This window comes from Ambystoma mexicanum, chromosome 3q (genome assembly GCF_040938575.1).
Source record: "Ambystoma mexicanum isolate Mex_15411 chromosome 3q, UKY_AmexF1_1, whole genome shotgun sequence".
NCBI lineage: Eukaryota > Metazoa > Chordata > Amphibia > Caudata > Ambystomatidae > Ambystoma > Ambystoma mexicanum.
Genome location: NC_090926.1, coordinates 277,416,372 through 277,671,875, shown reverse-complemented (window position 1 = coordinate 277,671,875; position 255,504 = coordinate 277,416,372). Strand labels below are relative to the sequence as shown.

The 255,504-nt window shown below is 47.4% G+C and overlaps 1 protein-coding gene and 1 long non-coding RNA gene across 5 annotated transcripts; one reads left to right on the top strand and one right to left on the bottom strand.

Annotated features, from left to right (window-relative positions):
• The first annotated feature begins 32,137 nt into the window (after positions 1–32,137).
• Positions 32,138–195,248, top strand: LOC138582450 (myosin light polypeptide 6-like). 4 transcript variants are annotated; one of them, XM_069653756.1, is made up of 7 exons: positions 32,138–32,308; positions 165,753–165,780; positions 179,721–179,864; positions 185,859–186,032; positions 191,156–191,233; positions 191,964–192,004; positions 194,925–195,248. In XM_069653756.1, exons 1-6 carry the CDS (start codon positions 32,153–32,155, stop codon positions 191,990–191,992), a joined length of 609 nt encoding a protein of 202 aa, XP_069509857.1. In that variant the 5' UTR covers positions 32,138–32,152; the 3' UTR covers positions 191,993–192,004; positions 194,925–195,248. The 4 variants fall into 4 exon arrangements, with proteins under 4 accessions (XP_069509857.1, XP_069509856.1, XP_069509859.1 ...); XM_069653758.1 differs by lacking the exons at positions 32,138–32,308; positions 165,753–165,780 and adding exons at positions 164,098–164,201; positions 165,608–165,635; XM_069653755.1 differs by lacking the exon at positions 191,964–192,004.
• LOC138582451 (uncharacterized) lies at positions 60,366–164,077 on the bottom strand. Its single transcript, XR_011305024.1, has 3 exons — positions 163,876–164,077; positions 88,944–89,038; positions 60,366–60,744 (listed from the first exon to the last, which is right to left on the bottom strand). It is a non-coding gene; the product is annotated as an uncharacterized lncRNA (long non-coding RNA).
• Positions 195,249–255,504: the final 60,256 nt, after the last annotated feature.

The following is a 255,504-nucleotide window of genomic DNA, read 5'->3' as shown; positions in this document are numbered from 1 at the left end:
ATACACTGCCTCCTTTCCTGGTGCACAGGAAACTTAGAGTAAACAGTAGAAGATTGTTGTAAAACATGAGCCAGGGATGATAGTGTTGCAGTTTAGTGGAAATAAAAGCAGTGCTGCATGTGTAGAAGTATCAGCATACTAAAGAGAGGGCCCTAAATTGGATGTGCTGCTGTATCGGAAGCATAGCAAGACTCAGAAGCAGCAGATAAATATGAGCGCAAAGGCGATTATTGGTAACTAGCCGGGCAGCAACATCCTGAAAGTGAAGAATGCGAAAGGCAGGGAAACCAAGATACACAGAGTTGTGATATTCAAGGTGGGACCGAGCAATGGCTGTTAGAGCAGAGACATGAAAGGAACAATAAATTAAAGTGTCTGACTAAGGACCTTGATGTGACAAAGCATGTAAAGACAGCCTGTTTAATTTGGGGAATGAAGAACATTCACTATTCAGCAGAAATCCTAGGTGTCTCAGGATGCAGAGGTGGTGGACAAGGACAGGTGCTCTCAAAAGATCTGAACTTCCAGCAACTAACATTTTTTTTTTAAGTTCTTTATTAGTTTTAACAATATAAAACCAAACTTACAACTTTCTCCAGCATGGGGTCTGGCATGGATTCACATGCTCATGAATATTCCCTGTCGTCAGGCTAGGAATCCTCGGTAAAGAAAAATCAGTATCAGTTTCGTTTCTGATCTGTCTTTCGTAGTAGTAACCAATCACTGATCTCTGCGTCATACTGACCACAGCCAATGACTGCCATCTCCCTAAGCCCCGCCTCTGGCAGCCATCTTCAGATTTTTACCGCACGTTCATGTGTTGGGATCCTCGTGCTATTGCTCTCGAGCTGTAGTGCGTTTTCGCGCTTTTTCATAGGAAAATTCTCTCTTTTTTCGGTCAAAAGAGCCTCAAGCTCCACCGTTTCTTTATCAGATCAACGGGGACCCGTGTAGGATTCCTCTACGCCCCTCAAGGATGAAGATTTCGTCGAGCCACGCTTTTGAAGGACTCCAGAAGTTTCTCAGGCCCATTTCGGACATGGCCCAGGAGAAGGGAAGCTCGACGCCCGGAAAGCTGTTCAGGGTCTGCCCTGGATGCCAGCTTCAGAATGTCTTTAAGGAGGATGAACACTCCCTTTGCCTCTACTGCCTGCATGAGGACAAGACGCACGTGGAGAAGGACTGTGCGTTTTGCGGCAATATGTCGGAGCGGACCATGAAGGACCGCCATCTGCGTCTCACCAACTGAATGGAAGGGAAGAGCCCGTCAGGCGAGAAGAGGAAGAAGAAGTCCGAGCGGTCTTCTAAGACCTTTGAGGGCGCCCCGGCGACAGGGGCCCAACAGAAGGCCAAGCACTGCGAGTCCGCTGGCACCGGGGGCGCCGAACGGTCGGGCTCTACGGTTGCCAGGCAGGGCGCGTCCTCCCCGGCGCCATCAACCACGAGCCAACGCTCTGGCTCGGGTAAGAGGAAGGCCAAGCACCCTGCGAAGCTCCTGGAGAGACCCCGGTCGAGCTCGACGGCCCCATCGGAGGGGGAGCGAGGCGGTGACCCTCCCCCCAAGGAGAAGGCGGTGAGCGCACCTAAGGTGGTGAAAGCCTTGATCCACCCTGCCAAGGCCTCTATCGAGACAGTGGCGGCGGCCCTGGCTCAGCCTGTGGAGGCTACACCAGTGGAGGCGACTTCGGGGCTCAGAGTCTCCCTGCCACCGTGGAGGGAGTCCTCTTTCAAGCCCATCGACAGGACCCCCGTGAAACCTCTGACGGAGAAGAAAAAGGGGGGGAAGGAGGTCGTCGTGGATTCGGCCTCAACCTCTGAAGAGGACCTGATCGAAGTCTTAAGCCACGGCATTGGCTTGTAAGAAGACCAGCCCGTCGGGAGGGATCCTGTCGTAGGAGACGACGAGAACATCGAGGGTGCCGACGAGGCTCCTGACCGCCCGTCGGAATCCCCTCAACCAGTGCCGCAAGACAACTCGGCGCCCATTTTTTTGGCTATACAGTCCTTATGCTCGGAGATAAGGACGAGATTGCCGTTACCACCAACGGAGGAACCGCTCCCGACGGGGGACCCGGAGCCAGGCCCTTCTGGGAGCCCTCCTCCTAAGAGAAGAAGGATTCATCCTCCACCTCCTTTTCAACCATCGCGCCCTGCTCAGCCCTCCTCCCCGTCCACGACCCGTGGGGATGATACGGGGACGGATACGGCTGTGATGGGTACAGACGACGAGGTTTACGACGAGGATCTTCCCCGCCCGACGAGATTGGATCGTTTCATGCCATGATCGCCAGGGCATCCAAGCTTTTCCAGCTCTGCCCGGAAGAGAAGAAGAAGAAAGGTTTCCTTTATCAACGGCGCGAGACCAAGAGGAAGACGGTCCTCGCTGTACTACTCTACTGGACGATATCTGGGATGAGGGTCTCGCCCTCCTCAATAACCCATCCACAACGCCTGCGAGAAGTCGTCTCCGCGGCGGCCAGGAAGAAAGCGGGGGGGGCTTCGGCCTCTACGTCAACCTACCCACCGGACGGCGAGGGAAAGAAATTGGACACGATGGGACGCAGAGTCATCTCATCGGCAGCGACGACGATTAAGGCTGCCAACGCCTTAGCTATCGTAGCCCGCTACAACAGGGAGTTGTGGTACAAGATCGCCCCCCTGCTGGACTTCCTACCGGACGACAAGAAGGCAGAGGCCCTAGAGATCTTGCAGGAAGGAGAAGTGGCGTCGGACCATGCCATTACGATAGCGACGGACATCGCTGACACTGGATTTCGCCAGTTGGGCAACGGCATGTGCCTTAGACGGCGTGGATGGCTCAAGGCAACGGACTTCCGGCAGGACGTGCAGACCAGAGTTTTTGACATGCCATTCGACGGGAGCAACCTGTTTGGGAAAACAGTGGACGATTCCCTACAAGCCATCAAGACGGACACAGAGACGGCCCGGGCTCTTGGTGTTCTCCAGCAACGACGGCCGCCCTTTCGGAGCGCCGGAGGCAAGCAGGGTGCCTCCAAAGGTTCAGGTGGCGGATATTCCACCTACCGTCAAGCAGCCCGTTCGTCGTCACAGGAAGCCTAGAGGGGACGAAGCAAGTCGGGCGGACCGCGCCGTCGTCGCCAAGGAGGACAAGGCGGCAAAGCCTCGTCGAAGAAGGACTGAACCGGCCGTGGGGTCGGGCCCCCACCGAAGCATCCCGGTGGGAGGCTGGCTGGCGAACTTCGTCAGCGTGTGGGAGTCCATTTCCACCGACCGTTGGGTGCTGGACGCCCTGGCCCACGGTCACGCGCTCGAGTTTCTAAAGAAGTGCCCGCGCGTCACCCCCATGGCCAGGAAGGAACATCACGTCCCTCAACTTCTCTTGGAGGTAAAGGCGATGCTCAAGAAAGGCGCCATCGAGCTCGTCCCAAAGAGGCTTCGGGGCTCCGGAGTTTACTCAAGATACTTCCTCGTGAAGAAGAAGACAGGAGGATGGCGTCCCATCCTGGACCTACGACGACTGAACAAATTCATCAAGGCACAGAAGTTCCGGATGGTCACCCTCCAGCACGTCCTGGGTCAGCTGGATGAGGGCGATTTCCTGTCGTCGTTGGATTTGGAGGATGCTTACTTCCATATCCCCATCCTAAAGGGACACCGAAAGTTTCTCAGATTCGTGGTCCAAGGGCGTCACTACCAGTTCAGAGCCCTTCACTTCGGATTGAGGTCGGCACCCAGGGTGTTCACCAAGTGCCTCGCACCGGTGGCGGCGCGGCTGCGCCTGGAGGTGATCCACGACTACCCCTACCTGGACGACTGGCTCATCCGAGCAAAGACAAAGGAGCTCGCCGCAGAGCACACGGCGAGGACCGTCCAACTACTCACGGACCTGGGATTCTCCATAAACTACGCCAAGTCCCACCTGGTGCCCGCGCAAGACGCACTGTTTCTGGGAGCGAAACTCGACACAGTGGCGCTTCTGGCCTCTCCGTCGGAGGAAAGGACGAGGGCCATCTTGGGCAAGGTGCAGCGGATGCTGGTTGCGGACGCGGCCAGGGTGAGGTCCATCAAATCCCTCCTCGGAATGATGTCTTCTTGCATTTATCTCATCCGCCTGTGCAGGCTTCGGATGCGCCCGTTACAGGAGTTCCTGGACGCTCGCTGGATCCAGACGACGGGCAGCTTCGAGGACAGGATCACACTCGACGAGAGCTTCCGACGAGCGATCCGGTGGTGGGGCACCCGCGCGCATCTGACGGCGGGCATGGACTTCCAGACCCCGGGCCACCAGAAGACACTGACCATGGATGCCTCCCTGGAAGGGTGGGGAGCGCACACCGAAAATCTGCACGCGAGGGGCCTTTGGCTGCCGACGGAGAAGTCCCTCCATATCAACGTCCTGGAGCTCCGTGCAGTGTTTTAGGCCCTCAGGTCCTTTCTTCCGTCCCTCAAGGGCAAGGTGGTGAGGATCTTCACCGACAACACCACCTCCATGTTCTACATCAGGAAGCAGGGCGGTACCAGATCCCCAGCCCTGTGCAAGGAGGCGCAGGATCTGTGGCATTGGGCCGTCGCCCAAGGGATATTTCTGGTGCCGTTTCATCTGGCAGGAATAAAAAACACAATCGCCGACTCGCTCAGCAGAGAGCTGCGCTCGTGCCATGAGTGGGAACTACGACAGGATCTAGTGGACCGCCTCTTCCGACGGTGGGACACACCCCAGATCGATCTGTTCGCGACGGCGACGAACTCCAAGTGCCGGCGGTTCGCCAGCAGGTTTCCCCAGCCGAGGAGCATGGGCGATGCTTTCTCGTTCCCCTGGGAGGGCCTGTTCCTATACGCGTTCCCTCCATTGCCGTTGCTGATCCGGCTCATCAACCAGCTCAAGAGGTCATGGTGCAGGATGATCCTCGTCGCACCTGCGTGGCCGAGGCAGATATGGTTCCCGGACCTTCTGGACTTGTCAGCGTCCCCGTCAATCAAGCTGCCAGTGGACGCGGATCTTCTCTCCAGGGAAGGAGACGCCATCCTCCATCATGACCCGAAGTCGCTGAACTTGCAGGCATGGCTCCTGCAGCGTTAGAGTTTGGAGGTTACGACATACTGGCCGACTGCAGAGAGGTTCTTGCAAAGGCCAGGGTGTCCTCAACTCTTAAATGATACAGACACAAATGGAAGAGGTTCTCTGTCTGGTGTCACGCACAGAAGATTAACCCTCTACGGATTACGGCTCCTCAAGTACTGCCGTACCTGCTGACGCTGGCCAAGGCTGGACTGGTGCACGCTTCCATCAAGATTCATCTTGCTGCGATCTCCCGATACACCAGAACCACGGGACGGACGTCTTTGTGGTCTCATCGTCTGGTGAAAGAATTCATGAAGGGACTGTTCAGATCGTTCCCGCCGGTGAAGGCTCCGGCCCTGGCGTGGGAGCTCAATGTGGTGCTCATGACCCCATGAGCTGTGGTGCTGACCAAGCTCATGGGACCTCCGTTCGAGCCTCTGCACTCAGCTCCGTTGAAGTTCTTGTCGTGGAAAACAGTGTTTCTTGTGGCCATCACCTCCGCACGACGGGTGGGAGAGATCTAGGCCCTTTCCTGCAAGCCCCCGTACTTGACTCTTCACGACACGAGGGTAGTGCTCAGGACGAACCCTTGGTGTTGCCTGTTTTCTTCCCGTCGCCTTCGTCGCCGGCTGAAAGGACTTTGCACTCGCTGGATGTGGCTAGAGCGCTGAAGTTCTACATGGACCGGCCGAAGAGTTTTCGGAAGACGTCACAACTTTTTGTGAACTTTGGACCTGTCAATCAGGGGAAGGCTCTCAAAGGCTTCCATTTCCAGATGGCACTCCGGCTGTATCATGTACTGTCATCGGTTGGCAAACCGACCGCTGCCTGGCCGTCTGAGAGCCCATTCCACCAGAGCGATCGCAGCTACCACAGCATTCCTATCTGGTGTGCCCCTGCTGGACATCTGCAGGGCTGCTACGTGGAGGTCGACACACACCTTCACGAAATTCTACTGCGTCGACCGGGATTCCAGGGAGGAGTCCAGGGTCGGCCAAGCAGTGCTGCACAACCTGTTCGCCTAAGGTGAGCCTAGTGAGGAGGTAAGAATTGCTTAATGTTGAGTTTTGGATGTAATGGTTAATGTTGAGCCTTTGCCACCTCCCGTGGTTGTGCATGTGTGTACTGCTATGTATTCTTTTATTCATGAGCATGTGAATCCATGCCAGACCCCATGCTGGAGAAGGAACAAGTTACTTACCTGTAACTGTTGTTCTCCAGCATGGGTCTGGCATGGATTCACATGCGAACCCTCCCGCCTACCCCTCTGCGGCTCTTCACTTGGTCATATTGCCACTTCACGTGCTACCAAATCTGAAGATGGCTGCCAGAGGCGGGGCTTAGGGAGATGGCAGTCATTGGCTGTGGTCAGTATGACGCAGAGATCAGTGATTGGTTACTACTACGAAAGACAGATCAGAAACGAAACTGATACTGATTTTTCTTTACCGAGGATTCCAAGCCTGACGACGGGGAATATTCATGAGCATGTGAATCCATGCCAGACCCATGCTGGAGAACAACAGTTACAGGTAAATAACTTGTTTGTTATCTGTGCAATGTTCATGATTCGCTCATTTGTAATTCCCTGCCCTTCCCTCCTGCTCCCCCCGCCCCCAAGACCACTGTTTGTCCATCAGTCCTTGTTGTGCCAGCTTCCAAGCTTGGGCTGACGCTTCGTCTGAGGTAGTGTCCACCACATTAGGATGGAGTAATGGCACCGTTAGCGCTACCCACCGGTGCAGGTCTCCACTGGTGTCCAGCCTCTGTTCTTGTACTGTAGTCTTCCATGCTCCTGTTTCAGCTGTCACCCAGCTCAGGAGATCCACCCACCACTGTGCCACGCTTGGGTTTTTCGGACTTTTCCATCCCATGGCTCTGCGTCTTTTCGCCGGTATATATATTAAGTCCTTTGTTATATAGCTCCCCATATGCTAGGGTCAAAACGGGCGCAATAATTTCAGACAGATGGCAACTCAGCAGGGGCACCAGACAGGGCTGCCCCTGGTCGCCCATGCTGTATATTCTTGCCCTGGAGCCAGTGGCAGTCTGCCTTAGACAACAGTACGGGGAGATAGGGATCCATACTACAGGGGGTTCACCTCTTATATCACTGTACGCCGATGATATACTCTTATATTTGCGCTTTCCAGAGGAAAATCTACAATATGTCCTGGAGGTGATGGAACTTTACACCACCCTCTCGGGCATATTAGTAAACCCTAAGAAGTCAAGCATGTTCCCTCTGGGGAGATATAGAAGCACCCTGCTGAGAAATCTACTGGTCTTGCCGATACCCTGGCAGACCGAGACGTTCCGATACTAAGGAATTGATATATACCATACGACAGAAGTGGAACACAAACACAATACGGAAAAGGCAGTTGAAGGTATCAAGAATAGCATGGGGTTCTGGTCCAGGCTAACCCTGGCCATGATGGATAGAGCGGCTTTGATTAAGATGGTAGTCCAGCCCAGAGTGTTACATTTTTTTGTAAACATCCCGCAGGTGATCCCCAAACTTTTTTTTGTCAAACTCCACAGCCTGTGCATGGGTTTCATATGGCACAATTCCAGGAACAGGGTGGCCCTCTGGAAACTACAGAACTTGTGTGACAAGGGGGGTATAAATCTACCGAACTTTGAATTATACTATTTGGCAGGACAGCTGCAGTATGTGGCCAGGCGGTTGCCTGAAGAGGAAACGGCCGAATCCAGGCTACTGTGCAAGGACCCCGGCCCCTTCTTTCTCAGAGAGATGGTGTGGTTGCCTAAACCAAAGGTACTGGGAATGGCGAGACTGTTTGTGCTAGGCTGGGAGACCTGGCGCAATGCATGGCAACTAGTGCGAAACTCAACCCCATTCTCTCTGCAGGTACCTTTTAGTAGCGCTACCCTGGGAGATATATTGCAGGAGGGGGTGGCACTAGACTTTCAGAGATTGATGGAGGACACCGGGGTGCATAAAGGCCAACACATTACCTGTACTTGAATTACTAAACGAGTGCGAGAAAGATGGCCTGGGGCAGTGCTCGTGGAACAACCCGATGCAACCATAAGAGACGATATATGATGTTTCGCAGGGTGGGCATGAGATATCCCATCTGTATGAGTTGCTGGGGACTAGGATGGGTAAGGAGCTGATCCAACTGAGGCGAGACTGAAAGGGGGAGGTGGGAGAACCCATGTTGGATGGGCAATGGATTAGAGCTCAAAGATATCATAAGAAGGTGTCCCGAAACGCGAGATTTCAGCAGATTCAGTTGTATGTTACTCATAGGGCATACATGACACCCCAAATAATCGCCAGGTTTGGAGGCCTGGTGTCACAGAAATGCCCACGGTGCGGGGAAGTGGAAGCTGCGATGCTACACATGATTTGTGCTTGCCCGGAGGTAGGTAGGTTTTGGACAGAGCTGAAGATGCGCTTAGCGGAAAAAGGGATCACGTTGGAGGTAGAATCAGCTTGGGCATGCATGCTGGGGGGTTTTACCAGACCTCGCAATCTGAAGCACATCAGCAAGATGAAAGATCTGGCCTACATTCTGGAGAATTGCAATGTGCTCGAAAGCAGCCCAACGCCTAGAATTGAGATGTGGTGGGCAGACCTCATGAAGTGGGCAGAGGCAGAAAGGGGAGGGGAGGAGGAGGTGGGGTCTCAGATGGCATGGAGACAACTATTGGCCTCGGTTGTGGGACCATCCCAGGCCGACCACAGTGAGGATGATACGGGTGAGTTAATTGAAGTAGACAGGCCTGGAGATAAATAAGACAGTGACATGGAAACAGGGTCTCGAGTTTGGGAGTGGGAGGGGGAGGACCGAAAAATTTAACTTGTAATATAACGATGTGAAGCTTATATGTGGATGTCCGCAACGTTTGTATTGTTTGGAGTGTTGTTAATAAAATAATAAAAATATTAAAAATATATATATATAGATACATATTAAGTCCTTAAGCTTATTCAGACGTTTGTTTTTCCTGCTTCGTTTATATCTACCCAAGATGCAGGCCGCCGGTGTTTGCACCTCTACGTCAATGACCACTTCTGCCACTTTTGCCACAGCTTGCGCCCAGAAGACTTGTATAGTTGGACATCCCCAGTACATATGAGACATTCCCGCCCTAGGTTCATTACATCTGGGGCATACTTGGGTTCTCGCTCCCCTAAACCTTGAGATGACTTCTGGCGTAAGGTATGCTCTATTGGTGATGTAGAACTGTATGAGTTGCAAGCGGGCGTTCCTGGAGATCTTTTTGTGGTAGTGGGTTATTTTCTCCCATTCCTTGTCTTCAAATTCTAGGGCTGGTTCGTTCTCCCACTTCGCTCTGCATTTGAGTTAGTCTTTGGTCATGCAATCCATTAGTGCCTCATAAAGGCGTGAGGTTTCATGACCCCCTTCGACCGTGTTTAGCATGGTTTCGATGACCTCATGCTCAGCTTCCGGGTTAGTGACTTCTGGCCATCTGTCCACCATTCTCCGCACCACTGCTTTATGGAGCAAGAACTGCCCTGTCGGCAGTCCCGTGGCCTTGTTAAGTTCAGCGAACGTTGGAATCTCTTGTTCGTGTATCAGGTCCCCCAATGTCGCCACGCCGTGGGGTTCCCACTGGCTACGTGTTTCCTTTTGTCCCCAGGGTCTGTTTGCCATGATTGCTGCTATGGGGATTTGTGGAGAGTATGGGTCGTCTACCTTCGCTGTCCTGCAGGCACGTCTCCAAAGCTGGGTCCACAGCTTAATCAGGTATGGGCTGTTTTGTAGTGCGCCTGTCGGGACCCAGAGTAGATCCCTAAGTAGCAGCCGGGAAAGGGCCTGTTGTAAGAGTCGGATGTCTATGTGCTTTCATCCGCCATCCACTTCACTACATGTTTCAGTTGACTCGCCAAGTAGTATAGTTCAAAATTGGGGATTTTCATGCCTCCCCTTTCATAGGGTCTCTGTAGTATCTCCAACGCCACTCTGTGTCTACCTCCCTACCAAAGGAACCGTCTGCAAAGCTTGTTTATTTCCCTGAAGAATGGAGGGGGGATATTGTATGGGACATTGGTGTAATTGTGTAGTAGTCGGGGTAGCGCCACCATTTCGAGGAGACCAGCCCTCCCTGCCACCGATAGCAGCAGTTTCCCCCAGAAGTCCATTGATTTCTCCAGGGCGTCCTTGGCTCTTACCGTATTGAGGATGTGTTTAGTTTTGGGGTTGCGATGTATAGTAATTCCCAAGTATTTGAAGGAAGTTGTCCTCCATTGGAGGGCCATGGGGGGGAGGGATCCGGTTCCGTTGCCGCATAGTGCAGCGAGAGGGTAGAGGCAAGACTTGTCCTTGTTGTTCTGGATCCCCGTGTAGCTGTAGAATCCATCTAGGTTCTCTAGGATGTATGGCAGTAGGTGTTCGGGATTGTGCAGATATAGTAGTGTGTCGTCGGCGTAAATCGAGATGAGGTGTGTCACACCATCTATCACTATGCATCCATCCCTGTATTCCTGCCGTAGGTAAGCGGCTACGGGCTCAATGGCCATGATGTATAACATGGGGGATAGCGGGCATCCTTGTTGCATGCCCCTGTGGAGAGACCATCTTTTGGAATATGTTTTATTTGTGCGTACCCTAGCAGTGGGGTTAGTGTATACAAGTTGGGTCCATTTTAAGAAGGTGGGCCCTATTCCCATTTTTATCATGGTGGCATACAGCCATTTCCACCGTACTGAATCAGAGGCTTTGGTAGCGTCTAGGGACGCCACTGCATATTTCTGAGGCCTGTTTTCCATGCTGTATATGACGTGGTGCAACCTGCGCAGGTTCTCTGTGATGGAGCGCCCAGGCACGTAGCCCGTTTGATCCTCGTGGATCAATAGGGGGACTACTCTATGCAATCTCTTCGCTAGCAGGGCCGTTAGGATCTTGTTATCTACGTTTAACATGGAGAGGGGCCTATACGAGCCGCACTCCGCACCGTCCTTTCCAGGTTTTAGTAGGGGAATATTAACAGCTTCCCTCATGGTTTCTGGGAGGGTGCCATTTTCGTAAGCTTCATTAAACACTTGGGCTAATAATGGTGCTAGGGACTCCTCGTATGTTTTGTAGAACTCTCCCGGGAGGCCATCTGTGCCCGGGGATTTCCCGGACGGCAGGGATCTAATGGTGGCCAACACCTCATCAGGGGTGATGGGTTCGTCCAGGGCTTCTGCCATCTGTGTGTCTAATTTGGGTAGCTTAATGATGTCCAAGACATCATCTATTTCAGCGTCCATGGGCGATGTGGGGCTGGAGTAGAGGTCTTGATAAAACTCAGAGAAAACTGCCTTTATTTCTATCTGCGTGTGTGCTGTTGTGCCATCTGGTTTGCGGATGTGACAGATAGGTGTCCGGGGGGCTTCCCTCTTGTAAAGCAAGGCTAATTTCCCAGGTTTATCCCCTAGGGCGTGGCTTCTCTCGGTGTGCTTTGCGTGACTTAATTTCTGCAGTGTCTCCCACTGTGTTAGGCAGGTTTGTCTAAGCTCAATCTCCCTCTGTAGATGTTCTGGAGTTGAGTCGGCCCTCCCCTCCAATTCCCCCAGCTCTTTTTCAGTGTGTTCCAGTGAGGCTGTGATGGATCTTTGGGCTCCTCCCCTCATGACCACCTTGTATGCCTCCCATACCGTACCTATGTGTCGCACACTGTTTGTGTTCGTCAGCCAGAACTCCACTGTGCTTTCTCTGATATGCTTGCGGAAAGCTGTATCAAGCAGAGCCTCGCTTCTGAGCCTCCAAGTAGGCATCAGAGGCCTGGGCGGGAACACCTCCCAGGTAATTGCCAACGTGGAATGGTCAGATAACACCCTGGGCAGATAGTGTGCGTCCCCAAACATGGCTTGTTGCTCCTTGCTCACGAATATGTAATCTAGCCTGGTGTGGACTGCATGTGGCGGGGAGTAAAAGGAGTACTCCCGTTGTTCTGGGTGCCGTTCCCTCCACAGGTCTTGGAGTAGGAGCTGTTGCATTAATGTAGCTAGTATTTTGGCAGGAGGGGATGGGCCGGTGTGCTTGTTGTCTGATCTGTCTTTACGGGGGTCAAGAGTGCAGTTGTGGTCTCCCCCACATATCATAGTGCTATCTCTGTAAGAGCTAAGCCGTGAGTATAGTGAGCGAAAGAAGACTGTAGAGTCATGATTAGGGGCATAGGTGTTGATTAGACATACCTCTTTTCCCTCTATGTGCTAACGCCATCCTGTCCTTGTCGTCCGTTTTAGTGCCTATTAATTTGAGGGGGATGTTCGGGTTGATCCAGATCAGGGCCCCTCTAGCATAGGAGGAGTAAGAGGATCCTATTAGAGTTCCCCGCCAGGTCTTGGCTATTGCTTCAAGTTTGTGAGCGTTTAAGTGGGTATCTTGGAGCATGGCGATCCCAACCTTGGTCCTTTTTAAATTTGCGTGGATGCGGCGTTGCTTAACAAAGCTATTCATGCCTCTGACGTTCCAAGTCATGATTTTACTTTTGTCAGCCATGGGTGCTGGATGATTGGGCATTTGAGCGTGGTGTCGCCTGTGGCTGTTCCTTCAACGTGCTAATTATGAAAGCTCTGTGTGGTCTTGGTGTTTCCCCGTTCCAGTCCCCAACTTTAGTGCCAACTCTCCCTTTCCCTCCCCCCAATAACTTTAAACATCCCAAACTAAAAACTGGTCCAGCGAGGTTTCCCCCGTTATGACTATCCCGTTTCCGCTCCGTTTGACCGCACATTGGTCTCCTAGCGTCCTACGGGCGGGTATATATACCCCAATAACTTCTGGGGGTAGAGGGTTGTTCGTCTTCGGTGTCGCTCTATAGGGAATCATTCCAGCTGCGCTTAACTGTGGTTGTTTCTGTACGTGAGCGTTTGTGGGTTATAGGTCCTGCATGCGGCCTCTTGTAATGTGACTCACCGCGGCTTTCGCCCCCTCCAGTGTCCGGGATCTGCTCCCTGTCCATCCATTCTCAGACCTCTGCCAGGGTGTCAAACAGGAGGGCCTTGTTATGTATCACCTTTAGTCTGGCTGGGTATAAAAGCATATAACGCAGTCCGGCTTTTTTCAGTCTGGCTTTGGAGTAGATTAATTGTGCCCTTTTCATTTGGACCTGGAAGGTGTAGTCAGGGTAAATAGCTATTTTCGCAGAGTCTCTCTGAATTTGGCCTACCGATCTAGAGAAGGCCAAGATAGTCTCTCGGTCCCTGTAGTTAAGCAATTTTGCTATCCCTGGTAGGGACAGTCGTTTGGTGAGAGATTGATGGGCTCTTTCAATTGTGAAGCCTTTTGAAAGTTTCTCAGCTCGTATCTCCTGTAGCAAGAGGTTCTCCACATAGTTTGTGGGGTCTGATCCTTCGATGCCCTCCGGCAGGTCCAAAATTCTGATGTTATTCCAGCGTGCCCACCCTTCAGCCTCCCCAGCCCTGTCCTCCAGGTTCTTCACTCTCTGCTGCAGCACGTCCAAATCTTTTAGGAGCTGTGTTTTAGCCTCAGTGTTTTCTCGGACCTGGACTTCCAGTGTTTCAGTCCTGGATGCTAAGGAGCGAACGTCCTGTCGTAGTAGGCCCAGATCTATGGCCACTGCGTCACTTTTTTTCTCCATTGTTGTTTCAAACATCTTGATGGCTTCTAAGATCTAAGAGTTGCTTGGTTCGGCCGTCACTTCAGAAGGATCAGGCAACGCCGCCACAGCTGTCTTGTTTGTGGTTTCAGGTCCTGTGGCCCCTCCGGCAGTATAGGTGTCCATGGTGGTTTGGCGCTGTTTGTCTCTCGCCCCCTTGGAGGACATCACAGCAAGGCTGCGGGGGCTTCAGTTGTCCTTGGTGTAGGCTTGTGCTGGCAGTGAGATTAGCGTTATTGCGGGGTGATGCAGGCTCTTGTGCATGCCGCTGTTGCCCCCACTATAGCAGCACTATGTAGTATGGCTTTTAAGCGTGCTCTGTCCAGGGCTTGTGGCAAGGACCTGTTGTATAGGCCCTGCGGTCCTTCTGTGTGCTTTTATTGTTGTCTGCCTTTGCTTGTGCTGTTTCAAGGGTCAGCCTCATGCAGAGTGGTTCTTATATTCCACTGGGGCCTGCGCTGAGGCTCCCAAAAACAGGAAGCCAGTCCAAATGCGTGCGCTGCTTACCGGCGTCCCGGGCAGGCCGTCCAGCTGCTAGTGTTCATTCATGCCGTGCCCCTCCTTTGTGCCCCACTGTTGTCCCACGTCGCCAGTCCCGGTGTGTGCAAGCAGCATTGGGGGGAACGGGTGGTGTCTAGGCAGCGGGCTCCCGGTGTGCGGTCAGTGCACCAGGCTCTCTCTCCCGCCGCTCACCTCTTATGATTCTCGCCTGCCTTGGCTCTCTGGCACCTCATCCGTCCCCCTTCTTGGGGCAGGTCCCCGGCAGCGGCCCCGCCGTCTCAGGGCACGCTCGTTCCTCCACGGGCCCATATCGCGGCAGGCAGATCGCTGTGCCGCCTTCACTCCTCCTCTCCAAGCTTCCCAGGTGAAGTCTCCCCTGCCAGGATCCTCAGCCGGTCGGGTTTGCTCCCAGATCAGAGCAGTGAGCGCGTTCCTCTCAGCCTCTGTCTCCGCTCGGGCGCTCCAGTCTGCCCAGCGAGTAATGGGCCCATTCCGCGGCACAGTTTCGGCACTCGCAGTGTTACCCGAGTTAGTTCATGGGGGCCGCCATTTTGAGCACTGCTCCATGGTGTCGTTCCGTGAGGTGTCCTGACGCTGCAGGGCACTCACGATCTCCAAACTCGGTACGGAGCGTCCTGGTGGTGTCGACAACGAATGTGGAAGCTCACAGGCGTCTAGAGCTTCTGTGGTGCATAAATGGCAGTTTAATGTGGACACATCACACGGAGCTCACCCAAGACGCGTCCTCTTCATGTGGTGGTTAGCCACGCCCCCTCCAGCAACTAACATAATCTCAGTTTTGTCAGAATTATGCTTGAAGTGGGATCCTATTTAAGCAGGAAAGGCACACAAACAGGAGGAGAAGTGGTCGACTGAGACATCAGCACCCCACCAACCAAAGGAGGAGGTGGGTGTAAGTGTAAAAGAGCATTGTGACATACAAGTTTAAAAAAGAGAGCCAGCAACATCTGGGGGAACCCCACAGGTAAGAGGCTGGAATGAAGAGATAAGAGGACGGGGCAAATGCCTGAGAATGGTCAGAAATAAGGTACAAAACCATGGATGCCAGAGAGTGTCAGGGAATCGACCAGGATGTTGTGGTTGACTGTGTCAGATGCCCCAGATATATTAAACAAAATCAGGGCAGTGGCATTGCCAACATCAGCCATCCTCTGGGAGTGATTGATGGGGGGCCACTACGAAGGTTTTGAAGCTGGATGGAGACAGAGGTTTGCAGAATTGCAGAAGCTTGGTTTAGCCAGGGAAGTAGGATAGAAATTAGAGGGAACAGTAGGATGCACGCCTGGCTTTTTATTTTTAGCAGAGGAAACGCTTTTAATCCTGTGGTACATTAACAGGGCTCGAGTGGCGGCATTTCCCATTGATTTACTGCCAAACTCGTAATGAGACCCTTTAACCATGAGGGTATTTCACTTGAGAAAGGGTTTTGCCTAACCTCTGAGGCATCTGCACTTGTTTGTCTATTTCATTGAGTTCTTTCTGTAAGTAGGCAATATAAAGGTTATACGCACTGGACCATGGCGATTTCTGAGTTTTAATTTGGAATTGATCCTTTAGGTGGGCAAAGAGTAAGCCTGGCACTTAAAGCTTCCTTCCTGGTGGGGTTTTCGCGGTACTTCCAGCTGCTATCAGGGCAGTTTCTGATACTTGTGGTAAAACCAAACTCTCAAGTTTCCCAAATCCAATCCGTGAGAAAGACATCATGTACTGTTTTTTTCTTGGAATTTTGGTACTTGTAGTTTTGTCTTTTCTATTTTAAATTCAGGATTTGAAATTCCATAATTCTAAGAAAAAAACGTGGATGGATGCTTTTATAGCACATGGAATAGGGAAACCTGAGCACTCAGAAGAGGGTGATTTTGAGCTTTTCCGGAATGTAAAGTGCATCGTTTGGAGTCTGTTTCTCCCAGGCGTCTGTGCGCAACTCAAACTTTTTGTTTGAACTTGGTGATATTTTAACTTCTGTAACAGTTGTTTCTGTAGGCCATAACTTGTATCTGAAAGGCAAGTCTGAAATTTGGAGCAAGCTCACTAGAAAGCATCTGCAGAAGTGTCAGCCTGTCGTGACTTCCATCCCTGCACTAGATGGTAGGATGAGTGGCGCTCCGGCAAAGGTTGACTTGCAGGAGCAGAGGCGGAGCTCCCGAGGCATATTTCTTAGCCCAGGAAACGCTGAGTGCCATTCCCCGAGCAGCCAGTGGTTCTTGGCACACGAGACTGAATGCAGGTGCATCCTACGCCTCACATCCTGTTTAGAAGTTGTCCAAATTGTTATATGTTTAGCAATTTACAGGCATTTTTTTGTTGGGTAGAGTATTGTGGCCAATGAAAAGAACGTAGTCCACTTCCATTACGCGCTCAAAATGGTTTCTTGTAGAATCGCTATCAGAGACATGTTTCACATTTTAAATTGTGGCCATTCTTAGGTTCCCAAAATGATCTTTGCTTCCATGAAAATCGCCAAGCTTGGGTTCCATGAAGAGATACTGTGTTATGTGACCTGGCCTCAGGCCACACATCTTGGCCTTGCCACCAGCCCACCCCCTCCGGCAACCCTCAAAGGAGGGGGTTCCCAGAATATTTTTTTTCCATTTCCAGCACTGCTGCAGCTAATCTCGGCCATGGATCGTAGGTCGTATGTGTGGAGATTTCAACAGATCACGAAATCAATTATTTCCTATGTAATTCCGGACGAAGATGTACACTTTTAACCCCTTAAAAGTGATAAAGCGCTGGTCAAAGTGTACAAATAAACTATGCATTCCCCTTCAGCAACCAGTCCTAATCTCTTCCCCACCACCGCAACCGCTCTCCCATTCACAGTCTCCCAATACAAAGCCTCTACCCGGTGTCCTGTCTCTCCTCCACCCCCACGCACTGTGTTTTACAAATGTACTATCGAGATTGAAAGAAACACAGTGAAAGAAAATGCATCTTAAGGTCAGCATTACTTAGTCATTAGTCCCTGCAACATGAAGCTTTATGCACCACTCCCCTCTCTAATCACTCCCCCATTTGCACCTCTTTAGGGTCATGCCAAACAGCATCACCAAACAGCTTTGCCTGCAGCAATGTAACGTTAATCATCTTTAATTTCAGAAGACAAACGTGAAACACCGCCGGTGCCATTTTGTGGGGTGCTTCATAATGGTTCGGAAATGGGAATTATGTCCCAAGCAGGCAGCAGAAATAAATTGTAGCAAAGGTGTCTCAGCAAGATATCTGAGCGAGATAGAACAACCGTACCTGCAGGATCTTGCTGCTGTTGTGTGCCTCTACTCTTTATCTTTTACACAGGGATAGTGTCGTAGGCTTGCATTTTTTTTCCGCATGGATTTAGACACTGGTCTCACAACCCACATTCCTGAACAATTCCTGCGACGGCCTACACAGTACTTACTTTAAGAGATCGGCCTGCACTCCTGATAGTGCGGATCTCACACTTGATTGTGGTTGGTGCTCCTCTCTGTTACTGCACTCTTACACCTCCCTCCATTAGGGCAGAGCTTGCAGGTCCCCCGTCATGCCTAGCAGCTCCGAGGTTAGAGGTGCAGTCTGGGGCACCAGAAACACCTTCACATCATCCAGACCCTAGCCCTACATGCCACCTCACTCTCTTCATCATGGCCCTCCAAGAGAACACAAACCTCCCCCCTCCCAACTTTCCCAGATCCGCCCTATCCACTCAGGCCTTCCATCTGACTTTCCCAGGCCAGCTGCACTACAATCTACCCTCAACCAGACCCCTTCTTCCCCGGCCTCTCTACCTCCATCTGCTCACGCAATCCCTCATTTTACCCACACCGCCCTGACCCTTTCTTTGCATACCTAAACTCTGCCTGTACAATCCTAGTCTCAACCCCCCCACCCCCGCTCAGCCGCCCCTCCAACCCTCACACACACACTCTGTGCTCCCAGAATCTCCTAGAAAACAGACACTGCACTTCCAGGCTGCATTATGTACTACACACCTCACCCTCTGTCTGTCTCTCTCTTCTAGACATCCCCCTTCACATACATCCTTATGGCCTCCCCCAAGGCACCCAACCCAGTAAAATCTTTCTTTAACCAGCCAAACACCACACCTGGCACTCGCACCACTCCCCTTGCTCCGCTAGAAGTCAGTCCCTGGACTCTGTCAATGACCTTAGAAGACTGTCACCTGACCTCTTCCTTGCGACAGAAAACAAATATGATTGCCACAGGCAGCCCTGCACACCCTTCCATCTCCCCACCCACCTCAGTATCCACATCCCACCTCAGAACAGGGTCTCCCCGTCACATCCAGTCCCGCCACTATTAACCACTACACCCACCAATACCAAGAGGACTCTGATCTCGTGAGCTCTCTTCACACACACACACACACACGCACGCACGCACGCACGCGCGCACGCACGCGCGCACGCACGCATATACGTTTTGCCTACCCTGTGGGGACTGTGTCAGAAAACCTACCTTCTGGGGACCACCCCTTCCCAATGTTTTAAAAATGGGCTAATAGCTGAAGTATGTTCATAAAAATTCATAATAAAGGATCCAACTTCAGATTTGCAAAAATGCTTATTTTTACCTGCATGTACAGCCCCACCTTTACACACATACACACTGACGACACACTCTGCTTTCATCTCCACTCCCTGGAACAGAGACCTTAGCCCCACCCTTAAAAACCTCTCTCCTGCTAACAAATCCCAGCCACGACACCTTTCCGCTCCTGCAAACCCTACCACACAGCACACCCCAGTCACCCAGGAGACCCCCCACACCTCCAGCGGGGACACCTCCATGGCAACCATCACAGCTCCAGCCCTCCCCTACTCTTACTTCCATATCACCCATTCAGCCCCTACCTGGTGGCAGCCACACCCACCTCCCAAGTACCCGCAGAATCCTCCTCTCCTCGCATCAAACACTCAACCTAGCAACAGAGTAACATGCATTCTGATTGGTTGCAAAAAAACAGCATAACATTTACAACCTTATTTCTTCTGAAGGCCCGGACATCCTCCTTATCACCGAAACCTTGTTCTACCAAGACTTCCGGCCCATTGCACGCCAGCCTTTTCTCCAGGCTACACTCTTATTGTGCATAACAAAACCAGCAGGGCAGATGGCATTGCTATCCTATACAAATCCCACCTCTCCATTTCGCACTCTGAGGAACAAGTCTGCAACTCAGACTCTGAATCCTTCCTAGTAAAATATCTCCTCACCCCCCCACACACACACACACAGCTCCATGCTCATATATGCACCCGGGCTACAACAGAAATGTTGCAGAAAATCTCAGCGACTCTTTAGCTGCCATCCTGGTTTCTTACCCTTCCCCCACTATGCTAGGGGACTTCAATATCGAGTTTGACACTCCTCATAATCCCATGACATGAACCACCCTAGACAACCTGGAATTCCATCATCTGACGCAAATAGTATCAGGGTCCACACACTTTGCAGGCCACACCCTAGACGCAATCTTCGGCTCCACTGAACTGATCACACTCCTGCCTCAACCACTAGTCTGGATGGACCATGCTGCCATTTTCTTCACTCTCCTGACCATAGACCCTCCATCCTCACCGACAGGCCCAGGATCTCCCACCCGCTCTCCTCTATGGAATAAGGTCAAAGTAACTCCAGACCTGGCAGATTGCCTGCTTGCTTCCCTACCCTCCCTACCATTCCATTTGGGTCAGCTCTACATCCACCATTTTAACCAATGGCTCTCGGAAGCTGTTAGTCCACTCAACCCTATCAGACCTTTCTGCAACAGATGGGACCTATCCCCAGATGGTTCCCCTCAGCTCTCAAATCTCTCAAAACCCAGAACCACATAATTTAACGAAGAAGGCGGGTAAACCCATTGCCGCAGAATAGAACAGCATACGCCCAGCAGCTTAAAAGCCTACAGGGCAGAAATACTCTAGACCAAAAAATAATTATCCTGAAATAGAATCACCAATGCCCCAAACATATGTAGGGAACTCCACAAGATTATTTCCGAATTCAAGGCCCCTTCTTGCACCACCTCATCCCCAGTCCACAGGCAAGCAATCTGTGACTCTCTCCGACCACTTCCACAACATAGCCCTGGAAAGAAACTTTCCCTTTGGCATCAAAATAGCATTGCTCACGGCGCACCCCACAGAATCGACATCCGAGCTCTCAGACCCGCGCTCCACTCGCTCACTCTTCTCTTCCTTTCTTTTTCCCCTATCTCCCACCCTGAATTTGTAAGGCTACTAGCTAACAGCCAGCCCTCAGTATCCCATGGAGACCCCTGCCCCCCTACTCTTCTAAAAGAAATCCTATCAACCTGTGTCGGCAACATCGCTAGATCGATAATTAACTCATCTCTCACTTCAGGCACTTTTCCAGCAGTTTTGAAGACCTCGTACATCAACCCCTGCTAAAAAAAAAATCCATCCTTGACCCCCCCCCCTATTACGGGCCAACTAAGGACCCATCTCAAACAACCTTATCATAGCTAAACTAATCGACCAAAGCACCTACACCCAGCTATGCTTTTTGACAGAAACCAGCATCCTTGACTCTGCCCAATCCGGCTTCAGGCCCCTACGAGGAACTGAACTGTGCCTAGTCTCCATCTGGGATGATCACACAAGAACCTCAGACTTGGAAGCTTGTGCCGCGGTAATCCTTCTCGAACTTTCGGCAGCCTTCAACACCAGTGAGCACCTCACCCTTATGGACAGACTCCACTCGCTAGGCATCAGGGATGCAGCTTAGAAGTGGATCTCCTCCTTCCTCTACAACAGATCCCAAATAATGCACTTCTCCAGCATGGGGTCTGGCATGGATTCACATGCTCATGAATATTCCCCGTCGTCAGGCTGGGAATCCTCGGTAACGAAAAATCAGTATCAGTTTTGTTTCTGATCTGTCTTTCCTAGTAGTAACCAATCACTGATCTCTGCGTCATACTGACCACAGCCAATGACTGCCATCTCCCTAAGCCCCGCCTCTGGCAGCCATCTTCAGATTTTTACCGCACGTTCATGTGTTGGGAGTCCTCGTGCTTAGCTCTCGAGCTTTTGCTGCGTGTTTCGCGCTTTTTCAGGTGAATTTTCAAATTTTTTCGGTTAATCGAGCCTCAAGCTCCACCGTTTATACTTCCGTTAATGGGTACCCATTGCGGGATTTTCCTACGCCCCTCAAGGGTGAAGATTTCGTCGAATCAACCTCTTGGAGGATTCCAGAAGACTTGCGGCCTACTTCGAGATGGCCCAGGACGCGAGTTCGTCACCCGGACCCAAGCTGTTTTGCAGCTGCCCTGGATGCGGGCTGCAGAATGTGTTTAAGGAGGACGAACATTCGCAATGCCTCTACTGTCTTCATGGGGACAAGACTCATGTAGAGAAGGACTGCCAGTTCTGCAAGAACTTGTCAGAGCGGACCATGAGGGACCGTCGATCCCGTCTCGCCAGCTGGTTGGAGAAGGGCTCAACGGGTGAGAAGAAGAAGAAAGGGTCAGAGCGGGCTTCTAAGTCCTGTGCGGGCGCCACGGTGACGGGGGCCCAACACCAGGCCAAGCGCCGCGAGTCCGCTGGCTCCGGGAGCGCCGAAAGGTCGGGCTCTTCGGTCGCCAGGCAGGGCGCACCTTCCCCGGCACCGTCAACCACAAGCCAGCGCTCCGGTTCGGGGAAGAGGAAGTCCGAGACCCCGGGTAAGCTTCGGGAGAAGCCCTGTCCGATCTCGGGAGAGGGGGAGCGAGGCGTCGCCCCTCCCCCTAAGGAGAAGGCCCAAGACGCACCTAAGGTAGTGAAGGCCCCTACCCAGCAGGCAAAGGCCTCTATCGAGGCGATCGCGGCGACTCTGACCAAGCCGGCAGAGACCCCACCAGCGGAGACTGCCTCTGGGACTAGAGTTTCCCTGCCGCCAAGGAGGGAATCCTCTTTTCAGCCCATCGTCATGGCGTGATGGAAAAAGGGGGGGCACGGTAGCCTCCTCGGGCTCGGAGTCAACCTCGGAGGGGGAACTGACCGAGGTTGTGAGGAATCTCGAAGTCCAATTCGAGAAGGTTCGATCCCGCAAGGAAGATCCTCGGGAGATAACCGAGGAAGAAGACGATGGCGAGGAAGAGCAGCCTTCCCTTCCGGCGCAGCCGGAACCTAGGCCTCAGGATGGCTCGGCGGCCATTTTGTTTGCGATCCAGTCCTTATGCTCGGAGATAAGGACGAGATTACCACGGCCCAGGCCGGAGGACCCGCAACCTAGCCCGTCGGGAAGTCCTCCGAACAAACGACGGAGGACCCAACCCTCTCCTCCACTCGCCCCCGTAAGGCCTGCAGTTCCCTCCTCATCCTCCCACGAGTCGGGAGATGACGGTGCGGTGGGCTCGACGACGGGTTCTGAGGGCGACGACGACGGAACGGGTCTCCCGTCGCACGGGCCTCTCCGCCCGACGAAATTGGCTCATTCCACACCATGATCGCCAGGCCGTCCGAATTGTTCCAGCTCTGCCCGGAGGAGCAGAAAAAGGAAGGTTTCCTCTATCAGCGCCGGGAGGCCAAGAGGAACACTGTCATCGCGGTGCCTCTAATCGATGACATCTGGGAAGAGGGCCTGTCGGTACTCAAGAACCCCTCCACTGCACCAGCCAAACGGGACCGGTACGAGAAGAAGTACCGGGTCCCCGAGACCGCTCCCCTGTGCCTCAGGGCCCAGCCAACGCCAGACTCAGTCGTCTCGGCGGCGGCGAAGAAGAAAGCAGCGGGGTCAGGAGCCTCAACGTCGAATTCCCCTCCGGACGGCGAGGGAAGGAAGTTGGACGCCACGGGGCGACGGGTCATTTCGTCGGCGGCGACGACGATCAAAGCGGCCAACGCCCTGGCGATCGTGGCCCGTTACGACAGGGAGCTCTGGTTTACGCTGGCCCCCATATTTGACTTCCTACCGGACGACAAGAGGTCCGAGGCCCTGGAAATACTTCAAGAAGGCGAGGTGGCGTCGGACCACGCCATAACGGTGGCAACCGATATTGCCGATACCGGGTTCCGCCAGCTGGGCAACAGAGTTTGCCTACGATGACGGGGTTGGCTCCGGGCGACCGACTTCCGTCAGGACGTCCAGACCAGTGTGTTGGACATGCCGTTCGACGGCAGCAACTTGTTCGGGAAGGCGGTGGACGAATCCCTCCAAGCAATAAAGACGGACACAGAGACGGCCCGTGCCCTAGGAGCCCTTCAGCAACAACGGCCCTTTCGGAGCTCTGGAGGCAGACAGGGGGCCTCCAAGGGATCCAGCGGTGGCTCGTCGTCCTACCGCCAGGCGGCACGCTCCTCGTCTCAGGAGGCCTACAGGGGTCGCGGCAAGCAGGAAGCGCCTCGCCGCCGTCGGCAAGGTGGCCAGGGCGGCAAGGCCACCACCTCCAAGCAGGACTGAACCGGCCGTGGCCTCGGGCCCCCACCGAAGCACCCCGGTGGGAGGCCGGCTGACGAAGTTCGTCGGCGTGTGGAAGTCCATCTCCACCGACCGTTGGGTGCTGGATACCCTGGCAAGAAGACTGTCTATCAAATTCCTGAAGAAGGGCCCTCACGTTCCACCTGTGGCCAGGAAGGAAAATCACGTCCCGCAACTGCTGTTGGAAGTACGGGCGATGCTCAGGAAAGGCGCCATCGAGCTCGTCCCGAAGAGGCTCCGGGGTGTACTCAAGGTACTTCCTCGTCAGGAAGAAGATGGGTGGCTGGCGCCCCATCCTGGACCTTCGTCGTTTGAACAAATACATCAGGTCACAAAAGTTCAGGATGGTCACCCTCCAGCACGTGCTGGGACAGCTGGAGGAAGGCGACTTTCTATCGTCGTTGGACCTGGAGGATGCATACTTCCATGTTCCCATCCTCAAAAGTCACCGAAAGTTCCTCAGGTTCGTCGTCCAGGGACGCCACTACCAATTCAGAGCACTGCCGTTCAGATTGAAGTCGGCCCCCAGGGTCTTTACCAAGTGCCTAGCACCGGTGGCGGGGGATTCACGTCTACCCCTACCTGGACGACTGGCTCATCCGCTCAAGGACGAGGGAACTCGCCGTCGAACACACTGCGAGGACCGTCCAGCTACTCACAGACTCGGGATTCGCAATAAATTCCCCGAAGTCCCACCTGGTGCCGTCGCAGGTGGCCCTGTTTCTGGGAGCGAAGCTCGATACAGTGAGGCGCCTGGCGGCACCGTCGGAAGAATAGACGAAGACCATTCTGGGCAAAGTGCAGCGCCTGCTAGCCACGGACTTGGCCAGGGTGAGGTCCATCAAGTCCCTCTTGGGGATGATGTCCTCTTGCATCTACCTGGTGCGCCTCTGCAGACTACGGATGCGCCCTCTTCAAGAATTTCTCGACGCCCGTTGGATGCAGGCGACGGGCACATTCGAAGACAGGGTCCCCCTCAACGAGGTGTTCCGGCGGGCGATTCAGTGGCGGGGCGTTCGAGCGCACCTCACGGCGGGCAAGGACTTTCAGACGCCGGTGTACCAGGAGACGGTGACGACGGACGCTTCCCTGGAGGGTTGGGGCGCCCACACCGGAGATCTCCACGCAAGAGGCCTCTGGCTCCGGAGGAGAAGCTCCTGCACATCAACATCCTGGTACTCCGAGCCGTGTTCTGGGCTCTCAAATCGCTCCTCCCGCCGCTCAAGGGCAAGGTGGTGCGGATCTTCACGGACAACACCACGACAATGTTTTACATACGGAAGCAGGGAGGCACCAGATCCCCAGCCCTATCCAAGGAGGCACAAGATCTGTGGCACTGGGCGGTCGCCCAGGGGATGTTCCTGGTTCCCTTCCACCTGGCAGGAGAAAGAAAAACCATCGCCGACTCGCTCAGCAGGGAGCTGCGCGCGTGTCACGAGTGGGAGCTGCGCCAGGATCAGGTGGAACAACTCTTCCGATGATGGGGCAAACCCCAAATCGACCTGTTCGCAACAGCGACAAACTCGAAGTGCCAGCGGTTCGCCAGCAGGTTTCCCCACCCGAGAAGCATGGGCGATGCGTTCTCGTTCCCCTGGGACGGCCTATACCTGTATGCGTTCCCTCCGTTGCCTTTGCTGCTTCGACTCATCAACCAGCTCAAGAGGTCCCGGTGCAGGATGATCCTCGTCGCACCGGCGTGGCCGAGGCAGATCTGGTTCCCGGACCTTCTGGACTTGTCAACGTCCCCACCCATCAAGCTGTCGGCAGACGCGGATCTTCTCTCCAGAGAAGGAGGCGCCATCTTCCACCATGACTCAGCGTCGCTGAACCTGCAGGCTTGGCTCCTGCAGCGCTAGAGTTTGGAGGGTACGATATACCGGCAGACTGCAGAGAGTTTCTTGCAAAGGCCAGGGCGTCCTCGACTCTCAAATGCTACGGTCACAAGTGGAAGAGGTTCTCTATCTGGTGCCGAGCACAGAAGATCAACCCCCTACGGATTACGGCCCCTCAAGTGCTGCCGTACCTGTTATCACTGGCAAAGGCTGGGCTAGCCCATGCCTCCATTAAGATTCATCTGGCGGCGATCTCCAGATATACCAGAACCACAGGAAGGACATCCCTGTGGTCCCATCGACTGGTAAAAGAGTTTATGAAAGGACTGTTCCGGTCGTTCCCGCCAGTGAAGGCCCCGGCGTGGGAACTTAACGTGGTGCTGACCAGGCTCATGGAGCCCCCATTCGAGCCGATGCACTCGGCACCGATGAAGTTTGTGTCGTGGAAGACTGCATTCCTGGTGGCCATTACCTCCGCACGACGAGTGGGAGAGATCCAGGCCCTATCCTGCAAAGCACCGTACTTGACTTTCCATGCCTCGAGGGTGGTGCTTAGGACGCACCCCTCCTTTATGCCCAAGGTGCCGTCGGACTTCCATCTTAACGAGCCCCTGGTGTTACCTGTTTTCTTTCCGTCTCCTTCGCCGCCGGCCGAGAGGACTTTGCACTCGCTGGATGTGGCTAGAGCGCTGAAGTTCTACGTGGACCGCACAAAGAGGTTTCGGAGGACATCACAGCTGTTTGTGAACTTTGGACCTGTGAATCGAGGGAAGGCTCTCTCGAAGTCTTCTATTTCCAGATGGCTCTCCGGCTGCATCATGCACTGCCACCGGTTGGCTAACCAACCGCTGCCAGGCCGTCCGAGAGCCCATTCGACCAGAGCGATCGCTGCTACTACGGCGTTCCTATCTGGTGTGCCCCTGCTGGACATCTGCAGGGCTGCTACGTGGAGGTCGACGCACACCTCCACGAGATTCTACTGCGTCGATCGGGATTCCAGGGAGGAGTCCAGGGTCGGCCAAGCAGTGCTACGCAACCTGTTCGCTTAAGGTGAGCCTGGTGAGGAGGTAAAAGATGCTTAATGTTGAGTTGTTGTATTGCTTAATGTTGAGCCTTTTGCCACCTCCCGTGGTTGTGCATGTATGTACTGCTATGTATTCTTATATTCATGAGCATGTGAATCCATGCCAGACCCCATGCTGGAGAAGGAACAAGTTACTTACCTGTAACTGTTGTTCTCCAGCATGGGTCTGGCATGGATTCACATGCGAACCCTCCGCCTACCCCTCTGCGGCTCTTCACTTGATCATACTGCCACTTCACGTGCTTCTAAATCTGAAGATGGCTGCCAGAGGCGGGGCTTAGGGAGATGGCAGTCATTGGCTGTGGTCAGTATGATGCAGAGATCAGTGATTGGTTACTACTACGAAAGACAGATCAGAAATGAAACTGATACTGATTTTTCTTTACAGAGGATTCCCAGCCTGACGACGGGGAATATTCATGAGCATGTGAATCCATGCCAGACCCATGCTGGAGAACAACAGTTACAGGTAAGTAACTTGTTCCATACCTCCCTTCTCCTCGATGCCACACCCTGTTATTCACGGTGTACCACAGGGCGTCTCTCTTTACCCTCTGATCTTTAATCTCTACCTGAGTCCCCTGCTCGCTATCATCTGCTCACATAGCCTGTTTTGCTACAAGTATGCAGATGACACCCAAATCATCTTCAAGATCCCAACTGCCCCTTCCTTCCCCACCCCAACCTTGCATCATGCCTCACAGAAATTGACCACTGGGTGACTAATAACCACCTCCTTCACGACCCCAGACAACCCTTTAGCTGCTATTTCTAGGCCCACCTCCCTCTACGTCCAACACAGTAAATAACCTTTGATGCACTATGGACTTGGACCTGATGCCATCTCAATGTTAAAATCCTGCTATCTGCACTTATGCATTCTCTGATGCATCTTCCCCTACCTCACCTTCAGACAGAGTCACTGCTATACTGACTAACGCCGTCTCACGCCTAGATTATGCTAACACCCTATACCTGGGCGCTCCTGCATCACAACTCAGAAAACTCCAAGGAGTTCAAAACACTGCAACAAGACTCCTTCTTGCCCTAGGCCCCAGAGAACACAACACACCCATCCTCTGTGTCCTTCACTGGTGGCCGGTCGGCGACAATCCACCTTCAAGGCAATGTGCCTCACCGACCCACCAAAGCACTGCACAACACAGGACCAGAATATCTAGAACACAAGCTCACACCCTACAGGCCAACTAGAAACCTGAGATCAGGCCCAGCTCTCCTCCTTGTCATCCCATTTTCAAAATCGACCAGAATTGGGGTAATCATCTTTCTCTGTCCAAGCTTCCACCATCTGGAACTTGTTTCCATTTAGCATCCACTGCATAGAAGATCACTTCGCTTTCTGGAAGGCACTCAAGACCTGCCTCTTTCCTTCTGCATCTTCACTGACGTAGCCCATCTCTCGGATGAACTAGCTTCCACGGTACAGGTAGGTGGGGCACTGAGGAGTCACTTGAGGAGACAAGACAGTACCTAGCCCGCACGGAATGGATTCCCATTGAGCCGTATGATATGATCTGCACACTCTCTTGATTCACTGTTACGTATAGCACTCCATCACAATGGAATATAGACGTATCCCTCCCGGAACATGGCCACCCACCCACATACATCTGCAATAACTTCATAACGCACATTACCACTGCTGTTAGAATGCAATTGAGTTGCCATGAAAAATAATTCGATCCAGCTGGGCACATAATCAATCTCCTTGACTCACATGCTCTCCTAACAGATCACAGCTCCCATCCACTATGCAGATTTTCATGGGTCGCTAGCAGGCATTTAGCTGCCCCCTCCTACCTTTGTGCTGGCTAAAATGCACACACACATTCTAAAATCCTCCATTTCAATTCTCATATATCGGTCCTCCAAGGGTGTTCACCCCACAGTGCTTTGAGGCCATACCAATGGTAGTAGGTGCTATGCAAAGGCCATATAACAGGTTCGAATTACCACAGGGTAACTGCCACTGTCCAGTAATGGAGCTCTTTCGTGCATGAACAATTTAAGGGGTGTACCATTTAGTTTCCGCCCACTTTGAGCCCCTGTGTTAAAGTGAGTCATTCATGCAGAGTAATGACTATTGTGTATGCATAGGAAAATGTCTGCATGTCACCTCACCTGTCCCTTAATTCAGGGGTCAAAGTGTACAAAATAAGTAGTGGAACTACGCTCCCCACTGACCTGGACCCCCTCTCCTGTGCTCCCCGCCGGCCTCATGCCAATCCTCACTCTCTCCCACTGCCCCTCCTCACCATGACATTACAAACCATGTGCCTGGGTCTTGCCTTTCCTCCACCACAGTGTTTTACAACTACTACCAAGACTGAAAGAAACGCAGTGAAAGAAAATGCATCTTAAGCGGCCAGCTTCATACACCCTCCCCTTTCTAATCACCCATCATTCACACCTTCTTAGGGACAGGCCAAAGACTTGAGCCACCCCTCCTACCCGCCCATTAAATAAACGCACAGCTATGCCTGCAGAAAGGTCCTGTTAATCCTGCTTAAATGCGGAGGACTAATGCTGATCACGGCGTGGCGGCTCGGGAATGGGCGTTATGTCCCAAGCAGGCGCCTGAAATAAGCGACAGCACAGGGGCATGGGACAGTGGAGCTGTCCCCGCAGAGCCCAGGTTCCAATCCTCAGAATGGGGGCATCAGAAAACAAACGCTGCCTTGCCTGCCACCCTGGACTAAATTGGCCCTGTACACACTATCTGCAGGCAGGTGTAGGCCGTTGGGTGGTGATAGATGCTGTGTCAAACCACCTCCCCCCCCCCCCCTCTACGCTTACACGAATGACGATTGGGCATTCATTGGCCCACCGGAAGAGGGGGTTAAATATAGTATCTTCAAGGGGAGGGGAGTAGGAGGTTTTAGGTGTTCAGCTCGCTTAAATGTCATCTATTGTATTGTGTTTCATCCATCGGAGTGGTATGGCTGGCATGGGGAGTGGCAGTCAGGGAGGGCTATGGCAGTGTTTGCATTACATGCCCTTAGCCTGTCGATGCTAGGAATGATAAGCCCCCTGCTTTTGAGGGGCTCCCGCCAGTTGGCTCGTGGACTGCTACCCTGAGCCTGGGAAGAAATCTAGCGCATCAGGCCCTGGGGGTTTAATGGACAGAATGCGCCCAGGATGAAGGACACTGAAAGAGGTAGATGACACAGCACCAGCCTTCACAGGCCTGGCAAGGGGGAATGTACCCAGGGGGCTGGGCAATAAAAAAAAGACAAGGGGCTGCAAACTGAGGAGAGGGCAGTGCTGCGTCAGACCCAGCGGGCATCAGGATACCCAGAGTACAGAGGGCACATATGCAGGCTACAAAAAATGACAGGGGTGTAACAAAACCAGGGGCTTCAACGGCAAATCTGCTAAGGGTAAAGAAGACTCTGGGGGGGTACGTATCCTGGGCGAAAGGGTTGCAGGTTAAACTGGTACCTCAAAAATTGGGAGATGTAGCCAGGATGATGGTGCCACAGGGGTCCTAGGCAGGGGGCTATCTAGGACAAGATCTGCCAAAGGTGAGCGGCATTAAGAGGGGGTATGGGTGTATAGAAGACCCAGTGGGCATCACTGGCAACATCTGCAAAGGGTGCAGTGAATGTCAAAGACCCGGGGCACAAGCAAGATGATGCGTGCCTAGAAATCGGGGCATACCAAGCAAAGAAACGGGGATGGCACGCAGCCTGGGCACGTGGGTGGCTGCTCTAGAACTCAGCGGCCCTGACAGGCTATAATTATAATTTTATAACATGCTTAATACCGAAGAGCAGTTTCTAAGTGCGAGTACATGCTAGCCAACTGGCTGTTGATGCAGGCTACAATGGGTGCTGGCTAGCCACTGCCTGTTAATGCAGGCTACAATGCATAATAACTGCAGGTGCTAGCTAGCCCCCTGGCTGTTAATGCAGACTACAATGCATAAACACTGCAGGTGCTAGCTAGCCCCCTGGCTGTTAATGCAGACTACAATGCATAAACACTGCATGTACTGGCTAGCTCCCTGGCTGTTAATGCAGGCTACAATGGGTGCTGGCTAGCCACTGCCTGTTAATGCAGGCTACAATGCATAATAACTGCAGGTGCTAGCTAGCCCCCTGGCTGTTAATGCAGACTACAATGCATAAACACTGCAGGTGCTAGCTAGCCCCCTGGCTGTTAATGCAGACTACAATGCATAAACACTGCAGGTACTAGCTAGCCCCCTGGCTGTTATTGCAGGCTACAATGCATAAACACTGCATGTACTGGCTAGCTCCCTGGCTGTTAATGCAGGCTACAATGGGTGCTGGCTAGCCACTGCCTGTTAATGCAGGCTACAATGCATAATAACTGCAGGTGCTAGCTAGCCCCCTGGCTGTTAATGCAGACTACAATGCATAAACACTGCAGGTGCTAGCTAGCCCCCTGGCTGTTAATGCAGACTACAATGCATAAACACTGCAGGTACTAGCTAGCCCCCTGGCTGTTATTGCAGGCTACAATGCATAAACACTGCATGTACTGGCTAGCTCCCTGGCTGTTAATGCAGGCTACAATGGGTGCTGGCTAGCCACTGCCTGTTAATGCAGGCTACAATGCATAATAACTGCAGGTACTAGCTAGCCACCTGGCTGTTAATGCAGACTACAATGCATAAACACTGCAGGTACTAGCTAGCCACCTGGCTGTTAATGCATACTACAATGCATAAACACTGCAGGTACTAGCTAGCCCCCTGGCTGTTATTGCAGGCTACAATGGGTGCTGGCTAGCCACTACCTGTTAATGCAGGCTACAATGCATAAAAACTGCAGGTACTAGCTAGCCATCGGGCTGTTAATGCGGGCTACAATGCATAAACACTGCAGGTACTGGCTAGCCCCCTGGCTGTTAGTGCAGGATACAATGGGTGCTGGCTAGCCAGCTGCCTGTTAATGCAGTCTACAATGCATAAACACTACATGCACTGGCTAGCTCCCTGGCTGTTAATGCAGGCTACAATGGGTGCTGGCTAGCCAGCTGCCTGTTAATGCAGGTACAATGCATAAACACTGCAGGTACTGGCCAGATCCCTGGCTGTTAATGAATGCTACAATGCATAACTGGCGAGGTATATGCCCACAAAATGAATACTATGGCCTTTTAGACCGATTCGTGTAAGTCAGAGGTACTATACTGCGTCACACACTTTTCAAAAGTGAATTAAGGAGACCCCCTTTGTACTCGCGTTAGGAGCCTGAGGCCACGATGTACCCTCATGCCAATAGAGAGGCTGGGCCCACCCCTTTGCCCATTGACCCACAGCCTGTCCCCAGCGAACAGCTGGGTTGCTGCAGTCGCATATTTTTCCAGCACCTCACACTGTAGCAATCCCAGGAGTGCACTGAGAACAATGCCTGGCACAGTGCTTCTCCTGAGAATATCCTACAAGCGGTGTGGGGGCTCTCTTCATCTGTGCCCCCACCTGTGCTCTCCATGTCAAGCTAAAGAAGATTTATCAGCTGCGACATCAGGCCAAGCTGGACACATATAATGCCTGGGTACATATAATGCTGGACAGAGTGTGTGCTGCCGCTGGTGACCAGCCGCTGTTGGGTCTGTATTCTGCAACCACAATACGCACAGAACCCCCTTGGCACCATGCCACCCAAGAAGGATTTTCCAGTCAAGAAACCCTTAGGAAAACCTGCGGCCAAACCCAAGGCAGCGGAACCAGCAGCTAAAGCCAAAGCTCCAGAACCAGTCCCTGTGCCAGAAATACCCAAGGAGCCGGCCATTGACCTTTCCAAGGTGGTGGTAAGTGGCGACACCTTCTTATCTTAAAGGTAGGGGCCAATAATGGGTGACTGCAAAGTTGTGGGGTCCGGAATTGGTTGTTCTATAAAAGGTGCACATGTTTGCTGGTGTACAAACGACCGAATTGGTAGAAAGGTACCCAGGCTCGCACTCCAGAACCCAGCAAAAGATAGACAGAGATCCGTGATGGCGAGTCCCTTTAATTTAACATCCCCAGGCTTACACAGAGAGAACAGGAAAAACAGCCAGACAGCGACATTCACAACTAAAGTGTTGCTTGTTCACATACAACATTTGGTAGTGTACGTGGTGATTGTCAGCTCCAACAAATATGCAGATTACTGCATAAAAAAGAAATTCCTCCGTTTGAATTCAGATCCTTTTAAATCATTTCTCAGCTGCACTATTCTTTTAAAAGAACTGCAGTTTTGAATGAATTCCGAGCTTGGATTCTTAACCGAAACTGTAAACGTCTGGTTAGAATGATGCCAAATTCTCTTGGCGAAACTTTATGATCTTCCAGAGGCGCATTGCCTACAAATGAACTGTGTGGCAAGTGTGCAGCTGTGGGAAAGCCCTGGATTTTCTCTTGTCCTGCACAGAACAGAATCCCTTGGCATGGGACACTGGAAAGCCACCATACATGATTACTGGATGTCAGACCAATGATGGGAAGAGTCAACACACCTGTGTGTCTATGCAGCGTTAAATGGAAAAGTAGAACCGATAAAGATGAACAGTATTTTCTGTAACGCAGCAGTGCAGCCCGAAGGTAACTCTATAACTATATGGTCAACAAAAGGTTTCAGTGGACTTTGTCAACTCATATGTCTGCTGTGCGACTACGAAGAAACACGTATTTTAATTGTGGGAACGTTTAATCAAATCTAACCCCGCCCCCCTAGGCCCTGTTACAGAGCTGAGCACTACTCAGGACTGCTGGCTCGGTCACCACATATACAAATTTGGTGAGCATCACAAATGCCGGAAGAAGCATTATGGCGATAAACGATCTGCTTTTTCCAGGAAACAAATGCTTATCATACTGTTTGAGGTAAAGACAAAATGTGACAACCAAACATTGTGCGCTTATAACGCCCACCCAATTAAGGTCTCTCTACCGTCCTGCGTCACGCTGGCCTCTTTCTGCCAGGGTGAGAGAGTTTAGCGGAAGCAGAACAGTACAGTAGTCTCTTAATGCCATCATGGTCTTAAAAAGTATCATCCAGGCCCAGACGCCTTGCAGGTTCATGTGGGTCAAGTGTTTCCTCCAGACAAGGTACAGTCGCTGAACACTGGCATTGAAATCTGGACAAGTGTCCACTTGACCTTGGTAACGGGCACAAAGCCATGGGTGCTATCTCGCTAAGTTGTTGGATTTCTGCCATTTTGGGTTCCAAATGATAAAATTGGGTGAAAAAACACTGATGGAGTTACATCAGCACCCACCATAATTCCGCTTTTTTATAATCTCAGGTTAGACTGCTCTGAACCTCCCTTCCAGATCTTCTCCCACACTTCTGCATGCTCCCATAGGAGTAACTTTTGTACCCCATCCCTCATTTCTCTTACTGCTAGCTCGCTGGCTCTTGGAGAGACAACAGTTGCTCTCTCGTGCCTTTACTCCTGCAAAAGTGGCGCAAAAACAGGCGAATTACTCCATTGAAGATGTAAAAGTACATTTCTAGAACCAAACTCTGCCTCATTTAACTGCTAGCACAAAAGCAGCTGTTATTCCTTTACTGCAGAAGAAATTGGGTCATTATTATCTCAATGTACGTTGCAGAAGAGCCATCTTTTCGGGTGTGTTGTGAAGATTTGAACGTGCCTGGATTGTGGGCCTAGTAGTAAAGTGACCTACAGCCACCCCTTGGGAGATCACCACATTGCTGAATCCGAATAATCTGCCTGTGACTTCAGACACTGCCTGCTGGGCTTGAAAAGAAACTGTTCCATGGAACTTGCTACAGTATTACAGCTCAAGTGGCTGAGGCAGCCGCTGTCCTATTCCAATAAACTGAGGAGGGCAAGAGGGTCCCAGTGCCACCACTTCCATGCTGGCTTCTTGTACTGACTGGATTATTTGTGCAGGGCCCTGTCGAAATGTCGACAGCCTCTAGGACCGATGCTGAATGGGTCCTATGCTGGCCCTGTAATATGTGCTCCTGCAAACTTACATCATGATCAGGCTTTAACAGCTTGTAATTTATGTTATTTTGCCCTTCTAACTATCCGTGAGATCCCCAGTAGAGCTTTGGAATGTGATCTGCTCGGAGTCGCTTAAGAAGCCACAACACACATTTGCACAGTTCCTCAGTTAATGTCTACACACTAGTGCCTATGGCCGTTTGCTTTGCTTCTGAAAAAGGGGGGGGGTGTGTGTGTTTTTTTTGGTTCACTTGTATTGTAAAACGAAGGCACATTGCAAGTGATGACATTTCTGGTTGAAGATGGGGATGGAAATGTGGGTGGCTAAAGTATGTGATGGTCTGCTGGGCTGTGGGAGAGTATTGCCAAAGACTCTATTGGATCACTGTCCAAGAAATATCTTAGAAATGGCCTTGTTAGTGTTTCTCTTTTCGTCTAAGTTCGGGTGCTCTCTGTTTTTCACCTAACCATCTCTGCTTCTAGGTTTAAGTCTGTTCCACTGCCTGGCTATCTAGCTATGTATAGCTGTTTGAGAGTGTCTGTCTATGGATGCCTGTATATCCCGCTTATCTGTCTATATCGGCCTCTGTTTATGTTTACCTCTCTGCACTTGTCTGTGCATGTACATATAGGTCTACCAGTGCCATCTTGTTTGTTTTGCGTGTCTGACTGACAGTGATTGTTTGTTGGCCTGTCCTGTTGCCTTTCGGTATGTCAGTCATTGCCTATGTTGGTCTGCTACTGGCTAAGGTTGTCAATTTCTCCTCCCTCCTGTCAATCTGTATGCCTAGCTGTGTTTGGCGATCAGTTCTGCTCTATTTGTGGTTGTGCTTGTTGGTGTGTTCTGCCGCCTGTCCCTCGCTTTGTTTTTGGGTCTGCCCGGTTGGCTAAAGCTGTTGTGTCCAGAGGTCTGTCTAGTTGAGGGTGTGTGTGCCAGTTGGTTTGCATGTCTTTGGCTGAGTTTGTCAGACTGTTTGGTTTCTAGCCAATCTGCCGGTCTATCTGTGGATGCATTTGTCAGCCTGTTCTGCTGCCTCTCAGTAAGCCCGTCTGTCACCATTTATTCAGAGTATCCCATTTGGTGAAAGGTTGAGGGCGAGGCAGAAGTGTAGTAAAGAAAATAATGTATAAGCAGGGGAGTAGACTCGTAGCCAGGGGATGCAGAAAATTAGAGTTCAAACAAAAGGTATTGAAAATCAGGAAAGATGATAGTCAACAACTTACTATGCAGAAAACTGTGAATTAAAAAAAACCTCCAAGGATGATGTGTGACTGATTACTTGACATATTAATGACCATAGTATCATTAGGAGGGTTCTTCTCAAACATTAGAAGATATTGTTATCAGAGTCCGATCTTTCAACATAACTTAAACAATAACCATCTGTTACTTTTAGAAAAATCAAGAAGTGTGAAAAAAAATGTTATTTCATAAATACGGTTTTTAGTTGTGGCCACTGTAACACATGTACTTAAATGGCCCACTTTGACGAGTCCAGGACTTATTCCCTAAGAACAAGTAAAGAAAATGGGGGTGCTCTTTGACAGCAAATTCACCCTCCAACCTGAAGTCAACTTAACAACACAAATATTCCCTTTCCCATTGCACATCTGAAGGAAATTCATCTCGGATATGGATATGAATCACAACATTGATTTAAACAGGCCCCAATGTTCCCACATTTAGGCTATTGTAATAACTGTGACATAGTCCCCTGCCTGTGCCTAAGCATGGTCCCAGAGGTTGGGTGCCGCCGCCACCAACCTGTGATGCTCGGCCCAAAGAAGGTGCAAGGGATGGTTCCATGTGTTAATATCCCAGCAAAAATATCACCATACAAGAATGGCACTGTTTTTTGCAGCAATATTAATCCATGGAACCTGCGGGGGACACCCCCGCAACCTCCATATTTTTTTAAAGGGAGCGGGGCACACCCCGCAAGCCCTGCTCCCATTTACCCCATAAATTCTCCCCACCAATAATATCGCATATGGCCATTCCTGACAACCACACATATGGTGATATTATTGGTGGGGATAATATGACCTGATACCCAAGGGATTCCATGGACCACTCCGCCATGCTTTGTACTAAGGTAGAGGATTGTCAGTAACAGGATACCCTTGGCTATGTTTCGACTTAAAGGAATTCTCATGGGTACAGCAAACCTCTCCTTTAGTATCCTTTTGGGTCATTCTAACTGGGGAAAACCTATGAGCGGGTTCTAGGACCTTGTGAACTCTGTAGCGATTTGCCAGTGGCATCCAAGCAGAGCTTACACCATCACGCCCAGTTTGCAGGAAAGAGAACAGCAGTGTGCTCGGCAGCATCTGGAAAGCACAGCTAGTTTTCAAATGGTGGCTGGCTTGGTCCATTTTGCTGTGCACTGCAGTGGAATTCCATTACTTCCAGGTAGGATCAAATTCCGAGAACCTCTCTTCCATCAGCAGCACAGAGATGTCCACACCTACGATTGAGATGGTCCAAGCAGAGGGGCTATGTCCCTATAAAGGTAACGGGCAGTTGGGGGGGGGGGGGGGGGTGTGTGTGTGTGTGTGTGTGTGTGTGTGTGTGTGTGTGTGTGTGTGTGTGTGTGTGTGTGTATATGTATATATACTTATATGTATATGTATATACTTGAAGATTGAGCGTCTGAGGTGGCTGGAGGTGAAGATAAGTGGAGGCGCATACATTGACAGCTGAGGTAGAGACTCGGACAATAATTGAAGAAGAGGCTGAGATGGTGGCAAGGAGGAGTAGGAGAGAATGGGAGAAGGTACAAGAGATTAAGGCAAGATGGAAGGTGGGAGATAGGGGTAAAGGAAGGGGAAATATCCTAGAAAAGCCAGGTTGAGGAGAGAGGAAGGGCGGCCAGAGGAACAGCAGGAAGGATGTGAAGTGGGAAAAAAGGAGGTTGGAGGATATATCAGAGAGAGAGAGAGAAGGTTGCAAGAAAAAAACGAAGAGGAGGTTGGAGGGACATTGGAGAGAGAGGGAGGGGGTGGAGGCGATCTGAGAGAGAAGGGAGGATGGAAGGAAACTATCAGGGAGAGGTTGGATGAGTTATTGGTGAGAGGCAGGAGATTAAAAGGCAACATCAGGCAGAGAGTAGGTGAAACACTGAAGGGGAGTTGGAAAATGAGGATTCAAAGTTGGCTAAAATGAATGCTACAAAGGCTGAGCACGGGTAGTGTGGAGGTAGACGTATGTAGCAAAGAGTTGAGTTACATGAGGAGAGACATGTTGGAGAGGAGAGGATAGGAGGTGCAAGAACGTTCCCCACAGGCATGAAAATGTGGCAACCCTTTGAAGAGGAAACTGAGGAAAGGGCATTGAGGAAGAGTGAGGTATTAAAAGAAGCTAGAGAAAAGCCTCTAGACTCACCAACCAGTCTTGGGGTTTTGGACACTGTTACCCTTCCTGAGCTTCTACCCTTCACCAGGTCTAACATGTGAGTGCACAGGGGCATAGAGACTCAGGAAAAGAGAACCCCCCCTCACCCACCACCAGTCCAGAGGAGAAGAAGCAGAGGACCAGTGACCGTGAACACAGAAGAAAAGAAAGAAGTGTGGGGGGGCACTTAAAAACCCCACTGCGAGTGACTGATGTTGAAAGGGGACCTGGATAGAACTTCACAAACTAAAACACTTGAACTATTACAAGAGGAACCATCCTGATGTTGTCACTAAAGGTTTACGTTGTATTTTTCCTTATTTGTCCCTACCTTTGTCTAGCCCTAATAAACCTTTGCAGGATTATAACTTTTTGTGTCTGTTGTTGGTCCTAGTCGGTTTCATGACACGGGCCATTTCCTGGTCTAAACAAATATTAATTGCAGCAAATCCAATGCATCCAAAATTAAGCAGCTAAACTTAGCATTGGCCTCAAACTACCTGATCACATTTACAAGGTTTGAAATTCCTCAAATGGCTATAGATTGTTAAAAAGATCATACACACGGCTATGTGGTTAATCTTTCGTGTCCTTGAAAGACAGTGCCCCTTCTCCTTGAATAACTTAATGAAAAGATAGACCTTTGAGATAACCATCTTAACAACAATCTAATGACACTGCGGTTCAACAGCTAAAAACATTGTGGAAGTTTGCTTGCAACATTAGAAGGCAAACCTGAAAAAGAGCCAGAGCTACAGGAGATCCAGCGATATCTCAAATCTTGGCTTGCGGAATAGACCTCCTATGTATGTTTTTGGAAAAGTCACAAAATAGTCAATCTCCAGAAATCGCCTATACTGATAGCACAGAGCTGGGCCCGACTCCACCCCTGTGCAGGGTGAATGGGTGGGGTTGGTCAAATTTCACTATCGCCAGTACACCCCAGACTGGTATGCCGACCTCGTGTCGTAACCTCCTATTTTTGGAAAAAGTACAAAATCGTCACTCTCCCGAAATCACCTATACTGATAGCACAGAGCTGGGCCCGACTCCACCCCTGTGCAGGTCGAATCGGTGGGGTTGGTCAGATTTCACCATCACCAGTACACCCCAGACTGGTATGCCAACCTCGGGCCATCATTTCAGCCCACCAACTGTTGTGGGGCTGGAGCCAACAATCGCAAAATCGTCAATCAGCCGAAACGACCTACACTGATAGCATAGGGCCGTACCCCGCCATGTGCAGGGCGAACCAGTGGGGTTGGTTCAATTTCACTATCGCCAGCACACCGCAGACTGGTATGCTGACCTTGGGCCAAAAATTCAGTCCACCAACTGTTATGGGGCTGGAGCCAACCGCAAACATACAAACACACTTTCACAAAAATATAAATAGATATACAAGTATAAATTGGTTAACGGTATGTTTACATTTAATTGTATTAAGTAACTTTTTTTTAATTATCTGACTTGGTATTTAACTAGCAATTGGGCTGTACAGTTTTAGTCTACTGGGCAGGCCTTGTCTTTTACATGGTTCATGTGTGTACTGTTTCCTGTCTGTCAATCTGTCTGACTGAGGCTGACTGTGGTGGTCCTGTTTCCTGTCATTTTGTCTGTAGATGTGTTGGCCAGTCTTCCTTGCTGCTCGTCTGTCTTCCTATTCACCCTGTGGCTATTTGTCCGATTGACTCTGTCCCTTTGTTAATTTGTTTGCTGCTGTGTTTATATGTCTTGATGTCTATCAGATAGCACTTGTTGTATTTGTCTGTCTGCCTTTCTGTGCTAGTAGATGCTTCCTTCCAACCAATCCCTCTGCAACTGCTTTTGTCAGTTTATCCTGCTGTTTTTCAGTCAAGCTGTGTGCAGTGCCCAATGTTTGTTGATTTGCCCCACTGGCTGTGAGTCACTCAGTGAGTCTGTCAGTCTGTTTTCTTTGGTCTAAGCAGTTTCTTTGTCGTGCTCTGTGTCTGTCTGTCTGTCTGTAGACATTTCTGTCTGTCTGCCCCACTGCCCATCAGTTTATTCATGGCTGCTTGTCAGTCAATCCATTCAAGTTTCGGTTTGTTCAGTAAGTTAGCCTGTGGCTATTTTGTATATCTCGATGCTGATTGGTCAGTCTGTGGTAGTGGTTGTAAACCTATCTGTGAATGTTTATCAGTCAGTCCTGTGGGCTGTTAGACTTATTGCATGTGTTTTCTAATTCTACCTGTGGGTGACTTTGTTGGACTGTTAAGCTTTTAGGCCAGCAATGTGTGTATGGCTGTGTTTTTAGTTGGTCTTGCTGCCTCAGAATTAGTCTGTGCTTAAATGTGTAAATTTGTATTGCTGATTGCCAATCAGTCTGTTATTCTGGGTTTGTTGGTCTATCCTGTTTTTGGTTAGTCTATGGCTGTGTTTTTCATTATGTGCTTGCTTGTGTGAATTGTTCTTAATTTGCCTCTTTGGGTTTCTGTTCTGCTGCAGGGCTGTCGGTCCACAACAGTGTGTATCTGTGCTTCTACCGGCTAGCCAGTCTGCCTGTGATTGTACTTGCTAGTAGGTCCCTTTTTCTGTCTGACAATGTGTGATGTTCCTTATCAATCAGTTTGTTACCTGTCTGTGGCTTTGTTTGTCTGATCTTCTGCTTGTCAGCTCAGCGAGCTTGTCTCCCTTGACATGCGATTATCTGTTTGTGGCATTCATTTGTCCGTCTTTGTGGCCATTTCACACTTTACACAGGCCTCAGGTGTTGGCAGCTCTTGTTCAATGGCTTTGCGCATCTCTCACCCGAGGGTGTGGACGGAAGTAGAGCAAATGGACAACACCAGGCCTGTCGCAAGAGCCTGTGTGTGAATGGGTAACCGGAAGGTAGGGCATCAGAGACTAGAGAAGAAGGTTGGGTGCCCTTCCACTTCCCTCTCCCTATCCCCCAGGCATCTCCTTTGTGCTTCAGGGCATTTAGGTCTTGTTCTTGCTGTTGGTATTTGGAACATTATTTTGCTGGATTCAGTGAGAATTACCTCAGATCATTTAGTCTAAGTGAGTCACAAGGTTCACAGGTTTTTCAAACCTCATTAACATGATCTCATGTTTCTTTATCAACTAGATTTCAACCATTTTGTGACCCTGCTAGGTATCGTTATTAGTAACTTGGAGATGACTTGTAACGTTACAATCTAAAACCACCAGTTGGCAACATCACAGCTTTCTGCACAGCCTGCTGATATCCCGACCCACAGGTTTGAGGAATCCGGGGCTAGCCTAACCTAAGCCCGGAACATAGCCCAGTGGTAAACGCATGAATGAACATAGCTTCTGGCAGTAGGTCTATGGAAAAACTAATGAATGATTGACTGACCACCAATCACAGATGAGGCTATGCATCCATGATGTGGGGTGTAACTAAGTGAACTTACCTGCTCTGAGGCTGCATATTTCACTCGCTGCATATTTCACCCGCAGGATCATATATTTGATCTGGAAGGGGAAGGTTCATGACTGACCTAATGGAATTATAGTACCTGACCTGAGAATTCTCTATAACCTGGTCTGAGCTGGGTTGTGGATCTCCGAGTGGTATCCATTTGTGTTTTAGGGAGCAGATGGGGACTTCATGAGGGTCAGTGGAAGAGGGGGTTTCGACAGGAAGTGAGAATTACCTAAAGCAGTATCCAAGCCTGACATGAAGGCATATAGCGATAAGAACTGGATTTGTTGGGTACATTTCTTACCCAAGGTCATTTCTGTCTTGGGGAAACCTGCAGCAATAAATATCTGACCCTGGCAGGGCCAGGGGAGAGGCCGGGTTAGCAATGCAGCCACTATATGAAGCAACTCTGTGGGCTGCACTGGTGTACAGTTCTGAGATCATTCACATGTCTATGATTATTGGCACTTTAAAATATCAGATATCCTCCAATTATTGCCTGCAGTAGCTACATGTTCATTTTAGGTCCAGAGGCCCCTTGTCAAAGACACCTAGATGATATTAATCTAGATATCTACGAATAAGATATAATGAAATGTGAGCATGCACCTGTCAACTTGTCACCCTTCATCTGAGACTATGCTGCAATATTCGAGCATTCTGTTCAAAACAAATAACTTCTTGGAACATGTTAGCTGCTGCAATATGGGCACAGAACACGCCCCCTTCTTTCGTTTCTGAAATGCTATTTGTTTTCAGCAGCTACTCAAATGGTTATATTCTTTTTATTCTTGCCAGTGGAGATATCAAAGTAGATGAATTTGCACTGAGCAATCTCAAAGAATAAGCAACCCCTCACCCCCCAAAATGAAGTACTCCTACGGCTGTTTTCCAGGTAATATTTTGAAGTGGTAGGACAGCAAAAAGATTTTTAGGCTGTAAAAAAGTAATTTACCAGGTAAGTATTATGTTGGTGTTTAAATATATTTTTGAACTCTAACTCCATATTTTTGGCACAAAACAATACATGCACATTAAAAGGGGCAGTTTTACTGAGAGGTTCTTCTTCCCAATATTAGAGTGTCTTCCTGTGGAGCTGCGCTGCTGGTGCCACTGATCTGAACATATGCATCGATCTGTGTGAGTGGATGCGGGGCCAAGCCGCTATATGGCTGCCATTTCCTGTATTCTGTTGGAATTATTTCATAGCCATATGTCTGTTTATTGGGTGTATTCTCTTGCTTTAGAGACAGAAAAGTGGCTTACCTTTAAGGGTGATCGTTAGCATTTTCTGGGCACAGTCTAGTACCAACTTCACTTGTGACCGATGCACGGCACCTTTGTCAGTAGCAATTACACATCTCCAAACTTCCTTTTTCTACATATAATGTACATTTCTTTAATTTGCCATGCGTCATGCTCTTAAATATTTAAAAGCTCAATCAACATTCCAGAGCAGTCCTATAATGTTACCAGAGTAGACCAAGATGACATCCTACTAAAGACCCACAAGTTAAACAAGAAACTCTACAAAACAAAATGACATTGGCAAAACACTGAAATTTGAAAGTTGCTCTGCACGTATCGAATACATAGCTTTTTGTTGAGGACCCCCACTGGACTGGGCCCAGATTTTCTGGGGATCTGCACAGAGGCATGCCGGGCCTCCCCTCAAGTACAAACGTCTCTATCCACTACATGGACTTGTGGGTGGTAATGTTGCTCAACAGGTGGGGAAGCAGTGAGAGGAGGAATCGGAAGCTCCAGCAGAATAGGAATCGATCTTGGTTCTTCAACTATCTTCAGAAAGGGATCCCTGCCTCTCTTGATCTGGTGCATTGCCCCATTTGTACGAAGCTGCAGCCATCTCATGCTCCCAGTGTGGGCATCTGCTCCCTCACAATCCATTCTTTCATAAGTCTATGGTAAACGTTCCATGCCCTCTAGAGGCACACAGATCATTCAATCAAGGCAGAACAAAAGAGGTTCCCAAGGTTGGGTATTGGATACCCAAGTGAATATCACTTCATGTGGGTTCTATCATGTACACTTAGGATATGATATGGCATTTATAACGTTTCAAGGCGTGATACTTCAGTTATACAGTGAGCTAATTCCCAATCTAAAATCTTGTCCTTGTGTGCTGTTCCTCATCCCATACCCAGCCCCAATTATGAACCATGGATCCAGCCTCCACTGTCTCCTAAAATCATGTATTACTCAGTACGAGCTCAAAAGGAACCTTCTTCACAGTCAAGTCAATTGTAGATCTGAATTCTACATAGTGGCTTGTTACTATTTGAGGTAAGGTCATGACTCCCTTACCTACACATTCCCACAATCAAAACCTTACAGTGGATGCCCTCTACAGATCCTCTAGCACTCTACAAGCTGATTAGCAAACTGAATCTTGCAATATTATTTCACCTCTATTAATCTGCTTTTAAAAGCTGCATTGCATACTTAGCCCTCCTTGATTGTTACCAAGTTATGAGCTGTGCACAAATCCATTTGGGAGAAAATGGTTACTCCTTGCGAATACACCAAACAAATGCTCTCCTGTCAATAATAAAGTGTGACTCTTTGATGATAACCTGGCACAACCCTCTAGATGGGGGTGGGGGTGGGTCGAGGAAATGTCGTTTTTTTGCTTTTTGTAGGGTGCCTAACAAAAAGATTGCTTTTTTTCGGGCCGATTTTAGGCGGCTTACAAAAAGCGAAAAACCGGCATTCCCTCGACCCACCACCCCGACCCCTACCGCCCACCGCCCTCCCGCCCACCACCGTGATTTATTCAAAATTGGGGGGTTTCACCCCCGCCCTCAGCCCCCTGCCTCCTTCCCCTCCCCCAACCCAAACATACACACACACATACCAGACACACGCAAACACACCAGTCTCCCTCGATGGCACTTGAGGCCAGGGCTGGACTGGGAACTAAAAGAGGCCCTGGAAATAATTACACATAATTGACACATTTTCAGCAAGCCCAATGATTTTCCTATGAGAAAATTTGGAAATACCTCAGAAAAGAGGCCCAGGGTACAGAGGCCCACCGGGAAATCTCCAGAGTTCCCTAAAGGCCAGTCCACCCCTGCTTGAGGCTCCTGCCGTGGCTGCCAGACCCTGTGCGCACTCACGTGCGGCAGGGGCGTGACAGTTTGATTTAGAAAGACCGCTCAGTTCGGTCATGGAGCAGTCTTTCTAAATCGTTTTTTTTCCTCAAAATCGATATTTTAAAAAAGGTCTATTGACCTAATACCAATAAACTATTTGAATGGCTTTTGTTAAAATGAAAGATTAAACATTACAATGAGAAACATTTTCCATGAATCATAACATAATTATAAGGTAGGTATGGCTGTTAATATTTTACTCTGTTAAGGATTTGCACATCAACATAGTCACATTAGTCGCATGAATCCCAGCTTCGGTTACTCCAAACACCTTCTCTTCCTTTTGTGAATGGTCACACATTATTTCCTTCCTCCACAGTATCACTAGCCACACTTCAATGAGGAAGCCACACTTCCTCGCCACTTTCAGGCTACCCTCGGCCTCCTCCTCTCCTTCCCTCATCTCTGACTGTCTGTCTGCTATCCAGGAATGGTGTGTCGCCAATGACCTACCTCTGCCTTAATGCCAGTAAGACTGAGATTCTACTCATAGGCTCACCCACTCCCTCCTTCCCTGCAGCTCTCTGGCCAGCCTCTCTTGACCCTCTTCCTGCTCCTACCTGCAAGGCAAAAAACCTCGGGGTCATCTTCGACTCCACACTCTCCTTCTCTCCTCATATATCCGACGTCTCTAAGAAGTGACACTACCAGCTGCACCTCCTCAAAGGTATTCTTCCCTTCCTCTCCTTCCCCCAGAAGCTCACTGTCTCCCGAGCCCTGGGTCTCTCGAAGCTGGACTACTGTAACAGCCTCTATCTTAATCTGCCTGCCTCCACTCTCCGCCCTCTGCAACTCATCCAGAACAGAACTGCGAGACTTGTCCTTGGCCTCAAGCCCAGGGACCGTATCTCTCCAGGACTGAAATCTCTACACTGGCTCCCAGTGGCTGCGAGGATTAAGTTCAAAACCCTCTGCATTGTCCACAAGGCCTTCTGGGGCCTGGGGCCTAAATACCTTCAACTCGCTCTTCCTAAATATCTTCCTTCCCGAGCCCTTCGCTCATCCGTCTCCAACTCCCTCAGGGTCAGCTGCTTCTCGGAGCAACAAGCTGGGGGTAGATCTCTCTCCGCGGCAGGGGCCTCCCTCTGGAACAGCCTTCCTGCCTCCCTGAAACTTGAGGAGAACCATCTCCGGTTCCGGAAGCACCTCAAAACCTTCCTCTTTGCTTCTGCTTTCTCTCTCCCTCTCCCCTGCTAAATTCTTCACTGAAACTGCACTGACTCTGCAACTGGGCCACTCTCACCGACCTCGGTCCTGGGCCCAGCCACTCTCCACTTGCACTGCCTCCCTGGCAACCTCTGCACTGCGGGACTGTCTCTGTATCCCTACAGCCCCCCCTTCCCAGCACTTGCCTGCACTTACCTTGCACTTGCCACCAGCTGGCCCTATGTATTTATTTTATTCTACTTCCCTTGTACTGCACTTCCCCCCTCCCCTTCCCCTTGCACTTTTTCCCTTCCCCCTACCCCTGCACTTGCGCGATCTAAATGGCACCTGGCCTAGTAGGATCGTTGTCTGTCTTCCACTTGTTCCCCCCCTCCCTGCCTCATCGCGCCTTGAAACACTTGTGTATAGGCGCGTTACAAATGCCATATCATATCATATATCATATCACCAATAGGACTCTAAATATCAATCAATAACAATTGTTCTGAGATGGCTGCCCATGTGCCCACCTTTTGGCGGAAGTTCATGGGTGCTACATCAATACTTTTGAAAAAAATATCAGATAGAGACACAAACTCAGGAGTCAGTAAGGAATATTAGTACAGATCGGACAGTAAACAATGACCTTCACAGGCCCAGCAAATTGTATTTCAAAGGCCTTATTTGGTAGAACAGGGATGACAATTTCGAACAGATATGGTTTACAGTAACACTTTTCCAGGTGGCAGAGGCATTCTCATGAAGGGGACCTGTAAAATACCACAAACATGAGCACAATTGGTGATTCCATTATGATGGTGTAAAAAGGTGTGACATATACCAGACAAAACAAAACAGACAGAAAACATATATATATATATATATATATATATATAAGAAAACAGGTGATTTACAAAGGTAACATTAACCTAAGGGGACAAGTGCTTCAAACTAAAGCTGTGTACTACTTAAATATACATAATTACATTATTATGCATCACTGGAGGCAGTGGTGCTGTCGGGTAGGGAGGATGTTGGAAAGGGTAGGGGAGCCCCCATTTTGCAAGTAAGGGAAGTATAAGCCAAGCTTTAAAGAGATCTACAGTTGGGATGGCCTTGATTGTGATGGGCAGTGGGTTCCAGTAGAGCGGGGCAAGTAGGGAGAAAGAGCGGAGACGAGAAGAGACACCTGGAGGGTATGGGACTGTGACGTTGGGTGCAGAGGAGAATCGGAGGGAACGAGATAGTGAGTAAACTGAGATACAATCATGCAGCTACTGAGGAGCAAGACCATTGATCGCTTAGGAAAAGGAACTTGAAAAGAGAGCCAACCTCCATGTTGGCGGTTGCTAGAGGATCTGAGTAGGTTGTAGAGAGTGGCGGTAGCAAAGTTTAGGGCTTTGTCTAGTGGGAGCAAAGAGTAGAAAGGAAGGCCAAGGCGTAGACCTCAGCAGTAGTCAAGTTTGCTGAGCATGTGAGTTGAGATTAGGGTTTTTGTAGAGTGGTGAGAAAAGGATGTATTTTCCAAATGTTGAGGAATTTAATACAAGCAGCAGGGGCAGCAGTGGTAGTGATGGATTGTTGCTTTCGTAGTTCGCTATCAAAGAGAACCCCAAGATTGCTATCCTTGGTTGAGAGAGCAAGAATGTCACGCGGGAAGGAGATACGAAAGGGGAGGGCAGGGATGGCAGTGGAAGTCAGGAGAAAGATTACTTCTGTTTTTGAAGAGTTCAGCCTCAGTCAACCGATGGCCGTCCAGTGATGAATTGCAATATGACAGTTCGTAATCTGTTGATGGCTGGTGTGCAGAAAGGAAATTAGAATATTATTTGAGTCTCATTAGCAAAAAGGTGATAGTGAAAGCCAAAGGATGAGATAAGACTTCCTAGGGCAGAGGCATAACGAATGAAGAGCAGAGGTCCAAGGACTGATCCATGGGGGACGCTGACAGGGGGAGGGGTGGGGTCAGAGGTTTTCGAGAACGAAGAGCTTTTAAAGGATCGACCTCAAGGTAGCAGGTGATCCAGGCAATAGCAGATTTGCAAAAACCCAAGGTCCTGGGGAATAAAGGAAAGAGGATTAGTCAACGGTGTCGAAAGTGGCGGAAAAGTTCAAAATGATGAGAACAGAAGAGAATTTGGATGTCTTCAAAAGCTTGCTTTCTCAATATCAACATATTCCTTGAATATCACCTGTTGGATATATTGATATAGAGGAAAAGAAAGAACATCATTGTCCCCATTTTCTTTTGAAAAGGGGTAGAGCACATTTTCAATTGCTATAATCCAGGGACTCTTCAATGGCTCTGGTTATATCTGGCCCAGTAATCTTGGCCTGCGTCTGTCCCATAGGACTCACCCTCTTGGTTCTGCATAAGAGCAAGATGAGCAATCTCCTCGATCATGGGAGATCTTGGATGCCGGAGTATAACAACCTTGCTATTTTACCACAGTGGACATAGCTTTCAGGACCAACACAACTTTTCCCAACTGATACATTGGGAAGTGCTCCAAAGCAGTGTTCTTCCTAGATAGAGACCCACATGTAGGGAATGCTAATGTATCTTTGTCTTATGTCCAGTAACCATCACATTCTTTTGATTAGCAAACCCATTGGACAGCATGTGTAAGGGCCGGCTGCTGCGGGCTTGAGAACGTTTAACTCCTCTAATACTCTAACCTGCGGAAACAGGAGAAGGACACAGAAATCCCCCGAGTTCTTAGGAGATACAGGAATTTCTAAGCCAAGGATGATTTATAAGGTATAGTAACATGCCGGTGTGCTTTAGATATTACAAGAGATTGCTTCCACCCACCACCTTTTTAATGAGAATGGCAGCTGCCTTGAGTATATAAATGTACACTATAACCTGGTTACATGTATCCATGGAATGAGATATTACAAAGAGCACTTAAACAATGTATATAAAGGGGTCACTATCTTGTGTGTAGAACGGCAAGGCTGGAATTAATAACCCAGCAAGGCTGCTTCACATAACCTTACGATGGACGCAAGCGGTAGCCCAGGGGGGCTACTTAATTAGGAAAATAAGGAGTATAAGGGGAAAGCTTATGTGTTATAAGACACCAACACTGAAATTATCATTAATCATTCTCTGTATGAAAAATAGTACCTCTCAAATGCACGTCCCCAAACAAGCATGAATTATGGACCATCAGTGTTACAAAATATGCTGTGGCAAGGGTTTGCCTCACGATAAAATGGAAGACGCAGACTCCCACCCCACCCACACACCCTCTGTCCAAGAGCATGTGGGCCCAAAAGGCCAAAGAGATTTATGAGATGGCACAGGGGTGCTCCACGACTTCACCCCGGGAAGAGAAATGGAATGGTTACCCTTCCTCAACGTTTACAAGTAACTCGCTCCTGTGTGGCACTCCGGCCTCGTCGCCGATCACCACGGTTAACAGCTCGTATCCTAGTCCTGTCAAGTCTCCGAGGGGGTGTGGGAGGAGGATAGGGGTTTTCATGGTTTAAAAGGACATATGCATTATTCAGATTATGTGCTTCAGTAATGGACCATGTTCACTCATTCCAGGTTGGGAGGTGGCTAACGCAGTGAATGACACCAAACTGATTTGTACTATTTATTTCAAAATGTTTAATAAAGAAAGAATAAAAAAATAAAGATATGCTATAGCAAATAACAAGAAGCATCAGAATTGCGATGTGCTGGAATACTCAGATGGCCAGAAAGTCTGAGATTGCCCATAGTGCAAATGTTAATCTTTACCTCAAAGCACCTGTGGGGCACACCATTAATTAACACTTAAGAATATTTGCCACCATCACTGCACTGCAACACCTGTGGGGTGTAAATGCCACAATGTTACCCTCATGTAGACATAACCCTATAATACTAAGTACGTGCTATGGAACATCTCAGAGAGCAACCAGAGAGGGGTCAGCTTCCACATAGCTCAGCACAGCAAACACCTGATCCTAAATTTGCAATTCATTGAAATAAGTCTCTATCCGGGTCCAACATGGGCATGTCGCTAGACATCCAGCCTGACTCCGACCAATAAGCCATACTGTTCTACAGGCGATCATTAGAAGCAACCTTTCTGAGACCAATTATCATAATCAAAACCAAATGGTGGCTTAGAAATAAAAACACATGGACTCTCCCCTCTTAAATACCCATTCATGACTCTGTACATCCAAACACTGGAAACTGTCCATTGCCCAGCCTGTGAAAGTCTGTTACGTGTTCTGACTATCAGAACTCAAAGCTCACCACCATGGGCAATGCTCGGTGTATTACTGAGGCATTCTCCCTCATGAAGGCCCATACTGCGTATTAGTGCCATTGTCTCGTGTGCCCCTTCCTCCACACATCTAAGAGGACAGAGCCCCGGGAGTTTAAGAACATGACTCTCCCACTCTTGGGACACTGTAGTGGGAACCCCTTACTAGAACACCTGCGTCCACTCCCTCCTCTCAATAACCAGACAAGAACAATCCCGTTTCACAGCCAAGGGATCAATAGACCACTTGAAGTCAAGGTTCAAGGGTCTTCATTGAACAAATTAAGTGCTATGGGATTTAGTTGAACTGAAATAATGTTGAAATCAAAGCACACAAGCAAATAAGGCCCTCGCTCTCTGTCCTTCAGTCCTTTACTCTCTCCCTTAGTCCACGCCATCTGGCAGTCACACTCTAAAAGACAGGGTGGGCCTCATTACGACCCAGGCGTTAAGGGTTAACGCCGTCGTTAACCCTTAACGCCTGATTCTGATTTTAACGGCTGCTTTTAGCAGCCGTTAAAATCCATGGCGCTAACCTGCCATGATGCTAATTACGCCACCCTAATTTACGGTGGCGTAATTAGCGCCTTCCCCACTCCCATTATGCCCTATGGGGCAAAAATGGGAATGGGGAAGGGAAAATGGGAAATGGGGATTTACCGCCCCACTCACCTTGGAATGGGGCGGTAAATCCTCCATCCACCATGGTGTAAACGTAGTTTACACCATGGTGGTAATGATGGCGCAATTAGCGCCTGGGTCGTAATGACCCCCCCTCCCCCCCCGTGGCTTTGTAAGTGTCCTAGTACAGGCTCTTGACGTTGGATGTTTGTGTAACCCAAAGCCTTATTAGGTCCCAGCCAGGTAGGGGTAACATAGTTAGCGGACCCCTGCAGGGAAAGAACGGACATGAACATTAACCCAGGAAAGAAATAGACAATGACAATATGGGTTTTATAGTTTATTTAAGGTGTAGAGTGTATTTGTGTTAACTGTACTGGGTGGTTTGCTTAGCTTGCTCATCAGCTGCAGAGCTACTAATTCACCAGAAGGGGACTCCCTAAATGTGTAAAGACAATGGAGAGGCCACCCCTGGCCAGGCATGGTGGCCTGGCTCTTAGAAGGGAGAGCACATCTTTGAAAAAAGAACCATTAGAAGAAAAACAGCTATTGGAGAGAGAGGAGGAACAGTGTTGGTGCCTCCTGGGAAAGAGCTGTGGTCTCAAGTGGCCCCCAGGGCTTGAAGTGCCTTTTAACCAGGCCTCATATGCCAGGAGCGGCAAGCATGGAGTAAGCCACAGGGTATGTGTGCTGAGTGTCCAGGTTGATATGTGGTCTGATGGGCTTGTCGGCCTGCCCCAGGGTCACTCAGGGCGGGCCAAAGGTCAATTCATCCAGGGCCAAATAAGCTAAGTGCCTGGGGGAAGCAGATAAAGTGAATGGGAGGCAGTCAGCCTGCCCGGGAGCCAGTCAGGGTGGGCTCCGAAAATGTGCAAGTCTCCGGCTATATTGGTGATGCGGCCCGGGTGAAGATATCCTCAACAGGTCCTGTGCCGGGGGAGTGAAGGGGGTCTGCATAGTTCGTGCTGCCCCTGGGCCAGACTGGGCAGGACAGCAGGTGGTGGGTCAGCCCACCTCAGGGCCTGACTGGGTTGGCTGCATGCAGTAATTGGAGCCCCGGGACATGTATGCAGTGCAACCCGGGTGTAGAGGCCAGCGCCTGCCTGTTGCTCTAAGGGGCACCCCTGTGATGACGCAGCGAAGGAAGGCTTGGGCGGAATGCTGCACATGTGCAGAGTGAGGAGCAGGCATGCTCCACCCGTCTTCTCCGGAGGAAGCCAGATATGCCCCCAGAGACAGCTGGATAATAGAGTGGATCGCATAGGTGACAGCGACACTCCCTTGGGCATAGGGTGCTGTGAAGAGGAAAACATATCCTGGGCTGGTGGTGCCCCCCCTGGGGCATCGGTTGATGCAGAAACAACCCTATTCCCGGGAAGAGGCAGTGATTTGGCCCTCTACTTCACACAGGGAGCGTGTGTGCCAGCCCTGAGGCCCAGGTGAGGGGAGTAAGAGGAGAGTAACAGGAGCTGTGCTCTAAAGGAGCTTATTTATGAATATGAATTCTTCCAAAACAATGTAAATTATAAGGATCGGGGTTGAAAGCCCGAAATGGAAATGTTCGAGGGAGAGAAGACTGAAGATTATTTTTCCGCAGCCCCCTACTTACCTTGCTTCCGACTTGCTGTGTCCCTGCGATGCCTGTTCCCTTTCACTTCCGTGATCGGGAACCAGCGCCGCAGGGTCCTTTCCTTTTTTAAAACATTTTTCTGGACCGGCTGTGGGAGACACCCCCGCGACCCCCACTCACAATTCTTTTTTTTAATTATTCTTTGTTATAGCTGTATTAATACAGCCTTTCAAAGTTATTACACATAATAAGATCATATGACATTATTTACAATACAAAATTCAAAATGTTACATTATATTCTCGCTATCTTAGTTCAAATTAATTTAGTTCACAATTTTTCATAGATTCATTCGCTTCTTGTCAAATTTATCTGCATATATACATCTTCATCTTGTCCATAAAATTTGATTATTATCTTTAACATTTTTCCCCCAGTATTTTTAATACATCATACTCTTATCTTTTCACTACGTTCCAGTTGATTTCACATTATATCCTGTTACTTTTTTCTCATTCAAATCCGATTTTTCCATTGGATTTACAGACTGTACAAACATGATGATTGCTATGTTCAGTTTTGTCGATTGACTATCGTACAAAGTGTTCCACAATACATCAGAGTCCAGTTTGCAGTACCCCTCAAACATATGTTTAAAGAATCGTAGTCTTGTCCTACATAAAGCCGGGCATTCAACAACCAGATGTTCTAATGTCTCCAATTGCTGTGGAGCCAGACAAAACCTACATTCTCCATTCTGACTGAGTTTTCGGATATAGAGAACCTCATTAGTATGATATAGATTTAACCTTATTCTCATGTAAGATAATCTATTTTTGGGGTCTGGAAATCTTACCATGTACTGTTCCGCTTTATGGAGTTCCTTAATTCTATATGATTGGTTCTTGAATACTCTCAATTTCATACAAACCTCTCTAGTATAAATCCAATCACTTAACCACATTTTCCTTTTGGCTCTTTCAGGATTGGTTATGAGGAGGTTTTCATCAATACCGGCCACCTCCATCAACATTTTTATCTTCTTTCGCCATGTCACTATTTTGCAGTTTTCCGACACGCGTATATATGTTCCTACTGTAAACATTACAGTGTGTTTAGCTACTACTAACAAGTACTTACAAAACAGCATCAATAATTTCCAATTATAAATGGCATTTAAAGATAACATACTCAATTTGTGACGTATTATGCAAACAGAAACAGTTTTAGGCAGGCCATAGACAGCCTTCCAAAACCTATTCTCCATTTTTGACCATTCTGTTTCCGGTATGAATTTTCTCATTTCTGCCCAATAGACATGGGTTGGGGTAACCTCCTGTTTGAAAAATATCATTGCAGGCAGTAATGAACATTTTCCACATTTCGCCTGTATGATCCTTGCCTGGTATATCCCAGTTGTCAATTTTTATTCTAGATCTCGGTAATAAGTTTTGTCATTCAAGTTGTTGCTGATTGAGAGTCCCAAATACTTATACTCAGGAACTACGTCCAGCACAACATTTTGTAGATTCCAAGTTCCCATTTTGCTGCTCATTATTTTCTTCATGCCCAAAATCATGACTTTACATTTGGATTGATTTTATTTTCAGAGAATTTTCATCAGCAAACTTACCAAGACAAGTAATCCCCTCGGTGTTCTTGCCAACAGCACTAGGTCATCGTCGTAGAACAACCAGGGGATCGCCTGTCCTCCCACTCGGGAGGCATCTGAAATAACTTTCACAAACTCATGGCGCACCCCAGAAATGAAAAAATTCAATAGCGTGCTGGCCAATATGCAGCCCTGCTGTAGGCCTCTATGAGTTTCGATCGGCTCTGATAGCATCCCGTCCAGTGATAGCCTAATTTGGACCGTAGTTTTTGAATGAAGTTCATTTATCCCGAAAACAAAAACATCTGGACAATTCGCTCTTATCAGCTTTTCGATTAATAAACCTCTGCAAACAGAATCAAAAGCCGCCTGGAAATCAATAAAGGCAAGATAGACTGGTTGGTTCTTCAATTGTTCCTGCCTTTTAATGATTTCCAGAATGTGTAGTTGAAATGGCAGTGCCCATCCCTGGCATAAAGCCAGTTTGATTTAGATCTCTCATTCCAGTCATGTTTAGCCATTCATTCAGATCCCTCAATATCAACCTCGCAAATAATTTGCTCGGAATGTCAAGTAGAGATACCGGCCTATAATTAGACGGATCAACGTTGTCTCCCTTTTTGTAGATTGGAATGGTAATTGACTTTCTCCAAGAAGGGGGCAAATGCTGAGTCCTCACCACCTGTTTGAATAGGATCATGAAAATGTGGGCCCATGCCACTGGATGTTGCTTTATCACATGATTTGACAAACCGTCGGGCCCAGGTGCCCGGGATGTTGATAACATGGATATATAAAACAAAATGTCATCTAGATCAAAATGAAAGTCATTATATCTCCAGCTCCTATTATGTTCACCATGTCCCATCACACTAGTATGAGCATATAAGGATTTATAGAAAGTAGCCCACACCTCTTCAGGTATTGGATTCATTTGAGACACCATCTGCACCCTATCCTGTGTTTTTGTAAGTAGAGACCAAATTTTTGCCAGATTCTTAGAATTCAACGTGGATAGCATACTCTCTGCATCATGTTGATACATTTGTGCATGTCTTGCTCTTTTCCAGTTCTTAAATTTGCACCTTAGAGGTTTAAGTTGACAGATTCTTTCATTGACATTTAGCTTTTGTATCATTCTTTTATCAGCTCTAAATTGAGTTTGCCGTAAATCCACCTCATTATCATATGTGTGTAGCCTTTTATTTCCTGAACTTTTAGTCATGTTCTTCTTGACTTTAAATATTTGCATTTCGTCTACATATGACACAGCTTTCTCAGTGCTCAATTCAGAACAATCATTGTAGGCCAGCGTCAAATTTTTATTCAGGGTCTCCAATGTTTATGATGTCCAATAGAATCTGTTTTGAGCAGAGTTCAATTTCATGTTACATGCTAGTGAGGAATTTTGCATTTTCCCACCACAATTCCAAGACCATTGTGCTGTTATAATATCATGATTACTTACAGTTTGAGAGACAACCTTAAATTCAGGCATTTGAGGGAACAATTCAATATCCACAAAGATATAATCAATCAGGGCCTCTTGCTTTCCTCTATTTGACGTCATATGCAGTGGCATATCACCCTGTTTAGATCCATTAAGCCTCAGTAGCTGGTGCTCCTTCATTAATAGATTCCATCGTCTCGCTACCAGTGAGAACATTCTCCCAGACTGTTCCATGCAGTTTATGTTTAAATCACCTGTTATTATTACATGTTCGCAACTACAATCCAGTACAGTGAGATTCAATAAGTCCTCTATTGCATCACAAAATGTGTCATCTGTAATTGCCGCATGATTCCAATAAACATTAATCAGGCCTATGGCTTTATTCTTGATTTTTACCATTTAGAGGAAACTATTGGGCAATGACCAAGGTTCCATTTTGATGTTGGGAGTTGTTTTAATAGCAGCCATGAGTCCAGCCATTGGCCTGCCTTTTACTGGCACAATAGCAGGAACCAGGGTTACAATATGTTTATCCCACACAGGTGGAGTGGAAAGCCATATTTCCGGAAATAACACAATATCATAATCATGCAAAAGGCTGTCTCTTGAATTAGTAAGATGTTTACATTTTCTTGTATTCCAAGAGGCTAGAATGTAAGGAATAAAATCCTGAGCTAGATAGCATTGTTTTAGTCTTTCTTCATGGGTATCATTCATTAGACTAATGCCTCCTGTCAGGTCCACCTGTTGATTTGTTACTTGGGTCTTTTGATCAATGAAAGTTCTTGACTGGTAATGATTCCCTAATGTCGGGACGTGTTGATGATCAAAAGAGGAATGATTTATTAAGAGAAACCCCAGTTTGTACAATTCTGATCTAGCCTGCCACAATGCATTCTTAACAAGTCCCGACGTCATTCATAGTTTCACCACAGATAAATCATATTGGTGTACAAATTCTATTTGGTCTATATCCCCTGAACAAATCCCCTCCAATGCCGGTACATCTTCAAAGATATTCATACCCGACTGTCTATTTAGATCGAAGGTTTTGGAACGGGTGCGGGCGACACAGCAGGGTCAAATAGTTTAGACCATGGTTTATCTGTGGCGTACGATGGGCTAGCCTAGGAGCAGAGCTCGCGTTAGACTGTGTCTGTGATCGAAATTGATTACCATTATTCAATCTTGGTGTTTGAACATTCCCAGTCCTCTCTCTTTGCCATGAGGACTCTTGTTTATTAGACTGTGAGAAGAACTTCTTTTTGCTCCATTTCTCCTCGCCATTCATCCATGGTTATCCCTTTTCCCACATTCAACTCTGCGGGGTCGCTTTGCATTCCTACACCATCCCATCTCACTCTTTGCAGTCCCATTTGATTTGGGACCACAATCTCGGGGTCTTTAGTAACTACCATTAGTACCCGGCGAGAGACAATCAGAATGCAACAAGCATTCTGATTGGCTCTCGCCGGGTCATTACCCGGCCGAGAATCCTTAGATTCTCGGCCGGGATTCCAGCCGCCGTGTCCTCGGCGGGGGCGTGGCAGCCCCTCAGCCAATGAGGAGGCGCGAAGCGGGGCCATCCCCGCTCCGAGCCTCCCCATGGCTGGAGGCTTCCTTCATCCCCCACCGGGGACTCGGGCAAGATTTTTTTTTTCTCCAACCTTTCCTCCCTCCTCCCTCCCCACCCCACTTACCTTCTATCTCGTGGTCTCCGGCGGGGGACGATGGAAACCTCCAGCCGTGTGGAGACTCGCTCCAAGCCTCCACACGGCTGGAGGCTTCCATCGTCCCCCGCCGGAGACAGCGGTACGTTTTTTTTTTCTTCCTCCCCATCCCCTCCCGACCCCACTTACCTTCTTTTTTCTTCTGGTTCCCAGCGCGTCCGCTCCCAATGGCCGCCATGGAAAAGGAAAATGGACTACGTTTTCCCTTTCCATGGCGGTGGTCTTTTTTTTGCCATTTTTTTTTTCTGTTCCGAAACGTGTTTCGGAACAGAAAAAAAGCAATTAGTACCCCGGTCTAACGGGCCGGGGTACTAATGGCAATAAACCACTCGGTGGCGGGCCACTACTGCCTGAGGTAATGCCCCTGGAGAACCGGGGGCATTACCTGGGGCGGTCTTGGCCCGCCACCTCGTGGCTTATTGCCACATTCTAGCCCGTTCATCTTTAGAGATCTCAGCTACAGCACCATATTGCTGTTGACTCAGCAAAATTAGGCTATCCAATGGCTCGTACTCCATCGGTAATTCCTGGTTCTGTCGATTTTGTCCAGTTTTTTGTGTCAGTACTTTTCGATATTTGTTAGCTATAGCAGTGCGAGCCACGGCCGCAGTTGATTTTGGCATGGTTAGGGTTTGAATAAATTGACGTGTGCCTGTAATTTTGGAACTGGCAACAGTCTTAATATTTTTAGCTTTCTTCTTCATGATTCTCTGTGGCTCATTCACATCTTTATTTTTTTTGGTCAAAAATGTTATAGATAGGGGCATTAGTGTTTTCTAGCACCACATCAAGGGCTTGTTCATCATTCTTATTTTTACTTACTATTTGTTCTATTGCATTTTCTTCGTTAGGGTTTTTTGTTTTTACCTTTTTCTTTTTGGAGCAGGGTTCACCAGCTTGGCATTCATCACTTTTGTCGTCTATCACAATAGCTGGAGAATTCTCCATGCTCTTTTCTTTAATAACCTCAGAGGGTATAACTTTTTTTGTAGAATTGTTAAAACCCACCATTTCTTTTCGTGTACCAGTATTGCCTGTTGATTTTGGGTTAGTCAATAAGCAATACTTCATCTTGATTTTTTTACCAATTGTGTTTGCTGGGTCCTCTATATTGCTATTCTCTCCAATGAGTCGTTTCTCACACCATACACACTGCCTCTGGTTTAAATTTTTGTTTCGAGTCAGTTGTACTAGTAGCATATGTTTATCATTCATTTTAGTATCTAATTTATCATATAAACGGGTGAGGGGAAAATAGAGCTGCATTCATCGTTTGTAGTGACCTTTCCAGTCCCAACACGAAATTCCCCCAAACAGCCTGGGGTTTCTCTGCTGGTGCGGAATGGTTATGTGTTGGGAGTTGGTTGACTATGGAAGCAGCATGATAGCACCGATGAATTATGGGCCGTTGGGGAAAACATTATGGGGGCTTGGGATAAATCCTGCATATTAGACATCCGTTCTTGTTCCTGGTCTTGATTATAAGAGGTTAGCATCGGATTATTTTCACTAGTTTCATTCACATTCATGGGCACCTCTTTGCTCGTTTTCATTCTCTCTTCACTCTCAGGCAACAGAGCAATTATTGTGTGTCCCTTATCCTGCTCGTTAGCCCCTGGCTTTAACTGTGCAATTTTATCATCTTGCTTATTTCTTAAACATTCCACCTGTCCCTCCAGCTGTTGATTAATTAATATAACAGCATCCGCTGCGACTAAAGAGTCCGTGGGAGTATCAGCAATGTTCTCCACATGTCCAACAAGTTGCGATTCCGTTAAGTGCAGTGCTACAGGAGGAACGGATCAGTTGTTGCTTATTTAGAACTAGTGCTATTGTTCCCCCTAGAGCACAGACATTTCGTATATCGGCCGTTATCGAACACGGTCGAGTATTTGTAGCTGATGTGCTTGTCCTGGCTAAATGGAAGATGCGAGCGGAGGGTTTGGGCGTTCGAACCGCCTCCAATGTACATGCTGTGATTTCACTCTGTGCCGGCATAGCCATCATTTCAGGGCAATTAACAACTTGTTATCAGCACGCCTTCCTCACTCGACAGCCAGGCAGTATCTATGTACACGCCAAACTATTAGCCAGCAAGTTATCAAACACACCATCCGGGGTACACACTTTCTCCCGCCGCTACAAGCTGTGATATGTACCTCGCTCGTTAGTAGCCTTTACCGCTTCCACAGCACCCCGGAGCTCACCGATCTCCGTAACGACAATTCAAACAATTATGTCCTCGGTTCATATGAACAACAAAATCGCCTTTTAAACCACACTCTTTTCCTTCAAATGACTATCACTAACAGTTTGCCATAACCAGCGAGATATGCAGGCAATATAATCACTACCAAAAATGCTCTCAAGAATACTCGCACCCACCGCCCTTTGCCTGCTGCCAGCTGCCAGCCGACAGCACTTCCCCAAAGCACTTCCGCCAATTTCACTCATAGTATGCAAGGGTGCGGGGAACACCCCCACAGCCCCCGTCACCGAATGGGGGATTTGGTAGAACTTTTCCGCCATTCGGTATTTCAAAACGGCCGAAATTCGGCCACATCTCCCATTTGAACTCTGTCTTTTTGGCTGATTCCAATTATAGTGGTGTTTATATTTAGGGGGGCACTGAGTTAGGGGAATAGCGGGCGGCTTAAGATCTGAAGGGATCTGCAAGTGCATTATAGGCTAGCCTGGAGGTAGGTGTGAATAGTATTTGAGGTGACTTAAGGTCCCACAGGGGGAGGGGTCACCCATGGACTATTATTCCCTAGCCCTGTAGGCATATGAGTAGGAAAAACGTGTGACAAAGGGGGACTGTTTCAATTGCCCAGTCTGGGGTCACCACCAGAACTCTAGTACAGGTAAAAATAATGCCTTGTTAGGTTTATGTTTACAAAAAAATACAGGTCCCCATTGGCACTTTAAAAAGTCACTAGGTGTCATGTGGTCATTGAAAAGATAGAAGGTAACATATAAGGTGTCTGGTATTAGTGGGAAGACGACAAAGAACTCTGAAGTCCCGGGAGGATAGCTCAGCGGCAACGTGTTGCCTTGGAAGCAAGACAACACGAAACAACACAGGTTCGATACAATTACGCAACTAAAAAATAAACAATTCCTGTAACAGGGCTGTGTGAGAGCTTTAGAAATGAAAATAAATAAAAATAAATAAAGAAGTAGCCCGTCTGCCATAAATGCTATGCGTAATGTCTCATGCTGCCTAACCCTTTATTTTGCAGCTGTACTGTAGGGAGGGATGGTGGTCATGGATCCATTCCTAGCCTGCCAGTTAGGGGATGCAGTCGCTGCCAGACCAGAGGGGAAAACACCAGGGCTACACTTGCCTTTCCCAGAAGTTGTTCTTTTAGTTTGATTCCGACATTACCGCTGGTGCTCTGGGTCATATGGACATGAGCCAGCATCATAGCGGTGTCAGCCCCCATTACCCCCCCCCCCCCCTTGTCGTGTGAGATGACATCCTTTGAAACCAACCTGATCACCCAGTGAATAATAGTCCAACAACCTTTTACATTTTGGAAACACAGATCACAGTTTATTGGAGCATACAACAACATTGGGGGGGCAGTCCCAGCCCTAGAGCACCATGGTACATGACCATTTATACCACAAAAAGTCCTAGTCCCCAAAAAGTGTGGGGCATCCTCTGACTGTTCCGGTGCCCCCTTGCTGCCTCCCGGCATGTGGCAAGGCACCGGACATCCGCGCCAGATTGCACAAAGTGCTTCTCCCTCGGGCCACTGCACATGAAGGTGAGGAGTCTCCAGTGTCCATAGGGATCCAATGCCCGTCATCCGACTTTGGCTCGGGTACGGCCATCGGGAAACCGCCCACGGTTCAAGCCGTGGCGAACTCCTCCCCGGCTAGGACTGCCCCTAACTCCGCCTGTGACAAGAAAGGAACAATTAGTAAAAGATGAAGCCAACAAATTCCCCCAGATCCATTCACCCACTTACACCTTGAAATCCGCTGAAAATGAAAAAAAATGAATACAAATTGAAGCATGTTACACATTTAAAAACCTTTTTTTTTCGACACACCCCTAGTCAATGCACAAAATTCAATAAAAACTTGGACCCAATGTCCCTCCTGCCACCCCCACAATAAAACCTGTCCTTTGCACCATTTACACCTCGATGTCCGCTGAAAATGAAACGCAAATACCACTTGAAACCTGCAGGCCTTCCTTAACCCCTGTTGCTACTCCCACGCTACAGTCCTTAGAAATCTTCTGCTTTGTCCCGTGCACAGGAGCAAATTATATTATCTCCATTTGAACTTACACCTTGCTGTAATCTGAACCTGTAATATCAGAAACCCACTGCCGCTCCCCAAACCGCTTCTTACCTACCGGTTCTTTGACCCCCCCGCCCCACTTCCTACCTCCCTGCCCCTAACCTCCCTAGATCTTCTTACCCCAGTTCCATCCCCTTGTGCTGTATAACCTATCGTTGGGTGAGGGTGGGTGGGTAATTCGATGGATGAGAACTGGAACAGAGGCTGCCTGTGCAGTCCTCATCCCTATTTGTAGGCTGTACCAGGGCCCCGCCGGAAATGCCCACCCCTGGGGACGCCCTCCCCCACCATGACAAAGCGGAAGGGGTGGGAACCTCCCTGCGGGTGGGGGGGAGGCTGCCAGAGGGGCGCCCCGCTATGTGGGACCTCCCTCGAGCGCCCCCTGCAGGGGCTAGTACGTCCCCTTAGCGGTGCCAGCCCCCATTGGCTCCCCCACCCTTGTCGTGTGAGATGACATCCCTTGAAACCAACCTGATCACCCAGTGAATAATAGTCCAACAACCTTTTACATTTTTGGAAAAACAGATCACAGTTTATTGGAGCATACAACAACATTGGGGGGCAGTCCCAGCCCTAAAGCACCATGGTACATAACCATCTATACCACAAAAAATCCTAGCCCCCAAAAAGTGTGGGGCATCCTCTGACTGTTCTGGTGTCCCCTTGCCGCCTCCCGGCATGTTGCAAGGCACCGGACATCCGCGCCAGATTGCACAAAGTGCTTCTCCCTCGGGCCAGTGCACATGAAGGTGAGGAGTCTCCAGTGTCCATAGGGATCCAATGCCCATCATCCGACTTTGGCTCGGGTACAGCCATCGGGAAACCGCCGACGGTTCAAGCCGTGGCAAACTCCTCCCTGGCTACAACTGCCCCTAACTCCGCCACGCTTTGGGGGTGGCACCCCGCTACCCCCAATGCCCCCATGCTCCAAAAACTTAACAATTTACCATCAATTATTTACATCCGACCTTCAAGAGGCTGCCCAAGATGGCCATAAGGAACAAGCTGTATCCCTTCTCCGACAGATGCACGCCGTCAGCCACATAGGGGGAAGGTAGTGAGTTTAGCAATGTGTGTCTCACAAAGCCAAAGCCATTAGCTAGTGTAAACGTTTCGATACCTCTATTGAGCCTGCGCCTGGATTTTTCCATGGCCCTCTGCGAATCCACCCCACGCCATTGCAGCCTCGGTACCAACTCCGACCATATCACCTCGGTGCCTGGTAACTCCTGGGCGAGTGCGCTTAATCCCATTTGGATCTGTGCCCATAATCGTCCACTTCCCATGGTTGTGAGGTCATTGCCACCTAGGTGTACCACCAGCACCCTCGGAGCAGGCCTCCATTGCAACTGCCTATAGACGGTCAGCAAAAGAGAGTGCCATTGCATCCCCAATGTTCCCAACCACACTATTCTATTGTGCTCCATCCCTAAGTTGGAACTCAAGTGCCATTGCCGAGCTGCGACCTCAGCCCGTGTAACAAAGGAATGTCCCACAATCCATACTGTGTCATCTGTGGGTAAAAATTACGAAAGAGTTAAGATAGAGAAATCGGGAAGAAAACAGAAATCAATGATCATGCAGCTCATCAGTTCTCTCCTGGCTGTGGCAATCTACGTCCCTGCTGATGGGTGCCCTGTGGCCCCTTGAGGTCTTACATAAAGCTGGAACCTGTTAGACTCCCATCTCCCAATCCTCCTGATATCATTTGCTGGAATGCCCTGTAAAAATGCCGCTGTGGCAGCCCCTATGCGAAAGCTGTGGGATGACCAACCCTGCTCCTTTATCCCCAGAGCCCCCAACGTTGCGGACAGGACCTTTCTAAACTGATAGTTAGTCAGCGGGGAACCGCTTTGGTGCACCAGTAGTGTACCCGGCTGTTGGGGCCTCATGGCCAGGTACCTCTTTAACAAACGCACTGGACAGCTGCTGTTATGGTTGCATTGGTGGAGTATCACCATCTTCCCCTTTCCTGCCTGGTCCGTCTTACTTTTCCGTATTCTGATCCTTAGCTTCACCCCGTTTGCCCCTGTACAGATTTGGACATCCCCCACTGCCCACGTAAAATATGCAGATTCCTCACCACGTGGTCTTTATTTACCTTCATCATTATACATCACTGATATGCTATGATAGGTTTATTAAAAACGCGCTTAATACCTGGAGGTTTCTAAGCGCGGACCCGGGGATCGCACTTGTGTTGCTCCGGTCGTTGTGTTCCAAAGCGAGCAAGTTGCCCTTGAGCTAAAACAATGTACCCGAGACATAACAGCACTTGCACCATACTGCCTAGCAGCCGAATAACCTGGCACGCACTGTTGAAACCGCATGGACGAAACGGCTCAATTGAACCCCATGTACACAATTACAGATGGCTGGGCCGAAAGCACAACGCCCCACCCTCTATTTTAATGCCCCCACGCATACTGCAGCCAGCCAAACAAAGAAACATAACGCTCCAACGTCTGAGGCCGCCATCCCGCTCTGGGTCATGTACTGCGCCAGTACATTTAACTCCAAACCTGCCGTCGTGGTACGGAAATGAGGCGCCTACAAAAGGAGCACATGTCCATCTCGGCAACGCTCCTTGAACATTGACACAGTGCCGCTTATACCTGCTAAGGAGAGGACTAGAATTTACAGATGTAACCGTACTCGAATTTTGATGGTCCGATTTCACAGCCGTCCTAGATGTTCCCTCTTAAAATCGGACCTGAGTTACGCTACTTTCCCTCAACTTCGAAGCATTCATACATCCCAACCCTGTTACCGGAGGATACCGAGCAACAGGTTTATTAAACTTTTCTCCCTGACCCACCGGTCTCAATTTCATGAACTGTGGTTGGCCCTTAACGAATGCCCATCCTTACACCGAGGGGCGGCGGCCAGGCAACTCTCCTACCGTGCCAAATGTTTAATCTGACACAAACCCGTGGCATTTGGCGGCGGCTAAGTGTTACCCGGGGCTCAAGGAGTTAACACTCTCGAGCCCCCGCCATTGGGAAGGCGGAGCCTGATTGAAGAAAGGGGGTTCTGGGGCACGTGCGCGGCAAGCGAGTATTACTCCATAGTTGTAAAAGAATAAAGACGTTCCTCCAATCCCTCCGTGTGTGCGTCCTTCATTGGGCCTAGATCCCTAGGCAACATTTGGCGACGAGGATTTCTCCCGCACACCGGAGCCCTCCTCCAGCAGCAGTCCGCTGCTTCCGCGCTCATGCTGCAGGAGACCCTGCAAGCCTCCTCCTCCTGCTCCTCCTCCGCGCAACACGGCAATCCGCCGGATACGCTTCGGCGGCTACCGGGCCGCTGAGCCTCCTCCTCCAGAACCCTGCAGAGGCGATCCCGCCCACGTCCTCCCTCCCGGACCATAGAATTCGCCACCGAAACCGCCTCGCTGAAGAAGACGCCCGGACCACCGGACATCCGAAGGGTGCCGGGGCGCACGCGGACCCGCTCGAGGCCTACCAACCTCGCCCAGGCCTAACTCCCAGGCACCATGAGCACTCCACCCTCCAACCCGGGTTCCAGCCAGGGACCTCAACCACCGCGGGCGGCGAAGTCGATACAGCTGCGGTTGCCCCACCATTCACCATGACACCCCAAGCAACCAAAGGGCCCAGGTGGACCGACTGGATGGATGGTTTTCATCACTTTGTGAGGGGATCCGGCGACGGGGACTCCCCCAACATAAGAGACATTTTCCTCAACCTCGTAGGGGGGGAAATCAAAACCGTTGTAAAAGCAATTCCGGCAGCGGAACAAGACACCTTCCCCAATCTGATTAGGGCGTTAGACAAACTGTTGATCATCGAGGTCAATCGGGACTACGAAAGATATCTGTTCAACCAGTGCACCCAACTGCCACAAGAGACTGTAGATGAATTCATCACACGTCTACGAGTGAAAGGGATGAACTGCCAATTTGACGCGTTCTCGCTGGAGGAAGCCATACGGCTGAGGGTGATCGAAGGCTGCCTCTCCCCCGCACTCAAGAAGCAGCTGCTAAAAAAACCTCTCACCATACCTGAAGTGAGTGAACTCGCTCGCATCCATGAGAGGGTGGATGCGCAAGCCTCATCCATGGGACGCTCCGGCAACCCTAATCCAGACACGGGTGAGCTCATAGCTGCCATACAGCCGCCCCGTCAAGGGGACAGGGGCCCGCAGCCATACAGACTACCGGCGACCCCTGCAATGCCCGCCGCACGACAACAAAGACAGTGCTACCGCTGCGGAATGTCCTTCCCCCACTCAGGGTCATGTCCGGCCCTGTCCCAACGATGCACTAATTGCGGGAGAGAGGGACATTTTCAATCCGTCTGCAGGGAGGGCGTACCATTCCCCCCGATGCGACCCCAAGTGGCCACCAGGATGCCTTTCCGGCCACAGCCACTGCAGTATAATCAGCCCAGACCTTACCAGCAAGGGTTCGGGCAGAGGCGCTACGTCAGAGCGATCGACGAATACCAACCGGCAGGATACGCTCCACAGTACGACCAGGCCGAACAGCCCAGACACTTCACGGATGAATACGACGACCCTCCTGTGGACTACAGGCCTGAGACACTCTGCCAGGACAACCAGGTGATGGCCTATTACGCACCGTACGATCAATACGACCACAACGAGTTCGTCAACCTCATACTCGACAACGAAGAAGCCAGGGAGGCCCCGAAAATCCTGATCAAAATGGGGAACTGCCAATTTCAGTTTATGATCGACTCTGGTGCCACGGTGAACATTATGGGCGAGCAGGATTATGACCGGATACCACACCCACCGCCGCTGGACCCATCCCGGTCCAGAATTTTTCAATGGGGGGGCTGCCACCCCGCTACAGACAGTGGGACAATATACCCAATGCCTCCTTCTAAATGGGCGGCAAGTGAACGCGACCATTCACGTCATCCGGTCCCTCGCTAAGAGTCGATGCTTACTCAGTTACCACACAGCATCGCGCCTGGGTCTGATCGAGATCCACGTGAACGCGGGTGACGTGATCACCACTACCTCGAACAGCCCAGACCTGAGAAACACCACGGGGTCGATAGCAGTCCACCAGACTCAGTCGCTCGTCTCGCAGGACGACATCGCGAGAACTTTCCCCAAACTGTGCACGTGGCTAGGAAAACTCCACGGGCCCCCCATCAAGCTACACATCGACCCTAACGTGCGTCCAGTGCCGCAGCACCCCAGGAGGGTCGGGTTCCACCTTCAGGAGGCAGTATCGGAGGCGCTCCGCCAACTCCTCCGCGACGGCACATAGAACCGGCGACAGGGCCGACTCCGTGGGTTTCCCCCCTTGTGGTAGTACCCAAGGAAGGGGGAAAGATCCGCCTGTGTGTGGACATGAGGGTAGCCAACACAGCAATACAACGGGAGAGACACCCGGGACCATGCATCGAAGACATGATCGTGCAGCTAAACAGCGCTCAGATGTTCTCCAAACTAGACCTACTCCAAGGATACCATCAGCTGGAGCTCCATCCTGACTCCAGGGCCATTACGACGTTCGCGACGCACGACAGCCTTTTCAGGTATCGGAGACTGAACTTCGGAATTTCCTCCGCTGCGGAGATTTTCCAGGAAGCGATACGTCAGATAATCAGACCCATAAAAGGGGCTCTGAATTACAGCGACGATATTCTCATCTTCGGATTGTCCAAGGAGGCCCACGACATGGCACTGCACGACACCTGTGAAGCCCTTCAAAAGGCAGGCCTCACACTGAATATCTCAAAATGCCGCTTTAGCAAAACGAAACTCAAATTCTTCGGCATATTTTCTCCAGGGAAGGCATGATGCCTGACCCTGACAAGGTCGACACGATTACCAACCTCAGCGAACCCCTACAGGTGGCGGACGTCCGCTCCTTTCTTGGCATGGCGGGCTACTGTGCGAGGTACATACCCCACTACGCCTCCCTCACAGACCCTCTGAGAAAGTTGCTGCAGAAGGAGTCGTCGTTCGATTGGACACCGGCGTGTCAACAAGCCTTCACAAACATCAAGCGGACCCTCACGGAAGCCCACCGCCTCGCATATTTCAACCCAGCGTGGCACACCGAGGTGGTGGTGGATGCCAGCCCAGTCGGCCTTGGCGCCATCTTGGCTCAAACCAGTGGCGCAGATGTTAACCCCAGGCATGTGGTCGCCTATGCGAGCAGAGCGCTGTCGACGCCAGAGCTGGCCTATTCCCAGGCCGAGAAGGAGAGCTTGGAGGCGGTCTGGGCATGTGAACACTTTCACAACTTCATCATCGGGAAGAGGTTCACTCTGATCACCGACCACCAGGCGCTTCTATCCCTATTTGGCAACCCGCACACCAAGATGCCACCGAGGATCGAGCGGTGGGGCATCCGCCTCCAAGAATATGATTATGACATTGTACACCGACCGGGTGGTGACCTCAACCCTGCGGACTACCTGTCACGACACCCTGTTGGAGCCCCGCTCACCCGGAAGGGTGACGTTGCCTATGTACAGTACGTGGCCTTCCACTCACTGCCGCCGGCGTTGTCCCTAGAAAGGGTTGCCGCCGCGTCCGCAGCTGACCCAACGACAGCCCTGGCGATCAGCCTCACGTCGACCAGCAAATGGAAAGATCATCACAGATCCATACTAGCCCATCCAGGAGTGAACAAACAGGAGATTGAGCGGCTGGCTCGGGTGCATGGGGAACTTGCAGTGAAAGACAATAACATTCTGTTAAGAGGGTGCAGGATCGTCATTCCCGCCACGCTCAGGAGTGAGGTGGTCAGCGTCACCCATGAAGGCCACAGAGGAGCCGAAAACACGAAGAAACAGCTCAGGTGCCATGTGTGGTTCCCCTTCCTGGATGCCGCTGTCGATGAGTGGGTACGGAACTGCCATGCCTGCCAGTGTACAGCCCCTGCTGAACGTCCGCCCCCACTCCAACACACTCAAATACCTGATCGCCCGTGGGAACGGATAGCCATGGACTTCTATGGGCCCACTGACGCAGGCGACTACCTCCTACTTTTCATAGACGAACATTCGAGGTTCCCTATAGTGAAGGTGGTCAACTCCACGGCATTTCCCCAGGTGGCGGCGGCGATAGAGGAGGTCTTCAGCTAGTGGGGGATCCCCAAATGGGTCAAATCTGACAATGGACCACCGTTCTGTGGGCATGAGTTTGCGACATTGGCAGAGCACCTGGGTTTCAGACATATGAAGATAACCCCCCGACACCCTCAAGCGAACGGAATGGCTGAGCGCTTTATGGCATCGACCAAAAAGACAATACAGAGAGCACGACTTGACGCAGTCAACATGCATCAGGCACTGTGTCGTCTTTTAAGAGACTACCGGAACGCTCCTCATGATGCTACAAATAAGACGCCCGCCAAACTCATGTTTCGCTACGAGGTGCGAACCCGCATTCCGCGAAACCTGTGAAGTGCAGAGCCGGTCGACGAGGATCTACTCCAAAGGGATGCTGAGGCAAAAGAGAATGCGAGGTTCCGTACTGATGCACGGCGCAGAGCGGTGACACCAGTGTTTCGCATAGGTGATGAGGTCCTGGTACAACAGCCAACTACCAGGAAGACGGATCCGCCTTTTGCTCCAGGTCCCATGAGGATAGTTGCAGTGAAAGGCACGATGGTAACAGCTGAAGATCAGAACAGAGCTGTCACCAGGAACTGTCAACAGTTCAGGCACTACGTCAGAAGAGAAGGTGCAGAAATACCACAGAGGGCCGTCTCCCCAGAACCGCGGACGCAGCGGGATGAGATGTGGATTCCCCCAGAGGGAGATCCTGGAGAGACGAGCCAAAGAGCGGTAACTCAAGAGGTTTCAGAGCCCGAAACTCAAGGTGAGAGGCCGCGACGAATCATAAGGAAACCGATGAGACTTGTTGAAGAGTGTTAAGGTGTTGTTTAAGCACAGAGTGTTAAGTTGATGTTTGGACATATTGTTCGGGGGTAGTGTTACCCGGGGCTCAAGGAGTTAACACTCTCGAGCCCCCGCCGTTGGGAAGGCAGAGCCTGATTGAAGAAAGGGGGTTCTGGGGCACGTGCGCGGCAAGCGAGTATTACTCCATAGTTGTAAAAGAATAAAGACGTTCCTCCAATCCCTCCGTGTGTGCGTCCTTCATTGGGCCTAGATCCCTAGGCAACACTAAGCACCAAGCATTTCACATGGCGCGGCGGCCATGCAACAGTGGAAACATATGTAAAATTAATTCACAGCATTACCTCGTGGCATTTCTTCACTCCTGGCGTGGCGGCCAGGCAACCAGTATTACAAATGGCGCGGTGGCCAACAAATAATGGTAACATATGCAAACGTATGTCCAGTAATACATATATGGGTAGGTAACGAAATCCCAGTAAAATGTCCCACTCTGTTCATTGTAAGTAGCACTGCGGCCACGCCAACTGTTTAACTCCTATCAAAACCTTCCGACAAGCTAACACGCGGCAGAGCGAAACCATAAAGATACTCAATCGTGATATGAGTCAGGACACTTACTGACTGTGCTACAGAGACTGGCTTAAAAGACATCATTATCCATGCGGACATCATTGTAAACGCGGAGCAACGTAGATCCCGCATTCATAAAGTAATAAATTAAACATTGCCTGTCTAAAGACAAACCTTTACAAAGTTCGACGTGGCGCCATTGAATTTGAAAAACCTTCAATTCCAATTACAGTAAATTAGGAGCGGCGGCCAAAGACTACCAGCAGCACATGCTCAAAAATACCAACATAAATGAAGCCCTTTAAAATTCCGTACTAGGCATTTGTTTGCGCGGCCATCAAACAACCAAAATAATACCATGCCATAATGTACACTGCCGCCCACATTGGGCTTTGAACCCAGGTCGCTAGCACTGTAGGCACCAAACCTGCCTCTGCGCCACTGTCGCACGGCGGGAGCTACTGGGCAACCGTATTATTTTCCCATTCAAAACACACCGATTGATGCAGCATGACATAAAAAACGGGTAACCATAGGGTAAATGCGGTAAACCATAATCATGCCTAACAGACAGTAATCCGAATAATTACATTTAAAAATTGTAATTTATTTTGCAGACGTCGTTCTCAATGCGGAGCAACAAACAGGTTACAATTCTAAGCAATAAAATCTTTGGACTGACACGGCGGCCATTAGACGTCCCAGCTTCGCAATTTCTCAATAGAACGAAATTAACACTGCTGCCCTCCTCGGGCATATAACTTGGGTCTGAACATGCCACTTCGCCACCATGACACTGCTCGCTCTACAAGCTTGCACTGTGCCTAGCTCCTGTACAGTGCTGCGGCGGCCAAATGGCATACTGAAATTGTAATACCATGCAGCGCGGAGGTCTATTTGCGGTTAAAGCATTTTAACACGTGGCATGGCGGCCTCTTAACCATTAGTATATGTGAGTAGCAGAATACTGCAATCTTGTAAATTAAAGGAAACACGTTTTCACTGCGATGCGTAAAACTATAACCGCCATTTTAACATGGATGAGTGGCTGCGTCCATCTTCGACCCTCTGGCCTCCGCCAGTTCATGCGCCCTCCCCATGTCTAGGATTTGCCGGAGGGTTAGTCCCGGTTCTCTAAGGACTTGCCTCCTGAGTTTGCCAGAGCAACATCCTTGCAATAATTGGTTTCGGACCATTTCCTCTTCATTGGCCCACCTGCAGGAGCTCGCCAGGTGTCTCAGACGGGCACAAAACTGGTCTAGTGATTCGTCGCTGCGTTGTCTTTCAGCCCCCATAACGAATCTGTCAAAATCGACATTCGCTAATGGTAGGAAATGATCCCTTAGCGCTTGCTTGACTGCGTCATATGTCGCCGCTGGGATGTCAAGGGAGTCGTATATCTTCTGGACCTCCGTGCCTGCCGAGTACATCATGATGGCAATCTTTGCCTCATCTGCTGTTTCCCCCGAGGCCCTGAACATCATTTCCAGTCTTTTGACCCATATGAGCCATTTGGGGCCGAGTTTTGATGGGGGGCCTGTAGTGTCAAATTCAGGCATGGGCGCTAGGGTGGTGCGCACTCTACGTGGTACTGGAGCGGTGGCACCCTCCTCATCTGTCTCATCACCCATCTCCCTGGGTACTCACAGTAAAGTCTTGGCTGAAAATGGGTGATCCGGCTCCCAGCTGTGACAAAAATCTTCTTTGTTGTCTTTTGTCGCTTTTTCTATCACAGCCCTGCTCCAGCTGGGCTGTGAAGTGTCCAAAAATTATTTTTTTAGCTGCTGATGACTAACAGATGGCGCACGAGCACCCAAAACGGGCCGCAACCACTGCGTGTGATGTTTTCACTCGAGCGCTCAAAATGGCCGCCGGCTATCTCGAGCGGGTCCGCGACTGCGGAGCTGTACTCCGTTCCTGCAATGTTGTCGGAACGAGGTAGCGGTTCACATCCCGCCTCGTCGCCAGTTTTGTATGCTCGCGGGGCTCCCCGCGAGTCATCCAGCACGCACACAGGCACACCAAGAACACACGCCGGAGACGTGCGATGGCTCCGGTCTCCGGCTCGAACTGCCGGGGCACCGCCTTTATTTTCTTACCGCGCATGCGCGAGCTCCGTGAGTCTCGCGCATGCGTAATACGTGTACCCAGTACACAACAACAACGATCTTATGATAAGGAAAGTACAACCGGCATTTTAACACGTGGCACGGCGGCCACCATGATCACATGATCTGGAAACTACAAACGGCATTTTATTACACATGGCGCAGTGGCCACCACGATCGTATGATAAGGAAAGTACAACCAGTATTTTAACACGTGGCACGGCAGCCACCACGATCGCAAGACCTTCAAACTACAACTGTCATTTTATTACACATGGTGCAGCGGACACAACGATTGTATGATCTGGAAAGTACAACCGGCATTTGAACTACAACCGGCCTATTCTAACACGCGTGGCAGCATCTTAAGCATCGAGTTCCAGAATACTGCAATCATGTAAATCAAAAGACACAGGTTTTTAACGCGATGTGTAATGCCCTGTGCGGCGGCCACGCAGCTCTCATACCATAAGAAAAATATAACCGTCATGTATCAGACGTGGCGCTGCGTCCCGCGAACAGTTTAAAATACATACATGCCAAAAATCTGCCGTTCTGCCAATACTATACCACGGCCTAAGAAACCACAGAGTAAAGAAACAGCGGGAACGGGGGCCAGTGGGTGACACTCTTATTTCAGTAAGGCCCGTGTACCCCAAACGAGACTCGGAGGCTCTCATCACGAAACGGCGGGAGCTGCTGGCCCACATTCGATGGATGAGAACTGGAACAGAGGCCGTCTGTGAGCTTGTTCTTCTTCTTGCTGATAGATTTTTACCCATCAGCGGTGATTTTTGGATACCGAGGCTTAAGCCTCATTACTCCATCTTCTCAGGTTGAGTGTGTAGTCGTGGGTTTGTATTCTTCTTGGTCTGTGTGGTCTTGTCACAGGGTCTTCGCAGTGATGGGCCGCGGGTAGCGGTTGAAGGGGTTTGCTGTGGTGGCAGTGAGTCTTCTGATCAGAGGGTTCGGGTTCTGATCCAGTTCTTGGCAGAAGTTCTTACTCAGCTTCGCTAGATGTTCATCCAACATCTCGATGTCCAGGTCTCTGTGAAGGTCTGCTATCCTTGTGAAGATTGGAGCTCCAGAAGATATCCGCAGGGCCTTGTTCTGGACTATCTGAAGACTCTTCCGGTGTCGCTCATGGCAGGTCATCCATGCTGGTGAGGCATAAGTCAGGGTTGGTCTGATGATCGCCTTGTAGACGTTGATCTTTGTCTGGAGGGGCATGGACTTGCTCTTCAGGAGTGGGTACAGCGCTGCCATCTTTCCTGTTTCCTTCTGCTGAGTATTCTCGATGTGGCTTTCCCAGTTGAGTTTGCTGTCCAGGGTCACACCGAGGTAGCGGCTGCTGCTCTCCCATTTGATGGTCTCCCCGTTGAGGCTGATGTGTGGGTGCTCCTTGATCTTCTTTCTGGTGAACAGCGTTGCAGTTGTCTTGCTGGTGTTGAGTTCTATCCGCCAGTCGCTGTACCACTTTGCGATGGTATCCAATGAAGCTTGCAGGTTCTTCGCCACTTCCTTTTCGCTGAATGACTGGGAGATGACTGCAACATCGTCTGCATACAGCGCCAGGTTCGTCTTGTGGAGATCTGTCGGGATGTCGTTGGTTTAGAGGTTGAACCGGAAGGGTCCGAGGTTCGATCCCTGTGGCACGCCTGCTCGGATGGGATGTGAAGAGGACATCTCAGACCGCATGGTGACATGGAAGGTGCGGCCTCCCAGGTAGCTTGCAATCGTCTTCACCAGGTAGTTCGGAAATCCCAGGCCAATCATCTTGTGCAGAAGTCCCTTGTGCCAGACTCGGTCGAATGCTTTGGCGACATCCAGGAAGACGATTCCTGTGGACTTCTTGATGTTGAATCCGTGGCTGATGGTGTCCACCACTCTCAGTAGCTGATGAGTCGTTGCATGCTCCTTTCGAAATCCAAACTGTTCCTTTGCTAGTAGAATTCTTTCGGAGGTGAAGTCACTGAGTCGAGCGAGGAGGACCTTCTCCAGGAGCTTCGATAATCCAGAAAGCAGGCTGATGGGGCGGTAGTTTGCTGGATCCCTCAGTGGTTTGCCGGCCTTTGGAAAAACGATGACCCTTGCTTCTTTCCAGGAACTCGGGAAGTGCTGGAGCCTCATGCATGCATTGAAGATCTCTGTGAGATGTTCCATTGATGCCGGTGGGAGGTTCTTGATTGCCAGGTTGGTTATTCCGTCGCTCCCCGGTGCCTTGCCGTTCGCCAGCTTTTCTGCAAGTCCTGCTACCTCAGAGCTTGTGCACTCCTTGATGTCTTCTGCTCCCAGCCCGGTTCCGTGATCTGCGAGGTACTTCTCAACGGCTTCCTCCACTCCGTCTGAGAGCCTACTTACCTTGTTCGGGGTGAACGAAGCCTCCAGTGTCTCGGCAAGGACCTCTGCCTTATCCTTGTTGCTGCATGCAAGGTGGGTTCGTCCCTGGATTGGTGGGCTTGGCTCCTTCTTCCCAGTCAGGCGACGAGTCATTCTCCACACCGAGTTGTCCGCCTCCTTCAGCTTGGCTGTTGCTGACTCCCACTTCTCGCCACAGTGCTGTCGGATCTGTTCCCGCAGGAGTCTTGTGAGCGTGTTGTACTTCTGCAAGAGATCAGGTGTGCGGAGCTTCTGCCACTGTCGTCGAGCGCGGTTCTTGTCGGCGATTGACTGTTGGATGCCTCTCGGTAGGTCGTAGATGGAACATCTGGTTGTCTTCTGCTTTGGAACACTGCTCTTGATTGCCTCCTGGACTGCTGTCGTGAAGGCTTCCACAGCCCTGTTGATATCATCCATGGTGCTCAGCGGGGTTGGAGTGACCTTGCTGTTCAGCTCTTCTTTGAAGCGGCTCCAGTCAGCTCTTCTGAAGTTGTACTTCTCGGCCTGCTGGTAGGGTTCCATCTCATCTCCCACAGTGATTGCTACTGGATTGTGGTCCGAGGTCAGCTCCACCAGTGTTTCCAGCTCCACAGAGTGTTGCAGGTTCTTCAGTAGCACGATGTCCAGCACATCTGGGTTGTGGCTTGCTACACCTGGGTAGTGCGTGGGCTCAGTCGGGCCTGCTACCACACAGTCGTTCTTCCTGGAATACGCCAGCAGTGTCCGTCCCAAAGAGGCCGCCTGTGCAGTCCTCATCCCTATTTGTAGGCTGTCCCAGGGGCCCGCCGGAAATGCCCGCCCCTGGGGACGCCCTCCCCCACCGTGACAAAGCGGAAGGGGTGGGAACCTCCCTGCGGGTAGGGGTGGACTGCCAGAGGGGCACCCCGCTATGTGGGACGTCCCTTGAGCGTCCCCTGCAGGGGCTAGTACATCCCCTGACTCTAAGATATTGGCAAAGATTGTGGTGGACTCTGGGGTTGTCAGACTTAACCCTGCTGGTGGTAGTTGGAGATCTGCCACAGTCTCTCCAAACACTTGGATATTAACTACCTCGTCAGCTTATTAACCCTTATCTTGGGTACCACCTTCTGTGGCCACTTTCTCTTCAATACATCTGCCATTCTCCTCCTTTCGCACGTATATGCTCATGTACTGCTCAATGTCTAGCTATGCTCTGCTTTTCTCCTATAACGCCCTCCCCCGGGCTTTCCTCTTAATTTCTTGCTGGCTCTCCTTGTTATCACAGCCTGTCCTCCTCTTCTCTTCATCTTCAGGATTCTTGCCACCAACACCACATCACTCTTCTTTTTATCCCTTTACCTTCTGGCTTTTAGTCGTCTCCACACTCTCCTCATAGCTCCTTTTGCCCTCCTCCACCGAAACCGTGTTGCTTTGTGTCACCAGCTCATTCTTGTCAGCCTGCCATGATAAATTCTCTTCTATCCTGAACTTAATCAACCTTTCAGCTGTCTTTGATGCTATCGATCACCCTACTCTCCTCAATGCACTCTCTTTCCTGGACTTCTCTAACTCTATCCTACAATGGTTTTCTTCCTACTTGTCTGACTGCCCTTTGTCCTGGGCTGGAACCAGCTCTCCTTCTCATCCTATCCAATTCTATCCTAGGACCCTCCTCTTTTCTTTGTACACCTCTGCACTATCCTCTATCACTGTGAAAGGTTTTTGTTCCACTTCTATGCTGAGGATTCCTCAATCTTTGTATCCTGCTCTGACTTCTCTGATAATCACCATTCCTCTCTTACTACCTCTCTTTTCGAACCTTGGATGCACTCTCGCTCCCTCTGTCTAAATGCCTCTTAGACTGAAGTGCTATTCCTCCCTTCTTCCATTTTCCCCTCCCCTCCACATCCCTCCTCCTGTAGTTATTCCCACCCACTATTCTTCCCTTCCACTGACCGCAATCTTGGGGTTCTCTTTGACTCACCTCTTACCTTTTTCTCCCATATCTTCAACACTTCTCGTATCTTTCGTTTTCAACCCTTCAACCTTTGCAAAATCCACCCCTTCTTTCCATCAATGAAACCAAAACACGTATCTATGCATTCGCCTTATCTTGTCTGTTTTACTACTCCGTCTTGCTCATATCCCTCCCCCCCCCCCAACCTCATTTGTCTGCCGACTGGCAACTCTTCATTCTATTTTTAACTTCTCCATTTATATTCTATTCTATCTTGCCTCCTTGCTCTTCTATTTCTGCTACTCTCGTTATGTTGGCTTTTATTTGAATCCCAGTCTCTTTTTCATGCTTTACTACGTTCTCTGTCTCTTCAAGGTCTAGCACCACCTTATCTTTCTTCTCTTATGGTCATTTTCTCTCCACCTCGTCTGATTTGCTCTAAAACGCATGCTCTTCTAACTGCCTCTAAGCTGCCCGGTGCCCAGTTCTTCTTTCGTTCGTTCTCTTTATTTTCGCTCAGCCAATGGAATGCACTTTCTATTCATGCCCCCACCTCACTACATATCTTTGGTTCTCACCTAAAGTAATTCTTGCTATCATCTCCAGCCTAATGTCAATCACTTGTGCAACCTTGATTTTAATTTTTATTATATCATTTTTATCTAGTTGTACAGCGCTTTGGCGCAAAGCTTTCTATAACTAAAGTAAATACAAATAGCCCCTTCTCCTTAGTTGTTCCGTCCACCTCCTCATTGTAAGTCATTTCATTCTACTCTGTCTCTTTCTACTTGATGATTGTCTCAGCCTCCTCATTCTAACTCATTTTACCCTAATCCATTTCCTCCCTTGCCTCCTCTTTATAACTCTTTTTCACCCTCCTCCAACCCCTTCTCCTTAGTGGTTTTCACTGCCTCTTCCGTACTTTTCACTTTCCCCCACCTCCTGTCTGCTGCCCTCAGTTGGCACCAGCTCTTTCTCACTCTGCACCACCGATCACTCGCCTGCCTTCCATGCCTCCAAATCCTAACTCTCATCCTCATCCCTCTCCAAATCCTGTCACCCTTTTTTATATCCCATTGGGTCTACCCAATGTTGTTGCAACTGTGCAACATAATTCAGCTCTATGGTTGGGTAAGTCACATACAAGAGACCCCAGCTGTACTAGATTGTTGTGCGGGCTGTGATGTCGGTCTGCAGCCTGAGATTGTGATGTGGGGGTCTGCCATCCTGGATTTACCAACTCCATGGTTAAGACCGTTCAATTGCTGCTTGCCCTCCATGTTCCAAATAGTTGGTAAATGGTTGCTTTTTCATGGTGTGTTTGTTGTCTTCTACAAACTCCAGTGATGCAGGCTCTTGGCAGCAGCACAGTGTAGCTGTGGATGAGCAAACACTTCCTCCACTCAAACCATCTCCTCAAATTCACATTGTGCTTCCAACAGAGACCTTACACAAGTGGCCCCCACAGAAAGGTGTAGCTCGAAAACCATTGTGTTTTTTTTTATTAGTCATTTTGTTATTTTGTTGAGAAAGCCAGTCATCCTTGGTGGTAGATTGTAAGTTACAATTTGTAGCTAACAGTATCTGCAGGCGTCTTAGCATAGTTACAGTTTACACTAGATGCATCATATCTTTCATTTTGGGCAACAGTGACGTCCTTCCTTTAAATAGGGTTCTTTTCATAAACAGGCAGGGGTGTCAGCATAGCAGTAGGGTTACATCGGCCATGGGAGCTTGGCGTTGCAATATCTTGTTAACTCAATAGGGCCATAGGTCTCTTCTTGTCTCGGCCTTAGTACCAAGGGAATTCTGTTGGAACCCCAAGGCCCCACTTTAACAGACCTCAGAGCAACTGACTTTTTTTTACCACTGTCTCTTGTCTACTAGGTATGGGTATCTTGTGAATTCTGGCCTCTAGGAGATTAGGGTCTTTGCAGCTCTCATATTTGGCTATTTAGCTGAGGATGGTGATGGACTGGGGAGTCTAAGAGATCCTCTGTATACCTTATCTGGGACCTGCATCGTGGAGCGGGGGGTGGCACCCGGCCCCCTGAGTCACCACAGTCCCATTGCCCAGTGTCCAATATGGGACTTCATTACACCTGTCAGAATGACTGCCAAAAATGCTCACATGTCATTTGTTACATAATATTACAGTAAGCAGCACTACCCCCTAAAGTAAGAAATACTCCACCATACCTGTCTAATTGAATGGTCACTGAAATTGTGACAGGAAATCAAGAGAAAGGAACATGTTCACTAAAATGAACCCTCAAGCGATTGAGGACAAAACGTTTCTGAGAATGATAGAAAAAGAAATCGACTCCATTTACGCAGACAGGCAGATCGCTCACATCATCATCTGCGGCAACCTAAATGCTAAATACAAGGAAAATTAGCTGTCGGCTCAGCAGAACAGACAAAAGATCACAGCTGAGAAAAGAGGAACGCTTTGGAATAAACTGATGACCTTGCTAGGCTTTCATAACATCGATCTAGTGTTCCCCGACCTGGGAAGATACCCCACCTGGGAGAGACAATCTAAAGGGAACAATAGAGTATATCTTGGTTTCTGAAGCAATGCTGAAACTAATATCTTTTCAAGTAATTCGAACATCAGCGAACGATCACAATCTTTTAAGGGCTACATGTAACTCCATTTCACCCACCAACTGAACATTGAAGGCAAATATTGAACGTAACGCACAGGGAAACCGACTGAGAATGACCACCGCTAGAGTCGAACAACTGACATCGAGCTACCAATCCCAAGTCAACGCTAAAGATCCACCAACAGCGGACATCGTTTACCAACCACTTCTAAGCCCCTACAAAGAAAAGCCACAAAGCCACACCATCCCCCACCAGAGGGGTATCCATCAGTATGACAAACAAGTGGTCATCAAGCACGCTGCCCTAAGACAATTTAAGAGAAAAGCCAGAAATCTCAAAACACCTGCACTGCAGCTCCAATTAACATCAGAATCCAAGAAATACAAAGCATGGATAAAACTCCATCGAGCTCTTCTCTATCAGAACGACTCCGGGAAATATTTAAAAAAGGGGCGGGTAAGAACGCCAGAGAATTTTGGGCTCCAATGAAACCACCAGCAGACCAGAGACAACTCGAGCCATCAAACGGCGTCAGCGAAGAAAGATGGAAACTACACTATGAGCTACTATGTCAGGTCCCCAAGTCCCCAGACACGATCCTCCAGGCCAACTAGTATGCACCCTGGGCAGACCTTTCCAACATAGAAGACATCACCGCAATCATCAGCAAACTTAAAGCCTCGAAAGCCCCGGGCCCTGACGGAGTGACAAATGTCGATCTCAAAAATGTCCAGACAATGTGGGCACCCTTTATCAGCTTGGTCTTTAACAGGTGCTCAGCTCTAAGAACGATCCCTAGATCATGGACCTCGTCGACAGTGGTACCTATCTACAAAAAAGGCGACAGATCAGACCCATGTAACTACCGCTCAATTGCCCTCCTGGACACTGTCGGCAAAATATTTGGAATGCTCCTACTAAAGAGATTCCAGTGCTGGGCAATAACAGCGCCCTGCGCAGATCCCCTCCGAGACGGCTTCAAAATGAATTCAGCGACAACAGTCAACATAATGCTATTAAGCATTGCCAAAAGCAAAACCCTAGAAAGCTCCTCCAGACTATTCCTGGCGTTTATAGACTTGGCACAAGCTTTCGACCTAGTGGACCGAGATCTGCTATGGTCAAAGCTTCAATCCTGGAACTGCCCTGCAAACATCCTTGCCCCGATTAGAGCTCTCCACAAGGCTAAAACCATGAGAGTAAAACTCAACAGAAAAGGTCTCCTCTCAGCAGACATACCTACACGCAGAGGAGTCAAGCAAGGCTGTCCGCTCGCCCCAGCGCTATTCGTGGCCTTTCTGGGAGACTACAAAGATGCGTGTCCCAGAATCAGAGCTTTCCCTCCAAATATAGGGGAAACACTTGTGTCACACCTAATGTACGCTGACAACATCACATTGTTAGACCAAACTCAGATTGGCCTTCAGAGACAATTGAACCACCTGTCAGACTACATTAGCAAATAGAACCTGGAGATAAACAAGACCAAAACAAAGATCCTGATCTTGGAGAAGAAAGCGAAAAGAACAAACACTTTCAAATGGAGTGTCAAAAAGGTACAGGTCGAAACAGTGTCTAACATCAGATATCTAGGTGTTATTGTTGACAGCTCAACAACAAAAGTAAACATGCAAAATCATCTCTGGGCAAAACCTCGATCCCTAAAAAGACAGGCACGCGTACTAGAAATTTGGTCTCTTTTCCCTAATTCCATCTCTAAAATTCTACAAGGCAAAAGTCGTCCCAGCTTTAACATACGATGGCGAAGCTATGCCCATAATTCCGGAAACACTTTGGAAAAAAGTGGAGGTTTTCTTTTGGAGATCAGTGCTAAACCTGCCCAAATCAACTTTGATGGCAGTAATCAGGAGAGAACTTGGCCTTGCCTCCCTCAGAGCCACTGTAGATTTCAACAGTATCTCCCTATTTAGGAACACGATGCTGCCCCAAAGCCCACCACTTTATAAACTGATCAATTCGGAACGGACAGCAGGCAGCTGCAAAATGCTAAGAAAATGGGAAACAAAGATCAGACAACAGCTCGACCGAATCACTTGCACCGAGTACAACCTAATCGTAAACCCATGCAAAATCAAAAGAAAAATAGCGGAGCTAGACTGGATCGCCACACTAGAAAAAGCAAAAAAAAATAAACTCTTGGCGCATCTGCCAGTCCAGACAACAAAATTGAACGAAGTCCCTCAATTTCTCAAAAGATTCCCCAACAGACCTCTACGCCAAATCTTCCTGAGAGCACGATTAAACCTTCTACACAAACATTAAATTCTTTACATTAGAGCCCAATCTGACTCAAACACATGCAGACTGTGCAAAAAAAGCAACCAAATCGAATCAGTCCGCCACCTTTTAATGACTTGCACGGAGATCACTGAAATCAGACAAGCATGTCTACGGCCTGTACTAGCAGAGCACACCATCTTAGAAGAAGAGTGGTGACCGCGACTGATGAGCGGGTACAAAACTTCCTGGACAACAGCTGCGGCCACGATCCCTCAAGCATCCCTGGAAAAATGTAACAAACTCCAAATTGCTGAATCGAGTAGGGCTGTTCTCAAAGTCTGAATGAGATTGATCCTCAAAGACTGAATAAAACTGATCTTCAAAACACTGACCTTGTAAAATCTATTTATTTCGATAAACACAAGTAATAAAAAAAAATAATGAAATATACAGACAACAGTGAATACAAATATGCTGTTAGTAGCCCTAATTTAAATCCGTGCATCGTTGGAGGAGTGCGCCACCCACAGACCTTTGCCAGGAATGGAACTTGTATCTGTGCTTATTACCAAGTCCAGTGTCATCCATGGCAGTTCCTTAGATATCAGAAAGGATAAGCTGACTCACACTCTTAACTTTCAACCACCTACAAATGATTGTGTGTGTGTTGAAGTTTGTTGAAATACTTTATTTCGGACAAGAATTGTGTCCATAAACGTACACACATTAGTATAAAAAGTACAATAACATACAGCCACATAGTCAACAATAAAAAGAAAATCATTAAAAGGTCTCTGTTCTTTGAAATTTCACGGGGAGAATTGGTGAGGAGGTATAGCTCAGGGGCAACACATTTGTCTGGAAAGCAAGACAACGCAGCGCAACACAGGTTAGAATCCTGATCCTATGCTTAGAAACCAATCGCTGGTATTAAGCGCACTATAAAAAAACAATTATAATTATAATAAAAAGGTCCAAGCCGCCACCTAAGAAAGTTAGTAAAAGGTAAGGTGCATTACTGGTCTACAGTGAATAAAGTGCATGTTGCATAACGGAGCATTAGAGTAGTTTATATATTTTACAATTATACATAAAAACACTTGAATAAATACATTACAGCAATTTCATGAAAAAGTCTCTGATTTAGTGCTCTGCGGAGAAATATTAATAAGGAGAAATATTAATAAAATCCATGCCACCACCTTAGAATTTGCTAGAAGAATAAACTGCATGGCTGGTCCGCACTGAGTAAAGTGCATATATTCCCTAACAGGACATGTAGGGTAGATTTCCTAATATTACGGTAAACTGGACAAAGAAATAAAAAATGCATCAGGTATTTGTTGGGTACTTTACATAAAAGACATAGGCGGTCCCTCTGTGTGATGGAGTTAGCTAAGTACCATTTAATGGCTACCCCTCTGGGAGGTAGCAAGTAAAATCGTGCTCGGGGAACAATCAACCTTAAATTGAGACAAAATAAAGTCATCTGAAATTTTGTCTAGAGTAAATGGAAAATGTGTATGGTTAGCACGTTTAAGAAGTTCTTTATATTCCCAATCCATACAGAGTTTCGAGGGTAAATTATGTATTGCAATGTTAGCAGATTTTTACAGCAATTAGGGAAGGATCCAAATTAATTCTGGAAAATTAACTATGTGGAGGTACTTTTTAATAAATAAGCACAATGGAATCGATAGGGGATTACCTACGAGGCAAGCATATGACGTAAGAGTCGGCAGGTAAGTGTCGCCTTTTTATTTAACCAAGTCCTAAGCCATAATTTGAATGGTTCTTTCACTAATTTGTCAGCCAAATACTCCTTTCCTAGTTCTTTGTGGGTTGCAAAAGATGGAGGCGAAAAAAAGAGACCAAGAAGTTGCTTAAGAAAGCGGCTTCCTACGGTTTGGTGGCTAATTACGGGTTCAATTGCCAAAAGGCCTATACCGTAAGCAGATACCGCTTTGGTTTTTATGCTGTACATTTTGTTCATTGGTATGGGTTGAGCTTTGAAGGCCTAAATAAATTAAGAAAAGGCTCCCAAGGTCTGTGACATTTTCAGTTTCTGCTTTTCGTTACATTTTGTCTCTCGCAAAGTGGGGGTGAACATTTTGCACAGATAATCAAAACTATCAAATATGCAAATTATATTGCTGGCGTTGCAAAACGTAGGTGGTTTTGGTCACTTATGGGGTGGATGGAATACAAGAATGGCTGATTTGGATGTGTTGATTACGAGATCCAGGTTTCCCATAGACTCCACATAGGCGCTAACTAGTTTCTGAAGAGATTGCGGTGTACGAGCGATGCAAACTGTGTCCTCAATGTAAGTGAGTATAGTAAAGGGCATTCCCCCAAAAATAGGGACATCCGAATTCATTTAAATTAACTGTCTGCATAGATCATTTCTGTATAAGGAAAATAAGAGGGGCCATAACACAACCCTGTCGCGCACCTGATTTGATGAGGAAAAAAGAAGTGCAGTGACATGTAGGACCTCATCTAACACAGGGCCAGTTATTTTCATGCAGTTTGGAAAGAATAATTACCAGCGCTGCCAGGCAACCTATAACCTTTAATGCACTCCACAGTGTCGATCAATTGACTTTGTCGAAAGCTACACTGACATCATAAATGCCACATATAGTTTCTTTTTTTTCTTTTTTAAATGGTGTTTACTATGATGAGGTAGAGGCTAAGGGCTTGATCACAAGTACCTAAACCTTCTCTAAAGTCCAGGCGAGTGGCCGCTAACGTGTCCTTTTCGTCAACCCAGGATTGTAGTCTATTAAGTATTACACTGCCAAATATTTTAAAGGTGGAATCTAGGAGAGAGATTGGGCAAGCATTTTTTTTTATTTTATAAATGGGGGCATATGACAGCTTTATTCCATGAGTGTGGAGTGTGGATATATGCATGATTGAACTATACTATTAAAGCCGATAGTCGGAATTGGAGCCCAAAATTCTCAAGGCTGTGAAAAAGATCTCCAGGGATACTATCCGGTCCTGGGGATTTATGAAGTGACTGTTGGCGTATAAATAAACTATCTCAGATATGTGAAATAAAATTGTACCTGCTTCCCTGTCTATTTCTAAGGTTGTAATTAAAGATGATGGCTCTGTAGTATATAGATTAGTAAAATGAGGAATCCATTTAGAATCATCTGTGATTTCAAGGCTGTATTTTGGAGCAAATATTTTGGACCCTGGTTTACCATTTGCCCAACCTCACAACACCAAGAGATACAAGGGTTTATTTAAAGACCCTATTAAGCAACCCCTCTGCAGGAAGCTATCCTCATAATTACACAAAAGCAAAATGGGTGGTCTGGTTGTATCAGAAAAGGTAAAGTGTCACACACAAGAAAGTGTACAGTACACCAATGTAAAAAATAACAATGTATTGGTAGAAAAATGTTATTTCACTTAATACAGTTCATGTGCAACCAATGTTACCTTATTTCCTCCCTTTTGAATACAGACAGATACTAGTTCTCGTAGTGTTGTCTCAAAGGCAACTACTAACATTAATGTTATTCTAATTGTAAAAAAGCGGTCTTCCACTCTTCAAAATAATTAAGCTATTAAGGGGCTAGTTTTAACACTGCAGTACAATTGCTAAAAGCTAAACATAGCTATTCACTCATGCTCAGACTAAGTTCACTCATTCGGCAATGCATACCCCATTCACCCAACATGTTTCATTCCTCTCTATATATATATATTAAAAAGACGTAAGCAGGAACTTCTTCAGGGGCACGTCAACTCCTGCTTTTGCACAAATGGCCGTCTGTGCAAACTGTATGCTGCCTCTCAATCACGCACCACCCGTCACTTGTTCTCATTAATGTGAAGCTGTGCAGTTGTTTTTAGGTGACTCTTTTGCCTTTTTTTTAAACGACATGAGCATGGGTTTTAAATACCATGGGTCTCATTACGAGGTTGGAGGTAGCCATGGCGCTACTAGCGCCATGGCTGCCTCCAGATTCGTTCCGACTCCGCCCTGGTGAATGGAGCAATTACCGGTCCATTCCAAGGTTGGCAGGACCGGTAATTCCCCATTCACCAGGGCCATTCCCCATTCCCATTTGAGCCACCATAGGGCTCAATGGGAATGGGGAAGGCACTAATAACGGTACTGCAATTTATTAGCAGGTTATTAGCTCTAGAGTCCCTTTGGGGGTCCCGTCCTTAACGCCTGAAAAAATCAGGTGTTAAGGGAGGACCCGCAAAGGGAACTCGTAGTAGGGCGGTAAGGGATTACCGGCACCGGTGCCCTTACCGGTAATCCCTTACCGCCCACCTCGTAATGAGGCCCCATGTCTTCATTTACTTCGTATTAGAATTGAAATTGGAACTGCTGGCTATAATTCCGCTTCACAGACATCAAATATCAATGCGCTGCATCCCTCCATCCAACTTAATTATCACAGTCCCAGACAATGCATCCATCCACCACGCACACAAGGTTCCCCTATGAACAAATAAACCCAGCTGCTCTTGACACAAGCCACTGAGCAAAAGACCCACACACCGTACTTGGATACTTTCAAACTGCGCACACCCACACAACAGCAAAGCTAGCTTTCATTTCTTATCTCTATCTCTTCCCCACTAATCAAACCGCCCCCCACTCTTTTTCAATTCCTCCAGTGCGCCAAGAGGTCATGCAAATGGCAGCCAAGCACGGTATAAAGCCTCGCATATCAGAATGTGCATGTACCTTTTAGGCCAATGTCGGAAAGTGTGAAAAAGCATTCAGTATAATAAAACGAAATGCTGAGAGACATCTTCTATCAGCGAACAGACAGACCCACAAGGCATGTCATAGGTAAGCTGGAATGCCTTGCAATTAAGTAGTCCATTACAGAAAGGTTTCACAATTTCTGGCCAAGTTCAGCACAACTCAGAACAATCCAATATTTGTGTACTCACATCAGCGAGGTGAGATGCAGTTGCATAACAGTGGTTCAGGGCCACGTTCATCTATGGCATTCATCTCCGGTACCGGCAGGGTGTATATGGATAAAGACACTAAAAACATATGGCAACATCTCCAGGTTCCTAAACCAGAATGTCTGATCAGTAACTTGGAGGAGAGAATGCTCTCTGCAAAGTCATGAAGGTTCATCTAGAACATGTTGTGTCGAATCATATACTTTACTATGTGCAGCCTAAGAGCCATCCCAGGTGTATGCCTAACTGCTCATGCCAAAAACACCAATCTGGATGGGTCTTTGTTACCTCGCCCTGACAGAGAACCTGTCATAGTAAATTAGCTGCTGGGACCTAGCATCTTTGAAGTTATGCATAGCAAGAAACTAGGGAAGTCTGCAATATCGGTCTCCTGCATCTGCCCAGAGACCAGTTTTAGACAAACCAGTTAAGCAAGGTGGCCTCCTACTCGTGAAACTAAGACTCCATAGTTTCCATTCACTGTGGTGCTCCAAGAATATTGGGAGATGGCGCTGAATGATAAGATGCAATTTCTCTGCAAGGAACCAGCCAATCTTGCCACAGTCTCTACCGCTCCTGTCCCTTCCCAGGCCCTCTGCACGGCACTGGCTTCTCATTTCATCTCTAAAACTCAGGACATCCTGTCCTCTCTCCTCCTCTCCCCTTCCTCCCTCTACTCCCTGCTCTTCCTCTGGCCCGTCTTTGGCCTCCTCGCCTCCATTTTTCTCTGCCTTTCCCCTGTTCTCCCCTGACGAGGTTTCTAGACAAGTATGATTTATGAAAGTCTCGTCTAAACTGGTTCATCCCTGCTCCTCCAAAACCATCAAGGACCACATTGACTCCATGGCGCCTGCTCTGGCCGACTTCTGCAACCACTCCTTCGCCACAGGGGTCTTCCCTTCCACCCTGAAGCACTCCTGTTTGCCCCCTCTTCTTAAGAAGCCCTCTGCTGACCCTGCAAAAGTTGGCCATCTACCAGTTCAATCTTCAAACTGAATCTGTTGGTTGTCTCCATGATCATCAGTCTGGCTTCAGAGCTACCAGAACATCTGTGAAGACCTGCTCTCCAACCTTGATTCCAACACCCCATGTGTCCTCACCTTACTTGATCTCTCTTCTGCTTTTGAAACAGTCAACCATGCCATCCTGCTCAACTGTCTCCGTGATAACTTGGCTATCACCGGTCAGGCCCTGACGGGGCTGACGTCTTTCATCTCTGATCGACCCTCCCAGGTTCAACTTGGGTCCTTCCTCTCCTCTATCTCCATCTCTACCTGTGGTGTTCCCCAAGGGTCTAACCCCTCTCCCTGGTAGTTCAAACAAATACCTGTCACTTCTTGCCCACCCCATTGCCGCGCTCTGCCCTAACTTCCAGTGCTATGCGGATGACACTCAGCTCATTTTCAGGCTACCTTCAGCCACTTCTTCTCCCTCTCTCATCTCTGTCTGTCAGCCATCCAGGAGTGTTGTACCACCAATGATCTCTGCCTTAATGCCAGTAAAACTGAGATTCTCCTCATCGGCTCAACAGCTCCTTTCTTTCCCGTTCACTCTCTGGCCGGCCTGTCTTGGCTATCTTCCGCTCCCACCTGTGAGACTAAAAATCTCAGGGTCATCATTGACTCCACACTCTCCTTCTCTCCTCACATCTCCGACATCTCTAAGAGGTCACACTACCAACTGCACCTCCTCAGAGGTATTCTTCCTTTCCTCTCCTTCCCCCAGAAGCTCACTGTCTCCAAAGCTATGGTTCTTTCTAGGCTGGACTATTGCAAAAGCCTCATTCTGAATCTGCCTGCTTCTACTCTCCGCCCTCTACAACTCATCTAGAACAGGATTGCGAGACGTGTCCTTGGCCTCAAGCCCAGGGATCGTATCCCTCCAGGACTGAAATCTCTGCACTGACTCCCAGTGGCTGTGAGGATTAAGTTAAAAACCCTCTGCATTGTCCACAAGGCCTTCTGGGGCCTGGAACCTCAATACCTTCCACTCGCTCATCCTAAATATCTTCCCTCTCAAGCTCTTCGCTCATCCACCTCCAACTCCCTCAGGGTCAGTCGCTTCTCCAAGCAACAAGTTGGTGGTAGATCTCTTTCTTCGGCTGGGGTCTCCCTCTGGAACAGCCTCCCTGCCTTCCTGAAACTTGAGGAGAATCATCTCTGGTTCCGGAAGCACCTCAAAACATTTCTCTTTGCTTCTGCTTTTTCTCCTCCTCTCCCATGCTGAATTTCCTGGCTGACACTGAAACTGCACTGGTTACCTGGCCACCCTCTGATCTCGGGCCCAGGTCCCCTTCCCCGCTAGTCGCACACCTGCACTTCCTTCCTGGAAACCCCCACACTTGGGGACTGTTTTCTGTATCCCTACAGTCCCACCACCTGCACTTGACACCTGATGTCTGCACTTACCCTTGCACTTGCCACCAGCTGGCCGTACTTTCACTTATTGTTTATTTATTCCATTATTCCATGTACTGCACTGTCACCTCCCCCTTTCCCCTGCACTTACTCACTTCCCATGCACTTGCGTGATCTGAATGACACCTGGCCTAGTAGGATCGTTGTCTTTGTCTTCCCTCTGTTCCCCCTCTCTTGCCTCGTCGCGCCTTGAAACACTTGTGTAAAGGCGTGTTATAAATGCCATATCATATCGTAATGGTCATCTAGGGAAAAGGAACCCTTCATTTTCATCTGATGTTGTACTGACCACAACTAGCTGTAGGAGAAAAGTGGAAAGAAATCATATCCAGAATGCTGCAATTATTGATCTGGTTGTGTTCTCTTCTCCCCATAGCCAGTGTATTGAGAACGTACTTGTAACTTCAGACCCCTTTACCAGGGAAGCACAAACCTACCCCTCTAAGCTGGCTTGCATTCCACTTGGACGAGGTACAAGACTTCATATTCATTGAAGAATAGGATGGCATTTTGAAAACTAGTCTCAGAGGATGGAAAGAAACTGGAATGATTTAATGCCATGAGCACTATTTACTGTAAGGAAGGTGCCCCAATCGCCAGAAGATTCTCTCCTTTCGAGTGGGTGTCTGGCCAGAACCCACGGGATGTCCTCAATATGTTGCGAGAAGAAGGTGAAGGGCCCGAGAGTCAACAGACCAGCACTCACCTCATGGTTTAAAATACCCAGGAATACATGCAGGTACAGGTACACGGCAGGGCAGGAACTCATCTTCACGTAGCAGAGGCATGCCAGGAAAAATCCTACAAAATAGAAGCAAAGCAAATTACATTTCAAGTGGGGGACAAAGTCATGGTGCTACTCCCCACCACCCAGAACAAGTTATTGGATTGATGTCATCGCAGAGGTGGTATCCTGCCTTACATATAAAGTACAGCAGGTTGATGGAACAAAACCATCCCAGCTTTACCAAGTCAACAAGTTAAAAGCCGGGCACGAAAACAGCAACCCACAATTGCTGGCTCGCTACTAGAACAATATCAAAGAAATTTACCTGCCAACTCAAGTCAATGGGGTCCAGGCCTTCCCAACTCCAGCCACAAAGAAATAGCAACATTATTGGAGAAATATCCTGTCGTACTCTCCCTAAACGCAGGAAGAGTAAGAGAGGTGGAACACAAAAACAAAGGTCCACCCGAAAGAGTGATTAGATTGAAAACATCTACCTGAAGCCAGAAAAAAGATTGTCAGAGAACTGAAGAACATCTTAGACCAGAGAGTAATCTAAAACTTTTAAAATGAGTGCCCTTCTCTGATTGTACTGTTTCCAAAACTTGATAAATGTTTCCACTTTTGCATCGATTTTCGAAGATTAAATGAAATATCAAAGTTTGATGCCTAGACAAACTTGCGGAAACACTTGGGGATGCAATGTTCATCACCACGTTGGACCTCACAAAGGAATATTGGCAGGTCCACCCTGGACAAAGATGCAAAGTGTAAAACTGTGTTTTTGACAGAAGAAGGGATTTTCCATTTTACCGTCCTACCAGTTGTCCTCCATGGAGCTTCCACTATATTCCAATGCCTAATGAACCATATCCTGGCCGCTTGTCAGACTTTTGGTAGGGCCTACCTCGATGACTTTGTGTGTATAGCAAGGCCTGGGAGGATCATGTGAGAAAACTGGCTGCTGTCTTCAACGAATTGAGAAGGGCCTCCTTCATGGCCAATCCAGCAAAATGTCACCTGGCCAAGTCATCCATGAACTTTCTCAGGTTCAAGGTTGGAAATGGACTGGTGCTTCCTCAGCACAATACGATGGAGGCCATTCATCGTGTCCCACCGCACCAAAGTAAAAAAGGCATGCAGGCTTTTCTAGGGCTGGTGGGATACTACAAAGCTGTCCATCCCCAAATTAGCAGCACCATTCAATGATAAACTAACAAAGACTCATCACAACCAGTTACGCTGGGACCACGAGGCCCACACAGCTTTTGACAGCTTGAAGGCCTTTGCAACAGCCAGGTGTTAGCCATGCCCGACTTCTCACAGGAGTTCTTTCTCCAAACGGATGCTTCCACAGTAGGTCTAGGGGCAGTCTCATCTCAGGTTCACAACGAGGAAGAGAAACCCATCCTGTGCAGAAGCTATAATCTCTTCCCTAGAGAAAACAACTATCCTGTGGTGGAGCTAGAGTGCCTATCTGTAAAATGAGCCATACATAGCCTAGTGTATTAATTTTCTGGTCGTTTGTTCACGTTGTTTACAGACATATGCCCCTTTTGTAAGGATGGCACCAAAGAAGGACACAGATCATCATATCTTAAGATGGTTCTTGGCCCACCAGCCATACTCTTTCACCACAGTACACAAAGCAGGCTCTAAACAATCAAATGTAGACTTCCTTTCACGGTACTTCCAGGAAGCCAGATGCCATGGTGAAGATGATGACTTATGGAGAAAGGGTGTAGGTGTGTGGCCGGGTCAGCGATCTGACCCTGCCAATGGGGATGGGGCCCCCTCTCAATCGGGCACAAGAGGACTATCAGGGAGTTTGCCAGAGTCAGTCCTGCCCCAGAGGTGGGATGAGGGAGTTGAGGTGGCTCCAGTCGCTGTCCCCTCTACATGTGCCTGGCTACAATTGCAGTGTACCCTTTTTAATCACCCCATACCTGCTGTACGACTTGCTGACCCGTGTTTTCTCTCTTGGCTTCAGGACTGCTGAAACCAAAATCCCTTGCGGCAGAGAACAGAGCATGCAGACCACAAGCGAGAGAGGCAGCAGTGAACAGCAAGCCGGCGGAACGTCACTGACGCTCATTCAATACAGAATAAGAACTTTGAAAGAGACTGACAATAGCGGGCCACTGTTGTGGTACACAGCCAGACATCCGTGTTAAAAAAAGGGCAGGTTTAATGAGCGCTTTGTTATTTCCCATAGCTGTAACCCGCCCCCTGGAGGACAGCAAAGCAGAGAATGGCCCAGGGAACCAGCTGAGACTAAGAGCTATTTGGAGGGGAAAAGGATAAAAGGGGATAGGAAGTTCAGGAGAGGGTGGGTTGTTTGGGTGAGGTCAAGGAGGAGAAATGCAGACTGGGGGACCAAGCAGAGGAAGGACAGTGGACAGGGGTGTGGAGATGAATTACAAGTGTGTGTAAGGTGTTGAATCGGTTGTTAGAGAAAGGGGTACTTAGGTGTGAGAGTGTGTGTATAGTGAATGAAGACAGTGCATGAGGGTAAGGACAAGAGTAGGAGTGGGAGAGTGAGTAAGAAAGGTGAATGAGAGAGTGAAAGGAGTGTCAATGCGAGAGAAGGAGGAGGAGAGCATAGGGAGGGGAGAAGAAGTCACCAGAGTTGTCCACTCCAAACAGGTTTCCCCTTGCTCATCCAGAACCATCAATGACAACATTGGCTCTCTTGCCCCTGCACTCACTGATCTCTTCAACCACTCCTTTGCTAATGGTTCTTTCCAATCCTCTTTCAAGCACTACCTTGTGCGCCCCCTCCTTAATAAATCATCAGCAGACCCTACCTATCCAGCCAACTACTTCCCTATCTCCATCACCCCCTTCCTGGGGAAACTGCTGGAGAAGGTGGGCCTGCCCCAACTCAACTCTCACATTGAACTTGTTGGTGGTCTCCACGACCAACAATTTAGACTCTGAGCATCCAGAGGCACAGGGATTGCTATTCTGAACACCTCTGAAGAACTGCTCTCATCCCTGGATTCCATCTCCCCAGCTGTCCTCATCTTTCTTGATCTCTCCTCTGCCTTTGACATGGTCAACCAGTCCATCCTCATACACAGGCTCCATGACACACTTGGTATCTTGGAGCGGGCACTGGACTGGCTGACCTCCTTCCCAACTGACCGCTCATCCTGGGCACCTTCTGCTCTCCTACTTCCTTCACCACCTGTGGTGTCCCCCAGGACTCTATCCTCTTGCCCTGGCTCTTTAGCATCTACGTTACTCAGCTGGCACTCCTCATCTCCCCCTTCCCCCCCAATCCCCCAACTTCCAGTGTTATACAGACAACTCGCCTTTAAACTTCCTGCTGACCCTCTTGCACCTTCCATCATCCCTGACTGCCTATCTGCCATACAGGCCTGGTGCACTTCCAATGATCCCTGCCTAAATGCCAGCAAAATGCATTTGTGAGGCACTGCTATTAGATGACCAGGTACTTGCACCATTTGCACCTGCGCAGTGCCTGCCAAAGGCCTTTTCCATGCATACGCAAAACCAATGCTTCTTCTGTTACAGCTTACAGGCTGCTTAAACAGAATAATGGAGTGCTAGAAATTGTAGGAACAATGAACACACAGAAGATCTCACAGAATATCTCACTATGACTTGCAACAAATTCAGTGTTGCCATTCTTTCTTCTTCCAACCCCTTTCCTTTAATTTTCAGAGCACAGAGTTGTTTGTCATGCAAACAGCTATGAGAACATATGTAGCCTTGAAAAAGCACAGTGATGCATGAAATACACATTGGATCGATATTATAAACTATTATGGCTCAGGGATTTTATACTTAAAAAACATAAAATGCAAAAATAAAATAGCGTGAACACAAACACTCTTGAGAGTCTATTTATGGAAACCTGTACGATGCAATTCTCCTTCGAGAATGAAAGACCTGGTCGCAAGGAAATCTTACTCAAATCTTAGTTTTAAATAATCCTGCCCGATGTGGTAGCCCAAACAACACTTGAATCTCATTAAAAGAATGAATACACCTAATGGGCCTCATTCCGAGTATGGCGGTAAGGGATAGCGGCCACCGGTAACGAGACCGGTGGCGGTAATCCCTTACCGCCATACTCCGAGTTCCCTCTGCGCCCTCGCCCTTAACACCTGCTTTGAGCAGGTGTTAAAGTCGAGGGCGCAAAGGGGCCTCCAAGCCAATAACGGTGACCGTAATGAACGGTCACCGTTATTTGCATCTTCCCCATTCCCATTGAGCCCTAAGGGGGCTCATTCGGGAATGGGGAAGAGCCTTGGTGAATGGGGAATTACCGCCCCGCCAACCTTGGAATGGGGCGGTGATTCCGCCATCCACCAAGGCGCTGCCGGTCCGGGTACGGCGTCAACCAAGGCGTTAATAGCGCCATTGGTTAGCGCCGTACTCGGAATGAGGCCCAATATCTATTAACTGCCCAAAGATATCTATTGCAGTATAGTCCGACAAACTATAAACCTTTCTGAAACGGCAGAAGAAAGGTTTGACAAATCAGGATGAGCTCTGTTCATTCTCTCTCTCAAACCCGCTACCTCCTCTTTCCACCACAGACCACAAATCGGGAAACACAGGCCTAGTCCTAAAATGTCCTATCCACTCTGACAGCCCTCAGTGCCCGGAGACCACTGTCCTAATGGGCACATGTAAAATCAATTCCTGTTACATTACATTACTTAGACAGCTGTGCAACTAATGTTCTTGGTCCAATATACTTTAAAATGGACTGACTCCACTTTTGGCAAACCGATGATCCCACAACGGCAGTTTGTCTTGAATAGTCACGATTTGCAGTCTGCGGATGGGGGCCACTTGTTTTGTTACCTAGGACTATGTTTGTCCCATTAGATTTTCTATAGTGTACTACTAGCTCTGTTGCACCTTGCACCCGGGGGTGCTGTGACCCGGCAAAGAAAGCTAAATATTGTTTCTTAAGCAGTGATTGAGGACTTCTTTTACTTTACTTTAATTCATTTGTATTGCGCAGCCATGGGCCCTGAGGCATGATGGCGCGGACAAGACGAACAGAACGAAAAAAACAGATGGGACGACTTCCCGGCGGATTAGAATAGGCCACAAAAGCAGTGTCTAAATGAGGGATCAGTAAAACATCCAGGTCTTGAGTTCCTTCTTGAAGGTCAACAGGGAGGAGAGTTGTCTAAGATTCAGCAGTAGCGAGTTCCACAACTTGGGAGCGACAGAGAAGAAGGCACCAACCTCCATCTTCTTCAATCAATTTACATTGCAGAAGCACCAAAAGGTTTTGATTACTCAACCTTAAAGATCTGCTACTGACCTTCTCAATTATAGGATCTTTTAGATATTTGGGCATTATTCCAAGTTTGCATTTAAAAACAATTGTTAATGGTCTAAACTTGGCTCAAGCCTCTACTAGACGCCAATGTAGGGCACGCCTGGCGTCAGAAATATGATCACGGCGCGCTAAACCAGCGACCACTCTTACTGCTCCGTTCTGAACCACTTGGAGTCTATTAGAGTCGAGTTTGCAGAGACCAACCAGAATACTACTGCAGAAGTGGATCTTTGCACCAATGATAGCTCTAGCTATAGATTCGGCATTGGCTTGAGAAATAAGTGGTCTCAGGTGAGCAAGAAGTTTTACATAGCAAAACGCTGTTGATACAGTATTGCTCACATGGGCCCTCATGTTAAGCATCTGGTCTAATACCACACCCAGGATATTTTATTTTGTTTGGGGGAGAATTTCCACCAACCCTAGCATGAATGATATGTAGGTCGGATCCAGTTCAGCTAAGTTCCTAGAGTTACCAACTATCATCAGCTCTGTTTTGCTTTTATTTAGTGCAAGGTTGTTACGCATCATCCAATTTTCAATCAGCGCAAAAATCCTGTTAAGCTCCTGTTCGTCCCGTGAATGTACGCCAGATAACGGGAAGACACAATGGGTGTCATCGGCATAATTCGAAAAAATAATCCCTTCCTGTTCCAGCATATCAATAAAAAGGGGCCGTATAGATTTTATAAAGACAGGGAGATGTGCTAGCTCCCTGTGGTATGCCAAAGAGCACAGAGACAGGAATGGCTTCAACTTCCCCAAGACAGACTCTGTTCTGACTGTTATCCAAGAAGGATCTGATCCAGGAAGCTGCAGAATGGGAAAAGTTATCAACCTCGATTATTCTAGTAACCAAAATAGAATGGTCGACCAAGTCGAAGGCTGCAGACAGATCCAAAGAAACTGCAAGAGAAGATAGCCCTTTTTCTATGTGTCCTAAAAGTTGGGACTTCAGATCCAACTGAGAAGTCTCAGTGCCAAAGCCCTGTCTGAAACCTGACTGATCGTCGTTAAGGATTAAAAACTGGCTCAGGTGCTGAGAGATCTGCATATAGGCAACTCGATCCAGGATCTTTAACAATAAAGATGTGTTGGTTATTGGCCTGTAGTTAAGTGGGTTATCTACTGACAACCCTGGTTTCTTCAAGTTAGGGGTGACCCATGCTTGTTTTAGATCATCAGGAGTGATCTATTCACAAACCTAAAGATTGCCTTTAGGAGAACTGGAGGGCAAGATTTAATAATCAAGGAAGAGCAAGATTGCCCTTGCATTTAGTTGTCTTTAGATGCTCAACCACGATCTTCAAATCGGCCTCTGATATTGGGTGAAAATTAAATTGGGTAATCAATGGACTTCTGACGAAAGGTTTATGGTTTTTAAGAACTGTAGTATATGGGAGGGCCGCCTTTTTTAACGCGATATCATCTCTAATCCCTAGGAGTTTGTTGTGCATGCCATTTTGTACTTGTTGGCACCAATTAGTATCGAGTGTAGTGGGGGTAAGCCCCTGTGGCTGCAGTATGGATTCTAGTTCCTTTAGAATCCTGAAAAGTTCCTTAGTGTCCGATTTAGCATTTTGAAATTTATGGTTGTGATGATTTTTCTTTGCTTCCATTATCGCAGTTTTATATAACTTGGCAGCCAGTTTATATGCAGCCAATGATGTCGGGTTAGGGTTGGCCTTCCAAGAATGGAACAGCTTCAGGGAAGAGGATTTATATTTTTGTAGATCCTTTGAGAACCATGGTTTACTCTTTTTGTCCCCTATCATTTTTGGGGATTTCAACGGGGCAAGAGGATATGCGACTAAAATTATCAATTAAACTTTTGGACATGTCTTGAATGGAAGTTGATTCCATAAAGTTTTTTATGTATTTTTTTATTTTATTTTAACTTGCACAGATACAACACAATGATATACATTCCAAACATTATGCAGGTCACATTACATCACATTGTTATAGGATGATCTCTATGCATTGGTTTACATCGAATCTGAGTCCATTCCTTCTGCATTTGCATCTAATAGGTATTGTTTGTATCTGCCCCATATGTCTCTGGGGCGAATCGAAGTGGGCAGTAATTTGGCATACATTTCTTCGCTGTCATTCGCCCAGAGCATATCCCTGTCCCTGTCATTTTTGGTTGGGGGATATCTGCTTTTCCATCTTATCAATATTGCCTGCTTCACCAGCAACAGGCTAAGATTAAGCAGCTTTCGCCAAGTGGGATTCATTTTTCCAACTGCGCCTAATAGACACACTGTTGGGGTTCTTTCAGTAGGATGGTCTGACATGGCATCTAGTGCACTACACACTTCGGACTAATATTCCATTAGATGGTTGCACGACTATAACATATGTATGATATCTGCTTTGTCACTCCCACATCTGGGACATTTACCGTCCATCGAGGGAAATATACATTTCAATTTGGCCGATGTGTATTGCGCTCTGTGTGTTATTTTATAGTGTATTAGTCTATATCGTGAATTACAAGAAATACTTTTCGTTAGACCGCAGATTTGTGTCCATTGCTTGTCTGTGATATTATGCCCAAAATCTCGTTCCCACTTCTCTTTAGCACTCTGGGCTAGTGGTTCTCGGGTCGTCGTTACAATTTTAAATAGTGTTGAGGCTGACGTCTTAGCCGATCCTGCCGTGAACACATACCCGGGTCCCAGGTGCACTGCAGGTTCTGTCGGGAAACCTCCCACACCTTTGCTATGGCTGATCTCATATGTAAATAGTGCATTTTGTGCTGTGGTGTGTCTCCTACGATCTTTTTGGCCTTTTCCCATGTGATGAATTTCTTATCTGGAAAGAGGTCCCCAAACTGGTTGATGCCTTTGTTTCCCCAATGTGTGACTATTTCAGAGACCAGCATGAGAGGGACATAAGGTGCATCCCACAGTGGCATATTTGGATTGTACAATATTTCCCTTCCTCTTGTCCCCGCTATCCTGGGCCAGGCAGTGCATGTCACCAGAGCTGGGTTGGTAGTGTTTTTACATCTGGGATGTGCTACTACGGCCTTGTGAAGAAGTTTCACTGGATTTCCGATGCGTGTTTCGTGGTCATGCTTTGTGGGTACTGGTAAACTGCTGCCCATTGTGATGCGTAGTGTGCTTGCGCTGCCAGATAATACATTTCAAAGTCTGGTGCTGCCAGTCCGCCTTGGGAATATTGATTTGTGAGTTCCCTCAGGCTTACTCTAGGTTGGCCATTCCACACTAATGTTGAGCAAGCTCCCTGAATTGTTGAGAAAAAGGTTCTACCAGGCCACACGGGTACAGTGCTGAATAAAATCAAAAGTTTAGGTAGGATTATCATTTTGACTAGTGCGAGTTTACCCATTAGAGAGATCGTCAGAGGTCTCCATCGTTTAAGCTTAGTGTGTCATAGTTTAATGCGCGGACTAACTGTGGTGTTCTCGCTACCTGTAACCGCAACTATTTAACTTGTACCGGGCTCCAGAGCAGACCATGAAGTTCAGAGGGTTCGATAGTAGCGTCAGTTAATGGAAATATTTCCGATTTAGCAGAGTTTCATTTAAGGCCTGAGTATCCCCCAAATTTTCGGACAGTATCTAGTACCTTTCCGAAGTTCCGATCAGGATTTCTCAGATATATATATATATCATCAGCATATAGTGTGACAATCTCTGATCTATTCGCCAGGGGAAATCCTAATTTACTATATCTAGCCCTCAGTAGGTCTGCTAGTGACTCTATTACCAGAGCAAATAAGAGAGGAGATAGCGGGTAGCCTTGTCGTGTGCTGCCCTTCAGCTTTAATATTTCCGACAGAGTGCCGTTGACGCATACTCTGGCATATGGTTGTGTGTACAATATCCTGACCCACTTTCTAAAATTGTGTCTGAAGCCATAGTTGTGTAAGACCCTGAACAGGAATGGCCAGTAGACTGTATCGAAGGCCTTCTGCATGTCTATTGCTAATGCAACCCCTGCATGTTTTTCGGGATTGTGGCCAGTATATCATAACAGCAACGTATGTTAGTTGCCGTGGACCTACCTGGTATGAATCCCGCCTTGTCCTTGTGGACCATGTGCAGCATTAGCGGGGTCAGGCGTATGGCCAGGATCGTAGCAAAATGTTTGCATCCGTGTTTATTAGGGGAAGCGGTCTGTAGGAGCTGCATTCCTAAGGGCTTTTCCCAGGTTTAAGCAACAGAGTGATAATTGCTTCCCGGGTCGTCTCAGGGAGTTATCCAGCATCCAAAGCTTCGGTCCAGACAGCATGTAGTCTTGGCACCAGGGCGTCTGCGAATTCTTTGTAGAACTCAGCACCAAGGCCGTTCGAGCCTGGTGCCTTACTGTTTGGCAGCATCTTAATTGCGCCTGCTATTTCAGCATGAGTAATCAGGGTTTCTAAGCTTCTTTGGCCGTGGCAGAGAGGAGCGTTGTATGTATGTGTATTAAATAATCATCTATGTCTTCTTCCGTGGCTGTGCTTTGAGGGGAATATAGATGGGAATAGAAATCGTAGAAGACCTTCTATATCTCTGCCTGGTCTGTTACGACTATTCTGTCTGGTCGCGTTATGCAGGGAATAGCTGTGCTACCGCGTTCCCCGCTCACCAACTTAGCCAAGAGCCTACCAGGCTGCTCCAGCTCTACATAGCGTCTTGCCCTGGCTGGTTTGCCGAAATAGCGAGTTTCTCTATCAGCCGTCGTTTTATATTCTTCCACCTTATTCTTAATATCCAACTTGATTTGGGGATTGGGGTTTATGACGTATTGTTCCTGTAATTTAGCAATTTCTCCTTCACGTCTCTTTAATTCTCTACGAATATCTTTTAATACACCAAATTCTGTAGTCATGGTTATCCCCCTTATGTATTCTTTAAAGGCTTGCCATAGTGTCACCTGTTTTTCAACTGTACCTTCATTGTGTTCATAAACTTCTGCAATGTGTTGAATCAGCATGGTTTTATATACATCATCTGTCATTGCTGTTGGCTTAAATCTCCAGGGGGGGCCTTTGTGGTGCCACTTTAGGAATATGCATCGAGATCTGAATAGGTGAATGATCGGACATTGTTCTGAGGTGTATTTTAGCCCTGGTCACCCAGCCTAGTGCCCCTTGGGACATTCGCCAGACATCTATTCTGGAGTGCATGTCGTGCACTGATGAATAGAATGTATAGGCGCGTTGTGTGCCATGTAAAGAGCGCCATGCATCTCAGAGACCTAGATCTTCCATGCAAGTGTGTATCATGCAAGCTGCGTTGCTAAGCATCCTGGGGGTGCCTGATGTTCAGTCTAGATGTGTGTCTAGAATGGTATTAATGTCCCCTCCAAAGATTATGTGGGCTGTGGGGTATTTAGCGATTTTTCTGAATAGTGTTGAGTAAAAGCCAGGGTCATCTATGTTTGGAGCGTATATATTCATGAGTAGTGCCTGTTCATCCGCAAGCCTGCCATGTACCAGAATTTAGCTTCCCTCATGGTCACTGTCCGTGTCATAGTGTGCATAGGGGATTGACTTGTGTATCAAAGTCAACACACCTCTTGCCCTGCTAGAATACATTGTATAATGACGTTGAGCGCTCCAGCTAGGGGCTATTTTTTCAGCTTGTGACCTAGCAAATGGGTTTCCTGTAGGAATATTATCTGGGGTCCTAGTCTGTTAATATATGCTATTATCTTTCTCCTCTTTAGCAGTGCCCCCAGCCCCCTTACATTCCAGCTTAACAATGTGATCTCATTGGTATCAACCGTAGCCATCAGTGACTAGTCTACAGTTCAAATATTGAGTTTTCTTGTTGAGTGTCTGACCATTCCATTGATCTGTATCTGTGCTTTTTTAACTTTAACTCCCCACGTAGCATACCCAACCCCCTCCCCACCATCATAGTTCCCCGAACTTCAACTATGTCTTCCCTTACTAACTCCCCGATCCCCATTTCCCAAATTGGTCTCTCTAAAATGTGCACCTGCAACTGGGGGGCACTGCTGCGGTGGCCAAGGTTATTTTCCATTATAGATCTGCCCATAGCTCTACCACTCGTAGTTGTTACTTGTACACATATTGAGTTAATAGCATCATTTATATACAATTATTTCAGACATATATATGGGTCTGTCTTATTAGTCCAAGACGCTCTTCGATGAATTTGTACTCGTCGTCGTTTTCCTTGCTGCATCTTTTTCATACTTAAGTGCGTTACAGTGATTTATTCCCATCGTTACTCTCGATGTTCGGCGTTTGCTTTGGTTGTAATGGGATGTTTGTTTCCATAAAATTGGCCGCCTCCTCGGGGAACATGAACAAATGTGTCTTTTTGTTGTGTTGCATGCAGAGCCTTGCCGGATACAACATCGCATAGGGGACTTTCTGCTCGCAGAACATATTCTGTACCCTTGTGAAGGAGCGTCTCTCCTGCTGAACTGCGAGTGTGTAGTCAGGGAAGATCCGAACCACACTGGAGCCGAGTTTTAGTTCTTGTTTATCTCTGGAGGCTTTCAGCACCAGGTCCCTGTCTCTGTAGTTCATCAGCTCCGCGATGATAGGCCTAGGGTAAGCGTCTGGTTTGGGCTGTGGCGCTAGCGACCTATGTGCTCTTTCTACTACGAACATTGGTGACCAGCCAGGGTCTCCAAGCAGGTTTTTGAGTAGTTTTTCCACAGCGAGCTCCATCGGGCCCTTAAGGGTTTCCTCGGGTACCCCAATTTATACCAATGTTGTTGCAGCGTGACCTAGCTTCTAAGTCCTCACATTTAAGCTTCACCGTTCCCAGGTCTTTCGCCATTTCTTTCACCCTGTTGCGTAGCATTTCCATTGCATCTTCCGTACAGCTAATGTGGGTTTCTACCTCTGTGATGCGGCCAGTGACTTTTTCCAGCTTATTCTTAATAGTAGCTACGTTCTAAATTGTCGGTCAATGCCGCAAAGCCCTGTTGCATTGACGCAAAAACTGCCTGAGGATCCAGGGTCGCTGTTGGTGCCGTGGTTGTATGTTGAGGTGTCTGATCTGTACTCGCCTCTGTCATGTTTCCTGTCCTGGTCACTGTCATGTATTTCTCTATTGCTCCTGTTGCTCGGGGATGTTTCCCCTTTCTTGACTTGTAAATGTGTTGCCTGTGTGGACTCTGGGGTTCGCCGTTTGCAATTCACTGTGGCTTTTGGCTCATCTGACACTCGCCACCTTTTCGGTAGATGGGGCCAGGATCCTTTTGTTGTGTTTGCTCACTAATGTGTGTGGTTTAGATATCGTCGCTGCTACGGTCCTGTTATTTGGTTCGGATCAGAGATCCATCTTAATGATGTGTGAGCAGAGTTCTTACGTGCCTTGTATGAGAGTTTGTTGGTGGGGTTTTCCCTGTATACACGGTTTGTTGTGGGTTGGATTGTGCCTCCCCGTCTGGAGGAGGTGTGTCACGCTTTCATGTCGTTGTTGCTATTGCAGGCTATCCTCCCTGCTATCCGCTTCGTTGTTCTACTGTGGGCAGACTCTATTGTGTGAATTACAGGGTTTTGCATGAGATCCTATGACTCAGGCCGTCTTTCCTTACATTGCGTGGATCCGTGTGCTGTTCCTCTCGGTGGCGCACTTCGGTTCAATCCGCAGTGTGAGCGTTATTGCTTGAGAGTACAGTTTGTGCGCACCGCCGCCAATTTCTTTATGCTTGGCCAGGCGGTGGGGTGTTCGTTGAGGTCCTTATTGCTGGGGCGTCCGCAGCCTTGCCCCTGCGTTGCTGGATATGTGTGTCTTTCCGCTCCTGGGCTACAGTTCCCTCTGTGGGCTGGGGGAGGCTGCACCGCTGCCAGATCTCAGCACGGGAGTGTGTGCGGGTGTGTCCTGGGAGTCCCTTAGCAGCGCACGCGCTCAGGCGTTCTTTTCCGTGAGGGGGATGGGTCACCCCGGGGTCCCGGTCATCGCAGCTGGCTGCAGGGAGCACCTTTGTCAAATGTTTCTACCGGGATCCCCCCCAAGCTGGGCGCGCATTCAATAATGCCCGTTTTGGTGCTCTGGGTGTCGGGCAGGCCCTGCGCAGTGCACGCCTTACCAGCTGTTAGGGGGGGCACCATGCCTCAGTCACTTGCTGGTGTGTCGCTTCCCTGGCCCGCTGGCACTCGACAGGCACCCGTATCGCCTGCGGTTGCCAAGGGCTGGTCAGTGGGTCCACACTCTTTGCTCGTCCTCTGGTCCAACTCTGGCTCTGGACTGGTGGTTCCCTTGCTCGCCGTCACAGGAACTTGGGATTCTTACAAGAGGTTATTTTGAGTCTACGGCTTTTTTCCTCTTGATTCAGGCACTCGCGGAAGGAGGTCCTGTGTTCACCGTTTACCTACACAGCGACACAGTGGCTTTCATCCGAGGGAGGCCATTTCTCTATAAAAAGAAGAAGACCTTCTGACGGAAGAAAGACAGGAGGCGTGGGTGGTCCACTGAGGACTCAGGTGAGGAGAAGGAGGTGGGCGACTATTCGGATTTGGAGGATTCCATTGATGTGACATCTTGCGTTCAGGACACTTCGACCCATTTTCATCCATCTCATTTCCAAATGCACTCCGCATCCCAGCTCTCTTGCCACGGTATGCCCTGTGAATGTCACTGCCTTTGCTCGGCATGCAGTATATGCTGGGCTCACTGGTGTCCTCTGGCTGCTTTGGTAGTTTCTGTGGTCTTCAATCGCTGCAGCGGGCCACCTCCTCCACCTGCTGGTGTCCCGTCTGCTCTCCGGTACTCGTCATGTCTCGGCCGCTGCTCCGCTACAGACCCCTGTGAGGTGTACCTTCTCCCTTTCTGCTTCTCGTGACAGCGCTGGTTGGAGCTGGCTTCCTTCTCGCTTCCCGACCCACTTGGTCTTGGGAGGATAGCTCAGGGTCAACGTGCTCGCCTTGGAAGCAAGACGACATGGAGCAACACAGGTTCTATACCCGGGTCCGTGCTTCAAAACCTCTGGGTATGAAGCGTGTTATAAATAAATAACCAATCATAGAGTATAGTGGATCTCCCCCTTCCTCGCAGTGCCAGGGTTTTAAATGTCCCGGCACCTATTGGATCCCTCCAACCACTAGAGCGTGACTCTAATTCTGCAGCTTCAGTGCTCTGAATTTCTCTCTTTCTGTTCCTCATCTCAGTGCTTTTGTAAAAAGGGTTAGAAAGAGCCCTACTATCAGTGTAAGTGGTTAGACTGTATCAATATCACAATATGCCATATAGGTTTGGGAATTCCGGGAGATGTCATACCCTGAGTGGAAAGGGGGATACAATGTTTCTGCCAGTGAGTCTCCTTCCCTCCCATAAGGATTGTCTCCCCCATATGATCTTCTCTCAGGCAGCCACCCCCACGGTAGGGATCAGGTGTGGTTGCCCTTCGCTCGCCATATGGGAAGAGAGTTTCCCTGGGGAGGGAGTTATGGCATCGCTAGATTCATCACAATAGGTTGTGCTAACTATACCAGTAAGGGTAATTTAAAGTGGCTATTATTGGCATGGATAGGTTGTTCTATCCATGATATGATATGATATTTTATTTATATTGTGTCTATACACAAGTGTCTCAAGGCGCGACGAGGCGAGAGAGGGGAACAAGAGGGAACAAGACAACGATCTTACTAGGCATAGTGACATTGAGATTGCGCAAGTGCAGGGGAGAAGTGCCAGGCGAGGGCGAGAAGGAGCAAGTGCATGACATAGGATCAAACATGAAACATTCCAGTAATGTTTGATGTCCGATGTCTGAGCTATATCCAGTAACATCAAGATTTGTGCTGGATAACACCTGCCAGTTTTGTTTCTAAGGCATCTACTGAGAGATTATGGTTTAATTGGAGATGTAAATGGGCTCCTGGTATAATAAAAATGTCTTCACCGAGTGTACCTTCAGCCACTTGATTTATGGGTCCCTGAATTTCTGTTAAAAATGTACATTGGGAAAGTCAACAGTTGTGACTAGTGTAGATGTATTAAACAGCATTTGCCAGTTGAGGCGGTGTGGCGAAGCCGAGGAAGATGGTGGCTTCCTTGTTAGCCCTGTGCAGTGCTGGCAACCTTTGTTCGCACCGTCAAGCATAGGGAACTTGCTATACATGTAAGAGACATGGTGAGATAGGGCAGCACAGTGTGCCTGCAGTGAGTGGGAGCTGGCGCTGCGGTAGTAACGTGAGGCAGGACATCGGCGGGGGGTTACCCGACAGCCCGGGTGGCCTAAATATAAGGAGGCAGCCACATAGATGAGCTGGAGTGGCGGGAGCCTGTGAGCAGGCACAGCAGAGGCACAGGGCCTGACGGAGCAGACACTGCTGATCCCCAGGAGGGGGAAAGAGACAACAGTGGCATCCTATGAGGGGTTGTGGGGAGGAAGGCACCACGGAAACGAGCAGATCGGGGTGTATAGCCTGAGAGTAGGGGATATTGCCAAGCAGATATGGGCAAAGGCAGGACAAAGACGCCCCCACTACAATGGGCACAAGGTAATGAGGCAGAACCCTCTTGGCACGGTAGACTCAGCAAAATCCTCCTTACATATTCAATCCCTGGAGTTGCTGCAACCGCTCCTGAGGTGTGCAGTGGGAGCGAAGATCTGAAGGACCTGGTTCTTTGGTAATATGACAAATGGGGTAGGGGGAAAGCAGATTACATTGCTTTCCCAAAGTGAATCCTACGAATAGCAGCGAGTGACCCAGAGACTCTTGCACATCAGGCCAGCAACTATTGCCTGAGATGCGTTCAGTGATAAACCAATGTAACCAATATAATGTCCCTCTGTGCCCAACTGGAGTAGGAGGCCCAGAGAATAAATGCAAGGGATGAAAGAATTAGCACGACGCAGGGCATGGTGCATGTGCTCAAAGCCACCATATCCACGCTGGTGTAAGTTATGAAATCGATGCAGGAAAAATGAGAGGATTTGGAGTCAAGATTCTGCAGAAATATTATTCGTATTATAGGAGTCCGGGAGGAGGCACTGAAAGAGAATATGGAGCAGGCAGCAGAAGATCTCCTTAAACAGTTATTGGGGAATCCTGAGCTATCATTGCACTTTATGGTAGAGAGAGCACACAGAGCGTTAGTGGCAAAGCCCAAGCCAAAAGATTATCCACACCCAATTACAGCAAGGATCCTTAATGTAGGGAAGGCCTGGTATCACAAGTTATGAAATTGACACAATGGATACAATTTGTAAAACCCTAATTGAAAATGTTGGGGTTGGAGAAACTCCTATTATGCCCTGTAACTAAGATGGGAGTAGTCTTGACCATCAAACGATAAACAAAACAGTCCTAGTGGAGTCTGTCAAATCAAAATGGACTATACTAACAAAAACTTAATGCATGCCCTATCTCTTGTACGACAAGTGTAAAAAGGAGAAATGTATGTAAAAGAAAGATCAGTGTTCAAAAGAATAAATATAGTTGAACCAGCTCTCCTCCTCACGTTAAACCTCATTGAGTAAGGCTTTCCTCGTAGGCAGGATGACACACCCTGGCTCGGTTTCTAACACTCTAAGCAGTTCCAAACTGTGGATTGAGGCCCACCTGTTGAAGTCTCTTTTTTGACTTTCAAAAATGCATTCCAACGTAAAGCTCACAAAGGCCCCCCTCTGCCGGGCTTAGACCTTACAGCACACTGTTCTCGTAGGTACCCCTCTGCCGTGATCAGACCTCCCATGTAACAATTCAACACAAACTTGCAAGGGGGCTCCCTTTCCCAAGTGTTTTAATTCAACACAAACTTGCAAGGGGGCTCCCTTTCCCAAGCGTTTTGTACTTCGGGGGCTCCTCAATCAAACAGACCACCGCAGGACCACTTCGACTCACAGTTCACGTTTACTTTCATGTAATTTACTTTCGCTGTCTGTTCAAACAATGTACCTTTCACAGAGACTTTCGAATGGGCTGCTTCCTTTCGCTGGACCACTCCGTTACTTAGTATCGCTGTTCTCACAGCTGCTTTTTACTTCAAAGTTCATTTACAGGCCTGCCCTTCTTCGTATCTCATCCACACACATGTATCCTTCACTTGGGACATAATGTTGCTACTTCATTCACTTTACCACATGCTGGTCTCTCAGGGCACTGGCACTCACCGGCTGTGTGCGCTTCTAACGTCAAGGTTAGTAGCACAGGCTTGGCCTCGCCTGCCAAACTCTGCCGTTCACCCAGGAGGTTCGCTGGCATCCTTGGAACACAATGCAAACTTCACTTATCGCATCTGGCCTTCTCCATGTGTCTTTTGTGGTCTGTCAGAGGCAGCAACCTCCAGTAGGGAACGCTTGGGGTTTTCAGCCCACTGCTCTAGTCCGTTTGTCTGTTGCTCTGCTCCAGTAGGTCTGCCCTCGTCCCGGATGTTCTGCTCGTGTTCCATCTTGCTCAGACTGTGTCTTTAGGTGTTGCCTTTTATTCATGTGAGCAGAGCTAAGTGGGATCAGTGGTATGCACTTAGTATAAAGTGCCTGACTTTCCCTGACCCGTCAGAAGGAACAGATTCTTAGGGCAACCAGACAAGCTGAACCAATTTCATATAATGGTTCGGAGATACAACTCTACCAAGACCTCTCTCAACATACACTTCAAAACGCAGAGAAATTAACAAAGTGGGGAAGGAACTACAAACGCGCAAGACAAAATATAGATGGACTTTCCCATTTGGCTTAACATTCCAATTGGAGGGCAGACGGCATAGAGTCACCTCACGCGAGGAGGGTATGGAGTTGCTCCATATTTAAGATGAAGATGGGGACTGCCATCCAAGAACGAGAGAAGAAGCGGGACCTCTCAATCAGGCAAGCAAACGCGAATGGTCGAGAGTGGAACGTGGGGGTAAATGAAGCAAAAGTCAGCATTGGAGTCGTTGGAATCCCCATCTTAACGCTCTGAACTTTTGTAACAATACTTGAGTATCCGGATTGACTCAGGAAGGATACCCATTGGGGGAAGTGCTTCTGCGGTTTGTAACTTTGCGGGGACAGAGTTTACCACCTTGGTATCTTTGGTATAGAGGAGAGGGGGGTGTTTAGGATACCCACAGCTTGCCCTGGTGAAATTGGTGGACCACTGCTGAGGGCTGGCACTCTGATGTTTCTCTAGGTACTGTGGTTCAAGTGGTTGGGAGGTATGGGTAAGGGTGGGGGTTATGGGGTTGAAACGGGGGTTTGTGAAAAGTGGAAGATCACATGAGGGTGACAGTCGAATAGATGCCAGGGTGATATTAAAGGCTAAAGGGTGGTGGTTGGGAACTTTGCATACAGGGACTCACATTTAAGTGTTTGTCGCTTAATATTCAGGGGTTGAGCCCCCCAGTGAAATGCAGGAAGTTAGACGGGTTCTTAGCCCGTCACCAACCAGATTTGGTGGCACTCAAGGAGACCCATATTAGAGAACAAAACAAACATAAGCTCTGTATAAGGCGAATCATACAAGCAAATGCACAAGGCAAAGTGGCTGGGGTACTCAAGGTCGGGTTTCAAGCCAACATTATCAACACACGGGCAGACAGAGGTGGGAGGTATCTGTTCCTCACTGTTGAGCTCGGGGCAAAAAGATTTGCAGTGGCTGCGATTTACGCATATTATTAGGGGACTTTAACTTTGCTTGGGATACCGACCAGACAGAAGCTCGAACACTGGCATACTCAATCCCCCCATCACGTACCCTTAAGCAGAAATTTAAACATTTAGCACTGAAGGATGTTTGGCCCTCCATGAAGGGGAAGGAGAAGGGCTATACACATTATTCGCACGTCCATAGATCATTCTCACGTATTTATTACATTTGGTCCTCTACTATGTTGCTAGGTTATATAACAAATTTCGAGACCCTCCCAATAGCACTTTCAGACCATGCACTGATCGTAGTAGAATTTATTCATCCACAAACAAGACGCTGTATTTGGTACTGGACATGCCCAATGGAACTATTGCATGACCCCATCATTAGAGACAAATTAGAGGTTAAAATTATAGAGTTTTTTTATACATTCATGCAAAGGGTGGCAGACAACATAGTGTGGGATGCATTTAAAGCAACTTTTAGGGGGGAATTGATAGCGGAAGGGGCACTGAGGCAAAAACAAAGGGGAGCATTGGAATCCGAACTTGAAGAAGAATTGAAGCAAACTATTAAAATAAAATGGATACAGGGATTGCCAATAGAAAGGCCTAGGAACATAAGTGGCAGACTGAACCTATTGCAAATAAAAAAAGCTGAGAAAAGCCTCCTGTATGTTAAACTGAAATATTATGTGAAAGCCAAAAAAGCGTATCGCCTGTTGGCTAGACAGCTTAGAAAAAAAAGAGGGCATTCCAAATCATTCAGGGAATTAAAGACCCTTTGGGGCGGAAGTAGCCACGACGGCCCCCCCTATCCTCACACAATTTCAGATGTTTTACTGTACTCTATACCAGTCAGATTATCCAGATTCTTTAATGCAATGAGATTACTTGCAATTGGTGTGGCTTCCGGTAATTGCAGCACAAGATTGAGAGATGCTGGAGCAAGAGATCACTACAGAGGAGGTAATGCTGGTCATACGGAACCTTCTCCTGAAAAAATCCCCAGGCCCAGATGGCAACCCAGACGTATTCTTTAAAACATTTTGTTCTACACTAGTCCCCAGATTAACCAGACTGTTGAATTATTTTGGGGATAGTGGCCATATATCTCCCATGATGGATGGAAGAGGCAAAAATGTTCCTCTTTCTAAAATCCAACAAGGACCCGACAAGCTAACGGCCATACCGCCTGATTGCCTCGATAAATCTTGATGCCAAAATATACACAAATGTCCTGGCCAACGGGCTGGAGAAAATCCTGCCATCTCTGATTCACCTGGATCAGACAGGGTTCATAAAACAGTGTCAAACCCAGGTGACATATCAGAAGAGCATGTCACCTGTTGGAGAAAGTCTCCAAGAAAAAACTCTCGGCTGTGTTCCTTTCGCTAGACGCAGAAAAAGCATTTGATAGAGGTGAATGGTTCTTCTTGATACACACTCTCGAGGCAATGGGATTTGGCCCTAAACTTATCGAAATGATCCAAGTGAACTACAAAGATCCAAAGGTTAGGTTGCTTATTAACAGGCAATTGTCTTTACCAATCGCGCTGCACTGCAGCACTAAACCGGGTTTCCCGTTCGCCTCTTTTAGGTTTAGAACCTCTGTTAACCAAAATTAAACAAGCAGATTCGATTCATGGGATACCGTTCGGGGTTGATATGCATGAAGACATGGCTTATGCAGACGACATGCTCCTTACAGTGATAGACCTGGTAAGATCACTACCAGCACCTATGAAGGAATTGGAGGTATTCGGCAAGGTAGCAGTGTTAAAAATAAATGGCACTAAAGCAGAAATATTAAATCTCTCCCTTACTCCGTTGGAAGTGGCCAAGGTGTCGGAGAAAACACAATTTTGCTGGGCTCAAGGGGAAATTCAGCTATTATGGGTGCATATAACAAATATGCTATGGGGGCTATACAAGGCTAATTTCCACCCCCTACCGGAAGAACCTAAGCAACTACCATCAAAATGGGGTCCGCTCTCCGTCTCTTGGTTGGGGTGGATTAATTTAGTGAAAATGGTGGTATTACCCAAGGCGCTTGTCTAGTCCCAGCACTTCCTGTACAAGTGGCTGTGTCGCTTTTCCATAAACTTCAAAGGGAAATCTCCAATTCTATCTGGAATAATAAACCTCTGCGGATCGCACTAAGAACCTTAATGGCTGCTGCATGTAAAGGCGGTCTAGGGCTTGCAGATTTCACTAAATCTTACCAAGCTGCCCAACTACGGGAGCTCCGAGATTGGTTAGCAAAGAGTCCGAGAAGAAGTGGGTGTCAATGGAAAAGACCCACTGCAGACCCCACTTATATAACAGTGGTGGAGTGTGAAGTTTTCTGGAGGGAGATACCTAAACTCAGTCGCTCACTACAGACAACAGAAGCCCGATATAAAATGATGACACAGTGGCATTACACCCCACATAGGTTACATAAAATGAATGCTGCGGTTTCCGATAGGTATTGGAAGGAATGTGGGGGCAGGTTGGACTGGATACATATATGGTGGGAGCGCCGTAAGTTGAAAAGTGTTTTGGGCGGGGTGCCATTAACAATCATATGGCACACATTTGCAGAATCCTAGCCAAAAGGGGCCCGAAACCCTGCTCATTGGAAATAGCAACAACGGTACATAAACGGTGGCCCAAGCATTTGCGGAAAGCAAACTCCATTTTGCAGTTGGCAGCCCTGCTAGTGATAGCCCAACATTGGAAAGCAAAGGAACCACCCCATTTCATGACTGGTTCATGTAATTTTGAATTTTGTTGCATTAGAATGGGTCACATTCGCCATCCAAAGTATCCAGCCTACATTTACAAAAGACTGGGAAGTGGTTTTACGCTTCCTGCAAGATGAGTATAATGCACCCTTATGCCCACATAACCTACGAATCTTAGGCATCAACTAGACTCTCTGAGATTCAAATTCTTCCTTGGTGCGGGGGGAATGGGTGTTAGGTCAATTTGGGAATGGTACAGGAGGGATGGGGGAAGGGAAGGGTTAAGGAGGAAGTTGTTTGTTTTGTAAAATTTGAAATGCCAGTAAACAAAATAACAGTAGGGTTGCAGGTCTAAGAATCATCGCGTGACATGAGAGTTAGAGTCCTTCCGTTGACTTATCCATACTAAAGGTGAATGGTCCGTGACAAGTGTGAAGTTTCTCCGTAGAAGGTAGTATCTTAGATGGACAATTGCCCATTTGATGGCAAGGGACTCCAATTCCAACACAGAGTAGTTCTTCTTATGTGGGAAGAGTTTACGACTATTGAATAGGATGGGGTATTCTATCCATCGTACATTTGTGATCAAACTGCTCCTAACCATGTGAGAGGGACATCAGTTTGTAACACAAATACTTTCGAAAAGTCTACTCCTTTTAGGATGGGGTTGTAACATATGGTTTGTTTTAGGTTGGTGTAACATGCATCGTCCTCACCAGTCCAATGAATCTTCTGAGGTTCGGCATTCCTGAGTTTGTCTGTTAATCTGGCTGTTCTATCTTAAAGATTTGGGATAAACCTATGATAATGACCAATCAATCCTAGGAATGCCCTGAGGCTTCCCTTGGTCTTGGGTGAGGGGGCATCTAGGACAGCTTTCACTTTTTCTTGCTGGGGCTGGACACTTCCATTCCCTACAAAGAAGACTAGGTATTGCATGGCTGATTGAGCCATCTTACATTTGGATGGATTTGCAGTTAAGCTGGCTTCTCTGAGGGTTCTCATAATAGGATAAACATGGAAATGATGATCTTCCCAGGTTTTACTATAAATGAATATGTCGTCAATATAGTCCCCACAGAAATCGGAGTAGGGCTGCAATACCCTGTCCATAAATCATTGGAAAGTGGCTGGGGCCTCATGCAGTCCAAAAGGAAGGCCTTTGAACTGGAATAGTCCCAAGGTCATCAAGAAAACAGTCTTTTCCTTATCAGGTCCATGTACTCGGACCTGCCAATATCCCTTGGTTAAATCTATGGTTGATAGGAATGTGGAGTTTCCGAGTTTATCTATTAACTCATCGTTGCATGGCACAGAATAGGCATTGAAGGCGGAGATAGTGTTAACCTGCCTGAAGTCTATGCAAAGCCTCCATGAATTATCAGATTTAGTTACCAACAAAATAGCAGAGGACCATGCACTTGAAGAGGGCTCGATAATGTTTGCCTTTAGCATTTTTTTCACTTCCTCAACCATTATTTGTTTTCGTGCTTCTGGCAGTCTGTATGGTTTCAAATGGACCACATTTCCCTTTGGAGTTCTGATATAATGATAAGTACCATGTACTCTCCCTGGTTTTTCACAGAATACATTGAGGAGTCCCATAGTAAGGTCATTCAAATCTTCTTGTTTTTGTTTAGATATTTCTTGGGGAATAAGTTCAGAGTTGTCTATCTCCTTGGGTACCAAACAAGACAATATCGAGCAGGTGGTGGCAGAAGGATTTTCTTTCCTCTCCTTTAGAAGATTTACGTGTTGAAGGTGGGTCTTTTGTTTTCTATCAGGTTGGGCTATTTTATAATAACAGGTTCCTGTTTGCTCTAGCACCTCATATGGCCCATGCCACTTTGAGACAAGTTTATTTTCAGAGGTAGGTCAGAGGACTAATACCTTCGGACTTGTTGAAAACAATCTCAAATTCAGCCTGTTATAAAGGGGCTTGAGCTTTCTCCATATGAGTGTGGACTAGACTCCAGACGAGTTTCATGTGTTCTCGTAATCGGGTAGCTGTCTGTGAGAGGGGAATAGGCGCCTCTTCTCACTCTACCCAGGTCTCCTGGAGCATTTCTAAGACATCTTTTGGTTCGCTACTGTAAAGTAATTCAAAGGGAGAGAATCCAGTGGAAGCATGAGGAGTCTTTCTTACTGCAAATAAAGCCCATGGGATCATACGATCACTGTCCTTCCCATCCTCATCTACCAATTTCCTCAAAATAATTTTAAAGCTTTTGTTAAATATCTCTACCAATCCGTCCACTTGGGGATGGTAAACTGAGGTTCTTAAGGTGGTAATATGTAGTAATTCCTTGACTTCACCCATAGGTTTGCTCATGAAATTGGATCCCTGATCCGTTAGAATTTCCTTGAGGAAACCAACCCTTGAAAAGAAGGGCAGTGGATGTTTTCAAATTTGCTGGGTTTTGTTGTTCTGCATGGGTAAGGCCTCTGGATAACAGGTAGCAAAATCAATGATTATGAGGACATATTTATAACCCAATCTAGAGGTTTCCAACGGTACAATAATATCCATCCCAATTTTGGAGAAAGGGATTTCTATTATCGGTAAGGGGTTTAGAGGGGCAGGTCTGGGAATATGTGCACTGGTTTTCTGGCATTTTTCACATGTCTGAAAGAGGTTCTTTATGTCAGCATGGATACCTTGTGTAGAATTTCCCACTGTTGTGAGCTTGGGTTTTAGACTGCCCTAAATGTCCCCCTGTAAAATGAGAATGTGCAACCTCTAGCAAGATTTTGCGATGGGTTTGGGGTCTGGAAGTTTCCTTTGTATATAGTAATCCCTGTTTCAGGAAGAAAAAGGGGCTTCCTTTTTATGGTCCTTCTCCCTCCGGAAATACTTGTAAGAACGCCTCTGCAAGTGCTGGGTCATTTTTCTGGGTGAAGGCTAGGTCAGGAAGGATGGTAGGTTCTTCTTCTCTTCTTGCCTCGGTGATAGGTGTTTCATCAGCCTCTCCAAAGCCTAGGCTACCTCTCTGTTTCCTCTGGTTCGCGTTCTTCATTAAAACAGGGAAATAGAGCCTTCTCAAGAATTCCCTGTTCAATATTGTCCCCACAGTGTATTTCAAATGGAGTTTCGCCATGGTTCTGTGGGAGAAACTTTATGTCTCCCCGAAAGTCTAGATCAATGACACCTGCTAGGACAGCTAGACAAAACTTCCAGGCCAGGCCAGATTTTGGGGCCAATATTATAAACCAACCCACAGGGAGTATTAGGACTAAGTCCGAGGGAATCATCCCTCTTTTCCTGGGGGGATAGTGGCTGCTCTGCTGCTATAGATATCAAAGCCTATGGATTCTTTTGTGGCGGTAGAGGGGTCTGAGGCTCTGTGACTACACTTCTGGAATTTTAGGGTCCCCCAATATGTCTCAATGGAGTCGTATCCACTTCTGTCACCATACGTAGGGAAGGCATGGAATGACAAGTTATGACACTGACACAATGGATACAATTTGTAAAACCTTTATTGAAAATGTTGGGTTTGGAGAAACTCCTATTCGGCCCTATAACTAAGATGGGAGTTGTCTCGACCATCAAACGATGACAGTCCTAGTGGAGTCAGTCAAATCAAAATAGGCTATGCTAACGAAAACCTAATGCCTTCCCTATCTCTTGTACGAAAAAAGTGTAAAAAGGAGAAATGTATGTAAATGAAAGATCAGTGTTCGAAAGAATACACGTAGTTTAACCAGCTCTCCGCCTCACGTTAAACCTCATGGAGTAAGGCTTTCCTCATAGGCAGGATGACACACTCTAAGCAGTACCAAACTGTGGGTTGAGGCCCGCCTTGCCTTCCACGTTAAAGTCTCTTTCTTGACTTTCAAAAATGCATTCCAACGTAAAGTTCACAAAGGTCCCCCTGTGCCGGGCTCAGACCTTACAGCACACAGTTCATGTAGGTCCCCCTCTATCCGGGCTCAGACCTCTCACATCACAGTTAAACACAAACTTGCAAGGCGGCTCCCTTCCCCGAGCGTTTTGTACTTCGGATCTTTCTTAATGGGGTTTGGACCCCTTTCGGATGTCCAAGATATTCGAGTGTGCATGGCTCTCTTAACAGACCACCGCAGTACCACTTGGACTCACAGTTCACATTTTCTTTCATATAACTTACTTTTGCTGTCTGTTTGCTTTATAACTTCACACAATGTACCTTTCACAGAGACTATCGAATGGGCTACTTCCTTTCGCCAGACCAATCTGTTACTTAGTATTGCTGATCTCACAGCTGTTTTTTACTTCAAAGTTCATTCACAGGTCTACCCTTCTTCGCGTCTCATCCACACACATGCAGCTTTCACTTGTTATATAATGCTGCTACTTCATTCATTTGTGCGCTTCTTTCTAGTTTTGCTATTTTCAATTCACAAGTCAAGGTTAGTCCCACAGGCTTGGCCTCACCTCCCCAACTCTCCTGTTCACCCGCAATGGGACTTATGGGATGTAGCCTTCTCCACGTGTCTTTCGCAGTCTGTTGGAGGCAAGGGCCTCCAGTAGGGAACCCTGGGGGTTTTCAGCCTGCTGCTCTCGTCCCTTGGTCCGGGTTCCATGTAATAATGTCGCCACAAAAATCTCGCCATGCAAAAATATCGCTGAAAAATTGCCGTTTTTTGTGGCGACATTATTGCATGGAACATGCGGGGGACAGCCCCGCAACCCTTAAACTTTTTTTTCTTTTTTTACATTTTTTTTTTTTGCCCCTGTCCCCATATATATATGGTCACCCATATAATATCGCTGCAAACTTTTCCCGGCAATATTATCTACGGCGACCATATATATGGGGATAATATTACCTGATACCTTGGTCCGTTGCTCTGCTCCAGTAGGTGTCACCTTGTCCCAGAAGTTCTGTCCGTGCTCGTGTTCTGCCTTGTTCAGAGTGTGTCTTTAGGTGTTACCTTTTATTCGTGTGAGGAGAGCTAACTGGTAACATGTGTATGCAGGTAGTGTAAAGTGCCTGATTTTGCCTGACCCGTTTAACGGGACATGTCCATTACGATGTGAAGAGTTAGTCTAGTTGCTCTCAGTAACCCTTTTCCTTGGCCCAGTGTTTGTGAAAAAGGGGGGGGGGGCTGGGATTAGGATGGGTTAGATGAACAAGAAAGGGGGGAGTACAGCGTCTCACCATCGGCGGCCTCACCCCCACTCCCCAAAGACCCCTCACCCAGGTGATCCTCCTACACAGGTCCTCCCCCAGGGTCTGATCCAAAGGCGATGGCTGTCCCCTGGCCACCTGAGCAAGGGATTCCCAGGGTCTGGGCAGTGAAACACCCTCTGGTTTTTCACAAGATCCAAAGGCAATGGCCGTGCCCTGGCCACCTGAGAGGGAGAGATTCCTGGGGACTAGAGGGTGAGACACCCTCTTGTTGGTTTCTCACATTGATTACAGGCATAGAGACTTGCTATTGAACCATGCTAGAGAGAAAAAAGAAGGCTTCAGGCGAAAGTTATTCACCTGTATCTGAATTTTACAGTTGCAGTTCAGCAGGAGCAGCGATAGTTTTTGGTGGTTAAAAAACTGTTACGAGAAAGGAACATACAGTATGATATGATGTTTCCAGTGAGGATGCGATTCCAGTACAGAAATAATACCTTATGTTCATAGTGCAGGAGGAGGCGATTACATTTATTGAAGCCAAGATACCGGTTCTGAGATGGCCATCTCCGGGAGCTTACACAGATAACTGCTGTGCAATGCAACATTTTTCTATTATTGCAAGGTAATGTTAACATAATTCTGTGTAAACTTGACAGATATATCCTGTTCTAGATAGGAGATTTTGCAGCTGTCATCCACTGTAACAGTTAGCCCCACTGCAATGGCAAATGTTCGATTTTGTGGGGGTGGGGGCTCTGTTCGGGGAGGCGAAACACACTGCTATAGCTGGGTGGGCATTGAGGTAGGAGGTGGCTGGCGGGGGGGAAGTTGGGGGGAAATAATACAATGCACTTGGTGAGGAGAGGAACAATGGAGAGGCTTTAGATACACAGTCAGCGCACACATAGACAAAGGGCCCAAGGTTGATGGTGCAGTCACATGAAAGTAGCCGAGACATTCCGTTTTTAAGCTGGAAATTTTCGGGGGGTATGCGAGTCCATAGGTTTGCAGCGTATGCAAATAGACGGGGGGGGCTAACATCCTGTTTCTCCAGCAGACACGTGTGCAGCAGCAGCAGGTTAAGGCATTTAGAGTTGGGATAAAACAGATATATTACACTTCTTACTGGACACAGGCCAGGGGGGTGTTGACATTGGTGCATCACTCCTTACCATTTACTTTTGTGAACTCCAGGATTGGTCACTATATCAAAGAGAAATACTATTGGTCAATATCTACAGGCCTAATGTTGATGACCCCAAATTTTATGATAAGATCTTTTTGTCCTGCATGGCATATCCAGCTGCGGAAATAATATGTGGAGGTGACATAAATATTATTTTAGACACATTCAAAGGCTGCACAGGGTTGACACAAACGACTCTCACCAGAGCAGTGTGCATGATTATTAGGAACATGAAAGTCATGGGAATGGTGGACATGTGACGATTATTAGATGGAGAGGACAGGGATTACATCTACTGTTCCACAGTCCATGATATGCATTCACGGATCAATGTTTTGTCGGTGTCGGGCACATTGCTTAATAACATTGCAGGGTGCTCTATTAAACCTAGGGCGTTCTCGGATCACTCACCAATAGTGATGTTACTGAATTGGCAGATAGAAGGCAGACAGTGAACTCCTTGGTGGTTTAAACCTGCGCCATTGCTAGATCTTGCTTTTCCCTTAATTTACAGTAATATGTGTCATTGTATTTTGAGACCAATGTGGGCACGACCTCCTCAATAGCAAAGTTATGGAAATCGTTTAAGTCGTATATTAGGGGGATGGCCATGGGTACTGAATTTGGAGTGTTGAAAGCCATCAGAAAGGATCTGAAAGAGTTAGAGGCCAAATTACAAATGTTACAGCAATGGTAAATGCGAGAGCTTATGCCCAAATGTCAGGAATCCATTAAAGCTGAGCCAGATGAGCATCGAAAAGCTGCTTAAAGGGAATTTCATTTTATAGATAGACCGGTAATGGCCAGGAGGTATGGGGAAGCAGACAGCACAGACATTGCTGACTTGTATGGTGAAGGGGGGAATCAGGAGCTGGCAGAATACCTGGTGTGAAATCACCAGAGGGCACAGTGGTACATACAGATGCAGACATTAATGCAGTGTTTACTGTATTCTACACTGAGTTATACCAACCAGAGGGTAGTGCGACTCGGGACGAAACAGAGCAAATAGTGCTCTATTTGCAAGGGATCCCGACTTCACTGCTTTCCATTGAAGCACAGGAAGCTCTTGAGGTCCTGCTGTCGCTGGAGGAGATCAAGTGAGCTATCTTTACTCTGCCGAGGGGCAAAGCACCAAGGTCAGATGAGTTGGTAGCTGAATTTTATTTAAAAAAAGAAAAACAAGAGATTATCGCTCCCTATTTAATCCAAGTGTGGGGAGAGGAATTTGTGAGGAATCCACAGATATTATCACTTTTCCCCTATGGGGAGACCTTCACATGAGACCAGGGAGGTGAGGCTACTACCTGATAGTCCCCCTGGGGGGAGGAGGGGTTACTCAGCAGGTGGGTCTAATGGAGAGGGAAGACTCCAATGGGTTTAGACACGACCTGGGGAGAACATGGTATCCCCACAGCTCACCTAACCCTAGCCCATCTTCTCCACCAACACATGCCATCACCATTGCTACTGTTCCTATGTGATTTTCACATACTTCCAGTTTAGGGAGTACTGGGATGAGGAGGAGTAGCGACTAACCAAATAGAGTTCCCCTTCTTAATACCAAGAAAAAAACAAACTCTGTTAGTTCTTGGGAGACTGATCCATTTAGTACTGAGTTGAGGAAAAGACTGGGAGTACTAAGGAGTATCCTGCAGATCCAAAGTCAGCAGTCTTGTCAATATGGATTTGATCAATGTATAGAAACTCAGGATGGACTCAGACTAATGTCAAGCCCTCGCAGGAGGAACAAGGAGTCCAGAAAAGGAAGCACTGGAGAGGAGGCAGACTGGGACACAGCGAAGGGAGCATGCCACCACAAGGAGGGTCCAGTTTGGAAGGACCACTCCACGAAGGAGGAAGAAGCATCTCCTGGTGGTCCGTTGGGATGGCAAACGTATGGAGCAGGAAGCAGAATCAGTGGAAGGAAATTTCCCTTGCGAAGCCACCGCAAGCAACAGTGAGCCGCTGACCGGGGAGGAAACACCAAGGTGGGGCAGAAGCATCATGGAAGCCCTGAGAGCACCGCGTACCATAGAGACGGGTATGTGAGTGCGAGAGGCAGTGAAAGGGGCAATGGGCAATGGTGTAGAAGCTGGGAACCAGAAGGGTAACAAGAGTCTGGCCCCCAACCCTGAGAATATAAGAGGTTAATCATAATAGTCTCAATACCTGGCAGGTTAGTAAACCAGGTGAACTGAACGTGGAAAGAATAAAGTGTGAGTCTGAGACCCACACCGATAAAGGCTATCAAAACCTCCAGAATAATCATTATAGTCACAGTACACGGTAGGAGAGTATACCAAGTGGACTGTGTCTGCGAGTTTGGCACCCGCACCCATAAGAACATCTTTGTTGATCGTCACAATAATAGTACCTGGCAGGAGAGCATACCAGGCGGATTGTACATGCGATTCTGTGACCTGCACCCATTGAAGTATCCTCATCAATCTTAATGGTCACAGTGCCTGACAGTGATGGGAGTCAGGTTGACTGTGAGTCCTAAAGCAAAGCAAGAGAAAGAAAGTATTACCCATGACACGGATTGGGAGCATTGCAATAGTAATACCTGACCAAGTGAAAAACCAGGTTGGTGGTGAAACAAAGTCTGAAACTGGGGGGAGTCATACCCCCTGGTGTGTTGTGAACACTCTGCAAACAGCCAAGAGAAGGGAGTCAATCTCTTTGCACTATAAGAAGTCTGAGACCAGGGGAAATGAGTCATACCCACTGGTGTTTTGTGAACATTCTGCGACAGCCAAGAAAACAAAGTCATTCTCTTGGCATTCTCAGAAACTTTAAAAAGACCTGTGAAGATATGAGAATTTATTTTCTTTGTGCCTTGGTGGAGAGTCAGTCCAAGAAATCTTTGAGACTTTGTTTTGCTGTTCTGCAATTGACAAAGAACATTTCATTTTGCCCTATGAGTGAAGGTGGCGGTACCACCAAACTACAGAAAGTTAACTATGAAAGAAAGATTGTCTCTTGATCCTTTTGTATCGGCCAGAAGGTCCTTGTGCTACTTCCCACCACAGAGCATGAATTGCTTTCCCACTGGCACGGACCCTATGAGGTTTTAGAACAGACTGGCCCTTGTAACTACTGTATCTACCAGCCTGACAGATGAGCCAAAACCCAGATTTACCACATCAATCTTTTAAAAGAGTAGAGGGAAGGCCCTGTTGAATCCACATTGGTGGTAATGGCTAGTCTGCTGTCTGAAGAAATAGGGGAGGTCAATCTAATACCAGCTAGCCTTTCCCAGTCCCAAAAGCAAGACATTCAGAACCTGTTAGATCAGTTCCCGAACATCTTCAGCTGTGAGCCTGGATGGGTAAAAAGAGTATTCCATCATATCCCCACTCCCCCAGGTAAAGTCATCAACCTAAGACCCCACAGTATCCCAGAGGTTCACAAGGAAATAGTTTGGCAGCAGGTGGAGAAAATGCTGGCCACAGATAATAGAACCTTCTCAAAGTCCATGGTCCTTTCCAATAGTCCTGGTGGCAAAACCTAGTAAATCATGAAGGATTTGTGTAGATTTCCGAAAGTTAAATGCGGTGTCCCAGTTTAACAACTATCCCATGGCTAGGATCGATGACCTTACTGAACGACTTTAGTAAAACAACAGAAAGTGTTCCCACCAGGAATGATCGAGTGTTCTGTATAATTCAAGAACAGAAATACATGACATAATTGTACACCCGGAAGAGGTTGTACCTACAGCAAAACTATTGTAATGCAAGACTTAATCTAAGAATCAAGGACTGCTAACACATTTGGCAAATCCAAACATTTAATTCATATATCATATTAAGCCATCTCGATACCAAAAATCTAAAACAATATATAAAATATGCAACGAGTAAACAACACAACATATATCACAATATAAACCTATAAACATACTAAGGACAAAACACATGAAAACCAACGTTCACAAAATGGAATATTGACAATAAATACAACACCATCAAGCAGTCCCCCATGTATTTGTTGAACCTGTTCTAAATAACAGTACAAACCTAATCCTATTCTAAAGGTGTTAAATAAAGAAAAGGAAGAAAATGGTCTACATAGGGGCATGTACCGACAAACATTACATATTTGTTTCATCTTTAATTTTGCGTTGATTTGCGCCTTCCAAACATTTCAGTGGATATATGAATGTCACCACCTTCGTCAGGACCGAAGAATTGCTGACCCTGTATTAGATAATGATACACAAAACATAGGAAAACAAACATAAAATAAATAAATACAAAATAAACTGATGATGTGAACAACCAACCATAGGGCTGAACAGGACTATAGTCACCGGAAACTAATTGTGAGCCAAAACTGATAGAAGCCAGAGTGCACATACAAATAATATTAAAGTGGCTACCGGGGAGGCATACTGAGAATATGGAAATGTCTTACCCTCACATGAACACTTCGGTCATCCAACTATTTGAAAGTCTTCATTTTGACGCGGAGCAAGATATCTTAGTCACCATGGACATAGAAGCTCTTTATATGAGTATCCTGCAAGAGGAGGCTGTCCAGTGCGCTGGGGAACACCTTACTCGTGAGTACCTCCAACAACATGTTCGCCGGAATGTATCCTTGAATTGTTAACCATGGCACATGAAATTAATACTTCAAGTTTAAAAATCATTTCTATGTTCAGACACGCAGTGCGGCGATGGGGGTGGCCTTTGCGCCCAGCCTGGCCATTTCATTCATGGCTTCTTTGTCACAGCAATTTATTCTATCTGAGAATAATCCTTTTTTATTTATCTAAAACCTTTAGCTGGAGACGCTATATAGATGATAAATTGTTCATCTGGTCTAGCCCTTTAGGAATACTTGGAGAATTTTTTTACTGGATTAACCTATGTCATGATAACATCAAATTCACGATGCATGTCAAGAACAGATCAACTTCTTGGATATGATCATTAAGAACAGCCAGGGCACCCTGACCTGCTCTCTGTATAAAAAACGTAGACAGGAATACTCTCCTACACTTCTCAAGCTTTCACCCTAGAAGTGTTAAAGAGAGTCTACATTATGGACAGTTCTTACGTCTGTGACGAAAATGTACCAGTAGACAATATTATTAACATCACGCAAAAGACCTGAGTGACAGAGTCAAAGCTCGGTGATACCCCAATAAATTGGTTTCGCATTCTCTCAAGAGGGTGCAGTACACGCTGATTGAGACACTTCTTACTCCGTGCATTACTCCCTGCAAATTACCACCCCAGGACAAACTGGTATGTGTCCTGTCACCAGTGCAAGCTCTTTTGCACTAAGAAAATGTATTAAGTAGCTGAGCCTTTTATTGAAACCCTTAGTGCTGTTTGCTTTCAAATGTCCTAAAAATCTAAAGGACAATTTGGTGCACTCCAAATTGGAAGACGTTCTGTCCGGTGCTACCCACTGTGATTTATGCCCATTGCATGGTTACTTTCCATGTGGTACATGCTCGGTTTGTAGGTTTTCCAGGAAGATCAAGTCTTTTGATATTGGCACTTGATACATTTCCCAAATTGTATAACCATGAAAATGGTCTACTGCATTGAGTACCCCTGTGGTCTCAGATACGTGGGCCAAACGATGCGGGCTGTACATGTTTGCATCACTGAACACAGGTCTAGAATTCACTGTAAAACCACAGCAGCCCCTAGCATAATCAGCACACGTTTTGGGACCCTATGTTTATCTATGTTTTTCAATGGGGTTTTATCATTATCTTATTTAGGTTCAGCAATTGTTGGGTACTGACGAATGTGGTGACATTCATATATCCATCTCGCAAAACTGAATCTGAAAGAGTGAATTCATAAATACAAGGAAACACAAAAATGAAAATGAAAAAAAATAACAAAATAAATAATCACGTTAATATTTAAAGTGTGAGTGCATAATTCCTACGTGCAAACAGGTCACACACTCAACTCAATCATTCCAAACTCATATAAACAAAACACAAACCTACCACACTCACTCATGCTCAATAATTAAAAATAAGGCAGAAGACAGGACCATTAATTCATCCAAACGCCCATCACAGTGAAATTCAGTGTGTTGAATGATGTGCTTGAAATGGCCAGTTGTATTTTGATTGTAATTACTGCAGCCATATATTCAAAACTAGAAGCCAATTCACGGGAATCATAACACATTTCTTGTCAACTGAAGTTTCGCCTCTAAGGTCCCTCCTTTCTACCTGACCCAGCCTTCTTCAGGACAGAGAATTGTATAGCGACAAGAGAGAACATCATGTCATCTGAAATGCAGCCCACATAAAAAAGGGTTTAAGTTAGTACTCCGTCATTGAAGTTCACACAATATCTTACATTGGAAAATGTTTACACAAAGAAGAAAAAAAATATTGTTAGCTGCTAACCTTGTTCTGGTTTCACATGGGACACGAGCCCAATTTATATTATCATCCTGCTCAACAGACTTGCGACCAACTACCGTAGGCCTGCCTGAGAACAGAAACCAAAATGTCACAGAAGAACAGAGTCACCAAAGCCCATTCGCTACTGGCAACCCAGCCACCATGTGGGCGAACTGCCAAAGCCATACCTGTGAATCAAGGTCATCCACAGTACGGGCTAATCATGCAACCGTCAAGGCGTAGTTACGGGGTAACACATTCCAGCATTTAAGTGGAGCAGAGCGTGGAAACTGTAAAGGAAATGGACATAATGGATATGTCATCCACCTGAACACTTGGGCGTGTAATGCTTGTTTCATGACCCAAACCTATTTTAGAGCCCAAACTTACTTTGTTTGGGTTTCCATCAGCTTGCATGAATTTGCGCGCGTCCCATTGCAATATGTCTGTCAGGTCCCGTCTTTTGAACAAGCCACACATATACCGGCTCGGCGGTCATCTTGATGGAAAACTAGAGCTTAGTGCTAGTATTATTCTGCGAAACAATGCGCTGGCCATCAAGAGTGCATCATTGGCACTAGGCTGATGGCTGAAATTACACTGCGAAATGCAGTGCGTACAAACGGTAGGCCAAAAAATTGTCTGGGCATACTACCATGGTCCCAACTAAGGCATCTTGGCACTGGCACAAGCAGACAGAGTTGCCAAAACAGGGCATACTCGTAGAATAGTGATATCGAGGCAAACATTGCCATGCACAGCAACTGCCCGAGTCCAGGGCCCAATATGTTAACTTGTAATATTACTTGCCATTCAAGCCAACTTCAACCGTGTGCAAGCGATGTATCCAAGATTGCTCTAACTTAAGCAGCCTGTGAACCATTGTGTAGTTATGACAGTCAGGATTTAGATGGTCAATAACGAACCATCTCAGATCGTCTGCAGAGTAGTTTGTAAAAGGTGTTCGACCAAGAGAGCTGACACATTTGCCGTTCTGATTTTGGAGCAATGTTCATTCATTCTTATGTTCACCATCCGTGTGGTCATGCCGAAGTAAAGTAGGTTACAGGCACACTTAATTACGTAAACTACATTTGCAGGATTGCAGTTTGTGAATTGATGCACATGCCACCTGAATGAATTATGAACAAAGACAGTGATTTTCTATGTAAATTTGCACACGCTGCAATCGTCACAAGGGTGGTGTCCAGTGACCGGCGCCAACCCATGTACCCATGACGCTTCCAAGTTTTTCTGTGCTGTGTTTGAGTGCCCATGTACAAATCTAGAATGGACCAATCGATCTTGCAAGTCCTTCCCTCTTTTCGAGGCAAATAATGGTGCCCTCATTACTCATCCGGTGCTTGCCACCAGATGCCAGTGCTTTTTAATCAACATTTTAATGCATGTAGTGTATTTAGAAAAGGTTGTCACACAAACCAAATGGTTTGGATCATTCTGTTTGACACAAGGGATCAACAGTGCTTCCCTATTCGTAAACCTTGCACTCTTCGTTAAGTGTTATACTAATCTCCATGGATAGCCTGTCGCCGAGAGTTTATCTACCAATAGCTGAGCCTGGTGTTCAAAATCTTCTTTGAATGTGCAATTGCGTCTTATTCACAGGAATTTCCCAGAGGAAAGATTGTCTTTTAAAGTTCTGGGGTGTTGGCTGGTATAAAGCAACAAGGTGTTCCAGTCAATTTCCTTGTGGTAAAGGTTTGTATATAAATATCCATTACTATGACAGATGAGTAGATCTTAAAAGGGTAAAGACACTTTGTCAAATGAGCAGGTAAATCTCAGGTGGCTGTTGCATTGATTCAACCATGCAACAAACTTGTTGAGGTCATCCTCTGTTCCTGCCATATGAAGAAAACATCTATGTAATGTTTCCAATGCAAAATGTGCCTTTCAAAGGTGTTGTTTCTGCAAATGAAACGTTTATCAAAATGTGACTTATAAATGTTCACCAGACTTGGTGGGAAGGATGCTCCCAACGCGGTCCCCTGCTTCTGGAGGATAAGATAATTTCTGAAATAATTGTTGCAGTGTGCTATCTGCAGTAATTCAAGGATGAATGATGTTGGGACAACATGTGGCATAGGTCTGCTGTCTGGCCTGTTTTTAATAATCTCAACGGCCTCCCCTTGCGGGATATTCGTATACAATGCTGCTATGTCCAAAGACAATAAAAAGCTTCTGTCAGTGTCGTATTGTAACCCCTCAAACATACTGATTGCTGCCATGGTGTCTTTGAGAAAAAAAGGTGTCTCTTCTACCAAAGGATACAAAAATGTATTAACATATTGTCCACATGGTTCCAGAATTGATACACATAAGGAGACAATCAAGCTACCTGGTGGATTATTGGAATCCTTATGAATTTTTGCCAAAGCATATATGATTGGAGTGTGACAGTCACGTAGTGGTAGAAACCTCACATCCTCTGATGTCAAAAAACCTTCATCAATCCCACCCTGGCAGAGCTCCTGCAACTGTATCGTGAGTTCATCGGTGGGATCTACTGTTATCCTAGGATAATACATATCATTGTTGACTAATTCCTTATTCATCAATATGTATCTGGATTTATCCATGATGACTATTCCTCCGCCCTTTTTTGCAGGCCTAATGACAATATCTCTGTTGCTAGACAATTCCTGTAATGCTCTAAACTCACTCCGACTCATATTGTGAACATGTCCGTCCGACGAGGATTGATGGAAAATAGATGGAAGCGACTTAATGACCACATTTTCAAAGGACACAATCTCAGGAGGAATTTCATTATCTCCCAGGGAGACACAGGAGTTTTGTCTCAAACTGTTGTTAGATTGATTGTCACTGTCGCCCCTATTCATGAAAAACGCTTGCACTCTAATGCTTAGAAAGAAGCGTTTTAACTCGATCTCAGTCTATGTTCCGTGTTGGCACAAATCCCAGGCCCGAGCTATGACCTTGGTTTGCAAAGCGATAAAGGATAGCATGACAAATTAAATGAGGGTGGAGTCACTGTGGGTATCCCTTCTGCCGAGTGTTGAAGGTCTGTAACCGACCCACATAGGGGTTGTTCCCCCCTCTCTGCAGCCAATGTCATCTGCACGATTGGCCCTGACCTAAAAAAGATGGACCCTTCTTCTTAAGGGGAAGAAGCCTATCTGCCGTAATTGAAGTGCCAACAATACTCGATGGTGGTAGGTGAGCAAAGATAGATAGCCCGCTAATTGCCGATTATATCTGTACCTGTGTAGCTCAAGGTCTCCAACTCTGACACGACCCGGCCAGAGATAAGCAGGGGCCGCTCGACCAAAACCATACAAATCTAATATTGAAACACCACTTCATTCTCTTCAAAAACATGGGCTGTACTTCTATATACATCTCAGAAAACTGAGGTCTAACCACAAAGCAATTCAAAATCTACTAAAACGTTTGGAATGCAAAAATCAATGCAATATTAAAGATTAAACAAATATGTAATATTTGCCAGCGCATGATCCTGCATAGACCCTTCTCTTGGTTTCACCCACTTAGAATGGGATTAGGTTTATACTGTTATTTAGAACAGGTTAAGCAAAGACATGGGGAACTGTTTGATGGTGTTCTATTTATTTTCACTATTCCACTTTATGAACATTGGTTTTTCATGTGTTTTGTCCTTTCTAAGTCTATTGATGTATACTGTGATATATGTTGTATTGTCTACTTGTTGCATATTGTATACATTGTTTTAGATTTTTGGTATCGTGATGGCTTAATATAATATATGAATTACATTATTGTATTTGCCAAATGTGCTAGCAGTCCTTGCTTCTTAGATTAAGTCTTGCATTACAATAGGGTTGCTTTAGGTACAACCTCTTCCAGGTGTACAATTATGTCTTATATTGGTGTTCTTGAATTATACAGAACACTCAATCATTCCTGGTGGGAACACTTTCTGTTGTTTTAATATTGACTGTTCCCAGTTCCCACTAAAGTCGGGATTTGCCCTCTTGTGTGGACTCATTGATCGACTGGGCACCACCGTGTACCTCTCCACTATTGATCTGACCAAGGGCTATTGGCAGTTCCTATTAAATCCTGAGGACGAAGAGAAAATTGCCTTCTCCACCCCTGTAGGACTATTTCAGTTTAAAGTCCTACCACTCGGGCTTCGTCATGCACTTGCGACATTCCATGGACTAATGGACCAGGATTTAGCTCAGTCAGCTTTTAAATATCTAGGTTTCTTTCTTGCTAATGAGCTCGTCCAACCCCAACCTGAAAGGATTCAAGCTGTACAGGAAACCCCTATTCCAAAGACAAAATGGGATTTAAGAGCTTTCCTATGCCTATTTTTTCTTCCCCCCACCTCGATTTAACTGTGTTTTACCGGTTTTTACAAGGTTAAGTTATGTTTATGTTCCCTTCAACATTATTGTTGCTGTTATCAGTCAAATTGTTCCTTGGATAGTTTGTTTTCTTTATTGCCTTTTCGTTCTTCAACCACCGTTTATACCACTTCCTAGGTCTATTGGGTTATTACAGGAGATTTATACCCAATTATTCCACCATTACCTCCTGTCTGACCGACAAATTAAAAAACGTATAACCTCAAAAGTTAAAATGGTGTCCACAAGATTAGGCATACCTTGATACCCCAAAATCCATCCTTTGTAGTGAGCATGTATTAAAAGTGCCAAAGACAAGATGTGAGGTGTAACAGAGTATGTTCAATATTTAGTACGAATTCTTAAAAACGTATGTAAATTTCAGGTGCACCTGGGTGCTGTTTTCCGGCCAAGGAGGATGCAAACAAAATCAAATCAAAAAAGTAACCCACTGTTGCCAGTAGGTAACTCAAATGCAATCCAATGGAGATAATTCTCCCAAGACTCAACTTCAGTCAAGTAAAGAGATACAACTTTCGAAATGAAAATAAAAAAAGACTCATATCATTACTTTCAATATATGATGTTTATCTTTAAATAAGCAAAATAACTTAAAACAAAATGTTTTAAGTAAATACATACAGAATACTCTTCTTGGTTTTGTCAAAAAACACAAAACAAATTACAAACTTCCGTGAGCTCAATTGCCCTAGGTGTTTCCCAATAACAGTGATTGGACTTTTGTTCTGTTGCCAAACAGAAAACAATTAATTCACAGGTGTAAGCCTTTATGTGTAACTAGTGGCTCCCCCCAGAATCTTGCCAAGGCGTTTTAGATTATTCTAAATCCATCCTCAAGGCGTGTTTACTGTTCTTCTGACATTAATTACTCTCTGTTGCCTATAAACCATGTATAGGGTTACTTATGTCTGTGCCTCCACTCTATTTCACTAGACTCAAAGTAACAAATACATTTGTACCAACGTTTAACAGAGGTGCAATGCTCTTATCAGTGTGTACCTAAAACAAAACAGAATACACTTGTAGGCATTTCTTTAAAGTATATATCTGCCCTTGAAGAAGGGAATTATTTATGTGTATGGACCAAGAAAATCAAATTGTCATTAAGTGTATTCACTTAGATGCCCCGTGGGGTTAATCCAAACACCGACCATTCACCCCTCACCTGGCTGAACCTACGAAAGGACCCAAATCCAAGAATAATGCGCTGGTTTCTCAATCTCCAACCCTACCTTTTTAGTGTAGAACATTGCAAAAGGAAGGAACAAGGAAACGTAGATTTCCTATCCGATTCTCCAATAGGAGATGAGAAATCCAGCAGCATTAGGGGAAGGGTATGTGACAAATCCCCGGATGTTGTCACTTCTACCCTAGGGGAAGCCCCTTCCCATGACACCAAAGAGATGAGGCTGCTACCCAATAGTCCCCCTGAGGGTGGTTCTCAGTAGGTGGATCTCATGGGGAGGGAAGCCTCTTTGGGATTAGTGATGTCCTGGGGAGAACAGGGTACCCCCACAGCTCACCTTACCCTAGCCTATCTTCTCCAACAACACATACCAGCACCATCGCTACTGTTCCTATGTGTTTTTCTTATACTTACAGTATAGGAAACACTGGGATGAGGAAGAGTAGAGACTACCCAAATAGAGTTTCCCTTCCTAATACCAAGACGAGAATTAAATCTCTTCGTTCTTGGGAGTGTAAGGGCGGCATAGTATCACAAGTAGACACTGACACAAGAGTTGCACGTTTCAAAACCTTTATTGTTAAATTCAACTCCTGTCCGGCCCTATAACTAAGATGGTAGTAATCTTGACCATCAAATAATAAAGAAACAGCCATAGTCAGTCTTAGTCAAACAATAAAGGCCTATACTTACAAAAACCTAATGCCTGCCCTCACTCTAATACACTCTAATGTGATATAGGGATATATGTCTATAAAAGGGAAAATCAGTGATAAAACGAAATGTCAGAATGGCAACATAAATTTATATTAATTCTCACCCCTCATGTTATATAGCACAGGGTTAGGTGGAATACTTGATGGGTGAACACACTTTGGCTTGCAGACACAGTTAGGCGGCTGGCTCTGCCCTCCAGAGCCTTCTTGGCCATTCAAGTCTGAGTCACAAGTTTAGGGCTTTAACCTCTAGGGTTCCTCTCACTCAAGTCCACGTCATCTTTCAAGCTTCTACAAAGTTTCAGCTAAACAGTTTCTAAGTATAGTATTTGATCACAGTTCACTATACAATCCCCTCAATCTGGCTCAAACCTTTTCTTCTTTGTGGGGTTCCCTTCCCCAAGATTTCTCCACCTTCTACTCTATAGGTTCCCCTCAGTCAGGCTCAAACCTCCTTTCGTATTTTGATTTCACTGTCGAAGACTTTCGAAACTGGGAGGATTTTCACTCTCACCTCCACATGACCTTTTCGACCGTCCTTTCTTGTTTTACTTCCACTTTACATATTTTGCGTCAGTTCCAATGTTTTTTGGAAAATGTACTTGTTACGTATGACTTGCTTTTCAAACGGGTCTCCCTCAGTCGGGCTGCGTCCCTCCTTTTACTTTAACAAACGGGTCTTCCTCGGTCAGGCTTCGACCCTCCTTTTACTTTCACACATGGGTCTCCCTCGGTCGGGCTCGAAAACCTTTGCTTGCTTTTCACACAGGTCTCCCTCAGTTGGGCTCGGACCCTCCTTTCATTCTCTTCCCAAATTCAACCAAAACAAAGTTCAACAGTTTGTGAGATTTTCACTTAATGCTCATCTCTCACTTCTCGCTGCCTCTACAGCTTTAAAACATTTCACAGAGACTTTTGATTGGGCAATCTCACTTCACCAGACCGCTCTGCCACTTTGTATTTCATATTTATAGTTCTTAACAATGGATTCAGTTTCTCTCACAGCTTATCAGCGTTTGCGTAACCTTCATCCCTCGGATACTGTTGCAAGCATTTCAATTAACCACAGACTGGGCTTTCTTTGCTTCCTTGAACTCACTGGTCTTGTTAAGATGCTTTCTGTCTTTCGCGCATTTGATGAAGTAGTCAAGGTTGATACCACTGCCGCTTCTGCACCTCCCCAACTCTGTCATTCATGCAGGAGAGTAGCTGGTAATCTTGTAGTACTCAGAAAACACTTTCTCCCTTCCAGCTGGGCTGTTGTGCACAATCCTCATGGCCTTTCGGAAATAATGATCACTCACCAGAGAAGTGGGGTCTCTGGCTTCCTGCCCCTTCGGATTAACCCCTTGGATTGTCGCTCTCCTTCACCTAGTTTGCCATAGTCCTGGAGGGACTGCTCCTTCTTGTGCAACGCCTTGCTCAAAGTGTGTCTCAGTATTCCACCTTTTAAATATGTGGGGAGAGTTAATAGGTATTAGGTGTGCGTGATTAAAGTCAAGTGCCTGACCCTGTCTGATCTCGTTAGAGGGACATGTCCCATGTATTGCATGGGTGGTAATCCTTTCCGCCTTAGACCTCCTCTTCCTCGGGTTAGTGTTTGTGTGCGAAAGGGGGGGATCTGTGAAGTTGGAATACCCCAATAAATAGGATTGGATAGGGGCATTGGAAAGAGGGGGATACCGTGTCTCGCCATCGGGTGTCCATCCCACACTCCCGAGGACTCCTCACCCAGGTAATCCTCCCGCACTTGTCCACCCCCAGGGTTTGGCTTCAAAGGTGATGGCCGTGCCCTGACCACCTGAGCAAGGGATACCTGGGGTCTGGGCAGTGAAACACCCTCTGGTTTTTCACAGGAGACTGATCAATTTAGTACTGAGACGAGGAAGAGACTGGGAGTACTAAGGAGTACCCTCCAGAACAAAAGTGAGCAGTCTAGTCAATATGGACTTAATCAATGTATAGAAATTGAGGAAGGACTCAGACTAATGTCAAACCCTCCCTGGAGGAACCAGGAGTCCAGAGAAGGAAGCATTGGAGAGAAGGCAGACAGGGACAAAGCGAAGGGAGCACGCCACCAAAAGGAGGGTCCGATGTAGAAAGACCGCTCCACGAAGGAGGAAGAAGAAGCTCCTGGTGCCCTGTTTGGATGCTGAACTTATAGAGCAGGAAGGACGTTAACCAGATCGAAATTTACCTTGCTGAGCCATTGCAAGCAACAGGGAAACACTGACCGGCGAGTAAACACTGAGGTGGGCCAGAAGCCACACAAGAAGCCCTGAGAGCACTGAAGACCAAAGAGACAGGTACGCAAGTGCGAGGGGAGGTGAAAGGGGCCCAGGACAATGGTGTAGAAGCTGGGAACCTGAAGGGAAATAAGAGTCACAGGTCTGGGACACCAACCCTGAGAATATAAGAAATTGTTAAAGCATCCAAGTTGATCATCATAGTCTCAGTACCTGGTAGGTTAGTAAACCAGGTGGACCGAACTTGGAAGGAAGAAAGTGTTAGTCTGGGACCCACACCCATAAAGGCGATCAAGGCCTCAATAATATTCATTATAGCCACAGTACCTCACAGAAGAGTATACCAGGTGGACTGTATCTGCGAGTCTGGGACCCATCCCCATAGGAACATCTTTATTGATCCTCATAATAATAGTACCTGGAAGGAGAGTGTACTTGTGAGTCTGGGACCCGTACCCATTGAAATATCCTCATCAATCTGAATAGTCGTAGCAAAGGGAGTCAGGTTGACTGTGAGTCCAAAAGCAAAGCAAGGAAATAGGTTTCTAACATGACTGTGGACCATTTACTTTTGACAAGAAAGAAGAAAGGGAGGCAGATGTAGTACAGCCTACAAAGGCCTTAGGGATCTAGTCCTCCTCTTCCCGGGTACAATACCGCACCTTACTTGGGGTATTTCCTCGAGCACAACTCTGGGTTCCCGACCCAGGTGATCCTTCCTCGCTCGTCTATGCTTAGGCTTTGGATAAGAGAGGGTCAGTTCTTCCCTAGCCACCTGAAAAAGGGATTCCTGGGATCTACTCGGGAGAATACCCTCAGGTTTCTCACATTCCTGTGGTAGATTTTGGAAAATACTGGGGTCTTCATTTGAACAGAAACAAATCTGAGATATTTCCACTAATGATATGATTTGGCATTTATAACGCACATGTACACAAGTGTTTCTAGGCGCGAAGACAAGGAGGGGGAAACAACGGAGGACAAAATAACGATCTTACTAGGCCTTGTGTCATTCAGATCGCGCAAGTGCGGGGAAGAGGGAAGGGGAGAAGTAACAGGGCAGAGTGGAAGGGGAAGTGCAGTTAACTCACAGGTGCAGCCAGTGGGTGGCTCATAGGTGCAGAGAGAAGGGACTCTAGGGTTGCAGATACAGACCCTTAAGTGCTGGGGAGCCCGGAGGCAGTGCAAAGGCAACTGGACATGCAGGAGCCTGGGCCCGAATTCAGAGGGTGACCAGGTGGCTAGTGTGGGGGGCAGTCAGGTGCATCAGCAGGGGTGAGGAAGAGAGAAAGCGGAAGCGAAAAGGAAGGTCTTGAGTTGCTATCAGAACCGGAGGTAGTTCTGCTCAAGTTTGAGAGAGGCAGGAAGGCTGTTCCAGAGGGAGGCTCCAGTCGAGGGGATAGACCTGCCCCCAACTCTCTGCTTGGAGAAGCGTTTGATCCTCAGAGAGTAGGAGGTGGATGAGCGGGGAGCACGAGAAGAAAGATGTTTTGGAAGAGAAAGTTGTTGGTAGAGCAGTCCAAGGCCCCAGAAAGCCTTGTGGATGATGCAGAGGGTCTTGAAGTCAATCCTTGCAGCCATGGGGAGCCAGTGAAGAGATTGCAGAGCTGGGGAGATATGATCCCTTGGCTTGAGGCCAAGGACAAGTCTCGCAGTCCTGTTCTGGATAAGTTGTAAAGGTCAAAGAGTAGAGGCAAGAAGATTTAGAAAGGGGCTGTTGCAATAGTCCAGCCTAGAGAGAACCAGAGCTCTGAAGGCAGTCAGCTTCTGGAAGAAAGTGAGAAAAGGAAGAATACCTTTGAAGAGGTGCAGCTGATAGTTTGACTTCTTAGAGACATCAGAGTTGTGAGGAGAGAAGGAGAGGGTGGAGTTGAAGATGACACCAAGGTTCTTAGCCTCACAGGAAGGAGCAGGAAGAGGGCCCAGAGTGGGCAGCCAGAGAGAGAGAGAGGAACGCAGGGAGCGGGTGTCCCAATGAGGAGGATCTCAGTCTTACTGGCATTAAGGCAGAGATCATTGGAGGCACACCATTCCTGAATTGCGGCCAGGCAGTCTGGTATGAGAGAAGAAGCAAAGGTGGCTGAGGGGAGCCTGAAAGAGAGTTGAGTGTCATCCGCATAACATTGATAATTGGATTAGAAAGTAGCTATTTGGTGGGCAAGAGGTGCCAGGTACTGGTCGAAGAGCCAGGGAGAGAGGTTAGACCCCTGGGCAACACCACAAGTAGAGAGAGAGATAGAAGGGAGGAAAGACCCCAGTTGGATCTGAGAGGGTCGGTCAGTGAAAAAGGAGGTCAACCAGCCCAGGGCCTGATCAGTAATACCATGGTTGTCGCAGAGATGATTGAGCAGGATGGCATGGTTGACCATGTCAAAACCAGAGGATAGATCGAGGAGAATGAGGACAGAAGGGAGATTAGAGTCAAAATTGGAGAGCAGGTCTTCACAGGTGTTCAGGAGAGCAGTTTCCGTTCTTCTGGCAGCTCTGAAGCCAGACTGGTAGTCATAGAGGCAACCAACAGATTCAGTATGTAGATTAAACTGGGAGATGGCCAGCTTTTCCAAGAGTTTGCTTAGGAAATTAGCGATGGAGATCGGGCCATATTTAGCCAGAGAGGAAGGTTCGGCTGAGGGCTTCTTTAGAAAGGGGTGCACAAGAGAGTTCTTAAGGGGGAGGGGAAATTTCCAATGGCAAAGGAGGTATTGCAGAAACCGGCCAAGGCTGGAGCAAAGGTGTTGATGTGGTCCTTGATTGTTCTGGATGAGCAGGGGAGAACTTGCTTTGAAGAGACTTCATAGATCAGACTTGTCTAAAAACATTGTTTGGGGTGAACAGGGTAAAGGAGGAGAAAGGAGGAGGAGAGACGGCCTCAGGCGGCCCAGGGGTGATAGAGGAGGGGGAAGAGAAGGTAGAGGATGAAACGGTGGACAGGATGTCCTGAGTTTTAGTAGTGCAATGAGAGGCCAAGGCCGTGCAGAGGACCTGGGATGGAACAGGAGAGGTAGAGACTGCAGCAGGATTGGCCAGCTCCTTTCAGATTTTGAAAAGTTCAGCTGGGTTGTTAGGTGCCACAGAGATGTAGATTCTCTTCTGAGAGAGTACAGAGAGTCTGCACTGCCTTTGGAGCAGGAGACAGGCAGTTTATCAGGAGGTGCGCCCAATGCCCTCCACTTCCTCTCTGCCACCCTACACTTGCGTTTAAGGGTGGCGAGGTCAGAATAGTACCAAGAGTTGCACTTGGATTTGGGCTTCAAGCGGATCCTCATGACAGGGGCAGGGACATGTAGGGTTTTAGAGACAGAGAGATGAAGGTTAGACAGGGCAGTGTCAGGGTGTGAGTCAGCCAAAGGTGCAGAAGGAGGAGAGAAAGTAGCGACGAAAGCCTCGGATGACACACGCTTCATGGGTTGGCTGAGAAGGTAGGTGGCAGTGCTGTGGTCGGCTTGACCTGCGATGAAGAGAGAGGTGTGAAAAAAGGAGAAGGTGATCACTCCAAGAGAGAGGAGTGGTGAGAGGGTTAGAGAAGGGGAGGTCTGAGGAGATCAGAACATCGAGGGTGTGCCTTGCAGAGTGAGTCGGGCCAGAGGGAAGAATAGCGAGAGAGAATTGCAGAGGTTGCTAAAGAGTCCTGAAGAAGGGCTGGTAGCATACAGGTGTATGTTCAAGTCTCTGAGAAGGAGAAGTTGAGAGGTAGAGGCAAGGAACGAGGAAGAGAGGTCAGCCCACTCAGAGAGGAAGAAGGCGACCTGGCCTGGCGGCCTGTGGATAGTGGCCACAGTGAGAGAGAGGCCAGGAGAGATAGAGAGCCTGCAGACCAGGCATTCAAAGGAGGAGTAGTGCTGCATTGGAATGATAGAAGCAGGGATCCACTATAGGAAAATCAAGGCTACACCCCCACCTGGACAGTTGGTTCTGGGTTCGGAGAGGCTCTTGTAGCCAGCGGGAAGAGAGTGTTGAAACTTGTGACAGAGCTGGCCATAAACCAAGTCTCTGTCAGACCGAGTACATCCAAATCAAGCCCTTCTACAGGGGGGCAGATGTCAAAGGAGCGTTTGACAGCTGAACGAGAGTTGTGAGCAGCATTGTGGAGGAGGTTGCCATATTTGAAGGACTTCTGGGGAGGGTTACAGGCCAGAGGTAGTGGTGCCTGAGGATGGGCAGCGGATGAAGGAAGAGAAGACAGGGTACTCGGAGAGGGAGAAGAGAGTGTCAGAAGGGTGGCAGAGGAGGGAGGTAACAGGGTGGCCAGAGAAGCATCAGGGGGTGCCGAATAGGTGGCAGAGGAGCCAGAGAGGGGTAAGAAGGGATTGCAGCAGAGGAAAAAAGTTGATAAGGCGCGGGAAGTGTCTATCAGAGAGGAGGAGATTGTCCTGAGGGTCCTGGACCAAGACGGTGCCATTTAAGTAGACATTAATGATGGTCTTAGAGGAGTGGAAGGGGGCCAGCAGGGCCTCCCACCGGGTGCCACCATTAATGGGAGAAGAGGAAAAAGGAGAGAGAACAGAGACCATATGGGGGGTCCATAGGCCTGGAGAGGGAACGACAAAGAATATGTCTGTAAGGGTCTGTCTGGAGGAAGCACTGGAATAGGTATCAGCGATATGGCGGCCTGGGTTGGAGACCAGGATATCCCTTTTGAACTTCTTCCTGCCAGACTTAGTGAGAGGGGTAGGATACTCCATAGAAAAGCAGCTAGAAAAGATAGGTGAGACAGAGAGCACCATAGGGGGTGCAGGGAGGAAATAGGGGTGGAGGTTATGCAGGGGGGCAGACAGGAGGGAGGCACAGTAGGAGACACAAAAGGGAAGGGGGCACAACAAAGAACACAAACGGACCTACAAATCAGGTGCAGTACATAACCATCAGAAAGAAAAGAGCACAACAGGGAACGTAGAAGTAGAGAATGCAGATGTAGTACAGAACCAAGCCAAAGCACAAATCAAAACAGGGAACCAGGAAGTAAAGAAAGTAGATGCAATACGGGACCAAAAAAGCAAAACACAGAGGTCAGCAGGGAACTTAAAAGTGAAGAATGCAGGCAATTGCAATGTGAAGCCACAAACTGTGAATAGCAACATAATATCAAGAACCAAAGAGAGCAAACACAAAGTCAATACAGTCAAAACGGCACAGAACACAACAGGAACCTATGTGAAGAATGCAGGCAATGCAAAGCAGTGAAGCATGAGACAGTGTTAGAATAGTACACTATAGACCGAAGAGGGAAGGGCTGGGATCCAAGAGGGAGAAAGGGAATATGGGGATGTGGGGTGGCGGGAACAGGATGCAGGGACCTACGATGCGTGGGAGCGCACATGGCCAAGTTGTGTGCGCCAAGTTGTAGGCTTAGTATTTGAGCACAGCACAATACAACATACCCAGATTCGACGTACCTGATCAGTCGCAGCAGGTCGACGGCTGCAGGCTAGGTGCTACCACAGTGGACACCGGCAGACACCACTGGAGCTGTCCTTAGCCGAGGGGGCTGCTACGGCAGGGGGTGCTCTGGGTGGCTGATTTAAAGGGCCCGGCAACCGATGGGAGCACAGTGAGAGCGAGGGAGGGCTAACAAATAAGGAAGCAACCATGACAAAGGGAGGGGGGAGCGGGCACACACGCACTGCGGCACGAGAATAAAGCTTTTACGAATGCACAACTTACTGTGCCACGGAGCACATGCCCTCACCCCAGCACCGGAGAAGTTGACATTGTCTGATGATGGTGGGGATGGCCTGTGTGGACAGAGGGCGAAAACACATGTTTGTGCATGCTGAATTGCTGTCTGAGCAAGGGTTCGGGCCCTAGGTCCTCCTGGTCCAAACAGGAATTGCCCTTTTCTTCGTCTGCCCTTTGCTTTGGATGCAGGGGTAAAAGACGCCCTTGATTTAAGAGTTAATAGCAGAAAGGAAGAGGCATGGCTAAGAAGGTGGGTGGTGCTTAGGCCAGGTGACCTAAATCCACTTGCACCTGCTCCCCATCTGCAAAGTAAAAGAGGCTGGAGGGCTGCTTAAGTAGGGAAAAAGAGCAGCAACCAGGAAGGCACCAACAATTTAAAGGGATTGACAGGTGGGCGGGGCTTAGGCCAGGTGACATAGATGGATGGGACAGATGAACCGGGTGGCCTTCAGTGGTTAGAGGATTCAATCAAATATTTAGGGATGTTGGTATCCCGTTCGCAGGACCTGACAATGGAAAAACATTATAAGGATTATATGATTAGGTTGAAAGCAAAGCTGAGCAGATGGGTGCAGATCCTGATGTCGCTGTCCTGATCTTGATGGTCGTGCAGATTTATTGCACCTCTGTCCCCAAGTACCGCACAGGCAAGAACAACCTACTGCCTGTGCAGTCTTTGAGGCCACAGGTATTGTAGCCGTCAGTCAGGAACCGGGAACACCGGAAGAACCCCAGACCACTGTAAGGCAAAAGCAATGTATAAGCAAACAGAGGGCAGTAGAAATGTAAACTAAATACAGTTGGAATAAGGCTTACCCCGATAGATGACAGGAAAAACCCTCAAAACTGTTCAATCTGACTTGCAGGAAGGCAACACCTGGGATCAGGATGGTGAAGATCCAAAGGTACAAGGTGCAAAATACAGGAGCAACAGGTCCAAAGTTCCAAGGATACCAAGTAAGGGAAAGTTCCAAACGAGTCCAAGAGAGCAGTCCAAGGCCGTGCCTAATAGCACTTAGAATTGCAAGAAAGCCAAAATCAAATCTGTTGAGCAGTCCGAGGTCAAGTTATCCGAGGTCTTGAAGAGCTGTACCAGAATCCGAGGAGAGAGCAAAAGGCAGATCCGTGAAACAGTCCGAAGTCGAAACAAGGATGAAGTCAGCAGGAGCAACAAGAAACGCCAAAACCTCACGTGAAACAGCTGTAAGGCACTGCTTCCGTGTTTTCGAGTGCTTATGACTCATTCAGGGCTGTCACGTGAGGAAAAACACTGGAACATGCGGCGTGAGGAATGTCACGTGATTCGGGTCACTTGATGCAGTTCATCAGGGTTGTTGTGGAGATCTCACCGTACGGTGCCAGGATGAAAGCTGGGGACGATATCGGCCACGAAAAAGTCTCCATGGCAACTGCCAACAAGCGGAGGGGCGAAAGACACCCGGACTGCCAGGCAGCGTTTTCATCCGCCTACGCCGCTTCACTGCCTTAGTGCCTCTGCAGGTGAGTGAGCGGGAGAGACCTTTGGGATGGGAAACCTAGGAGACGTGACAGAGCCCCCCCTAAAGGCCCACGACCCTGTGGGCTAGAAGGATTATCCCGGTGGAAAGCAGCAACCAACTGCGGAGCGTGAACGTCCCGGGAAGGGACCCACAAACGTTCCTCGGGACCGTAACAAAGCCAATCCACCAGGTACTGGAGACGACCCCTACAAAGACAGGAACCCAAAATGGCACTGACTTCATATACATCCGGAGAGGAGACAGACACCGGGCCGGGGGTGGAATCAACCGGGTGGGGGCCAGATAGGGCTTGAGAAGGGAGGTATGAAAAACCAGGTGGATGCGCCATGTAGATGGAACAGAAAGACGCAAAGCCACCGGATTAAGGATCGCAGACACCCTATAGGGCCCAATGAAACGGGGAAGCAATTTGCGGCAGCCAGGCAACCGCAAATAGCGGGTAGACAACCAAACGCGGTCACCCACTCGGTAAGAGGGAGCCGCAGTTCTCCTCCTGTCAGCTTTCCTTTTCATGGAAGCCTGAGCCTCACACAAATGGAACATGGTCTGGGCGTGAACAGCAACCAGATCGCGGGCACAGGCATTGGCGGCAGGAGTCTGTGTGGGTGGAAAATCAGGGAGCGGGAGAGTACGGGGGTGCTGCCCATAAAGAGAGTAAAAAGGAGAGAATCCCGTAGAGGAATGCCAGGTGTTATTATACGTGAATTCAGCCAAATGGAGCAGGTTCAACCAGGTGTCCTGATACTGAAGGGTCAGGCACTGCAGGTATTGTTCAAGGGCCTAGTTAACCCTCTCCGTCTGGCCATCACTTTCTGGGTGGTAAGCCGAGGAAAAATGGGCATCAATACCAAGGATTTTAGTGAGGAACCGCCAGCCCTCCAGATAAGGTGCGTATTAGGCCTTTTTACGCATGGAAATCTTGTAAATACGACAGTATTATTATTTTCCTGCGTACATTTACACACAAGTTTAGAGCAGAGGGCTGTGCAAAGGTCAGGTTACTTGAAAGAAACCAGAAGGATACTTTTGATTTTTATCTGCATGGATGTAATTGCAAGCCAGGGTAAATGCCACTGAAACAGAATGTATTTCTCTGAACCTAGAGAAATAATGAAAGGTGTATTCTGCCACAATGCAGAAAGCTGCGCATCGTAATGATTTCCATACAGCTTTTGCACATGTTGGCTGGATGTCACAGTATTTTACTCTCTTGCAAAGAAGAAATGTCATTTTTACTCTCGTAAAATCACATTTACTCTCAAAGTTTAAAAATAGGAGTAAAATACTCCCACTTCAAAATCTTATCTGGAGCATTGGGGACCGCCAAAATCGAGATGTAAATTGCGGACCCACGGTCAGATACAATGACTTGAGGCAAACCAAATAGACAGAAAACAGACTTGAAAAACATTCGGGCTAGTGAAGGAGCTGAAGGAATACCTGAACAGGGAATAAAACGGGCCATTTTGGTGTAAGAATCGACAACCACCCATACTGTGTCATGTCCCTGCCTGCGGGGTAAATCAGTTATAAAGTTCATGGAGACATTATGCCAAGGCCGAGGTGGTATGGGTAAGGGGTGTAGGAGACCCAACGGGCGGCCCTTGCGCAGTTTACATTGTGCGCATATGGAGCAGGTGTTCACATAATGTTCCACATCGCGTCTCATCAGGGGCCACCAACACCAGCGCTTTAATAGTTCCAGAGTGCGCTGTTGCCCAGGGTGTCCATTGATGGCCGCGTCGTGGGACGAAACGAGTGCCTGATTGCGAGTGTCACTAGTGGGAAGGAACAATTTCCCCTGTATAAAGGGTAAGCCTTCCTGTAAAACCAGATCCCATTCTGTTAGTGCATGTGGATTAGTCGAAACCCATTGTCGAATGGACTGCAACATGGAGGGTGATGGTGTGCACAAGCAAACAACATGCCCCTCGCCCAGGAGTGTGTCTGGATATAAGGACAAGGAATCCCCCCAGGAGAGCGAGAAAGAGCATCAGACTTACTATGAGAAGACCCCGGTCTATGTTTCACTATGAAATCGTAAGCAGCAAAAAACAAGTGCCAGCGTACCTGCCTACTGTTAGAACACTTAAGAGAGGCCAGGTCCTGCAGGTTCTTATGATCTGTGTACACCGCAGTTTGATGTTTGGCCCTGATTAGGTGATGTCTCCAAGTTTGCAATGCATCCTTGATGGCCAACAATTCCTTTTCAGTCACGGTGTAGTGACATTCAGATGGAGTAAATTTCCGTGAATGAAAAGCCACAGGATGCAAGTGGCCTGTAGTCGGGCACGGTTGCGAGAGCACTGCGCCTAATGCGAATGAGGAGGCATCCGCTTCTACAACAAAAGGGGAATCGGGATCGGGATGTTTTAGTACCGGGGCAGTGATAAACCGGGACTTTAGCGTATCAAAAGACTGTTGTTGTTCTGAGCCCCAATGGAACGGGGACCGGGGACTAGTTAAAGTAGTGAGGGGAGAAACAATCGAGGAGAAATCAGCAATGAATCGCTGATAGAAATTGGCGAAACCAAGAAACGATTGCAATTGTTTGAGAGTGGTCGGAGCGGGCCAATCAATGATAGCACAAACTTTTGGATGGTTCATGGATAGACCTCCCGGTGTAATTTGGAAACCTAGAAAGTCGACTTCCTGAGTATGGAACATGCATTTCTCGGGTTTAGCGAACAAGGAATTCTCCTTGAGGCGTTTCAGGACTTCTTTAACATGGGCTATGTGTTCTTCTAGAGAGGAGAAGAAGATCAGTATATCATCTAGGTACACTACGACAAAGATATCAAGAATGTCATAAAAAACCTCGTTAACAAAACGTTGAAAAGTGGCGGGGGCGTTGCAAAGACCGAAGGGCATCACGGTGTACTCGAATAGACCCTGACGAGTACAGAACGCTGTCTTCCATTCGTCTCCGCTGCGCATACGAACCAGGTTGTAAGCACCGCGGAGGTCGAGTTTGGTAAATATGGATGCCCGTGTTAACCTATCCAATAGTGTGGAAATAAGGGGTATAGGATACCGATCTTTTATAGTGATAGCATTCAATCGTCTATAGTCAATGCAAGGACGTAGGTCCCCCTCCTTCTTAGGCACGAAAAAGATTGGGCTGGCAGCCGGAGAACTGGATGGTCGTATGTGGCCCAAACGTAAAGCCTGTTGTATATACTCTTTGAGTGCCTGCTCCTCAAGCGGAGAGACCGAATATATCCTACCCTTCGGTATTGGTGCATCAGGAATGAGATCAATGGTGCAGTCATAAGGTCTATGTGGCGGTAGACCCTCTGCTGTGCCCTTATCGAAGACCTCGAAATAGTCCTGGTAAACGACAGGAACCCCTGCTACGACGGTGCCCACTGTGTGTGGGACCGTTTCGGATGTACCCGTGTTTCCAATACTGAAGGAGCAATACTGAAGCCCCAAGTAGAGAAGCAGGAGAGGGCTGTGTTTCAGGTTCTGTCAGACAAAAATGTTGGCAAATATCGGATTCAAAGGTAATTTGCCCAGTTTCCCAATTAATCAATGGGTTGTGTTGCCGAAGCCAAGGGATACCCAGTATAACACCAAACTGAGGGGTGGTGATAAGATCAAATGATAAGGTTTCCCGGTGCACATCTTGAATCACCACTGTCATTGGAGCGGTTTGATATTCAATAGGGCCAGTAGTTAGACTCGAGCCATCAACCGCTTGTACCGATTCAGGGTATTCTTTCTTGATCAGGGGTAGATTGAGTGTGTGTGCTAGTGCAATGTCAATAAAACAGCCAGTAGCCCCAGAGTCGACCACGATTTGTACTGAATGTACTTGATCTGCAGTTGGTTTCAACAATGCCTGGACCACAATCGGTCGGATAGGACCAAACGTTGGTCCAGTGGGGGTCAAGGAAGGGCCCGCCCGTACCCCCAATTTTAAGGGCTAGCCTTCTGAAAACCCGATGGTCTCTTCGGGCGACGTGGACAATTTTTTACATAGTGCCCATGGATTCCATAGTAAAAACAGGTGTTGTCGGATCTCCGACGTTCCCGTTCTGCCTGAGTGATAGGGCTTCTAATCCCACCGACCTGCATTGGTTCTGGAGTAGAAGAGGAGGTGGTCGGAGGAATTTGACTGGATGCTCCTAACTCTGCCCTACGCTCGATCTTACGTGCGTCTATCTGCAGTGTTAGATCCACTAGTTCAGAAAAAACAGAAGGAAGAGCAGGGATCACCAACAGGGCGTCTTTCAGACTGTTGCAGAGACCGCGATAGAATACAATTGCCTTGTTTCCTTCAGGCCATGAGGTCTCAGCAGCCAATTGATTGAAGCGGGTGATGTACTCAATAAGCGTTTGTTTGCCTTGCGTGTGATCCTATAACTCTAGGTCTCGAGACTGTGCCCTATACCTGGTATTGAATACTTTGGACATTTCCGCAACCAACAGATCGAAGTCGAATAGGGCGGGATGATCACTCTCCATTAAGGGGTTAGCCCAAATTGCCGCAACCCCAGACAGGTGCGAAAGAAGAAAGGCTGCTTTGGTCACGGCATCAGGGAAAGCTTGGGGCCTACACAAAAAATGTAACTTGCACTGGTTCAGAAAAGTGTGATACTTCCTGGGGTCACCCTGGTAGCATTCAGGGGCAGCAAGAGGAAATTAAGTAGAAAGGACGACTGGGGTAGGGACCGTAGGTGGCGGGACCAATGTTTGGGATGGAGGGGTAGGGTCGCCGTAATCGGCGTCAGCGGGTAAAGGGTAACGGGTACTTTGTAAGGCATCAAGTCTATGGTGAATGACGGTAGTGGCTGCGGCCATGTCGGTCCTAAGGGCCGCAACCGCTTGTATTAAAGCGGCCACGGGGTCCCCAGGGGAGGCGCTCATAATCTGGACGACCAGAAAGGCCTTACAGTCTGTCCTGATCTTGATGGTCGTGCAGATTTATTGCACCTCTGTCCCCAAGTACCGCACAGGCAAGAACTACCTACTGCCTGTGCAGTCTTTGAGGCCACAGGTATTGTAGCCGTCAGTCAGGAACCGGGAACACCGGAAGAACCCCAGACTACTGTAAGGCAAAAGCAATGTATAAGCAAACAGAGGGCAGTAGAAATGTAAACTAAATACAGTTGGAATAAGGCTTACCCCGATAGATGACAGGAAAAACCCTCAAAACGATGAAGAGTAGTAAATCGGGGGCCAGGTGAATAGGGTTCAATCTGACTTGCAGGAAGGCAACACCCGGGATCAGGATGGTGAAGATCCAAAGGTACAAGGTGCAAAATACAGGAGCAACAGGTCCAAAGTTCCAAGGATACCAAGTAAGGGAAAGTTCTAAACGAGTCCAAGAGAGCAGTCCAGGGACGATGTCGGCCACAAAAAAGTCTCCATGGCAACTGCCAACAAGCTGAGGGGCGAAAGACACCCGGACTGCCAGGCAGCGGTTCATCCGCCGACGCTGCTTCACTGTCTTAGTTGCCTCTGCAGGTGAGTGAGCGGGAGAGACCTTTGGGATGGGAAACCTAGGAGACGTGACAGTCGCTGCTTGGAGATGGTGATATTGCTTAAGTTGCTCTATATGTTTACAAATATACCTATGTGGCCAGGACGAGCATACTTTAAAGAACTTGATGTGGTGTGCACTGCCTTTGTTTGGGCAAATGGCCCGGTGAGAATGAAATGGTCATACTTAGCACTATGTTATGAGGAGGGAGGCAATGCAGCCCCGAGATTCGACATGCATTAAGTGGTGGCACAAATCGCTATGCTATTTACTGGTATATGGGGACAGGGGAACTGCCCCATGTCAGTATTGAAATGGAGGTGGCAGGACAGCCCCTTTGAAATGGTGGGAGGTGGTGGGAGGTGGATATAACTCGTTTAATCCTTTGCAACTTGTGGGCGCAACAGTAGAGGCGTGGAAGCACCTTCTTCACTGGCAGGGCATAAAGGCACCATATGACAAAAATGCTCCCCTATGCGGTTCTGCCTAGTTACCCGCCACGATAGACGGGGCTATAAGGAAGACATGGCGGACTGCGTACATATGGATCTTAGGAGACATGTTTAGTGATGGCCACTTTGTGACCTGGGAAGACATGAGGATTCAAAAATTAGATCAGTCCCGGCAACTACTCTATTATCAACGCATGAGGTCAGCATTGATAGGATATGATATGATATGGCATTTATGACGCGCCTATACACAAGTGTTTCCAGGCGCAACGAGGCAAGGGAGGGAGAACAGAGGGAAGACAGATAACTATCTTACTAGGCCAGGTGTCATTCAGATTGCGCAAGTGCATGGGAAGGAGGAAGAGGAAAAGTGCGAGGGGGAACGGAGGGGGGAAAGTGCAGTACATGGGAGAGGGGAAAGTGCAGTACATGGGATAGTAGAATATTAGGATAAATAACGGCTGGATGGTGGCAAGTGCAAGGTAAGAGCAGACATAAGTGCTGGTGGGGGACTGTAGGGATACAGAATACAGTCCCCAGGTGCGAGGGTTGCCAGGGAGGCAGTGCAGGTGTGCAAATGGCGGGGACTGGGCCAGGGTCCAAGACCACAAAGGGTGGCCAGGTAGCAAGTGCAGTTTCAGGTAGGAATTTAGCACGGGAGAGGGTGAGAAAAAGCAGAAGCAAAGAGGAAGGTTTTGAGGTGCTTTCGGAACCAGAGATGGTTGTCCTCAAGTTTCAGGGAGGCAGGAAGGCTGTTCCAGAGGGAGACCCCTGCCGAGGAAAGAGATCTACCACCAACTTGTTGCTTGGAGAAGCGACGGACCCTGAGGGAGTTGGAGGCGGATGAGCGAAGAGCTTGAGAAGGACGATATTTGGGAAGATAGAGTTGAAAGTATTGCGGCTCCAGGCCCCAGAAGGCCTTGTGGACAATGCAAAGGGTTTTGAACTTAATCCTTGCAGCCACAGGGAGCCAGTGCAGAGATTTCAGTCCTAGAGAGATACGATCCCTGGGCTTGAGGCCAAGGACAAGTCTTGCAGTCCTGTTCTGGATAATTTGCAGAGGGCGAAGAGTAGAGGCAGGCAGATTTAGATAGAAGCTGTTGCAATAGTCCAGCCTAGAGAGAACCAGGGCTCTGGAGACTGTGAGATACTGGGGGAAGGAGAGGAAGGGAAGAATATCTCTGAGGAGGTGCAGCTGGTAGTGTGACTTCTTAGTGACATCAGAGATGTGAGGGGAGAAGGAGAGTGTGGAGTCGAAGATGACCCTGAGGTTTTTAGCCTTGCAGGTGGGAGCAGGAAGAGGGCCAAGAGAGGCCGGCCAGAGAGCTGCAGGGAAGGAGGTGGTGGGAGTGCCAATGAGTAAAATCTCAGTCTTATTGGCATTAAGGCAGAGGTAATTAGGTCACACCACTCCTGGATAGAAGACAGACAGTCAGAGATGAGGGAAGGAGAGGAGGAGGCCGAGGGTAGCCTGAAAATGAGCTGGGTATCATCCGCATAGCACTGAAAGTTGGGGCAGAGAGCAGCGATGCGGTGGGCAAGGAGTGCCAGATATTGGTTGAAAAGCCAGGGAGAGAGGTTAGATCCTTGGGGGACACCACAGTTAGAGAAAAAGATATCGGAGAGGAAGGACCTGAGTTGGACCTGGGAGGGTCGGTCGGAGAGGAAAGAGGTCAGCCACGCCAGAGCCTGACAAGTGATACCCAGGTTATCACGGAGACGGTTGAGCAGGATGGCATGGGTGACCTTTCCTGCAGAGCCACCCACACATCCAATACGGTCGGACATAGTAAATAATCCTGAGAGTAAAAAACGTTTATCCACATTGTATAGCCTGGGTCTTAATGACATTAGGCTAGTGAGATATAAGGCCAGAAGCAGATGGGGTAGATAGCTGCTGATGGAATTCTCTGACGCTCAATGGAAGGCCATATGTGTATTGACCAAGAGTATCTCACTTAACTCTAAATTTCGCTTAATACAATTTAAGGTTCTCACCCGTCTTCATTGGCACCCATCATGAATCAAACTATTTAATACAGAATGTGAAGGCAATTGCCTGAGGTGTAGATTGGAGAATGTGAATTTGATTCATATGCTATGGTCTTGTCCTTAACTGGTTCATTACTGGTCCAATGTGCGTCAGACACTACTTTTAAAAAAAATGTTTTTTTATTGATTTAGCTGATTACAATCAATTTTTCATTTTATAAACCATGAAATGATACACTTCACAAAATTGAATTAACAAAACATACACATCATTACAACAATTGATTATCATAAAATATCAGAGCAATAAGACAAAGGCAATTACTTATACAGAGTAAAAGGATAAAAGACAAGGGAACAGAAACGAACATGTACTATATACAAATACAAAAAAGGTAGCCAGCGCCCCTCTGTAGAAAGAACATGGCATGTGCGCCCCTGGATAATTATGGCATATGTGGAGACACTAGTTTAGAGGTTCAGTCCTTGCTGGAGGATTTGGTCTAGTCCTCACCCAATATGGCCACCTATTGTTAATCAACGTGCCATTGTTACGCTCACCTGGCTCCCACAGTGGCGTCGATCTGAACTGGACAGCTGCGGTCTCCACCAATGTGACGCGTAGGGCCGAGATGACGGACTGGACTGGCCCACCTAGTTTCGTTTGCTTGGCCCGTAGGAATATTCTTCTGCAAATGGAGAAAGGGGATTAATCACCCGTGGAGTTGAGCGTAAATCCCCCCACCCCCGCTGTTCTCCCCACAGATCCCCTTTGATGTCCCCTCTTATAGTCTTACCTGATGGTTTGAAAAGATGAGCTCTCCATCCTGCATTGAGCGCAGGGGCGCGTTGATAACCAGTTGCTTCACTGGCTCAAAGGAATTGGTGAGTTCCAGAACAATATTAACTCCGAAAAGTATGTAGTTCGTAAGAGTTCACATGTCTGACTTTCACTCTTGTCCGATTCCTTGCAGTTTGCAGCTTGACCCCAGCGAAGAGTTCCTCGTGGTAGCTGACGAAGTTCAGGTAAGGATTTGGCTTATCCTACACTGTTCAATAAAATAAGGCCAGAATGTAACCTGTTGCTTGCTCCCTTATTCAGGTGTGGAGAGAAAATATGAGGTTTGGGGAATAATGCCTCCGGCGGTAAAATTAGGAAAGTCTATTGTGGTGAGAAGAGTTCCCCTTGTTTGTCCTTTTGTCTCACCTTGTTGTCCTTTTGTTCCCCTTAGGGGCCGGGGTACGGCGAGGATGCAACGGAGACTGCGCCGACCCGTGAAGAGGAATAGTACCCCCGGCGGTAATCAGGTAAGTCTATAGGGGTAGTTACTATTGCCTCTGTTTATTCCCTTGGCTCGCCTTTGCTGTTCTTGTGTTCCCCTTAGGTGCCAGAGTGCGGCGGGAACATGCAGAAGGATGCGGTGGATCGTGAGGATGCTGCGAAGGCCGGTGAGTTCAGCGTGGCGCTGCAGCAGGCGAGGTGGCGCGCGTAAAATGCTTCTTTCCTCCAGCTCCAAGGCGCGGTGGATCCGGAATTTAGGTAAGGATCGAAGGTTTTGCTCTTATTGTAACCTCTTCTCCTTCTGTTCCTCCCTTTTTCTAGGAGCTGCAGACTCGAGGCGGGCGTGGTAGAAGACTGGATGCAGGCGTGCAGACACGGTGAGCGTTACGCTGCTGGATGCAGAATAACGCGAAGCGTGTGCTGCTCTTCGGGCGTGGTTTAAATAGCCTCCAAAGTAGTCCCAGGTAAGTATTCCTCCCCAGCCCCACCCGAGTAAAAAATAGTCCCTGGGTAAAATAGTCCCTTCTAAGCCTCATTTGGCTTGGAGCTCTGCAGCATGGTCTGCCTCAGGTAAGCTTGCAGCATGGTCTGCAACAGGTAAATTCTACTCTATGAGCCTGGCGCCTATGGCACCAGGACTGACTCTCCATATGAGCCTGGCGCCATAGGCGCCAGGACCGCACCCAAACAGCCCCTAGCAGGGGTTTTTGGGCTTGCTCAAAATAACTTGATGCCTGCTTCCGGGGTTGCTGGACCTGGTCTGGTGCCCCTGGGGTAGGCATCATGACAACACTCCCCCCCAAGGCCCCTCCTAAAGTCGTTCTTCCCAGTGGTTTTGGTTTGTGTGGGAAATTTCGGTGGAATCTTTTCACCAATCGAGGTGCATGCACATGGTCACTAGGTTCCCAAGACATTTCCTGTGGTCCGTAATCTTTCCAGTCGATTAAATAAAAAAGTTTTGACTTCACCATCTTGGAGTCCAGGATGTTCTTAACTTCAAATTCGGGTTCCCCGTCTATAAGGACGGGGTCTGGTGGCTTGGTTAGTCTTGTCCCTGGTTGCACTGGCTTCAAAAGTGACACATGAAAGACGGGATGAATTCGCATATTAGCAGGTAAGTCCAACTTGACGGGCATCGGGTTGAAAATGGCCTTAATAGAGTAAGGTCCCAAATATCTAGGGTTAAATGTCCGCGTTCCCTTGAAATGTATGTGTTTTGTGGCCAACCATACTTGGTCCCCTATCTGGTACTGTGGAGTATTGCTTCTATGCCGATCAGCATCTTTCTTATATTTCTCCTTCGCCTGTTTTAAATGTGCAGTTGCCTCCTTAAAGGCTTGTGTAATCGTAGCGTGTAGATGGTCCATTGAGGGCATTTCTAAGTGTGGGGGTGAGTCAAGGTCTGAGGTTCGAGGGTGGTGCCCATATAGTGTATAAAAGGGGCTTCGTCCAGTTCCAGAATGTACTGAATTATTGTATGCATATTCAGCGATCCAAAGAATGTCCTTCCAATTACTCTCAGTCTGGTGTAACATACAATGCAGGTATTGTTCAAGAATCTGGTTGGTCCTCTACTTTTGACCATCGGTCTGGGGGTGGTGACTGGTCGATAATCTCACGTCGATTTGTGCCAATTGAAACATTTCTTCAAAAAATGTGAAATGAACTGACTGCCCCGGTCAGAGACCAACACAGATGGAAATCCATGTATGCGAACAATGTTTTCGAGGAATTCTTTGGCCAAGATTGAGGCTGAAGGTAGTCCTTTTAAAGGAATAAAGTGGGCCATCTTGGAAAAAAGATCCACAATAACTAGAATGGTGTTAAACCCATTACAAGGAAGTCGATCGGTAATAAAGTCTAATGATAATGTGTGCCATGGAGTAGGCGAAATGTCTAAAGGTTGTAAGAGTCCAGCTGGTTTTTTCTTTTGACTTTTGTTTTGGGCGCAAATGCCACAAGACATCACAAATGATTTAATATCCTTTCGCCAGGTGGGCCACCAGAATTGTCTTTTAATTTTAGCTTCAGTTTTTGAAATACCTGGGTGCCCCTCCATTAGGGCATCATAATAACGGGAAATGACTAGCTCTTGTAGTTCCTTGTGTGGCAGAAATAGCCGCCCTTGGTAATAAGGCAGATCATTGGTGACAGAGTAGTCCGGGCCTTTCTTTACCCAGTCCTGCAGGGCTGTAGGATCAAGGAGTTGCTGGATCTTTACCTGAATGTCCTCTAGTGTCTGTAGAGTAGTCATGCCAAGAATCCTTTGTTCGGAAATTATAGGTACTGGTTCTGGGTTCACTTCTGCCTCTCCCATCCCTATTCGGGATAAGGCGTCTGCTTTACCATTCTTACAACCTGGTCGATAGGTTATCACGAAATCGAACTCGGCAAAGAACAATGCCCATCGGAGTTGACGTGACGATTGGGCCTTGGCTGTTTTTAAATACTATAAGTTCTGGTGATCACAGTAATGGTATGCCTGGCACCGAGAAGATAGTGCCGCCAAGCCTTGAAGGCGGATTTAATGGCTAATAACTCCTTGTCGGTAACCGCATAGTTTAACTCAGGTGCCGAGAACTTTCTGGACCAAAATGCTACTGGGTGAAGCTGGCCAGTTCCAGGGTCCTTTTGAGACAGGACAGCTCCCATGGCTAGACTGGAATAATCAGTTTCCACTATGCATGGAAGTTCAGGGCGCGGGCGCTTTAACACAGGTGCAGACGTGAATTTCGCTTTCAGCTCTTGGAAGGCTTTTTCAGCTTCTTCAGTCCACATAAAGCGTTTATTTTTTCGCAAGAGTGCTGTGATGGGATGTATGACATGTGAAAAATCTGGGATGAATCTGCGGTAGAAATTGGCCAAGCCGAGCATGCTTTGTACTCCTTTAACTGAACTTGGTGATGGCCCCTTAAGGATTAAGTCCACCTTTCGTGAGTCCATTCGGACTCCCTTTGGGGTCAGGATAAACCCAAGGAATTCAACTTCTGTAGCATGAAAAATCAATTTTTCTAGTTTTGCATATAGTTTGTGCTGGCGCAATTTCTCAAGGGCTGCTCGGACGTGCTTCACATGGTCAGATTCTGAAGAGGAGTATACTAGAATATCATTGATATACACGACAACACAAACGTCAATGAGTTCACGAAGGACATTGTTCATGAAGTATTGGAAGGCTGCTGGTGCATTGCACAACCCGAAAGGCATCACCTGGTATTCGAATAACCCATACTTAGTGCGGAAAGCAGTCTTCCATTCGTCGCCCTCTTTTACACGTACCAGATGGTATGCCCCTCGGAGATCTAATTTAGTGTATATACAAGCGTCCTTCACTTGGTCTAGCAGTTCAGGGATCTGAGGCAATGGGTATCGGTTCTTAACAGTTATCTGGTTCAATGCGCGGTAGTCTATGCACGTTCTGAGGTCACCTTCCTTTTTGGGCACGAAGAACAAAGCTGAAGATGCAGGGGACTTGGATGGGCGAATAAAGCCATTGGCAAGGTACTGGTCTAAGTATTGTCGTAGGTGAAGGTTCTCAGGTTCTGTAAGGGCATAGATCCTGCTACAAGGGGGTTGTGCACCGGGTATGAGATCGATTTGACAATCGTACGATCTGTGAGGAGGTAAGGTGTTTGCTTGTTCCTTTTGGAAGACATCATGGAATTCTTGGTATTCGGAAGGTAGTTGCATGACTGCTGTGGTTACTGTGGCCAGGCCTGCGTTCTGATTTTTCTTTGGGTAACAGGTTTGTGCACAATCCGGGAAGGGTATTCTCTTCCAATCAATACAAGGATTATGTGTTTCCAACCAAGGTATCCCCAGTATTATTTGGAACTGTGGGGCTTTGATTAGATCAAACACAATAGTCTCTCGATGCCCATCCTGACCCAATAGTGTCAATTCAGCGGTCGAATGAGTTACAGGCCCAGAGGCAATTTCAGTTCCATCGACTGTGGTGATGACATCTGAGGTGGTTTTTCGACAGAGAGGTAGATTCATCCTGGAAGCCAATTCATAGTCCACATAGTTTTCTATGGCCCCGCTATCAATGTACGCCCTTACAACGTGCATACGCGATGGCTGTTCCTGGAACTACGAGGACCATTGGTATGATGAAATGCGAGGTCTGAGTATCCTTCTTCAAGTTCGGCAAGCGGACATCTACGCTTGTCGGGCGTGGTCGTTTCCCGAGTCTGATTCCATAAGGCTTTTATCAGCAGCTCCTACCACCTTCTTGGGTGGTTTTACAGGGCAATCTCGTAGAAAATGCCCAGATGTTCCACAATATAGACACAATTGCATTTGTCGTCTCCTTTCTCTTTCCTTCTGGGTTAAGGGTCCTTTAACCCCTCCGATTTGCATGGGTTCTGAAGCATCTGCTCCTTTGGGGTTAGCGTGGGTTTTGACCAACATCCGATTCTCAAACTTGGCTCGATCAGCCTTTCTGTTCTTAAGTCTGTGATCTAACTGGACCACTAAGTCTATATATTCAGCGCAGTCTTGAGGTGGGTTCACGACTTGAGCCAAGACATCCTTGAGTTCTCCTCGAAGCCCTCGATGAAATAACGTGATTCGTTTTACCTCAGGCCATCCAGTTTCCACTATTAACCTATTAAAGGTTGCGATGTAGGATAGAAGGTCCTGGTTACCCTGTCGTAGGGACAAAAGTTTGTTATCCAGGGCCTGTTCTTGGGAGTGTCGGGCAAATAGTCTTTCCATGCTAGTTTGAAAGCCCTGAAAATCCCAAAGAATTGGGTCATCCTGAGTAACTAGTGGAATTGACCAATCAGCTGCACTGCCACTGAGATATGACAATACAAAGGCTACCTTGGCTTGATCGTTTGGGAAGGCTCCAGGTCTGCATAAAAAGTGCAAGCGGCATTGGTTCATAAAAACGCAAACCTTTTGGGATCTCCGGCAAAGCGTTTGGGTGGAGCTAATGGAATATTTCCTGGTAGGTTTATTTGCACAGGGTTACTCGATAACACAGGAGCTGGATTTCCCCCGGAACCAGGTAGGGGTGCTTGTCCAGCCTGGCTTTGCAATAGTTGCCTAGCAAGGTCATCAGTTCGCTCCTTTGACAAAATCAGTTCTCTCCTCAGAGCATTGGTTTCTTGACGGGCGGAATGCACTTCAGCCCTCAGTTTCCCTAGTAATTGGGCCAATTGGTCAGTCTCTGAGGTATCCATAACGCCCGGGTGGGAATTTGTGGGTAGGCTTCACGTTCTGTTACGCTCACCTGGCTCCCACAGAGGCGTCGATCTGAACTGGACAGCTGCAGTATCCACCAATGTGACGCGTCGGGCCGAGATGACAGACTGGACTGGCCCACCTAGCTTCGTTTGCTTTGCCCGTAGGAATATTCTTCTGCAAATGGAGAAAGGGGATTAACCACCCGTGGAGTTGAGCGTAAAGCCCCCCACCCCCGCTGTTCTCCCCACAGATCACCTTTGATGTCCCCTCTTATAGTCTCACCTGATGGTTTGAAAAGATGAGCTCTCCATCGTGCATTGAGCGCAGGGGCGCGTTGATAACCAGTTGCTTCACTAGCTCGAAGGAATTGGTGAGTTCCAGAACAATATTGACTCCGAAAAGTATGTAGTTTGTAAGAGTTCACATGTCTGACTTTCACTCTTGTCCGATTCTTTGCAGTTTGCAGCTTGACCCCAGCGAAGAGTTCCTCGTGGTAGCTGACGAAGTTCAGGTAAGGATTTGGCTTATCCTACACCGTTCAATAAAATAAGGCCAGAATGTAACCTGTTGCTTGCTCCCTTATCCAGGTGTGGAGAGAAAATATGAAGTTCGGGGAATAATGCCTCCTGCGGTAAAATTAGGTAAGTCTATTGTGGTGAGAAGAGTTCCCCTTGTTTGTCCCTTTGTCTCACCTTCTTGTCCTTTTGTTCCCCTTAGGGGTTGGGGTACGGCGAAGATGCAATGGAGACTGCGCCGACCCGTGAAGAGGAATAGTACCCCCGACGGTAATCAGGTAAGTCTATGGGATGTATTTACTATTGCCTCTGTTTGTTCCCTTGTCTCACCTTTGCTGTTCTTGTGTTCACCTTAGGTGCCAGAGTGCGGCGGGAACGTGCAGAAGGATGCGGTGGATCGTGAGGATGCTGCGAAGGCCGGTGAATTCAGCGCGGCGCTGCAGCAGGCGAGGCGGCGCACGTAAAATGCTTCTTTCTTCCAGCTCGAAGGCACGGTGGATCCGGAATTCAGGTAAGGATCGAAGGTTTTGCTCTTATTCTAACCTCTTCTCCTTCTGTTCCTCCCTTTTTCTAGGAGCTACAGACTCGAGGCGGGCGTGGCAGAAGACTGGATGCAGGCTTGCAGACACGGTGAGCGTTACGCTGCTGGATGCAGAATAACGCGAAGCGTGTGCTGCTCTTCGGGCGTGGTTTAAATAGCCTCCAAAGTAGTCCCAGGTAAGTATTCCTCCCCAGCCCCACCCGAGTAAAAAATAGTCCCTAGGTAAAATAGTCTCTTCCAAGCCTCATTTGGCTTGGAGCTCTGCAGCATGGTCTGTATCAGGTAAGCTTGCAACATGGTCTGCATCAGGTAAGTTCTACTCTATGAGCCTGGCGCCTATGGCGCCAGGACCGCACCCAAATAGCCCCTAGCAGGGGTTTTTGGGCTTGCTCAAAATAACTTGATGCCTGCTTCCGGGGTTGCTGGACCTGGTCTGGTGCCCCGGGGGTAGGCATCATGACAGCCGTTCCCTAGGAACGGTACGTTGTATCCATCACTTCTTCTTGGACATCGCTGCTGTGTTCCACACAGTGCCCTTCTACAGAACTCCCTCTCTCGCTAAGTGCTTCCCGATAATCTTATCGGGGTCTACCCAGCCTTTCTGTCTAGTTATCTTTCCTCTCTCGCATTGCCTCCTCTTTCTGTTTCCTCCTCCAATTCCGTTGTTTTCACGGTGTCCTCTTCGTTCACAGCGCTTACGTTGCTGTTGTACTCTTTTTCTCTCTGGCTCCGCTGTACATTTAGTTCCTTTTGCTCTATCTAACCCAGGCATATTACTGTGGGCTTCGTCCTGGCCTTCTCTGATTTTTCTATACTTCCTTTTACTTTGCGTACCTCGCGTTCCCTCTGATTTGCTCTGACTGTTCTTTCTTATTTTCCGGGCAGCTTAGGTATTCTAAACTCACCCTCTGCCACCTCTTTTACACTGTTATATTCTGTCTTCTCATTTCACGTACTTTCTTTAGTTTTCTGCTTTTCCGACTTTCGCCTGTGGCTAGCATTCCTTACGTACTCCGTTGGTGCAGAAGAGCTCCTATTGCCCCCATTATTCCCTGGCAGGGTGCTGTCAGTAGGTCCTTCTCTTCTGGAGCCATACCTGCCCCGATTTGCTTGTCTTCCACTCGGGGCACCCACGTCATCAGGCAAGGAGACTACAAGTCCTGTTTTTTTCCTTGTCACAGACTTTGAGTACTCCTGCTCTCCGGCAAGGAAGACTTAAAAACGCCATTTATTTGCCAAAGGGGTTTTACTCCTCACTCAAACCGCAGGAGCGATCCCAGACAGACCATACGGACATTCCAGGCAGGACTGTTTCATCTCCTGATCTCTCTTCTGGGCAAGATCTGCAACACCTCCCAAGGTTTAATGGTGCCCACTGGCTTTTTCCCTGGACTTTGGGGCTAGCTCCTTGGGGTTCCCTGTGACTTGGAGTTCATACCAGTCAAGGTGGCCTCTGAGGGAGCTAGACCCTACTTACATGATAAGAAGGAGAAAAAACCCAAAGATAGGAAGAACCCAGAATCCAGGAAGATCTGAAAGAAGAAACAGAGTGCGACCAGAGACAGTTCTTCTGAGGATCAAGGTGAGGAGGGGGTTTGGGAGGGTACCCCACTGAGTGGCAGCATGATAACCTGTTCTGTGGTTTTTTCCCACTTTGAGGGTCTGAACCCATCGCTTTTAGCTCACTGTACTTTTCACAAAGGAGGAATATGCATTTGCATATCAGTCTGTCCTGCCCACAGGGGCAGTTCAGCACTGAAATGCCAGGCAAACCTCCTTTGAACAAGAGTACCAACAGCAACCCCATACACATGTTTCAGTCTTGTTGGGCCTCATCAGTGAGTTGGAGCTGTGCCTCTCTGATCACAGTGAGCAAGTGGTCCACGTCTGGGATCCCCCAGGTAACTTAGAGTGACCAACCCCAAGTTCCTTACAAAAATACAAAAAAGATAGTAGGCGCCCCTTTCTAGAAAGAACATGGCATGATAACCTGTTCTGTGGTTTTTTCCCCACTTTGAGAGTCCACAGCCATTGCTTTTAGCTCACTGTACTGTTCACAAGGAGGAATATCCATTTGCATATCAGTCTTTGTCCCACCCACATGAGCAGTCCAGCACCCGAAATGCCAAGCAAACCTCCTTTAAACAAGAGTACCAACAGCAACCACATACACTTATTTGAGCCATACAATGTGAATCAAATGTCGACTTGTTAGCATTTTCAATTTTACAAATTTCAAAATATCATATTGCTGCCTGATATTATTTTCACAAAGGAGCTGCCTGATTAACGTCTAGTCTGCTCACTATTTTCTAGTCATAATGCATGAAAAGAATTAATTGTTGCAATTCGCAGTGCAATTTTGTTCGTTCAAAAGATAAGTTGCCAGAAAGTTTCTGTATCTAAGATTTTAAGATGTTTAAAATCTCTTTTGAAATACAAACAACCTTGTTTTTTTAGATTGATACACTCAGTTATGAGATGTTTTAAGGTTTCAGATTGAGTTACTTGTTTTCAGAATCGACAGAAGTTCTGATCTTTCGAGATAATATTTTGGTGAGAAAACACCTCGTTAGTAGACCACAAATTGAATCTCAATCTCATACACTCACTTCTCAGAATGGGAGAAGGACATTTTGCTAGATAGGCCTCGACCCTGCGAAAACTTTTGTTATTGAAAGGATTATTTTGGTAGTCTTTGTATGTCAAACATTGTGTTCATGTCTTAATCCAACCATGCTGTAAAAAAAAAAATCTGTTTTGCACGGGAGCTGTTCTATAGCAAAAGATCAATTGTCACATCGGCTTCAACAAGTGAGTTCAAAACAGTTGTTTTCCACACCTGAATACATTTATGTTCTGAAGAACATACATATACGGCTAATACATAAAGCAGTTGGTTAGAGTCGGGAGCTAATAACATTTTCTATAACGCATGCACAACTTGCAGATGTACAAACAATATAGTGATATCATTTCTATCTCATATCTAATCAAAGCTTACGGAGTGGAATTAGGTAAACATAAAAGCTGTCTCCAAAACCTGCCTTCCAATTTCAGCCAAAAAATCTCGGGGAGAACAGGCTTAGTTTCTGAATCATATAAGATCTGAGGAACAGCCTTTTGATTGAATTACGTTAATAAAGCAATGCAAGAAAATGTGCCATACTTCGTGTGAATCACTTTGGCTTGAGATATGGCCGTGCACATTTTTGTCTTAATGGAAGCAAAGTAAAGAAGGTCTGACACCTGACCATTTGCAATGATTCCTAAGTAAATGTACTCGTGCACAATTTCTAAAGGAGAAACAAGCAAAGACCAGGTTTAAGATTTTGTCACAATTCGCAAATTGGTGCAACACATGACTTTAGTTCTTAAAATAGTGCAAAAGCAGATTTCATTGTCACCATACAACTGCCTATTGGGTTACACTGGCAAGATGCCTGAGACCACACTTAGGTTTTTGAATATGGGGTGTTATGTATCAAGGCCCCGCGGCCCCGTGTGCGTGGGGGCGGGTGCGAAGTGAGAGGCAGGCCTCATGGCCTGTGTCGCAGCTCCGGCAGGAACTGAATGAATACGCAGCACACGCTGTGATAGTGTGCCCCGGAACTGCCTCCCATGCTCGGGGGCGGGGCTTTTATTAGGGCGCCCTGCGTCACCGCCTATCGGGACGCAGGGCGGATGCAACATTCCTCCTTTATTTTAAACAAAATAACAATAACACAATAACACTAGTATAAACTCACACTAAACATACCCAAGTGTCAGAAAACCACCCAGTCTTTACCGCTCATAATATATGGGCCAACTACCACACATAGTCATTTAGTCTGGCGGGCGGTTTTGTAGCAGTTCTCAGACCATACCGCCCTACTCGGGGGCTAACCCCCGCTGGCCCAGGGGGTGGCTCACCTTCACTGTCCGGGTCCCCCAGGTTCGGCTTGCTCGCCGGTTCCCAGATTCTATCACTCGCAGCTGTCTCGTCTTGGATGGACACGGGCTCTTCTTCACTGGGCTGACCTTCGTCGTCTTCCTGGTGGCACTTGCCATCGGTCCACAGATTGCGTGGCACCGCCTTAAACCACGACGCATTTCTAGTCACCTGGCGGCGTCCCCTTGTCACAGTTACCATGGTTCCTTGCCTGCTGCTGACGGTCCATGGGAGTTCTTCATACCTGGTATCCAGTTTCGACTTTGTTGGGTTTCGCAGCATGACCACTTGGTCACCCACTTGGTGATTAGACGGCCTCGCCCTCCTCTTGTCGCTCATGTGGGCGTTGGTGCTCCTTCTCCTTCGTTCTGTGTGCTCTTCGTTGACTTCATCCGGGGTCCTGCTAGGATGATGCGGAATCGAGGATTTGATGACTGTTCCAAACATGAGGTCTGCAGGCGGTATGCCTGTCGTGCTGTGGGGAGTGACTCGATAGTTCCGTAGGAAACGGTAAAGGTCAATCTTCCATGGGCTGGCGTTCGCCTTCGCTACTCTTAACACTTTGTTTATGGTCCTCATAAATCGCTCTACATCCCTGTTTGCCTGGGGCCACCTCGGCATGATGTGATGGTATTTTATATTGAGTTCTTGCAGGTACCGCTTGAATTCCTCCCCCGTGAAGGGGGGTCCATTGTCACTTTTAATGGAGGTTGGCAGACCATGGGTTGCGAACATTTTCTCTATGGCAGGGATGACGACCTCCGCTGCCGTGGACTCAACTATTTCGACTTCTGGGTAGCGGGAGTAGTCGTCGATAGCCACCAAGAGGTAGAGGCCTTCCCGTAGTTCGCAGAAATTGATGCTAATGGCCTTCCATCGGGCGCGGCCACGTTCTGCAGACAGAATTGGTTCTGGTTCCGGTGGTGCTCCAGTTATTTGGCAGGGCAGGCACGTGCTTATGAGTGTCTCGACCCGGTCATCGATTTGTGGGAACCATACCATGTGCCTGATCCGAGCTTTTGTCCGTGCCATTCCTTGGTGTCCCTCGTGGGCTAATGCCACTATCCTGTCTTGTATGCTCAATGGGATTACGATGCGATTTCCTCTTAGCAGCAGTCCGCTCTCGGTGATTGACAAATCCAGTTGGACGGTGAACATGCCAGACAGAAAACCTTTCGCCTCCACTGTTCTGTTGTGTGTGTGTTTCATGAAGGTCTTCCAATCACCTGAAATGATGGCATCCTTCACTAGGTCACAACAAGGATCCCTGTGAGTCTCCGACTCAATGTCCTTGATGCTGACGGCTTTTGGCCTCATGGCGTGTACCACCTGGCATATATGCTCCTCAGTTTCTTCGGTCACTTGGACTTCTTGTGGGGTTGCCGCTTGAGGATGCATTGAGAGGAAATCTGCCGGGTTTCCACTGCCCGGCTGGTAGACCAGTTCAAAATTGTACTGCTGCAGGTGGAGCAGCCATTTGGTGATCCTTGCCGGCGGGTGTGACAACGTACCCATGAAAATGGGTAGTAAGGGTTTATGATCAGTGATTGTTGTGAATCGGCGTCCGTATAGGTAGAGATGAAAATGCCGACAACCCCACAGCACGGCGATGGCCTCCTTTTCAATGTGGGAGTATCTCTGTTCTGTCGCCGTGAGGGCTCTTGACGCGTATGCGATGGGCCTTTTTTCCCCTTCTTTAGTTACTTGCATCAGGATGGCTCCTAGCCCTACTGGGCTCGCATCCACAAACAGTTCTGTGGGGAGCTCAGTGTTGTAGTATGCCATTTTCGTGTCAACGGACAGGGATTCCTTGATGTTTTCGAAGGCCTCTTGGCAGTCCTGCCCCCAGTCCAATTTGGTGTTCAGTTTGGTCAGCTCGCATAGTGGCTCAGATAGAGTGGCCAGGTTTCGGATGAACCTGCCGCAGTAGGTGGCCATGCCCAGGAAGCTACGTACCTCAGTGGGAGTCATTGGTGGGCTAGCGGCCTGAATGTCTGCAACTTTCTGAGGATCAGGGCAGATGCCTGTGCTGCTGAATTTGTAACCAAAGAAAGTGATTTCAGATCTGAGGAATTCGCACTTTTCTCTGTGGATGGTTAATCCAGCGTCTTCTAACCTGCCCAGTAGGGTCTGGAGCCTCTTGAGATGTTCTTCCCTGTCAGGAGCGTGAATCAGGATATTGTCGCTCACGTTAAGGATGCCGGGTATGCCCCTGATGACTTCTTGAATGGTTTGTTGAAAAACCTTGGCTGCTGACGATATCCCGAAGCTCAGGCGTTTGTACCTTCGCAGCCCTAAATGCGCTGAGAAAGTCGTAATGTAGCGAGAGTCCCTGTGAAGTTTGTGCTGGTGGTACCCCGCCTTCAGAACAACTTTGGAGAAGACACACGACCCAGTGAGGACGGCCACAATTTCATCGATCGTCGGTGTAATGTGGCGTTCTCTTTTAATGGCCATGTTCGGGAGACACATGTCTATGCAAATCCGGACTTTTCCGGGCTGTTTGGGCTTCCTTGTTACCACCATTGGAGAGACCCATGGTGTAGGCCCTGTGACCTCCTCTATGATGCCAGCATCCTCCAGTGCTTTGAGTTCTCTCTCGACTTGTTCCCGCATGTGGAATGGTGTTCTCCTATGCCTCACTGCTCTCGGTTGTACCGATTCATCAATATGCAGTCTGATGGTCTTGCCTTTCAGTACCCTATGCCGTCTTGCAGTTTTGGGTACTGACTTAAGATGTCTTCCACTTCCTTTACCTCATCGACTTGGCAGATGAACTTGACCACCCCCAGATCCTCTGCTGCGTCCCCACTCAGAAGGCTCTCGATCCCCGCCTTCACGATGTAGACTTTCGACCATAGCCTGTTTTCGCCGTGGACTAGAGTGGTGCGGAACCTGCCAATGACTGGTAGGGGTTTCCGGCTGCCGTACGCAAACAACAGTGTGTCCGTGCTCTTTAGATCTGGTTGTGGTTTCAGTGTCTGGAATATGCTTGTGGGCATGACGTTCACCGAGGCACCCATGTCGATGGTCATCAGAACCTGCTGGTTTTGGATGGTGACCACGCACTTACGCCGTCGGACAATCTTCCTCTGTGGAGCCTGACTCTGGTTCAGTGCAGAGGCCAGGTAGATCTTCCTCCCTTTTCTGTCTATTTCCTTACCGGGGTCATGGTGCATGCCCGTGACATCATCACCATCTTCCTCCGTTGAAGAGGTGGCTGCATCGACCTTCCTTGCGCTGGCCTGCTTTTTCTTCTTGGTCGTGTTCTTTTCCTGGGGGTTCTGGGAGGACTGTGCCGTGGTGCCCACTGACCTGCATACCTTCGCATAGTGGTCCTTCCTGCCACATGCTCCACATGTGGTGCCTTGCGCGGGGCAGTTTCGTCAGCCATGTCACGGTCCACCACACCAAACACATTCTGTGGGCCCTGGGACACGTGGTTGCCACCTGTTTTGAGCGTAGCCACCACCAACCTCGTCCCTTGTGAATTGTCTGTTGGTGATCTGGGACACCATGGCTGTGGTGAGGGCGGGTTGCAGTTTGTGGAGTGTGGCCCCCATGTTGGCAGCCCTGGTGTGTGCCAGTTCTCTTTGTCGACCCAACTCAAGGATCCGTTGGAGGGGAATACCTCTTTCACTGAGTATCATCCGCCTCCGCTTTTCCGAATGGATGCCATTAATAATTTGCCTCCGGATCTCCTTCTCGATGTTTGTAAATTCACAGGACATCGCTAACTTCCTCATCCGTGTGTGGTAGGCATCCAGCGTTTCATCCTCTGCCTGAATAGTAGTGCAAAAAATGAATGTCTCATAGTCCGGGTTTAGTTGTGGGAAGAAGTGCGCCGTTAAGGCATCCTTTGCACTCAGATATGCGTCCTGGCCATCGTCAACATTTAGGGAATTGAAAATGCGTAGTACCTCATCGCCCACGCTTAACAGGAGGTGCGCCTTCATCTTTCTGGCCGTCATTATATCCTTGCATTCCATCGCCATTTCGAACTTTTGGATCCATAGCTGCCACCTGGGTCCACTTAACGACGGGTCGGTGAAGGGGTCAAATTGTTGGATTAGTGTCGAAGAACCTCCTTGTGGGCGAGGCTGTGGCGAGGACATAGACAGGTTAGCTGCGATTCTTGACGGCGTGCAAGGTCCAGGGGTGGATGTGCCAGTCGCCATGCTGTTCTACGTCGGTGTGGGTCCTTGTGCGACCTTCTGAATGTATCACTGCGCAGTGGTGGCCAGATCCGGCGCTCACCTTATGTGCTCTCTTCCAACTAGGCACGTTATGCCAGTTTCTGGGTCCTCTTAGCCGTCGTGCCTGGTGGATGCTGGTGGGTAGAATAACTGCCCTTTTGAGCGGATGGCATCAAGGAAAAAAAAAAGTTTTTTTTTTTTGGGGTGGGGGGGTAACGTGTGTGGTCCACCCCCCACCGGGTGTCCAAAAATTGCTGTGCGATGGTTATGCGCGATGTGCGTAGGCTGTTCGCCGAGCGCGTGTGTTTTATGAGCTCCACCTCGTCGCCATTGTTATGTATCAAGGCCCCGTGGCCCCGTGTGCGCAGGGGCGGGTGCGAAGTGAGAGGCAGGCTTCACGGCCTGTGTCGCAGCTCCGGCAGGAGCTGAATGAATATGCAGCACACGCTGTGATGGTGTGCCCCGGAACTGCCTCCCATGCTCGGGGGCGGGGCTTTTATTAGGGCACCCTGCGTCACCGCGTAGCGGGACGCAGGGCGGATGCAACATGGGGTTACTCTTGGTCAAGAGGTGTAACCTGATAAAATGGAAGCAGAAGGTGTCACCCAGGTTAGGGTGACCAGATTTAAAAAGTAAAAAACCGGGACAGGGTAACTAGCATAAAAGTAGGACTAACTCTTGAGAGTGGCTATCAAGACAGTAGAGGTTGGGGGAGAAAGGGGTTTAAGTGTTACTGTTCAAATAAATACATATTATAATTAATTTATCACATAACACTATCTTAAGTTGTAAAATGAAGCATTTATTCTGTGTCAGATTGTGCATTCGTGCGTGTCATTTTAAAAGACTGGCTACCAAAAACCGGGACCACTGCAGTTTCCAATGGAATTATCTTGAAAAAGAGGGACAGAGCACCAAAAACCGGGACAGTCCCGGCAAAACCGGGATGTCTAGTCACCCTAACCCAGGTGGAAAGGTGGATGAAAGATGTATTTTGGGCAAACGAAACGGAAGAGGTGTGCATAACTCTTGTGCCGGCTAAAAGCTGCCCTAAGGAACTATGGGGGTATTTTCGGGACTACTCGCGGGAGGCTGCTAATCCCCAAACTGCTGTAGTGGATGAAACAGATAATTTTAGGCGGCAACATGGAACGGAGATTGTTTCATATGCACTGTTGCTCTGTATAATGTGTACTATATTGATTCCAGCAAGTGCTTAAAGGTAAATGTAACTTTATTTTTATTTTTTTAAACAGCATTCGCCAGTTACAGACATCATGATGCCTAGGTACTCACATGTTCCAGCTGTTGCCATCCTTTAGTCAGGTAGTACCAATATGGTGTTGTCTGGCAAATACCTTCCCAAGCCTAAACAAAATCCAAAACTGTGGGCTTTGTCAGTGCTTGTTCCTAATAAGGTACAGGAGACATGACCATGTCTGGAGAGAACATGTCCATGGCAAGGTGGGGCATTGTGCGTGCCTTACCCAGCGAGCTATGATTGGCTCCTGGAAACCCCGCTCCGCGCTGTGACGTCGCCGTGGATAGAAAGGTCTTGCGCAAACAGGAAGCGACTGCATTCCAGGAAGTCGGAGACTAGACGTTGCAGCAGAGGCAAAATGGTGAGAGGAGATCAGTAGTGTAATAGCCGTACAATAGCCTTACTTAGGACATGAGTGTGGAGGCTGGGGGGCGCAGGGGTGTAGAGAGAGCGGGTAGCATTAACGCAAGAAATAAGATGCATTGGTTCATAAACTGTGTACTATCGGCCGCTCAATCGTTTTTTGGAACAGGGAGGGGCTGCAAATGGTGGCACCAGCGGGACTATGACGAGGCGCAGGAAGAAAGGGCCGGTTTCATCGCTCTGATAAACGCACAGGATGGGTGGAGAGGAAGTGAGTCCCAACCCGAGTGCTGCTGCTGTTGCTGCACCAAGGACATTCGAGGGTGGCAGGTCCGGCGGGGAGGGGTGGGGCCCACACCCAAGCCCAACTTACAGTGGCAGTGTTGGTGGCGCTGTGTCACCGTCGATAAGTGTTGAATGGCGTAAATGCAGACCAACATAGGCTTAACAGCAGGGGTGGACTAGCCTATAGGGAACTCTGGAGATTCCCCGGTGGTCCTCTTTTGTCTGGCATTTCCAAATGTTCTCATAGTAAAAGCATTGGGCTTGCAGAAAACTTGTAATATGGGGCCCCTTTGAACATTATTTCCAGGGCCTCTTTTAGTTCCCAGCCCACCACTGCTTAACAGTGCCATGTTGTGGGCAGCTGACCGTCGGTGAAGATTGATATGTAGTGCTCTTTCTCCTGCTGGTAGGTGGGCAAAAACCATTTTTGTGACTTTGCGACGGCCCGGGTACTCTAAAGAGGCAAGCTGGGTCTGGAATTTTTGGGTTGGGAGGCTTACGTACACGGCGCTGCAATAATTGTTGCGACAGAGACGCGCTTTGGTGGCCGGTCTTTCAATTAGTAGGCATGGCGAGTGTGAGGGCTGTGTAATACGTTTTTGATCATCTTAGTTACCTGCGCAACTAAATGTGTGTCCCAGTTAAAGCGACCCTCGGGTTGTGAGAAATGCTCCCCCCTCAGACTTTAATCCTCGCGTATTTTTGAGTCTTTGCCAGTATTGTATGTATCCTGGAAAATGGGCTACATTTCTTAGTATGTTCCAGAATACTCCGGTATGCTTCCCCGTATGGGTCGTGTCTTGCTGCCCCGTAAACTTGTTTGTAGGATACTTAATTGTGTTGGATAGGTTTACTGTTCTTCGGCGAATTCCTTGAACTTTTGGAGAGTGGGTGCAGATTACATACATGGGTGCACTATGGAGATATGCATGGGCATTATCGGGTTGGTTACTTAAGCTACATACGGCTGACATAAGATTCCAGGTTACTTGGGGGTGAGAAGTTAGATGTAGGTGGCTGTGCAAGATGTTAATCTGGGGGGATCTTACTGCCCTGCCTGGTGGTCGCCCGCTTTGTACAAGAGCTGCCAACCCTAACCCTATGTTTTGCCCCAAACAGAGTGACTTTTCAGAAGACCAGATCTGTGGTAAGTGAAGTCTGTATTCCTTCTTTGATGTATGGGTGGTGTCCTCTCCTGGTTCTCTCGAACTCTGCATGCCCTCTCCTGTCTCTTCCTCACCCCTATCTCTCTTCTGCTCTGCAGATTGAGTTCACACCAGACCAGCTATCTGGTAAGTGTTGGGTTTCTTTCGGTGGTGTGTGCGGATGGAACTCAGTTTCATGGCATGGCGCTTTCTTGCAATTTGAGGTTTTGTTCTCCCCTCCTCCTCGTAACACTAACATACATTGATATTGCCACTGTTCGTGGTTTCTCGTATAGTTTGTTGTTTGACAGCAGTGTTATTGTTATCTGGGGGAATTGGGTGTCTGCGCAGTTTTAGGTCCGCTCTAGTACTTCGTGGAGGGCATTTGTTTTAAAAAATCTTCGTTTGTGGGGGGACAGGGGCGAATCATGTTGCTTTATGACCATTTGTAGGCACTGAAGCCCGTGTGCCAGGCAGCTACTAGGATAACCAACCTCCAGAGCGTTGGGAGCCCATAGTAACGTAGAGGGTTTTATAGAGAGAGCTGATGTCACCCCTGGAGTATCGTAGTGCTTTAGAGGCGATGCAGACCAGACAGCAGCAGTGGAGCTAGTATCTCTGGGCTAGCCACGTGTTCAGCTTTCTTGGAAACAGCTGGCAGTGAAGATGGCTGTTCCTTACACCTGGAGGCAGCCTGTTGAGAAAAATCTGTCACTGCGTCTCACCCTCCTGAATCTGGGCAGAATGAATAGACGAGTATAGAATGATCTCTAGTGTCGGGTTGATGTTGGATGTAGAAGATATGGTTATAGTTTCACTAACAACATTATGTACTCGACATTTATTTAGTATTTATTTGTATTGCGCACCTTGCCTTGGGGCATCTGGGTGCTTAAATTGCATGGAAATGGTTACATAAGGAAACGGTTACATACATGAGACCAAGTATCCCATAAAGGGAGACATCTTGACATTGAGTTTAACTTAGGCAGAATACAGGTTACATATACGTACATTGTTACAGCGGTTACTCTAGACATTTCTGGTAATATTGCTAGGGCGTACGCTCGCAGGTGAGGATGGATCAAAGAAGCATGTGCTGAGTGACAAGTGCAGGTGAGGCAGATGCGTCTAGTTCGAAGAGCCAGAGTTGGATGTTTTTTTTTTTTTTTTTTTTTTTTTTGAAAGAGTGGAAGGTTGGTTCTGTTCTGAGTGTAGTTAGTGGTGTCTACTACAGTTTGGCCGCAAGGGCTGGGAAACTTGCTCCCCCGGCCGTCTGTAGCTTAAAGCTGGGTATATATAGTGTATGTACACTTTGGCTGACCTCAGGGGTTGGTTAGGGGCGTGCCGCATGAAGCGATTGGCTAGATAATCAGGAGCAAGATTGTTCTGCGCCTTGTAAGCTAAGGCGAGAGTCTTGAGCGAAATTCGGTGGGCAACGGGAAGCCAATGTAGGTTGCGTCTGGTATGAGATGTGTGATCTCCTAGGGAAGTTGAGGGCTGCCCTAATGGCATTGTTTTGGGTGACTTGTAACGTATCAATGTTTCTAGGGCGTTACAGTAGTCAATTTTTGCCATGATTAGAGTTCTGGCGAGGATGATACAATTCTCGGTCGTCAGGAAAGGTCTGCAGGCTGTAATAAGTTTGGATGTGTCTGCTGATGCTGAGACCACTGCGTGAGTTTGTCTGGTGAGAGAAAGTGTCGAGTCTAGGTAAATGCCAAGTCTTTGTGTCATTGGACACTTTAATGATGTTTCCATCAATAACAAATGAGTTGTAGGCTGGGTCTAGTTTAGGCAGTTTGAGGTGCGAGCCTAGGACAAGCAGCTCAGTTTTTTCATTATTGAGGCAGAGCCCATGATGTGCCATCCATAGTATACTTCATTGGGTGCTTTAGAGTCAGAGGCATGCTCACCTGTGATGGAGATGAGTATCTGGGTGTCATCCGCTTAATTGGTGTAGGAGACACCCAGATAGTCAAGTATATCAAAGAGTGGCTTTGTAAATGCATTGTATAACGTGGGGGAGACACAGGACCCTTGCTGTCCTCCACAGGGGATAGGTACTTGGCCAGCAGATGGAGAGAAACCCCTCATCCTTCTGTTGGCCAGGAAGGAGTGTATCCATGAAGAAGCCGCGTCTGAGAAATGAGCAGCAGTTTTGATGACGTGTAGTGATGGCAAGTTTAGGGGCTAGTCTGGGTGAGATATTCTCACTTGACCTTTAGGTGAGTCCTCTGACCATATTATGGACGATCTGAAGCAGGGGTGGTTGCTTTTCTTGCAGGCCCAGATTAACAGTAGTTCAATAGTCCACCCACAGTGGTGATGAAGGCAATTATTTTGTGCGGGCAAAGACTAAAAAAGGTCTGTTTTATGCAGTTGTGAAGCGTTTTTTGACCATTTCAGATATTTGAAGTCTGTGACAAATCATAATGCTTAACAGTCCTGGGATTACTCACGCTGGGCGCAGGGACAGTTGCTTAATGGGTGTGGCCAAAACGTGACATCCTAGTGACTGTCCTTCACATGGATGACAATAATATGTTTGATTAGGGTCAATATTCTTGTCAAGGCATTCTTCGTTTGTGAGGATGCAGCTTTGCATCAGACCAAAATCTGGATATTTTCTGCGTAATTCAGGCAACTAAACCCAATCTTCTGTATCCTCGTTGCCAAAGATTTAATGTACAGGTTTACAAAAAAAATATAGAGGAGGGGGTGCAGGGTGGCCATATAGATGGCGAGGACCCAAGGTACTCTGCATATCACATGTCGAGGTGTGGAGTGGCCTAACCATCGCAGGGCAATATCCCAAATAACAAAACTCATAATGGTGTGGGTCTAAACCCTGAGGCATGTACAGGGGCTGCTTTTACAGTGCCTTTAACTTTGTTGTGGCAATGACTCATCTGTATGCTATGTTGTGATGCGGCCAAAGCACTATGGTTGATGAACATTTTTCCATTTTAAGAGTATGTAGGGGGGCTTGCCTAGTTATGTTTGGAAAGGTTAGCCAATTAATCGCATACATAGCATGGTGGCTAGGCCTGTACCAGGGATCCACCCCAGCACCCATGTTTGCTAATCGCCCACTGTGTTGCTTTCCTCGCGACATCCATAGTCCCTGCCTGCCATGCCCAGGGAGGTGCTGTTGGGCTTGTAGTTTAGGTGTTTCTAAGACATAACCATTTGTACTGCCTAATACAGAGGCTATCCCTTCACCCACTTATTTATGCAATCGCGGTACTTTACCTACTTGTCACAGTGCCGTCAATGAGGGATTTGTGCATCGTTTTGGTGTTACTGTGCAGCGCTCATCCCCATCTTGACTTTAACCAACTCTACATTAATTTGGTCTTCCAGCTTTTAGCACCTGATTTTACGTTGTGGCCACTTTGCTGAGATTTCACACTAGTGTCAACTCTAGAAAAAGGTTGTGATCCCCAACCTTGCATATCCGAGACTACATTGTCTTGGTGTGTGAATGTAAGCGTAGTGGCGTGCATGTGCAAACGGGCGATGCTGCGTTGCAATGTTGGTGCCAGCATAGGGACAGTATCTCTCATTAACAGTGCACATGTTTTCATGTGAAGTACATGGCAACCCTTCTCCCACACCACTCGTCATTCGCTGTTCCCATCCACTGGCATACTTATTCTCTTTCTTAGACTTTGTGAATGGGGCTGTGTCTTGCTGCTCTCTCCTCCTGGTCACCATGGCTTGCGCATCTGGTGTACTCGCCCTTCCCTACCATATATCATGCAGCCTTAGAGGCTGAACGATCCATGTGCCATTCAGACATATGTGAGTGGTTTATTTTCTTGGGCGATGTGCCTGGACCCGTTTCCCCTAACCTAATCTGTTGCATGTGGTTGAGGAATCCTTGCCTTTTGGAAAGTGGCCCACTTTCCCAGTATGCTAGATGCTTCAAGGCTGTGAGTAGGTAGGGTGCTTTGTGCATCCTGTGGGGATCGTAGCTGGTTTCAGGGGTGACCAGTAATCCCTTTGCTGATCCCTCGAACTTTCATTTTCTGCCTGGGCTGCATCTAGTTTTGGCATTGATGGCTCAAGGGCACCTAGTGTCTCCTGTTGGACACCATCCTGCGGGCATGCTCTTTGGGTCCATACGAGGCGCTAACCCAAGCACCCCCAATCTTACGGGGTGGTCACTGTTGCTGCTGGTACCACTCCTTAGCTCAACTATGCTTTTCAGATCATTCACAAAGACTCTTTTTGAACAGCACATTGCCATCCCCTTTGGGTGTCTTTTATTAGCAAACTGCCGATCCAGTTACACCACCACTGGCGCACTATAATTAACTAATAAAACATTTTTCCTTTAACTGTGTATTGTGGGGCCTAAATCCCAGCAGGCCTTTTGGAATAGTACAACTCGTAGCGAATTCTGGTAATGTGCATGACCTATATCGTCTTACTGTGCCCTAGCAAACCAGCCTGGATTTAGTGTACATCCAGCTAGCCACGAGCATCATCCGCTGCACCGCCCGTGGGCGGGGGGCTTCCCTTCGTGGGTTGCCTGGATTATCACCTTGCCTTTTGAAATCTTGGCTGCTGGCTAGTTTTGTCTGTTTTGTTGTTCACGTCTTGAGGCACTGTGGTTGTGCAGCGGCCTTGTTAATGGCATTCTGTGGTGTACTTTATTGGACTAGTCCCATATTTCACTGTCACCCTGTGATTGGGCCTGGTCCCACACTGGCTCCTTTAGGGAAGGGAAGTAGGATCCCTGTAGTTAAAATTGGCCTCATCTAATTCGGCAAGCATAATAAGGGTTGCACCTGGCCATGTTGCTCTGGTTATCCTAATCAATAGTCACAAGAGTTTCATTAAGTGTACAGTGCATACGATATTAACTGAGAGATTAATCAGCTGGGATGTTTGAAGGGTCCTTCTCAAGGCTGAAAAAACAATTGAGCATGTGTAAGTGAAGGACAAGATATTCAATAAAGGAGCATAAATGTGTTCTTGCAGCAGGTTAGCCCCATCGAATAACAATTGAGAAACTTGTGATCTATGAACTAATTGCTAGTGCTGCGCGAGTTGATTCAGTTGCTAGTGCCCATCTCTTGTGTTTAAAGGTAGTATTGGGTCCCTATAATATTGTCCTGTGTTGGGTGGAGTCCTGTTCGTGTACATTGTTGCTTTTTCAGCGCTCTTCTGTAGTGGCACCTCCTCGTCTCTTCCAACGTGGTGCAATACATAAGTAGGCACTATCTTCGCCCATGTGCTTGTTACCTGTCCTCCGGTGTCTGTCTTCATGTCTCCCTGACTCTTGCAGTATGGCGACTCTCCTGTGTAGTCTGCCACCATGTCTCTGGGCCATTGTTTTGCATCTCCCAGGGAGTTGTGCAATTCTTTCTAAGATGGCGGTCGCCGGCTTGGCTAGCTTCTTTCGCTTCCATATTTGGCGTGGCAACGCGGGGAGAGGCGTGTGCATTCCTGCTTGGGAGATAAGCACTGCCCGAGGGGAGGGCTGCAATATGTTGGCTTTTCACAGCACACGCCTTCCTGTCTGCCCTGACTCCAGTCTTAAGGGGAAGCTTGTAAATTGGGAGGCGCAAACGTACGGATGGAAGCTCCGCCAGCGTGGGGGTGTGAGCTGATATAGTGATGCCCACTAAGTATCTCCTTGTTTGGTTGCTCGATGTGAAGTCTATGCATGCCCAACTCGCCAAGTTACACTGCTTGATATAGACGGGGCATTAGTTTTAAAAACTCGTATCGGGAGGGCGGGGGAGTCTCACATTTCCACAATATCGCAGTTTTCCGGCGGACTTTAATTAAAACCAGAATGCCCTTTAAAACCGCCATCTAGCCCACGCCCCCCACTACACCACACTGAGTGTGACCAAATGACTTGCAGAGACGCCGACTAACCGACTCAATAGCTGAATTTTTGCATTCCATACGACACCGTAGCCATTGAAATTAAATTGAGGTACGCTGCAGTTCCGTCTGTTTGGGGGTGAGACTTGCGCCCGAGGCTTGAAACCTCCACCTTTCACCTCCACTTGATCTGCTGTTTTCTTTGATAACCTCGCAAAATGCGCCTCCTGTCAGCAACCTATGTCTCTTAAGGCAGTGAGGCTCAAACTGTGGTGCTAGCTCCCAGAGTAATCCCAAAGGGCCGCAAAGCGTCTTAAAGTTTGGGTAGTTGCGTTTTTTAAAAAAATTGACAATATAAACCTTTCTGCCATTTGGAGGGGCTCGGCAACACTGATTTGTACTCCAGGTGAGGGGGGAGGGGTGGGGGCACAACATTGTTTTAAGGTCATGGCTGGGCAAGATTGCATTCTCGCAATCGGTCCTAGCTTGTTAACTCGCCTCCTTGGGTGTGAAACGCCAACTTTCGCAAATAAACAAGTAATTTGGTGAGACCAGGTTACATGATTCGTCGCAACCCTTGGGCGCCAGTCGTTTTCAGTGCGGCATTGACCACACTAGTCATTTTGGCACTGTCTGGCTAGGGCCAACAAGACGCAAGGACCTAGAAGTGTGTTCACTAAATACACTTTTCCCCCTGAACACCACTGAATCTAGTGGTTCGAGTGCAAATACACCCTGGAATGTACCCAATATCCATGTGTACCTCCCCGCTTACTGATGTCAACAATAATAATCATGAGCGCCTCCCTGCAACCTCACGCCCAAAATAATAGCCCCCCTGCAGCCCTACAGATTAGAGGTGTATCGGCCACTTTTACTCCCTAAAGTCAAATACTCCCAAAAAATACAAATTGAGTAAAAATACTCCCAACAAAAAATAGGAAACTGACGTCTATGATATTGTGCCCCTGCTTTCCCTCAAAAGATCTTCATTGATATGTATGGACCAGTAGTACCAGAGAACCATACTACTGCTGTTCCTGCCTGATCAGAAGTACTAAAAGGGTATATTTTAATGTGCATAAATAACTAGGTGCAAATAAATAATTAAACATTTCTGTTTTCCAGTTAAAACACGTTTTTACTCATATAAAATACTCCCAACTTCTACTCGCACTTCAAAATCTTATCTGGAGCACTGGGCCCTTCTGTGGATATCTTGAACCCAAATAATCTAAACATGAGGCCACGCCATGCACACTACAGCATATAATATAAATGGCCGCTTACACCTAGCATAACCCTCTCCAACCCCGTGAAGGGCATTGCCCACACCTAACCATAAGCCCACCACACCTACAAACATAATAAACACAGGCCTCCAGACCTGCACAAAGACCCTACTATTTTTCTCTTGAACCACAAACCCCCTTTCTCCCCAGTAGAAGTTCCACCAGTTGAATATCGTACTCCTGCAACATGGATACATGCATGTCACTGACTGGCTGCCTGCTAATCCTCCTAACAACAATTGCAAGACCAACAGCACCACCTTACGCTTGGCTCTGAGGCCCCATGACATCTACTTGGACCTGTGATCACTGCACCGCCCATGTCGACTACAAAAATGTCGACCTCCATTATGACGCAGTGATCTCGCAGATTACTTGTCGCCTGCAACCACCTACCTGCTCCCCCAACACACTTACCTTCTTGGTGGCACAAAATTGTGCCGCCGACTCCCCTCTATCCCCTGCAGTGTCAGGTCTCACCCACTTACGTAGGGCCGAGTTGGCGCCATAGGGTCTTATTTTTTTTTTCTCTCTCCTTCTTAAACTTTGTCCTGCTCCCCTTCTAACACAAGTGGGGGACAACACCCCTGCAACCCTCGACCCCCATTACACTGACTAAGGGGACCAGGAGACACCCCTGCTCCACTGAGTCATCAGTATATGAAGAGCCACCAGGAAGCAAAGACCTGGGGCGCCACAGCCACATCTCGCTATGCCTCACTCCTGGCAATTGAGCCTCATGGCTGACCAATGATGTGTGCTTGGCTAACACTCCTGAGCCACTTCATTGACCCTCTGCACAGCTCCCACTTGTGCCGCTACCCTCCAGGGAACAGGCTTTTCCTTGTCACCACTCCACCCAGCTCGGGGTTATTTTTCTTTTCTTCTTTCAGTAAATGTGTTTATGGTCGGTTCCAGTTAGTCACTTAAATATGCGAGAATGTAGTGTCTTTATGTCCCAACCCCTGGACCATCCACACTCCTGCCAGCTCTCCACAAATGTCATACCTTTTTAACTCAAATAGTACTGTACCACCATTCTACACAAACATTGCATGCATGTAGCCAAGCCTCCCAGGGTATTACACGATTCTTGTGTTAATGTTGGTATTGTTAATCTGTTCATTGAGGTGTGGGCATGCTATGATCTCTAATTCCTGATTCAGCATTGTTCTTTTGGCAGTGAAGCACACACGTAGACCTCACACTTGCAGCTGTAAAGAGTGAGGCTAACCTCCCTGCAGACCAGGAGTTTGAAGACAGCGGAGTCCCTGCTGTAATGCAAGCTTTGGATTTTTTTTTTATTTTAAATGCTCACACATCAACCTAACTAGTCAAACTGGAACGGGAGGAAAACCCACTACTTTAGATGTCGGTTGTTGCGAGTGGGCATCTGCTTTGCAAAACGCCAATTGGTGTTGCTTCCATGGGAGTGTTTTGGCATTAAGGTGGGTAATTCACCCCCACTGTATTAGTGGAACCTAAACTATCTGCTTATACTGCCCCCTGCTGGGCTCTACCCATCTTCCTCTGGCAATGGAGGAGACTGTGGAGGCTGAGATGAGATCAGTGTACCGACGTAGCGAGCACATTAGACCTGTGGGGTCACTTGTATGTGCCAAAAAGTGCACATGTCCAAGACAATAGTGGGTTCATTGGTTGGTTCTACCTTCCAAATAGGGGTTGCAACAGGCATCTCCTTGTTATTGCAACTTTTGTACGATAAAGGCCAGGCAGAATGACTATTTAGACTGGGGACCCTCGGTAGACTGTTTCTCCACCTCCTTCCCACCCAAGCACCTGCGCTTTTGGCATAAGTAGGTGACCTACTGTCTGTTACCCTACAGTTTTTTTGTGTTTTATGTATGGCTGTTGGTCAGTAAAGTGAATTGTGACTCCCCGAGTTCACTGACTTGGAAGTATACAGTTGTAGATGTGCTTCTTGATTTATAAAATCCCCATTCTCAGAGATGGGGACTACTATTCACTAATTTGTAGGGGTCGACATCTGATTGATTTGGGGTGGGGGTGGGTTCTCAAATGGTGCCCCGTTTAAACCAGGCACTGTCTTACCACGGTCTTACCACTTCATCCGCACATAGCACCCTGAGAAGCAGCCCTACTCAAATCATTCTGTTAGCCTTATTTTGGTGCTACTGTAAGGAAGGCATGGTATCAAAAAGCAAGACAGACATAAGTGCCCACAGTTCAAGGGTGTTTATTTAACTTCAATTGGGTCTGGAAAACGGCCATCTAATCCTAAATCTAAAGATGGGAGCAAGCGACGACCACCAAGTAATAACGCAGTCCTAGTGATGTCTTGTCAAAATAAAAGGGCCAATACTAATAAACCTATTGCCAATACTTCTAAATACAAATAGTGTGGCAAACAATGCTTAAGCAAAAGAAAAGGGTTCAAGAAATTATGTCAGAATATTCAAGCTGTTGGCTTCCCTTCCCCACGTTTTCAGCACAGGACAGGACGGCACTCTCTAGCTTAGTACATTCTCTGGCTTCTCTTGCATGTGGATGCAATTCGAAAAATCAACATCAGGGCCTTCTGTGCCGAAGTCTTTGTCATTCAAAGTCTCTTATTTCAGAGGGCCTAATGCAACACGACAAACATCAAAGTTCCTTTCTCCGTAGGATTTCACATGCACGCATTCTATGGTGACTTGCTGTTCCGCCGGTCTCCCCCGCCGCCCAGCTCAGACCCACTTTAACATAAAAAGCTTCAATTGGTTTCCCTCCGCCGGGCTCGGACCAAATTCTCGTACTTTTCCAAACCTTCTGTATTTCAGACTGTGCAGGATTTCGCTTGACTCGTCGCAGGACCACTTAGATTCAGATGTATTAGTTCTTTCAATTGGCCTCCCTCTGCCTGGCTCTGACCAAATGTATCTGCTTTTACCAAGCTGGATACCTTGCAGAGACCTTCGATTGAGCACCCACGCGGTGCCAGACCACTCTGTCATAGATATGTTAGCTTGCTTTATAGTTCTATCACTCATCAGCAGTTTAACTTCACTCGCGTCTATTATCACATGGTGTTTTAACAATGTTCGTTCCAGCGCTCGCCATACAATGTTGCTACTTGCAACTTCGGGCTTCTGCACAGACCGGTCTTGTATCGGACTGACTGTGACTTCACTGATACTGCTTTGTTCTTGGAGCCAAGGGCGGTACCACGACGGCTGGTGATTCTCCCTGCCTTGATTACTGATGTGGGCGGGTCCCGGATATCTGACACACAATGCATGATTCTTCAGCCTGGTTTCCTGGTCTTGTGCTTTTTATTCTCGAGGTCTCTGGAAATGTTTGTTTGTCGGAAAGGTCACGTGTAATCCCCTTCGGTTTTGCCATTGTTACCTGTGTGCTTGGCTGCCATCTCGAAACTGCTGTTTTCTCGCGTGCTTTGCCTCGCTCAGTGTGCTCTTGTGCTCCTCCTTGTATCCGTGTGGGGAAGTGTAATGGAAGTCGGGTATGAGTGATTGTTAATTGTCTACATAGTATTGGGATGTGTCGGGTACATGGCTTAGGTGTTAGTCTGTTTTCCCTTATATTGGGCTGTCCGTGAGAAAGTGTTTGTTGTAAAAGGGCGGGGATAGAGTTCCTAAATATCCTACCAAAGTAGGATGGGGTAAAATTGTTACAGGGAAGGGGAAACTTTGTCTCAACATCGAGTTTCCCACTCCTCGAAGACCCTTCACCCAGGTGATCCTCCCACACTGGTCCACCCCCAAGAACAGGATCCAAAAGTGATGGGCGTGTCCTGGCCACCTGGATGACAGATCCATGGCAACTAGTGAGTGAGATACCTTCTGGTTTCTCACACTACCCTGATCAAGGATTCTTACTTCTGATTACAACTTTTTGGAGGGGTTGCCTTGCTCCCTAGACTGCAGGGGTCTGGTATGCTGGCATCGTACCAGATCCCTAGTACTAGTCTCATGTACATTTATTCTTTGCTTTTTTTCCAGGTAACTTAATCGAGCAGGCTGCCTGTATTTAGTGTGCTGAGGCTTGCTTTGTCTATGCTTTGTCCTGGTCTTTGTGCATGGCAGGGTGAGGTGTGTTGGTGAGGGATTAGCAGCAAATCTGGTTTAGTGCCTGCATGCTGACTTAATGTCTTTGCATAAGCACGTATGTTCTGCCTGTAGGTCTGGCACCCCACAGGCTTTTGGTAGCAGGGTCTGATGCAGGGAGGATGGGGTCTTGGAATGCTGCAGTTTTCTGTACTCTTTCTCCATGCAGAGGAAAGGTGCTAAGGTGTACGCAGTGGAACGTCCTTGCACCCCACAATAGGTTCACTTCATTTATTGAATTTATAAAGTGCTATTACCAAAGATTAGAAAATGTACATGATAATACTAAAAACAGACGGCCAGGAGAGAAACAAAGTTACTAAGTAGCTTTCAGGTTAGATTGAAAAAATAAGAGTTGAAGTAAGAGCTGATAGAGCGAGAGAATTCTTTTGTTTAGGGGCTAAGAGGGCAAAAGATCGGAAACTGGAAGAAGCACAGGGTGGGTTTGGGGACAGTGAGAAGAAGCAGATTCTGTGATTGTAAAGTCAGAGGGAGAATAGAACGTGACTAGCAAAGAAAGATGAGGAGCCAAGCCATGAGTACATTTAAAAACAATAGAAAGAAAATGGTAGAGAAGGCGGGATTCAAAGGGAAGCGGTGAAATACAGTAATTATGTGATAGAGGAGCAAATGTAAAGAGAAGACGAACTGAAGGATTATAAACCAATTGGAGGAAGAAGTGAGGCAGGAAGGCCCAGAAGAGAAGAGCAGTAGTCTTCGAGAAAAGACCAAGAAGAACAGAAGGAGTTTAGTTGCATGACGTGAGATGATGGCGAGCATGACGGATGTTAAAAAGGCCTAGCTACAGGAGCGAGCAGTAGAAGAGATAAGCAGTTGAAAGGCAAGCGAGGTATCAAAGAACCCCCAAATTGAGTGCACAAGAAGAAAAGGGCAGAGGAAGGAGGAGAAAAGAGACAAAGGAGGAAGAGTAGACAGAATAGTTGATGCTGAAAAAAACAGAAACTCGGTCTTGGAAGGATTGAGGTGTAGAAAATGAGAAGACCTCCACTTTTGGACAGCAGAAAGGCAAGTTTGTACAGTAGAGTGCAGAATTGAGTCAAAGGGAGAAGATTTGTGTATCGTCTGTGTACAGATGAAAGGGAAGATTAATGATGAATAATAGGGGGGTGGGGCAATGTACAGGGAGAAAAGGAGGACCAAGTACACCACCTCGAGTGACACCATAGAGAAGTGAGGAAGAGCTGTGTCCAGCCCAGGTTACAGACTAGGACAGCTGAGAAAGATGGGGGCAGGCCCATTCAAGGACAGACCCAGTAATGCCCAAAGAAGGGGAGGAAATGAGAAGAGTGATCAACAGTATCAAATGCTGCAGAGTGTAGAGATGGAGACGGTCAAAAGAGTAGTCTCAGTAGAATGAGAAGCCAGAATCCAGATTGAGAGGTGGTAGAAGAGAATTGATATTTGGGAAACTAGCAACCTGGGCATATGCAGCCTGCCCAAGAATTTTAGAGAGAAAGGGAAGAAGTGAAATTGGGCAAAAATCACCAGCAGTGGAAGGGTCAAGAGTAGTTTTCATTTTAGAACCGGCAGAATAAAAGCATGCTTAAAGGTAGCAGGGAAACATGAGTTAGAAAGAGTAGAATTAATGAGTGAAGTACGATAAGGAAGATGGGGATAGACATTTGGAGGAAGAGGATCAGGAGAGCTGTTGGATGAATACGGGTAAGAAGGGCAGCAGTATCGGAATCGTTAAGAGGATAGAATAACTATGAGTATGGATGTAAACTGGAAGAGGGAGGAGTGGGAGAAGAAGCAAATGCAGAACGAAGATTAGCAACTTTAGATGTGGAGTAACTAGCAAAGTCAGAGGAAGGAAGATATGAAAGGAGGGACGGTCAGGAAATTTCAGAGACAAGATGTAGAGAAGTTGGGGGGGGGGGGATGAGGGTGAGAAAAAAACAGATCTGAAAAGTACGATTTGTTTTTTGTTGCTGCAAGTAAGGCAGTCAAAAGAAGAATGTAAAGATGAAGTGCTGCAAGATCAGATGGAGATCCCGTGCTGCTTTGCTTTACGCTGATGGTAGCAAAGGGAGGTATGATCAGAAGTAAGCCAAAGCACATGAGTTTTGAGATGGGAGTAAAAGAACAAAGGGGAGAGACAGAATCCAGTACAGACAGCAAAGTAGAATGGAGTGTACTGGCCAGGCACATCAGGGGACGAAGTAGAGAAAGTAGGACTAGATGAAAGTGAACAGTGTAAACGAAACGAAGATTACAGCGTTTAAGAGTAGGTGAAGGAGGAGTAAGGAGAGAGGGGGAGAGAAAAGGAAAATAAAGTGATCAGCGGCATAGAAAGGACATGTGAGGAAAAGATTAGGTCAAGAGACGAGCCAGACTGATTGGAGGGTGGGGATGGGAACAACTGAAGACAATGGGAGTCAGTAAGTGAGATCAACTGAGCAGGATGGATTGGAAGAATGGAGAAACGAGATCAAGGTAGTCCAGAAAATCACCGTCTGGGCCAGTGGGACGATACACAAGTAACTCTGAATGGTTCATCTTCAATTTAGCATTTTAAATTGGTCTCTATCGCGCGTGTTTGTTCTTTCGGTCATTTGTCCCTATTGGAATCCTAGGAAAGCTTTGGACTTATCAGGGGTTTATTTTCTATCCATGAGGCTATGTCTTGGTGAGTGTGCTCCCATACAATAGATCAGGATATTCAGCCTTGTGGTTTGGACACCTATGCACTTTTGCTATTGGGCATGGGTTGCTTGGCTTAAAATGTAACTTTTTCTTGATCTTACTAACCCTACTGTCCTCACTTTCACTCCCCATTTCCCCCCCCCACCCCCCCGTAGCCCTCACTTTAAACACTTGTTCCCTTTTTCTTTCTCCTCAGACATCAAGGAGGCATTCCTTCTTTTCGACCGCAGTGGTGATGGACGGATCCAGGTCAACCAGTGTGGGGATGTCATGCGGGCCCTGGGCCAGAACCCCACCAATGCGGAAGTCCTCAAGGTCTTGGGGAACCCTAAATCTGATGGCAAGTGAACCCCCATCCACTTTTGGTAATGGGTGGGATTATGAGGCTTCATTCTAAGTGACTTGCCCACACATCCCTTTTTGTGCTTTTAGAAATGAAGTTCAATATCAATTTGTGGGGGAGGCTCACAGCTGTGATAAGGTTCTGGAGTATTGCAAGCAATCCTGCCTGACACCCCAATACACTGCACTCTAGCAGATATACAGTTGGGTTGCTCTGCTGGAACTGGGTGGCTCGTTGTGGCACTATGACCTATTTACTGGGATTCGAGCGATTTGTGCTGAAGGTTATGGGGAGATCTCTCAAGCGGATGCATAGACTTGCAGTTTTTGTACGCACAACCAGAATTTGGCAGACCTCTGCAGCAGAAATCATAACCCACTGAGCTATCTTGACATGATTCAATACTTTGATCAGTTAGTGGAGTGCTTGCTGCAGAGCGATGTGTAACGGTAAGACCAATTGGTCTACCCTGTTATGTTGCTTGTTTTGAGATCTGCAGTGTCGCCCAGATTAAAGCATTGCTAGCAAAACCGTAAGTGTGAGCACACAGTTCAGAACCATGGCGCAGAATAAATGTGTTCTCTTAAACTGGATGGCAGGGTGTGTCCAGGGAGACTGAGGGGTTCGTTTTTTTTTCTTATATTAAGCACTCCGCTGCCTTCCATGTGGACATGGAGAAAAAAGTAAAGGATGTTTAATTCTACAGTGTTAGGAAAGATTTCTTAATTGTGGGTAATTTTCCTTCCATGTGGCAACCCCTAAACTTTTTGCTGTTGTTTTCACCATGATCTAGACTTTGCCAGAGAAGTGCAGCCTTCTGCCGCACTCCTCTGGGCTTTCGCTCCATTCTTACGGGGAAACTGACATGCCCTTAAGACAGTCAGTACCAGGAAACTTTGTTTTCCGTAGTTATTTTATCATGTTGCAGCTTTCGCGCAATGTGACACAAGAGGGCACTGTAAGCTAAGTTACAGCTCTCTTGGGTCTCTAGTCTTCTACAGGCCCTAGATACTCTCTTTGGATTGTTAATTTTCTTTGTGTTTTTGAGCTCCTTTTGGCGTTTAAGCGCGTTTCTCGCGCATAGCCCAAAATGGTTGCCTGGCTCCCAAAATGGCCAGAGCACAAGGCTTTGACCTGCCCGCTGACCGTCTTGCCCCCTTCACCTCCCCCAGGTCGAGCCGACCCGGGGCCTTCCTTATTTAGGCATGTACTTTCCCCGCGAAACAGATGCTTTCGTGTGCTTCTACAGGCCTTGTGTGTGCCTCCAGGATGTGGGCTGGGATGTCTGGTCCCAATACACATCCTGGGTGCCACAGTCTAGTGTGTCGTGAATGCCTGGGACCTCCGTGATAGGTCCACGTATGGTGTGAGTGTTTTGTGAGAAGATCTCCCATTGGGTCCCCTCCATTGTGGCGCGAAGGGAATCGTGGATAAGAGGAGCCCGGAAACACCACTACCATGTCGATCTCCTGAGTTCTCACGAAGGAATACAGGAGCCAAGTATCCTGCAACCACGAGGCTGAAACGAGGAATCGCTGGTGACCAGCCGAAGGACTGCTCCTCTGCACTGCTGTCGCTTTGTGAAACCCTTTCTACCTCTGATCGAACGAGAAGGCCTGTACTGGTACTTCGGCACTTTGGAATAGTGGGAACAACTATTCTCGGCATCTTCACCATCTCCTGCACGGAAGTCTTCGGAAGTGTCTCTGGGCCATCCAGTGGACTGACCAGCCTACCCCGGAGTCTTGCTCTGTAACCGCCGTCCGGTTATGTTGTATTACGAGTCCTTGCCACTCTCACATGATTCGTACACTTGGCATTCCAAGGTCTGACGTGAGATGTGCACATTGGGCTGAAATGCACATGGCCGCTCCGTCGCCCTGCTGTGGTGACAATCTGTGCGGGTTCACTGCGTTTGGGACATCAACTCTTAACTTCTGCTGCTGCGGAATCTACACTACGCTGAGACGTCCCCTGCTCTTATCTGAACCTGCCAGCGGAGAAGCCTGTGTCTGACTGCATCGGGGACCAGTGAGTAGCATCGCTAGGAACTGGTCGCCTTCCTGCAGTAGCCCATAGCTTTTCCCCGCTGTGTCAGACAGCATGCCTTTCCGTACTCGCGCACTGTTTCTGCCCACAGTGGAGGCTGCGCTTGAGTCGCGGAGCTCTGTTCATCTTCATTTGATCACCGAACTGCCTGATTCCCTCGAGGAGATTGCCCGTTGGCTCCCGCGTGTGCAGGTACTTTTGAGCACACGGCTCCACTCTTCGTAGGGCTCGAACTTCTTCTAGTTGGGTGCCTCTGAAGGCGGACTGGGTCTAACTTACTTGCACTGCCTGTTTTCCTCCCCATCTAGGTGGTCTGCACATTTCGTGCGTCTAACTCGTTAGACTCGTTGGTAATTGTGTGTGTGTGTGTGTATATATATATATGATGTGTTGGTTTACTGAGTTTTATTGTGATTTCTCGCTACGGTCAATGTTACAAAGGCCTTGTAATAAATGTGTCTAATTTTAATATAATGCCTGCTTGGAGTAATTTGTAAGTGTCCTTGCTTTGTGTGCTCATTGCGGGCTTTCAGTCACCCTCACCCCTCTTGAGACCTAGTCTTGACTGCCGTGATCGCTACCTTGATTGGTCTGGCTTGTCCAGAGGTTACCCTGTTCCAAGAAACTAGGCTGCCCTTCTGAAGCTCTGCCCCTACAGGACAGAGTTCAGGAATCCAACTTAACACACAGCATTGTATAAAATGCAAATCTGATCTGTGTGGAGGTTGGTTCCATGGAAAAAGGAGGGCAGCAAGGCAGCTGTCCCTGAACTCCATTGTTCATGATGGTATTCCATTGTTTGATATGTCATTTATAGCACGCCAGTACGCATGTGTTTGTAGGTGCGACAAGACAGGGAGGGTACAGAGGGAGGACAAGACAAACTATCTTACTAGACCTTGTGTAATTCAGATCGTTCAAGTGCAGGGGATGGGGGGGGGGGTCAGTTAGGGCAGCATTGCCCTGAGTTCAGTGCAGCCGGGACAGCAAGGCTCTGGGTTAGTGCAAGGAGGCTGGGGTACTGTAGAGGTTAGTTACTGCTCGTAGTGTGTGACCGGCCCGGAGGCAGTGTGGGGGAGACTGGTCACGAGACAGGTACCCAGTGAGACTCTGGGGTAACAAGGCAACCAGTCGGCGCAGCAGACAGTATGTCAGCAGCGGAGGGAAGCAGAGGAGAAAAGGAAGGTTTTGAGCTGCTTCCGAACTTCAGGTGGTCCGGCTCAAGTTTGAGAGGGGCAGGGTCGTTCCAGAGGGAGGCACCTGCAGAGGAAAGTGATCTACCCCCTACTCTATGCATGGAGAAGCATCTGACCCCCAGGAGGAAGCCGAGCGAAGGTCTTGAGTAGGAAGGTATTTGACAAGAGTATTGAATGTGGTACAGGCCCCGGCCCCAGAAAGCCTTGTGGACGATGCAGAGGGTCTTGAACATGATCCTTGCAGCCAGTGGAGAGCTTTCATAGCTGGAGTGATATAGTCCCTGGGCTTGATGCCGACAAGTCTCGCTGGCCTGTTCTGAATTAGTTGCAGAGGGTGGAGAGTAGAGGAAGTTGGATTGAGAAGGAGACTGTTACAGTAGTCCAACCTAGAGAGAACCAGGGCACTGGAAACAATGAGCTTCTGTAAGAAAGTAAGAAAAGGAAGAGTACCTCTGAGAAGGTGCAGCTGGTAGTGGGCCTTATTGGAAAGGTCTGTGATGTGAGGAGAGAAAGAGCGGGTGGAGTCAAAGATGACACCAAGGTTTATTGCCTCAAAGGAAGCTGATGGAAGAGGGCACATGGAGGGTGACAGGAGTGAGAGGGAAAGCGGGAGCAGGGGTCCTGATGAGAAAGATCTCTTACTGGCATCAAGGCAGAGATCGTTGGAGGCACACCAATCCTGAATTGTGGATAGGCAGTCTGGAATGTGTGAGAGGATGCTGTACGGAGCTGGAAAGAGCTGCGTGTCATCACACTGAAGGTTAGAGCAGAAGGTGATTAGCTGTCGAGAGAAAGGACCCAAGTTGGACCTGGGAGGGTCAGTCCAAGAGGAAAGAGGTCAGCACTCCAGGGCCTGATCTGTGATGCCCAGGTTCTCAGTTGGTGATTGACTGTCGAAAGCAGAGGAGAGGTCAAGGAGGATGAGGACAGAAGGGGTGCTAGTGTCGAGATTGGAGAGCAGATTTTCATGGGTGTTCAGGAGAGCAGTTTCCGAGCCTATGGCTGCTCTGAAGCCAGACTGTTGGTCGTAGAGACAGCCAACAGTTTCAGTGTGAGCTGGGAGATGGCCAGCTTTTCCAGGAGTTTGCCCGGAAAGGAGTGATGGAGATCGGGTGATGGTTCTGGACAGGTTGGATTGGCAGAAGGCTTTTTAAGAATGGGGTGCACAAGGGAGTGCTTGAGAGGGGGGGAAAGCACCAGTGGCGAAAGTGATTGCAGAAATCTGTCATGGCTGAAGCGAGGTTGTCAATGTGGTCCTGGGGGGAAACTGTTTAGACAACCATTTCATAGATCAGACTTGTCTAGAGACATTGTCAGCTGTTATCTGAGAGAAAGAGGAGAAAGGATGTGGAGAGAGGTGGCTGGAGTGGGGCCGAGAGCAGCAGAGTGGGAGGAGAGTGAGGACAGGATGTCTGAGTTTTAGTAATGAAGCGAGACGCCAGGGCAGTACGAGGGTCTGGGAGGGAACAGGAGAGGTGGAGACTGCAGAAGGATTGGCCAGCTCCTTGCAGATTTTAGAGTTTGGCCGTGCTGTTAAGATGTCTCTGAGACGCAGGCTTGGATGTGGACTCTCTTCTTGGACACGACAACGAGTCTCTGTTGCCTTTGCAGCGGGCAGCCAGCCAGTTTGTCAGGATGCACCCAAAGCTCTCTACTCCCTCTCAGCCACTCTGCACTTGTGTTTCAGGGCTCAAATGTACTTACTGGGAGCAAAGGCTCCATCTGCTGTGCCTTTTTTCCCTACAAAACATTTAATTGAGTAAATGCTGAATATATAACTTCATGTGTGCTCGTTGGCCCGAAGGAAGGCCCTTCATTGCATTGGCTGCACACACCTTTATACAGAAGAGGTTGGTTTCCTGTTTTATTTTTATTTTTTGTTGTTGCTATATGACCATCCAAAACAAAATGGGACCCCCTCCCCCTCATACAACATATTTACTAATGGACAAAGTCTACATCAGGTGGGTTGGTATGCACACGTTTTCTTTGTCTTTTTCTCATGATATTGCAAGAAACCCTGTAGGGTAGGGGTTACAGAGGGCGTGATCCGAAGCTGTTATTGCAGCAATTCTAATGTTTTTTTCTCTGTCAATGGCATTAGCAAGAGTCTAGACTCGCTCTATGTAAAATACTGCTGTTCAGTGGGTGTCCACTACTTGGCAGGAACAGGGGTTTGGAGGGCAGAGTATACTTTAGCTTTTGTGGATCAGTGGAAAAGGGGATGGGCTCTGGCTGCTACCTCTTCTGGAAATTGGGTTGAATCTGTCTAGTGCTTTAATTCCTCATTGGCTTAAGGCTTCTGAGGCATTGGCTGCAAAATGTGAAACATAACTATGTGGTTGGCAGGGCCCCTGCGAGATGGCAAGCTGTCCCCCGTGTCCAAACATTCCCTATCCCCATTTGTGCATACACCCGGCCATGGAGCCAAAAGCTTAATGCCCTGTGCGTATTACCCCATCAGTCACAAATATAATTTGCATCTTGACTCAAACAACCTGTTTTAATTCCCTTACCATCCCTCAGTGAGGTTTCAGTAGCAGACTGGTCTTTGAATGGTATACTCCTCGACATCAGCATTTTTTGAGGGATGGGGGAGCGGGGGCTTTCTTAAGTGGGTGTCTTCTCTGGCATTTAACTTCCCCACCCTTACTGCCTCTCCTATGCATAGTTGTGGACTCATTGCCACAGTAGCACTGCCTAGCCAATGTAGCACCTTGTTTATGAACTCTCCTTTCCCTTCTAGAGCTGAACACCAAGCTGATCGGCTTTGACCAGTTCCTGCCAATGTTGCAGACTGTCGCCAAGAACAAAGACCAGGGTACTTATGATGACTTTGTTGAGGGTCTGCGGGTCTTTGATAAGGAGAACAACGGCACAGTGATGGGTGCTGAGCTGCGGCATGTGCTGGTGACCCTGGGTAAGTATAGCTGTGAAGGAGAATTGGTTGATGGGGTTGGTTGTGGGTGTTCTGCAGAGCTGAAACAAGATTCAATCTCCACAGTGTGCTTCCATTCCCTTATTCTGACTGTCATTGCCGTTTGAACCTGATGGTAGGCTGGGAAGGGGGTTCTAAGATGGAGGCGGGTCACAGCATTGGTGGGTTTTCAACCCTGGCTATTATAAATCAGTGGGCCATTTGCTTTTGGGTTTGTGTGCCATTCCCTTGGCTGCTCACATTTTTTGTTCTTCCAAGGTCAATACTATTGTGATAAGGGTACTGATATGTGGGAGATTGGGGATATCAGCAGGAACATACGCATTTGGCTTTTTACCTACCCATATACTGTTCATTGCCATGCTAATCCCTATGAGCATTCACACCATTCTGGGGATCTTTCAGCTCGCTCTGTCACTGTAGCATCAAACTATGGGCTTTTATGGGCTAGCATTATTATTTCCAATCGATGTTCTGAAAGGTAATGACTGAATTGCAGCTGTAAATCGTCTCCTGGTTTAATGAAAATATCTTGCCCAGGGGTGAACTCAGACAAATATTGTTATAAGCATTGGGTCCTTGCACTGAATTTCTGTTAAAGACAAAACCAGCATTGGGAAAGGCAACAGTGCTGTCTTTTTATGTGTTATTTGCCAGGCACTGCCATCATAAACTCAGTTAATCACACCTTTTTGTCACCTGTGGCCATCTTGCACATGCCAGTTCCATGCTTAAACATAACGACTGTTGGTTTTTTCAGTGCTTGTTCAGACAAGACAAGGAGCTGATCACTGCTTCAGTCTTCACTGTCTGACTTCTTGCATAACCTGTGATTTTGTGTCCTTTCCTGTGTGTGATGGGCTACTTCAGAAAAGCTATTGTTGCAAGTTGAATGGCAGGTTTACCAGAGGGCAGTAAATGGGTATGATATGGCATTTATAACGTGCCTATACACAAGTGTTTTGAGGCGCGATGAGGCAAGGGAGGGGGAACAAAGAGGACAGACAACAATCATACTAGGCCAGGTGTCATTCAGATTGCGCAAGTGCATGGAATGGGGTAAGGGGGGGTACAGGGGGGTCTAGGGGGAAGGTGCAGTACATGAGGGGAATAGAATAACAAGTAAAGTAACGGCTAGCAGGTGGCAAGTGCAAAGGTGAGTGCAGACATCAGGAGTCAAGTGCTGGTAGTGGGACTGAAGAGATGCAGAAACAGTCCCCAAGTGCGGGGGATGGCAGGCAGTGCAGGTGTGTGTGACTGGCGGGGGAGGGACCTGGGCCCAGGATCCGAGGGTGGCCAGGTAACCAGTGCAGATTCCCAATCAGCCAGGAGGTCAGCAGTGGAGAGAAGTAGAAAAGGCAGAAGCAAAGAGGTGTTGAGGTGCTTCCGGAACCGGAGATGGTTCTCAAGTTTCAGGAAGGCTGTTCCAGAGGGCTGCCCCAGCCGAAAAAAATCTACCACCAACTTGTTGCTTGGAGAAGCGACTGACCCTGAGAGAGTTGGAGGCGGGTGAGCAAAGAGCTCGATAAGGAAGATATTTAGTAAGAGTTGAAGGTATCGAGGCCCCAGAAAGCCTTGTGGACAATGCAGAGGGTTTTCAACTTGATCCTCGCAGCCACTGGGAGCCAGTGCAAATATTGCAGTCCTGGAGAGAAACGATCCCTGGGCATGAGGCCAAGGACAAGGCTCGCATTCCTGTTTTGGATGAGTTGAAGAGGGCGGAGAGTAGAGGAAGGCAGATTTAGAAAGAGGCTGTTGGAGTAGTCCAGCCTAGAGAGAACCAGAGCTCTGGGGACAGTGAACTTCTGGGAGGAGAGGCAAGGTAGAATACCTCTGAGGTGCAGCTGGTAGTGTGACTACTTAGAGACGTCGGAGATGTGAGGAGAGAAGGAGAGTGTGGAGTCAAAGATGACCTCGAGGTTTTTAGCCTCACAGGTTAGAGCAGGAGGAGGGCCAAGAGAGGCCGGTCAGAGTGACAGGAAAGGAGGGAGCAGGTGTGCCGATGAGGAGAATCTCAGTCTTACTGCCATTAAGGCAGAGGTCGTTGGCGGCACACCACTCCTGGATAGCAGACAGTCAGAGATGAGAGACCGGGGAGGTGGCCGAGGGTAGCCTGATAATGAGGTGAATGTCATCCGCATAGCACTCAAAGTTGGGGCAGAGAGCGGCAATGCGGTGGGCAAGAATTGCCAGGTATAGGTTGAAAAGCCAGGGAGTGAGGCTACACCCCTGGGGGACACCACAAGTAGAGAAAAAGATATCAGAGAGGAAGGGCCCAAGTTGGACCTGGGAGGGTCGGTCGGAGGGGAAAGAAGTCAGCCACGCCAGGGCCTGCCTGGTGATGTCATGGTTATCGGACATTTGAGCAGGATGGCATGGTTGACAAAGGCAGAAGAAAGATCAAGCTTCTGGCAGCTCTGAAGGCATACTGTAAACAGCCAACAGATTCAGTGTGGAGATTAAGCTGGCAGATGGCCAGTTTTTCAAGGAGTTTGCCCAGGAAGGGAGTGATGGAGATTGGGCGATAGTTGGGCAGGGAGAGGGGAGCGCGGCAGAGGGTTTCTTAAGAAGAGGGTGCACAAGGGAGTGCTTCAGGGGGATGGGAAGACTCCAGTGGCAAAGGAGTGGTTGCAGAAGTCGGCCAGGGAGTCGATGTGGTCCTTGATGGTTTTGGAGGAACAGGGGTGAACCTGTTTTGACAAGACTTTTCATAGATCAGACTTGTCTCAACTTCGTCAGCTGAGAAAAAGGGGAAAGGCAGAGAAGGAGGGAGGAGAGGTGGCTGCAGAAGGGCCAGAGGAAGGAGAGCGGTGGAGCGTGAGGACAGGCTGTCCTGAGTTTTAGAGATGAAGTGAGAAGCCAGTGCTGTGCAGAGGGCCTGGGAAGGGATGGCAGAGGTAGAGACTGCGGCGGGATTGGCCAGTTCCTTGCAGATTTTGGAGTTCAGCCGAGTTGTTGGATGCCGCAGAGACGCAGGCTTGGATGAGGGCTCTCTTCTTGGGGAGGACCGAGAGGCGGTATTGCCTTTGGTGCAGGTGGCAGGCCAGTTTGTCGGATGGATGTACATGAAACAAGCCATTTCCTCTCGACCGCCCTGCACTTGCGTTTAAGGGTGACTGGGTCAGAGTCGTACCAGGAGTTGTACTTGGCTTTGGGCTTCAGGCGGATTCTCATGACTGGGGCAAGAGTATCCAGACTATCAGATATAGCTGAGTGGAGCAAGGAAATGGCTATGTTAGGGTGAGAATCAACCAAAGGGGGGCAAGGGGTATTAGAAAGTGGTGACAAAAGCCTCAACTGACATGCGCTTCATGGGTCGGATGACCGAGCAGGTGGGTGGCAATGATGGTAGTGGCTTGGCCTGAGGGGTAGAACGGGTGAGATGGGAGGAAAGGAGAAAGTGATCACTCCAGGAGAGAGGAGTAGCGAGAGGGGCAGAAAGTAGAAGGTCTGAGGAGATCGGAACATCCAGAGTGTGCCCTGCAGAGTGAGTTGGGCCAGAGGGGAGAATAGATAGTGAGGGAGAGTCCAGAGAGCATCCAAGTGGATGTTAAAGTCTCCAAGAAGGGGGAGTTCAAAGGTTGAGACCAGGAGTGAGGAGGAGAGGTCCGCCCACTCAGAGGGAGGAGATCTGACCAGGTGGCCGATGGATAGTAGCCACTGTAAGGTAATGGCTAGGGGAAGAGGGACAGAGCCTGCAGGCGAGGCATTCAAAAGAGTAGTCCTGCGTAGGAATGACAGAGACAGGAATCCATTCGGGGAAATTCAGGGCTACACCCCCACCGGAGCGGTTGGGCCTGGGCGCGGAGACTATCTTGTAGCCATAAGGGAGGAGCGTGTCCAAGCTAGTGACAGAGCTGGCCGTGAACCATGTCTCGGTGAGACCAAGGACATAGAGGTCCAGTTCCTCCAGAAGGCGGCATATGTTGGAGTGTTTGACAGCTGAGCGGGAGTTACGAGTGACAATATGGAGACGGTTGCCATCTTTGAAGGACTTCTGGGGAGGGGTACAAATCAGAGGTACACCCTGCGGAGGTGGAGGAGCCCGAGGGGAGCAGAGGGGGAAGGAGAGGGCAAGGTAGCAAAAGGGGAGGCGAGGATGCCGTGTAGGAAGGAGAGGGGACAGCAGGAGAAGAGAAATTGATAAGGCTTGGGAAGCGTCTATCAAAGAGGTGAAGGTTGGCCTGAGGGCCTTTGACCAGGATTGTGCCATTCACATAGACATTAATGACCTTGGAGTGGAAGGAGGACAGGAGGGCATCCCACCAGGTGCCACCATTAATGGGATAAGAAGAGAAAGGAGGCACAGAGACTATATGTAGGGTCCATAGGTAGGAGAGGGAACGACAAAGAGGATGTCTGTGAAAATGTCCCTGGAGGAGGCACTGATATAGGTGTTTGTGATAGGGAGGCCTGGGTTTGAGGCCAGTATGTCCTTTTTAAACTTCTTCCTACCAGATTTAGTGAGGAGGGCAGTCAATAGAGAAGCAGTTAGAAAAGATGGGAAAGACCAAGAGCACCAGAGTAGAAGGGGAGAGGAGAGAACACTAGGGAAGGACACAGGGCAGGGTGCAAGCAGACGAGACAGCGAGAGGCAAGACAGTTTAACCAATTGGACAGGAAGACTATACTCAGGATGTAGGTACTATCACAATGCAAATTTTAAAAGACAGGAGAAAACACCCAAATTTGACAATCCTGAATAGATGGTGAAAGGCCTAGGTTTCACAATGCAAACTGAAATACTGACACTGGGAAGTTTTAAATGGGGGGGGGGGGGGGTGGGGGAGAGCGCACACCTAGGTTAGTTAGCTAGGTGAGATTTGACTGGCAAGTGGCATCCCCTGCGGAGACATTTGCAGACACCAGGAGCCACCTAAAGGGAGCTGCCCTTTGCCAAGGGGCCTTCAGCTACAGGGCTGCTGCGCATAGGGCTCCTTAACAGGGCCCAAAGGGCCAATGGGAAGTGCTGGGCTGGATGGGAGGCGGGTAGAGACGTTTACACCCTTTTTAGTGCTGATTGGAGCACAGAGGTAGTCAGTGATGCTGGATGGAGGTAGAACTGGTGCTGTGCATTCGTTTTCAGCTGTCCCTCTTTGGTGCAGGTGAGAAAATGACTGAGGAGGAAGTGGAGACTCTCCTGTCTGGGCACGAAGATGCAAACGGCTGCGTCAATTACGAAGGTGAGTTTGATCCATGCTTCAACCTTTGCACCTTCTTAATATGGCCTGGAACAAAAGGGGACTCTTGGTCAGGGGCTCATTCTCAGCAGTGCCTGGGAACCAAGGCACCCTTTAGTTAAGGTCTTGGCAATCCATGGTCTTACACCAATAAATCAAACGAGATCCGTTTAACAATCCTGTTCCAGGGAGGGGTCATACAAGCCATGTATCTGTACTGAAGTAATCTCTGGAACAGGTCAGTGAGGTCTGCTGTTCTATTGAGTAGTATGATGGGTGCGCATTCGGTCTTCTAAGGAATGCAAAGTGTGTGTGTATTTATATTAAGCCGTTTCCATTGGTAGAATGGTAACATACCTGTGTGTACCTCAACATGTCCAGCTAATGAAGCAGACCTGAACCATTTTTCCTATGTTGATTGAAGTTGGAAAATAAATCTTCTGCTGCGGGGGGGGAGGGGTGTGAACTGGTTCCGCCTGCAGCTGAACCGGCAGCTTGGTGTGTTATGTAAGAGGAATATATGATTTAAGCTATTAGGAGTGCCCTGGGACCCCACTAAAGGCCACATGTGGAAATGTGGTGCCCGGTGATATCTATACATATTGGAGAAGTGGTGGGAGATTTTGTGTATTTTCACTTGTACATGTATGTCTTAATTGAGGCAATGGATGTGACGAAGTGGACAATGTTACTGTCTTCATCTCGTTCAACGATGTCTCTTCCTTTCCCACAGCATTTATCAGACACATCATGTCTGCTTGATGGGCTCCGGGGGTATGAATCCACTCTGCCTTAAGTTTACTTTTTTTTTTTTTTTTTTTTAAGGACCTCAGTTTACGCTCCTCCTTTCTCCCTGTTCCTTCTTCTTGGCATGTCTCTGCATGGTGCTGACCTTAAGGGAATCCTCTAGCAATGTAGTGATGACCAATCACTGTTACTTACATTGGTGTCTACCAATCTGAATTGGTGACTTCCTGAGCGGTTTGCTACGCTAACTCTAGGGCCTGGGTTTGCTGTGAGTGAATATTAGTCCAAATTGAGTGGTAAGATTTCACGATTTTTACAACAGTACACTTCTCCCTTCGGTGCTGCTTGGTGCAGTTGGTGGCTGCACCTGGTTTTGGGGTGTTTAAACTGACCTGTTTGGAGGAGTGCCAAGGTCCACTGCCTCTAGGCTGGCCCTTTTCCTCGTGAAGGAAAACAAGTGGCTGTTTCTACTTGACCAGCAAGATATAACTTTCATGGCGTAATGAAACACATTGAGCCCCCCTTCTGCAGTACTCTTCTGTTTGTTTTTATGTACCGTAGCATCATCTTCCTTTAGTGTAACCCTATGCATTATGCTTATTTCTAGCCATTGTGATCTGCAGCAGTGAAGTGCTGTTTAAACAAAAGCAGTGTTCTGCCAGCACCGCTCATGGCTACTCTTAATTGCCTGCTCAGTCACTTAACGTGTCCCATCACTGTCAAAGGCTATGGTAATGCCCAGTACTTCAACTGTCTGGTCAATGGTGATCAGTTACTTTGTTTGGAGCTCAACTGTCCATAGGACACGTTTGGTAATAGCCATTCACTACAGCTTAGAGTGTATCCCTATTCGACACATGTGATTATTGCATTTTCACAAAGCTCGACACTTCCTTTTTATAGCGGTTTTCAGCTCACTTAAACTTTTCAGGTGCTAGTTGCGTTGGAGTGGAGTGCTGTGCCTTAAGGGCACACTGATGGATTGTGGGTTTGGCTTAACGGAATGTTTTCACCGAACAATGAGAATATTATAGGCTACCTTTTTACACTAGCAAAGATATTGTACTCATGCAGACTTGGCTTAATTATTTTGCCACAATACCTGGCTGCCAGTTTTTGCTACTTGTAGTGCCCTTGAGGAATTACCTAACTTCACATACTTTATTTTCCCTCTCCCAAAGTCTAGTGCTGCTGTACTCTATCTAGTCTGAGAAAAAAAGCACGCCCCCCTTTAACATTCTGCTTGATGGGCACTGCATTTTTGGGCATATGGTATCCTTTTTCAGTTGACTTGAGGCAGAACCCATAACCTCGTTGTGTAGGTGGCAGGCTTTAGTGGTAGGGTGGGAAGGAGACTGTATGTATGTGCATCGAACAATATGCGCTAACTTAAAGAAAGTGGAAATGAACCCTAAGGAGCAATGTACTGCCTCTCAATGCAGAGACCTCGAGGGAGACCTCTGCTCCCTTCTATAGCTGACTTGACTTTCCTGTTTCTGCGCCCAACTCAGATGGGCTGCGCCTTTCCGTGCCATGCCATCTTCTGTGCTGTTAACAAATGCCCTGCCCTCCCATCCTGCCTGCTGTTGAAGACTGGCCTGTCTCTGCGCTCTTCCTGCCCGCCCTGCCGTAGAATTTGCAAGAACCTTCTGTAGAAAACTGAGCTGCTATACTTTAGGCTGTTACCCAGTGCTATAGAAGCAAACCTTCCTTTTTGCAGTGCTGTGCCTGGAAGGGAACACGCTCCCATGACGCAGGGAAATGTGTGGGCTTTGGTGGGGGTTTGGGTTTCCAGGACTATAGGCCCGTTTCTGACCCTAATGTCTTTGGATTGTAGTGAAAAAACACAATTTGCTAATTCGCCACTTTTCTGAAATGTTTTGTATGTATTCTGGTTGTTTTCCAATCCTTGTTCTGAAAAAGTGGCTGCAGGTGTATGTCTTAGGAAAATATACCTGCACTTGTAGTCTCAGAAGAGCTTTTTAAGTCTGTCAGCAGCCTGTCAAAGTATTGACGAAGTGTGAGCCTTAAGATCCTAAAGCCTATTTCTACATGCTGGAGTGGTTGGGGGGTGGGGGAGCACTCAAATATGGTTTTATAACGGAGGGCACTATGCACAACACTCTTCATAGATCAACAATATTACTAGCACATTTACAATGTCACTATTTAAAGGGAACCAAATGCCTCATATTCTGAATGTGTTGGACCAGGGAGTGCAAAAACAGCAGTAGACTTAAAACATATCATAGTTAATAATTCATACAATTCGCATAAAATCTAGGACATTGAGACATGGTAAGCCTCTGCCCTACATTAAAAACCTAGGATGTGTATAACCATAGTGGTGCGCACTCCCACCCCATGGATGCACAACAGGATCATAGGCCTGTGAGGAATTTGGTTCCCATTAAATAGTGACATTGTAAATGTGGTATTAATATTGTTGATCTATGAAGAGTGTTTTGTGCATAGCACTTTTCCTGATCTTCATAGTCATTCCAGGAACCCTAGTTTAGTTTATAAAGGGAGGTAGTAGAGCTACATTTATACAGATTTGTTGTTGCAGGAGGTTTTCTGTGTGCCCACTGACCAGAGTTGTGTAGGTCTACAGTCTCTTGCTAGGTTGAAGGGTCACTGGCTCTGGGAGCTACATTTTGAGCCTCTTGACACCGGTAACTCTCACTTTCATATGATGTAGCTGCTCTGTGTTGTAATGCACGCATTTTATATTATTGAGAAGGCTTGTGACTTGGAGGGCTATTGTGGTGGGGAGGGATCCGATTGGCCTGCCTTGGGGGAGAAAAATGGTTGCTTCAACCAGTTCTGGGAAGTCCGGCTAGTCTCATCCCAAGTCGTCATGGGAGCCTGTTCACCACCTGGTCCAAACCTCGGTGCTATGTTGCTCATTGGTCCCTCCTAATTGTGTCTCCCTTTCTCTCTTCAGAACTGGTCCGGATGGTGATAAATGGTTGAATCTGCAGCTACTGGATCTCCTGGAGTTGACTTATCCCCCAATGTCAAACATATGTTTTGTTTGGTTCAGTGCCTTTCTCTACCGCTAGGCAAAGTTCTCTAGACAAGTTTCGGATGCTGCATCACCACTCGGCTCTTTCACCAACTGCTCCTCTGTGCTGCTGGTCTCTCTGGAATGCAGTGGCAATTATGGGCCTGTTGTGTGTACAGGCTGCAGAGAACTATGCATGGGTAGATCTGGTTTCTTGTACCTGTTGCTACTTTGCTTTCCTGTAATAAAGAAGACCATTTCACATCTCCTGACTTGTTATGCATGGCTTGTAAGAAAGGGTGTGACTCGAACTGAGGCTGGTGGGGGCTCTACACATGTTTCATATAGCACTTATTCGTGCCAGCTGTAATGTCCCTTTGATAACCCCGTTGAATCTCCATCATTCCATTCTGTCAGACAGTATAAGGCAGTGGTTTTGTGCTTTTATTTAGGAATTCCATACAAACTCCTTGGACCCTGTTGTCAGTCTTCAATATTGAAGGGTGGTGGGAGGACCCCTCATGAAATATTTTACTTCGAAATTCCACTGCAGAATTGGCTGTGCCATCACTGGACAACTTTGCACATGGCCGATTAATGTGATAATCGATAAGAACAACGATGAACCAGCCTTCCTATGCTTAATTGACTAACTGTCCAATGATGCCGAAAGCAAGTTTAGTCAATGGAATGATTGTTTGGAGATGAGGTTCAGCGACATGCGATTTATCACTCTTAGCCCATGGAAAGCACCATTTCAGTGTCCATGTTGGGCCACCAGTACCACTCACGGACATGTTTGGTAATGGTTCTGGCCAAAAGTCCCTCATGGCCTGTTTTGATTTGGTGTCTGACTCCCTTGGGGTATGACACTCTCTCCTAAAAAGCATGCCCCCTGAACCCACCATTCCCCACACACAGTGAAATTATTCACTTCTGTCACTGGAAGGCATACCTTTTAGTATTTCCTGATCCTCCTTATAAGCTGTATGCCATTTCAAATGTGGACCCCCACTGGCACTTAAGCTATAGAGGTCCATGAGCCCCCTCTCCACGTCTGTATCCATGGGGTGGTTTTGCTATTGGCCATCATGACTATGGGCTACCACACTGCATGGTCCAGCGGTGTAGCTCATTGTAAAGTTAAATTCTTGGAGGGCAAGCACCCGTCTGTTGATTTTGGATGATGCAGACCTTTTTATTAGGTAACGCATGTATGAGTGGTTTATGATCCGTGCATACATTGAAGAGAATGCCCCATAAGAGTGTCCCGTTGCTAATGTTTTTTGTTACTGTAGTACAGTTAACGTACGCTCCTTGGTGCGGGAGAAGCAAAAGCTACAGTTACTTTCCTGCTTTATCTAATTTATGACAAAGTGGCTCCCAACCATACATTACTGGCATCATTGGCTAGGATTGCATGTTCTGGGGATTAAACATTACTCCACGCCCTTAAACCCTTTTCATGTTCTGCAGTCCGTCTTAACTTCGCATTCTTTTGGAGCAATTCTCTTACAGTGGCACACTTGGCGAAATGATCTACAGACTTAAAATAACATTCAGATTTACCTAGGAATGCTCTCGGGCTGTTCTGGTTTTGAGGTGTGGCTGCGTTTTGCATAGCTGCAAACCAGTTTGTTTATGGGTGAATGCAGCTCCGTGTTGATTACATGTCCCAGGTACGTTACCTCGGGTACTTCTCGGAGTCCTGCATTCTTTAGTGAGACTAGAACATTTTCTGCACATGAATCCTGCTCTTCAGTAGTGTGTGACGGCCGAAACGTCGTCTTGAAAACATTTAACGTTTGCGTTGTACCCAAATAGTTTTTCCATCACACTCCGAAAAACTGCGACTGCAGAAGGTAGGCCAAAAGACTTGTTGGAATGTATATGCTCCAAACTGTTATGAAGGATGAGTTCGTTGTACATATTCGATGCATCGAGTGGAAAAGCATTTGGCACCCTTTAATGCGGTTAATAGTTCTTGAACTCTAGGAATGGGGTGTCTGTTTACCCAGATTCTTTCATTTGGTGACCCATGGTCTACACACACGACTATTGCCATCTGATTTTCGTGCAATAGCAATTCAACAAACCCATTCAGCTGCTTCTATTCTATTACACCACTTTGACACAATGCATTTAATTCCTATTTAACTGGTTCCTTCAGCTTGAAGGGTATTGGTCGAACCTTGTGTGCAGTGGGTCTGCCCCTCCTTTTTAAAATTGTGTGAAAGTTTGAGACCTCATAGCTTTGAACTGAAAACTGCTGCATACTTGGCTGCCAAGCTTCCTTCCAATTCATAAGTGGTTCAGAAGCATTTGGGTTTAAGGAAATCCCAAGCTCTTTTTGGTGATGCCAACTTAGAAGTGGCGCTCAACGTTTTGTAACATGGCTTCCTTTGCATTTTTCTCCCTTAAATTCTTTGTCTAATATGCGAGAACCCACAATTTCAATGGGGAGTCCCTCCATATGCTTTCAGATTAATATCCGAGCTGTCGGGAGCTCATGGCTCCACCCTAAATTGTGGTACATGTCTGCACTCAGTTTATTTAGCCATCCTTCTCACTCCCACCGACCCCATTCATATGCACTTCACACAATGGGGCACCATTACACCCATTCACTGACGGTATAGCAAGATGATGTGGGTCTCCTAATGTACCCCTACATCTGTTATTGTCCCACTGTTGGACCGGCTGCCCTTGCAAGATGGCCTCTTTTTATTACATTTCAGGCACATAGCACACCTGGTAGGGCAGTTTGGATTAGACGCAATGCTGTGTTGGAGTATGTGAGGCAAGTCAGTGTCCTTGTCCCTGGTGTTTTCCTCTCTGCATTCCTAAAGTTCCAATTCTGTGACAGTTCAATCTTTGCAGGGTATTTTGTATTTCATGTCTTGCTTGTTAATTGGTTGACGTCTCCATCATTAGCCACGATGCATCTGTCAAAGGGTCGAATTCCCATTCCTTTGCTAGTCCACTTAGGGAGGCTACATATGTGTTGATCTTCTGAGGCCTTGGTTCATGTGAAGAACAAATGTCTCTCCAAGACTGTTTTTGCAAGGGCCGAATTGCTCTTGTACTGGCCTTACAGTGGCTTCAAATACATCTTGTGCGTCACCTGCACTTTATCCCATTGGTATGGGGGTGAAATCCTATGCAGCCTTATACTCCCAGACCGTGCAATAGTACCGCTTGTTTGGGCTCCATTTTATTTTTTGGGTGGAAGTTGCACAGTAGCTTCTATAGCTTGGTAATGTAGGTAATTAAAAATAATATGGGCTGTTTAGCTGATAATTACGCATAATAAATCAGAATAGGATACAATAAATAGTCCCTGTGGTCAGTTTTGAGAAGTTGCAGTTCCACTTGTAAACTGGGGAGGCAGTACAGGCCTTGCTGGCATTAGCGTCTACTGGAGTCAGACCACTATCTAGGCACTAGTGCCTGCTGTGCGTTCAGATGGTTGTGCAGGCTCCTTCAGTTGCTCGTCGCCCATTGTATTGAACTTCTGGGAGAGAGCGGGGTTGGTAAAGCCAAGTGTATTGGTCTAGTACGTGACAATGACTTAGTGGGCATGAGCAAATCTATTTTTGAGGCAATGCTGTTTCGGTCTAGGGCTTTGTAGAAGTGGTCTGAGCGGGTTTGTGTATGGATGGGGGTTGAGGGGGTACATGCTGCTGAATATAATTCAGCTGAGCTTGTGGAGTTCCCTGGAGGGGTTAGGCACGTTGTTGATTCTATTACAATGTTTTTTGGCCTTGCGTTCTGCTGCCTTATGAGCCCTAAGATGGGAAGTGTATGCTAGTCTGGGGGCGAAGGGTATGCACGCCATCTGTGTTCTAGAGTGTGGTTCTGCGATTTGAATGTTTTAAGGGCATTGGTGAACCATTTGGGTGAGGGACCTTGTCTGGAATGATGGCATGGTCAGGTAGGCCAGAAGGGATTATGTATGATCAAAAATGTCTTATTTTCTTCCACAGGGTGTCACTGGGGCTGCTGCAGGGGAGAGGGGTTCGGAGGGGCAGAGGGTGTTCACTGTGGAAACACTGAAGATGGCTGCATGGTCAGTCCAAATGAGGGTGGGGTGGCAGTGCAGTGATGAGGTCTGGTGATCTAAAGATTGCATCAAGGGTTTGTCCTCAACAGCTTTTTGCAGATGGCTCTGTAGATGCTTATTTGGGTTGTGACTCCTCCCACATCACCCGCCCGCACCTCCCTCTTGAGTATTGTTTGGAGTATGTGCTGCATCCAAGGTTGAAATGTTAAACTGTCGGCTGATCATTGGGATCTCCATTAGGATTAAAACCTTTCCTGAAGTCAATAAGACAAAGAAAGTGAGGCCTATTCACAGCAAAATCAACATGTAGAACAGAATTACTGCTCTGACAACAATTGTACAGTACATATTGCACTTTGGACGGTCAAAAATCTGCTAGATGGACCATGCGCTTGGCAGTGCTTCTAGCCTTGTTTCTGGCTTTTATGTTCCTGAAAAAACAGTATGTTGTCATAGGATGTGGAGGTTTCCTCATACATTTTGGAGGTTTCTGTAGTGAATGTCACTGGTTCTTCTGTTGTCTACTGGTCAGGTTGTTCAAGATAGTCTCCTCCTTCGGGAACAGGGGCGTAGCAATCGGGAGTTGCCTTAAGGTAGTCGACGGACACTTGACAAGAACCTTTCTTAGGAGGCAGGACTGGTGAGACTGCTGTTCTTGAGCCAATCTGTTTCAGTACTTTCAGTGAAGGACTGTAGCATGGTCCCAAGTGCTTCTTTATCATGGATCTTATCTAGGACTTGTTTCCCAGACTTCAAGGTAGTTTGTGACTTGCCTTTGTCTCGATGATGTGGTGCTTCACCATTGATGGAGTCTCTTAGGAGATTTTTGAGTAGCAGCTGGCCTGGCCTGGTGAGAAAACTACGATTGTGTAAGTCAGCCATCTACATGGGAGTGCCACAGAGCAGCTCATAATGTGTTTATCCTCACACTGAGAAAGGTGAGGTAGGTTATATATTCTATGCTGCACTAAAAGAACATGATCCACCCAATTACCACCAGAGGATGACGTGCCTGTACACAAGTGTTTCTAGGGTCCACAAGACAAAGGAGGGGGAAGACAAGACAAACTATCATACTGGGCCTTGTGACATTCGGATTGTGCAACAAGAAGTGCATGGGGAAGTCCAGAGGGGGAGTGCGATCGGGGCAGCGCAGCTCTGGATAAGTGCAAAGAGGCAGGGGGCTATATGGGTTACAGTTACAGCCCCTAAGTGTGTGGTAGGTCAGGAGGCAGTGTAGGAAATACTTGTTATTGGGAGCCTGGTACCCAGTGAGATTCCGAGGGCAGCAAGAAACCAGTTGGCGCAGCAAATGGGTAGTTTAGCAAGGAAGCGATATGGAGAAGGCAGAGGAGAGAAGGAAGGTATTGTGCCGCTTCTGGAACTTGAGGTGATCTGGCTCAAGTCTGAGAGGAGCAGGGAGGCCATTCCAGAAGTAGCCACCTCCAGAGGAGAGATCTACCCCCACTCACTGCTTAGAGAAGCATCTGACTCTCAATGTTAGAGGTAGCTGAGCGGTCGTCTCTATAGAAGGAAGGTATGATAGTGAGGGCCCTGGCCCCAGAAATCCTTGTGGACAATGCAGAGGGTCTTGAACTTGATCTTTGCAGCCATGGGAGCCAGTGGAGAGATTTCAGGGATGGAGAGATGGCATCCCTGGGCTTGAGGCTAAGGATAAGTCTTGCAGTCCTGTTATGGATTAGTTGGAGGGTACGAAGAGTGGAGTTAGGCAGAATGAGAAAGATACTGTTGCTGCTACAATAGTCCAGCCTGGAGAGAATCAGGGCTCTGGCGACCGTGAGCTTCTGGGGCAAGATGATAAAAGGTAGAATACTCGTGAGGAGGTGCAGCTGGAAGTGGACCTTCTTGGCAAGGTCCATGATGTGAGGAGAGAAGGGAGAGGGTGGATTCAAAGATGACACCAATGTCTTTTGCCTCACAGGAAGGTGAGGGTAGAGGGCCCAAGGAGGGTGGCCAGAGTGAGAGAGGGAAAGCGGGAGTAGGGGTCCCAATGAGAAGGATCAGTCTTACTGGCATTAAGGCAGAGATCATTGGTGGCGCTCCACTCCTGAATTACGGATAGGCACTCAGGAATAAGCAAGGAAGAGGAGGCAAACCTGAATCGGTGGGTGTCATCCGCATAACACTGAACGTTGGAAGAGAAGGTGGAGATCAGGTGGGCCAAAGGGGGCAGATAGACATTGAAGAGCCAAGGTGAGAGGACAGAGCCCTGGGGGACACCACATGTGGGGAGAGGTGGTGTAGATAAAGGACCCAAGTTGGACCTGGGAGAGTCAGTCCATGAGGAAGGAGGGCCAGCCACGCCAGGGCCTGATCCATGATGCCCAGGTTCTCACGGAATAGATTGATCAGGGTGGCGTGATTGACTATCAAATGCAGAGGAAAGGTCAAGGAGGATGAGGACATAGGGAGAGCGGGAATCCAGATTAGAGAGCAGATCTACACAGGTGTTCAGGAGAGCAGTTTCCGTGCCACTGGCTGCTCAGAAGCCACACTGATGGACATGGAGATGGCAAACAGATTCAGTGTGGAGAGTAAGCTGGGAGATGGGCAGCTTTTCCAGGAGTTTGCCCAAGAAGAATACCTTGTAACGTTCTTTCAATGGGATGTTCCTCTGACGTATTCCTTATCTTGATGGATTACATTCCAGCTTGCTGGCCTCAGAAATGTTTTCCAGTAGAGGGCGCTGCACGTCGATGTCTCTCGAGCTGGTGTCCCTCGACAGCCTGTATCTTGGCGCCGACATCATTGTGTGTATAAATAGACTCGCGCAGCGACTGTTGCTCAATTCCGTTTTGAAGCTTGAAATTAGTTGTGCATGAATTGGTTATTGACCTTGAAGGAGCGTAAGCTGCAACTAACTACAAGGGAAGTTTTACTGTGGGGATGGATGGGAGAGGCGATAAGAAATACGTCGGAGGAACATCCCATCGAAAGAACATTACAAGGTAAGAAACTTTGTTCTTCGAAGGGATTGTGTTCTCCGACGTATTCCTTATCTTGATAGACTCCCATAGCAGTGGTGTGAAAGAGGAGGTGGGAGTAAAATTGGAATATTCCCCTTTAAGAATGAACAAAATGTAACGCAGCTTTGCCAAATCTTGTCTCCTGGCTAGAGGAAGAATCCAGACTATAGAAATTTGTAAAGGTATGTGCGGATGACCATGTGGTAGCCGCACATATGTCGTGAATTGGTACCCCTCTTTGGAGAGCCGAAGAGGCTGCGATACCCCTGGTTGAATGAGCCCTAAGGTGTTGAGGGGGCTCTTTCCCTGCCAATTGGTAGCATTCTAGAATGGCTAAAATAATCTACCTTGAAATGGTCTGTTTTGTGATTGGCAATCCTAATTTGTGTCCTGCATAACCTAAAAACAGTTGGTCTGCTTGCCTTATTCTAGCAAGTCTGTTGATATAAAAACTCGGCATGCCTTGGATCCAGCCTATGGAGCCACTCTTCCTCTTTCCCGGGATGGTGAGGAGGATAGAATTAAGGTAAGGTTTTTTCCGAGTGATGTGGAACTCGGAGACCACCTTTGGGAGGAAATTAGGCTTCACTGTTCTCACGACAGGCCCACCACTGAAGGTGGTCTCGAGACTTGAAGGAGATCTGACATTCTTCCTGAGAATTGCGACCATTGGGTTCTTGGTCCCCACTGGAGGGATCTCATTCTCAGGCGAGCCTCTGGTACTAGGAAGATGCAGGATGCCATGAGACCGAGCAACCTCAGAAAGTCGAAGGCTGGTAGACGTTGGGCATTTTGAAACTTGGTGACCATCTGTAGAATATCTTGAGCCCTCACCTCTGGTGGCGAGGCTTTCCCCAGCGAAGTGTCCAGGACTGCTCCAATGAACTGGAGTCTGTGATGTATCATCTGAGACTTCTTTAAGTTGAGGGAGAAAACCCAGCTTGTGAAGGAAGTGGCAGACATAATCTAGCTGGATCTGAGTTTGTTCTGAAGATACTGCTCTGATCAATCGTCTAGGTAGGGGTAGACGTGGATCCCTTCCCTCCGACTTGCAGCCACTACAGACATTAGATTGGTGAAGACCCTTGGGGCGGAGGTCAGCCCAAATGGCAGAACTCGAAATTGATAGTGAGAGTTGCCAATTGTGAACCTCAGGTATTTACTGTTTGAGATGGATTGGCACATGGAAATGAGCATCCTGAAGGTCCAGAGATACCAACCAGTCCTGAAGCTGGAGAGCCTGGAGGATCTTAGAAAGGGTTACCATCTTGAATTTGTCTTTCCTGAAGAATTAGTTCAATTCCCTCAAGTCCAAGATGGGTCTCAGTCCTCCGTCCTTCTTTGGTACTAGGAAGTAGGGAGAATACCAACCCTTGTTCCTCTCCACTACAGGTACCGGTTCTATGGCACCTTTCTCTAGCGGGTCTACAATCTCCTGCATAAGGAGCGGGTCTGGAAACTTCAAAGAGTTGTTCCCCGGTGGATGACTCTGAGGGGTGTGTAGGAAGGGTGGCAGTAACCTTGGGCAACTGTTTCCAATGCCCAAGCATCTGACGTAATAGCCTGCCATTCTGCCAGATGTTGAGTTAACCTGCCCCCTGCTGGTGTCTTGTAGGGTAGACCTCAGAGGGGTTTAAAAGTGGCTGACGCAGATGCTGAGGGTAAAGCGGCACCTGCTGCTGCGGTTTTTTGTACCTTTTCCCCGTCCACCACGGGTGAATCGTTTCTGGCCCCTTTGAGCTGGTTGTCCACTGCCTTTTCCGAGTAAAAGCAAAAGGACCTACCCCTCCAGGAGGTTCCTGAGGGGCGATTTGGAGTCTGTTGGATTGCAGCACCAAGAGATTTCGTTGCTGCCTTGGATGTTTGTAACTTCTCCAGGCTGTCATCAGCCTTATTACCAAATAAGGAAGTGCCGTCAAAGGGCACGTTCAAAAGTCTGGCTTGTACATTTGGGGCAAAACCAGACTTCTGCAACCACTCAAATCTGCGGATTGTGGTACTTGCCGCCATGGCCCTACTGATTCTGTCAGCAGAATCCAGGCCAGTTTGAAGGTACTCGCACATTGCATCTTTCCCATCTTTGATGTTTAACTCTCCTTCCGGGAGACAGTCAGCCGCAGATGAAGCACACTCCCAAAGTGTATGGGTGAATCTTGCAAGCGTGCAAATGGCGTTGATAGGATTTAAGTGCCATGCTACATGCCGAAAATATTTTTTTGACATGGCATCAAACCTCTTATCGTCCCTGTCCTGTGGAGTAGTAGGGTATGCAGATCTACTATTTGATGAAGTTGCTGCTTGTACAACCAAACTCTCTGGAGTTGGAGGTTTGCTCAAGTATTCAGTATCTGTAGCAGATACCCTGTATTTGGCAGCTAGTTTTTTGTTAACTTCAGGGGTTTCCCAATTAGCAGAGATCTTTCTTTGCAGAGCAGTATGAAAAGGAACCGAATCTTCCTGTGGACCTTTAACTAAAATGACAGTAAGGTCATCCTGCTGAAAAGAAAGTGTAGACCACCGCATGAATTCTATTATTCTTGCCATCAGAACCCTATAAGGGGTCTCGGCATGCTCCCCAGTGTCTGGTTTAGCAAACTCTACTTCTGGAGAACCCACTTGCTTCATGTAAAGAGTCTTAAAGATCTTTTAACCTGTTCTCTTCAGAGATGCATTCCTCTGGTATAGATGTTGTGGTCCTGTGTAAACCAAAATGTGTCATGGTGGGAATACTCCGCTTCCTCATATATAGAGGACAAAGCTCTAAAGTAATCAGACGTAGGGTATGGTTTAAAACCCATTTCTAGAGCAAAGGGGGCCAAATTGGTTGTCACCGGTTGAGAAAACGTTGGAAGTTGTTGACATAGAAGTCAAAGGCTTCAACAAACCTGAAAAGGGCGTCAAAAGTTAGAAGAGGCCTCGAAGTGCTCGAGAGGATTGGAATCCTACTGAGTCGTCAAGGTTGTTGACGGCATCCTCAAGGTAATGGTCGAGGTCCTCGACACCTCTACTGTCTGAAATGTAGCAACGGCTGTAGGTCTGTCTTTTATCGGCGTCGAAGACGGTGTCGATGCAACCGATTTATGCGTCGATGGACCCTTCGGCGTCGATGACTCAGATTTACTGTCTTTACTCGAGGGTTCATGATGCTCTCGGGTAGTTTCTTTCGCCGGGTGCAATGACTCGTGGCGTTTTGATTTTTCGGGTCTTTCACCCAGGGTATCACCTTTAGCCATCCCGAGGGGGTCGAGGCCGCTTTCACGAAGACGCTAAGCATTTTCTTACGGAATTCCTCCCACTTAGCTGGAGGGCTGTGCTTTGTGGGGCAGGTGACCCTTTCCGGGGAGACCGAAGAAGAGTAAGATCTGACGCCTCTTCTTAGAATGTTTCGATCTCGAAGACTGATGGGAACCGCTTCGAGACCTTGAACGGGAATGTTTCCTGTGACGGCGAGGAGACGAATGTCTCGACTCTGCCGAAGAAACTTTTGAGGGAGTAGAAGTTTTAAGAGTCTTACCTCTTTCAAGCTTCCCCTTGCGCTCCTTCAAGGCTTTCGCCATCATGGACATACAGTCCTCGCATTCCGAACAGTGATGCTCCAAACCCGGGCACCACAAACCGATCCTGTGAGGATCGGTCAATGACATTTTCTTCCCACAATCACAACACTTTTTGAAGCTGGACCGTGGGGTCGACGGTTCGGATAAGGAAGCCATCAAATAAAGATGATATCTTCGAAGAATAAGCTGAATCTTCTTGAAGAAAGAACTGAGCAACACGATTCCGAGGCCCACGAAGCGCGGAAAAACGGAACGGAGCAATGATCGCTGCGTGAATCTATTTATACGCACAATGACGTCGGTGCTGAGACGGAGGCTGTCGAGGGACACCAGCTCGAGGGACGTCGAAGCGCAGTGCCCTCTACTGGAAAAAATTTCCGAGGCCAGCAAGCTGGAATGTAATCTATCAAGATAAGGAATACGTCAGAGGACACAATCCCTTCGAAAGCAGTATTATAAATTGGGCAATAGTTTGCTGGACAGAAGGCTTTTTTAGGACTGGGTGTAAAAGGGTAGTGCTTGAGGAGGGAGGGGAAAGATCGAGGGTGATTACAGAAGTTGGCCAAGTCTGTAGCAAGGGTGGAAATGTGGTCCTTAATGGTTCTGGACGAGAAGAGGAGCATCGGTTCTCATGACAGGTGCAAGGATGTCCAAGGTGTTGGAGATATAAAGATGCAGATTAAAGAGGGCTGTGTGAGGGTAGGAGTCTGCCGCAGGAGGAGGAGCAGGGAAAGTTGAGGCAAAGGGGGGCACTGACACTGGCTTCATGGGCTGAATGACTGAGAAGGCAGGTGGCAGTGCTGGGGAGGGCTTTGCCTGGGGGAGGGGGGAATTGCAGGTGGGAGGAGAGCAGAAGGTGTTCATCCCAAGAGAGAGGAGTGGTAAGGGGATGTCTGAGATGATAACATCTAAGGTGTGTTTGGCAGAGTGTGTTGGACCAGGGGGTAGAATGGAAAGAGAGTCGCAAAGGTTGTGGAGGAGAGATTAGAAGCATCCAGATGGATGTCGAGGTCTCTGAGGAGGGGAAGTTGAGAAGTGAAGGCAAGGAGAGAAGAAGAGTGGTCAGCCCATTCTGAGAGGAAGTGGGTGGCCTGTCGATGGTGACCACAGTCAGAGAGAGGCTGGAGGAGATGGAGAGCCTGCAGACCAGGCATTTGAAGTAGCGATATGGAGCAGGTTGCCACATGTGAAAGACTTCTGGGGTGGGGTACAGGAGTGAGGTATACCCAACGGAAGTGCCATAGGGCCTGAGAGAGGGCAGAGGCAGTAGATGGAGGTGGCATTGGGCCAGAGACAAAAAGGAGGGGGTGCCAGAGTGGAGGTAGAAGAGGAGGTTGGAGGTGGCAGAGGAGCCAGTGAGGTGGTAGGAGTAGCAGGAGAAGGGCGGAAGTTGATAATACGTGGGAGACGGCTATCAAGAAGGAGGAGATTGGGCTGGGAGCCCTGGACCATGAAAGTACCATTTAGATAGACATTGATGATGGCTTTGGAGGAGTAGGCCAAGAGGACTTCCCCATCGCGTGCCACCATTAATGGGAGAGGAGAAAAAAGGAGAGACAATGGAGACTACATGAGGGGTCCATAGGTCTGCAGAGGGAACGACAAAGAAGCGGTTGGTGAGAGTCTGTCTGGAGGAAGCGCTGGTGTGGGCATCAGTGATAGGCAGGCTTGGTTTGGAGACAAGGAGATGCCTCTTGAACATTTTCCTTCTAGACTTAGTGAGAGGGATAGGAGGGGACCAAGTGAAACACAACAGCAACTAACAGTAACCACACTGGAGTATGAACCTAAAGAGTGGAAGAGAGCGTATTGGACACAGCAGAACACCGTAACCTAGAGAGTGGGAGAGTGCCTAGATGAAAAACAGCAGAACACAGTAGCCAACAGTAGAGTAGTAGGAACCTGGAGGAGGAAGGGGCAGACCTAGAAATCGCATCTGTTATCCGTGTGGATGCACAGCAGTCTCAGGACACAGCAGAAACTCACAAAACGCAAAGTATGGCTAACCGCAAGAGGTAAAGCCATATGCAGAGACCGAGCATATTAAGCCAGGTGGTTAAGTAGATGTACATGCAAGACCGGGCAGTTTAGCAGAGAGCAGTAGTGGCTCCACTCACTGCCCGCACCTTTCTTACCTTATGGTTGCTGCTGGTCGGCGGCTGTGCGGCATGCTCGTACTCTGCGCCACTTCCCACTTCATTGCCAAACACCTGTGTCGCACAACGTTGTGTCCTAAGCCTATGCAGGCTTTGGCACAGAGGGTCTGATCCTCGGTTCTTAAAGGATATGCTGCGTGGGCGTAGCGCAACATTCAATCAGCCTGCGGTCCTGCAGCACACAACACTGCACCCTTAGCATATGCAGGTTTTTAGTCCAGGATTGTTTTACTTTCCCATTGGCTCTCTCTGTGACACCATTAGCTTGTGGGCAAAACGGGTTAGAGAAATGCAGAGTACAACCCCAGCTTGACAGGGCCTCTCAAGGCCTGAAAAGGCTGGCACATTATCAGCTTGGAGCAATTTTCGGTGCTGTCATAGCTACTAAGGGCAGCAAACCATTAATGACCTTCTTAGAATCAGCTTTCTTCTGAAGAATTAGCAAAGTGAATCTTGAGCACAAGTCCACCACAACCCAAACATATGTGTAGTTGTTTACGGGTATCAGTGGACCTATGTGGTTCATACACATGCATTCAAAAGGCACTGTTGCCCTGGTTAGTGTGCTTACTGGTGGTTTACAGGAACTGTCCACTGTTGTCTGTAAACATACAGAGCAATTTGCTATGTACTGGCGTACCTCTTTACTAAGCCCTGGCCACCAGTATCTATCCTGCAAGAGCTGTGTAATAACTGAAATGCCAAAGTGGTTTGAGGCTACACTTGTATGTGCTGCAGAGATTAATTTAAATGTATCCTGCTTGTTCAGTAGTACCCTGTCAACAGGGCCTCCTTTTAACCTATGTATAGTGGCAATCATTGTACTTTCTTTTACACCATTGTTATAAGAAGTGGGTAACCCTAGTGGGTTAGGACTGTTTATATCCAAACATGCTTTTACGTCCTCATCTATGTATGTGAATGAGTTTTAATGCTGCTACCACCTTTTGTACAGTCTGCTGTCTTGCAGACTGAGCAGCAAGCACATTGCCTGAACTGTGTACAGAATCCTTTGTGTGCATTTGTGTGCATAACTCAGATGGGAGGTCTAGCCTTTTGGATGTCCCATATTTTTTGCCATATCTGTTTTGACAATCTTGGCTTGCCTTTAGAATCTCTGAATGAGTTGCATTTCCACCATTGAAGGGCAACATTATAACCTTGTATTACATAGCCAGAATCAGACACAATTAGTGAGCTTTTGTGAATCAATTTGTTTTAGTGCGAGGAGGAAGCCTTGTTACTCGCCAACCTGAGCTGAAATATTTCCTAAATATTTTGTTTGTCTGTCCTGCTGTTAAAACTCATTGTTATGGTTGAATCACCCTTTTACAGCAGCACGGACAGCAGAATGCTTTGACCATGCCGTAACTGCTGAAACAGCACTTCCATCACAGTATAGTACATTTGCAAACATCCAAAGCGGGATGTCTGGTACTGCTGCATCTGCTTCTGGTTGTAGAGACCATTCCAGTTCATACATTTGTAGTAGTTCTGGTTCATAGTGGTACTTTGTCTTGTGCGGTACACCCATCTGGAGTGTAGTGCCTTTGCGTTTACCAATTGCAAAACCTTAATTTGACATTGTCAGGTTGAATGTTAACAAATTCATAAAATAATTACAATTCATAAAATTAATCTTCATCACAAGACCATTTAAAAGGATAAGAAGAAATATTTACTCAATATCATTGATCTGAAGATGAAACAAACAGGAGAGATCCAATTTAGGATACTACCTTTCTCCTCCGTGCCCATCTTCTGTGCAGATAAGCCACTGAGCACGCTATGAGCGGAGAAGAGCATTGGGCTAAAACGTCCAGAGCATGACTCCATGATTTAATACCTGCCTCCAACAATATAGGTCTTGATACTACAATACTAGAGCATGCCTCTAACTGCACTGTGTTTTTATGTGCATCCTTTTATTTGCAGCTAAGGCATGTTCTTTCTGCACTATCATTTGTACAGCAACAAGAATCTTTCCTTCTGGAGCATATTTGGACTCTGGAACTGTATATAGACCAGTGAATGGTATGCTATGTGTTTTGTCTATCCATGGTTATATACTACATATGTAAAAGCTTTTGACCAGGTAATAGTGTAACATCTAAGTCCTTGTCTGTCTTCCTGTCCTGAAGAGGACTACTTTGATTCATATGCTGGTAAACATGGTGCAGGATGCATGTGTGCTGTCCTTTGCAGTGTGTTGGACAGAAATTGGGCTTCAAAAAGTCATAATAGTTTCACTAATGCTGCATAGTCTGCCACATATGATTGCCCAAAGTTTAAAAGACCAAGCATTGCCCGCAATTGCTGAAGCATGTGTGGGCATTGCAAGTGCGCACATTTCTCTAGGAATTGTGGACCAAGTCCCCTTCCCTGATCAGGAAATGAAAACCCCACACAATTTCTCTGAGCAATTTAGGACTTCTTAAAGTGAAAAATGTAGCCTTTAGCTGCTAGTGGCCTATTGATTAAGTCTTTCTCCGAGTGTTCATCTAAGTCATCATCTGCACAGTATGTCATCTACATATGTCCAGCATGTCTGTATGCCTTCTAAGAGGGATTGTATCCTACTAAAGAATAGCCCAGGACTGTTTTTGTACCCCTGTGGGAGCCCAGTGAAGCAAACCCTTTTTCCCCTTAAAGGTTATAGCTGTGCATGTATAGCTCTCTGAATCCAAAGGTTGTGCACACAAACTCCATTCCCCAGATCTAATAGTCTTATATTTGTATCTCTGTTGCTCAGAAGGCCCAAACTATGCATATTGTGCACAGCCTCTATACATGAATTAGAACTTAAGATTCTAAAGTCTATTACCAACCGATATGAACCATCTGGATGTAATGCTGCATTGTAGGGGCTTGCCTGTTTCAGAACCCCTTGATCTAATAACTGATCCACAAGTATTTTCAAATGTGGTATAGTCTGTGCTTTGACTATTGTCTCTGCGACTTTGGTGTTGGGGAAAAACTGGCATTTTGTGTTCCATAGGTGAATAGCTGAATTACAACCTGTTGGCATTATGATTGCTAAAGCCCTCTGCCGAGGAGTGAATTGAGGGGAAGCTGCTGCGAACTGGCTCAGCTTAGTGGAATACCGTCTAGAGATGTCGTCCTGCCTCGTGGGGCAGGTGCCCAATAAGGCTTTGAGGGTCTGGAATGGCATCGTTTCTTCCTCCCCTTGTTTTTACGGATTAGGGTTGTTAATTTTATTTTTATCCCAGCAAACTGCCCACAGTATAACTGCTCGGGCCCACGTTTTAAATGTTCATGGGGGTTTTTTTGTCCCCTACCGCCAATGTTAAGGAAGTGCGGGGACACCCCTGCTCTCCCTGTTCGGTATTTTTGAAAGTATGCAGGCAAACTGCACTGAAGGTCAAATCGCCCATGCAAAAAAAACAGCAAATGTTACATGCGAACAAACATTTTCAATCAAGTATGCTAATGCCACTAATTCTGGTGTGGGTGCTTCTGGGAGCAGCTCCCAAATGCCCATATTCTACAGCTTGAGTGTGGACAGTGTTGAATTGTCTCCCCAGGAGTTCATAGTACTCCCTGGTGTATGTGGTATAAGGGTTATCCCCGCCCCCCTATTTGGGTGAAACCCAAGGATGTTCTTTAAGGGTAACCCTTCCATAGCAAATGGGCCATGTCTAGCCCTTGTGGTGGGATATGTCAACCCCCCCCCTTGAAACCAGTTTTTATCTACCTGCTGCAGGCTAACTCTGGATACCCATGTGTGATGCATTTGATCTAGCTCCCTCCTAATGTGTAGGGTTTCAAACCTATAACCTGGTGTAATGCTGGGCGTCTTCATATATGTGAACAGGATTTCCCCTGGCAATCCCCCAGGCACAGCCATTGTATAGTTGGTGTTGACATCCCTAACACCTCCTGCCTATATCCACCTGGTTCCCGCTCAGTGGCATTCTACCGGTATAGGGATAACATGTTGGTAAGTCATTCTAGTATATCTTGGCTAGATAGCTGTTAAGAGTACTTGCTTGAAAGGCCACCATGCTCTTCCCTGTAGTGTGTTAAGCTATTTAGTCAACACATCGCTCTTAACTAGAGTGCAATACACCTCTTAGCTAGATAGCTGTTAAGAGTACTTGCTTGAAAAGACACCCTGCTCTTCACCAGAGTGTGTGCTTTAAGCTTTGTTCTATACCCTGCTCTTCAATAGTGTATATTGTTCTTTGCATCGCCAGGTCTGTAGCAACCGCTTTAGCCCCTTTTCGGTAGCTAAGTAGGAAGAATATTAGTAGGGTGAAACAATGTCTCATCTGGGGTGTCAAAGTGATGTAATTTGTATCGCCCCTACCGCCACTCTCTTCCCTCCACCCCCAGGGGAGTGTCCAAGACCCCCCCCCCCCCCACCAGGAGCTGTGGTAGGAGTTGGGGGTAGCAAGAACCATATACCTGTCACTGTTCAGAAGAAAAGAGAGATGGCAATAACCCCCTGCAGTAGGCAGCTACTCTTTCATCTGTCCAGGAGGGGTTTGCCAATGTAGGATATATTTTATTGATAGTCCAGTACTCAAACCATCCAATAACCCTTCATGTGTATTAAAAGACATGTAGCATATATAACACATCAATAATGCCGTATACACGCATAAATGGAAAGACCATTTCTCCAACCTATATGCATGACCTTTAAATGTGAACACCCCTTTGCCCAGGCCCCAAATTGACAAAATGCATCTAGACTTCGACGAGGAAGCCATCATGTTTTGTATACAAAAATTGAGCTTCTCCAGAGCCCCTGGTCCTGATGGCCTTAACAATGCTATGTTTAAATACCATCCACAGGCTTGGACAAAAAATATTTTTACCATCTTTAACCATGTTCTTGAAACCAAATTTCTTCCCTTGTCACGGCAAAACTCCATAATTGTACCAATTTTTAAAAAGGGTGACAGACCATCCCCTTCTAACTACAGACCAATTGCCCTGTTAGATGCCCCAAGAAAAAAATCTTTGTTCGCCTGATACTAAGATTTCCACAAATGGACATCCGATTCCCAACATAGAGATCCTTTCCAAACAGGCTTTGTAGTTTGGATGGGCACCTCCATCAATCTAATGTTGATAGTACAATCAAGGCTCATTGTAGTTCAATGCAACAACAAGTGCCTATGGCCTTCATAGATTTCAGGTCAGCTTTTGACTCTGTCTCTAGAAATGTATTAATGAATAAGCTACATAAAGCAAAATGTCCGATTACTATCAGCACCCTGATTGAACTATTACATGTTAACACCACTGTTCAAATTCGATAGTCATCAGATGGAGATTTGTCCTTGCCAACTGCAACTTTTAGAGGTCTCAAACAAGGCTGTGGTTTAACTTCAGCTCCATTTAATTTCTGACCTGAAGGAAACTTTCATTAACATTAGATCTGATTCACCAAAACTGGGGGACCACGTCATCTCATGGCTTTTCTATGCGGATGACATGGTTTTATTGTCCAAGACTCCCAATGGCCTACAAAACCCGTTGAATGTTTTGAGTGACTATGCAGCACAGAATCAGCTAGTCATTAACTTAGACAAAACCAAAGTGATACAGTGTGTTAAGGGTCAAAATGATCGAAGACGTTATAAATAGCAGTTGAATGAAATGGCGATAGAAACTGTACATGAGTATCGATACTTGAGAGTTAACACCAATGATCACATGACGGACCTCCCATATGTGCTAGAGATTAGATTAAGAGTACTAACGGCCATATCACAGGCACTGATCACAAATGACAAGAATGGCAAATTCTCCTGTGCACCTTTATTGACCTTCTATACCCAAAAAGTCATACCAATAGTACTCTACGGCGCAGAAACCAAGTATTGGAAACCAGAATTATTCTGGACCAAGCTAGAAGCGTTAATTTGGAGGCATGTTCTGTCACTTTCAAATGGACAACCTATGTCCATAATGAGACATGAGTTAGGGTTGCAATCGTTGCACAGTATTTATGTATGGAAAATGTGCACACTATAAGAAATGTGTGACTGTCTCTAGCACCAACACTCTGTGGCAGATACACTCAATGTACATTAGAACCTCTAAGCACTCATTTGTCTCAACATGGAAGGTGGAACTAAACAATATCAGCTGGCATTTTGATTGACTTACTTGTAACTAATCCTATGTGTGCCAAGGAAAAGTTAATTCAGCAAGACTGGATTAATACGCGTCAAGCATGCCTAAACTACGTAGACTTCCAAAACAAACCCTTTGATCACAAAAGACACTGCTCTCCTGAATCTTATTTGTTGAAATGTCCTTCCTCATTATATGGAAATGCCTTTTTCCGTTTTTATATTCAATCTTTGGCCAACTAATGAGTTATTAGCCAAATGGGAAAGAATTCTGAAAACTGACAGTCTGTCGCTTTTGTAAAATACCAAATCAATCGGAATCCATGAAACATTTATTAATAGAAAGTCCGTTGCTCAGTGACATGAACACATTATCTAAAAAAACATTTCAATTAAAAATCATGAATTTCGGATGTAATCTAAAGATTAGTGGTCAGAATTGCCATTGTTATGTTTTTGTTCTCTACACTTACATTGGCCCTCATTACGACCCTTGCGGAAAGTAACTGACATGACCGCCATAGCGTAAATAGCGTTTCCGCCACTGCACGATGGAGTAAAGTGCGGCTAATTCCGACCCATCGTGCACGAGCATTACGCCATGGCGGAAGTGCAAAGTCCGTGATGGCGGAAATGACCCCAAAACGCCCCTTGCTGCCGTCGTACGTCGCCCTAGGTGCAATTCCGCCACCCATCTTAGCGGTCACCGTAATGAGCGGTCAGCGCAAATTACGGCCACCGTAAATATACGGAAACGGAAGTAAAAACATGGGGCCGGAACGGGAAACAGCACGCCGTACACCTATAAAATCAGAATCCCAACACAACCATTACAAATCCGACCCTGAGACACATCCCAACCCGTTAGCCACCCCAATTAAAAAAATAAATATGTGAAAAGTCGCTAAAAAAGCGTGCGATCGCAAGCGGCAGGTCCACTTCTCCCATGAGGAACTCACCGTGCTCACAGAGACCCTCCAGGAGAATGCTGCCGTCGTCTTCTCGACGCAAATGACGAGGACGGCACTTGCGAACAAGAAGGCCATATGGGCCCTGGTGGCACAGCGGGTAAGTGCGGTGGGGACCGCACCCCGCAACCCACAGCAATGCAGAAAGCGATGGGACGACCTACGGATACGCGTCCGGAGCATACTCTCTGCCAACCGGAACATTGCCACAGCTACGGGGGGAGGATCGGAATCACCCATCAAGTTGACCCCCTGGGAAGAAATCTGTGCCTCCACCATTGGAATGGAGAGCATAGAGGGAGTCGGAGGGATGGAGAAAGGAGTGCAGACATCCGAAGAATCAGGTAGGTGGCCCAAATAAAACTATGCCAAATCCACAATTACCAACCATGTGAAGTACCATGTGTCCCCATAGTGCAATAGAAACACATGTCCAGGAGAACGACCACATACATTGCCATGACAGCGCCCCTTAAAAGTCAGATTAAATAAATCAATATTTGAAAATCCCAAAAACACACTCTACATGTGCAGCATGCACACCCTAACTGCAGACTGCAAAATAACTGCATCCCCAATCCACACAAAAATTAGACCACCTCCAAGGCCCTGACCCAAATCACCCCCAGGTACCACCCCAATGCATGTGATACAATTGCCATTACAATTAACACAGACCCATAAATAACGCTCGCCCTCCTTTACTCCACCACAGGGTCCGATTCCAACGACGAGCTTCAGGACACCCCTACCAGCACACCTGCAAAGAGGGCCAAGACCAACGGCCAAAGACCCTCCACCTCAGCTGCACGGATCAAGACACGGCAGCAGCACAAATCGAGTGGCAGCACACTGGAGGGGACTCCAACAGGCAACCCAGCAGCCAGCACGTCCACAACAGCAGCACCACAGGTCCCCCCCAATGGATGCCACAGAAGGCACTGCTTCTGGTGGCAGCAGCACCCTAGGTGACACTGCATTCATGCCAGCATGCTCCGACACAGAAAACGGTGCTGCCGAAGTAGGACCCATCCATGACCTGTCTCAATCCCCCTGTTTGTATCATCCCGTACACCATGAGGAAACCACGCAGGGGCACCCACAAGACGACGACTGGCCAACCCCCACAAGGCCTGTGGCAAGGCAACATGAGGCGTCCAGCCCCTCTGTGACACCACCGCAAATGGGCATGGGCCAGCAGAGGCAACAGTCCCTCGAGCAGATGATTGTGCAACAGCAGCAACTGGCCACGCTCCTCAAGGAGCATGCTGCTGAATGTGGGGGTTCTAAGGCAGCCATTGAAACATCTACTGAGACACTCGGGGCAGAAATGGAGCGAAGTACCGAGAGCCTGAGGGGACAAATGGAGAGAAGCACCGAGAGCCTGAGGGGGGAACTGCATGCGACGTCCAAAGACGTATGTGGTGAACTTGCCGCTGTGCGCCGTGTGCTCACTGAGCTCTCACAAACCCTTAGGGACATGCATGGACGTGAGCAGGCAGAGACATCATCCGTTGCAAGTTCCGTCCAGGGCAGCCCCCAACGTAGATCTGGGAGGAATCGGCGCTCCACAGGCAGGGGTGCCCCTGATACCCGGAGAGGGGGCTTGCAATAGCGTCTGCCCACTGACAATGAGCGTCTTTGGACACTGGTGTTCGGGGGGGAGGTAGGAGGGTGGAGGGGGTGTGTTGTGCTTCATTGGGTGGCGGGTCGATTGGGTGTGTAATGTCATTTCACATCTGCAATACAATTCTTCATATTCATCCAATGAGATGTGCGTACGAGGCCTATCTTGTCGTACAGTCCACATTGTGCATGTCCCAGACACACACAGTGCCACAAGTCCCGTGTCCATGTAACAGCCACCAGGCGTGAGTGCTAGAAGCATGCATCTATGATATTCTGACGTAATTCACGGGCCTCCTGTGCCTCGCGGACCCCTTGAGGTGCTGCCACATCCCCACCCTCATCATGACCATCTTCAGGTGCTTGCAATTCTGCGTCGGGGGGCATGGCCACATTCCTACGTACGCACATGTTGTGTAGCATGACACATGCCATGACCATCTTTGCAACCTTCTCATGGCGGTACAGGAGTGCCCCGCCAGACCTGCTGAGGCAGCGGAAACGAGCCTTCAGTAGGCCGAATGCCTGTTCTATGACCACACGGGTACGTGAGTGGGCATGGTTGTAGTCCTCCTCATGCTGGTCCTGTGGGTTCCGGATTGGTGTAAGGAGCCATCTCTTCAGTGGATACCCGGCATCACCTGTATGTGGACAACAAAGGATGTTTGTGGAATGTCATTGCTATGTACGCACCCCCCCCCCCTTCCTGCCAGGTCATTCACGCATCACCTACCCCACATACACATGCATTAAATGAGACTCACCGAGTAGCCAGGATCGGCGCCCTGCGTGTCGCTCCATGTAGCGTGGGATTCCAGAGTTCCGCAAGACCATAGAATCATGGGTTGATCCTGGAAACCGGGCACAACAATGTGTAACGATCCTGTTGGAGTCACACACCATTTGTACATTGATAGAATGATATTGTTTCCGGTTGCGGTACTGGGCCTCCATGGCATGTGGGACAACCAATTCCACATGGGTGCAGTCGATGGCACCAATGCAACCCGGCCAAGTGCATGGAATCCCACTTTGGTGTTTGTAATCTCCTGCTCCGAGCGTGGTAAAGTGATGTAGTCGTCTGAGTGCTTCAGGAGGGCATCAAGCACTTGGAATAGTGTCCGTGAGAATAGTGGCTGTGAAATGCCATGCAACTGTCCGACTGTGTGCTGGTAGGTGCCTGTGGCCAGGAAGTGGAGTACAGACACCACCTTCAGTAGGGGTGGGATGGCGGTTGGGCTATCTATCATGCTGACAAGGTCAGCGTGTGTCATGTCGACCATGGCGGTTATGGTGTCCCGGTCCAAACGGTAGAGGGTGTGGATCTGCTCAGCTGTGAGGTTGAACGGATTAGCTCGGAGGCGTGGGATTGCGGGCTGCCTGCGTGGTGGTAGTGGCTGTGCTGGTGGGGCTTGCTGGCCATGCCTTGCCCTCCTCCTCCTCCTCCTGCGTCTCCTCTGTGCGGCCGGTTGTTGTAGTAGTTGGCGTTCGTCTTCTTCTTGAAGTTGGAGTACTTGCAGTGCAATCAGGTCCCCCAGGCCCAACATCGCTAGTCCTGCCGGTAGCATTCTGGAGTGGGTGTGGTTGGGGGAGGGGGTTGGGTGTGCAATTTATGTGTTTTCAGGCTGTATAGCCTTCACCTGTGGTGATTCATTCCACCTGTGTCAGCTGCAATGCCTTTCGTGCGAACACGTCCCGCACACGGCGCTGCAATTCGACGCATGGCATCTTGCATTTGCATTCATGTTCTTGATCCCGATGGCAGTGAAATGTTGGTTTATATGTTAATTCTGCTATGGTCCCATTGTTGCACATACTATATTTGCATTCGCGAGCAGACTTGTGAAGGGTCAGTGGACTGTAGTGCTCGATCAACGGTGGACCCTCATGCAGCACTGTACCGACGTTCACCGACGGGCGGGGAGTCCCATCAGTGATTGAGGCCAGTTACCATTTTCACACACAGCCGCACTACATAGATGTATTTGTGAATACAAGCGTTCACAGATGCCTTTTCGACGTGATGTTGCAAATGAGGAATTCGAAGGACAGCGCTTTCGGTTTCCAACTAGCGGCATGGAGACGCCCACAGGTCTGACTGGAAATGTAACATTCTATTGTTGAATGTCCTTGGGACAGGGCCCATGACGAGAATGCAATGATTGATATGATTTGAATGGGATGCGCTATAGCGTAGTGGTCGATAAGGCAGGACGTTCCCAAATACATGTAACTTCACTACACAAGGGATCCGGGCAGGAGCACAGTGCATTTTGAAGACTGCATTACGCACAGACTCAATGGACATTTCGAATGTTATGTGAGTAAATATTCAGGCGTTTTCATACCGGGATGAGGGAATGATGAATGGATGCATGGACAGATGATTTAATTGGGAGTCTGCCATGTACATGGCGATTTGGAATCTATCCCCTTCCCCTGCGCTATGTGATGCAAGGCTGCCTTAGTGGGACCATCGTCTGTCTGCCCTTGTTGAACCCTCCCTGTCTCGACGCGCCTTCAATCACTTGTCTATGCACGTTGATGATCCCATCTGATGGATCCTTTTCTGACAGGCGCATGCACACAGACACTCGTTTGTAATAGTGTATTCACCTCGATTTGTGTCGTTATGATTCGCAAGTGATTTTTGGGTGCAATTGATCCTTATGAGTGGGATAGCATGCATATGGTTGTAGGTTTGGTGTGTTGAATGAAGTGAGTAATACATATGAAGTTCGGATGCCCATACTATTATTCTTTTCATTTGTGTGACAGGTATCTCCTCCCCTTCTGCCGCTGCCATCTGTACGCCACTCCTGCAGATGGCTTCTACAGTCGACACCTGCAGCTTCGAGTTAATCAGTGGAGCACCATTACGATCTTATGGGACGATCGCCAATGGCCCACATGCCCTTACGCAGTACTAGTGGCTAGGTGCAGCATTCCTAGCTTCCAGCTGGACTAGTGCCTACTTCATGGGACGGCCCTGCGGTCCTAGGCGCTTCCATGTTGCCTTTTTGGACGTTGATGTAGCCCCTGTGTACCATGAAGGTACAGGGCGTCACACAAGGGGAAGCTGCTCATTTATTGCGGATGCAGCCCACAGTAATGATGATCATTTGGGAGTTTATGTTCAAATGGCTGTATGGGCTTGGTGATTTTGATGTGCATAAAATTTATATTCAGATTTTAACCGTGTAGCGTTATTCTTTGCTAGTAATGTGGCATATTCCGATTTGTGGCGCGATGTATTGTGAGGTGATCTGCATTGGGTTCTGGCTTCTGGGTACAGTTGTGTGGTACGTGCTTGTGCTGATGGTTGGTTTGACTACTGGCAAGTGTACAGGGCTGGTGCAGTCTCCCTCAGGTTACTGCTTTGAATGGTGATTTACACTGGTGGCAAGCGATGGGGGACTGTTGTTGTTTTGTCTCATGGGATTTTCTGTTCATTTTGGTGTACTTGCACCTTCAGATGCCTGCGCTGCATCAGTACGGCAATGGTGTGTTGCCAAATGTGGATGGCCACTCGCAGGGCACTTGGGGACCCTGCATGCATTTGTTCGTTGGCATGCATGGGTGACTTGTACATTTCACTGGTTGCATGGTGTGACTACATTGCGCCTACGAGGAGTTGTGCAATGTGGCCAGGGAGTGGAGTACAGGCACTCAGTAGGGCCATTTACGGTTGGTTCGCGATGCCGTAGTTCTCGCCATGGCGGATTGGTACTTTCCGCCATGCTTGATGGCGTTAAGTGAATGTCCGCTGGGGTCAGCATTCGCGTACCGTTGCGCCATGGCGGATTTTGCGGTTTTGCACGGCGCGCGTGCGCGTACTTGGTGCAGTTAGCGTTGGCGTTCACTACGGTGTCGCTAATGGCATCGTACTTTAGGGTGACGGGTCATGATCGCAACGGGCGGTATTCGATGGCGGTATTACATTTCCGCCATCGTTTTTCGTATTCCGCAAGGGTCGTAATGAGGGCCATTGAATATGATAATGATGCACTACATAATGTCTTGCTAATTAATGATTACTGTTCTAACCTGTGTTGATGTTGATCAATATTTTAGTTTCCATGATGTTATGTAGACTTTTATCTTGTACGTGTTTAGTGTTCCAATATGTTCAAAATCTTTTAACAATGTTTAAGCTCTTGACTTTCTTCTAGATTCATGTTATTTAGTATTGGTATGCAATGTTGAAAGGTTTGTTGATTCAACTGCATCAATAAAAAAAAAACACATCAATACACAATAAATTTAAATAAATGCCCCACACTTAATATTCTTGTTCAAATACTTCTGACAAGCTTTTCAGTGATAAACATTCAATGAATGCTTCTTAGACTCTCATGCATAAAGTAAATTCTTTAATTATGAGAGAAGTAATAAACATTGCTATCATTATAGTCACTAAACATAACACACTTAATATGCAACTGTCATAAATGAGTAGACAGCTATCCTTGTCACTGCTTCTATATCTACTCAAGATCAATCAATCCTCTCAGGGGCATTCTAGCCACTTCAAAAGTAACTGCATGCCTCATCAGATCTTACTCAGCGCTTCATGAATGAACTGTCGTCTAGTCCTCTCCTTTTTCCCAATGTGATATAAAAAAAGGTTAAAACCGTCATACTCACTACGTAGAAGATAGAAGGTAGGGAGTTGAAAGGAGGCCAGAGGCCTGTAGTCTTCACAATCCACAAAATACAGGTTTGCTCAAAAGGTTAATAGTCTTTCTGAGAATCAAAAAGCCCAATAATGCATTTTCAGGGGCTTCAAATTCCAGACTGTAAAAAGGAGGAAGATTCCTCCCTCTCCCTGCATTGGTTTGCATGAAGGGAGTGTCAAGTCTGCTTCAGTCCCCCAGTCCTCTTCTGTGTTACGCTCACCTGGTCTCTGCGGAGGCGTTGGGGCACGGTTGCAACCCTCCCTGAACTTGAAACACCCCCTTCAGGCCTCTCCCTCAGTAGAAAAGCTGTGAGCGGTGGTACGTGGTGATACTGCTCCTATGAATTATGGAAGATAAGCTCTCCGTCCTGCTACTTCTGGCAGGGGCGCGTCGAAATGGGATCTAGTTCCTTCACTGATCCCTGATGAGGATTAGTCCAGTCCAGCTGAGACTATGCTTCTCCTTCTGATTGGTAAGTCTTTCTTGAGCTCTTGTGATGCTGTTTGTTCTGTTTAATGTCTTCTGTTTTGTTCCCTTAGATGGAAATGTGGCCTCAATGCAGCTGCAAGACGGGGCTGGATGGAAGATGGATGCTACCGCAGTGTTCAACAGCAGGTAAGTGATGGTTTAAGGAAAGCACGAAGTATGGCGAAGCGCAACCTTAAACTGACTGTTTTTTCGATGTCTTACCTTGTCTTCTGTTTTTCCTTGCAGGCGCTGCTGTCGACAATGGAGCGTGTCGTGCTGCGGTGTCAAGATGAAGATTCTGGCGTTCCGGAAAGTGTCAAGATGAATTCTTGGTTTGCCGAAGAGATGTACAGGATGAACAGCTTCCCTCAGTTGGTAAGTATGCTGGCAGAAAACAGGATGTCCAGGAAGCAGGATCTTCAAAGGTAAGTCTGACCTCGGGTGACGGTGAACATTACGGCACTTGCAAATGCAGAATAACGCAAAGCGTCGGTCTTGAGGACCGGGGCAGCTTATATAGCTGAGATCGTGGGCACGCCCATTAGGGCCGGTTTACCAGCCACACCCTGCCACTCCTAGAGAGTGAGCACGTGCAAAGGCAATCCATTAGCAGCCACACCCAAGAATACACTTGGGGCTGCCTAATGGATGGAAGGTTCAAGGTTAATGCATCTGAAGTGCTATGTCCATAATAAAAGCTTTTTGGTGTTAAATGGATGTTCTTGTTTACATTTGTTCATGTGCCTGGTGCCAAAGGTGCCAGGACAGTGTCCACCGAGGTCTCCTGTGCATGCAACCCCTGCATGCCTGTGCCCCTGACTTCATGACCATGACATTCTGCCAGTCTTCAGGCCTGCTTACGTACTTGGTTGTTTTCTCTACCAATCAGAGGATTAAAAAATGCTGCTGAGGTCACAAGTCATTTTCTACCAATCGGAGCATTAAAAGCAATAGCCTGCTGAGGTCACCTGTTATTGGGCCTCATTTTTTGTTTGCTGGTCCAGAAACAAGGGTGCCAGTAAGCTCACCGGCACCCTTGTTTCCAAATTGGCAAACTGAGTCTGCCTGCCATGGCCGCGGTGCCGGACAGGTTTGACCCTGCCATGCATAGCGGCCACTGTAGGTAAACTGTTAACAGAAGCACTGGCTCCATTAGCAACAGTGCCAGTGCTTCCGTGTTCCCACTCCCATAGAGTCCTATGAGATTCTATGGTAATGGGGACTTACATTTTATCTGTGCCTGACTTCCTGCGCCGCCGGCACCGGGAAGTCGGGGCCGGTAAAATATTACAAGTCTGTCGGCAACCCGCTGGTAGCACCGGCAGGGTTACTGCCGGACTTGTAATGAGGCCCATTGTCTACTAATGAGCATTAAAAACAATAAGCTGCTGAGGTCACCTGTCATTTTCTGAAAGTGTGAAGCGTGTCTTGGAGACATTGGGCCTCATTACGAGTTTGAAGGTAGCCATGCTACTATTAGCACCATGGCTGCCTCCAAACCAGGCTCCATTACCGGGTCATTCTGACATAGGAAGACCCGGTAATTGCAGGAACCATTCCCCATTCCCATTTGAGCCCCAGAGGGCTCAATGGGAATGGGGAGGCAGGTAATAATGGGCAGATTTCAACTGGCCCATTATTACCTCCCTCTTCCCCTCGCGGGACCCGGAAAGGACACCTGGTTTTACCAGGCGTCTGATCGGGGTCCCACAAAAGAAAGGTCGTAATTGGCGCTCCCATAATGAAGGGGGCCGGTCCCGTACTGGCCCCCTTCATTACAGGAGCGCCAGGGTCATAATGAGGCCCATTGTGTACACTTTTGCTCCCATAGTCAGAGGGTTTGTTTATATTTAAGCAGCAACAGCGTTCTTTTGTCAAGGACACTTGGCGCTCTTCCTGGAAAGTCTATAGTGCAGCTTATAGATATTGTTTATAATTTTGTTCTAAGTGTTCCAAAACAATTGACCCCATCCAAGACTATCACATTTAATAAATATGACTTTGTACTTTCATTGAAGGCAGTGTTCACGGCTTGAGAATACCACTCAAATATTCGGCTGTAAAACTTGGTAAACATTCAACTACATGTCAAAGGGATATTGCTAAGCGTCTACTGTATCCCGGGAGTCTATATATGAGCGTGTGGATGGGGGTGGCTGGAAATTTTACCAAGAGTGATTCATAGTCTGCATTGTAGGCCTGTTCCTCAGAGTACTAGAAGGAAAGATTGTGGAGGATGGCAATGCCACCTTCACTGTTTGACCTGCTGTGTACAATGTGATTACAGCCTGGGGGAAGGCTTCATGTGCAATGTTACGAAAGTCTTGGGAGAACCAGGATTCAATGATGAAGAGGATATCTGGGTCCTCCAGGGTCATAAGGTTGTAAATGTTGTGGTGTTTTTTAGTGACAGATCTGGCGTTGATTAGAATGCACTTTGGGCCACCACCAATTGGTAGAATGTTTGGGTTATAGAGGTGTAAATCCTAAGAGCGAGTTGAGGGGTGGTGGATGGTTCTAGGTAGGGGGGCTAGGAGGGTGAAACCTGAAATGGAGAGAGCAGTAGTGAAGGTCTTCTTAGGAGGGGTCAGGTAGGTGGCTCATGGGTGTAATGAGGAGGGATGGAGGGTGGGAACTGAAGGGGGCAGGTTCAAGATGTGTTTGAGGGAGAGTTGTTATCGGGGGGAAGGCTGAGGGTTTCAAGTGGAGGTAGCTTTAAGCGTTGTTGGTGTGTCTGAGAGGGGGGCTGGGGCAGTGGAGGGCCTCTGGATAAAGGTGAGCGTAGAATTTATCAGGGATGTGAGTTTGTGCAGGGGTTATGTGTTGGAGACCCTCATGTGAGGGTGAGTTGGGCTGGTGGAGGTGGAATCTGTGTTGTATAGGGAGTGGTGAGGGTTTCAGAGGCTCAGACTAGGTTTCCCAGTCATTTCCCGATTTGTAGACCATCTTCCGGGGGTGCTAGGAGGGACTGGTGAAGGTCTTCTGGGTGTGTGCGCCAGGTGTGCTATTTAGCAGGATTTTACTGGATTTGGCAGAGTGGGGGAGGCAGCGATGGTGTAGGTGAGGGGGGGGATGTCTTAGATCTGTGTGTGGAATAAGGGGAGGTGTGCTCGATATATGTGGCTCGACAGATGTGGTCTGATTTGTAGGTGCTTGCCTGGGGTTGGGGTTGTGTGTGAAAGGGTTGGGGGGGGGTGGGGGGCTTCAGAACTGGAGGAGGTGACCTGGAATGCGTGTAGTGTGTTTAAAAATGAGAATAGTGGATCAGAGATGTGTGATTGCACAAAGGTACTGGAGGAGGGGAAAGTGTTCTGAAGGGGACCCTGGAAAAGAGGGATACTCGCAGGGGTGTTGCAGGAGGGGGGGGTCTCGGCTAAAAGCGGGGTGGGACAAGTCTTCACAATGTTGCTAGTATGTGTGGGAAGAGGTGGCAAGTAAAGATGTGATCTGACCATTGCAGAGTGTGTGTTTCTGGAGTACCAGTTGGCGCCTCTGATCTTGGAACTGATAGACATATTGCATGCAGGCACAGAGTAGCAGAAGGACTATTCACAACAGGAAAGCTTACCACCTGGGTCCTTATGGTAAGAAGGCTGTGTTGAAAAACAGTGAGGTGCCGTTCTGAAACCCATACCTTGGACTCTGAAAGAAGAGCAAGTAGGACTATGGAGAACCAGGGTGTGCCTACACCCTACACCCTAAGGAGAGAAACACGTGTGGTAGGAAAGGCAGTAACAAATACTGTAGGGAGGCACAGCGGGAAGAAATGCAACATGAAATGAAGCAACAGCAAGATTCAAATGCGGACCCAACCCAGAGGCAATGTGGGAAGGCAAATGGAACCAAACCCAATTTAGGAGGTACTGTGGTACCTGCAATGCGATGTGGTGGGGCACAGTACTAGCCAGAATCAAGTGGAACCAAGCCCAGAATTGGGGCGCTGTGGAAGGAAAATGCAATGTAGTGGAACACAATACTAGCAAGAATCAAATTGCCACCAAAGTGCAGTCAGCTGCAGTCCAAGACGAGTCTGAGGTGAGATTGCTGAGATAGGGTGCCATCTGTTGGTCTTATCCTGAGCTGAGCAACTGCCTTCCCTTGGGCGTATTGCTGTCTTGTGTTACTTATCCGAGCTCTTGTGGCCGCTGACCTATTAATCCAGTTGAGGGTGGTCCATGGTTGGTGCCTGCATGCTGCTGACCTACTCGGGTAAACCAGCAGGCAACAGTGTTGGCTGCTCACCCTAATCCCTCGACAATGGGTCTGTAACCACATAGCAATTCTTACCTCCATTCACCCTTGAAAATGTATGAGCTGCGTATCAAGACATGGATCACTGCTGGCTCATTGGAGGATTTGGAATGTTTGGACATCCAAAAATCCCCTCTTTCTACAAGTCCCCTCCCAGTCTTCAAGTTGAGGGCACACAGAAGAGACTCACAATATGACCTCAATTTGCTGGTTCCTCCCATATCGATTTAATTCAATGTTTAAAATATTAAGCCTAACTTGAAGATGCTCAACAAAATCAACACTTTTTTTCCTAAACAGGATAAACTGTTCTCTCCTCCTATGAGCTCTCCACTGTCACAGGAGTCAGTGAGAGCTAACGAAACAGCTATGCGAGAAGGAGATGAAATGGCTGGCAAAGATAAACATAACCTTTTGTTTGTGGCTAGTAGTGATTTATCGGTATCCAGTGATAATGGAGAATACAATTACAGAGAATGCTATAGCGGAAAAACACTAATTGGTTTCTCTAAAAAAGCATTCTCTGCTATGTATTTTCTGTAATCACATAGCACCGATTTACCCTTTAACTGTGATATTCAGGATGATGTTTTATTAAGTGCTTTGGACAATGTCACAATGGAAACTCTTTCTATATCTGATAACTCCGTGCCCAAGGCTCATGATACCATTACTAACACTACTGTTCAAAACGATGGTGAGACTATAGGTGGTCTTGCTCTATCTGAATGTCAAAATGAGTCCCCTTTTCGCATACCTCTACAACTCCTCTCTTTTCATCACATTTAATGAATGGCTCGACTCGGCAAGCCTTCTTGGGTGCTCCTTCTTTAGTGGCACTCAACTTTGTGCTTAATTCATTAGTACAGCACTATGAGAACATTAAAGATTGCCAGTCTGAACAGAGCACTTTGCTCTGGTCTATGAGCTCTAAAATGTGCTTTATAAGGGCTACCTGTTGGGCGAATAAAGCTCGGTAAGACAACATGGAGTCCGCAGTACCTTTCCTGGACCATATTGTGGCAGAACAGGAGTTTTAGTCTCCCTCAGGAGCACCTTTTCTGGGGGAGAGTGACACTGAAAAAATGTTTACAACAAATGGAACAAGTTATTGTAATTTAGCCTGACGCAACAAAGCGATGACAAAGGCAAGTATTCTATGTTTTACCAAAAGAAAAGGAGAAGACAAACTAAGCTCAAAATCCACGAGAAGAAAATAATCAAAAGTGTGTGAAAAAAACAAATGGACAGGGTTCCTGCAAGTCTATAAGAGGGCTAGAAGCGCATACAGTCGAGGTGGAGGGGTCAGCTATTCAGAAGCCTTGACCAAAACAAACCAAAAATAAGCTGGCAGAGGGGTGAATAAACTTTCAGATATTAAAGGAATGGTTCGGTCAAAAAGGTTTATTGTCCCTACGGGTCGGCCATGTGTTTTTAAGCCTAAATCGCTCGATTTTAGAAAGATTTCCTATGGACCTTACCCGAGTTTTCATCCATTAAACGCACGCGAAAACAGGCACCAGGGCGCTGCCATTTTGTGATAATCCTATCACTTGCCTCATCGCCCTGGCTGACCTGCTTTTGCAGCACTAAATCATATCCCCCGCCTCTGAGCCTGTCATCTGCAGACGCGTACCGCCCATTTCACAACGCCAAAGCACGTCTTGTGTCAACAATCGCTGCGCTTCAGCTAATGACGTGTCGCCATGGAAATGGCAAGACGCCTCTTTCCTCAATAAGTATAAACAGACCGTTTCACAACACACAGCAGCAGATTTTCGATTCCATTCCTCTCTCTGTGTTACTTTGAGTATTCTGTGACTCGTTTCTGTGCTCTGGTCAGCTACCTTTGCCGCTTGTAGCCCGTGTGTACACCTGTACCATCGCTATAAATTATTTTAGTTTGTTTACCACACAATGGCTACAATAATGCCCTACATGTACGAGCCCGAGTATACAGAGGAGGAACTACTGGAAAGGGAAATACGTGAAAACTATGGGGATTCGGACGGCAGTTGGCAGGACGAATCAACGGATGAAGACACTGGACCTAATAGCATGGACAGTGTTTCCACCTGGTGCAAATGCAATCGGTGCAAGCTAACGCCAACCGAGGAGGAGAACTGCTGCTGCTGTGAAAACTTGGGATGCGTGGCCTACATTTCGGAAGGCGAGCCACGTCCGCAATGCATCACCGAGCTGCCAGACTTCAGGGCAGCCTGCCTCACACAGTCCGTGTTGAGGATAATGATGGTGCTTATGCACAAACTTCGTGCAACTGTTCGTCCTCGTAATCCGAGTAACGAGTAAGTATAATCTGCTTGTGATGCCACTACTATTTCATGGTCGTCTCCTATATCAAAAATTACATCTACATATCATTGTAACGCATGAAAGTCGTTCAATAGTGTGCAGTGTCTAGATAGCATTTGTCCGAGCAGAATGCCATTATTTACAAGAATTGTCATTGACAACAAACGTTTAATCAACTTATCTTGGTCATTTAAAAACAGTTTGTATCATTATTTTTCACAGGTGGTACCGGCTGGTGGCCTATCGTTCCTTTCTCATGGTGGCTTCACGGGAGGCTTGGACAACGCGTTCGAAGAGTAATATCCGCCTGTGCCATTCGTGCCATAAGAGAAACTTTCCTGAGTGACAGCGGTCAGTACAGGGGATTTTCCCTCTCTGTGCTGCAACCTGACCTGTACAATGTGTAAAGTTTTGTATTTTTGTGCCATCAAAAAAAGAAACAAAATAAAACGCCACATATATTTTAACAACAGTTGTTTCGATTTTTTAAATGAATCAAGTGTGTCTCTATTCAGCAGTCTTCCTGTGCCTTGTCTGCATGCCCACCGGCCCATCCATCCATCCATCCACCCACCCCCCCCTCCCCTATGAAAGGCGAAGTATAACTATATAAAGTATAAAAAAGTGGTTAGTTTAACAAAAACAAAAGTCCATAACAAGTCCAGTGGGTGCGCGCTGCCATGGGGGGCTGTCAGGGGCGCGAATGGCCAAGGTGCCAAACGGCATGTACACTTCAAAAGGTATCCCACGCCAAGGGCCCATCGCTCACATGGCCTCCTCAGACTCCGTGTCTCCAGGCAGGGCTCCCCCTTGAAGCAGGCCAGCCTCCTGCAATCCACATAATACCACGACATACACACGTCATTCATTCACAAACACACCCCTGTTTGTAATACTTTATAAACCACTTAATATGTCTCATGAGAACATCTTTGTGCTTTGCAAGTCAACTCCTGAACGTGCTACCTGAGAACCACTGAGATCTATGCTAATCTGCTCATCGTCGTGCTATCCGTGAACTTCTGTGACAGCTTCGACTAAACTCGTCAGTGTGCTACCTGTGGCCATTTACCGGTTCTCCTGCAACATACTGCTCTGCTTGCTGAATCCAACTGTTTGTTGGTCAAGGTAAGGCCATGTATCCTAGTCATATTTTGTTGATTTTTAAATTTCTATCTATTTGCGAGTAGAGTACTCAATAGTGCTATCTTCATTGGTCTCATTGATATTGACTTGAGTTTCCATTGTTATGCTATCAATAGATCTATTTATTTTCATCTGTGTCAATTGTCATCGAATTGCATCCTTCGGGGGTCCAGTCTATAATGTAAGCATGTTTCCTTCTCGTGCAAGACAGAACATCCAAGGGACGAGTCACATGTTCAGAGTTTAGTCACATAATTTATACATTTATGCAATTTATGCAAATACTAGGCCGCACATGATGAACTGGTATAGTTCCTGCGACCAAAACAAACCTTGCATTGAACATTGTATGGCTCATTTACTTTTTTATCACATTTTTATTCATCAAGATTGTATAATAATGTCGATATTTACTTTTCAGAATGTTCAACAATGCCTGCCTGTTCGATTAGCAGTTGCCCTTCGAAGACCCATGCTAAATCTGAAGGCACTACAATGCATCTATTACCGAAAACTGTTGATCGAATAAGAGAATGGGTCAGACATTGCAGATATCCACTGGATGAGCTGGGAAGTAGAGCCCAACAAGTCTTAGAGGACAAGAGGGGTGTTCGATACTGCATCTGCAGTCGGCACTTTTCCTCGAACATGTACACAACATCTTGGGTAATAAAGTAGAATAAACGGCGAACAACACGAAAATTGCTCGCAAATGCTATTCCCACTCTATTCGTCCACATTCCGCCACTGGTGAGTCAAGTGTCCGGATTTAGCTGTAGGCCTTGCGGTAGTGTGTAGGTAGCCGAATGGATTCATTGATATTTTAGGTGTTGTGTCCCTTGTAATACTTTCGACATTGATATGAGTGTATAGCTTTTTGAATAATGACATTTATCAATATATTCTTTTTCGATTTCATAACCCACAAATGAAATCTATATATGGGCACAGGGAACTGTGCTATATTGCGCATTTTCAATAGCATTACTCTCAAGTATTCTGTCTCCTTAGATGGCAATTTTTAATATTGGCATTTCATTATCAATCAATAATTTACCTTTACAACTGCTTGACTATCCCTTGAATCTGAAGCAAGAACATTGTACATCCGTGACATGCTCGCAGTTATCAACCACTTCTAGCCGGTATCAGGTAATCTTACTTGGCTATTCCGCTACAGACTTGTTTTATGCATGTCAAGTAATATTTTTATTGTATCGTGTAATTATTTTACCGAATGTTTGGTTAGTGCTTTCCAATTGATATACACCTTAGTTATCGTCCACTGTTGTTTGTTTTCAGTTATTAGTGTTATCCATAGTAATGCAAGTACTATCTTTCAGGGAGATGCTGAAGCGTCCAACACAGTGACAACATCCCTAGATGTTCTTCAGCAGCACGAGGTATGGATACTGACAGCTCCATCGAACTAGATCATCAGAGCTGGAATACTTGTCGTTTGATTGTTCTACACAATGTTTCATTCGTGATTAGCCATTGATATGTACCTGTGCGGTCGACCCCAAGTGTGTGTTAGGTTTTCAATATTGTAATCCTTACTAATGCAAGTACTGTCTTTCAGGCAGTTGATGGAGTGTCAACCCCTGCACTTGATGCAGAGCCTGACATTCAAGTAATTCCAGGGGAAGTGGAAGCGGGACCTTGCGTATACGAATCGGCGCAACAGCTTTCGGAAGTGCGCACTACATTTACAACATCCCTACATATTCTTTGGCAGCATGAGGTGTGGATACTAACAGCTCCATCGAGCGTCATCATATAACGTGACTCCATTTGCTACACTTTCTTCCCTATTAACGCAAGTACTGTGTTTAAGGGAGACGACAGAGCTTCCACTACAATAACAACATCCCATTTAGATGATGCAGATGTAAATAAATCGGAGAAATAAGTCGATGAAATCTGATCATATTTAGATATTCCTTGATTCTTTTAGACAATGCATCATTTGTGGTTATCTCTTTATATGTACCTGTGCCGTCGACCCCAAGTGTGTGTTAGGTTTCCAATATTGAAAACCATACTAATGCAAGTACTGTGTTTCAGGGAGTTGCTGATGCCTCCTCTCCAATACAACCATTCATGGCAGTCCATGCGGAGCCAGAGGTATGGATACTGACAGTTCCATCGAACTAGATCATCAGAGCTCGAATACTTGTCGTTTCGTTGTTCTACATAATGTTTAATTCGTTTTTAGCTATTGAGATGTACCTGTGTTCGTCCTCACGTGTGTTTTATGTTTTCAATATTGTATACATAGTAATGAAAGTACTATGTTTCAGGGAGTCGATGGAGTGTCATTCCGTGCTGTCTATGCGGATCCAGAAAATATAGTTGTTGCAGCGCAAGAGGAAGGGGAGACATGCGGAAACAAATCGGAGCAACAGCGTGCAGATGTTGAAGTTCGAGTCAGTTGCAAAGAAAAGAAACAAAAATAAGGTTAGTTACAAACAGTTCATAATTTTAGGAATTTTTTTGTGTTGGGGACTATATTATGTTTTTTTCCTGTCAATTGTACTATACTTTATATTGTGTTTAAAATGAACATCCCTTTTCCAATCTGTCCTCTACTTAGCCGTGGGTGTACGAACTATACATACACAGACATTGAAGCAAATGAGGGATGTTGCTTGCCAGACCATTTACACTATGGAGGAACTATTAATTCAGACGTGGCGTGTTGACTCTAGATGCTCATGTCCAATAGCCAGAACATGAATTTAATGTGACGGAGAATCCCGTAAAGTTGTATTGGACCATTGCTACAGTTCGACTGCACCACCAAAAGAAGATGATACTGAATGTATTGAAGATAGCTCTGAAGTAGTCGCAGATCAATTCAGATCAATTCACACAATCTACACCCGCCAAAAAATGCCACCCAAAAAGCTGTCGACATTGTTGTGTTCTCCCATCAATGCTGAAGTAACAGATGTTGAAATGACAGAGAATCACCAGCAGCAGCACCCAACGATGCATCAGAACTTGATATCAGTGATATTTCTTTCAAATTTGTTGATATGTCCTCAACGGCACAGTCCGAAACAACTTTCACGCCGGATGACCGTCTAATGAAAGAGGGCAAATACATAGTATTCAACAGTTGTTTGATGGATATTATAAGTATGCTGCAATGTGGGCATTCAGTTGGAGGGGGAAGTATGTGGGGAGCCATTGATTCATGTGACTCGTCAAAAAAAAAAAGGCAGTAACGTCAAAATACATGCCGCCTGTAGATTAAATCATGCGTTCTCATGGTCTGCACAACCGATGCTGGGGAAGCTGCCAGCAGGCAATCTACTGTGTGCAGCTGCCTCACTTTTTAGTGGGTCCAGTTTTAGAAAGTTAGAGTCTTTCTTTCAGTTTGTGGGACTCCATTTCTAAATGCAGTACTACAAATACTAACATGATTATCTGTTTCCGGCCATTAGTAATGCTTGGAAAATTGAACAATTGTCTCTAGCAAGTACATTCGAAGGGAAACGATTCAGGCTAGCTGGCGATGGACAGTGCGACAGTCCTGGATTTTCTACCAAGTACTGCACCTACCACTTTCAGGACATGGATAGTAAGAAAATTGTGAGTTCGGTGGTCGTGCAGGTGTCCCAATGTAAATCCTCAGTGGTCATGGAGAAACTAGGATTTATAAAATCATTGCAATATCTACAATCAAGGGGAATGCAGATCGATCTCATAGCCACGGACAGACACGTTTCAATTGCCAAGACAATGAAAGAGCAGTTCCCACATATTAAACATCCATTTGACGTATGGCATCTTGCTAAATCAATCAATAAGAAAATCTCGGCTGCAGGCAAAAAAGTTTTGAAAGTATTTCACAGTGGTCCCAGTCTATCAGCAACCATCTTTGGTGGAGCTCCAAAACTTGTGAAGGGTCAGTGGAAATCCTACTTGAAAAATGGCGGTCACTGATGCACCATTTTACCAACGTTCACCGCTGGACAGAAAACCAACATTTCCACCAATGTGAACATGGCCCTTTGTCCACAGAGAAGAAGTGATTGATTGCATCTTCACCTACACACAAAGCCATTGAGAAGATTGTTTTCGATCAAACTCTATCAAGAGATTTGAGGGGACTGACAGAATTCTGTCACACAGGAGAATTGGAGGTGTTCCACAATATGTGCCTAAAGTACAGGCCAAAGCGATTGCATTTCAGCTTACAGGGCATGAAACATAGGTCTCTACTAGCGGTCTTAGCCCAAAACGAGAATGTGGGCCGTGAACATTCTAGGACTACGGGAAATGTAGGGATGCCTCGCTACACTACGACCTTTGGAAAAAGAACTAAGAAATGGGGGGTAAAACCAGTATATGAGGAAATGGAGTTCGACTTTGTTAAAGGCCTTATTGTTAGTGTACTAGAGAAGCACAGATATGGAATTTTGAGCGTTTCTGTGCAGAGCACTGATGCATTGCCACCAAACATTGCCACTGTGCCATGTCCACCCAAAGCAGAGCTCATTGAGAAGTTGAAATCCCGGTTTAAATAAATCATTGTAATCTGATTGTCTTTTTGAAATTAATGTTATTGTACAGTGTGCATACAAAGTATAATAATCCTAGACCCTCCATTCACCATCCTGGGTGACGAACAACATGGGTGTCATCTTTGGGTCTCTCTCTATTCACCTCATATCGCTGACCTTGTGAATATGTGTATGTATATATTTTTGTTGCTGTAACTAAGTTTCGCAATCTCATGTAAATGCTGCGCACTGTTAACCGAGGGGAGCCTTGCGTATTACAAATAAACAATAAATCTCACTTTCAACTCAACTCCTCGGGTACTTTATACTTTCCCTGATCTTCCCCCAAATAGTCAATGTCTCCATAGTTATGGTTCTCTAGGGCTGCAAAGCTCGCGGACAACGAGGACAAAATTGGGGGCCTTAGAACGTGCCAAGCGAGGCGTTGCAGATGGGAGAGAAGCCAGTTTGCATTTGCACATTGAGGCCTAGTACAAACATGGAGTCGAAAATTCAAGTTCTCACAGATGGCTTTAGACGGGATGTTACAAAGTAAGAATGTACGCTCATGCAGAGTGAAGGTCAGCGGCTTTGATTTTTTTGCTTGCGGGCTGGAGAGGCCCGCGAATCGCACTGGCAGTATAAGGTTCTATTGTTTTTTGACCTTGAGAGACAGGGACCATGCCGAAAGGACTTCATTTGAAGGAGGGGGGCAATAACGTAAGAGACGATAAGGCTGAAAATTTTGAAACTAGACCGAGTTTCATGTTAGTTCAGTATATGAAAAATCGTTGGCACGAACACAGTGGGATTTACGGAGAGATACAATGGAAATGGCAAATATAATGTAAGTAACTCTTTAGACGCTTTTTATACCGGAAAGAATGTATGAATGAATGAAGAGCAAGTACAACATTTGTGGGATCGTCTTTCTACCGGGCACATGGGCATGCATGTGCCCATTCGACACGCATGTAGACAAACAGTCGTTTCTCAGTGGTTCAACGGTAAAAAATATCATTAGTTTGTGTGTTTCCCTCGATTTTATTTCGTGTTACGCTCACCTGGCTCCCACAGAGGCATCGTTCTGAACTGGACAGCTGCGGTCTCCACCAATGTGACGCGTAGGGCCGAGATGACGGACTGGACTGGCCCACCTAGATTCGTTTGCTTGGCCCGTAGGAATATTCTTCTGCAAATGGAGAAAGGGAATTAACCACAAGTGGACTAGAACGTAAATCCCCCCACACCTACTGTTCTCCCCACAGATCATCTTTGATGTCCCCTCTTATAGTCTCACCTGATGGTTTGAAAAGATGAGCTCTCCATCCTGCATTGAGCGCAGGGGCGCGTTGATAACCAGTTGCTTCACTGGCTCGAAGGAATTGGTGAGCTCTAGAACAATATTGACTTCGAGATTCCCGGCAAGACGCTGTAAGTATAAAGTTCGTAAGAGTTCAAATGCCTGACTTTCACTCTTGTCCAATTCCTTGCAGGTTGCAGCTTGACCCTAGTGAAGAGTCCCTCGTGGCAACCGGTAGTATTCTGATAAGGATTTGTATTTTCCAACACAGTTCGATAAAATAATGTCAATATGTAACCTGTTGCTTTCTCCCTTATTCAGGCGCTGAGAGAAAGTATGAAGTCTCGGGGAATAATACCTCCGGTGGTAAAATCAGGTAAGTCTATTGTAGTGAGGAGGGTTCCCCTTGTTAGTCCCTTTGTTTCACCTTGCTGTCCTTTTGTTTCCCCTTAGGGGCCGGGGTTCGGCGAAGATGCAGTGGAAGCTGCGCCAACCCGTGAAGAGGAATAGTACCCCCGGTGGTAAAATCAGGTAAGTCTATGGGGGGGTAACTAATATTCCTCTGTGTATTCCCTTGGCTCACCTTGCTGTTCTTGCCTTCTCCTTAGGTGCCAGAGTGCGGTGGGAACATGCAGGAGGATGCGGTGGAATGTGAAGATGCTGCGAAGGCCGGTGAGTTCAGGGTGGCGCTGCAGCAGGCGAGGCGACGCACATAAAATAACTTATTTCTTCCAGCTCGAAGGCGCGATGGGTCAGGAATTCAGGTAAGGATCAAAGGTATTGCTCTTGTCCTAACCTTTTCTCCCTTCTTCCAGGAGCTCCAAACTCGAGGCGGGCGTGGCAGAAGACTGGATGCAGACTTGCAGGCACGGTGAGCGTTACGCTGCTGGATGCAGAATAACGCGAAGTGTGTGCTGCTCTTCGGGCGTGGTTTAAATAGCCTCCAAAGTAGTCCCAGGTAAGTATTCCTCCCCAGCCACACCCGAGTAAAAAATAGTCCCTAGGTAAAGTAGTCCCTTCCAAGCCTCTTTTGGCTTGGAGCTCTTGCAGCATGGTCTGCATCAGGTAAGTTTGCAGCATGGTCTGCATCAGGTAAGTTTTAATCTATGAGCCTGGCGCTTATGGCGCCAGGACTGACTCTCCATATGAGCCTGGCGCCATAGATGCCAGGACTGCACCAAAATAGCCCCTAGCAGGGGTTGTTGGGCTTGCTTGGGATAACTTGATGCCTGCTTCCGGGGTTGCTGGACTTGGTCTGGGTCCCCGGGGGTAGGCAACATGACATTTTGTTAGTTTTCACATTTCTTTTAGAGCCGAACATACTTCATTGCAATATCCTCGCAAGCAAATAGTTTCAGCTCGCCCGTAATAAATAAAATGAATAATAGTAATAAAGATCGGCTGGTGAGACTAATTTCAATCTTTGTTTTCTAAACAGGTACACCCTACCGTACTGCCACTGCCACCTATTCCAGACCCCGGCAGACGGATTTTTCAACCGTCAGCTGCAGCTTCTTGTAAACAACTGCACAACATTGACCATCTTATGAGACGATCGCCAAGGGCCATATGCCCTTCCGCGGTACTAGCGGCTAGAAGCAACATATCGACCTTTACGGTGGCCTAGTGTCTAGTTGATGGAACAGCCTTGCAGTTCACTGTTCGTCCAAAGTGCTTCTTTTAACGAAAACCAACACTCTGTGTACCATAAAGGAACAGCGCGTGACTCACGATAAACTTTTCCGGATTTGCGGAACAAGAGAAAAGAAAAAAAATTCCATTCCAATTTAATATGCCAATTGTTGAATATTCTCTAAACATTTAATGTCAAATAAATGTACTTTACCAAATGTACCATATTGCTGTTTGATTTTAAAGTAAATTTTCAAATTCCGAATTGTGGCGCTCTGTGTTGGTTTCTGGGTTCTGTGTGAAGTCGCGTAGAAGACGACTGGGTGCGTTTGCCTACGCAGCACAGTAACGTCACGGAGAGAGGCGGGGAATATGAATGTTTTGATAATGTCAGGCTCGGGGGCGGGGGATATGATTTAGTGCCGCAAAAGCAGGTCAGCCAGGGCGATGGGGCAAGTGATAGGGTTAACACAAAATGGCAGCGCCCTGGTGCCTGTTTTCACATGCGTTTAATGGACGGAAACTCGGGTAAGGTCCATAGGAAATTTTTCTAAAATCGAGCGACTTAGGCTTAAAAACACATGGCCGACCCGTAGGGACAATAAACATTTTTGACCGAACCATTCCTTTAATAATCGGCTTGAGTGGCCCGAGACTCGGGAATTGGATGAAGCTGACACTATAAGCTGCAGTAATGACAGCTCCACCATGGACATATCACTCTATTCCAATGCTCCCCCTAGCACGAAAGCCCAAGGGACAAAAGAAAGAGGACAATTTGGACAACATTGCTAATAATATTGCGATGGTCATAAATAATGTGTTTTTAACTTTGGAAGAGAAACTAGTGAAACTGTGTCCTCCCCTGGAAACCAGGTTGATAGCCCAAAATTCTCTACTCTCTGGCACATATTTGACTACCAGCTATGTACCTAAATGGCTGCTGTGTGGCCACCTATGGGTCATCCTCTAAAGAGTCATGGTGGGGGAGGATGAAGTCATTCTGAATCGCTCTAACGTCTTATTGTTGTTTGACTTGATTCCTATCCTAAGGTTGCTTCGTTCTGGTGACATTGATCAAGTTGAATTCTTGAACGAACAAGATGGATCCTGACTAACCACATTTGTATTCCTGCCACAGCCACACGCACAACCTGAAGTACCATTGCCTTCAAGTGCCATGCTGACCCGCCTTTAATTCTCCTCACGTCTCTGTGACATATTACATTCACCACACAGTACTATCAGCCATCTTCAGAGCCTCCCAGAATATGACACTGCATGCAATGTTTTTTTTGCAAATTCATTACCCAAGACGCCTCTATCGATAGATGATTACACACATCTATTTCGACACGTCTTTTTTTGCTAACAGCGTCCTACATTATCCTGTGGAAAGTTCGGAGCATTGTATGAACTGTGACAATCCGAGACTTTGGTGTGAAATTGACTGCGAACCAGAAACACACAATATGTGTTGACAGTAGAAATGTGCTGTTAATGCTTTACAGTACATCAACCAGCACCCCTTTGTTATTAACCACACTGTGTACAGTTCATCTATAGCAAATTACAATGACCTTCATGTGTTTATCTGTGATTTTACTATGTATTTTGATTAAGAATAAACTTTTGTTTTAAGAGTATCATTGTGTATGTGTGGCCAGATTTGGCTAGTCCAAATGACTTCTAGCCTCCTGTATGGTTTGAACACTACCTGTGCGTTGAAGGGAGGGGTAGCTTTTGACTCTCTTGTTTTTCCATATTGGATACTGGCCAGGCCCTTTCTTCTGTAAAAGGATTCCCCCGAAAATGGCAAATAGCCCAGTTGTCTGGCCTATGCGGAAGATTTAGTACTCTTGAATTATACTCTGGTAGGCCTGCAGTGTTTGTTTTTTTTTTTAAAATAACACATTTTATTGTTTGTTTTTAATCACATTTTACAACAACAAACATTACAATCGGGTCAACGGACCCTTAACAACTAATCGTTCACACCTTTGAATTGGGTCTCGGGAGCAACACCATCGTTCATATAGGGATCTTCCAGGTCATATCCCACATTGTTTAAATCAAGTTATGTACATGCAGTCACCTGATTCACTGCATATCTTCCCATTTCTGCCATATCTTTTCCGCCTTATTTGGGCAGCCTCTGGCTGCATATACTCTGCGTTGCATCATCACGCACATGTCCACATCCGCAACCCATTGTTCGTATTTCAGGGGTGATGCGGAACTCCACAGTCTCGCAATGTTCCTTTTGATTAGTGCTGTGGCTGTGAACAAACAGTTTTTCGTATCTGGACAGGTCTTCTTCACTCTCCATCCCGAGAAGCAGTACTTTCGGATCTTTGTCAATCTCTTTCCCCATTACTCGTGTGAGTTCATCGCAGCATTATTGCCAGTATTGTTGGATCTGATCACATCCCCATAATATGTGGAAGAAGGTGCCCTCCTCTTTTTGACATCGTAGGCAGAGCGGGTCGGTAGCCCTTCCCCATCTATGGAGTACAACGCTAGGGTAATATACTCTATGCAGGATTTTGAATTGTATGAGTCGGAGTCTGGCGGAAATCGCTACCTTAGGTGGGTACATTAGGCTAATCATCCAGTCCTCTGGTTGGATGGCACCAACATCCCGTTCCCACTTTGTTTTAAGACTCAACAATTCAGTGGTGGCAATGGATGTTAGAACAGTGTACATAGTGGATGTTATTTTGGTGTCGATTCTTGCTTGGACTATGTTTCTTTCAAGGGGAGTGCTTTCGGGCATGTCTGCGAGGCCTACGAGGTGGGGTCTGCGTGTCTGTCGCATTTGTGTGTAGTGATAGTGTTCCGAGTGTGCGAGGTGGAAGCGGGTAATTGGGTGCTCGAAGGGTGCCAGCCCGCCGTCAACAATTACGTCACCAACTGTGGTGATTCCCTGGTTCATCCACTGGTGCCATCTCGGGAGTTTGTTCAGTTCAGGAAGGTTCTTATTTCCCCATAATGGTTGTAAGGGGGTGATTTTCGCATCCCAGCCTATGTATTTGTGTGTCTCCTCCCAGATTTTGTGTGATGTGGGAGCGCACATGGTTTGGGGATTCCTGGGGTTCGTTGCCCAATATAGACATTCGAGGTGGGCAATGCCTGGGTCCCCAGCACTCGCCACCCTGTTGTGCGGCAGTGATGTATCGCCATATAACATATCATTGACTACGGCCGTTTTACTGGCCCAGTAGTAAGATTGTAGGCGCGGGAGGCCAATCCCCCCTTCCCACACCGAACGTTGGTGAATGCTCAGTGCAATGCAAGGGTGTCCGTTGCACCATAGCAGTTTCCTCAACACGCGGTCGATTCTCTGGAACTCTCCCTTCGGAATGTAAAATGGGGCGTTCTGTAGTATATACAGGTAACGGGGAAGTGCCATTATTTTAAACAATGTGGCCCTGCCTAGTAGGGTTAGTGGGAGGGAGACCCAATGGCGGACATCTTCTGTAAATCTTATCGTTATTGGATGAAGGTTCTTAGTTACATATTCTTTTAAGTCGTTGGTGACCTGCACTCCCAGATACTGAAACTGATCCGTCACAATTTTGTATGGGCAATCTGGTGGGGCTCTAAAATTGTGTTTATCAATTGGAAATAGTGTCTATTTGGACCAGTTTACTCGTAGCCCGCTAAATGACCCATATCTGTCAAGTAATTCCGTTATTACGGGGCATGCGGTATGTGGGTCTTTTACATAGAGAAGTAGGTCATCTGCGTATAGGGAAACTTTGTCTTCCCAGTCGCTTTCCCATTGAAAACCTGTCCAAGACGTGGATGTACGCAACAATATCGCCAGGGGTTCAATGGCCAGCGCTAAGATCATTGCAGACAGAGGGCACCCTTGTCTGGTCCCTTTTCCCAGCGCGAAGGAATTCGAGGGCCACCCATTGACTCGCATTTCTGCCTCCGGGGACTCATATAATAGCTGAACCCAATTTATGAATTGGGGCCCTAAGCCCATCCGGTGCATCACCACCCATATAGCATTCCAGTACACAGAATCAAAGGCTTTTTCAAAATCTATTGTGAGCAATGCTAAGGGGCCTTGGAGAGCGGGAGCTCTCTCGTACTGAATGTAGCCTGTGTATGTTCATACGGGTGGATCTTTGTGGCATAAATCCGCATTGATCGGGGTGTATCAGTAATGTCATTACCTGCTGCAGTCTGTTGGCGAGTACCTTTGCGAGAATTTTGGTCTCAGTATTAATAAGGGAGATGGGCCTGTATGAACCACAGCGGTCTGGTGGTTCGGTCTGGTGGTTTGTCCGCTTTCAGAATCACCACTATTGTGGCTCGCCGGAGGTCTGGGGGGAGAGCACCTCGGCATTTGAGTTGTTGGAACATTCGCAACAGGTGCGGGGCTATTACATTCGTCCCCACTTTTCGCCATGCTTCTATCGGGAAGCCGTTCGGGCGTGGCGTTTTCACAGTTTGAAGCTGGGACATTGCTGTTACCAGCTCCTCTTCTGTCATATCCTTCTCTAACAGGGTTTGTTGTGTTTGGGTGAGGGTGGGAAGGGTGATTTCATTCAATGGGCCTCATTACGACCCTGGCAGTAAGGGGTTTACGCCAGCGTTAGCTGCGCCGACCCCTTACCGCCAATTACGAGGTCCCTTAGCGCCATGGCGCTTTTAACACCTGCTTTTAGCAGGTGTTAAAATCCATGGCGCTAAGGGACCATGGAGTTAATTACGCCACCGTAATTTACGGTGGCGTAATTAACGCCTTCCCCACTCCCATTATGCCCTATGGGGCAAAAATGGGAATGGGGAAGGGTAAATGGGGATTGGGGACTTACCGCCCCCGCCAACCTCGGAATGGGGCGGTAAGTCCGCCAACCACCATGGCGTAAACGTAGTTTACGCCATGGTGGTAAAGTCACAACCCAGGCGGTAACTTACCGCCTGGGTTGTAATGAGGCCCAATATGTCAGTGTTTGCAGGTGTTTCGGGAGATCTGTATAATTCAGCATAGTAGGAGGCAAAGCTTTCGGCTATGTCTTTATCATTCACTAATTCTTCAGAGTTTTCTGTTACGATCGCTCTAATTTGGCGATTGTCCTTGTCTCTTTTTTCCAGCCATGCCAGTATTTTGCCTGCTTTATCTCCTATTTCGTATATCCTAGCTCGCATTGTTCGATGAGCTTGCTTGGCACAATTCAGGGCCACGTTCTGGAGGCGTTTATGGGCTAGGGTTAACTGGCGGTGGGTGTTGGGATGGTCGAGAGCTAGGTGGTCTGCCTCGGCTTGCGTGACTAATTGCTCGGCCTCGAGGAGTTCCTTTTGGTGTTCTTTCCTTTGTGCAGCGGTCCAGGAGATGACCTTGCCGCGTAGCACTGGTTTAAGGGCCTCCCATATTACGGTTGGATCGTCAACGGAACCAACATTCGTATCAAAATACGTTGTGGTAGCCGTTTGCATCTGTTCTAGGAGTTCTGGGAAACCCAGGTAGTAATTATTCAAATGCCATGTGGGGGGAGGTCGTGGTCTGGTTGTGCGCAGTTCAATGAGCAGGGGGGAGTAATGTTGCGTTTATGACCCTATGCATGTTTGGTGCAGGAAGAAAGAAGTAAACCAAGCATGATAGTGAGGCGTGTGCCCCAGAGTGGAATGACCTGCAGTGTTTGTTGAATGCAATTGAAGGTTATGTTATGAATAATGGCCTTAAAATTAATCCGACTAATTGTAGGATTTTAATCTACTCTACGAAGAAAAGATGGATGCATACATTCACTTAGACTCTTTCAAGCTTACCACTGGAAGATGAAGAGACTTTCATTTATTTGGGTTTCTCCATTTTTACTAAAAATAAGAAATTGGCTTATTACATGAAACTCAGAACTAAATGTATAATGTTAGCGAGTCAAATTCTATAAATCTACGGTGGTACCTATTCTAACTTCTACAGCCAAGGTAATTGGGTATTTTATGCAGGATTTATTTGGGATAAACTCGAGGGACTTTTTTGGAGATGGGTTCTAAATTTGCCGAACTCCAAATGCGATTGTCAGATACGATTTGGGTCTGACATTGCTCTCGGGTATGGTAGGCTAGAAAAACCTTTCATTATATAAAAAGATCCTAAATCCTCCTGATGCATCATTATTTGATGCCCTACGTTCTGCTAAGGAAAATGTAACTGATAAAGACTTACTTTGGTGGACCACCTTTGGGAATACAGTTAGCACTGATTAATTCTACCTGGAAACATTGCTTACCTTTCCGGATAAAGTGGAGGAAAACATGTATACCATGGATTGCATTATTACGGGCGAGAGAACTAAAAAATACAAATTGTATTCTCAGATCAATGAAATAGAGAAATCAAGGAACGTCGTTCCACTATATTTGGAAAAGTTTCCTAAAGCGTGATTTGGAACACACTATTTACGTGTGAGATTTAATTTACCGCCCTCCAAGGAGGTCTTACGGGCTAGCAATAACATTGCTAGAACCCTTACATCATGTACATTTTGTAAGATTGCAATTGTAGAATTCCTTAGACACCTGATGGCAAAGTGTACTTTTTTAGCTGACAAAAGACAATTATATCTGTCTAAAATGTTCAAAAATGTTAATCTTCAGCTCATCTCTGGAATAAGATCATGGCGGGTCAACAACTGTACTTTATTTTAGCTACTGTAAGATTTGCTATGTCTATTTTCCCTGAAGCCTTCCAGAATTGGTTTATTTTTGTTTCGATCTTTTACTTTAGCCACTTTCAAATTTCTCATGAATATCTTCCCATGTGCCTTTTAGAATTGCTTTCTACTTGTTATAATGCAATAGAATTTGAATTATTTCTTTTGTGACTCATTTTCTTCTGAATGTGCCCAGCTGTAATGTACTTTGATTTTTATTTTTAATATTGCTCATTCAACAATGTAAATACTAAGATTGAGATTTTAATTTATTTTTACATTGTATAAGTGAAAGGTTTTAATATAAACCACATCACTAACAAAAGGAAAAAAAATGCTGTCCCTTTTTGTCCAGATGGTTTTGAATCTGTCATTTGTTGATTAAGTGACCAGACATTAAGTGACAGTTGTTGTTAAGTCATTGTGGTGCTGCAGCCGAAGGGGTTCTCTCTGATAAGTATGAACATTTCCTTTTTGAGGGCATTGAGCATAAATGCTGTTCTCCATAGTGTTTTTTTTTTTTTTTGCATTCTTACCCTCTGTGCCATTTATATCCAAAATTGTAGGCAGTAACCAGGTTTCGTGTGTCTCAGTCATTTTTCCATCAGATGTCTGTATCTTTCATTTCTTTTTCCCCGAGACTGGTAATGGTGGGTTGCACTATCAATTCATGAAGGGTTCTTCCTTGTTTTGTTGAAGTAAATTATTTCATTGTAATTTACTTCAAAAGCATTACTTTGCTTTTTCCAATTTTCTGGTTTAAATGCAGGTTTCTCCTCCGCCATTACCATCCCACCACCCACCTCAAATCTCAAAACACATTAAAATATGTACTTCCCCATGGGGTAAGGTTGTTGACGTAAATAACAATGAAGCAATTTACTTTGCCAAAATTACAGTATAAGTCATAAATTATTTGAATCCATCAACTAATGTCCCTGGGTACCATGGCAGCCCCATGGTGGTTTGGAGGAGGCTGGGAGGCTTTGAAGGCTCAATGGAGGATGTCCACCTTGATGATGTTAAATGCTCTATCTCTGAGTAGGGCCATGGCATTCTTAGGCAAACTGGCAGCAGGCGTTAATAAGGTGAAGAGAATAGCAACATTGTCACCCCAAGAAAAGGGAAGGGGTGTGTCCTGTTGTGAAATGTTTGTTGCAAAATATTTTACTGAGTTTGTGTCTGGCTCATTTAGTCGTTCCCCTGACCAACTGCTTGAGGTGGGGCAAGATTTGATTAGAAGGTTTTGGTTGCAGTGTTTCATTTTTTCAATAGTCACGTGTTGAAATGCCCCAGGACAGTCAGACATTGGTGCTCAACCATGAGGTTTGAAGAATTCAGTGACCAAAAACGTGCTCACGTGCGACATTTTTGAGTTGATATAGCCCTTGTCTACAAGTGCTTCTATTCTTCATCTTTGCAGGTGTGGTTCGCAACTGTTCTTGTGGGCCAATGGGGATGTTGGCAGTGGTGTTTATGGGGGGTTGGCATTGTGTAAGACTGCTGTGGGATATGATGCAAGAACCTTCCATTTGATGACAATATGCCACGTTTGCGTGGGCATTTGTTGGGACTACCGGTGTGCAATGTGAGTGTCTGCCTTTTCATGTTGATACCTGGTATAAAATGGAAGACACCTGAATGTGATAGGAGTACTTGGCATTAGATGGCAATACCTGACATGCAATTTGTGAACATGGCATTTGATGGCAATACCTGGCATATAATGTGTTAGTCTGGCATTTGATGGGCATGCCTGTTTTGGTGGGAATACTTGGAATAACAAAAGCACCTGCTGCTTCATGGCAATATATGTTTTATGATGTGAGTACCTGGGCATGTGATAGAAATGCTCATCCGATTCTGTGTGAATATGCCATTTGATGGAAATACCTGGCAGGTTGCCAGAGTAGATGGCATTCTATGAGACTGCAAGCAAATAACTAACAGACAACAATTTCAGTATGAAAAATATAAATTTGTTGGCTTTGTCAATGCATAATGTTACATACAGTCCACTTGTTAATCTACAGACATGTAAATTTACTGTCATATTTTTCATCTGCACCCTTGCTATCACAGAATATGTTTTCGGACTTTAAATATTCTATTTGTGGTAAATGAAGCTTAAATACACCTTGCAAATGTGCATTTGTGACTTAAAATAATATATTTCCTTTGCAATAGAATGGTGTTTTAAAGATTACGTTAGTGGGTTAGAAGATATGGAATTTCTTTTAAAAAAGAAATGCATAAGATGTGCAATTCTAAAACCTTATCTATCAACAACATTTTGTATCTACCTATTTTTGCAGCCAGTCTGCTAATGTGCAGGTAAGCATAGTTGAGAATCCTGGCAAAAGCTCTTAGTACCGAAAGACCAACAGGTTATATTTGACGCCATGTTGAAAAGCTTTCACAATATCAACAGACCCACGAGACTAGCCAATACCAATTGCCTCACCATCCCTAGATTTAAGCTTTCGAAGGTAGGTGGCTGCAGTTTCCCCGTCCTAGCGGCCCAACTGTGGAACTCCCTGCCTCCTGCAATTAGAGAAGACCAACCCTACCTGAACTTCAGACTTAACTACTCCAACTGGCTCAAGTCCACTGATAATTGGGACCGCTCGTCCCTTTACCAGCTATCCCGACTAGACAGTCTACCCACAGCTAACTTACAAATGGCCGGTTTTTGCTCGCTCTTTATGGTATTTACTGACTTATACTTGTTTACTGTACACATACTTGATGCTCCTTGTATTTATTTATTGATTGATTTATACTCTTCTCTCATGCCTGTAATATTCCTGATCATCATGTGCCACTTCTTGTAACTTAGGTTTTGCACATCCTTGTAATTTTTACGCCCTGATACCCCCGGGTCTGGCGCGCACTACAAATGAATAAACAAACAAACCATGTAGAAGGTGTGTCTGAGACAAAAGAAGAGGGTCTACAAGAGTCTCCTTTTTAAAAATAAATCATATGTTATGGGGGATGCATGAGGTCTAAGCAGAAGGGGCCATGAAATGAGGACGTCATCGGAATTTTCCTTTTAAGCCAGCATTGGCAACGCCAAGAGTCCTGCGTTTGTAGCTGTAGATGGCCAGATTTCTCTTTGTTAAACCACTTTAGGGCAAACAAGCGTACACTCTGAATGTACAAAGCCAGCTGTATTGGTTCCAGTGCTTGTAACTGCAGATTTGCTCTTGAAGAGAATTCACATTACTTCCACTGCATTATCTCTCCCCGTTTACTCTGCAGCCATATTTCTTTTTTATTTTTTCTCACCATCGCCTATCATGCATGTGTAGCGGGGATGGTACGTATTGGGAGACAGTTGTAGAAGGGCACAATATACTTTTATAGCTCTTACTTTAACACTTGAATTGCCTTTTGACCTTCTCCAGACCCTCTCACCTGAGCTCCAGATCACCTTGGTGGGCCTCTATTAGAAGATGACCAGGGATGGAAGATGAAGGTTAGAACAGGATGGATTGCCTAAAAGGTTCTAAGATAGAAAACACCAGCTATAACAAATGGGCACACAAAAGTTAAGGCAGAGAACAAAATGCTAGTGTCCAATCTCTTTAGTTGTTACTCATACCTTTTTCCAGTACACCAGCAGGGTTTTCATAATTTCTTTACAAAAAGGGGGAATCAGGAGACACTATTTACCATATTAACCTATAATCCTAAGTACCTGCATAGCTAAAGAAAACTTTCAAAAATATAGTCATTTTAAAATATCTAAAAACAGTTCTTTAAAAATATGAAAAGTCCTTATATACCAAGTATCTATACAGTGCACTGTAAAAAACTATAAACGCCTTAACTGAGAGACAGCCTGCCCTGCGCTGTCTCAAGGTCCTTGCTGCTGTTCTTGATCGCCCCACAAAACACCTCAACCTGGGCAGTGTCTGCCAGCTGTGGCCGGGGAGCGCTTTGTTTTTCCTTACGTTGCCCGGGAGGCTGTAACGTTGAGCGGTCCCTCTGGTGGAGCGCCTCTAGCCACTGAGCACAGGGCTGCGGCGGTGATAGGAGGCAAGCCAGGGGAGAGGGGCAGTGATCTCAGGCACTCTCCTGCCTGTCGGGATCACCATCATAAAGTCTTGGGCCCGCGGTGATGGTGTGGAGTCGGGCACCATTCGAAACGTTTCCCCCCTCTTTCAGAGTAAAGCATCGCCACATGTGGGAGTCCTTTACTTCAAGTTTCTTTTCCTTTCAATGAAAGGATTCGTACACAGCAGGGTCTCCTTTTTTTTCTTTACGTTTTACCCCCGCAGGGGGTTTCGTATGCTCCAGAAATCAGTCAGGTCTCCCCCATGGAGACACTTTGGATTGGACATTTTATGCTTTCTTCCTGTAATTCTGGTCATACTTGCTGGCAGGATGGATTACAAAATGTTAACTGGAGAGAGATAAGTGTGTGGATATGTTCTCTTATAAGCACTGGCCGTGCGGCTGTAATGGACACTTTTGCAAGGCAGCAATGATTAGTCATATGACGCAGTAGAGGTTGACAGAGCCACAGTCCATATGGCTGTAATGTTAATCTCTCCCTGGGACATTAGCATGCCCAGTGATGGATGACATGTCACACATATGGATGAGGCGTTATTGCCTGCAAATAAGAATCACTCGGATCATGGTCACCAAATCATGGTTTGTTACATATGATGGAGCAATCCGTCACAGGAAGAGATTGTCATGTGGGTAGGCCAAGGGGATTTGTAAAGGCAATGCATGTTGCGGCTCAGCCATGCTCCTCAAGGTCGAAGGATGTTCTGTTAGGTAGGCTATTGTTAATGTAACAAACTAAATGTATCTTACGGTTTTCTGCGTGAACTTCATTCTGTAAAACCCTGTAAAAACCTTAAAAAGCTGTGCGAAGTGGCCACATTTTTGTCATGAGGATACTCTGGCGACTTCTCTGAACGTTTCTCTTCAGCTGTGTAGAGAAATATACCGGATGCTGCTGCTGCTGCTACAGTGGTTATTGCAGTGGATTTCTTTGGTGCCTTTCCACAGCGTGGCCCCTATAACATGTTCCAGAAATAGTTTGTTCTACTCTCGAAAAGCTTGTGCATTAGAGCAAGTCTCCCTATAGTAACTTGAACGTTTTGGTGATATGAGCTGATGGGGGCTTTTGCATCGGTACCCCCTCCCCACCCGTCCCGCCACAGCTCCAGTTGGCTCTAATATGAGATGATGGGGGGGCTTTTGCATCTGCAACCCCCCTCCACCCCAGCTCGCTATCGGAACCTGTGCCCTTTCTCAGGACAGAGTCACAAAATAACTCCTTTCTCCCCAAAACTGTCTAATGCATTTCCTTTCGTTCTATTACTCGTATACTTCCTTTCCAGAAGGGGAAAAACTGAGCTAAAATCATATTCTTTTTGCATAACCTATTTCATTAAGATAGGTGGTCAATCAGGGGCCTAAACTGCAGAGTGCGCTTAAGTCCCAGCTTTCACCATTTAGCTAAAGTGGTTTTCTCTTCTTGTGCCTTATCTGCCAAAAAGTTTGAGTCTGCAGAACCGGTTCAGTTTATAGTGTACACATTTCGAAAAGGCCAAAATCATAGTTTCAACACACTGCAGTGTTGCCCAATGCATAGTAGCGACCTTTCATAGGCACCTCACAAAATTGATTAGACAAGAGGATGGCAGTAGTCTAATAATGCTGTTTGTTATTGGCACTCCGATTTGGGTTTAAGATGGTTGCTTCAACATGCACTGCAGGCAATTATTACACTCTTCCATCACTGCTTCATCAGGGGCAAACTAGATGTGTTAAAAGAACTTTGTTTTTTTAGTTCATATGCATCAGAAAACACTGGTTGATAATCCCAATATTTGCCAAAAAGCAGCGTGGAGAAGTGGAGGTCCCAGGTTCATGGGTGACCATTATTTTAGGTTAATTGCAATGCAGAACCCTGCACTTAAAAAAAATGGATTCTATTACAACTGCTAGCACCTATTCCCTTTACAAGCATAGAGCCTCGTTGTGAGTTCAGTGGTGTGGTAAAAAAGTGTCAGTAATTCCATTAAGCCATTGCGGTTCTGACGTGCACTTGATTACGCACAGTTTGGTTATATTTCAGACCACAGATGGGTACGAGCCAGCATTGGCTAATGGGCCGGCTCTCACCAGATCCGAGATCCGGCATCAGATCTCTAGCCGGATCGCACATCCGGCTTGCCTCTGCCCCAGGCGTGCACAGTGCGCTCTCGCACGTGATCTAATCTGCTCTATTGGAGTGCACTATGCACACAGAATCCCGTGTGCATAGTGCGTTCGCACACAGCACATTAGATCACCGAGGCCCAGTGGCATAACGAGGGGGAGCAGCTGCGTGACAATTGTCAGTGGGACACCTCTCGGATATATTGGACACCTCAATGAGTGCCCAATGGCAAAGGTGTCCCGCTGGCAGGGCAATGTGTGCTGAGCAATTCCTGCTCAGCCCGCTCATTGTCCTGGCAGCAGGACACCTTACCCTTTGCAAATGGGAGAGGTGTCCCGCTGGCAGGGCAATGTCCCAAGGAGCTCTGGGCAGCAGCAGAGGGGCTGTCACGTTGCTCTGTGTCAACAGAGCATTTCAATGTGAGCCATTAGGCACTGATGGGAGGAGGGGGACTATTAGCAGGGACCTTTGTCTTTAGAAATGTGAATGGGAGCGTCATAAGTGCGCATAATGTTCTATGATGTATGAAATAATGACTATCACTTAGGCTCACTTTGAATGCAGGAGGGGGGAGGGGAGATAAAACTAAAGCCATACTCCTATTGCTCAACTTATTTCTATGACAATGTATATAGTGTACAGTTAGTTTACTATGGAAGGCTAGTTTATTATGTAATGTAGTTTGCTTCTAAGGCATTGCTATAAAGTTTTATTTAAGCACATGAAATGCAAAGCAAAACCTTAATAAATACGTATATCAACTAAACCTGGGAAGATGTGCTTAGTTGCTTAAATTGTCCACATCCCGGTTTCACCATTTAACCAAAGTGTGTGATCCTGGGCAAATCATTCAATTGCACTGTGTCGTAAATGCAGCTCTGTAAGTGATTCTGATTCACTTCATAGCTTATGTTAATATATCATGTTATTATAAAAAAATAAAGCCTAATGACTATAGAGTTGCTCCATATGTAATAATAGTGCAATTTAGATATTTTGCACCACAACGTTATTTGCCACTTGGCTTACTTATTGCAACTTATTGTAATTTCCACGGTGCAAAGACCGATGATGCTGCTTGCAATGTCCTTTTCTGTGAAGTCACTTCTGTTGGTGCACTCCATATGCAAATTAGGAGGTTTGCATGTATGTTTCCCCAGAGCACATGGACAGAGCCCTCTATAGATGAGTTTCCTGCACCTGTAATAATTCAGCAGTTTGAATTGTTTTTGTTTGTTTGTTAAAATGCCATCTGCCACTAATGTTACCAAAAAAGTAGAATGGGGCAGAGGTGGCCGGTTTGGGGGTGCGAATGACACTGTATGGAATTGCACACACTGTATTCGGGGGAAAAGTAGCAGGACTTTTTTTGCAGCTCGCTCCACCACCCCCTTCTTGCAATGCTGGATACTCCCCTGCCGAGGACAACCCCCAGGTTCGCTGAGGATCAAAGACCCTGTGACGGAGCAGAAAGTGCACTATGCACACAGAGCAGAATCCATTTGGAAAACACAATGATCACTGAGACCCCAAATTCACAGGCTCGGAGATGTCATCTGCACTGTGCGAGCAAACTGTGCACACAGAGCAGATTACATTATCGAGCCCGCATACCCGAGGACTCGGTGACCATTGCCTTTCCCAAACAGATTCTGGTATTTGTAGTCTTCAGAAGATGGCTTGAAAAGTACACAAACCATAGTAATGTACACACGTGCGTATCTTAGTATGGTTGGTATAGATTTCAAGCCATGAAAGAAATGACGCCATTTTTGATCGGAGTTCAACTGCCAGCTCTGCCGCCTCTGAACTCCACCTACTCGGAACTCCGCCCCTCCTCCAAACTCCGCCCCCACCATGTCCCTTGTGGGATCCCCTTCACATTTTTTCCATTTCCACCACTGGTAAGAGCAATGATTAACCTTGGTAGCAGTGGAGGCCCCATTTGTATGGGTACATTCCTTATACTTTCTGTAGTTTTCAGGCTACAAATACCTCTTATTTTCTGCTGACTTCACTGGTTCATATTTACTTTTTTATATCTTTTGTAGGAACATGCAATTCCTTTAATTGCTTCACTAGATACACAACATTGGTCCATGTATGGTTTCCGCTTTATGCCCGGACATACATTAGTTAAAAAAAATCTTTGTGTGCACATTTTGGTATTGGTTACACAGTTGCTTATGATATGTGTTTCTCCATAAGTCTTTGTCTTATATATTGTAACCTTGTATAGGAACACACATATGTAGTGTGCTTATGTTATGGAAAGATCTGTTTTGATTTGGAAACTAAGTAAATTAACTTATTTCCTGTTTGTTTTGTTTCTATGTTCTGTTTCTTTTTCTCGGCTTAACACATAAACACTGTCCGACATGCGAGCATGCCGGACAGCATTTCATTATAATTGTAAACGCTGCCTTTTAGGCAGCGTTTACAATGGATCCATATGAGGCCAGTCTACTTTATGCCACTGCATAAAGCAGGCTGACATCATAGAGATCTCCAGCATTTGCGTGGGCATGAAACACATTGTATGATTGGGAGGAAGGAAGCGGCGGAAACGCAAGTTGAGTTCCAGCACTCATCTATGCCAGCCGTGATGTTTTTTTACTTTTTTAGTAAACTTACGTACTTAGACACATTGAACCCTGTTAGGTTTTAATGTTTCAGTGCTAAGAAATGTAAATAGGGGCATTTTTATTCAGATAGCCCACACAAATAACGAGTTAGCTACACAATTCCACTCCTTTTCACCAAAATTAGAATGTGCAACACAAACAAAATTCCTGTCGGGCGTGGCTTCTGAAAATGGGCAACTGAATAGTACCTCAGTGGTTGATCCCTGTCAAACCACGGATAATGGAACCTGACGGCACCATGTAGCCTTTCCGAATGAGAGGATGATAGCATAACGCTCTGGATCTGCACAGGACGGGGGGGGGGGGTGGACAGCATGGTGAATGCAGCGAGGCAAGGGGTGGTGTGGTGCGGGCGGTTCTCTCTGCACCTCTATGTTGAGGAGGAGCTGAGGCTGTAATAATGATGGCTCTTGCACACCTACTCGTTTTCTGGATCCTTTTGGGGAGGCAGGTAGGCACAAGGAATGGCCCATTTGAGAAGCTAATGAGGGCTCCACGGACACTGGAGCAGTGACATTCTTGGCTTCCTGGGGCACATACAGGAGTTGTGTGCTTTGGCACGAGTGATGATGTGGACTGGTGGGATTTGGTGTAAAAAGAGGAGACCCCTTCATGATGCTTTGGAGCAGTGCATGATGTCGGCTGGGAGGGGGGCGGGACCTAGCGATACCGTGGAGCCCACCACCTGGGTCCACAAGCCGACTATGTAAGATTAGCCGCGAGAGCAGTAGCATGTGATCTCCAGGAACGTAGGTGGTAGGGCGGCTGGGAAAATACTTAAGGCACTTGCCCCGGATATGGAGACCGAAGCTTTCTAGCTTGATCTGCACAATGATGGGTTCTTGGTCTGCTGGCTGATCTACCTTGGTGAGGGTTATTACAAGATGTCAAGGCCCAGCAAATACAAAGGAGAAGTGTTGCAGGTGCTGGAAGCAACCCTTGAATTTGGAACTGTTGCAACAAGTCTAGGGTTCAGACAGGTCATTATTTATATAAGTTCAAAGGGGTACATTTGAGATGAGGAAGGTTTTCCCTTACTATCGCTCAAAGAAGGAAGTGCTGCCCTGCAAAAGAAATCAGGCTCCATCAAGGTACTCTGGTGTACAGGGAGACATCAAGGGAACCAAAATGGTCTGTAATCACAGTGGCAAATCGCCTGCATCACTGGGCTCGCCAACGCATGGGGTGCTGCCCACCAATCGGCCCTTATCCACGCCAGATCTTATGGAGTGTCTGGAGTTATTGAAGGAGGACATTCAAGCCCCAATGCGTAAATGTGTGCGTCAATGTCAGGGATACACAGAGATGTCGATTTGCTTGGAGAGAGATTCGCTACAAATGAATTTATATCCAAGGACAATATCGCAAGAACGAAAGAACACAGACCACACAATGAACCTAATCCTAGAACAGCTTGGTGATTTGGAGAACTCTTGTAGGTTTCTGAGGGAACTTGCCTGGAGAGTTGGGCACACTCATTTTTCCAAGCAACCTTTCCAGCTATCCATGCGAAATACATCGCAATTGACAGAGTACATAGAGTGGTCCTGCTTAGACAGGGAAGCAAACTCTGCCCAGGGATACTATACTGAAATTCCATACACTCCAGTTACCAGTTCTTTCCTAAAGGGCCATGGCGATCGGGCAATAAGCACAGCCCTTAAATCAAGGCCAGCGGCTGCTTACAGGACAGAATTATAGGGGTTTCCACTGTGTATTTCCTTCTCCCTATCTGAGAACAGGCTCTTACTTTTTTTAAATGTAATTCATGTCTCTGTCACATGAAGTCACTGCATGACCAAAAATAGTAATGAGCACCAGAGACTAAGGAGGAACCCCGTGTTTGATTTAAATTAATTAATAATCAATTCATGCTGTGTTCTATGAGATGAGGTATCTCTTGTTTGATTCAAATTAATGTATGATCTAATCATGTTGTGATTAATGGGATGTGGTTTATGCAGTTAATGATATTGAGTTAATGTAAACATTGTTTTGTTATGCAATGCTTGTCTCTTGAACGCTAAAATGGTTGTTGTAATTCATGTTTTGATCAATTTATTGTCTGTCTTTATATGTTCTGGTATGTGAATAAAACTGTGTTAAGAAAGCTTAAAAAATGAAATCATTATCTCTTCTGAACTAACCCAATTGGAACATTGTCTCTTTGATTTTGGCTACATTTACCAAAGAGCACACCCACTCAGATGTTGCAGTTGGAATTAGACCTTCAAGGTATAGAGCGCCTGATTCTACTTAAGCGGTTATTATAGTTGATCTGTGTCTGGGGCACTCTGTCCCTTCTAAAGTATAGAACTGCCTTGCAGGATATCTTGAGGCACAGTGCTGGACCCACTATGCGATGGCGCAGTTTATTAAAAATGTAACAACTTACATTGAGCACCCAAAACTTTGATTGGACTTTTCGGTTATTGGAAAATATACAAAACGCCTGGTGAAATCTGTGAGGGAAGATCAAATGTGTATTCAAATCTTTTTATTCAATTTTTTATGAAATGGATCATGCTATGTCATTAATTAAATTTTGTTACATGAATAGCAAAAGGGAGCGAGAAAGCTAAAACCAGTGTAGAACCAGTAACACAGGCATCACCAGTAATACACATCCACGATCAACATCCGCATTAATCACTTGCTACCATTATTTTAGGGCTAGACAAATATCACAAAACATATAATTCTGCGAGGAGTGTCAATACGGGTGCTGATATATATCACCCCCCAAGGTGGGAGAAGGGGAACAAAAGGGGAAAGTGAGTTAGTTTGAACATATTGACCGACATGTGGGAGGCCAGGACGCCTGATCTCGCTCATGGCAGCGCCAACCAGTCCAGGGGGGGAAATAATCTAGGAGGTGTTCATGAGATTCAGGGCTGTAAGCTGGGGAAGGCATGTATAGTCCTTATTAAGCCGTTTAACATATTTATGGAAGCAGCTCCATTTATAAAATAACGGATCCAGCCTGTTGTTAACGGGAATACGTCACCTTTTCACAAATCAGAAGTCTCCACATTTTTCCCATTCAATCGTCACCTGTTGGAACCCTTGCAGACTTCCATGTTGTTGCTTTGGTGTTCCTTGCTACAATAAGCATCAACCTCAAAAGGGCCACTGAGCCCAAGCCAGCATGGGCCTGTTGAGTTTATATATTGCCTAGTAGGAAGGACTCTGGAGTGCAGGAGATGCCAATAGCCGTTACCTTCTGCAGGAGGTGGAC

Excerpts from the sequence above, each read along its gene's own strand:
- LOC138582450 (XM_069653755.1), top strand. The coding sequence starts at position 32,153 with ATGCCACCCAAGAAGGATTTTCCAGTCAAGAAACCCTTAGGAAAACCT. Across the intron at positions 165,781-179,720 it reads CACACCAGACCAGCTATCTG|ACATCAAGGAGGCATTCCTT; the intron begins GTAAGTGTTGGG and ends CTTTCTCCTCAG. Across the intron at positions 186,033-191,155 it reads GCATGTGCTGGTGACCCTGG|GTGAGAAAATGACTGAGGAG; the intron begins GTAAGTATAGCT and ends TCTTTGGTGCAG.